Raw genomic sequence first — 242,400 nt, forward strand, 5'->3', positions numbered from 1 at the left:
GGTGTTATCATAATCGTCATCTTTAGCATTATTATCATTATACCTTTTTTTTTTATTTTTTTTTTTATTATTACCATTGTTGTTATTATTATTATTACTATTGTTGTTATTATATTATTATTGATATAACTATTGCAATTGTACTTTCAATACAAAATATCATCATCGCCATATTTAGTATTACTATTATTACTGCTATCACTGTTGCTTTTATCATTGATATAAATGTTGTTGTTATTATTATTATTGTTATTATTGATTTCATAAATATCATCACTTTTTTTGTGTTAGTATGAGTACCAATACTGTTATTGTTATTATCACTATTATCAATGTTATATATTATTATTATTATTATTATTATTATTAATATTACAATTGCCGTTAACGCAACTTATCACCATCCGTAGTATCATTATTGTATTATTACTGTCATTGTTATCACTGATATTACTGTTACTGTCACCATAAAATATTATTATCATTATTATTATACATGCTATTACTATTTAAATACTATTTAATACTTCTACATATTACTATCATTATTTGTCGTTGCTGTTTTTTTTTTTTTTTTTTTTTTCTTCATTGATGTTATTACTGCTGTTTTATTGTTGTTTTTGTGTCCTGTTGTTGTGCTATGTGTTTACCTTATGTATAATAAAAAAAAAAAAAAATAAAAAAAAAAAAAAATATATATATATATATGCTATGGAAGCTTGTTTCCGCCACAAAAAAAAAAAAAAAGATAATTGCGACTTTTTATCTCACAATTGCGAGTTTACATCTCGCAATTCTGACTTTATTTCTCAGAATTGCGAGATATAAAGTCAGAATTGCGTGAAATAAAGTCGCAATTGCGTGTTTTAAAGTCAGAATTGCGAGATATAAAGTCAGAATTGCGTGAAATAAAGTCAGAATTGCGTGTTATAAAGTCAGATTTCTGACTTTTTTTCTCGCAATTGCGACTTTATATCACGCAATTCTGACTTTATATCTCAGAATTCTGACTTTATATCAGAATGATATATCAGACTTATATCAGACTTATATGTTATAAAGTCAGAATTGTGAGAGATAAACTATTTTAAGGTAAAAAAAAAAAAAGTCCGTCTTTTTTTTCCCCCTTAGAATTGGACTTTATATCTCACAATTCTGAGAAAAGATGTCAGAATTGCGAGATATAAACTCGCAATTATGTGTTATAAAGTCAGAATTGCGTGATATAAAGTCAGAATTCTGAGATATAAAGTCAGAATTGCGTGATATAAAGTCGCAATTGCGAGAAAAAAAGTCTGAATTCTGACTTTATATCTCGCAATTCTGACTTTATATCTCAGAATTCTGACTTTATTTCACGCAATTCTGACTTTATATCTCCCAATTCTGAGAAATAAAGTCAGAATTGCGAGATGTAAACTCGCAATTGTGAGATAAAAAGTCGCAATTATCTTTTATTTTTTTTTATTTTGTGGCGGAAACAAGCTTCTATAATATGCTGAACTGCCAGTGTTTTTTTTTTTTATGATACAGACTCTTCTCATGTTTTTGCATAATGATGCATTTAAAGTCCCCGTGAACCAGAAGTTGCAACCGACTTTACTTCAGTGTTGTGACATATTTCCAAGTGAAACATAATATTGAATAGACGGCAGGGTTTTATTTTAGCGCACCTCCTCTCCATCCCTCGCTCATAGCAGACTGACGGTTGGAGGGGAGTGGTTAAAGATAGATATTCAACCCAAGCCGTCAAACTGACATCATCAGTGAAGGAACGCCATTCCAGAGCGGAAGCAAATTTTTTGATTTTGATTAAAGATAACCACGACAAACAATTTTTTTAATGTTTATTAACTTGCTTTTAATTGTTACTCCACAAGTAATGTGTTCTTGTGTTGAGTAAATAGGTTCAATTTTGATTTCATGACGACTTTAAAAGTTAATGGCCAAAAATATATTTATAAAAGTTTAAAATGTTGAAGCAGAATACATGTTCATATGGTTAGAGATATTGATTATTAATTGATCAAACCCCGTCGGTCTTGCACGTTTGCCATGTTAGTAGTTTAACTCTTTCTGTTCGTGTTTGTTGTTCTGAACTGAATCTTCCTCCAAAGAGGAAGCTTTTCTATTGTTTTTTATTTAAAGCTACAATGTGTAATTTTTCTGTCTCAAGGGGTCGCTAACCTCTTATAATAACAAAGACGTAGATTGATGACGCAGGAAATGAGCGTGGAATCATGGAATTTGGTTGTCATGCCAATGGATCTAACGTTAATAATGTTTAAGCAGAAATAATGTTTATGGATGAGTGAATACATTCATGTTTTTTAACTGTGGTATGAAGTTGGGCGCGATTGCTAATGAGAGACAGATATCAGCGACACACGTGAGTCTCGCGGATATAAAGGAATGAGGAAATTTCATTCTACCGAACTACCCGCAAGTGCTGAATTACTACTCACACAGGTCAGTTTATTGAAGAATTAAATGTGAGGTAACGCATCACTGTTTCACTTGGTCTAACGTTACACTATAATACTAAACTGCATTTGAGTGTGTTGAAAGTTATAATGTAATTCTATGTGTTAGTTTGTTGGCTGTATGAGACTTGCAGTAAGCTAGATCAACATTAGAATAACATACTGATCATATTCTAACACTTCATCATGTTGAGCTATATAACATTGATTCGTTTGATGTACATTTGCTCACCTGTCTTATAAAGTACATGCAAGAGCTGTCAAGTCGTGACTCGTGAAGCTCTGTCAAGTCCAAGTTAGTCGCGGATAGGGCTGCAGCTATCGATTCTTTATGTAATCGATTAATCTAGCACTTAATCGATCGATTAATCAAGTAATCGGATAAAAAAAATTAGTGTGTTTTTAAAGGAAAACTCCGACTTTTTGGGACTTTAGCTTATTCACAATATCCCCCAGAGTTAGATAAGTCCATACATACCTTTTTCATTTCTGTGCGTTCTGTAAGTGTTATTTGACGCACCCACTGCTAGCCTAGCTTAGCACAAAGACTGGATGTAAATGGATAATGGTAGCATACTAATCCCAATAAGTGACAAAATAATGCAAACATTTTCCTATTTACATGTTGTGATCTGTATAGTCACAGCGTGTACAAATAACAAGGCTATATGAGACAGAGACCATTTTTAATCGTATAAATACTGGGAACTATATTCTCACTAGGCGTAGGAGCACAGCTAACGTTACTTGGACGGATTGGCTACTTGGGCGGAGTGATTAGCGCAGCACACGAGACGCCCTGTTGATGGTTCCGTAAACAAAACAAACGTGACTAACTAGCTAGTAGCGAACGTGACTCGTGATCATGGCTGACTTTGAGGAATTGTCAGAGGAATTTTACTGTGTATCAAACCAAGATCCAGAACCATATAGTTTTGAGCCAGAATACACAGACGAGGAGTTACAAACTTTGGAAGCTGTTCATTAGCAAGTTAAATGTTACAGTCCTGAGAGTTACATTTAGCGCCGCTCATTTGTTATTGAGCGATACAGTGTGTTCACGACAACACAATAATAACAATAAAGGGGATACACAGAGCCCCTATTTACGTAATAGTGTCACTACTAAGGTTACATTACATTAGCATGGCACTGTTACAGTATGGCTAATTTTAGTCATCTCAAAACATAACGGAACACTTACCGCAGCAACAGGTGATCCAATTTGTCCTGTCTTTATTATCGATGGGATGGCTGTATCCTTTAGCACACGTTTCATGGTCCGTGTGGCAACTTGCATTTTTTCAAAATAGTCGTCTATAGTAAAATGTTCAGAGCAAACGAAATACTTCTTGATGCTGTTTACAGGTGTGTTTGGATCTATACCCAGAACAAGTAGCCATCGATTCATCAGGCCAGCGTTTTTGGTTGGAATTCTATGAAACATCATAGTATTACCTGGTCTCCCCTGTTTATTGTCGCAGCTCTTTACAATACAGCGAACACCCATGATTGTAAACTATAAATTTACTATCTAGTAATTGCTGACTCTATTACTCCAACTCTGAGCGAACTCTCTGCTCCTCACCACAGGGCGTCTCGTGTGCTGCGCTAATCACTCCGCCCAAGTAGCCACTCCATCCAAGTAACGTTAGCTGTGCTCCTACGCCTCTGTCTCATATAGCCTTGTTATTTGTACACGCTGTGACTATACAGATCACAACATGTAAATAGGAAAATGTTTGCATTATTTTGTCACTTATTGGGATTAGTATGCTACCATTATCCATTTACATCCAGTCTTTGTGCTAAGCTAGGCTAGCGGTGGGTGCGTCAAATAACACTTACAGAACGCACACAAAAGAAAAGGGTATGTATGGAATTATCTAACTCTGGGGGATATTGTGAATAAGCTAAAGTCCCAAAAAGTCGGAGTGTTCCTTTAAACAACCAAAACAAATAATGCATAACGAAAATGATGTGGCTGTAAAATGATCAAGCATTTGGTTTTTATTTCTAAAAAAAAAAAAAAAACAGAGGTATTTATTCCAACTCCAACATTTGGCTCCAAAACTAAGCCTATTTATTGTAATTTTTACCCATTTAGTGTTTATAAGTGCCAGTGCCAACAATTATATAACAATACAGTTATGTCAACTTTATACTGTAAAACATGTATAACATGTAAAACTATGAATACAAACTTAAATAGTAAAGACCATTTGGCCTTAGTTTTGTCTTCTTAATACAACATTACAAAAAAAGGATTGCACCTTCTGCAAATTACCCACCTGAGAACAAAAATAAATGAAATGAATATAAAATATCAAGCCAAACAGGTACACAATGTATACAATTTATAAAAAAAAAAAAATGTAGGTTTGAAAAGGGGAATGTTTTATTGCAAATATGCATTTTGTTAAATAGAAAAAGAACAGCATTTTGTTTTTCACTTAGGCTATTGAAGTATATTAGCACGTTTTGTAGTATTATATTTTTTTGTTAATTGAGAATGTTCTATGCTCAATTACTTTGGTAGCCGATTATGTCTTCCCCAAAAGTACGAGTGGATTTGGAGAAGCAGGCTGGGGAGTTTCATTTTTTGTTGTTGTCTGTAACTATTTGGCAGACGTCACATAGCCTACAAACAAGGTCTCACAAAGACTGCAATACAATATTTGTTCCTCCATCACGTCCCGGTGTATACAGTGAATGCATGCTGAAATTATTGTTGCGTGGCTACATAAAAGTTTAAGCATATGTGATGCATTGCCGCAATTGGTCTGACTGGCGCGTGAGAGAGACGAGGGTGCACGTGTGTGTGTGTGAAGGGGTTCTTTTTTTAGGCTATATTCTCTTGCAATTGAACGTGAATACGTTTACTACTTAAACACATCAAAGCTAAACATCGTATCTAGTCAAACCGCATCACGACATCACTACAAATACAGTATGGGATTAAAATCAGCGAACATCAATGTATAGACTTAGGCACGGGCGGAAATATTGGTGCTGGGTCAAAAAAAAAAAAATGTGGGGGACAGGATCGTTACCTTGTTTCAGCGACGCTGAAAGGAAGCAATCCCAAACTTTAGACATTCTCTGCTGTTTATGGACATCTTTACTCTCCGCCATCGCGCCAACTAAACTCAAAATGTATCATGCGCTATGGTGTGCTTCCTGAACATTGAACAACGGTCCGTGTGAAACAATCAGATCCCTGCGCGTATAGTGCGCGTCATAGGAATTTAACGAGGCTTCGAGGCAGAGTTTTTGCCTCGAGGAATTTTTGTAATCGAGTAAATCAAGTAACTCGATGAATCGTTTCAGCCCTAGTCGAGGACGCAGAGCTCTCGGCATCTCGAAAACGTTACGGCGATATTGATCCTCGTTTTATTTCTCCTTTTGTCCCAAAGTCTGCTTGCCATGGTCCATAATTGTGGAATGAAACAACAACAGCGTGCCGCTAGACATTCCGCGGTTGTCCACGTCTGTCGCCATGGTTACTGTGGCAGTACAAGTGGAAACCAGAGATAACGTGGATATTACGTCATTGATAGGCGACAAGGGACGGCACTATTTAAAATTGAATTTCTCTGAATTTACAAATTCTTGTACACAATTGAAAGAAATATATATCACTGTGCAAGTGGTTTTTTCTATATTTTGATACAAAATTCTTACATATTGTACCTTTAAACATACGGTAGATGGACATTAACTGTTGTGCTTGAGTCTTGCGTCTTTGGCACTTAAGTAGTTCATCTGTACCTCAGACATCCATACTTTGCGTATCTCATTCCACTGCCTTGCGTCTCGCATTTTTAAACGCGAAAACGTGTTCTGTGTGAATCACCTCTCATCTAGTGACAATGACAAGAATGATATCCAGGACTGCAGCCTTGCTTTTAATCACACATTTGTTTATTCTTATTCCGACTGCCCCCCCTTCCTTTGTGCGTTAACATGCAGCGCTGTTCCCGTAAGCTTTTAGAGATTTGTTTATTTGTGTTGCGGCTCGTTTTGCAGCTTGCGAGTGACCCCACCCAGTTTTCACAAGAGCTCCTGACAGCAGGCCTGCTTAGCAGCTCCCCTCTCAATTAACATACTATTAGCATAATATTAGCATGTGTGGATTCGGGTGTTAATGGCTGGAGAAAAATGCTTCAAAAATCAATTTGATAAATTACAAATGGAGGCCAGCGGGTGCAAACGGTCTCCTCACATACCATTTAGTCAAGCTGTTCTCCGGATAAAGCACAAACACAGTCAAACTGGTGGTACAAAATGTTAAGCGCTGTATCAAGAACTTTTAAAACTGCTGAAATTTTAGTGTTTTTTAATCATATTTGTGCGAAAATTACACGTGAACAAACAGAATAATCAGCACAAAGAGCTTTTCGTAACTCTGAGCTTACATAGTTTCGTGTACGCAGTAATTATTCTTGCAGTATAAAGTTTGGCCCTATTCTGGCTTAATCTTTTAGCCTAGGACAGAGTAAAATGACCAAGCAGAATTTGTGTTTACTTGTCATGACTCATGTTGGTGTGGGATACAAAATAATAAAGCAACATTCAATAAATTTAAATAATGCCTTTATTAAAGTCTTTAATAAAGGGGTCGTATTAAACATTTTTCACATTTTCTTTACCGTGTAACATCACAACATTTATTTCCATCAAGAGGTGCATCAGTTTTTGGTCAAGATCTTGTATTGACAATGCAAGAGTCCAGCACTCTGTAAAGTCTCCTCCAGCACATCCCAAAGACTTTCAATGAATTTAAGGGTCTGGACTCAAAGGTGCCAATTCATGTGTGAAAATGATTCTTCACGCTCCCTCCCAATCATTCTTTCACAATTTGAGCCTGATGAATCTTGACATTGTCATCCTGGAATATGGCCGTGATGTGTCTTCCTACTTGATTGTTTAAGAAATGAAAAGCTACACACTCCATCAATTAGGGTTAGAAGAACTGTTGGCAAACATATAACATGCTAGAAAATAATCATTGCAATAAAGTATTTGCCTATTTAAATCCAAACAGTGTACAGTCCAGGAAGTGTATTTTTAGTATAAGTTGTATGGAGTTATAGGCTGTGATACTATGGACTGTGGCTGTGACATCTCAGGCTGAGACTATCTGACATAAGACCTGAGATAAGAACTGGCAAATTCACAAAACGGAGAGATGCAAGGCAGTCAAGACGTCTCTCAAAGACAAAATATGATTTCATATGAATGAACATTAATGGGGGGTGGAGTAGGCCAGCTGTTGATGAAGTCACTGAATGAGAACAAACGTAATGTGTCGTCTGTAAGGGGAAATATGTGTCAGAGCTGATTGCACAGCAGCCTAAGGCTGTGCTGTTCCTCTCAATGCCATGCCTGTCTCTCACCTACTGCTAAACTGAAGCAAAACAGCAGAATAAACCACATACAGCTGTGTTTGCAGGTCTAGCACATCCCCAGACCACACACACACTGAATTCTCAAGCTTTGACAGGCTAAGAAACAAAATATTTTCAGACACATTGTTCATATAAAGGTGCACTCAGTATTTTTTTCCTTATTAAAAACATTTTACACTTAAAGAAATTAATATTACTAAAAAATAAAAAATAAAATCAAATTCACTCACATGAGATGAAGTAGCCAGTCTTCTCAGTAGCCTAATTAAAGCTGTTTTATTTTACACCAGGGGTCTTCAACCTTTTTGTGAGCGTGGGCTACCTCAATGGATAAAATAATCTAGAAGGGCTTCTTTTGTTATACTCAAAAATATTTATTATAAATATAACACAGTGGTGCTTTTTTATTTTACTTTAATTTTAATCACCACCATATGTGAAATAATAAAATTATCTTTATATCCTGGTTCAGACAAGGATGTAAATTTTTTTTTTTAATTCAACAAAAATTCCTGAAAATGTTTTAAAATATATATGGTACATTTTATAATTTTCACTCTGAAAATCGCATTATTTAACTGCCACACACTTAGGAGTCAGTTGCACCAGCGGCAACAAGAAGTGTTAGATTTTGTCTCATGGAAATGGACAGTAAAACACTGGTAAAGTTGGAATGCAAATGTACATTTGTTTAAATTAACTACATTTGTAAGAAGTGTGTAAAGCTAATTTTGAAATATTGTAATATTCTGACAGTGCAGCTGAGTTGAAACTGGACAGCTCTTGCTTCTGTTTTTTATTTGCTTACTAAAATGTACCACTTGTTCCTCCATAGTATCATACATTTGTAGATCATGGCTCTTCACTACCATAGTAAAAAAAATAACTATAGGTTCGCTATAAACCTATGGTATGTGTTATGAAAAACAGTAGCCCAAACATTTATTAATATAAATGCAAAAAAGAAATAAAATAAAATCATGCAAAAAAAGAAAGAAAACTACCATAGCTTCTAAACAAAAACATACTGTAATTATATTCCATTACTCCTCTAACACATTTCATACATTTATATATGACTATATTAATATAGAAACATTTGATATGAATATTTACCACATTTCTACCTAAATAGTTAGTTTTACTACAGTTTACTATGAGTTGTAGAGTGAAATGTCTTCTAACTGGTTTGTTCTTGGAATAATGTTTCTCCTTTTTTTTCACCTCAATATGTTGAGAATGTTAGCGTTGTTTCATCTGGCTTAAAACTAGTTTAAATCACAAAGTCATATGTTTATAATCGAGATAGAGAATTCTGTGCTGCGAATTCAAAAGGCTTCTCACTGGATCACGCAGCTCTGTTTAATAATGGTCTCGTGATCGAGATCAGCCCACACTTGAACGCAGCTGCTTTGGGCGCGCTCGCTGTTTATTGGGTCGAGCTGATGAATGCTTCGCGCTGCGCAGTTCAAACAAGCTTCGTTACGTAGTTGGAGCGTTTGCCATTTGATGTTTCTCATATGCAACGCAAATGACAGCGTGTAATCAAATTACAGGTTGGGTAACTTTGTAGTAGCACCAGTGTGAAAAAGGTAGCAAAACGATATCATTTATTCGAAGTCTGGAGCACCGATTTACTGTGGATCTATGGATTTCTAAGGCAATGACGTTGCTTTGATACTGTAGGTATTCATCAAAAACAACAACATCCTCAATATGGGCTGGTTTGCAATACAGATGTTGTCTTATTTACAACATGACAATGTGTAGCTGTCGCGCTGGACTACTGCATCTTATGAGGCAATGGCAGACACATAGGAGGCTGGTATGCGTGGTTTTATTCTGCGCTGTCGCCTCCGTCATTTTCAAAACATGATGTATCCATTATATAGTAATTTTCTTTTTGACCAGCACTTTGCAACAACACAACCTTGTTTCCATAGCAACTTTCAGCATGTTTCCCATTACAACGTCTGATGTTTAAGTTTTACGTGGCGTAAGAAAGTCACATAAACCACACAAAATCCGATCGGAGCAGTCAGACTGAAACAGATTTCCAGAATTGCGATTAGAATGTAGCTCGATTTTTGGCCATTCACACTTGCTAAATCTGATCGGGTTTCAATCAGATATGCACAAAATTGGATTTGGACTGACAGGTCTTTTGGGAAGTCGACATTTTGTTCTATCTAAAATTATTTTAAACAGCACTTTAATACATCTTTTATAATTATTATACATTTAATGTTAATAGAGAAATGATGTGGTTTAGTGGTAGAAGTGTTTAAAATGATGAAAAACCTGTCAAATTCAGCTGTTATCCAGTGTTCAGAAACATACAAATACAGCCTCAATCGTACAATGAGGAAAAAAAGGGGGAAAAGAAATATAATCATGTCTGGCAGGAAAGTAAATATACATAGTAGGGAATCAGGAGAGGTTATTAACATAGTGCCAAAGAGGTGTCAATATCTGCCAAAAGTCATTCGACTTTTGATGTGTATCATAAGTGAGTTTCTTGAGTGGGAGTAATGCAGATATTTAATTAAGTAATGCAGAGCAGGTGTTTAGCATGAGAGTCAAACATCCGATAGATGACAGAAGAGAAACAAAATTGCAAGCTCTTGTAAGCAGTTATGTATTTAGGTCCAAAAGATACCAAAAGCAGTGAAGAAATGTGGTGAACATTTACAGAACCTAAATTTCATACTCTACCTCAACTATTACCTTCAACTACTGTTCAAAAGTTTGGGGTAGGATAAAAAAAAAAGAAAAAAAAAGGATTTTATTCAGAAAGGATGCATTAAACGGATAAAAAATGACAGTAAATATCAAAAGATTCGTAATTTTAAATAATTGCTGTTCATTTAAACTTCTCATTCATCAAAAAAGTCTAAAAGAAATGATCGGTTTCCACAAAAATATTAAGCAGCACAACTGTTTTCAACATTGATAATAATAAGAAATGTTTCTTAAGCTTCTTCTTTGGCAGCTGAAAATTCAGCTTTGCTATCACAGGAATAAATTACATTTTATAATATATATATATATGAAAATAGATAGGTAATTTGAAATTGTAATATTTCACAAAATTAAATTTTTTGTTAAATTAAATGCAGCCTTGTTGAGCATAAGAGACTTGTTTTACCAACCCCAAACTTTTGAAGGGTAATGTCTTTTAGTTTATTTGTTTAGGTTTTTGTCATATTTGAGTGGGTATGTCAAGTTCTAAGTGTCGGGTGGTTGGTGATTTTGTTTGGTTAGGCTTATATTTAGTGCTTAACCTGTTGTCTAACATTTTCTCTGGTGGCAGTCATAAATATTTGGCCCCTGTGATGTTGAATGGCATGCGTGTTAACATTTCGCCTTTGTAGTGCAAGTGCAGATGCGTTCGGCTTCGGTCGCGCTAAGGTGTCTTTTGCGTACACATTTGTCTGTCATTTGTAATGTGTGTGTGTGTTGGAGTTCTGAGTACTCTCTAATCCCCCCCTCTTCATGAATACATTAGCGGAGTGTCTTAAACTCAGCTTAGCTGGCGGCTCTGGAGGCACATCACATCCTATTACCTACTTTAAATCATTAATGTGACATCGTTTTCACTCAATCTCCAAACACCCACGCTTCAAATCTGCACATTTTACTGAGCTGTCGCAGAAGCTCTGGAACTCACACACACACACACACACACACACACACACACACACACACACAGAGACATATGCATCATGTACGCAGACATGGTAACTGTAAAAATACATAAGCTAGCATGAGATTACATACATGTAAAAACAGTAAATACACACTCTGAATTATGCAAATGACTTCCCTCAGATGATGTTGTTGCCTTATGAAAGCATCTTGCCCTCTTTTCCCCCCCCCCCCGACACTCAGCAAAGACTGCGATGTAGACAGCAGGAAAGATAACTCAACGAATCAAGATGTTTCTTTTCTGTACTTTGCCTCATACTGAGCGCGCACACTCTTACAAAACACTCCATTCAGTATTAGCTACAGGCAAAAAATCAAATATTTACAGTGCCAGGAGCTACGCTACTTCACTTAAAGACTTAAAGACTCAATTTTCCAGCCCACTTTCCACTGTGTTTATACGAAAATTTGGAGTACTTAACTCCCTCTCAGACAAACACTCAAGACAGCAGCACAGACCCACCAGAGAGGAAACACATTACAGGGCCAGAAAAGACAAGAGCTCTGAACCCACCAGCTTTTACAAAAGCATTAACATTAGCTATCACATTTCATTGCATAAAGTTTGTGATTTTCGAAAGATAACCTTACCTTCATCCATTTTCCTTTCAGTTGTTTCCATTCCACCATGCTTGTTGTGGTTAATTAGATCATTCGTTTCATTGGATGTGAGATCCATTGTGCTCTCTACATCTGGCCTTTTGATTGGTGGTAAAATTGGGTTTCCTGCTTTTGAATAACATACTATAAGTACCTAGTAAAACTACTATTAAAAGTTAGATGTGGCTTTTTAAACAGCCTTGATTTGGGAAGCATTTCATTTATTTTCTCCAGAGGCATTTCAGACATTTCTCTTGAGAGTTAGAAGCCATGAGCCATAAGTCAAATAGATTCACAGCATTATAAGCCTTGATTTGAAGCAAAAAAGTATTTGAAAACTGGAAAAAAAAACCTTTTTATAAGGGAATGAACTTTGCATTCCATTAAGCAGTGACATAATAGAATCAGAAATGATAGTGCAACAATATACAAATAAAAAGCAAATTGGAAAATGTTCAAGACTCAATAATGCCAGTATAATCATAATGCCACTGTCTACCCATGGTGGGTAATGTAGTAATTCACTTTTTGTGGGGAGAATGTGTGTGATTTTTACTTCAAAATCGGCAGCACCAGAACCTTGTTATTTTGACTAAAATCTAATCCAGACATTCATCCACATAAAAGTGGTATTTTTATTGCTCTGGATGCTGTAGTTGTATGATAACACTGGGCAATTTTTTGATTTGTGTCACAAATATTATTTCTAATTGAAATGAGTGGTTTAGAAAGTCTGGTATGAAAGTATTCTCTAATGATGGAACATCTTTGACCACCTACTTGAGGGGGAGTGATCAAGACAAACCCTTAAGATTTGTTAACAATATTGTGTAATTCATGAACACTCTTCTACAAATATTTGTAATCTCAGCAGGTGTCCGGCGTGACGTAGATCATTCCAGACTCATGCAGTGACGTTCAGCGCTGGGAGTTCCCTTAGTTTGGCCTAAAAATTTTGGGATTGCTTCATATGTTGGCACATGTATAAGAGTAGACAGATAGTATTTAGTGTGCAGTGCGGTGTTTTTTTTTTTGGCAGTTCTGGACTGTCATCTAACAGTGCTAGAGCTTAATTATGGAGTTGGTGAGTTGGAGTAGGGCAGAAAAAGAAGCCACAGACACAGTAGAGATACAGAACACGTTGCTGTTTTTATTTGAGCCTTGACTGGCAGTAATACTGAAAAACGTCAACTTAGAACAGATGGTGGTAACCCACAGCTTGCTTTTTTTTCTTTTTTCCATAAGAGTACAGTAACTCTTGCTTTTATTGTGGCATGAATAACATCAATAAAAGAGAGAAAGAAATATACAACTTATATTACACTGTGTTATGAACAAAATATAAATCTATAACTCTATGCTATATTTACATAATTATCTTTCTTGATTTTCAAGTTGAAATGGTAAGTTAAGTACTTTTTGTTTGTCGTCATTTAACATTGTTTTGAGCTCCACACGTGACTTTGATTGTCTTATCAATTATTGTTCGTAATACAGGCCATCATCAGAGTGTGTGTTCACAAAGACCATGCCAAAAAATAATTAGTGACCTTGTGTGTTAAACCTCCAGCATACGTGTCCCTATCGATTGATATGATTGTGGGAATTACTTGCAAGTGAAAGCATGGTCACACCAGATGGCGGCTATTCTGTGATTGTGACTTTCGTTATCTGACAAGGTGTGATTGTGATGTCACTATAGTGAGTTTGATTGACAGATGGAGACAGTGTGGAGCTAAAACAATTCTGGAGATAAAAACACCTTAATATGGCCGTTCAGTGGAGCTTCACTGGAATCAGATCACCATTTTCGAAAGGTCATGCCACCATGTCTTTTAAAACCCGTTTCACTTTTTCTTTTGTGAAACACAATAGATGTTTAGCAGAATGTCCAAGCCCCTCTTTTGCATACAGTGAACTGAGTGGTGACCATGGTGTTCAAGCAAGATTTTCAGTGAATAAGGACTTCAAGTCAGTTTCTTTTAAAAAGATATTATATGGCTTCAACAGACATAGTACAGTTTTATGTACCACTTTTATGGTGATTTTTCTTTTTCTTTTCAGAGCCCTTGGTCCTCATCCACTCTCACTGTTTGGAAGAGAGCAGCTCGGAGCATCTGCTAAACGTCTCCTATCGTGTTCTACAGAAGTAAGTCATACAGGTTTTGGCAAAATTTCATTTTTGGGCTGAACCATCCTTTCAAGGGTTAGTTGTTGTGTACTGTAATTTGACACGATAGGTAAACAAATGTATTCATCTAAACCAATGATGTTCCAATGAAACATAAGGGAGAGGATGACAAATATCAGTAAACAAGATCCACGCGCTCTTTCTGTTCAATAACAATTGGGGTATAATATAGCTGTTTTCTTTATCTTCAGTAAAAGTAAAAGAGAATTAACAGATAGGAAACTTCACATTATACATAAACCATTACAAATAAAAATATCATGTTCTTCTTATTATGTTTGTCTCCGAGTGTCCAGAGTCCTAGTGCTTTAAGAAATGTGTTTGGAGTTCATGAATGATGCACGGAGGAGAAAAAGAAAATGAAAAAAAGATAAATGTCTCTTTTCCTTCATATCAGCAGTTCACCGTGACCACTTTCTCAGATATACCAGCGTCAGAACAGGATTAATTCAACAAAAAAAACGAGAACAAATAAAAAAAGGAAAACAAAAAAACAGAATATTGAACATAATAATTAGATCTAAATACCTACCCAGCTAAATATAATGCTTTATCAAGCGCAGTTTCCATACGATCATAAAAAAAAACCCAACTGGAGGAAAATAATAAATTATACTGTACATAACTTACTAAACTTAGGAAATGCTGCCTATTCTTATAATTAATGTTAATAATATTATTACACTAGAGGCAGTTTTAATGAAAATAAAATACAGTATTTGCAAATACGAACTAAAACATTGACATGCAGAGTCTGAAACGGCTCCTCCCAACCTCGACAGCAGAGTGACGTTGACATGGAGGCAGAACATAAATACAAACGACACACGGGACTGGACCTCTTCGAACCGAATAAACTAGACAAAGACAAGCACGCAAAATGCGATCGGTCATCACTTGGCTAGCGCTGCAGGCGTCAAGAGTACCTTTAACATTTTTCGTCAAAAAAATCTCAAGTAGGCCAGAAAAGTCTCAATATGTTTTTAGTTCTATGTGTGCAATCGGAATATATATATTTTGATATGTGTTGTGAGTTGACAGCTTTTGGGTAGATGTTTAATGGTTGGAGTCTGGCTGCTGTTCACCTAACAGCTTGTGTCTCTCTCTCATCCAGCTGCCCGCTTATGCCCACACCAGGCCAGAGAGAGGCTGGCAGAGTAGTTAGAGTTAGGGCAGCCGTCAATCAAACGCTGTCGCCGTGCCAAAAGCAGCCACACAGGTGCAGTAAGATGGAGTGGGTCAGTCAGAGCCACACAGAGAGTGGATGACTGATGGCACGGCTCGGAGACTCCTCTGCACTGATAAACGGAGTGATAGATGGAAAAAAGTGTGGGAATTAAAGTGAAGAGAGAGACAACACAAACCCCTGCGGAGGAGAGATATATTAAGGGGCGCTGATTGAAACGCACACTCGTGCTTGTCTTGTGCGGAGATCCCTGGTTTCTCTCAGAGCTGTCCTTTGAAAACAAAGTGCTGAGCACTGGGGCTTGTGGGAACTCTATTCTCCTCCTTCAATACGCCATTCAGGCACAGACTCTTCTCTAGAGAGCTTTTCTCTCCGCATCCCCTCTTTTCCTTTCGGAATGAGGCGCAATGTTCCCTGCACCCAGATATGACAAAAACAGGTTGCTCAGGGAGACAAAGAGATTGACAGGAAAAAAATGAAAGGGCAAAAAAGAAAGAAGGTAAGATAGGAGGAAAAAGCAAACAAACAAATGAACAATTGATCAAGGAATGATCGGATGTAAAGAAAAATAAAGGAATGATAAATGCAGTGTAATTATTAAATGTTTGGTTTCCTTCCATAAGGATCTGGCAGCTAGCATGAATCGTACGTATTGAATATTCTAGTTTTTTTCTGTTGTTAATGTTCACATGACCAGCACATCAACTGTCTACAGGTACTAAAAATTAACTTAAAACCTAGCAAAAGGCGCATTCATCAAACACACACTCACACACACACACAAACAAACAAAGAAATGTGCACGCGTACAATAATTCTGCTCGAGGCTTCACTCTCCATGTCAGCTGTTCACCAAACACAAAGTTTGTGCTATCTCATAAAGTTTGTCTCCACACATGAGAGACGTCAACATCCAAAGTTCCCACAGAAGAGGAGAAAGGAACAGTAAAAGCGTGTCAAGAGGAAAAGATGTGAGGAAGGAGGGATTGTCTGTCATCCAGCGGTGTCCAAACTCCTGAGTGAAGGGACGCGAATCCTCCCTTCCCATCCTTTCGTCCAAAAGAAAAGACATCTTTGAGTGAGAGCACATGGGCGTGAGGATGATAGAAAGAGATTCAGCTAACAGCACGCCGAAGAGAAAAAAAAAATAGGAAATGTTTGTCATTTTACTCCTGTCAGGTGCTTTACGGTGAAGAGGAAAATAAATGTCTTTTTTCTCTATTAAAACTGTAGCACAAAAACAACAAAATCACATTCACAAGCCACTTGTTGGCACTGTGTACCTGAGTGAGAATATTATAGAACCAAGAAAAAAAAAAGCGGTTTAAAAGTGTCTCTTTAGAAACAAACAGGTCCACCATTTTAAAGTGTCTATGACGGGTCGACTGACAGGTCCTTAGTAATAAATGTCTTGATAACAAACCGGTCAAGCGTCATTTTTCCTACGTAGTCATAGCTTACTCGTGATTCAATAAGAACTTGCCGCGGTACGTTCGCTCAGCGGGAGTCAGGGCAAGTGTTACACTTCATTCACAAGACCCTCCTTTTCATGTAACAGTCATTTTGATTGACAGGTCCTGTGCTTTGCTGTGGATATCAGGCTTGGCTCTGGAGGAGTCCTGATTGGACGGTGTATGGGGGCGGAATGAAGTTTGCTCGCGTGAGATGCCAAGTGACAGGTGAGATGGCTGTGATTGGCAGGTTTACTGAGTGATGTGATTCTCACTGTCACTGCCATAGTCATCGTCTTCGTAGTCAAAGTCATCGTAGGCGTCGCCGTTGCCGTCATCCATTCGGAGCTCCTCCTCCTTCACACGAGGCCCCTCCCCTTTGTGTGTGCGGTATGAGGGCTGGCTGGTGGGCGGGACCGGTTCGGGGCTACTCGACATGCTCGAGTGCTCAGAGGGCAACTGTGGAGAGGGCATTCCCGCCATAGAGAGCGCACCCGGGTACACGACGCCTGCTGAGGACAAGGGTAACTGGGTCTGCTGCCTGTAGTACAATAAACACACAACCTGTTAGTGGGGCCTGGGTGAAAACCTTAGTCTGATTGTTGTATATAGTGAGGGGTTGAAAAATGTGACTGTTTGGTGATGTCGCCCAAAAGGAAAGTCGTTTCATAGGTGGTGCATGTGCACTGTTCATGAATTCACTGATGAATCGTTAACAGTAAGATCAGGAATGTGTTACACAAAATTGATCAGGGTCAATTTGATTCCATGTTGACTTTAAAAGAATACATTAGTGAAACTCACCCTACGGTGAAGTACTGGCGCATCTCCTGTCTGCGGTTGCGCATGATGGCCTTATATTCACCAATGCGCAATTTCTTTCCATCCACCAGGCAGGTGCGTTTGGGCCGGGGTTTGTATTTGTAGTCTGGGTATTTCTCTAGGTGCTGCTTACTAAGACGGGCCTGTTCTTCATAGTATGGCTGCTTTTCCAGGTTGGTCATGGCCTTCCAACGAGAACCTGCAAGAACAACAAAGTGTTTAGAGAACCTCACATGCATGCACAGTTATGATTCAGACAGAAAGTCAAGGATAGCTGTTACAAACAAACATTTAGATGTGTTTTTTTAACGGTTGCATTTTTGAGCTTCCCAATGCAAATGTCCCCTAAAGAAAACGTACTAGAGCAAAGTCAGGTAAACTCAAACAAGGCCAAATTATACAGGGCTTTTTAAGACAGAGTAGTTGACTAATCATTCAGGCAACCCAGTAACTATTCGATTTTTAAAATATGTAATTTTGCACATCTCTAATACACTCACGCTTTAGTGTGGTTTTTAACTGCCTATCGTTAGCCTTAAAAACTGGCACTTTGCACTAAGAGAGGGTTTTTGTTTGGTCTAATGAGTACCTTTGAGTGGAACTGATGTCAGACAGAGAAGAATAGAGTGTGCTCTTTGCCCTCCAAAGCGCACACACACACGACATGCGACATTATTCCAGGTGACAGCAGGTTAAGTGGGCCACTAACACACTCCATCTAATTATCAGAGCTCAACCGGTGTACCTGTGGCCTGTGTCTCTCTTTCTCATTAACAGAGGCATGTGAACACATACATATACATACACATTTACACACTGGTGCATACGCCTCTGTCCCAAAAACTGCAGTAAATGTGTGTTCAGGGTGTTGTGCGTGTGTGTATGTGAGTCTGTGTTGAATTTACACAGTCCTACTGTATGTTTAATGGGGAAAAGCTGTCACCACTGGCCCTGACATGCACCCAGTGCTGTAAAGGGGGAACTCCTTCTGTTAACAATTGAGAGAGCGGGGCCTTATTAAAACCAGATTTTCCGGCGTTATAAAACGCTTAGGAGCTCTTTAAAATGTCAAACACAATCCCAGAGGTCTGGAGAAAATGTCAGACAGACTGGAGAGCTGGTTTAATGCATAATGAATTATATCATCATTGTTGGAGTCGGCCCTCTAGAGCGATTCATTAGGCGGTGGTTACACAATGCAGTGCGGGAGAGGGCTGTGTGTGTGTGTTGAAGAAGAACAGAGGGGATTCTCTGTCGCGGGCTGCATAGTTCTTCCCGAAGGAGCCAGCCTTTAAGCCCCACCCACATTTAATGTACCCACAAATCTCAGCCAATTAGGGAATAGAGTGTGTGGTGAATGAAAGTTGGATGGAAAATAAATCTTTATCAAAAGCCTTGAGTCAAAAACTGCGCAGCTGAAAACAAGAGACGGAGCTTGAAGTGGTTAGATAAGTGGTTGGAGAGATTTAGTGGCACTGTCTCTATCTCACCGAGAATCTTGCTGATGTTTGAGTTATGCATGTCAGGGAAGGCTTGAAGGATCTTCCTCCTCTCGTCTTTAGCCCAGACCATAAAGGCGTTCATGGGCCGCTTGATATGCGGTTCGCTGCTGCCACCACGCCCTCGAGCCTCCCTGAAGATCCGGGAGTCCGACACACTCGGGCTTCCTGGAGAAGGAAAGTGGGTGGACAAACATGCTCACATGTACAATACACATAAAATAAGACATAAATGTATGGTTGGCTGTGATTTAGATTATAGGGAAGTAAATAGGCTCCATTTTTATTTCACTTTAACGTGTCTTTAAAGTCACAATGTTACAGAAGTTGTGACATCTGTTCTTCTGTATGACGTATATTCAGGCGCATCCAAAAGAAAAAAAAAATTAGGACAGGGTGGGGTTTATGCAGACAAAATAATTAAAGTCCTGCATGTCTGGAAACGTTTCACCAGAAGATCGAGTTACATTAATTGTATTATTTAAAAAAGATGCATGGATGAATTGATGAATCATAAAATCCATTTCATGCCAACTTTAAACTGAACTTTTTGATTACACAATAACATCATTTGAGAGAGGAATTTATGATGGGCGTAAAAAAAAAAAAAAGATCTTACCATCTGAATCTCCGCTGATGCCAAAGTCCATCATTGCGTGAGTGAACTTGCTCTCTTCAGACTGTTTTAAATGCTGGCTTAGGCTCTCAAGAGCAGCTTTATCCTGTACACACACAATATACAAACCAATCCATTTAAATTCATTATCGACAAATCAACAGATGAAATTTGCATAAACACAGATGAACTGATGAATCAAGAGCATAGAGAGAGAATCAGAAGAAAAATTAAAATGTGAGTTAATGTTTATCCATCAAATATGAGTAGCCTGGATGCCACCTGCAATCTATTTACACATTCTTTCCCTCTCTTTCTCACTCGATCTCGGTCTCTCTCGCTTAGCCCTAAGGTCAATGCATTAGAGAGCACGAGCGCTCTAGAGATGAGAGCGGGGCTGGACCGCACAGCCTCCTGGGTATTTATTACACCCAATAAAAAGAGATTTACTATGTATTTACATGGCTAATGTAGCTGGGCTGCATATTTCAACACAACACCCCCTGCTCTCTCTAAACATGCACACCCCCCCCCCCGGAGCTGCATCTGGGGCTTAATTAGTCAATTAGACTCCATCCTGAATCCACGCTACGTTTAAAACACACTCGCAGACAGAGTCCTCACCATTAGAGAGTGACCTGGGCCTTCTGCGACTCTGTAATGAAATGCATTACACCATTTTGCAGCCATCGAGATTTAATTGTTCAGACTGAGTTAGTGAGTGGGGTTTAAATGAATGTGTAATGGAGAGAGAATCTCTCCCCAGAGAGACAAAGAGAGAGACTGAGAGAGATGATCAGGTTTGATAATGTGACAACACGAAAACTTCGGCTTTATACACAAGAAGGTTTGTAAAATTGGGAAAAGCTATCCGTTACCACTCCTGTTCATCTCAACTTCAAGAATAATTAGTATTTTAAGAGCCCTCAAATAAATTGGTAAAAAAAATCTACTACACTACACTGAAATATTAGCCTTGTATACGTGGCTTGCACAATTTATATTTTGATTGGCTGTCAATGGAGAAAGATGCTCTTAAGCTGGAGTAGTTACAACATGTACCATAACATGTAGGCTAACTGAGCCTAAACCTTGCTTGGATCGACGCTAAAACTCTTTCATCTCATAGGCGATTGACCTTGCTCATCTCCCACAATCCATTTATCTTAGTGTGACACAAAAGGGTTTAGGAACAACGCAGGGTTTGACCGCACCATGTGTTCCTGGGGAATCATTTCAAAGAGCGCAGCGCACTCTCTCAGAGAGTTGAGGTTAATACATAGAGGGACAGTAATTGTCTAAAATCAGGAGATAATGGGCTGAAGAGGAAAACAAACATCAGATGGGCTGGCTGATGTGGACCTCAGTCACGTAACAGAAAAAATAGTGAGAGAACAACTGTGCCACTTTACCATGTGGCATTTCAGCACAAACAACCGCAATACAGTTTAAAGATTTAAAAAATTTAGTTTGGAGGCTTTTAGTCTATGTCCATTATCTTTAAAGCCAACTATATGCTACTTTACTTAAAAAAAACAAAAAACACATTTAAAAATGAGATTATTACTTATTTCTGTTCTAAGAAAATGGGCTACATCCTGCACTACAGATTTTTGTCTAATCAGATACTCTCTAGAATGAGTATGCCCAGCCCCTAACACCCCTGCAAAGAAAGGTCCTTTAATGAATTGAAATTTCCTTTTTTAATCGGAAATGTATCAGATACAGGAGAGAGAACTTTGCTTGCAACAACATCACTCGGATGAACTCCAACATCCACTTTTCTCTAAGACTGAGATCATTGATAATACTCTCTCTCTTCACGTGTGCTGCCCTCACATTGACCGCAACCAATCCGCCCTTTTTCTCAGCATTTGAATGTGTGGCCTTAATCAAAAATAACCCCTCTGTACTCAAAATGCGTGCAAAAGTGCAGCGTGGATGACAGTTATGTGTGTGTGTGAGAATGTAAAGCTGTGGTCAGGGTAAAGTGCAGCTGATCTGTGGTAAATCATAATAAGGATAGAGTGCTTGGGAGATGTGGATTACTCCTAATGCACCTTCATTAACCTAGTAACAATCAGCACAGCCACTAAGCCTGGCCAAGGGAAGAAGAAAAAAAACGACAGTGCAGTGTGAGCATATGGGTGCTTAACTGAAGTTGATATCAACATGCTTTTGTTAAGCATTTACCTACTGTGTATTTGGAGATGTTGATACGAGTTTACACACAAAGGTTTATGAAATAAACCAAATCTCTGTGTGGCGGAGAAAATCAGGAAGCAAGGACACCTGTGTATATACAAGCGTCTTCCTCTGCTGATGTGCACAATCACATCATTAGAGGTGGACGAGGCAAAAGTGTCCATAATTTAATGCTTGTTTACTGACATACTCTGCTTTTTGAAGCATTTGTATGCAAATTCCACAGAAAGCGAGTTTTTTTTTATCATCTGCGGTCGAAGGCGTTTCCTGTGCTGTGGCTCGTGGACCAGCTGACTCCAGTGTGTTTAGCATACAAGCCCAATTTAGCCGTGTAGCCGAGGAGTCACTCCAGTCACTTCACATTAGCATCAGCTACGCCATTAAAATTAGCGTCCTGTTCACTGCGCCCTGCCTGCCCTCAGCCTGCCTCCCAGACATCGCCATCGTGTACAACAAAAGAGCTTTCAGATCTTAGTCACCTCTACTCCCCCTTTTCACAAGAACAGCTTTGGGAAATCACTTTGTTCAGAGATAAACAATTCTGTTGTAATTAACGCATCTGTTTGTGTATTTTCGTTTTTTTTTAAACTTCATTTGCACTTTTCATTGGTGATGAGCAAGATCACAAGCTTTTTCAGTCACAAGCTGGAAGATTGAGCGACTAGAGTAAAACAAACCTTTTCTGAGCGTCCATTGTTGAGGCTCAGGCTGTTGACTGCCGCTACTTTGGCGTCCAGCACCTGCTGCTCTCTCTTTAGCTGCTCCTTCATCTGTCTGGCCTCCTGAAAAGCTTTGGTCACGGCCTCATGGTCGTTCAGGTAGCCGCCGGAGGTGATAGACGACAGCAGGTCTGAAAGAATGACAGGTGTGAGGGAGACAGATCAAAGGCGTATGACTAAGACAACAGACAGGTAAAGCATAAATGTGTCTTGATATAAAGCAGTCGTTTCCAAATGGTTCCTGTATTTACCAAATCGACAATTTTTACCCCATGCCGTTAATAGTATTGAATATTGTTTGGCTTAAGTATTTCATTATATTATCAATTTCAATGTTTGATTTGGAACATTTTTGGTACTTGCCTGACATAAAGCATTTTTGATTCAATGTATGGACTTAAAGTGAAGTCACCCAACACTAAAACACTGCTGACACTTCGGGCATCACACATTAGCACTGAGCGTGCTGTGAGGTCACCTATCAGCATTTGTGTTAATATTACCATACACACACACACTGACCATTTGACTGTCACCTCTGTGACTCAGCCTGCCTATGGCACAACTAGCTCTTAACATTCACTCAAAGCAAACAGAAAAAAAGAAATGTGGAAGATAAATATTGACTTAGGCATATGAGCGTTTAGTTCAAGCAGCTAGCATTATGGTCTGTCAGCTACTTTAAACATGAAGTGCAAGAATAATGAAAACTGGTTGGAGATCAGTGTTTGCCTAATGCATGTGTACATAACATGATCATGTGAAGCTGAAAATAAAATCTCTATTCTAATTTACCGCAGAAGCTGTCATCAGATACCTGTCGCTGAAGCACACACTTAAGACACAAGCTCTGTTCTGAAACCCAGTGAGCTACCTCACTGTCTATTGCCTACATAGGCAGCAACAATGTTCTTCATAGCATACAAATTCTGGATTTTTTTGGTCTTTTATTGACACTTTATAGTATTGAACAAAAGTTCACTTATAATCAACATTTCTGTCACTTTGTCTGCTGTGTTGGATGCATTTTTTTCTCTGTGCCTGTTGCAATGCATTTAGTGATTGCTTTTCTCTAAATAAAGTGTCTACATTTTGCCTTTGCCTTAAAAAAGTTGCCTCTGTAGGCAGCTCACTAGCTTTTGGACAGAGCAACACTCTCTCTCACACAGACGAAGGATAAGAAATCCAGTTGAAAACAGATGCTGAAGCCTGATGAAAATCTCACAAATCCGCATTTTTTACATTCAGAGATTTGCTAAAAAGTGCCATTTGTCTCATATCTCTCTCTGTCTACCATTCTGTAGGCTTTTATTCAGACCAAAGCTCATGGAAATCTTAAAAGTGGGGAAAAAAAAACCCAGTAGAGATTACTTATATTAAAGCCATAAGCAGTCTAATTTGGCCCATTCCGCAACATCTGCCTCCGAGCATATCAAAGATGTTTCCAACCATCTTTTCATGGCTATTATTTGTATTATTCTCAGCAGCTTAACCGCCCAAGCCGTTAGCTGCATCTGTTGGCTAGTGCGTGTGTGTGTGTGTGTGGTGGAGCATTATCTCACCAGGGTAGATCTAACAAAGACCTGTGCTAGATTATGAGTATTTATCTGGCCTAATCCGGTCGCTAATGCTGGATAGGATGGATTAAATGCTTTCATTTGAAATGATGGAGGAGAGAACTCTTTTTAAAAGAGTCATATCTCTGGAATCTGCTAAAATGGTCACAAGTCAAAGGATGAGTGGAAGCCTGCACACTTCCTGACAGTCAATTTAATTGGGGGTCGAAAAAATGGCTGAGGAGGTAATTAAGAGCACCGACCCTACTAGAGAGAGAATGGTTATGAGATGTACTTACATTTAAAATGACTTAAAGTAGAGATGTATATCAGTTTAATAACCCAAAACAAAAACAGTATATCACTCTTCACATTATACAGTGACCTGGAGAGTAGAACTTTCTTTTCGGCCTCTGAGAAAAGCAAGGGAGAGTGATGGCCTTAGAGGACACAGCATTTGACAGCCCTTGTTGTGTTTCTGTGGTGACAGTGACACAAAAAGAAAGGGACACATGGGGTCGGGCATGCTGGAAAGTCTCAGGACAGATGTCACTTAACAAGGTCAAAAAGATGAGAGAGGTGGAGAACATGGATGATGGAAAGATGAGGGAATTGAAAAAAAAAAGGCTTGGGCAAAGATCTGGCAAGTGTAAATATAAATACTCATCCAGGTAAACACACCTAGAAACAGCATGTTAAGTAGGGCTCTTAATACGTCTTTGACATTACAATACTTCCTGACCCCTTAAAGATGTGCACCAGATGGAATAATCAAGGGACATACGGCACTCTCAATCTCTCGATCTAAAAGAACCTCTTCACTGCAACATTTTCTAAAGGATTCCAGTGAAAACTTTACTTCCTAATCCATTTTTCAGAACAAAAAACATCTGGGCGGCAAATCCACTAATCTACTATTAAATCCCAGGATTTGTTGAAAAACACAGCGATTACAGGGAAGTAGTCTGAAATGGCTAACTGTTGTGAGGGGGGAGGCATGGGGAGGGGAGAATATTGCTTTATTGTGTTATTAATGTATGTTGTTTGTGCTGTGGGTGGTAACAGAGTTGTATAAGAGGCTTGTCTAATCTCAGCGCCTGTCAGGAAGGCTTGTGTTGCTCTATTCAGCACCTCTAAACAACAGAAATAAACGCCGCTAAACCTTCCCATCCGCTGTCTCCCTCTCTTTCGCTTCCAAACACAGCTGCTTAACAAGCTCTCCCCCTCCATTTAGACTAATAAATGTTTGACAATGTGCCCTTCAGGCAAAATTAAATTCTGCAAACCTAAAAATGTAACATCAATTACCGTCTCATACAAGAGTCTGTGCCAGCAAAAAAACATATCCTGGGAGTAGGAAATGCTCTTGAGAGATACATTCAGGGCAATATGTAATAACATTAAGCCGGTTATACTGCCATTTATGTGTTTATTGAATTGCAATGAACTGTGGAGGTGCGGGTACCTATGGAGCTGAGTCTGGACGGCGGTCCTCCGATGCTGGAGTGGGCGCTGTGCTTCAGGGACCCGGGGCCCAGCTTCAGGGTAGGGACCTGTGGGGAAGCGGGGGAGGTGGGTGACTTGCTCTCGGATGCCTTAGGCTTGGACGACAGATTCAAGGGCTGAGCGCCCTCGTCCTGCAAAAAAGCAACACGTTTGGCCCGGTGTGATTTTTCTCCTCAGAGACTTGGGACCCAATCAAAACTCCCAGCAGGGGAGTCAAATCAGCTGACTGCATGCCGAAAAAAGGACGTTTTCAGCTAATGCGGCCAGACCACAAGGAAAGGTAAAAGTAATTGTGGTTGCGCAGGCCAGTTGAAAAACTTGCCGATATTGGATTGACTTTGCGCACTGCCATGGCGTAATCAACATGCAGCACACCCATGCTCAATCAAACAAGAGAACAGGGACAAAGCGAGCATACCATGTAAAGAAACATGCTTAGGTGAGAAGATTCACACACATTTACCAAACATGTTGCGCATTGAGAAGGAAACAAAGCACATACAAGCATACACACAAACACAGAATGGCCAAGTATTCTATAAATATAAGCATGATTATTTGACACACATTACGGCTTCAAATATGTTCACAGATGTCAATTAGGCTCAATTAGATAATAATCAAATAACTCTGAATAACCCTTTTGTGATGGTGGACGTCTATCCATACGGTGCAAATGACTGCTACCAAGATATCAACCATGCTGACATCATAATCACATCAGAGAAGGCACCATAAGGGGTAATTAGATCTCAGAATGACAGATGCTGCCCCGTACATAGCATCAGAACATTGCAACGAAGGCCTAAACTTGCCATCAAGACCTTTCTTTTCTTAACAGCTTCATAGCTCAATACCAGAACTACATCAGAAGCTTGCACACTCAGGCAATTCTCCAGGATCAAATGACCTTGCCAGCCCTCGTCCAAGCCATAGCTGTCAATCATCCTTGCCTGTTAGAGGGACTCTCAGGTCACTATTGTGCTCCAACTGCAGTGGGATCTCATATGTGTGCAGCTTCTGTACCAACACCTGTTTCTACAGCCTTCCCGTCTGTCATGAATGGCCAGAAACAAAAGCTTTTGCAGCAGCCATAAAGGACCACCACATCTCACAGAGCTACAGTGTCTCTCCTGGTCTTGCCTCCGCAGTAGTACGAGCAGAAATTCGCTGTTTCAAAGGCAGTAGGCAGCGAGTCAGCAAGCTAGGTTTTGGAACAGAGCTTCTGAGGTCTGGAGAGCTTGATTAAGACCTTTCCCTCACCGCCCGTGCTGTGATGGGCCGTAACAGGATTGTCCTCATTAGCGCTGTTCTCAATGGAAGGGGAACCAGTGGGATGTGGACTCCATCATAAGGGAGACACACAAAAGACCCTACTCAATGAGAACACTAAGACATGATTGAGGAGAATACTGTATCATGACCCATATTGTGTCGGGTGTGTAGCGACGCTGCATTGAAGAGGAAAACTGAATATTTATGACAGATAATGCCTGCCTCCCGCCCCGATGGTGGATTGTTCTTCGAGAAGCAAATCCTTGGGTGGGATGTTAGCCAAAGAGAAGGAAGCTGGTGAGAGGAGAACTAATGAAGACTGGCAAAGCTGTGTAAGAGAAGGAAGGCTAGCTTTAAGATCCGTCATACATGTTATAATAGGGAATAAGCTTACATCTCATCTAAAATGACATACGAGCCACTTAGAATTAAAAAAATATTTGAAAATTTTAATTATTTTAAGTTTTAATCAGTTATTTATAGCTAATTACTGTACATTGGCTGTATACGTACATTATATATATATATAATCTCTTTTGGATTTTGCATGAATGTATACATCCTTCAAATATGCTGCTGACAGTACAGTCTACTTCAGAGACTGTAAAGAAACCAGAGACACTCCCACGAGATAGAAGTGTCCGAGCCCATTGTGACCAACACATGGGCAGCACCTTCAGGAGGTATCTCAAAGCCAACTGTGGCAGCACTGAGCTTGAGTGAAGGAATAGTGTGGCTGTGTAAATCTGAGTAGGTCACAGAGTGAAAGCCGTGATATGAGTCCATGATGCACCTGAGTTGTGAGGCCTCCCCCAGGGTAAAGCACTTAAGCTCTGTACGCCTCAGTCCAACCAGCTGTCCGACACACGCCACACATCTCAAAATGAGAGGAAGAGTGGCAACTACCCCAGGGCAGCAAGCTTGAAATATGCATGCCTTCCCCTTCATGATGGCAAAAAGCTTGCAGACATGGAGAGAACAAACGAGAGAGCCACGATTGAGGGAAGATTTGAAGAAAGGAAGAGGAGGTAGAGAAGGAGAAAGGGAGGGCTCTGCATCAACTTTTATATACTTGACAGGGAATATGAGAGAGAACGATATATTTAAGGAAAAGGTCATTTTCTCATGGCTCGGTGGCTGCGGAGGCCTAGCAGGTGCAGGCGGCACTGCCAATTATCTGTATTATCCCTATCCCTCTTCTTTATCTCCATGTATTTGGTCATGTGACAACAAAGGACCAAATGTTTGAGGAAAACGGCCTTCATTAGCCTTTGACACAATGAGCTGCGGGAGGCCAGACACAGTCGATGGCGACCGCCAAAGCTTCACTGGGATTGACAGAGGGAAATGTATCCTGAGCTCTTCCTCTTATGCAACAGGCATGTGGTTGAGCTCCAGGTCTGTTCTCTTCCCTCTCCAAACAGGCATCGGGCTCAGTCGTGGCTCAAGGCCGGAGTGAGAGCGGGCAACAGGCCTTCACACATGTTTATCCAGCCCTGGCTGCCCCACGGTCCAGCTATTGTACTGCTGAGCGGGACAGAATGGGCTTGCAGGGGTGTCCGGGCGTCTAGAATGACCAGCCCAGCAGGAGGGATGAGAGGCCAGACAGGCTGCTTTTATTTCTGCCTGGCCTGATATTCATGGAGCTTTATTCCACTCAGATAGCTCTGGCCTCCTGCTGCCACACTGGCCAAAGGGAAAGATACCTGTTATGAGACTTATACGCTATCAGAAAAAGGCACAAAGCAGTGGTGGTAGCTAGACCTTGGGTTCAAGGACCAAGGACCTTCAGAAGCTGGCATAAAAAAGCACTTGAAATGCAACAATGTAGTGAGGCATGGAGAATTGCGGGCATTGTGCCAGCTTGCAAGAGTTATGGGTTTTCAACTTAAAGAACATCAAAACCAGTACATACAAAGACTATTAGCTCTGGATGGAAAATGTACACAGGTGTTCCAGCCTAATTCGCATCCACAAACACATACCTTGGGCTTTGGTGGTGGGGTGCTTCTGTTTTTCTCGCTCTGGCCGCTGGTGGGCGAGTGTGTTCCGGTTGCCAGGTTGGCCTGAGGCACAGTGCTGTGTTTGGCCCCCGGAGACACCTGCATGGCAGCTAACTGAGCTGCATACAACTGCTGCAAAGAGACAGAGAGAGATAGAAAAAGAGAGAGAGAGAAGGGACAGAAGAGTGGATGAAGAAGAGAGAAAGGTCCATGAATAAATGAATACACAGAACGCACAAAAAAACAAAACAGGCTAAAAAGCTGGTTTGGCCATTAGTGGAGAGGGCTGATGGTTGTTTATGTGTGAGGGGACAGAGCTGTCACTTTATGTTCCACCATCCGGCCTCAAGGGGCTACGCTAACAGCTAGCAGACGCCTGAGTGAGACATGTCCCCGCCAAGGTGCATCCTGGGAAAAAAACGCACTCACCATAAGGGTCATATTCACTAAGGAAAAAAAAAAAAGACTGAAAAAGGGCCTCTCTAGGTGAAAAACTGGTGGATGTGTTTATGTAAAGAGAGAAGTTGTGAATTTCTCTGCCACTGAGAGTGGAAACAAATGCCGGACCCCCTATTGATTCTTTTACTCTTGCTTAAGAATGCACACCAGGACAGAAGGACCCATGAGAAAACTCTCTTAAAACTCGAAAACATATCTGCCAGCATGATTCAATGAAATGCAGCATACTGCCATTTGACAGAATAAATAAAAAATTTTGCTCCTTTTTATTTCCATTGTTTCAAATGTATTAAATGGCAGATTGATTTATTGGCTAACAAAAAGTAACCTTGAACACTTGGCCAATAGTTTCATAAGTAAAAAATATATCAGCTTCATTAACAGTAAATGAACATTTTGAAAATGTCTACTTTTTTTAAATCAAATATAATAAAATAAATTAGCAGTATATAAAAGCTTATACAAGTAGTACATTTAAGTATTTAAATATAAGTGTTTAAGTTTGTTTCCTAATTATATTGTATTTATTTCTAACACTTAAACACTTATATAAAAATTATTGAAATATATCTACATGCATATATCAATACTATATTGGCTATATCAATTCTCTAGATATTGTCATCTGCATAACACAAACCTGTATCAGTCAACCACAAGCAATAACATCTCCCAACTGTTAAATGCGGAGCTCAAGGATGTGCTCTTCTAAACAGTGAATTTGTGGAGCAGAGCAAATGTTTCTACGGTAACAGGCAGACAGTACAGTGGCTGGACATTGCATTGATTCCCGGAGCGGTTTGGGCAATTCCTGCAACAAGTACGTTTGTGCAGCTTTCATGTGCAATTTCGAGGACTTTGAGGAAAGCAAAGAATGAATTGAGAGAGGGAGCATTTTATTGTATTTGTGGGAAAATATGAGGAACCAAATCTGTGTTTACAGTAGCTGCAGAGACGGGCTGTTTTTTTAAATTGTATTTTTCTCTTCAAGGTTTGGAAGCGAATGGCTGTTTGTGAGTAAAACTTCCGTCCTTCTGTTCGTCTCTGGCTGCCAGCCACCAGCAGGAAACAAAGACTGGTTTATGCAAATGTCCATGGCAGTTCTATCTCTCTCTCTCAACCTCGACAGCACATTCTCCACAATCTTCTGTCGGCTGTATCTGCTAGAATTAAATATTTCTATCAGATGAGAACACAGAGATTAACACACCATCATGCTGAGAGACATATCTCCATACAGAACATCTCCATCCACTCACACTGGCTTTTATCTGCCTAAATTTGCACCGCAGAGAGCTAATAAAGTTAATAAGTACAGATTTTTTTTGTTTAAAAAGGGACACTGCTATATTAACTGTGTATAAAAGTAGAGGTGCACTGAATAAAAAAAAAAAAAAATCTCTGGTATATATTTAATTATATTTATGCTATGGCTAACCGATATGATGGCCAACATTAAATCTACACTATTTTGCCTGTAAAAAAAAATAAAAAAAATGCCTACAGTAACCTTAGATAGAAACAATATGCTGTTTGAATTAGTAAAAAAAAAGTGATGTTTAATATTACTTACTTTTGCCTAATTATTTCCTACAATTATGGCACTACTTATGGCTGATAAAAATATGATCACTGATATATTGTGCATCCCTAATAAAAGTACTTACTATATACACTGCTATTTGTAATATTTGATTCTGATCGGCTCTCCACAGCTAAACTGTATAATCGACTGTTGTCCTATGAAATTCATTTAATTTAGCTCTTGTATCACCCTTTTTCCTAACATAAAATAATTTCAGCTCAAATCTATACTTTATGTGGTTAGTAATGAGCGGGATAATGCACACTCAGTCAGTCATTATCTTTAAAATGAACACTGACAGGGTGATTCTTCTATTTTTATTCCTCACTTGGGTTGTGCACAGACATACAGCACTTCAACACACACACACATTTCTCTTGTATTTTTTGATCAGGAGGTGACCTCAGTGTGTGAGCTGTAGTCCACACAGGGGAGCAGGACATGAAATAAAGCTCTTGTTGGTCATTTCTGTTCAATTACTCCCACCATGGCCCCTGGTTGTGTGTGTGCCTGAGCGTGACATACGGCCCCTGTCGGAGCTTGCCCTGTCTGTGTGTGTGTGCGTGAGAGGGCGAGATGCTCTGTGTCCGGTCCACTGCATCAGACTGCTTTATTTTCTTTCTGAATTGAGTTCTATTACAGGGCCAGCTCTTGTCAGTCACAACCACTAGACCGACACACATACACTTCACTTCCAACAGGGCCTGCCACTGAACACGCTCAAAGCGCTGCCACTCCGCCGTCAACGTGAGCAAACAGGAAGTGACAGCACAATGCCCCTCGAGTGCCCACGGGCTCACGTATGCACACGCAGCGAGAATGGGGGATGAAGGGGTGGCTGATCTCAAAAGTGGGGCTGTAACAGAGGAATTTAAATGTCAGCCTTACACACACACACACACACACACACACACAGGGGTGCTGAATGGGGGAGGGTGTATCTGTGAGGGATTTGATAGGACTCTTGACTCCTTCAGTCAAGCTGCGTCCTTTTGAACTGTTAAAGCTTCTCCCCTTGCTTCTCTCACTCTCTCTCTCTCTTTTTGCTAATCCCCACAGAGGAGTATTAGGCCAGCTCTAATTCTCTAACCACAAGTCTGTCTGTGTGTGTGTGTGTGTGTGTGTGTGTGTGTGTGTGTTTAAGGCAACAAAGGTAAGAAAACGCATACCGCCAACACAGAAGGCAAACACACAAGAAAGATCCCAATGCCAGTCCGTAATGCTGCAGGCCTGTCTGATCTAGTGGGTCAAATGTGACTCCATTAAGTAGTGTGTGTGTGTGTGTGTATTTTTACGTGTCTATATGCAGGATGACGAGAGGAGATAGATTGGCATTTGCGCTTTAACTCGTAAGGCTGATTGGAGAGTATTAGTGTTGGTGACACATGTTTTAACAAAGCCACCACCCCATCCTCGCTAAGTCCCCGTCCCCTCCCTGAGCACAGGAAGACGGGCTGCTGTCAGCGCTATCCAGCGGAGTGGATCTGTGTGTCTTTATGTGGCTGAGCAGACATCTCTCGCTCTCCAGTAATCCCCTGCTTTACTCAGATTATGAGCTTCTTTTCCCATCTTGCTTTGTTGTCAAAATGGAAGCAGTTCGGAGTGATCCTCTAAGCTATTGTCATTTTGGTCACCGCTGGCTATTGTGCGTCTCATGCTTTTTCCATTGTTGTCAATTCTTCCTATTCTTGTTATTTATTTGCGCTAAACTAAACACTGGCTGTCAAGTTCTGTGCCATTTTGATTAGTGCGCCAGGCAGGATGAACTTTGACATGAGTTGCGTTTGACTGAAGCCGCTGCCAAGAAATCTCCCTCTCAAGTGTCAATTAGAGCTAAAGCTAGTGTTTACAAAAAAATACAAAAGCTAAATTAAAATCTATTGTGAGGTGGGATAAATTTTTTCTTTTCTGCTTAATTTTTTTTTTTTTTTCCGGATTGTCAAGGAAGAGACTCAGTGCTCTGTCCAGGTTTTAGGTCTGCTAATGGGAAGCTTTGAGGCAAAATAACATTCTCATTGTGTGATAGACTGGGAATGTTATGTAAGCTTTTATGTTGTGGAGCAGATAGGGCAAGCTGGACACGATCAATCCAGCCATGCTATCTATTAACAGTGTCACTGACCTCATCGTCCTCGGACAATGCCACCAGATCACTATCTGAAAGGAATTCGCTGCGCTTATCATCGTGCGCACACATGCAAGTGGCGTCAAAATAATAAAATCACTGGGGGTTTGAACTACAAATGGAAATACATGTACTATTTTTTACGGCTGATATAAGGCATTAAATACAGTCTCCCTGCTCGCTTTCTCTCTCTCGTTCTCCTGTGTGCTGCAGTAATCCGGTGCAATATGGTCCAACATCTGCCTCTACATATGATGGCTGACCTCCTCCATTGACCCACTTTATACCTCTTCAGTATGCTGCTCGCAGCTCATACCTTTCTATTACTCCCCTCCTTTTCTTATTTTTCTCTTTATCTATCTCTCTCTCCACTTCCACTTTCCAAAAAAGTCATAGTCACTGTCCCTCAGCTTCTATGTGTGTGGTTTTGGTGGGTTACGCAGGTTAATTTAGCTGCTTATGGAATATTAGGCCAGTGTGAACTGTGGCCGCAGTTGTGAAAAGTGGTTTTGTGGCCAAGACTGCTGCAGTGACTAATGGCAAACACCTTTAAGATAGTGACCCCTAGTGCAATGACTCAATCTCACTCACATGCACACACACACACACACACTTAGAGGACTTGTTTAATGGCTGGTGTGTAGGTGAGCAGTCTCATACAGCTGTGACTTCATCCGTCTGGCATCTACAAGCATGTTTGTGTGTTGAAATATATCTTGAAGAGAATTGTTATACAAATTTAATCTCTCTGAGAACTTTGGACACTACACAGGACGCAAGCGCCTAATTACAACGTGTTAAAATTAAGTTACAATAATGCGCCACAAATTACAATCAACAAAGCTGTCTACACTGCAAGTAACCAAATGCTGCATGCCTTCAGTTGATGTGCTGCACAGCAACTTCAGACCATTTTTTTTTCTACTGAATATGTATTGTACTTATATATAGAAACATACTTAAATAAGCATTCCTCTAGTCCAGTAGAGCATGGTGCTAGCAATGCAAAGGTCTTGGGCGTGATTCCCAGGGAATGCATAAATTGATACAATCTATACCATAAATGCAATGTATGTCACTTTAAATAAAATCATCTGTCAAATGCATTAATGTAAATAACCAAATACATCAAAGCCAGCTTGTGGTCATTCTGGTCTTCTGCCTACTAAATGAAATCATCATTAGATCTCTATATGTATTATACAAACAAAAAATATCACATTTTAAATATAGTATAGTTGAGAGGACATAAAGTGCATTGAGAAGAGGGGCAAGAAATTGCAAGCCAGATTCAGCACATCAGGTTGAGTGCACAAACTACTAAACCACGGCTCGTGGAGTGACCAAGGCAAATATTTTGGGCCTCTCATCGTGTTGTGGGGTCTGAAGATGAGACGCGCAAATGCGCAGATTGTCCCAGAGGAAATCCAACGTGCTTCTGTCTGAGACATCTGTATTTAGGTTAGCCTTAGTAAATCATGTTCTTTGTGACAAAGCCCTAATCTCTCTCTCTCTCTCTCTCTCTGAGTGTGTGTGTTGCAAGGGAGATTTGAGGATGGAATGAGAGAACAGTGGCATTGGAAGTTGTTGTTTTTTTCTCCAGTTGTTTTTCTGGCAAAATCCAATTGCGGCTGACAAAGCTGTTCAATCTGGGATTTTTTTGAATCTTAACACCAAGGAACATATGGAGACAAGCTCAGAAGCAGATAAAATCAGACAGAACAAGACTCTTGCAGTAAGCCAGTCATACGGAGCACAGAGGGGTGAGTGCACAGACACAGAGAATAAAATAAATAAATAAAAAAACAGAAAAAAAATATCCTGTTTTATTTACCTGTTATCCAGAGGCCACCTGGGAATACCACCTGTTTCTGTGTGAGTGTGAATGTGTGAGAGCCATTTATACCTCTAGCATATGCTTAAACTGTGATACAGATGTGCAGGTGCATATCCTTACATGTGTGCACGTAAGTGCAATGCCCTGTTAAAATTCACTCTAATGTGCATCTAATGTTTGGCTAATGGTGGCAGGGTGAGTTTGGCCTCTTAGGCAGCCACTTTAATTGGTAATAGAGGTAACAGAGAGGAAGGGCCGGGCCCGTGTGGGTCCCCAGGTAAGTGCATTTCAAACAGCCAGGCTCTTAACCTGGGGATCAGCTGCAGTCCGTTAATACTTTTCTTCTCCTTCCAGAGACCAAACTAGGGAGGAAAAGGAAAAAGGACAGACGCGGAGACGCATGTTTACTGCGTTTTCAGTTTCAGAGCAGCACAGTGAGGCTGCATTAGGGTTTGACTCTATTCAGACAGCCCATAATATCTTTTTGTGTTTGCTCTCTGTTCAGTGTCCCTCTGTGCTCTGTCCCCCTTAAAACAGTTTCTATGGTACCCTTCGCTCCACAGTGAACAATATCAGCACCCCAGAGCCAGCAGTGCGGCATTCTCTCTCTGGGCTCTGGCCCCTCACAAAGGCCCATTTCTATGGCAACTTGCAGTTGGCATGAGGAAAAGAGTTGGGGAGAACAGTGGGCATTGTTGTTCTCTATCGGGATCACAAAACAAAAAAAGGGGGAAAAAAACTAGGGAAGAAAAAGAGATTTTGCTTGAGAGGTTGGGAAAAATGGACTGAATCTCCACAGCAAAAGGACATACACACAAACAAAACCACAAGATGGACGTTACCTGCAGCTGAAGAGGGCCGAGGCCAGGCGTTGCCGCAGCAGCGGCTGCCATAGTTGTGGGGATCAGCTGTAGAGGGTAAGGGTCACCTGAGGAAAAGAGCATTATGGGTATGTCAGATGCTTTAGATTTTTTTTTTTCACACATCACCCTTTAGATATCCAACACTTCTGCACAGGGTCTGGGCCCCATCCCCCTCTCCTTCGATGGAGCGACAGATTCACTGCTTTCTCTTCTGTCGGTAAAGACCTCCATTGTGAAGTCCCCCCCTCCATTCTAATGAAAGGCTGATTGTGTGGCGCAGCTCTAATACCCCGAGCACAATAGCAGTTGAAGGCTAAGGCATGATAAGGAGAGGACGGTAATTAACGAGGTAACGTCAGCGCCCCGTCTCCTCGGGCCCCGCACAAGAGCCTCTGCGTTGGAGAGATGAATCAGAACACGAGGAGTGAATAGCGAGAGTTATTAGCGTCCACCTGCAGATATGGGCTTTATAATTACATGACCGGGAGGTAAAGGTCAGTCCAGTTCGGCTAGAGGAGGTAGGGGGGTTATTAGCGTTGCGCTGAAAAGGCCTGTGACATGAGAAACCACGAGTGTGCTCTCAAATCGGTTCTGCAGTTTTTTGAGTGCAAAGCGTGATGAACAATGGAATGATGTCGGCCAAAAAGGGAGGAGAAGTTGGATACAAGCGCTCTGAGGAAGAACAGAGGGGAGAAAATGTCTCAATGTCCAAATAGAAGGCCTTTGAAATATATCATATAAAAGTGACACCATCATTCTGTTATTTTAAAAGACTCAGCGATTTATGGAGTGCATGTCTGGTCGTGTTTTAAAGCCAGCATAAATGTGCCCTTCGCCCATGATATCCCACCATTCTGTGCACGCAGTAAGGCAGAATTGGAATGGCATCTGATGGAAGTACATTAATAAATGTTAATTTTTTATTAAAAAGACAAATTATTGCTTTAGTACAACCGAAATGAAATTTTTAATGTGCACGTAAATGCACTTGTTGATAAGGCAGCGGATACAGCCCGGGACTCTAGAGTATCTGTTAAAGGGGTTTGTAGAGGAAGTCGGACCTTGTCTCAGTAAGCAATAAACCAGACGCTCCTATCAGTCAGTCCAAAACATTTTTCCCATACACTGCTATTTAAGCCCCCCCCCCTCGCTTAAAAAAAAAATACTCATCCGCTTAGTTAAAGATTGCCCTGGACCCAATTCAAGGATGTATTCTGGGGAGATGTGTGTGTTTTGTCTTTTTTTCTTGTCTTTCTCTCAGTCCCTAAACAAATACAAATATTCCAGCTATTTTATGTCTCTCCTGGGTACAGCTGTAACAAAAGAGCAAAACTAAGAAAAGCAAACATGTTGCTGTTGGCGAGAAGGCAGTATCTTCAGACTGACTGGAAGAGCTCCGTGGCCTGGCTCCGGGGAGCAATGGGTGGGAACCAGCATCCCCTTAGTCCAGACCCTGCGACCAGAGGGATTTCATCCCCCTTTTTTTCCTCTCTGGTTTTGAGGGTTCAAACGACGGCTTCCTCCCCCGTGAGCAAGCACTGTAATGGTAACTAAATGACATGCGTAATTGAAATTTTGGGCAGGGTTTGATGGTGCTGCTGGCTGTAATTGAAATAGAGGGTTTATGGTTAGGAGGGAGGGAGGCCGTTGGGAGGAGGAAGAGGGTGGGGGGACTTGTTTGGGAAACTGTGAAGCGCAGTGGGCGGAGCTGGAGATGCGGACCGGTCCGTCTCACAAGGGAGATGTGCGTTTATGAGAGTGTGTGCGAGTGTGTGATCTATGCAATGTTTGTGTGCACGCGTACAGTTGGAGAGGAGTCGGAGGCGTGTGCGAGGCGTACTGGACGCGTGTTCTGGCGGCCGCCCGTGTTAATATGAAGAAACCTGGGGCAGGTCACTCTACCCCCCCGTGAGAGCGCGAGCGTTCTGCTGCTGCGCTGCTGGCACTTGCCGCCTCGTTTCTCGCGGTAAACAACACATTGCTTCACAGTTGGACTGCTACGGCCAAAAACACAAACCCCAGAGGAAGTTTTCTTTTTTTTCCTGTTCCTACTTTTGAACAAGAAATACAGAGACACAAAAGCAAGCGAGTTTGTCTAGTCTGAGAGTCTGTCATGTGCGGGAGATGATGGGCATCAGTGGTGTTGGCTGATCTTAATAACACACCAGACAGGATGGAGATGCTGCCCAACATTGGGTTGAAGACTCCGCTTTCAGCAATCTGGTTTGAAATCTCTAGTGTGAACAATAAACTAGACTGAAGTCTTTAATTTAACAACCCATCACTGAAATGCTGCTTTAATACTCACTGCAGCCCGGTTTGTAGTTGAACCCTGGAGGAAGTAGAAATCCTTGTTGTGCTGCAGCGGCTGCCAGAGTTCTCTGATCTGGAGGAAACACAGGTATCATCAGCGGAGGCAACTGACCCTGGACCTGCTGAAGAGATAGAGAGAGACAGCAATTATGATGTTAGTCATGAACAAAGAGTCTAGCCATAATACTGTAGGTCAACTATGAAGAAATCTTTTTAACCAAAGTCCTAGCCTCAGCTTCAGACCACCCACAGTTTGATCATTGACCATCTGAGGCCATTTTGGACATAAATTGGTCCAAATCTATTGGATATTTTCTTCACCTAAATGGATTATGAAGGCAGAACAACCGGTGGTTAATTGCTTTACATGTTGATTAGACTTCCTGTCTAAGTGGATAAGGAATAAGCTGCAAGATAGACCACACTTTGGCGACCTTCACACTGCAGCTAAATTCGGTTGACAATTCACCTTTTAGTGACAAACACATTCTACAACCGAATTAACTCCTGAAAGTTAAGTAGTAGTGACAACCGCATTAACAAAAATTCTGCACAGTATGAACGGAGTCAAACTGAACAACTAGTTGTTAATGACTTCAATGAGCGATATTAGAGATGACGGACGAGAGATACATCTCTGATGCACATTAAAACACTCCTTTAAGCATAAACAAAACACGACGCCTCCATCGAAAATTGCTGAACACAAGAAGTCTTTTGTCACTGTAATATTACTTTAGTCAGAATAGAGGACACCAAACACACGAGACGCCAGAACATTGATATGGTTTCCACGGTGTCAATAATTGCAGTTTCGGGAGAGATTTGTGTTCCGTACACAGAGTTATAATTTAGGGGACTCCTGAAACTTAACAGTGTGTACACTGTGTGTACCTTTATGTCTGGCTACACTATGCACCTCTCTAGCCAGTTTATTACTAGGGTGATTTCAAATACTGTGCTTGTCCAGCAACTGTCACCTGAGGACAAGTGAGATATGGACGGGTGACTTTTGGGATAGTTGGTCCCCTTGACTTATTGTCATATAAAGGAGATTCTTCACGATCTGGCAACAGCTGGCCTCCATTTCTGCAGAGCACCATGCTCGGCACCTCGCCACACCACTTCACAAGGTTTCCAGGATTAAAAAAGGGAGGAAAGAGGAAAAAAAAACAAGCCAGAGACTTTGGCAAAGGGAGAGTCTTGAGACACACAGGCCCAAAGAAGAAGAGGACAGATGGTTCTACTGTCGAGAAAAACACAAAGGCTCCAAAAGTGACAATCGTCTATATATGAAAGTGACATGCCCTAAGAGGAAAGGAGGCAGTTTATCTCAGTCGCACGTTAAGATGAATAGAGGTTAAACTTTGATTTTATCTCATTCTCTTAAGTCTCAGTAGCATGTCTGAGGGTTTTTGAATTCCAACCACAGAGCAATCATTCCTCCATTTTGGTTAACCACAAACGGCAGGCCTCCTGTTCCCAGATCAGGAGGCAGTGGCGTTTTATAGTTGCGTTACGACAGGACCCCCCACGGGCTGGTGCAGCTCTAACTTCCAGTCCTAATTGGACATATGCTCCTCTGGTTTTGCCTGCGTCTTCTCAGTGCGAGCTAAGGCTCTGTGGACACAATAGCATGTGCTAGCCAACGCGCATGCGTGTGTTTGTTCTCCAGTGGTTTTGAGCATGGAGTGTTTTTGTGGCAAATTACAATCACACGCTCTTCTCTTAAAAGCATAGACATGTAAGCAAGTGTGTGTGGGAGCATATGGAATTAAAGGCTCGTGGATCTCCTCAAAGCGTTCGAACACACCGTCATGCTGTTCTCTATTCAATCAACGTAGTAAATAGCATTACCCACGCAGAGTAGGTGAGACTGATATTGACATTTTCAGGCCCTGTTAATGCAGTTTGATGCATTCAGATGACATGTATCATGAACTAGAGAACAAAAGGACTGAACTTTACAGCTGCTTTCAAAAGAAGTTTAAATTTGAAGGTATTGAACAGTTAGCATTGATTGTAAAACATCTCTTGCATTGGTTGGGGACAGGAACACATGACGTTGAAACAAAGTGGACTCAAGATTAGGGAGAATATTCTTGAACTGGAACAACGTGCCTCAACTCTAGGGATTGGATTGGTCCCTGCTAAACAAGTAACACTGTTTGAGGGGCTGCAACACCCCATCACACCCAAACACAAATAGAGGACTTCCCTTATTGTCTTTGTCATAACTCACTATTAAAAGTGATTAAAAGTGTCAACTCCAGCTGCAAGCTCTATAAAGGTTTATTAATCAGACAACAGCTGGCTGTGGAATTCCATTCTGGCTCTTTGAACTCTCTGATCGGAAGAATGGCTCACTTGAAAAGCTTTTAAAAACTTTGAGAACGCAGAAGAGTCTGTCAGATAATTGGGTCGGAAATGGGTTTCAGAACTGACATCTAAAAACAATATGATGCTTCTGGTTTTCAAATGAAACAAAAATACTCTCTTGTGAATGGTCTTATTGACCAGCTCCACAATAAAGACAGTTAAGATAAATTATGTTTGTTTTATTTATTTATAAATAGTTAATATAAATATAAACCTACAGCAAATACAACTAGAATCTTAAAAATCCTCTAATTACCCGTAAGAAAAATAGATGGCGGACAAGGAAAAAAGTATAACACAAGAGCGTGGCTAACTTTGCAACTTTCTTAGTTTATAAGAAAAGAGCGAGATTTTGAGAGTGAAAGAGCAAGGAAAAAATTTTGAAAGAAACAAATGGAAAGGGAAAAAGTGGAAAGTTGGCACAAAACTGAGTCAGAGCCTCTCGCCAGGCGGCACAGCTTGAACCTAAAGCTTTTTGAACATAATGAAGATGTGCAGATAATTAACATATGCAGTGTGAACAGGTTTGCTGGCACGGAGGAGAGAAAAACTCTAAGGTAGAGCTATTATTAGGGAGTAATTTGCTCTAAGAAGTAAATGAGTGAAACAATAGCTGCCAGCATTGACAATATGGCACACATCTGAGAATGTGTGCAAGAACGGTGGTTAAGAACGAGTCCCACCGCTAAAATCTGTTTCCAGCCATATGCTCCGGCAATTAAAGGCAGGCCTCAGTGACCTCGCACTGAAGAGGGGACACATAGCCATATAACTAATAATTAATTTGCGCTTGGATAGCAGCGTTAGCACACACGCACTATACTTGCAGACTGGCGCTTAATATTAGCCCCGTGGACGTGGGCATAGGCCATTAACTTTTACAGAGTGCCTGCGACGACTGCCAGTCTGGTGCAGGCATCAGTGTGAAAGGACTGTCCCTGGTGAATAAGATTGAGATTGCGCACACGCTCAAACAAACACGTGCAGACAGCTTTTGCATTCATGGATGTACTTCCTGCTTCTTTTTATTAAGTGTGTCGGCTTATTATATACCTGGCTAAACATTGATGGCTAAAAAAGGAAGCTGCCAAAGTTATCTCACGTTCACGAGAGTGTTACTTCACAACAATTGTGAGGCGTCAACTTAGGGTGTGTTATCAGGGACCTAATAGAGCGCAACAGTTACTTTCTCTGCTGATTCAGCAGCTTTGGTGTTTTTTTTGTTCTAAATAATTTCCTCCATTGGGATTTCAGCCAAACCAACAAACTCTGAGATGACTGACAACATTATAATCATATGTTTTTAAATACCTTTTTTTACAAATTAGAGTAAACGACAAGTGTCTTTGAATTGCACTTAATTAAGCATGCATGCCATTAGCACTTCAAATGATGTAATCCAAAAACTTGGAAATATTGAATTATAATGATTGATTATATTTATAAAGTACAATATTTTGAAAGTTTATTTTTGCAAATAATTTTTGCAATAAAGTTACCTGAGGATGTAGGGAGTGTACTTCATAGGAGTTCACTGCCGAGTTCTTTTTCGCTGTTGTCTTTTCCATGGTAACAACAACTTATCTGATAGCTCTCTTTAGGATTATGGGCAGTGCAGTTATAGACCAGGGCCCGTATTCATAAAGATTCTAAGAATCCTCTCAGAAAACTCTTAATTTAGCTTAAAAACTTTTACGTAGGAGTCTTAGCTTAAGAGCAATTCGGGACTGATCTGAGAGCAACTCTGAGTAAGGAAAAGACAAAAACTTTTATCTTAGTAAGAAGGCGGGGTTGACCCCGTTGCTATGTATGACACAATCTTTTGAAGACTGTGATTGGTTGGTTGTCCAAGAAGGGGAAAAAAGTGATTTTAAGTATAGGGTCTATTCTAAGCCTTCACTTTGAAATTACATGCGTAATTTTTCCTATTTGACCGTTCTCACACACACACACATTATATATATAAATCCTTATTTTATTAACCATGCTGTTGATTTCCTATAAGGTATTTGCTTGGCTTAGAATGATAAAAATTGTTCCACTCTTTCTAATTACACTGATTGTTGGCATGTCTATTTAAATGGTGGTTTGAATGTTGGTTTTAATGTATCAAACATGGAATTTTCCGAGTTGCCAAATATCGTAATGTAGTGATTACTTTCATTTCGGGCGCTATGGCATTTCTGCGCTGTGTCGGAGATATTAGCGTGTCTAGATCTGTCACAAACATGATCCCTGCATGATCTAATCTAAAGCGTCTTATTAACTCACTGTCATCCATTGTCTGCAACACATTTCTTCTCCTTCTTCGTCTTTCTGCCATTTTCTCCTCTGCTAAAGAAACTCTTAAGCCTCTTAAAAGTCCTCGTCCGTGCTCCTAACAATTTTGACCTTAAGACCTCTTTTAAGGGTTAAGATGCTTTCTGAATTACTTTTTTCTTTACTAGGATTTTTTCTTTAAATTTAAGAGTAAACGCCCACATTTCTAAGAATTTTCTTAGAATTTTGTCACTAGGAGCTACTCTTTGCATTAAGATTCTTTATGAATACAGGCCCAGGAATTTTGGAATTAAACATGGTTTATTTTTTAATCAAGCTAAAAATCAAACTGACTTGTGGCCACACAATCATATATTATTAATCTCGCCTCTCACACTAGTTTTGTCGTTATGCAATACCATTAAAAATCAAATACTCAATGGAAAATAATTACAGTCGGAAACAAACTGTTGCGCTATATAAGGGGGAAACGGGTGGGGTTTGAAGTCTAGACCAATAAAGAGTTGCTTCAAGGTCACATGGCTTCACCCCTAATGCTTGATCTCTCTTCTCCATGCCTGATCGCGGTTTCCAGACAAACGTGGCATTTTCAAACCCCACCAAAACAACAACCCTGCTCTTTCCAATCACTAACGCATGTCCATTTTCTCACTTATGTTCTTCGTTCTTTTTTTTCAAGTATGCCTCTCATTTTTTTTCCAGCAAACGGTCTTTTTACGTGAGCCAAGGGCACCTTTGGCTGATTAGCGGCTAATGAAATTGAGTGGCGAGCCTGTGTCTGGACAGCCAGCCTTTTATTAGGCCCCCATTAGGTGTGAGTGCAGGAGGTGCGTCAGCCGCCCGCTGTAGGTGGGCATAACGCAGGGCCCATCTGCTCCTCTGCCTGTGTGTCCTTCCTCAAATAGCTCCCATTAGCTGCCAACCACCGGGCTGAGAGAAGCCTTCCCCACACACTCAAACACATGAAGACACGCATACACGGGCACACACCAGGCTGTTATATGTTTCTCAGGGCCAGTCGCTTAGGTAACACACAGTTGTTCTGTGGTTGGAGAGGAAGTAGAGGTGGAAATGGACACGTATAACACTTTGTATCTGTTAATTTCTCTCCTTTCGGCTTCCTTGTTGAGCACATAGCACTTTGGAGAATTTTCTCCGCATGCCTACTTTAAAGGTTGAACTTCCTTCATCCTTCTCTGTCTTGTTCAATGTCTTGTTGATCCTGTGGCAATCCTTTACTTACAAATAAGAGTTGAATGAGCATGTTAGACAAATCTGTCTGGCACATTGTTCTCCCCGTCTCTCCCTCGCTGTTTTCTTTCTAGGGAAACTGAACAGGTATACAATCCGAATATGCACACAGACACAAATATTCCTTATTTTCTGTCCACTGCTTCCTGGGGAGGTATACAGGGTTACCTTTTCTTCATATGTGTGTAATTAAGTCCAATCATCTGCTGTAAAACTTATACCGTGTCAAAATGTCATTATAAAGCCGGAGTCAAAGTCTACTCACAGATGGCACAAGAACTTCCGAACGTAACTTTTAGGATAAACAACTGACAGTGCTAATTGAGCAGAAATGACATACTTCACTTTAAGAACTCTGAAATGCCACCTGAAATATCCTTAATAATATAAAGCGAGTGCTCATATCAATCGGGAACATGTGTTGGGAGAATCCCCCCGATCCCCATTATCATCCGCAGTGCTGCGCAAAGCCCAGTTCACACAACCAGTGCGGCCACTTCATGCAGGAAAAACACCAATTACATTCATTTAGGTATAATGAGACAAATTAAACAATTACACAGCCAATTGGGTTAGCTGCTCCTGTGCACAGGACCTGGTCTAACTCTGATGAGCTAACGCTCAACCGTTTTCTTTTTAACTCTCATTCCGTGGGAAAATGAATTTACTATCTCAACAAGGTACTGACGCATGGCAAATGAGTCTGATTGAGTTATGAAGCAATCATGCTGTGTTTGACATGTGTAAGGTACTGCCGTGGAAGCTCTTTATTAGGTTAGATTTCCTGAAATGTAGGTTGACTCTAATATGTGTTTTATAAGCAGCATGTCGTATTTCTGTCGCCACCGTGTCTAAAGACTTAAACTAGTTAGTTAGCTAAAACATGCGACAGCAGTGCTCGTTTCGTTATCTGTGGCTAATGCCTTTGTGCTAAATGACTGTCGTTCTACGTCAAATTAGTCTGAAAAAAAAAAAAAAGCTCCTCATGGGAGGTCTGGCTACTTGCGTTAACTACCATTTTGACAGCGGAGGAGCCTCATCCCGGCCCCTGCGCTGGGTAGCGGAAATTTTCTAACACCAGCGCGATGCCCCGCAGAGCCGGAGTACGTTTGCTGAAAGGAGGCTGCTAATGAGAGAAAAGCGAACAGACAGCGGGAAAGTGTTAAGAGTACAGCGGAGCTCAGGAGGAGGTTGTACCAGTGGGCAGCTCCCAGTCACAGCGCCCACAGGCCTTTCTCAACATTACACCTCTCGTTAAGCATGGAAATGCATTATATGTATCCTGCATTTCATGCCTCATGCTTCTCGGCAGGAGGATTCTTTCATCCAAAAGAACCTGTCTTCCTAGTTTGATAACTGTCAGGGGTCCTGAGTTGAGACACAGCTTTAATAAGAATGAAAGAGTGTGTATGCATGTTACCCCCAAGAGCCTAAAGAAGTGGCCCCACACTGTGAGGTATATATGTGTTAACTGTGTGTGCATATTTCAGGAGAGAACTAACTCTTCAAGGAGTTTTAAATGTGCTACAGGAACAGACTTCGGTTGAAAAGTCCATGCAAGTTCTACAGGGATTTCGCTATAAAGTCAAAGTGAAACAGCATTAGCAATACATTTGACTTAAGTTTTACTTCAGTAAAACTGATTATTTGACGAGGATATGAATTGCATAAAAAAATAAAAAAATCTGATGTCAAAGAGAAGTCAAAGAGAAGATGTCAACCAAAAAGGAAAATTATAAAAAAAAAAACATTTTTGTTGTTTCTAATGACAAGTACTGAATAATTGTTCAAAATAAGACCAGGAAAGTTGTATTAAAAAGGTAAATAGGGTACATTTTTATTTCATGTTGACTTTAAAGCTTATTTTCCTTCTTTTGGACATGGAATCTCTCTCTTGACCTCAGTAACGTCATGTAATAAACTCTAAATGTACTCTAAAAGTTCAGGACTGCTATATTTGTCTCTGACGCATGCGTTTGCTCAGAGTATGTTAGCGGCCTGTGTGTTAGACACAAGTCAAATGTGTGTTTTTCAGGAGGTGATTTAGGGCTACTATATGATTGGCCCATAACAAGGGTCTCCTCCTCTCGCCCCCCTCCTCCGCCTCCGTGTTGACTGTGAGAAACTATTGTTCCACTAGGCTGAATGGAGAAGTGCTTGTTTGGGAAAAGGTTGCAAAGTCATGGGAAAAAGAAGCTTTGTTTCTGTGAGCGACGAGCGGGGCTAGAAAAACCCAAGCGGACGTGTTTTGGGGACTGACGCACACACAGCTGCTACTAACACACATAAGGACATGAGCTGATGCGGATTTTGAAATAGACACAGATAAGTCTCACATACACATGTTCAGGCTAAGCTGTGTAGTATGAACATACTACACACAAGCAAACACAGCTGCAACACACACACACACACACACACACACACACACACACACACACACACACACACACACACACACACAGGCACTAAAAGAGAATGGCAGGGGTCCAGCGGACGGCAGTGATCTCTCTCTCTCTCTCTCTCTCTCTCTCTCTCTCTCTCTGTGTGTGTGTGTGTGTGTGTGTGAATAGTCTCAGTGTGATGTGGCTTCCTGGCCAAAACTGCCGGAGTCCCTCTCAAGGCTAAGTCTCATTTTTTCAACCAAATTAGAATCATCTCATCTCCTCTTGCACACAAAGCCTTTATTCGCTTCACACCTGCACACACAAAGCAGGCCAGTGTCTCTCTGCCCCATGTATAAGTCAGCTGGGACAAACCCATCAAAAAGTGTCTGTTTAGTTTTCCACATGCTTCTTTACCAGCCATCAGGACATTACCTACACATTTATTTAAAAGATCATATGATCATACCAACAAGTTGATTTGCATGAGTTGATATGATTGAATACACAGACTTTTCCAAAACATATAGCGCTGCTTGTTTACTACCTATATAGGCAGCATATTTACCAAAATGGAGCCTGTTAAGTGATTTGAAAATGCTCTTCATCTAGGCAGCTACTTTGAGGACCACACAAATAGCTAGCAGCTGACATGCTATAACCTAAAAGCTTTGTTCAAAATCTTTGAAAAACATTCATTCACAGACTATGTTATTCGAAGTGCATGGGAGAATTACTTCCAAATGTTAACATTGCTAAGCTAACTGCATGATAATCTATAAAAATATGCAGCATGCATACATTTGGGGGAACAGTCTTTTCTTAATTAGTGTTTTATTTTTTTTAATATTAGACCTTTTTTGTGAAAGATTCAAATAAATATAATTATATTTATAATCAATGTTTCTTAAATCCGTCAGTAATCTTGGATGAATTTTTTCACTTGAGCTTATCATAATGCATTCTGGATTGAGCGGTGTTGCTTCCTACCCTTTGGACCAACCTTTGTCTTCGTTTGTGTAGCTACATTTTGATTGCTCTAGAAAAAGGACTACGAGAATGGACTCTGGATACCAGTACTGATGCTTGTCTGTGATTGGCTGATTGTGATTGGGGGTTGATTGCTGATTGGTGGACAAGAATGTTTGATTGTCATGAAACCCCACGGTCATGGTGACAAGTGACTCGCACTCGACATCTCACAAACATAACTGTTCAAAAGCATAAACGCAAAACATATATACAAGTCTACAAGTGGACATGCATATATATATATATAAAGACTCACCTGGATCTGTTGCTGCAGGAGGTTGATTTTGTGTTGTTGCTGCAGAAGTTGCTGCTGTTGTCGTGCAATCTGCGGATAGAACATGTCAAACTGTCACATACGTCAAACTCTTTTCCAACAAGAGAGGACATTATTTGTTCAGATGGGGGGGTCACATGCATGTATGGTGACTGTTAACTGAGTTTGAAGCTCTTGAGTATGCTTTTGTATTTCATACATATTTACCAAGGAGTGGCGCCCAGTCCTGGAGCGTTGTGTGTGTGTGTGTACAGGGGTGTGTTGGTGTATGTGTTAATACTGATCTGTTTTCTTTTGTAAAACTGAGCTCCCCAGAAGCAACTATACACACAACAAAGCTAAAGCACACACTTCTGTATGCAAACACCTTTAGTCTCCTGCCTGCGTGCTGGAGGGGACCTAAACGCTACACACATACTTATGGGGGGGGGGGGGGGGGGAGACACAGAAGGTTTCTTTGTCAATGTGGTTCAAAGTAAAGAACGTTAGAATGTTACACACCCATTCCTCTCCTCTCCACACACGCTCACTCACTGATAACACTGTTCTGTACTATTTAAATGTCCAGAACAGTGGCATAATCAGACATGATAGGAAGGAATGGGTCATTAATTTACTAGTTATCCAACAACATAATACATAATTACTGAGGCTGACTAGCTTATCTTTCTCTAATTTGTTTTTGTTTGAATAATTTTACAGTGGTGCTCTAATTAACATCCTGACAGAGTCGGAAAAAACCCGTCAAAAAATGTATCCCCTTTAAAGCAACATCAGCCATAATTTTTTTTACAACCTATAAAAATTTGTCTCAAGACTCCTGCATTCTGTTCCATTAAGTTGTGCTTCATCTAGCCGTTTATGAATACAAAAAAGCATCTTATGTTAATGCCCCCTAAGAAACAAATGATCAGGGTCAAGAGAACCTGGAACCAGCCTAATATACAGGGCTTCCTTAACCCATCAAGTATTCAATTTAGAAAATATATTATGACATAAATTTCAAGCATCAGGCGTTGTTTTCCTGTCTTTTCTAACAGCAGAATGCTTTGCAATGTGACAAAATTACAGCCTATCAGAACAATGTAATCGATTAATATACAGCTAAGTGGTTCAGGATTTTTGAACAATGAGATTTCATTGGGTACAACACCAAGCTTTATTGCATTATTTGCCTGGTTAGGACCTGCATTAGACGACCAGGCCAATTCAACCACACAAACATTTTTGAGGACATATTGTGTGAAATAAGTGTTTATTTGAACTTTTATATTTAATTTTCATGTTATCATTAAACATTTATATCAACAATATATTAGCCTATCCTGCTCTTGCATAACTGATGAAACACATGAAAGAAACATGGTGAAAAAGTGCTAACCTGGTCCTGTTGCTGTTTCGCCAACTCCATTTGCTGGCGCTGTTTTTCGATTTGCGAAGCGGCTAGTTTCTTCTGCTCCTCATGGGCGGCCAGTAGCTGCTCTCTGAGACTGCTGAGCTGCGTGATCATCCCCATCAGCTGGCGCTCTTTCTCCGCCAGGCTGTCCGGGGTGCCTGCAGGGGTTAAAGGGCACAGGCCACAGGTCAAAGAGCTAGGCGAGGAAGCCTTGCACCCAGATGTGCTCCTCCTGAGATGTGCTATCGCCCTGGTGTTTACCTAGCCGTCGCTACACATTTAGCATGAGCTGACCTTCGACCTCGACTAAAGATGAGAACGCTCTGACATACGATCAGCCCCAGAGCAGACGGCAAGAAGGGAAGACTAAATCACTCGACAGGATGTCGTTGCACTGCGGTATTACCCCAGACTACCACCAATCAAACAGAGTGTGTGTTTGTGTGTGTGCTAAACCCCTAAAGCGTTCAAATGTCCAAATGAGCACGTCTGTTAATGAGTTCATGTGTGTGCAATTGTGCGTCTGAGGTCATATATCTGCGTTAAAACACACACACACACAGACACACGTCTGCACAGCCCACAATCCCCCATTGTTCTCGGCCTCTACCTTCTGAGGGGCCACATTCCTCACCAGGGAAAAACAGATGATGAAGAAAGCTAGAGAAAGAAGGGAGTCATAGCAGCTGACCTGACCCTTTGCCCTGGCAGGAAGGTGAGAGTAGGCTCCATTTGTAACCCCTTCACAAACACACACACACACACAGACTCAACAATGCACAATAAAGGCAACTGTCACAGGCGGCCAGTTGGAAAAATAAACCTGCAGCTCCCCTTAACAGCTCCCAGACTGGGCTTTCACAAGAGGGTGTGCATCCGAGCCGGCATGGGACAAGGGAAGGCCTTGTGTGAAAACTGACGAGTCTTCCAGAGAAAAGAGGGATCAAAGTGATCTTTATTTCTCGCTTTCTTTCCGAGACCCTGTTGCTCATACCAGGGATGGGTCAGAATGGTTTATCTAGATTTTTTATTTTTTTAAATATTCAATTTAAATATTTACTTAAATATTTTTAAACTGTGGGGTTTTAAAAGAGATGAATTTAGATTAATTTAGCATCAAACAAGTCATACAACAAAAATGTGTGCATGAATTCATTGCTTTCATGGAAATATGATAAACCCTAATATTAAACAACATATATACATTTATTTTTCTGATGCATATAAATCTATAATTTCTTGTTCATTTCTTGTTTCCCGACTGGGTCAACAGAAAAAAAAAAAAAATCCTCACCTTGTCAGAACACATTATATAGCAAGTTAAAAATAGTTTAAAACATATCTCGAGACTCCTGCACTCTGTCCAGCTGTTTTTTACTGGAAGGACGAATCCTAAAGAATCCAACGAGAACGTATCTGATCATTGTTGGTGGACATGCCCCATAAACCAACATAGGACTTTCTTAAGTAAACTATACAAGATGAATGTCTTGAATGTAGCTTTGCACGTCCCTAACTCGGTAAGACTGTCAGTAAGATTCACTCATTAAAATGTGACTGAACCTCTGACACAATATACTCTGGATGCCCTAAGACTAGAGTTGACAGAAAGTGTTTATACACACACATAAGAAAATACACCAGCCTCATCAATCACAACCGAAGGCTTTTTACCTCGGCTACTGAAAGTTCAGCTTTGGATCAATAAGTGGTTTCCTCTCTCTCTAAACATCCTAGGGCTGCCTTTACTGCCTTGCCTCATGTCACAAACCACAGTAATTAACCAATTTGTAACAATGTAATACCTGTCAAGCAGCTCTCACTGCTAATTAATGACTGGGCTTAAAAGACAAATCCCTAAAGCAGCACAGTACTGTGTTACATGAGGGAGAAAAGGAGAGAAAGAGCTTAGCCCGAGGCTCTTATTGTCCATTACCACTTTTCTTTCCATCTTTTCTTCTATCTTTCTCTCTCATTCTGTCTCTTTCGCTTTGTAATCATCTCCTATGTGGTTAACACAGGCTGTTCTTTACTGTGCAATTTATTTAGTTGACTTTTTAAAGTACAATTCTCTTATACAGTATCTGTTCTATAAAATGCATATACTGGTCAATTAGCTGTGCGATAATACTTTATATAATTCCATATCACCATTCTACTATCAACCAACTATCAACCATGGTTTAATTTCAGGGAATATATCTGCTAGTGGCAAAATAAAATGCAATTTGCTTTATACAATACCATTTTTATGAACGTTTCTCTGCTTAATCCTTTTTTTTATTGTTTTATAAAAGAAACTAGAAGCAATTTCAGCTGTTTTACTAACTTTCACTGTTTTGCAAACTTCACACTCTTGACAAAACCCAATTCCCAAAGACATGCAAGCAAACCCGAACGTGAACATACAAATTTATTCACAGACTGAGAGTGTACCTGATTGGATAAAACATGATATTTCAAAGAAAACCTCGCTTACAGCACCCCATTTAAAATGATTTTTACATTTGTGTGCCCATTTCTGATCTTGAAGGTTACGCACACACAGAGAGATGACAGTTGCGAGGGACCTCTCCAACCGCTAGTCATCGGTGGTCATGGCAGGGATGCTCTCTTGCTAAAATGTCATCACAGTGGGGTTACCGCACCGACGGCTTGATCAATGGCGCTCCCTTTTCTGCACCAGGAGCGTGAACAAGCTTCGTTGATTAAATATTTCTGAGCTTAATGAAGTACATTTACTCCAGAGTTAGCCTTGCGAACACGCCACTAGCGCAAGGAAGGCTTGTTAAAGTGACAGAGGAGTGTGTTCTTGCTACGGCTGAGCGACCTAACAGGATGTATCATTAACCGTGCTAACATGAGCAAGGCTGTTGCTTAGCAAGTCATCCCGGCAGATCATTAACAGGAGCAGGCGAAGAGGCTAGCGCTAGCTGGTTTAGCATACCTGAGCTCTCGTAACGCTTGAAGATGTCTAAGGTGACATTTGATACGTACAATTATAAGTATGATTATAGGTTCAATTCAGAACTAGAACTGCAAAACCAGTTCTTCTGACCCAATCGCCGATTATGGTTGTTGCTCTAAAAAGAGATACAACAGATATATCAATGGCCGAAAACGAACATGCATACTCTCAGAGGTCAAATGAAGACACAAAGTCTTTCGTTTTACCTTTGATCTCCCCAAAGTTGCCAGAACCCATGGCCAATAGCTTGTCCTTCCAGTCCTTAGACAACAGCCTCTCAATACTGGGGGCCTCTGGAGGGGAGGGAGAGACAGAAAGAGAGAGAATTACCACAGGCAGGCAACATCACAATATAGCTCATTTAAAGTCCATTTGCTGTAATAAAGGCCCGTCTCTCTAATGGCACCAACAGTAGGGCAGGAGGAAGAGAGGATGGAGAGAGAAGGAGAGAGAAAGACAGAGAGAGAGAGAAAGAGAGAGAGAGTTGAGCGGCTTCCTCACCTGCTGTTAGCCAATCATTAGCCCTATGCTCCAGCTAACACAAAGAGGCTCTTAATGCACCGGGTACAATGGACACATTATCGAGGCTGTGCGCTTTGTTTTCCTAATACACCCCGCGAACCCGCTAACCCCTCCACCCCACACGCTAATTACTAACCTGCCAAGGACGGACGTCTCAAACAAGAGAGAGAGGGAGGAAAATTACAACAACTCTCAACACCCCCCCTGTATTCCTCTCTAACACAAATACATGCGTACACCAGTACCAGCATCACCATCACAACAATTAACCGCCATATGAAACAAAACAAGAGGAAGAGAGCGACACAAAGAGTGAAAGAGAAACACAAGGTGTGTGTTTGTGGTAAATGACAGCAGTCAGTATTTTAGCTGGCTGAGAAACTACACACACACACACAAACACACAAACAACACACACACACTTTAGATTTAGTTGTGATTTCCTTTAGGTTTCATTTTTATCCTTTTTGTCATTCTACATCCTGTTGCTCAAAGAGTAAAGCATGATGCTTGCAACGGCAAGGTCATGGTTTGATTCCATATCATTTTATATGATAAATCATGTCTAAAAACACCCTTTTCCTCATTCAGACTAATTTAAATCTTAATCACTAAACCCTTCGGAATATGAAAACTCACATCTCCAAAAGCAAAAATACACACACACACACACACACACACACACACACACACACACACACACACACACACACACACACACACACACACACACACACACACACACACACACACACACACACACACACACACACACACACACACACACACACACACACACACTTTACATTCAATTATGATTTCCTTTTCCTTTCCATTTCATTTTCATTCTTTCTTTTTGTAATTCTACATCCTGTAGCTCAGATAGTAAAGCATGACGCTTACAATTTGAAGGTCATGGGTTTGTTTCCATATTATTTTATACAATAAATCGTGTCTTGAAAAACATAATTTAAATCTTAATCACTAAACCCATCAGAAAATTAAAATTCACATCTCCAAAAGCAAAAATACACACACACAGTTAAATACTTTTCCACCAAAGTAAAAACACCAGGTGGCACCATTACCAATTCAGCTGGAGTTAATACACTGAGAACTAACCTGTGTCTTTGCGACTGATAGACTGTACAGGCCCCAGGTGGGCGGCAGACACACTTACACTCAAAGACTTGCCAAATAGAAGAAGACTTGCCAAATATTTCATGTCAGATTAGTGCTCAAACGTCCTCAGTGGCATGTCTGCAATTTAAAGTTAGTCGCATTCTTGCCTCGAGTATTTCTGAATATCCTTTGTGTTCCTGGTCTCGCCTCTGGACTTCAAAGTTTGACACTTTCAGGCCTGTAACAGACGTCTTTGGTTTATGGACGCACTGCCTCACAGTTCAGCCAATCACCTTCACTGCTGCTGTTTCTACTGACAGCTGTCTCACTGTCACCCCAACAGGTGTTATTAGCCCTCGGCTCTCTCTCTCTCTCACTCTCTCTCTCTCTCTCTCTCTCTCTCTCTCTCTCTCTCTCTCTCTCTCTCTCTCTCTCTCTCTCTCTCTCTCTCTCTCTCCTCTATTCTGGCATCTGTGCGTAACAATGACAGAGGCTTTTAAGCCCAAGAGCTTTGACAAGCGAAAGGTTTCAACAAATGGCCACTCCGTCTATCCCCCCTGCCTGCTCTCTCTCTCCGTGTATAGTATAGTACTTTCTCCCTCTCTCTCACCGCGGCACCATAATAGTTATTATTTTTATTTATTAACATGGCTGCTATTGTCCCTGCTGACAGCTCCTTCACTTTAACTATTAATAAAAATAGAAAGCCCTCTTTTATGTGACAGCCCGCAGCAGGGATCTGTGCAATCGTTTACTGCAAAATGGACAGAGAAGGAAGCAGATATGCTGATGTATCTGTCTTTCGTGGCAGCTCCCCTGTCTTGATCTCGTTCTTCAACCTCTCTCATGGTTTGGGAAGAAAAGTTGCGGCTGTTGCGGCGCCCCTTTTCTGTGGGCCTTTGATAGAAGCACCTTTCAGTTCAGCCTGTGATGTTGCTTTTAGTTTTTTCAATATGAAAAACAACATATGCTTTTAAATGCTAAAATAAGGACTTTAACCTGCCACTTTACATGAGCACATGAGTGTACTAATAATACAGACTCTTATTTAAATGTAGTGAACTAAAAATCACAAATGAGATCTCTTTTATATATCTCCGTTGTTTCGATATATTGAGATTAAATGGATTGAGGCTTTAAATTAATTGAGAATTTTGATGGAGTGTCCTGCATCTCAAATGTAAAAAAAAAAAAGGCAAACTATTTTCAAATGTCTCCCCTACAGCTTCAAAAGTCTCACACTATGCTCAGAATTCTGAAATGAAAAGTCATTTTAATATGATATTTTCAAGATATTTTAACATGAACTCAAACATTTCTCATCTAATATTTATAAAGACCAAAGCTAACCATATTAATGTAATAGTTCTGTACACTTACTGCATGCTCAAATTGGTCTCATTTGCATCTAATTGATATCTCTCAAGGAAATTTAAAAGAAACGTAATACTTAAAATAAAACCCATGTGAAAACTCCAAGTCTGAATGAGAAAACTTTGAACTATAAAATGTTCTATAAAGATAAAAGATAAACATACTAACTGCAGATTTAAAGTATGTGAATACCTATATTTGCTATGTGAATAGGTTATCGGCATTCAAAATATGTGCATAAGAGAGAGAAACAGAAGTGAGTGAGGGCAGAAACTTTGAGACTGGTCCCATTATTTCCAATACAGCAGCACAGCTTGTACGCATTAGTGTAAAGAGGTCTTGTTTGTGGCAGCTGGGTGGAACCCTATGCGCCCTTACAAGGTGGGGAGCACATTTTTGGTGGGACCAGCACTGCCTGAGGGGTACAGCAGAAAGAGAACAGTGGAAAAACACAGAGCAAGGGTGTGTTTGAGAGAAGGAGTGTCTGTGCCAAGATGTGTCAATTAGACATAATCTGATTGAGAGAGAATGTTTGTTAAAAGATATAAAGCGAGAAAGTATTATTTCTCTCTAATGGTCCTATTTTGAAATATTGTTTCTAAGCAGCTTTAAAAAATGTTTTTCCAAAAATAGTGAGCAAATTAAAGGTAGTTGTGAGGACCATCAACACCTGAACTGTCCCTATACTCATTCACCTCTATTTGTGTCTTGAACAGGATGTTCGGCAGACAGATCTGACAAACAAGTGCGTCAGTTGCGCACACTCATCTGTAAACTGAATATGAGATCACAAACTCACCAACCACCACACAAACCATGCCAAAATGGGAGAGGAGAAGTTAATCTGGCAATAATAGGTGAATTATGGGGCATTATTAAAGTTCACTGGCTCCAGAGGACTCCAGCAGCTGGCAGAGCCAAAGCCAAGATGTCCAGCCACCTGGCCCAAAAGCGTGGAAGAACCACTCAAGATGTGCCACCAGCGAGTGCACTTTCATTCTTCACACACCATGGTCCAACTTAAGGCGGTCTGGGCTCTGTACTTCACAAATAATTTCATCACCCACTCTGTGTTTCTCTATGCCTCGCCGTTGCGGTGCTATTTTTTGCCCAAACGTTCTGACTCAGCCCGGCCAACTCCATTTTTCCAATTATCTCATATTTGCAAAGCCAATGAGATGTTTTGTTCGGAAAAGAAAGAGGGGGCGGGGGTTGGTTTTGGAGGAGTGGAGAGAAGCGGGGAGACGGAGGGGGAATGAGACAAGGAGAGCCAGGCCCACAGTGGACAACAAAAGGGCCAGTGTCCCAGCGCCAGCTTCACGCGGGTGGGGAGGGCTCACAGGAAAGGCCCTGGCTCGGGCCCGGCCCAGCACACAGCACCAGAACAGGCTCCACATTGACTGCTCCTGGCAGAAAGCAACACACTGCAGCAGCTCCCAGTCGCCACAGAGGTCAGGATTGAATAACCAATTATACAAGCACCCAGCTAGTTTATCTAAGGTTGGACAGAAAGGACGGTCACACACTTTGAGTTCAGTGCCGTATAAATGTCCATCACGAGACGCGCACACACAGGAGTCCAGCTGCGCTTAGATCTTTGTAAGGAGTAAACACAAACACACAAAGATGGGTTTCAATCACTAAACTAGTAATTAATTACAGCCTTTGTGACTAAAACACTATAATCAATGAATGCAGTCCAGATCCCAGATTTAGGGTATCATGTTTAAAAAAAGTTCATGAGATTTTAAAGAGCAAACGGCAGAAGTTTGATTCAGAAACAAACACGCTGTGCAAACTCTGCTCCTGAATTCCCCTGTCAAATGAAAAGATGATTATAATCACCCTTGATGATCAATTTATGTATGGCTGTTTTTTGCCCAGAGACCATGTTGAAAATTCTTTCTAAAGGACGTTCAAACATCAGCAGTCGCTCGTGTTTTCTCCCGGCGCGGCAGACACTGTGAGACTGTGAGTGTAGAAACGCACAGAGCAAGAAAAAAGAGAGAAAAAAAAAAACATCGGACCAAATCTCTCATCAAAAGCCGCCATTCAAGCTAAAAGTCCCAATTATGTGTGCTGATGGAGGAAAAGGCAATGCTTAGCAACACTCTGTACAAACATTCACTCACACACAGAGAATGTCTTCTTTCTTGTTTTTGCTCAAAAAACGTTCCTGTCTTAGAGAGGTGACAAGCAGAAAGGAAAAAAGGGAAACATGGAGGGACAGAGCGCGATGGAGTGAGATAAGGTGAGAGTTTAGAGTTTGTGTGAAGTCGTAACGTGTAAAGCGATAACAGAAGTCAACAGAAAGAGCAGAGCTGAAGTTAAAGGTTACACACCCTTTACCTTCAAGAGTGGTCACCAGGGTAACAGGCACAATTTTCTAATACAAAATATAAAAAGAAAACACCTTGCCTGAAAAAAAAAAAAAAACGTTTGTTCTCCATCTGTACAGTTATTTTTTTTGGACGGTAGTATTTTGTTCTAGAACAATGACATCATGGGTAAACGGAACTATATATAGTTCCTCATTAGAATCAAAACATCAGAACTTATTAATGAAACACGAGCAGAACGGTGCAAATTGTTTGCAAAACCATTTGAACATAAACTGACAGTAAATTTGCGTAAAAAGTTTAACGAACAATTTACAGAAATTAATGCAGTATTTTACTGAACTGTGGAATATGTGAAATACTTGTGTAAACTACATTTGCGTAGTGTGATATAGAAGTCCCACAAGCACTACAAAGTGTGCTCTTCAGCTCTAGTCCTTAGTTAGATGATGATAAATCAATTTTCCATAAATGAATGGAAAATAATTCCCAACTTAAGTTGCAGGGTGAGATTTACAAATTGAAAAAGTCGTTTATCTCTGACGGAATTGTGCCCTTCACATATCTGCAATCCTTCTCTGACAGATGGTGTTGTGGGTGCTTATGTCCAATTTGATTTGAACCAAAACTCCCGCCAAATTTATTCTGGCACCTCTTGCGCGGTGCCAAATTTACACTGCCAGATTGAAATAACTGCGTGGAGGGCATGACATTGTGAAGAAGAATGTGAGCAAAACCATCACGACGTGTGAGAAAGTCTGAGAAAATTAAGACATTCTCTGAGGACGTCCAAGGCTTCAAATCTGGCTGGCATACATCTGAGTATCAGCCTCGCTACTGATACGCACACACACAAGCACGTACAAATATATGCAATTGTACATACATATAGAAATTAATTATTGTGCACACATGCAGTCATAACACACACCTTTTTATAATGTGGCTTACAGTTGAGTTTTGATTTTAAGTGAATAAGCATGGACAGATTAACAAATCAAAATTCTTAAAAGCTAAAAGCAAAGAATTACATATAATGTTTGCAGACAATTAAGTCTGAAATATAATATGCAGTGAGGATTATGTTTCGCATATATGGGAATGTACTTTGTATAATTGATGTTTATGAGCATTTAAATAGGTAAAATTACCCTTTTTCCCCCTGTATTATTGGGAAAAAGCGAATTGTGCTAAACATTCTGCTAAATATCTCCTTTTGTGTTCCATTGAATAAAGAAAGTCATGTGGGTTCGAAATAACATGACACAATAACACTAAATTTTAATTTTCGAGTGAACTATTCTCATCTGTGCTACAACCAGATTCCGACAAGAGCGTAATTTCTCGTGCCGCGGTAAGTCAGAAGAAAGGGTTAAGCTGGGCTCAGGGCTCCCCTCTTCTCTGAGCACACACATTTCTCTTGTCAAAGGCATCCTGTTAAAGTAGGCCAGGGCATATTTGTGCTTCCTCCGTGTGCTCTATAATGGAAAATGACACTTTCAATCTGTCTCGTGGCAATAACCCCTCTTCAGCGTGTCTCGTGCGCAGCCCAGTCAGCAGAGAGCTGTCATAGCCCCGGGGCCCTGCCGCCACCCGCTTTCATTACATCACTTTAAAATGACAACAAAAGAATACAACGTGTTCGTCCGAGTCTCTGATGCATTAACTGTGGGACAGCAGAAAAAAAAAAAAAGCTTTGGACTGTGGCAACCCACACACACGCATATGGTTGCAAACACTTGCTATCACAAAGTCCGCATCACACGAACCATGGACTGGAATGTGATCGAAAATAAATAAATAAGTAACTAAATAAATATATATCAAATTTGTCAAAGCGCACGGCAGAGGCCGCGGTGTCTGTTAAAATCACAATTGCTGTATGTCACGTTGAAGTGTACTGTGGCTTTCAGAAAGCAGCTGTCACGGGCCTGTCACACACACAGGCAGACTATGCTGACATGATAATGCTGCTTTGCATTTTGGAGGAAAAAAAAACAAACAAAAACCACTCAGAAGTCTCCATTTTAAACTTGTCATAACAAATGAAAAATGAAAACAGTTATTACCCATTTTACAATTTGCTTCCTCTTGTCTTTACATTGTTTTTCATTTCTTTCACATTCACGGACGCAGCTTTTTTTCCCGACGGAGGCATGGACAGACGCTTATCAATAAGCAAAATGGCTCCGTCTGACCTGTGCAAGCAGGAAGTAGGGAATCTAAAGACATGTTTTTCTCTAACACACTCCGGATTTACACTGGATTTAATTGTTGCTGTTGTCTCTGTGTGCCTGGGGCAGTTAAAATGCTTGCTGTAAGAATGGCCGGCATTGTGTGGGCTTCACTGCTCCCAGATACTGGTAGCCATGTGAGAGCCATTAGGTGATTGTTAACAGCTCTAAGAAGCTGCCCATGCCCAGCAAAGCCAACAGACCCCTTCACCCACCATCCGACACATCCCTCAACTTCTTTCTCTTCATCTGTAGGACAGGAAGAGGGGAGGTGGACAGGGTGGGGGATGCGGTAAATGCTTTCAAGTTAAAACTTTGATTGCTTGATAAGGTTGGTCATGGGAAAACCTCCCCTCTTATAAGCTATATTGCATTTCCCTTGGTTAGTCACCAGCAGGGGTATAGGACGGCAAAAACGGCCCGTTTCATCTTAATTCGTTTATTTAAACCCTTACTGTGCAAGTCTGTACAGTGCACTCATAATAATGTTAACATATTAAATGCACTGGAACGCGGCACTTTAGAGGTCCTCAAATATAGTCATCAGATAAAAATATTAAGTGTGCACACTATCCCAGTTCCCAGTATCGTTCAAACAGAAACACACTGTAATGCAGTGATTACCAACCAGTGGTACGCGCACCCCCAGGAAGTAGAATATAATATAAGTTACAAAAGCAACAATGACGGATTACTTAAGAATTACTATAGGCCTGTGGTAAGACAAAACAAAAAAGGTTGGGAAAGACTAAAGTAATGCACAAAAAGAAGTATGAAGAGGTTTATCTGTGTAGAAAACAACAGAGGGGTGGGGGCTAAATCCACGGCCTCGCTCTGTTCTCCTGCTGCTGTGTGCACACTGGGGTCCAAAGTCTCCGAAACGTCATAAGCCTGTAAGCAAATATACCAAACACATGACAAACTATACATTCTATTGTGCAAGAGTGCTTATTTCTGTTCTGCGTTCCATTTATCTCTCTCTCTCCAAAGGTGAGAACAGCCTTACGAGAAGATTAGAACGTGGCCTGGCCCCTCTGATAGAGAATTCATCTCTTAAAAACACTCTTAAAAAAGTGCTGGCCCTAAATGAAGCTAATGAATCCTACATTTTCTCACACACCTGAACTTTTTTCTTCTTTTTTTGGAGAAACGGATGTATTCCCTCTTGACTGGCATTGCATAAAAAAGGGAAGGCAGGGCAAAAACTAAACAGCCCAAGTTTCTGAACACTCCCTCGACCAACCATTTATCATCCACCAGTAATTAACCCACTGCGTTTTTCTCTGCTCTTGGCAATAAAAAGAAGTAAACAGATATTTAAATGTGCGAGAAACATTTGCCAGAATGTGTAACCTGTATCTGACTAAGGGGTATGTGAATCCGGATGAAAGAAAAGGAGGTGAAAAAGATCCAACTGAACGACAGGAACAACACTCTCTGAAACAGCACCTCTGAGCTGAGGAGGGCGAGAAGAGGTGAAGGGGAGAGGAAGAGGAGGTTTAGCTTTTAAATGGCAATAATTAAAAATATATAGTGTGGAAAGAGAAGGAAACAGGTGATGTACGATAATTTGTGTGGTTTACTAAGATAGATATAGTCAGGGGGAATAAAATTGTCCCTAGAAATTTGGTCCCTAGAAATGTACACCTAAAAAGTAAAAACGATTAATAAATAAAAGAAATACATTTACATAAATACATTTAAATGTAAATAAATAAACATTGATAAATGTAAGGTTTACATTTGTCTATTGTAATTATATATGATAGTAAAAATAATATATGACTTTCTTTAAAATAATACATTTCTCTGTCATTTAGATAAATATATAAACCTCATCAGGCTACATAACCTGTGTTAGCTCATTGTGAAGACTGCTTTCAAAGTGAAAATCAGTTTCTTTATATCATAAACAATGTTTTAACATTCAATTAAAATTTTCTTTGGACTATGCAGATGTGCCGAGGCATTTCCTTTGTGCGTATGCGTCTGTGTATGTACGTGTGTGTGCAAATCGCTTTGTGGCCGTGACAATGGGCCAGGGAACAGACGGTGAGAGTGTGTGTATGTCATCGGCGACTGCCGTAGACTGGCGGAGTGTGTCAGATCCAGCCTAAAATGACTAGCAGCTGGGGGTGACAGTTGTTTTAACAGCTGAGCTGACAGGATTAATTCAAATGCACTGAAATCAAAAAGTGGAGAACACCTGTTCAGTCTTCCAGCGGTCCCCACGTCCAGGCAGGGGATCAGGCTCGGGCGTGCAGCCAGGCTAGAGCTCTCTCTCCCGGAGAAGTCGGAGTCTCCCAGAGTCTCTCACCGCCACCATGGGACATGAGAAGGGGGGCAGGGGGGGGGGGCAGTGGCGGAATAGGAAGGAGTCCAAGAGCAAAGGAAGGTAGAGACAGAGACACTGGAAGGGAAAGAGGGAGGATTGGGATCCGCCTAGCTCGTTTCTGAACATCTGGCTCAAATAAAGGGCCTATTTTCTGGCAGGCCGAAGGGTGCTGACCTAGGACCGCTCAGCAGAGACAGATTGCTTTATTTCAAAGTGCGATGCCTGACCGCAGGACTGCTGGGGTTAATTCTGAGCTTCCCCCTTGTGTTCAAAGACCCCCTACCGGAGCTTCATTCACTCGCTGGTGTCCACTACCGGCATTCAGTCTCGTGCACTCAAAATCAGGAAGTGGAGCAGCTGTAAGGAGTGTGTAGTATGTGATGGAGAGTCATTGATAGACTGTGCTGTGTTTACAATCAACAAGGGAAGATCTTAGTTTGCAATCACATTAAATTCAACATAAAATGTTGAGCGTTAACCCTGTCCTTCTACTGCTTATAAAGATTTCATAGGTCATGTGAATATTTGCCTACACAACGCTGAAACAACTACTATCTCCAAACTTAAAACTTTAACTCTTTAGAATAGCACTAGTAGCAAATCCTGATATATAACTTTTCTGTTTGTCATTATCGGATCCATTCACGATATTTCTGAACTTAAGTCTGAACTTTTCTTGACAGGTGACTGCGTGATTGAATTAATCAATGAAATTGGCTGGACGTGGCCAATCAGGTAAATATAACATTTCCAGTTTAATGAGAAAGTCATTTGAAGGTAACTCTATCGCCTCCTTGAGCACTGCTAAGAGGCTCAAGTGTATTCAACAGGACTGTGCACAACACAATGTGTTAGCCAATTAAGTTTTAATACTTGTTTCTGGACTAAAATCAATCTTTAACAGAAAAATATCCCGACAAACTGACTTCTGTGCGTTTACCTTTACCGAAGACTTTTGTGTGCGTGTTTTTAAATAGTCTACATGTTGTGTGGGTGAGCAAGTGTGTACACAGCCCCTGACATTTGGCCTGTGCACATCCACTGTTTGTTCTTATCTACTCCAACCCAAGCAAATAAACCTAAACCTGCTTTGTAATTTACTTAACATATCCCTTTTTAACCCTGCTGAGGCTCAAGTGAGTGTGTCTGTGTGTTAGAAAAGAAGAGAATGGACTTGGATTTAGATTTACAGGGGTGCGTAATGGATATGGGGAAGGGATTTGCGAGTTGGTGCAAGGCCTCTAACGCCACATCAAAATAACCAACAACCACTGACCCGCAATTACCCATAATGCAACAGTACGCCAAAGCCTAGTGGTCCAACCATATGCACATGCCTGCTATTGCTATATTTCCTCTTGCCTTGACTCCCTTTACAGAAATCACACACACACATACAGTTTCAAAAACGTCACCAGTGTGATTGGGAAAAAAAGTGCTGTGATGGAGATTCAGAAAGCTCTCTATCTACTAAAGCATGATCTAAGAGAGGGGTGAGTGATATTTTATAGAGCTCGCTCAGTTTTTAAAAGTTGCAATGAATATTCATGGGATATTGTATTCCATTATTTAGCATTAGCTTCAAAAATGCCAACACACACAAAATAAAATTAGCATGTTAATAGATATGGGTGTGCTCTGCAAATTAGCATAAGAATCACGCAACTGCTCAACGTCTGAGAGCTTTATAACTAAACAAACGGTGAAGAACTCACTTTATTTGTGCGAACTGATTATTTTTCAGGGCGCTGCCTCTCCATACTGATTGCGTATGCACTGGCATACAGAGAAGTTCTTAAACATCTCATGAAATCAGTCATCATCTACACGTCTCCATAAGGAATATTCATATTATGCAATTCACAGGCACATCATTAAATCCAGCAAAGCAAACGGAGCTGCTAATATATGGATTCCTCATGTTCAAACCCTGCATTCAGCCATCACGGCTCAGGAAAATTTCCAATTCATGCACGTCAATGATGGCTGTGTGCAACTGTCCAAGTCTTGAGCCACAATGGTGTGGCTATGGAACAGTCAGCTCTATAATGGCCCTGCTATGGAGCCACAGTCTAATTCATGAACCTCCGGCTTTTGTGCCTTTCTTAATGCCACACCAGGAGGTCAATAACAAAACTTTAGACACACAATCACAATTGCGCGCACACACACACACACACACATAAGTAATGCACAAAGACGTCCATCTCAAAGTCTCTAATCCGATGCCCACACTTAAAGTAAAAAAAAAAAAGACCACAGCGCTGTAATGCCAAAGGCTCTAAGTGTGTGTGTGTGTGTGTGTGTGTGTGTCCCCTCAGACAGCTTTTCCCATCCCGTAAGCGGCATTCAGCTCTAATATCACCCATCCAGTGAGAAGGCTCATCCCTATTGATTGTCTTGTGCAAGGCAGCAGAAGAATACAAACTGAAAGGCAGACCCAAACAATTCAATACAACTGACTTGAATGTGCCTTTCATACGCTGGAACAATGGCTCGTTCACAATAGGGCCCCGTTAACTCTAATGTGTTCAGCTGTTTTGCCAACCTCAAAGAAAAGTACACTGACTTGGATTCAGCCGGAGACAAATTAACAGGCATGCAATCGTCTACTCTGGGAAAAAAAGGAGGCATCTTGTGCTTTTCCCAGTAAAGACTGACGGCGTTACTAAGAAAAATCTTTAGCGCTATGGCTGCGAGTTAGAATAGCTGGTGTTTTGTTACGCTGGATTCTGTAAACAGATAGAAACTTTATTCAGAAGGCGTCTGTTTGTCTATCAGTTTGGATTGCATCATTTTTAAACAGATATACCCAGAGGAAAAGATTTATTGCTCTTTGAGTGTTCAATTATCAACTTTGACTCAGATGTTTCTGAGACAATTGCTGACTGAGTACAGTAAGAGTACTGAGGCATTATTTCATTTGTCATTATTCATTCTTATGGGTGGGTTTAAAGTTGGGCTGTCAAAATTATAAGATTAATCAACACTTATCAGGTACTAAAAGTAAGTAAAAATAGAGCAAAAGAAAGAGAGAAATCAAGGGAAACAGCTTTAGATTTCTTCAGGTTACAACTCTAACAACAATCTCTCTCTTTCAATAACCTCTACAAATCCATATTTTGGTTTTGTGTAGTTCTCTATTCTCTCTTTTTCTGTCCTCAGTCTCTAACTCAGACCTCGTTTTTCAGAGCACGAGGGGAAGATAATGACAAACGACTCCAGTGAAAACCTTCCTCCTAATGTTAATTTATACATCTAGCTAATTACTACCAAATGCTGGAAATTGCACATTGAAGTTGTTCTCTCCCACTCTCCCACTCTCTCACTCTTCGCTCACAGACGCTCTCACTGCTCGTAGCATGCCCTCCTCGCCTTCTATGTGCCTGAATTTGTCTGTATTTGGCTGCATATGGAAGTCCTTTGGTATTTTTTTCTTGTTCTGATCTGTTCGATCTTACTTGATGCATCCTAAAAAAGCTGCTAAAGAACCTACAACTGTGCATACCCTGTGTTTATGTGTGTGTGCAAGCATATATGTGTATTTGGTGTCCAATTATAGTATGCATGTGTGGTGTGTGTGTGTGTGTGTGTGTGTGTGTGTGTGTGTGTGTGCGTGTGTGTGTGTGTGTGTGTGTGTGTGTGTGTGTGTGTGTGTGAGAAAGCACTCCACAGCAGCAGTCATATAGCAGATTAGCAGACCCTGGGGAGATTTAGACAGAGATGCACTGCTGAACTGCTTCAGAGCTCTTCTGCCCCTTTCGTCTTCATGGAAGAGTGTATCCGCCCTTCTTATTCTCTCTCATTGAGGGGTATGAATGCGTGAGCCCTTGGCTAACAATGACAGGGCCTAAGTGCTGTCTTATAAAATGCCCCAGTGCCTCCGAACACCCCCCTCATGCACGTCTCACAAAAGAGAATGTGAGAGTGTGTGCGGTGCAACCTCGCTCTGATCTTAAAACACCATTTGACGTGCCCTACAGTTCATTGTCATGCTATAAAACAGTGCAGTCGCACAACTTACGGCCCACTGTGCATTAAAAGCCACCTCCAGTCTGACCCCAGACCGGTGGAGGCAGCGTAAGATAATAGAGGCATCCGGGCAGCAGCTGACCCCAGGACGGGCTTTGAAGCCAGAGCATCCCACAGAGAGAGAAGCAAGGAGAGGGACTCAATTAGTCAAGTCTAAATTGAACCATCAATCTCAGCTCACTCCATGGCCATCCGGTACGAGGGGGCCAGCACTCGTAAACAAGACCACGCTGTTACTTCAAGAGGGCTGTACGGCATCTGAGATGGAGAACTTTATGAGAAAAGACAAGAGAGTCGAGTCTGATTCGTCATTTGTCTCATGTGTGTGGAATATTTTATGCATTAAGCCAACAAAAACAAAACAAAACAAAACATGAAGAATAAATCTTCACATTTCTAATACTGCAATCACTTCCGCTGTTACAGATATTACAGAACACTAAATTATAAATACAAATAAATGTAAAAATAATTACATAATAAATAATAATATTATAAATATATTATATATATTATTAAATTACAAAATAATTTGAATATATATAATTAGAATATAAGTTTCACAGCCATTAAATACTATTTACGACTGGAAAATGTTCTTAATTTACCCGTAGTTAACAGGTATGGCAAAAATAACTTTATGGACTCTGGATGAGAGTTACTGATGAGAGGAGTGATCTTTTTTGTGTGTAAAAGCACACAGGGTGGGGAGACTCAAAGAGAGGCACAGGAAGGTGAATGAGACCATTGTCTATTAAGGGCTGTGACACGTATGCTCAGCTTGAGAACTGTGTGTGTGTGTGTGTAAGGTTCAGTGCTAAGGGAACCAACCAAAGCTGGGCCCAGACCATGAATCAAGCTCAGCCCAGCGCCAAGGCTGACAAACACACACTCGCACACACACGCGTGGACACTCGGGAGACCCTGAACATCTGTGCCCCACATAACACAGACTGCCAAGCACTAGTGAGGACTACATCTCCTCCACAGAGAGCTGGGGGGAGAGGAGGAGGAGTGTGATCATACCATCAAAGAAGAAAGCATCTCAAAGATTTGGAGTAGTTCAAGATGAGGATGAAGTTAATTTGCAGTATAGCCTTCTGATTGCAGTCAGTCTTTAAGAGCGTGTTGTGTGTGGATGACACAGGAAGTGCTCTGTGAGTGTGTGTTTGCTGTCCAGACCCCTGAGAGAGACACTGTGCTCCCTCTGAACCCCTGACAGCCCTTCTGCCCTCTTTCCATTACTAAAGCTAATAACACACACACACACTCCAGCACGCTGCTGCCTGACACTGACACACCACACACACAGGCTGCTGGAAACTGTTCTTGCTGCAGTTCTGAAATATATTGCTACACATATAGTGAGAGATAAGAAGAGGCCTGGAAGGATTTTTTTTTGGATTTTCAAGTTACAAATTTGTCTTTTTTAAATAAACGTTGTGTAAAATAAATATTCATTAATTCACCTAATTGAGTTCATCTTTTCTGCTATATATCATCATATATTATGATCATATATTAATATTTCTAATTATAATCATAATCATATATTAATATATGATACCAGCCTGCTTTCTAGATATAAACCCATTTTGGCCGACCAATTGTTTACCCACTTGCAACAATGTATAAATCTGTGAATGCGAGCAGTAACAGGTTGATACGGAAACTGCTTTAAGATGTGCAGTATCATTGAGGCCAGTCGATTAGGGACAGACTCGGACGCGCGTTTATAAAGGCCAAATGCTCTGCTCTTGGTCAAACACACATGCGCGCACACACACACACACACACACACACACACACACACACACACACTCGCCTGACCCAGTAGAAGTTTGGCTGGTATCTCATCGTAACAAACGACTCAGCTCGGGCTGTTTATCTGAGGGGAAGTGGAGCAGCGAGGGGGGACAGGTGAGCAAACGGCTCGCTAACACGCTGACTAACACACTCCCGATTTCACACAGGGAGTGAGATGCATGTGGCCCTCTCTCAATATTCTCTTACTGCTTTCTGACCCATTTCCTTTCTACTTTCCCTTCACAAGCCAGCGCTACATTTCCACCACACCGAGCGACTTTCGATGAATGTGCATGTATATGCGAGCATGTGATTGATCCGTCTAGGAGCAGCCTATAGAGAGGGAGGGCAGGGAGAGAGAGAGAGAGAGAGAGAGAGCGAGAGAGAGAGAGAAAGGGAACGGTAATAATACGACCCTTTCATAATGATTAAAGCATTCATTAATTTTTCATCATAACCTGCCGTTTGCAGCTAATGGTCTTTGTGAGGTACACAAGCAAACAATGGACAGGCGAGTTGAAAAGGGATTTTTATCAGGCTATGAGAGGCCTGGCTAAATGCACTGCCCACATCCCCCTCTTTATTTTTCTCTTTTCTTTTCTGCTTCTTTTTCTCTGTGTCCGAGCTTCTTGAGGGACTGGGGCTTCTTTTGTTTGCACATTTCATTTGAACAGAGAGTAGAGAGATAATGCGCTACTGTAGTCTCCTGCTAATGGACTGTCTGTTTTGCTTGCTTGCTTTTTCTCAAGTTCTATAAGTATCCTTCCTATATTTTTCCTGGCCTCCTGTACATGGCAGCTGTTGAATTTCATGGCCAGACTCTTGGTATGACCTTACGGCTTTCTCAAATGTAACTATTTTTTCTGACGTAACTATTAAAATCAAATGTTAATGAAGCAAAATCCTGCTTGGTTTTTATAGAACAGGATGATGCTCACACAAATGAGCAGAATCAGTGCCTGCAAAACTCCAATGCCTGTCATTTGCAAAGTCTTGATGATCAAATCGCGATGCTTTTTATAAACCAATATCATGTTTAAATCCATTCTTCAGATTTTTCCCCAAATCAGAGCTGAAAATAAAATAACATAATATAATTTAGAAATTTCCTGCAAAACCGCAGATCTGAATGGAAGTCAGTGGAGCGAAATCTAGTGTGACCTCAGTTTAAGACAAAGCATGGAGTAACGCAACAGTTGTAAGATACCTCCGCACTCCTGTACATACAGAAAAGAGAGCGCGCTAAAGCCTGCTGTATGTCAATACTATGTGAGTGCTAAATCAGTGAATGCTAGCTTTGTTTGCCTGCATTCTTCACATGGTTGACAGCAGGATCAGCTTTAAGTAGCCTTCAGTGTGCACGGGTGAAGAAAACAATTCTCACTGTACAAACACACATCCATCCATTCATTCATCTACCTACCTACCTACATCCATTCATCCATCCATATATCCATCCATCCATCCATCCGTCCACTGTCAGTATTTTCACATGTTTATTAGCACACACATTGGCTAATTCACATAGGGAGCAGGTTCTGATTATTCATGAGGAACTGGCCTCTAATTACAGAGCGAGTGTGGTGTGATGTAAGAGACAGAGAGAGAGAGAGAGAGATCCTGTGGAAGGAGCTGAGAGCCGTTATCTCAGTAATCAGTCTGAAATGAATATGCAAAGTGTGGCACACAATGGCTCCGAACAGCTGATCCCTGCCTGCTTAAACAAAGGCCTGACTTTATCAACAGCTCTCATTAAGCAGAATTTGTTAGTCAGGAATGATGGGTAGATAGATGCAAGAAAGAATGTGTGCGTGCGTGCGAGTGAGTGAAGGAGAGAAAGAAAGACAGAGTGAGAGATGCTCGCCATGAAATCCTTCACACTTTCAGTCGGTTTCACATTGTAATTTCATCACAATAAGACGTACACGTGTGCCAATGTCCTCTGACTGTCTAATACAGTGAACTTTTTCCACCGACAGGGTGCCAGTGCTGATTTCGGAAACCGGTGCCCAATCTGGATCTATTCCATGTGCTGTTTCCACACAGAAAAACTGGTTCTGAAGGGAAAAAAACTGGCTGCGCAATGGCTCCTAAAACCTGCTGGTCTCCAACCAGGAAGTTTACAACCACCACAACAACAACTCAAAGCTAGAAAGCTCCCAATAAGCAAAGAAACTCACTACACTGGAAAAAAGTCTGATGTGACAATGCTAAACATCTTTAAATTAATTTAAATATGTAGGCTAATTAAATTGATTGCTATGAATTTTATTTAAAAATATATTAATTAATTAAATCTTTAAATTACTACTTTATTCAAAAGTATTTATAAATTAATTGCAATTAATTTTATAAATAAAGTAAAAGAAAATAATAAAAAAATCTATTTTTTTTTTTTATTCTTTCCATGGCATCAAAAATATTTATACATCTTTATAAAAGAAATATTAAATCTTTAATTTCTTTCCATGGCATCAAAAGTAGCTTGTGATAAAGATGCTAAATTAAATGAGTTGGCGTTAATATATGTTCTCAAAATACGCAAACAACCACCACAATATGACATGTTCATTAGTGGAGAGGTTATATTGTTGTTCAGCTCTCAAGATTTTGTAAACCAGGTGAGAATTTAGGTGAAACAAGGCTGCTTCAGGACAGCTTTTTCTATGCGAACGTCACAACCATGTGTCAAAGCGTGTATTAAATTCTCCATCACTCACCTTCTGGCTCATTCTTGATGAGTTCCTCCATCTTGCGCTGTTTGAGCGTGTCGACCACGTCGGCCAGGCTGCCCTTGCGTCTCTCTGGGGTGCCCAGAGCTGAAGCGGAGCTGGGTTCGCTGCCCGGCCGCATGGACCCCTCCTCCTGCTGCTGATGCTGCTGCTGCTGCTTACTGGGTGAGGTAGACGAGTTGTGCTGGGGGTAGGGGCTCAGGGCCAGGCCTTTACAGCCATCCTGATCCTGACAAGGAGACGGAGAGAGAGACAGGGTGTTAAACAAAGCAATAAGCAGGCCTTCACTAATTATTTCGTCCTCTTCCTGAGTGTTGAGGCATGTTTAGGTTTACTTTCATCCTCATCTGCCCATCTGTACTGTAGAAAGTCTCTCTCTCTCTGCCTCTGTCGGTCTGAAGTCTCTTTAGACAAAATCATTAGCGCAAAAAGTTTCAGTCATTTCACCATCACAGGAACTTCTTCTTCTGAGAAGGGAAGTTTTTCTGCTTTGAATCAGCTCCAAACACACAAGAACATCCAAGTTTTTCAACCGCATTTTTTTTCTTCTGTTCTTGACCAACATGACAGCTGCAATATCAATCACCTTCTTCAGTGTTTCATGCATTGATCTTCTGTCCAAATATATAACAGTTCCCATCTTATGGTTTCTTACATAACGTGGCTCAGAATTAAGCTTGTACACTATTAAAATTAAGCTGTGCAGTTGTTGCCTTAAGGGGCTATTTCTACCTGATCTGAGCCATAAAATGACTTTTATTGGGGATATATTAATTAATTATATTAATATATTATATTAATACAAATGACAAGACATTTTTACCATGAAACTTTCATAAATGCAATGGCATACAACACTAATGCTTATATAAAAATTGTGTATATACACACACATATAACATTATATAATATATTGTAAATATACATATATAAAGTGTATATATACACAATATAATTATATATAATTTATTTTTATCATTGGTGTTTTTTTGCTTATGTATTTATATGCACACAAATTAGGTAAATTGGGAAAACTGGGTAAATGACAGATGTGGAGATTTATGATGATGACTTATCACATACACACACACACCGCGTTATTTTCACCCAGCTCCGGATCCCGTTTATAAAGTTTAATTACAAAACAAGTCAGGTATTTGGAGACAAGGTCAACAGTCCAAGTCTGTTAATCAGGGTTAATCTTTGGTTAATCCTCATCTATTATCTACCTTACCACCAGCGTGACTGACAGCAGCCTCAGCCAATCAGGCAATAGCATAATCCCACTGACGTGTTTGGAACCAGTGACCAGATTTACACCTCAACAATCAACATCAGCTCCTCCGTGCCACCTGCAGCAGTCATGCAAAGCGAAATATCCTAAGTCCAAACTCAAGTTCACAGGATTGATCAGGTTCTATCACCTGCCTAGATTTTAATAATGACATCTGTTTTTAATCATTAACTCAGAGAGTGAACAGAGAGCAGCAGATGGTTCATTTACTAGAGCTTAATGCAACACGAAATACATAAGACTTTCAAAAGACACAGAATAGTGGCAAATACAATTTTGCATAGAGACTTAAATGATCTGATTTGGCCCTGCAAACAAAACAATTCACTCTATGCAACATTTTTTTTTTTTACCAGTAATAGCAATTATTAATGTGCACTTTTAAAGTTTTTTTTTTACGATTTAATTATAATGATTCATTTTTATGTTGAAAAATTCTAAAATGACAATGTTTTAACATTATTAAATGTTTTGACATTTATGTAACATCAGCCGATTATATATATATATATATATATATATATATATATATATATATATATATAAAACTTTAAAAGTGCACATTAATAATTGCTATTTCTTGTAAAAAAAATGTTGCATAGAATGAATTGTTTTGTTGACAGGGTCAAATCAGATCATTTAAGTCTCTATGTAAAATTATATATATATATATATATATATATATATATATATATATATATATATATATATATATATATATATATATATATAATAATCAACAAAACTATCTATACAACATGGAAAAAGTAGCAATGGATATAAGTTTATAGTAGTTTTATTTAATAGTAGTAGTATTTATTCAATTCACAGTAGTAATTTATTAATATGCTGTTTTTTAACAGTGTTTTTCTTCAAATTATTTATTATGTTTATAAAATTATTAAATTAATAAATGTTGTCACTTAATTAATATCAGCTATTTATATGCTTTATTTTTAATAACATCAGTCACTTTCTTTTGCACATAACAGAAAAATAAACAAACAACATATTCAGATACATAGAGATGTCAACACTCCATATATCCAGATATACTGAATATAATCACACAGATTGACTCGTCACAATCCATCATCATCATCATCATCATCATGATGATAATAATTACTGTAGAACTAATTAAACTGAAACACTTTCACTCGCTTCGAACGCATACTGAGAGATATTTCACAATGATACTCATTCACAAACAGACTGATGACTGGCAGGCTTAAAAGATCTTAACAGGCTTTTATGATACACGGAAAATATGACAGCTTGCATACTGATTTCCTCCCATTTCTGTAATCTGTCTGCAAAAAAACCCGCATGTTTTTCCTGACACACCCCTTCGTTTCATCCCTCTCTTCCCCATCAGCTCCAGTCAGGGTAGTTGAACTGCGATTAGGAGACTTCTGTAGTCATAAATGACCAAAGCGGTGCGAGATCACCCCATCATTCGCAAACAAAACTGCCAACTCGCTGTTAAAGAACTAACAGAGAAGAAAGATAGAAAGAAGAGGGGAGGACGAGAAAGCCAGGGAGAGAGTGGGAGCGAGTGGCAGAATGGCAGGCGTTTCTCTCTGCCTGCTTTAGTGTGGCATGCATCTTAAAACACGGTCACACCTGTCACTTCCAATCTATCTAATCCACTGCATACTTCAAACCGCTGCTTGCGTCTTTCTCCAGAGATGTCTAGAAAACAATTCGAATAGAAGGTGATATGGCGTCGGAGGAAACTGTATTCCTTCGCTTTTAAAGTCTTCGGCCGTGACACTAAGTCTCGGACAGATGAAGCATCATTCTTAAAGAAGCAGATGAGCTAATGGCTTATGTGTTGCTTTCTTTCCCCTATCTTTAAATATAAGGCACACTGAGTAACAGGTCTACTGTAGGGTTGATATTCAGGTTAATACCCCCTGTTTTGTCCTTCGTCTCATTGCTTACGTGTGTGCGTCTGATTTTACGCCGCATTTGAATAAGTGTGCAAAGCTCTGTGCTTGTGAGTATATGTATTTATATGCATTTCTGATGTGCCGCTCTGTGCGGTGTGGGCGGTTCTGCTTTTAGTTGTGCAGATGTCAATTCTTCGTGGAAAGGCTGAAACTGCGCCTCTCTCCACGACCCTCTCTTCATCCTTGAACCACGGCAGCATGGCGACAGAATTAAACAACTTTTGTCCTCTTAAGCTCATGTGTGAAAGAAGCACATTTAAACACACTTCAACTCCTGCCAAAAAAGCAAAATGCCTTCTTTCCCCCTCTAGTTTTTTCCTCTCGTCTTCTCCCTTCAACACAGATGCCAGCATTCCTCCAAATGCCACCTCTTTTCTCCCATCTTTAAAAAATAAATAAATGTTTGTCCTTCCTGTACTCCGCAGGATTCCAACCTGTTTCCCTCAGAGCATTTCTCTCATATGTTCTCTCTCCCTAAATAAAGCACGCTTCCATATGCTAACTTAAATCCAGTTATTTTATAGACACAGGTAGCGTCTAGCTAATGAGTCTAACTCGATACATGGCCATGTGATTCTCTGGCTTGCGTTCACCACGCGCTAGGATACTAACCTCTATGCTTGCTATCAGTTAAACTGTCAAGAGTCCCGCTGCTGAAACACACACGCTCGAGTTGGACATCTCTCCTCTCCTGCAGTGTTGACACCTCGTCTGTTGTCTTAAGCCCGTGTTGCTGATCTCTACCGTGTGTGTGCAATCCGCTCACCTCTAAACCTGGCTCAACCGAGCTATTGTCAGCCCTGATCCTGCCGTGAACACAGTCACGCACACGGATGAAGACTTACAAGTGCTTCACACAGTTAAAAAAAAAACATACATTGTCTCGTCCCTGTCCTTCTGTAATAGAGAATTTACATGAGATTATGCCATATAAAAAGGCTTAAATTAATAGATTTGTTTGAAACTTCAAAATTAATGTACTCTCAGATTTGTAGTTTTTGTTTGTTTGCCAAAAAAACACATGAAAATTTCTAGTTAAATTTTACTAATTCATATAATTTCTTTGATTATAATAACTGTATATATATATATAAATATATATATATATATATATATATATATATACATATATACATATATACACACACACACACACACACACACGTCTACATAAATTATTAAATAAAAAAAAATATATATATAAAAGTTAGAAGTATAAAAACAAATTAAATTAGCTTTTAAATTGGAATTCTGGAAAACAAAGGATTAAATTGATTTACTTTCTATATAAAAAAGGAGAGTTTATATAAGTCCAGGCTGATGGGTATTTTGTTGTTTTTGATATTGAAAGGCTGTATTTGACACATCCAAGTACAAATCTTAACATGAAACACACACATGAACACGTCTTCTCTTAATGCCTCTAATCATTAACTGGACAAAAGGGAGAGTAATTAACACCTCGTTATTATCACCCGCGTGTAAAGCTCTTTCCACCTTTCGGATTCAAAGCCTTCTACTTTCCGCCTGTAAAAAAAACTGGCAGGAGTTTACAGACTGCCGTGGATGCGAACCGCCAAACCAACTTCTATTGTAGCAGGTACCGCGCGCTTCAACCCGCTGACCCCATCGTCACGAACACGCGCCTCCCTCCTTCTCTCTCTCTCTCTCAGGATGAAGAGGTCAGCGGAGTCTGAAGCGCGTGTGCGCCGCTGCCGTGTTAATTTACAATGACAAGATAAAGCGGTAATCTTCCGCTGCGCGCTACCCAGGGACTCGCCGAGTCGATTTACACTTCCCTATCACTTTATACAATTGCCGTGACAAAGCCCCTCCGAGTCCCCACTCGTGTAAATCTCTCTCTCACTCAACACTTCTGCCAGTCAGCGTGGATCGGCTCAGGGAAACTTAATGTCTCACACATGCCAGCCTGCTTTCCCCAAAATCCACCCGTGCTTGAGACGGATACGCTTTATTAATCCACATCAAATACAGTGCGCCTGCTTTTTCATGCCACGTCTGTCATGTCAGCGCAAGAGACAGATACAGCAGTCTAGTCTTTCAGATAAAACAACAATTACAACTACTGCACTGTAGCCGATACATAATTATTCACATTACGATTAATAAGAATAACAATCAATTGTATGCAATATGTATGGATTAGGGTCACAGGTGTAGTGTTGTACGATTTTTGCCCATTTTTTCTCCAAGTAGTAGTTTTACTGCAAGTGACTTTAAGTGAGAGAACTGACAGTCATAAACAAACACACACTGCGCTTGCAGTCGAGTGTGTAAAGTGAGAACGAAGGAAACGCTTGAGTGAGAAAGCTAGAGGACTTTGCAGTTTTGGAACCGTTTCTCACAATAAACCAGAGTCCAGCGTGCCCTGTAATCACAGTTAATTGCAGAATTAGCTTACTGTTAAGTTCCTTAAGTACTGATTCATTGTTTTACAGCCAAATTGATTCCCAAAGCCTGTGGCGACACAAGTTTATCAAGAGAGAGAGAGAGATAGTGGAGTCGGGGGAAAAGGTCACAGAAGAGATACTACAGCTCATGTGCGTGTTAACGTGAGGACGTGCGATCTGGGTTACAGGGTCCATCTTGCTTATTTTTCATCTCATGGCTTTAAACAAACAGCAAATGAATGTCTAATACAGTCTATAACCTCCATGACTACACTGACCCATCATGAACTCACACTCCGCAATAACAGATGAACTGTCAAGCATTTGATTCATTTTGGCCACATTCAAAAAGACGACTTGTCTTGCTGACTATGACATCATTGGAGCGTGACGGGCATTTCCACACCAAAAGTGAGAGCAAGAGAGAGAGACAATGGGAGGGATTCATCCTGAGACAAGTTGTACGGGAGGAGTCAATCAAATGCATATTAATCAAGTGGGAGGGGCTAATAGGGGCTTCATCCAATCGTATGAGAGGGGTTTGAGCGTACAGACGTCTCCTGGGGGGCGACTCACCATGTTCGCGTGTAGTGTTGGGGGGCTGTCGAGTAGTCGAGGAGATCGCGGGGACACTTTGCTGCAGTACGAACTCAGGGGCAAGTGAATGACAGCATGTCCGTCAACCTCTTCATCCTCCAATCGCTGTCTGCTTGTCGCCATGACTACCTCTCCATCTGTTCCCCCATATGGAGAGGCTGGTCGCTTGGAAGACATCCTGGAAAAATGAGAAAGGAAAAGTGACTGAGGCATTCAGGAAAGACATGGCAGAGACAGAGACGTGGCTGTTGTTTAATTGTGAGTGACATATACGGGAGCATTTCACGCACACACACACACCTGACACACACACTACTCGCATAATGACAGCCATCAACGCCATAGCTTTGTCCACATCCATCCCTCCATCGAAGACACGTCCCACCTACACTATCACAGAGCCATTTACTGTAGCAGCGCCGCACACAATGTGTTTAGCTAGCCTGTTTGATGTAAAGACTCGAGCGGCCCATTAAAGAAAAGTGCAGCCAGCCCAGCGCACATCAAAAATCACGTTAGCCAAGAACACAGACAGACAATGTTGTGTGCGTGAGCGTGTGTGCCACAGTAGATGTTAATGACAGTGTATATGGTGTTGACACTGCCAGAGAAAATAGGCCTTGATGACGGTCTGTGTTCCTTCAGGAAGAAAAAGCATTTATTAAATGAACTCTCTCTCCCACAATGCATGGTGAGGAAAAATGAATATGCTCTCGTAATAAGATTTCATCTGGCTTACGGCATTGCCTAAGTGCTTTCATAGACGCTTCTCAGCCTTGGAGCTAGTGTTACTATGGCCCTGGGGAATAAGTACCACTCTTTTAAAAGAAAAGGACAAACAAGGATAAAGGGAGATGGAGAGAAGTACTTTTATTTGGCTTGTACTCTGCAACTAAAAGAATTGACAAACAAATTTTATTTGACGACAGTGTCGTAGTAACTTTGCTTTTCTCCATAAGCTTAAGCCAAAAGTTATGGAAGCCCATTTCTTTTCATTCATATGATATATATGCCCACACACACTTTCCATAATTGCAACTTTATCTCTCACAATTGTCACTATTCGTCATAATTGTGACTTTTTTCATAATTATGAAATTATACCTCACAACTGTAATTTTATTTTTCATTGCAACTATTTCTTGTAATTGCAACTGTATTTTTTACAATGTGTCCTTACATCTCACAATTTCGACATAAGTGCAACTTTACACCTCACAATTCTATTCTTTGTTTCTCTCACAATTGCAACCATGACTCGTAATTTTATGACTCATAACTTTATCTTACAATTGTGATTTTATATTTCGCAATATGAATTTGTCTCATAATTATTCATTTCTCATAACTGTCACCTTATTTCTCACAATTGTAATCTTTTCCCCTGCAATTACATCTTTATTTTCCACAATGTGACTATATCTCATAAACCTGATTTCATAACTGACTTTATAGCTCGGACCTGATACCTTAAAAACCTTATTTCTTATATTACACCATCTTATTTTATGCTCTGAGGTAGAAACTGAAACTCACATACGTACACAGTGGGTGCAGTTATTTTTTTCGCTCCAATATCCTTCATCAACTAGCATCCACAGTCTCAGTACGGTCCGTTTTGCGTGTGCTGAACTGAATGGTATACTCATAGACCTGGTCTGGCTCAGACGCCACATCTGGCGGAGCTCCTGGGTGCTGCTAAGGTTTCTCTTTCTCTCATTTACTGCTTATTTGGTTTAGATTAGCTGTAAAGACAAACACCATATAATGTTTCTAACTGTCTGGACGGGATAAAAAAAGACTCGCCTCAATCAAACCTAAGACTGGCAGCTATGAAAAGATGTGCTCAAGACAGTCTTGACTGTACAGGTGAGATTTAAATGATACACTTTGATGCAGAGTCTGACAGCAACTGCTCTGGCGTAACAAATTCTGTAACACAGGTGTATTATATGTACGAATGTGAGACTAGAGACTATATATGTGTTAATTTGGCTGTATGAATGTGAACGTGTGTGTGTGTGTGTGGGGTACGTTGGCTGTATGCTGGTTCACACTGGGGCAGTAAAAGCAGTCAGTGCAGCTGTATAAACTGCAGTTGGGCCGTCAGAGCCGCACGGCCTGTCTGCCCCTCCACCAGCACTCTGTTTACTCTACCTCCAGACACTCACACACACTGGGCCCTTTTGTTTCACTCTGACACACACACCTCTGTGCCGCTCTCTCTAACACACCAACCCCCAATACACACATCAGGACCAACAAAGACACACACACACACGACCCTCATCTAAACGTAGGCAATCGAGAAACGGTTCTTATTAGAACCAGCAAATTGCTCGTCACATCCAACTCGAACCGAGAACTGTTGTTTTACCAACTGTTTAGTTAAGGCTTGTGAGACTTACAGTAAATTAACGTAATGAGTAGCTGGAAAACTAGTAGGAACACATTCAGATCAGTGATTTGTAGTAAAAAATACTGCACTTAAAAGAAGAATAGTAAATAATATATGTAAATAAAAAGCAATTTAGGTTCAGTATATCATTTTTAAAAGATTAAAAAATACTTCCTTAAAAGTGTTAATGGAACCGGAATCATTTAGTGTAATCCGTTTCAGAACCATTTCTTATAATTTCCCATTCCCAGTGCAATATTCCTTGCATAAATACTCAGGTGAGTGTTATAAAATAGCTTCAACATTTATTTTCAACTAATTCACAGCTGTTTCCTATCCGTGCGCTACTTTGGACACGTCTGCATCTCTTTTGCGCTCTTCCCCGTCTCGTGCACTCTTCCTTTTGCCTCTCTCTTCCCTACTTCCTTGCCGGCCCACTGACAGAAGCTTTCACAGCTCCTCTTGTGCAATAAAATGTCTATTTTCCTGCGAGCCTTTGAAGTATAATTACTATACAATTCTGCTCCCCGGGTGAGCAGGTTATAGCCACTATTTTATTTAAAGTTGGCAGACCTGTCATGGTGGAAAGTCTACATGAAACATTTAAAGCTTGTCGAGATGTTGGGATTAAAAAAGAGAGGTTTTTATTAAGCAGATAAATTGGCAGAAAAGCTGGTCTCCAAGGTCATAATTAGCAGCCATTAGCATAATTTCACTCCATCCTTCTGTGGTTCCAATAAAGGCCGGCCTGCCAAACACACAGACCCTGTCCGCTGACACACACACACTTGCTAACACAACACGCACAAAGAACAGTCTCTGAAGCTTCCTTGCAGGCTAGTCGTGTCTGCTTAATTTGCATTGTAAACTTTAACAGCAGTCTTCGCTCATTATCTGGTGGATTAATAACTTTATTGCCATTCATTTTCACAAGGCTAAGAATTATGTTATTCATAAATAGCCTTGAATATCAAAGCCAAACGTGCTGATACGGGTGAGGTGACTAAACACATATGCCGAAACACAAATGATGTCAGTAATCTCCAAACATTAGTATTATTCAGTTCGGGGTGTATTATCAAAGAAAATGCCATCCCTTTTTCATATCTCATGAACTTAAGCATTCACACCCAGTCCCATCACAGTTGAACTGCAGGTTTAGAGGCTAACTTTCATGGCTAATTGTTAAAAGCTAATGGCCGCCCCACCGGTGTGTGCCACTCGACCCCCTCCCGCCGGCTGCGTACATTAAGCCCAGATTAAAGGCACACTTTCCCTATGAGCTTAGACACAGATTGAGCGCTTTCCTAAGTCCCTCTCATATCACATGTACATTTCTCCGCAGACGCTAATCGTCCAAAATACAGGGTCCATTAAACAGCGGAGTGGAGCTGCACTTTAAATACTGAATCTAGGAGCTTTACCTAATCACCATCAGCAGTGGTTAACACTCCAGAAGTGCCTCTAATGACAGGACATAATTTAGAGGCTAAAAGTGTCACATACGCACACACTTGGATGTGCATGGCCCACAGAAAAACTTGCACGATGATGCTTTGCGGATGTCGCATGCATGCCTACGATAAAAAGCATTCCGATATACAGAGAATGGTTGAAAAAGTCATGATAGACACCTATCTATCGTTTTTATATCGTTATTTATTATTTGACCTAATAACTGAAGCCTTTAAGCTAAACTTTGCATATGAATAACATTTGATTTATTTTAGAATAAATGATATTTTATATTCATAAATGTATTTATTAATAAACATTTTGAGAATAATTTATCACTAAATATTAATTAAATGTTTTACTTTTATATTTGAGGACATCCCTGGGGCATTCCCCAAGGAAGGTTTTGTCAGATTTAGGGGGCATTTATATCTTCCAAGTAAATCAACACGAACACTGCCAATATTTATTTTTTAATGAGGCATTATACTCTCTTTTAAAGAGAAATATATAAAAAACATCATTACACCGGGTGAAGATAAATTCCTGTGTAATATAACTATTTCATTAGGTAGGTCAGCTCTTCTTTGTTATCAGACTGTGGGAATGAAACGAAGTGTGTCCAAAAGTTCAGACAATCAGCCCGTTCAGCACAGATAACAACAGCAATGCCTTCGGAAGGAAACTGAGAATACCTCACAATCCACTCAGACATTAGGAGATGTGCTCATCCCTTTTTTACTCTTTATCTTCTGCTCCCAGGACGATAAAGTCGCAGATAGTCCCGTCAGGACAGCCCCCTTTGCACAATCAACCATTTGTGCCCAACTCTCTCTGTTTTGAACAGTCTTTTAAGTATATTACTTTACAGCTATTTATAGCTCTCTCAATTTTTCTCTCTGTGGGAATGTAGCGGCCGGCAGCAGGGAGGAAGCGAAGAGCGAGTCAAGAGAGAGCGACTCCGCTGAAGTAAATTCATCCGTAGTGCAAACTTTTGAGGGCTCTTCATCATTCACGTTGTAATCACTAATCACAGTGTTCGCCGCTGCTGTGAGGGCACTTGGATTTTCTGCGGGTTAATTTTCCAGAACATCATCTAAAGATCACGTTTCCACTCATCAATGCTTGAAAAAATATGACAAAAAAGTGCATAAACTTTTAACGACGTTAAAGCAACATCTCAGTAACAGTAAAGTGGTAAAAAGACACATTCACCTGAAGTAAAATCAGAAAAAAAAAAATATGCTAATAGGATCTGTACTAGATGGTACTTTAACCAAAAAAATAGCTCATTACTTTATTAGAGATTTACACATCATATATCTATCACAAAAACATTTTTTTTTTGGTTTAAGATAGCTGATTGGTAGCTAAATGCGCTAACAAAGATTTGCCCCCCCCCCTCCCCTTAAAGTCACTGAATAATCATTTGACACATACGTACGTGTCTGTACATACACTCCCATTATTCACACACGTACTCAGGGAAAACACAAAGCTGCCTCTGTTTCCCCCTCTGACGCGAGGGCTGCAGGGCCACCCCAATTTCCTGTCCAGCGTCGCCACAAAAGGCAAGAACACAGAGCCTAATGTCACTGTCAGCCATTACTGTTTAGGCATGGAGGTGAAGTCACACACACACACAATCAAAAGTCATATGAGCAAAGCAAAAACAACCCGTTTGCACGCACAAACGCACAATAAGCAATGGTGAGCGTTTGCCGCTGGGTGGACACAAGGCACCAGTGAGAGCGTCGTGCCCACAGCGCCAAGGCAACTGCTGCATCAACACACATATACAGGGAGGGGGGAGGGGGGGTTGCCAGTATTTTAGTCATCGCTTCATCTGTCTGCATAGTTTCCTGTCATCTCTCGTCTCTAATTATTTATTTCTCTGGACTGACTCATGTTTTCACTGACATTTTACATATTACACACACACACTTGAAACTTCTATGAAAACTTTCTCAGCCTCTGCTTGCCTTCTTTTAGAGTGAGTGAGGGTTTGTGAATATGATATCCCCGTCAAATGATTATCCATCGTGTTTTGCTCCCAGAAGCCCCGACTGCTGTGAATACATGTGCTGGTACAATTCATTCCATTCATATAGGCCTGTACAACAACAAATTATGTTTAAAAGATGTACGCAACATGCTTCCTGCCAAACTCCTTTACCTGCATGTACAAAGCTGTTATTATACAGCTTGAAGGATCGGATACAAACGAAAGCATTTAGCCAAGCAGTCCATTGATGTTTTTTATCCTTCCCAATGATGCAATTGTTTGGGCCCTCACCTCTGACCTTGATGTCATACGGTTTCTGTGTTATTATCCTCTCGGTCTTGATAAATAAGACTTTAACCTAAATGGCAAAACTCAGTTCCCTCAGAGGATGTCTCGACTGTCAGCTGATCGCACAGGGGAGGTCTGGGAAGACTTCTGAAGGGGGGAGGAGGAAACACTTCAGCATTCTTCTATGCTGACCCTCCTTTTTTTTCATGGAGACACGGTTATCAAGCCGCTGCGAAAGCTCATAACACGGACTACACAATGGAGCCAGTCTGCAATGAATGACCCAGAGAGAAGATCCAGAACCTCCATCAATCAGACAGAACACACACACACAAACACGTCTGGTTTACTATCTTTGTGGGGACTCTCCATTGACGTAATGGTTTTTATTCTGTACAAACTGCATATTCTATCCCCTTACACCAACCCCTAAATCTACCCATCACAGAAAACTTTCTGCATTTTTACATTTTCCAAAAAAAACCCTCATTCTGTATGATTTACAAGCTTGTTTCCTCATGGGGACCTACTTTTTTTTTCTTTAACTACATAATGCCACACTTTGCGTATTCTACAAAGCAGCTTGCTTGCTATAATGTGTGTTTAAGTGACAGAGGTAAAGGCAGGCTGGTGGTTTAATCAGTTTTATCTTTGACTTGAATGATTCAAAAACTTAAGTGCATCAGCCACATTTGTCACCAGCAAGTTCAATCACACTCGCTTTGTGGTGAAGCAACCCTTCTGTCTATCTTTACCAGGAAGAATTGTCTGACCCAGAGACAGACAGAGAAAGAGAGAGAGAGAGAGAGAGAGAGAGAGAGAGAGAGAGAGAGAGAGAGAGAGATGTAACACAACTATCCATTAAAGGGGGGAGACAAATGGAGAAGTGTTAAAGTCCCCTTTCCCCCTCCCTCCTTCACTCACTCGCTTTCTCTCTCTCTTTGAGGAATGTGACAGTTTGGCCATAGAATATCCTCTGTGCTCCTCCAATAAAACTAAACTCACCCAAACTACCACACCAATAATAATAATAATAATAATAATACAGTTATTATATTATACCACAATATTTTAATATATGTATTTATATATTTAAGATACAGCAATAATTATTAGAATTTGTTTATTTATAGTACAGATAACTTGCACTTAACTTAAAACATTTAATCATGTATCTTTAGATGTCAAATATATAAAATAAACAATAACAAACAGGAAATATTCTTAATGAATAAATGTACATTGAATAAATATTAATATAATGTTTTACAACTTTTTTTACAAAACCTCTTGCATCTTAAATTGCACTAGTGTTCTAAAAACTAAATAAAATGTAGGTTCATCTTAATTCAATAATTGAAGCATTCATAAAATGAAATCAAGCAAATACTTCCAGTGCTCTTGGATGTCAACATACGAACAATAATTATAAATCACATAAACATAAAACATCATGATTTCCTCCTTTTTAGGTCTCATAATATTTTCTCGTATAAAAACAGTTTTTTTTCTGTACAAATTGGAAATAAAAACAGACTTCGTGTTTTAGAAACAGTCAGCATCAGAACAGAAGAGAGAGACACACACACACACAGCCACACATACACTCTACACGGACAAATGTTGCGCTTTCGCTATCGTCCACGCAGACACAGATACACACACAGACACAGACACACACACACATACACACTCAGTCTCATGCTCTTTAACCACTGACAGCCAGCATTACTGGAAAGTAGAGTTTAACCATCCTTTTCTTCTAAGTCATTGTAATCCCTGCATTTATCACTATACATTCTGCTTTCCTATGTAATCCTTTAAATGTTTAATTCCTCATAGTTGTTGTTATCTTTTTCTTCCCCCTCTCCTCATCCTCCCCCCAGAGAGAGCGTGATGATTTATTAAAAACACATTTCCTGACATATAAATGTGTTCTTAATTCAGGGATAAAACCCCAGAGTTTATCGCTGAACAAAAGATTAGTTTCATCTGGTAAAACAGTGCAGTGCTCTAATGCAATAAAAAAAGTGTGTGTGTGTGTGTGTTGGGGGGTGAAGCTCGCATTAAAACTGAGTATTATGGATAATCTTCCCTATGGAGCTTTAAAGTAAAACCTTCTTTATTCGGCAGCAAAGCCACTTTTGTTGACATATTAAAGTAGGTGAGAACATTTCCCACCTCGGACCACCACAACAGAAGGCCAACGCAGACATCTGGCCATAATAAAACAACAAAAACAGAGATTAAAACAACATGGACAAATGGGAAAAAGACTGCAAGTCTTTGCAAAGCAAGAAAGTTGTACAAAAGAACCTGTACAAAACCCCCCCCCTGACTTTTGGTTTCCAAGCGTGGTACCCAGAGGTGCAACATGAGCAAAAAAGAAAGGTTGTGTGCCAGGGAAACACTGACGGGAGATCACCGATCCTTATCAAACACCATCTAACACACACACACACACACACACACACACACACACACACACACACACACAAATATATATATATATATATATACACAGGGAGATAGACATATAGTGTACAAGCATGTCAAAAAGGCATGTAACCTGTTAGACCAGACACTAGAGATATTTACAACTTAGTTTCAAAGTGGGATATGAAGAAGACAGTCCCAGCGTTCCATGCTCACTGAGTGCGTCTATAAAACAAAAATCTCGCAGTCACGCTTAACTTTCTTTTCTTTTCTAAACCACAGACACGTTCACACACAGCAAGCCCTAAACATGCCACACAAACAAATAAAGTAGCCTGTTTGTTAGACTAACACACACAGTCACACACACACGCACTTTCTCCTGCTTATCAGCCTGTCCCTCGCTCTCTCCTACCGGCACGGCTTGGTAAAGTGAATGTCTCATGCGTCAGTGTGTGAACGTACCTGTTAAACTCCTGAGGAAGCTCAGGCTCAGTAAGCATGCTGAAACAAGGGGTCTGAGATGCAGGAGTCCTTCCACGACAACATACGCGTCCAACACCCAGGGACCTCCGAGAACACACACACACATACACGCTGCCTGGTGCTCCTCTAACCTCTCGCAAAACCAAAGACTGTTTCTGTTTCTCTCTGCTGCACACACACTCTCACACGCTGAACCTCGCACTCCCTCCCCTCTCTCTCTCTTTCTCTCTCTCTCTCTCTCGCTCTCTCTCTCTCTCACACTCTCTCTCTCCACCCCTCTTCTATGGCTCTAAGCTGCTAGATCGCCTCTTAAAGGGCCAGAGCATGACATGGTGTAGCGCGGAGCGCAGCTTCACACTCACACATACACACACACACACACACACACACACACACACACACACACACATACACACACACGCAGCAGCACTGCCCCCTTCCTTCAGCCACAGTGTCCCTCTGTTGTGCTTCTGATCAAATGCACACACTTATGATCAAACGCAAACACACACATACTTTGCTCATCTAAACTGGGCCGTGCAATATCATAGGCTTCTGTTGTTTTTTATAAAACAATATTAATTAGTACACACTTACCCTAAGTGTAAAATATAATTTTTTTATTCTAAAACTGAAAAATGTTCATGTATTTGACATTTATCAGTCATTTTTCCATTTTAGGATGTCCTCAGATGTCTGCAAAGTTTAGCAAAATTACCTCACTTTTTGGGGCTGTTTTGCCTTGAAACTAAACAAAAATGTTAAAATAAAATAAGAAAATATTAAGGCAGCGTGAACCATTTTTAGGTTCACCTAGGTGAAACCCAAGGCTTTTTAGGTTCAATTCTGGCAAATCGAAATGAATGGCAAAAAGTTTTCCTGAATTCACCCTCAATGCTGAGCTTAAGCACGTCAACCACACACAAACACATCTGAGTTTAAGCAAGCTGTATGCTTTGTGTTTTCACAGTGTAACTAACACACTGCCCCTGTCACTCTTTATTACAGAGAAGGAGAGAGTGAGAGAGAGAGAGTTAGACAGAGGGAGAGAGAAGGAACTATTCTTCTAAACGGAGGAAAGCACGTCTGACAGATTGAAATACAGCAGCAAGACTTTAACGGTGAACTTTAAACAGTGTGACAGTTTTTCTCAACCTCACAAACACTGCAGTCTACCTTCTGAACATACTGCAGACATATTTACTGTGAAGTTACACACAGACATGCAGGAAATAAGATTAGTGTGTATATACAGTATATTTATATACACATACACATACACACACTAATCATCTTATTTCCTTTATGTCTCCTGAAGTCACGGTAATATTTACAGCAAAATTGTCTTTGCTTGGCATTTAATTTATGATAAGCCTGAAAAAAAATCATGTAATGTTTGGTAGATAATCCAATTTATTGAGTAAGTTAGTGAACTTAGAATAGCACTGTGACCTCGCCTCTCCAGCAAACACAGTAATAATGTTGTTAGGGCATTGTGGTAACATTATTTGTGCATTTTCCTGTTGATCACTGAGGAAATTGTTAGCAGCATGACAATGTTCAAGGCACACACCGACCCAGACTGACCCCTGCTAAAACTGTACGCTTGCAGAACGGCCCTAATACATACAAATAACTCCTGTGGTTTTGTGTGTGTATATACTGTATATATACACACAAACGCACATAAGTTTATGAAAGTCTTCACACAATCCCTCCTTCAGTGTAAGTCTGTGGGAATAAATCCACCAATCATGCAGAAATCGTCTGATTGTTTAGAAACAGCACAATTCTAGTCAATAAGCCACACAATTTCATATATGTCTGTAGAGCAAAACTTTGCTGGACAACATTGGCAAAGTTTAATACTAGGGTACAAGGGGTTGTTTCAATCCCTAACTCCAAATATGAGCAATAGTAATAGTGATGCTTGATTTAGAAAGCACTAATACAAAGTGGTGACAGAAGACAGGATACTGTAGAGATGTTTCAAAGGGAAAAGAACGTAGTGAATAAAATGCGCGCACACACACACACACACACGCACACCAGCATAAGCGGCAAATTAATTAGCTTCTCTCAGGTAGCAATTATCTGTAGTTAAACATTTTAACGATCTTTCGAGTCAAGGCTGCAAGGTGATGGAGAAATAGATGAAAATGAAAAAAAAAGAGAGTTGAAATAACATCAACAAAAGCCAGTGAGACAAAGACAGAGCAGAAAATCCATCAGAACAGGAATAAAGAGCAGTTCCAAACAGTTTCATCCACTTTTAAAGCTGCTATTGATGAAGATGGCTTTTTAAGAGAACAGGAGCGTGAATGGAGAAGGCAGGTGCTTTCAAGGTTCAAACTCTCCAGATGGGCTGATTCGTTCAATTCCGGCAAATCTACCAACTTCACTTTTCTAACCACAGGCTTTTATGTGAGAATTATACTGCACCGCACACATATGCTCACGCAGGTATTTGCATACATGCAAAGAAAAGAAAAAAATCCGATAAAATTGTAAAGAAACATGCATGTGGGCTCCGTCTTTATCCGTTTATCACAAATGCATGCATCCAGCAAACGCACATATGAAAACACACAATAGGTCCCTTCAGCAGATGTGTAGTGTCCAAGCCCCCTCACAGCTGTGCTGCATTAGAGGCCCCGAGTACTGAGGGTCTGACACAGACAGGCAGTAAACAATTCCCTTACACCGTTACAGACACACACCGCTATAATTCAGCTATTATCCCCTAAGAGGCAAAATCAGGGAAGTTCTACTAAGGCCCAACAGTATTTATATCCTTCAAACAGATCAAATTAATGTAGTTCAAAAATCGAACAATTTTTGCACATATTATTTACCTAACCTCATTTTGTTCCAAACCCATATGACTTTACTACTTCAATGGAAAACAAAAGAAGATATTTTGAGAAATGTGCAGGTCACTTCATTTTTCTTCATCCGGTCTAAATGGTTCATTCACAAATTGGATTTTACTACTTTAACAGAATGAAGCCAGTGAAAAGCCTACAATAAAACTGCCAAATCTGTGAAATTCACAACTGGTTGGCTTGTCATATGGATAACTTTTCTTTTGAGCTTGAAAACTCCAGTCCCCATTCACTTTCACTGTAAAGAAAAGAGAGCAGCACGTTCCGAAACATTTCTCCTTTTTGTGTTCCACAGAAGAAAGTCATGCAGGTTTGAAATGACATGAGGGTGAGTTAATGATGACAGCATTTTAATTTTAATCCTTTCTGGATCTCTACGGTTGCCCATCTCTCATTCTCTTCCTTTCTTTCGCTCTTTGGCTTGTGTGAGGCATGTGACAAGGTTGTGAAGTGCGTTTATCTGGACTGAGAGAGAGGAAATCTCTGTCTGATGGCTGAGTGGCAGACGAGAGAAGCTATTAAGATAGAGTCCTTATCTTCCCTCCTCAGCAGAAGACCGGCTTTACACACACACACACACACACACACACACACACACACACACACACACACACACACACACACACACACACACACACAGAAAAATCTGTCTGTTGTCCTCTGCTGCTGTCAGTCATCTTGCAATGGTAAATATCAACATATCACAAAATACACAACAACTGCTTTTACATGTTTTACACTTTTATTTGTCTGCAAGGCGCTCTGGGGTTGTAATAACGTTTTTTTCTCTGTTTCACCCACTAGGCTGTCTATAATGCCCGTTTGTAGTCGTGAATGACCTGCCAACCAGTTGTAAAACTGCACAGATTTGTGTTACACAAACGGCAACAACAAACGTTGGGTGAACGATTCCTTTTTCTTCACCTTAGGTCCACAAAAAGAATCATATATTCCATTTTATTTACACTGCCATTGAAAAGTTTGGGTTCGGTAAGATTTTAAATGAAAAAAAAAAAAAAAGTAGAGGAGAGGAGAAAATATAAAATTGCCCAATGCATCGGTTTTGTTCGGTCTATTTTTTTGAAAGAAGTCCCTTATGCTCAGCAAATCATTTATTTGATAAAAACAACAATATTGTGAAATATTACAAATTAAAACAACTGTTTTCTATTTTAAAATGTAGTATTCCTCTTATGGCAAACCTGAATTTTCAACAGCCGTGACTCTAGTCTTCAGTGTCACATGATCCTTCAGAAATCATTCTGATGCTGATTTGGAGCTCAAGAATCATTTCTTATTATTATTATCAATGTTGTAAATGGTAGAAGGTTCAAAAGAACAGAATTTATTGGAAAAAGAAAACATTTGTAACATTATAAATGTCTTTACTGGCACTTTTTTGATCTGTTCAGCATTACAGAAGATAATAATGTTGATGTTATTAATTAAAGATTATTAATGATCCCTGATTTGTCTGAGTCTGGATTGGGGTCGCTGGGTTTGTTAAGATTAAAACTCCCTGCTATATTGCAATGACACATTCTGACACTGTTTTGTAGTGTCCAATTCCTGAAACACAAACACATGAATGTACAGGGGGGACATGAATATTAACACAACTGAACATTTGTTCTCTCAAAGTCCAGGGAGATGTGCTTCCTCCCAGTAGGGGAAGAAAATTCACAACCTGGAGGGCAAAATTATGCTTCATTTCATTTTCAAAGAGACATAACCTCACACGACTCAGGTACTACAAAATGCATTACAACGAAGACGTCGCATCACTACAACCATGAACCGACAGTCAAGAGCAGTCTACTGGATTACAGGTACTCACAAGACAGTAGTTGTGTTTCACTTCACATAACAAGGCTGAAACAAGCTCTAACAGACTAAACTACTTTGCAGCGCCAGGCTTGGGAAAGAGTAGTGTGAATGAAAGAGAGAGAGAGTGAAGAGAGGAAAGAAACACCAAGTGTCTTCGCGCCATTAGAGCCGCGATGGAGCACTGCATGAGCTCAAATAATGACGAACGATAATGCCCCCTGGAACTCATCCATCCATCCTTTCTCTCAATTCCTTCATCCGTACCTTGCTCTTTTCATCTACTCTTCCTATCACTAAACTGCTGTGTTAGACTCAACCTACTTTCTACTTTCTTTTTGAAAGAAATTAATAGTTTTATTTAGCAAGGATGCATTAAATCAACAGTAAATACATTTTTAATGTCACAAAAGATTTCCATTTTAAATAAATTATGTTCTTTTGAACTTTCTATTCATCAAAGAATCCTGAAAAACTATATATTATGGTTTCCACAAAAATATTAAGCAGGACAACTGTTTTCAACATTGATAATAAATGTTTTCTGGGGCACCATGTGCAAGTTTCTGTTGGATCATGTGACACTGAAGACTGGAGTAATGGCTGGTGAAAACTCAGGTTTGCCATCACATGAATAAATTACATTTTAAAATATATTAAAATAGAAAACAGTTATTTTAAATTATAATAAAATGCACATTATTGCTGTTTTACTGTATTTTTGATCAAATACATCATTGGTGAACATCAGAAACAAACACACACATTGGGGAAATTCATATTTCTTTCTCTCTTCCAAACAAACACATAAAGCTTATTAGTGCTAAACCGATGTACTTCGGTTACACAAGCTTGATACCTCATAAACTGGCTACAATGTCAAATTTACTGTTTTTTTTTTTTATTTTTACCCAGACTGCTGGGCATTTTGTTGGGTTTTTTTCAAAAAGTGTTTGGTAGTTGAGTGTAACCCACTGCTGACTCATTTTTACAGCTTAGTTCCTATTAAATGATCTGGGTAAACAGGGGAGAAAGCCTTGCATTAAAGTATGCCTACATAGTACATCAAACTCTTCCCAAAAGCCCAGACACTTTTAAATTTAAAGGGGTGGTTGATTATAATTTCAATTCCCGTTTCTAGTTAGTGTGTAATATTTCTGTTTGAGCATAAACAACATCTGCAAAGTTACGAAGCTCAAAGTTTCAAGCTCAAAAGCAAAACTTTTAAGCTCAAAAGCAAAGGGAGATATTTTATTTTAAAGAAATCGCTTTTTAAGGACTACAACAAACGGCTGGTAGGGACTACACGACATTCCTCCTGGGTTAGTGACATCACCAACCCTAAAATTTGCATAAACCCTGCCCCGGGAACGCGATTTATAGATTATCAAGACAGAATATGCTAATCAATGACTAGAAGATAACTACAAATAAGCTACATAAATTAATCAACTAAACATTCGGAAATGTTGTCTACATGTTGTCACTTCTTCTTGAGTCTCTCCATCATTGTCTGACTCCGGTTTGAAGATAAAAGGCTAAAAGTTTTTGAAATGTTCGGTGCATGTGTGTGTGAGGTAAAAAGACACAAGCTATTGTAGCTCCGCCCTCTGTGCTGGGAGCAGTAGCTCATTTGCATTTAAAGGGACAGACACAAAAACGGTGCGTTTTTGCTCACCTTCAAAAAGTGAAAATTTTAACATGCTATATAAAAAATATCTATGGATATTTTGAGCTAAAACTTCACATACACACACTGGGGACATCAAATACTTATTTTACATCTTGTGAAAAGGGCATTATACCACCCCTTTAAATGTCAGTCCTGAGTTCTTCATGTGACAGAGTTTGCCGAGAGAATATACCTGGCAATTCTCTCCAGGAAACTCAAGAGCACATGCTTCTAAACGGCTTCGGCACTTCTGTGCCTGCGGAGAACAGTCAGGAAAGAGAAAGGAAAACAAGGGAGGGAGAAAACAGCATTGAGATGATTCTCCACAGTGGCTTTGTACAGCTCCTCTAAAAGTCCATCTGCGAGAAGCTCTCAGATCTCCAGCCTGCAGCTACAACACCTCCTCATCCTCCGCCTGCTTCCACGCCTCTGATGCTGCCACCGCAATCGCAGTTTAACGGTGAATAAAACAAAAGACCAAAGCTCTACTGCATAATGAAAATAGAGTTTATTTTTTAAAAAGTCAATTGTGTCTATCTGAGAAACGAGAAATGAGGTTTTAGTTAAGAGATGTTGTTGAGATCTCCTCAGAACTTCAGGAGGAGACAACATGTTCAGAAGCCTGTAATTGCAACTGTATAGCTGAATCAAATTTATTTTATAATTGACAAATTTTGCAAGAGAGACACTGAATTGAATCAACATTGAACTGACTTGAGCTGAATAATGACAGTATTGTCTTCTGTAGAGTTCTGTGAATTTGCCTCATATTTAGCCCTATTTGGATGGGAGTTTTCTAAACGACGTTTGAGTTACAATTCTTATGACTCGACATCTGTAATTTCATGTACCGATTCGGACGGGACCAACATCTCCGTGTTTATTACATAAGTGGGAGTGTGTGTTTTCTAGACGTGGCTGTTACAGAATTTCATGTGCTGTGTGTGCGCCATGTCTTTTAATTTCTTCATTTTGAGTTTATATTATTTTAAATTATTATAAAAAATAAAATAAAAACATTTAAGGAAACTTCACACGTTTATAGCAGTGGCTGTTTATAGTAAATAAGTGAACAGAGAAATCTAGACTATCTTACTCTTTCCTGACAATGATTTTAAAATTGCCAGTCTCCATTTATTAATTGCATGTTATTTTATCATCGGATACTATTCATATTGAAACAAAATAAAAGCATGCAGAAGATTGGTGCGTAAACGGTAGCTCAGCTAGGTCAAAAACACACGAGGAGAAGCGTTAGGATAACACAAGATCAGGAATCACAGACATTCACATTAGGACGGGATTAGATTTCATAGAGAAACGTTGAGTTTGCCGAAAAACAGTATGGTAATTTGCCTTGGAATATTTACAGAAGTTGCGTGAGAAAAACACAGACTTGGCAGATTCGGACCGGATTAAAATAGCAAAGTACGTCTGTGAAACACAAATTTCTCTAACGACCCCCTCAAAAACTAATACCGTCCGAATAGGGCTTTTGATGATGTTTGCATCATTGATTTTGTTCTTTTCGCGTTTATTACTGTGAAGTTGCTTTGAAACTTTTTCTATTGTATGAAGAACTATATAAATAAAGGTGACTTGACAAACTATATTTCTTGTAATTGCAACTTTATCTCTCACAATGGGACTTTAATTTCTTATAAAAAATCTCTGAGGTGAAAACAAGCTACCATACACGTGAGACTAAAGTCTTTCTCTTGGGATAAAAATCTGAGAAGCAGGGGATTTCAATTGCTCTCCATGTCATTTTACTGCCGTCTAGGAAAAGCAATGTCGATATCAAAGGGATCTCATTTGTAATTTTTCTTTCCTCTGGGGAGAGAAAGTTAAGGTACGGTGGTGGGGACCTGTTTGTTCTGGGGAACTGTAATGTTTAAAATGACTGCTTTTAAGGAAGCCTATTAGCCATCGAGGGAGAGCGAGAAGGCAGAGAGAGAGACAACAGGAGTTCTGAGGGGAACTGCAAACAGATCTTTCTCTTAATCCTGTTCACCTGGAGGCACATCCTCTCTCTCTCAGCTTTTCCTCTGCCGCTCAGACTTCTCTCCCTCTCTTTCTGCATAATCCTCCAGCCATGTTTCCTCTCTGTGCCATGGGCGTCCCAGTCCATCCTGGACCCCGCTGCCAGAACACCCATTCTGCCCCTCACGCTCTCGCCGCCAAACACTCCACTCTGCCCACCACGGTCCTGTCAACTCCCGAGGACTACAAGCTCAAAGCCCCACACCACCTCCACTTTTCAGCCAAACACCTGACACTGCTGACCCTCAGAGCGGCAAATCTCCTAGACTACCTAACAAACACATAAGGCCAACACTTACCATGCCAAACTGTCAGACATGGTGCCATGTAATCTCATCCAAACATCCTAGATCCTTCCTTACACACACACACACACACACACACACACACACACACCTGCCAAACATCCAAGACTTTTCCCCATTCCCAGATTGCCAAATACCCTCAAATACTGCCATCCAGCACGAACTTCCTCAGGGAGGGTTCTGGGAATGCAAAGGAGGAAAGCGGAAATAATAATAGAGGGGAGGAAAGAAAGGAAAACAAAAGAGAGAATTGTTTTTACAATGGAATGTTTACAATGTAATCAATATGTGTTCACTACGGCACAATATAATATAATTGCACACACACGGCTATAAAAATGGGGACATTGCGATGCTAGTTTTGAATACTGTAACCTTACCCTAGCCCACACCCTAACAGAAAACTTTCTACATTTTTACAGATTTACAAAACAACAACAACCCCATTTCATTTACTTTATTATTAGTTTTTTTTTTTTTTTTTTTTATACAAATGAGGAAGTTCCTAAAAGGAGGTTTTGGGAGATTTTGGCAGGTTTATCTCAGGTTTTATCTTTATCTTTATCTAGGTTTGTGTACAAATGTATCCCCAAAACATGGTAAAGTAGGTACACACAAACAATAGATATGTTAAAAGACTGACCAATTAAGAGCAAACAAATTTCTCTGGCAAGAAAAATAATATAATAAAATAATACAATAAAATAACATAACATAAAATAATTTTTTTATTCTTTTTTAAAGGTCCCGTATTATGTCCCTTTTCACAAGATGTAAAATAATAGTGTTGTTTGGAGAGGTTTTGGGGTAGTCCTACAATGATATTAGACTACATAGCCTTATAATAAAATGAATTTTCAAACCTGAACCAAACATATTTTTATTCAAAGATCAACAGTCTGTCATTAATATTTAGTCTGCCACAAAAAAACAATATTAAAATCATGAACTCAAATGTCATTGTGACCAAAAAAAAAAAAAAAAGACTGTTGTAACAGTGCGTAAATCAGACATTTCAGGCTATAGTAAAGTCTAACGCTAATAAGCCTTATGCCAAAATTATTATGACGAAATTGTCGGTCATTAAATAAGAAAACTAAATAATTGTGTAGATGATTTGCTTTGTGTAACCCAACATTAGACATTAGGCCGAAGTTTTTTTTTTGCAAACAGTGCCGCGACCAATCAATCACTCCTTTACTGGCTGCCTGCACATTCACTGTCCTCGCGGCTGCGGCAACTCGCGCTCGCTTATCAATGCATTTTAATTCGCGCCTACGGTATCTTTGTTGAACTTCAAAAAAAGAAAAAGAAAAAGATGCTGCAGCCAATAAACAGCCGGCGGGGGCTGGCTGCAGGACGACTCAACCTCCACGGACGGTTTTTAATGTTTTATCAGACAATAACTACTCAAGAATTTGCTTTAGTATAATTTTCGGGACAATTAGGGCCGGATTCGGGATTCGGGACAACAGCTTAGATTTCGGGACTGTCCCGAATTTTTCGGGACGTCTGGTCACCCTAGCTCAGTCTCTCAAGACAATTTCATCTCACGGAATGATGATAATATCAGAAACTCTCAGTAACGGTGTTCATTTCGAGTCGGACAATAATGCCTACAGAGTCAGAGTGCTGTATAGAGATGGAACAGGTATAGTTTAGTAGTTTAATTACGGTTATTATAACGTATTTGTCATCTGCTTGTATGTATCCATTATTTATTAATAGCCTACAAGTCTGCTGTCTGAATGATGATCAAACATATACTGATGAGTATAATAAAGTTTATTGTACATCACACAAAAGATGAAGCATCAGTTTTACTTCAGAAAATCACTGTAAGAGCGGAGTAAACACAGTAAGTTATAAGAAGTGCGCAAGTACATAAACGAATTTCAGTAGAGTTGAGGGAGCATTCCTGTGGGCGGAGGTTAGTCAAAAAACTGTTCTACTGACGTCATTAAAGAAGGAAGTAGAGGGATGTAGTCTAAACGGGCCGTTCGATGTAGTCAACTTCTGTTAAATAAAATATCCCGCTTGGCATTGAACTTTGAGCTTTATAATTTTACAGATATTATTTATACTCTAACAACAACATTACACACTAACTAAAGTTTGAAACATGGGATCACGAAGAACGGGACCTTTAATAAAAAAATAAAAAAATAAAAAAATAAATAAATAAATAAATAAATAATGTACTAAATAAATATTTGTATAATATAAAAAAAGTGTATAATTAAATTATAATTGTAGCATTTGGTACGCAAAAAGAATTAAATACTGTAACCAACAAATGCCCCTGGTTAAAAAAAAAAAAAAAAAAAAAAAGACATTATATATACATACATACATACATACATACATATATATATATACATGCATATATATAAATATATATATATATATATATATATATATAATTAAATATTATAAAAATACAATTTAGTTATAGAATTTAATTATCACCATTGAGATAAAAGGCACAAATATTAGCCAATTAATTGGCCTGACCACTATTTTGGTCACTACATTTTACCTTACAAAGCATAAACTTGAACTTAAATTAGCTACTCATATATAGGTAATAAAATTATTACCAGCATACAGGACTTCCGTTAAGAATACTAGACATGGTGGTATAGCTAGGGCTCATCCATGCAGAGTGGATGTATATGTGCTTGTGCATGTTTGTGTGTTATGTCCATTTCCTGTGATCCCCCTCTGGCACACAGATGGTTAAGCCCACCCAGCACAGTGCAGAGGGCGGGGGAGGGGCATGCACACAGGGCACAGGCTACAGATGGCACAGAGGGCATCGCCAAGCAGACTGTATGGCACGAGGAGGGGAGGAGGCCGTGTGTGTCTGTGTGTGTTTGGGGTAGACAATACCCTGGTATACTCTCTATCACCCTTAACGATCACCTCCCCCTCCCAAAAAGGGATCTCATTAGCTTCTATACCTAGGTACGGGTCTCAAAGGGTGAGGGTTCGCTCTGTTACTTCTGCATCTTTTATACTGCTTGTACTTTTCATTTTTTATCTCTCTCCCATGTCACTTCCCTGTCATTGTAGGATCTGCTTCCGATGCCATGCACTCTTTGATATTCAACAATGACTAATTCCCATCTGTTCGCTGATCTCCACGGACACCCCGTTCATAATTACACACACTTTTGATTGTTTCATTAGGATACAAGGCTGTTCTATTAAGAGCCATGATATGTAAGTGACAAATAATGTATTATTAGATAAAAAAAATCTACTTTAGATCACCTAAAAATAAAAATTGTCATCATTTCCTTACCATCATGTTGTTTCAAACCTTTAGGACTTTCTACTGTGGAACATGAAAGGTGTTGAAATGTTGAATAATATGCTGGTTGCTCTTTTCCAAACTATTACAATGAATGGGTACTGGATCTTTCAAGCTCAAAAAGGCTTTTAAAAGTGCTCCATAAGACTCAATTGCTATTTCAAGTCTTCTGAAGTCATACTGCACAATAGATTTGTGTGAAATTTAAGTCATTCGATCTTCTCTTGAGCTTTTAACTTCAGCTGTTAACTGCTGTGACAGGCTCACTGGATCAATGAGTTGAACTCAACAACCAGATCAATTCGACCTGTGAACAAATCATTAAGTTGTTGTCAACTGGATCAACTGAATCAGTGAAAAGATTCAAATCAAAAGATTTTTATCACCATACCTCCCACATCATCATGAATGTGCCAGTAGGAGCTAGGTTAGATATTCAGATTTTCTAATCTGTTTTTCAAACATCAGTCTGGTGATACAAGGCTCGAATGACTTAAGACGTATTTTTTTGTCATTTTGGAGCCAGTCCCAACTATTCATTTTCATTATACTGAAAAGAGCCGGCAGCACATTCTTAAGTATTCTTATTAAACAAAATCACACATGTTTGGAACAACATGAGGCAGAGTAAAAAAAAAAAAAAAAAAGAAGAAGAAAAAGACAGAATTTGCATGTGTCGTAGGTTATTAAGGAGTCATGACTCAAGCAGTAGAATTTAAAGCAGTGTAAAATACGCTGGTCCAGCTCCCATTTCTTTTTCTTTTCCTCTAAGTGTATATGTAACAGAGAGGCCATGTGTTTGGGAGGAAAATGCCACGTGGGCAGGAGTCAAACAATAGCTTGCTCACACAGGTGACATCATGTCATAAACGCTGCCATTAAGAGAGCGGGGCCATGGCTGGGTTGCCATGACGGTAAGCAGACCATAGAGAGGACGTGGCACGATAGCCCCCACTGCTCCTGCCAAACAAGGCATAATCATCAGGTGTAGTCACACACACACACACACACACACACACACACACACACACACACACACACACACACACACACACACACACACACACACACAGCTCTATCTGGTCAAGTGCATGATGAGAGCCATCTTGGCTCCAAATTCCAACATTTCGGTTGGCTTCCATATGTAAACTCAAACCACAGTAATTTTCTACACAAAACACCCTCATTTCCTCTGTGAAGACACAAGACACTCTACATTCAAATCAAGCTGCTATTTTGGAGAGAGTGAAGGAGTGAACGAATAAACAGGTGGGTGAACAAATGATTGAGTGAATATGAATAATCAGCGACGCTTCAATAATGAGGATATTTCCTGTCAGCTTTCAGTGGCTGAAGAACAGATGTACCACATGCAGCAGATGTGTGCAGTTGAAGACATATCTGAAAGTTCATTTCGACAGAGGTCCTTTAAAAAACACTCTCTGTTCATATATTGTTTTTTTGCATTTCTCTTTTTTTGTTTTGTTGTTTATTTGTTCATCACGCCTTGCTGCACCGCGCCAGAACTGGCCCGAGGAAAAAAAAACGGTGGAAATCTTTGGCACTCTGCAAATCTTTGAAGCGATTTGGAGAGAGATGACTTACGAAAATTACGAGCGTATCGTCAGACTCCGGTTTGAATGCACATGAAACACAACAGGGGAAATTTTCCACAAAGATAAGTATGCAGAAACACACAAAAACACACCCCCGCACTAACAAACCCACATACACAAACTAGCCTTACCCTCATTTGTTGTACTTGAAACTGGAAGAATTTACAAAAACAGTTACATTTATAAATTGTCCAAAGTAAAAAGTAATGAACATATTTTTGTATGCACTACCATTCAAAAGTTTAGGGTTGGTAAGATAAAAGTAAAAAAAAAGTATCTTATGCTCACCAAGACTGCACTTATCTGATCAAAAATACAGTAATAACAGTAATATTGTGAAGTATTACTACAATTTAAAATTACTTTTCTATTTAATATATATTTTTGAGGAACACTTTAGAATACTGTCATCTGAATAACTACACAGGAACAAATGAGTAACGCAATATTAACATTCTAATTACTACTATTAACTAACAAGAAACTCTGATTAACAAATTAAGTAACAGCGCTCAGTTGAATGAGGTAGTTCACTATTAGCTAATCAGTAACTACTATTTTTTTTTTTATACCTGCCAGAGGACTAAGAACTTATTATATACTGGTTTATAATTAATGAGAGTAATGCACAATGTATAATTAATTCTAAGCAAAGATCCTTGTAACCTAGCAATGACTCGAGTATTACCAAATCCTTTAAAAGGAGTTACTAATTATTTGGATCAGCATTCTAAAGTGAAAAGCATGATAAATCCCTAAAATGACTTAAGTCATTGTACACTTTTGAGGTTTTGGATGGTAATGTGTTACTATATCCTACTAAAGGAATTACTGGAATTATTTGGATCAGTATTCTAAAATGAAGATCATTAAACCCACTAATGATGCAACTGTTACTTCTTCCTTCTAAAGGAATTACTAAAAATGTATATTAGTATTCTAAATTGAAGATCATGGCGACCCACTAGTAATGACTCAAGTCAAGTGTTACCAAATCCGTCAGAATCAATATCCAAAACCTTAAAAGCTTACAATTACTTCAGTCATTACTAGAGAGTTATATTGCTTTTCACTTTAGAATACTGTTCCAAATAATTAGTAACTCTTTATGAAGGATTTGGTAATACTGGAGTTATTACTAGTGGGTTACAATGATCTTTACTGTACAATAATGTACAGTCACCTGGTCATAATCTCCAAAAAAGAAGCTTGATCATCCTGTCTGGGTTTATTTTTGCAATAACAACAGGCTGATTGTACATTATGCCTGCCTTCACTCGTTTAGAAACACATATGTTATATTTTTAACAATGGCATAAAGTTGACAGACCAACAGACTGTCAACAATATCCAAACACAAATAAATAAATAAATGTATTTTGCTACATTTCTCTAAATTAGAATAGAGAACAGAAGTTTGAAGAGTTCCATCTTTGGAGAGTACAATGGGCATGGCTTTGTCAAGATGCTGTGAAGTCCCAGATCACATGGATTGTGAACACACACACACACGTACAGTGGTGTCTTTGTACGTGAGGGCTGTGTGAGTATGATCTCTATGGATCTCCATTGTGGCGCCCATGGGAGCAGATGTCACTGGCATTCTTTCAATTGTCTCTCTCTCTCTCTCTGTTCAGAGTGCAAAGTGAACACCAGATGGAGAGACAGCGTTTTGTGCTCCAACTCTAACTGCTCATCACAATGAACACTTACATGTGAAACGAGAGGCTGATTTTCTTCCTCTTTTTCTTTCTCTCTTTTCTTCCCCATCACAAAGAAAACAAAATACTTTTTTTATTTTTTTACTGTTAAAAGCCTTCTCCCTTCCACTGTACAAGTTCACAGCTCACTGTCTCTGCGGTTGGTGTTTGGAGGGGTGTCCCTAAGCTGGGTCTACAGTCAGACGGGTGTATTATTTCATTAAGTGCTTTTCAGCCCAGTGGAGGATTTGGGAAAAATCTTCAGGCTTGGAGTGACAAGGTCACAACCTCTGGTAACCTCCGCCTGTCACAGCACACATTCTCCTGCCTTTCAATCAACACGCAACTAAGGATGGACAACATGTACAGTACCAGAGTACTCAATCATAACAGCAATGATCAGATCAGTCAAACATACTGTATATGTATATAGACAAAATTATTTTTAATGTGCATATGATACTCAAGTAGCAGTAGTATTAGTAGTATGTGCTAAGTACCCGAGTCATCAGATGATTTATCTGTCATGTACTCGAGCAGTCACATGATTTACCTGCCGAGTGATCAAGTAATCAAATAATTTACCAGTCAAGTGGTCGGATTGTTTAACTGTTGAGTATTTGGATGATTTATATCTGTCGAGTTTGGCAGTAGTCAAATGATTTACCTGTCGAGAGGTCGAATAATCTATCTGTTAAGCTCTCAAATAGTCCGAGGATTTGCCTGTCGAGTATGCGAGTACAGATGATGTATACCTTTCGAGTGGTGAGATGCTTTATCCGTCAAGTTGTCGAGTAGTTAGGTGATTTACCTGTCGAGAAGTCGATTATTTACTTGTCAAATAGTTGGGTAATGCATTTGTCGAGTACTTGAGTAGTTAGATCAATTATCTTTTATGTGTCAAGTGGACAAAAATCAATCACAATGTCCATCCCTAATACACACACTTTAAAGACTTTAAAAGTCACAGAGTCTGAAAAATCACAGGGACATCAAGAAGCAAGAAAACTGAGTAGTGAAGAGATGAGGGGATGAAGATTTAGAGAAGGAGTGGAGGTGGCAAGGGGGCCTAAACAGGAGGGCGACAGAAAAGGTTAGACAGAATTGGGCATTGTTAAAGCAAGAGCACCACGTTCTGTTGATCCGAACTGATCCAAAGAAACAAAACCACATTGTTCCTCGCAGATGGAAGCGAGTGTCGTCAAGGTAACCAGATTAATCTCCCCTTTCTGTGCTTCCTCCGGTGGAGAGTGCTAATCGGCGGGCTTCTTTCACGCTAAAGCTAGCCTCAAAGCCCGGCCTCTAACTAGCCCTCTAATTAGCCGCAATTACAATGAAGACAACATGATGAGATAATACAAATTTGCAAAATAATGACATACCACGACAAAATATTCCTCCTACTAAGCAGCGGGTTTGTTCTCGCTCCCTCTCTCCCTTTCTCCTCGGAGCCACAATGAGCCGGGGCCCTCCTAAAGCTGCCCGGCAGGATGGTGCTGCATTATCAGACACAGAGACTCATTGTCAGCCTGCTGTTTTCTTCAATCACCAGTCCATTGTCTGGCATCTTAAATAAAAACGACTCGAATACAAGCACACATAATGATCCCCTTCTCACCAGCATACAGAGCAGTGCGGACAGCACTACACATCAAACGCACACTCGCACACACACTGGCCCTGATGGACTCGGGCCCCGAAACACACAGCAAAGGTGTTTCACAACACAATTAGTGTGAGAGAAAGCAGGATAGAGCTTGTGGGGGAGAAAAAAAAATGATTGAGAGAACAAAAGAGAAGGAACAAATGAAGGAGAGAGAGTGAAATGAAGGAGAAGCAAATGAAATGGGTGTGTATACAAAAGAATGATAGGAGAAGCAGACCGGAAAAAGGAGGGAGGAATGAAGGAAGGAAGGAAGGAAATAAGTCCATAGAACAGAGATGACTGACGGAACAGCTCGTTTTGTTTTCATCTGGTTAGATCAAATTAAACAGCCCTCAGTCAGCTAGATAACATGCACTTATGTCATCAAACAAGACAGATGCAAAGAGAATGACTGATAGGAAATAACAGACTGAGAGAGGGTGTAAAACAGACGCAGATATAGAAAGGTATGAAGGAGGGTTCAGATACGAGGCTGTCATTTTGAACCCACAAATAAGACGATCCCGTTCTGAGGAATCCCACTAATATAGATGCAAGAACAGCAACCATTCTTGAATTTAATCGGTGGTAATTAACTCACGCCACAAATGTGTTCAGTTGCATTTAATTAAACTAGCACGTTAACTCTGACAGCCCTAAAATCATATGTATATTTATGTATTTAAGGATCACTTCACATAGGTACAGATGGGGTCTGACTTGTATTGAGATTCACACACCACACGCTTCCTATAGAAAAAACAACAACAACTACCCTAATTATAATATAATGCCTTAAGTTATTTAAAAGTCCAAATCAGCCCACATTGTTAGCCTCAGCAGACCTGTTAAATGATTTCACGTACTGTCACACTGCATCTCTCTCAAGCAAATGAAGACGGCTGTAAGTGATTGGACGAGCCATTTTCAGTCTCCAATCACTAAGCACTACTCCTGATTTCTACAACAGATTTGCTGACCTAAAGCCCTGATCAAAGTTCGGCATGTACGTGACACCATGCGCTATAGAGACGAGAGCAGCCTATGCAAAGACTTTATCCTTAGAAGCGGTTATGAAAAAGCATCAAAAAGACCCCCATCAGAGACAGACAGCCTCACTGCGCTGTTTGAAGTCTATTCCTCGTCATTAACCCAACCTGCATTCATTAACACAAACACAGTGGCTGTACTCAAAAGACGCCGTTCCCCTGATTCCTTTTTCCCCTGTTGTTTTTCCTGATACACCTTATTAGGGATTGCACTTCTCAAACCAAATAATTTCAGAGTCATAAAAAAAAAGAAAAGAAAAAAAAAACTTAAATGACATTGGAACACTGGAGATTTGCTCTCCTTCTTAAACTAAGATATTTTCCTTTGCTGCTGTGTAAACAAGTTCAGCACGTAATGAGCAGAAATTAATCTCAGCATTTCTGCAAGCTAATTATTTATCCTTGTCATAAAACACAATAGGCATTAACTTCTAAAGATACATATTTCTAAGCAGACTGATATTCATTATGTCAGGAATACAAAAGTTTCATTTAATTTACATATTTAGTCCAAGCTTGTGGACATTCTGAAATCATATCTGTCCATGATTGACTAATATTTCTACCAGAGACCTGTCATTTTCAAATTTCCAATACAATAAAATAGAATACTAAATGTATTTTTCTTTTATTTAGATACATTCTTACGAGAGCGTGTGTATTTTCATTGCAGAGAAAAATACTGTACAGTTCACTAAATACACATACTGCAGTTGACAATGCCACACTTGTCACACTTAATGAGGTAAGCTGACACAATGGAACCTACCATAAATAGCCTAGAGTAGGATTTTCATCTAAATTTAATCAGAAAAATTAATGCAAAATGTAAAATATCATGAATAAAAATTTTGGGCAACAAATTTAATCACAACAAAAATGTGACAACTTGTCTGTTTACCCTACAACTATTAAAACCAAAAATATTATTATTATTATTATTATTATTACTATTATAACTACTATTACTATACTAATCTGGTATGCACAGAAGTTCTGTGAGATATGTTACCAGAAAAAAAGAAAGCTAAACCAAAGCTAGAGAAAACACACACACTCACACACACACACACACACACACACACACACACACACACACACACACACACACAGAAATAGTCCTTGTGACAACTTCGCCGTGTGACAACAAGTGCAAGTTTCCCGAATTTGGTGTAGAAATGAGATGTGTCTGTATACTAGGTTTAATTTTTTACAGTAAAATCTCAGAAGTGACCATGATCTGCGATTCTTAGCTGTCTTTAACTTCACCTGTCTCCATTCCTCTCTATAGTGAGTGAATGTGAGGCCAGATCACTCTGAACAGTCTGCAACACACAGTCATTACAGAATACAGCATCTTGTGCAGTTCTTTATGTTCTTTGGCCATCTTCATTTTTACAGTGTACATCAGTTACCTCAGGAGCCGTGTGTTACAACAAGAACTGCAATGCCAAAGAAAAGGCCAAAAGAATCATATGATATATTATTAAGTAAAGGAAAAAACGGAGGGAAGTATTTGTCCCTCAGAGTTAAGAGTGTGGAAACATTTGTCAGCAGTCATGTCAGATGTTAATCTCAGTGTCTGTCATCGTGTATCTTCATTTTTGTCAAATTTTCCCCATTAAGTTCTTGAACAGCAGCATGTAAGTACTTTCACAGGTGCTCAGTTGTTTGAGATTGACTTGGCCACTCCAAGACATTAACCATTCTGGTTTCAAGCCACTCCAGTCTGACTACTGCAGTATGTTACAGGTCATTGCACTGTTGGAATCTGAATCATCTTCCAGGTCCAGGCACTCGTCTGGATTTCAGCACACTTTTCTCCAGGGTTTATCTGGACTAAGCTCCATCCATTTTCCCCATCTATCCTTATGAGTTTGCTCATTTCCAGAATGATCCCCCAAAGTATCCACCATGTTTCACGGCAGGGATGCTGCATACTGCCTGAACCTCAAAAATGTTGGTATTATCAGGTCATAGAAAATATCTGCAAAATGAAGTTGTTACATCCCTATGGGCAAACTTCACCCTAGAACTGATTTGAGTTCCTTTAACAAAGGTCTATTTTTGCAATCTTTCTGTCAGCGAGATTGATGAATTGAACTTGCCATTGCTAGTGCACAGCTTTCTGTATATACACACACACACACACAAACAAACAAACACTTACAACATAAAAATGTAACTAAATTACAAAAAAGGGAAAAAAATGCTATTTATGATATGAAAATGTAATTTTAATATGGTCCTTAAAAAAAATATTTGTCACTGTTATGTTCAGTTAGTTTCTGTTTTCATGGACTTGTAGTTTGTTTTCATTTGTCACGCGTCTTCCTTGTTCATATTCCCGCCACTCGTTGGCCTCCTTGGTTACGGTCATTATTAGTTTGTTTGTTTCAGCTGTGTTTGATTAATTATCTTGTTTGAGTTTGTTATTTATATGGTACCTTCTCCAGCACTCATTGTCCGGTCATGTTTATGTGTTATTCTGCTACCTGTTGTGATCGCTTCCCGTTTGGATTAAGAGTAAACTTTGTGTTGGAACCTTACTCTTCTGTGTCTTTGTCTGCCTGCCTGCCTGCACACACCATAACAATATTACAATAATTATACATCGAAAACTATTTTATATTGTTGTGGTATTACTACAACAAAATGTATGGAATAAAACAATTATTTAGTATGGAAAAATGTGAATATATACACTGCATATTTGTTACAGCTACATACTATAGTATACAGCCATTTTTCAGTATTTGAATTTTTACGACTGATAAATGCTGATCAATCAGAGTAAAAAAATAAATAAAATAAATAAATCAGAATCAAACTAAAAAAATAAATAAATTAATAAAAAAATGTATAAACAAATGTTATGTATAAACTAAATATGTGTGTGTGGAGGGAGGGAGGGCTTACCTTTAATAGGCCCTATGTGTACATTTGCATGTATGTCTGTGTGTAAGAGCGAACGAGAGAGACGGAGAGAGAGGAGAAACGGGGTATGTGGATTAATATGTGTGACTTGGTGACTGAGGATCATTACGAGATGAAAGGAATGATGTGCAGGGCCCATAATGAGACTGCAGTGTGATTAATACTGACACTGTGAGCTGTCTCTAATTACTCTAATTCAATCAGCCCTGTTCTACACACATTCACACACACAGATAACACACTTACATAAGTGCACATCTACAATATCCTCTTGTCTCTCTCAAATACAGATGTACACTTTTAGACAGAGGCTGCTGCAGCTTGTTCTTTTAAATGGGAGCTGAAGCTTCTGGAATGACCTCGACGGGCTGCGCAGAGACGCAGTCAACCATTTGAAACGGCATCCAAACGGTTAGTGAAAGAGAACAGAACTACAAATATAAACCGGCTGACAAGTTCACAAACCTCCCTAGAGTTGCTTTACAAGCAGAGGTCCAGATATACGAGTGTGTGTGTGTGTGTGTGTGTGAGATAGCATTTGCAAACCCTGGTGTGGTGTGTGAGCGTCTTCCTTGACTCGCTGGTGAAAAATCACTGTTTCTTTGAAGAGAAATCTCCCTCCTGTCGTAATTAGCTGCGCTGCTTGACTGACGACCTCGTTAACGAGTGGCATCATGCGATTCAATTTCTCCATTTTTTTGTGCAGGAATCTGAAAGGATGTTGCTGCTAATTATCATAATTAAGACAGCTGATTTGTTCGCTTGTACACGGGGAAGGATGGCTTTAATTAACCAAACGGTTCTGGAGTAGATTTGGACTCGACACTGTTTACTCTGTGCTGTTTACACGACGAACGAGTCTGATAAAATGGTTTAAGTGTTTTTCTGCTCTCTCACTCCCACTGATATGCAAACATACTGACACACGAGTTAAAGGATAATCTGTATTTGCTAAGAAACAGATACAAAGATAAATTCCCTGTCATTTTGTAGCCCCCGATTGAGTTGATAGATTGATAAAAATCAGCAAGTCTTAAGGAATTTTGCCATCTTAAAAACAAGCAAGTCTTAAGGAATTTTGCCATCTTAAAAACAAGCAAGAAACAGTTCATCCTGTTTCTTAAAGGGACGATACACAGAAAAAAAAAAAAAAAAGGTCATTATTTAATCGACCTCATGACATGACATCATTTGACAATGACATCAAGCACCTTTCGCTCTTGCATGTAATCAGTTGTAACGGGGCAAATTTAGCTTTAGAAGACTTGAACTATACCACACTAATCATATGGACTTTCTTTATGGTGCTGTTATGGTGTTGCTTTGTACTTTTTTGAGCCTTATTGCCCTTGGTCGCAATATGCTTTACTTTTATTGAAAAAGAGCAGCATGGAAAATATTTCAAAGCATCTCTTTTTATGTTCCACTGAAGAAAAAACTCACAGGTTGGAATGACGTGAGGATGAGTAATTTTCTTTTAAGTTTAAATAAAAGTTTTAGTAATTTTGTTTTGTGCTATTTTGTTTTTATTCTATTTAGCTTTTTTTATTTATTTATATTTGTTATATTTATTTTATTTCAGTTAGTTTTTCAGTAATTTCAGTATCGAATATTTATATTTCATTTTATTTAAGCTTTATTTCAATTAACGAAAATGATTTTTAATAGTTTTAGTTGACAACAACTGCTTTTTTCCAAAAATATCAATAATGGAAATATCTTGGAAATATCTTTCCGTATCAATAAGAAGCAACAACACTGCTTCTTATTGATATTTTTGGGTGAAGTTTAACCAGAAAATTTGTATGACAACAGTTCAACAGCTTACAGTTGGGGTTCCAATGTATATAAAGTGACAATGTTGGCCTGTATATGTAGGCATGCATACATGTGTGTGTTCAAGGTGAGAACAGTGAGTAAGTGGGACGAGAAGCTTTAGACATTACCGGGTGAAAGGCTCTTTGTTGGACAGAGGAGAGGAAAGGGGTAGAGATGAAGGGGGGGGTTAGTCGAGCAGGATAATGCACTTCATTGTGTTTTGTGGAGGAATGTGCAGAGGTATGGTTCAAATCAATGCCCTGCACACTGCCATTGTCCCGCCCTTGCAGCCCCTCGCTACCTTGGCGACCCCCTGCCGGAATTAGCATGCTCCGCCCCTGAGCCTGCACTTGAAGGAAGAAAGCGATTAAACTGGACCTGAGGGTAATCTCTCCGGTTGTGTGTGTGACTGTGTGCTAGAGTGTGCGAGGCTCGATGTATAACAAGGAGCAGACGTAAGATGGGGCCCAGCTCTAGTCTGCCATGACTTGGCCTTAATTAGAAGAGACACAAACGGTGGGGTAGTAAATTAGTACTGTAACCGTGCACAAGTCACTCCAAACCAGACGCACACACAAACGCAGTCATCAGAGAAGGACTTTGGGGTCAAAGGCCACTGACTGAAAGACGAAAAAATGCCACAGGAGGCCCACAGTCGAACCTTAAAACAGACGGAGACACAATACACACATTCAGCTGTATCTGATCTATATCTATTCCCTGCCCTCTTTCCTAAATACCAGCTTTCACACACCAGGGCCAGAAGTATTCATTTATAAGTGCAGCCTAGGCCAATGTGAAAGAGTTTCAGGGAAGTTATGTGTTATACTTACATTTGTTGATCTTGTGTTCTTATATTAAACATCAGCATAATATTATGCAATGGTCCACTGGTTAGTTTTTAGGTGTATTTGTAGAGTTATTCAGTCACATGAGGCGAAGTTAGATGAATTCCATCAACTAGGAATTTATTTGGTAAAAAGGTCAATGTCATGATGCTTTTTTAAATGTAAAAATATGAATTCAAATGACATTAAAAATGCAATAGATTTATACAATGAATATATCTCTAAATAATAAATTTAGAGCAAAAAAAATATGAACTACTGGCCTGACCGACCATCTGAATAAAACCTTACTGTTGAGCCCTGGGCACACATCTCACACACAGACACAGACACAGGCACAGACACAGACACACACACACCTGTCTGTGTGATGTGTGAGGTATCTGAATGTGTGTAAGTGGTGAGGTTGAGGGGAATGCAGGATTGACTATATTTAATTAGTGTCAGTAGATGTGTCCCGCTGGAGATCACTAATTAGACTTTTACATGCTGATGTAATTACCTGAGAGTGCTGAATATGTTTCATTTAATACAGCCCTCCCATCTCTAAACAGCCGTTCCGCACAGGTAACATGCTCAACCTGTCTGTTTCTGAATACAGGGCCCTTTGATGTGGCTCCTTCGAGAGGCACTCAGCTGTGTCTAGCCACACGGCCTTGTAGAACAGCACAATATTGAGGCCAGCCTTGTACAAACAAGACACTGTGGTACGGACGCATAACTGAGAACACATCCTGACTGTATACAGGCCTGTCTTTGTGACAGACTGGAAGGGCCTACAGCGCAGCTCCGCAAGGAGGCCCATCTCAGACCCTCAGATAAAGAACCCTCATCCTCAACTCCACAAGAGGACTTATCTTGATCTCTAAATGTTAAAGTGATAGATGTTAAAGTCACTTTCAAACCAACCAGCATGGCAAATCCATGTGACCAACATGAGCCATTAACGAAATCTGTGTGGGGAAAGCTTTCATCCTCGCATGAAATTTGTGATTGAGTGGATTCCTTTTGAAATGACTGGATTTTGCCTCCGAAACACTAAATGTGACTGCACCTTAAGCGATTAACGTCTAAGATTCTGGTCTGTTTATCACATAAAGCTATTGAGTGGCCTCAGAAGACTCATATGTACTTTACTGTATCTACTTTTATTTTCATTTTTTAAGTTTGACAGTCCCTGGTCACCATATTCTTTCCCTATATGGAGCAAAGCATAAACATTAATCTAAACAACTACTAAAAGAAGAAAGTCAAACGAGACATTATGGTGAGAAAATGATGACAGAATTTGAATTCAAGTAAACTATGCATCTACATCTCATAACAGGCTTCTTAGCAATGGGTTAAGCATGCAGGAGGGATTCATTTTCTGAGACATAAATATTCAATTGAGACCGTTTTGTATGCGAGCACGACACCTCCATGCAATTCTGTTAATCTGCTTGGTGACAATGGCAATTGTGAAAGACTCCTTATGCATACAATTGAATTGAACCGAAATTGGAATGCCTTCCATCCGCAATGAGGATTTGTCGGCAAACCATGCGAATCCCACACAGAAGAAAGTTTAGTGCTGAGACACCAGCCACAACTTGACATCTCACACCAGTCTGCCATTATTGCAGCACTTTTCACAGCGGTTGTGGGCCCTCGCGGCTCGTCGCTCGCTCAGACCACAGCAGTGCCCCGGCCCCTAACAGACACGGCGCGGCCATGCGGCGTAATTTAAAGGTTCGTTTTAATTGATTTCTTCCCAGAGAACATGTTTTCCGCCTCAATACAACCCTTTCTTTTCCTTGGCGTAACACACTCTCCAACTGGTTTTTGTTGTGTGCATTTTCCCCCCCTTCCCTCTCCCCCCTCTTTCTTCCAGTTCAGTCGAAAGTGCATTAGCTTCCAAACAGAGTAATGCCGGTTCGATTGTGAATCGATTGTACTCACCTCCCCAACAGCCCCTCTGCTTGAGGGGAAGAAAGGCTAAAGGGAGGGAGAAGTGTTTGTAAACAGTGCCATAGCAACCGCTGCCTCTCTGAAATCGGAGCAGAACCCCCGAAGAATGTCTAGTGTTCTTTATTATATATCAACTTATTTTTTATTTCGCACACAAACACAAATAGAAACAATGCAAAACATACATTCACTTAAAAGGACATGGACACACACATCCACACGCATAAACGCTTGCATTAATACACACATTCATATAGCAAAACGTGGAAACAGAGTTAAATATCCACTACACAGCATGTTCTATACCACTACATACTGTACAGCTAAACTTGGACATTTTATGAAGAAAATGTCTGTGCACTTTATGTGCACTCACCAACATGACAAGGTGTTGTGTGTGGTTGTCAGTGTGTTGCTATATCGTTGCTAAGTGTTTTTTTAGCATGTTGCTAGGGTGTTTGCTTACTGGTTCAATTCAAAAGAGCACAATCCAGTGTTATGAAAAAACTAATAAAAACTAAAGAAAAAACATTTACGCTAAGTCGCAAACTGAAATAAAAATAAAAGTACTGGCAAAAACTGAAAGTAAAAAAAGTATAACTAAAAGACATTTTTGTGACTCCAAAGCTAACTGAAATAAAATAAAATGTATTAATTTTAGTTTTTTATATGTTAGTGTACATTGTATACAGTATTATAAAACTTAACCTTAAAGTCTGCATTAAACATGAAAATGCAGATTAAATAAAATAAATAAATAATATTTGTATTAAATACTACAATTAAATAATAATTTAATTAAATAATTAAAGTTAACGTTAGCAGCCCTAAAATATTAAATACTATTAAACAAACTAAAATAAACAACTAAAACTGAAACTAGAAAAATAAAAACCAACAATTACAAAAGGAAAACTATCAAAAAATGGTTGAAAAGACAAAATTTTTTTTTTTAAAAATAAATAAAAAAACAGTACGAGAAAAACTAATAATAAATAAATAAATAAATAAATAAATAAATAAAATCTATCTGTCTGTAATAACACTGGCCCGAAACATTTCGATTTGATATTCTGGGCCTTTGAAATTCGTATGATCCCCTATGTAAAAACACACCTCGCACTCAGCATTATTTGATGACTCTTAATGTCCATACAACAAATTCTGTGGTACGTTTAATCCAGACGACTATGGGTGTGTCGATATGAACTTCAGGTTTAAAGGACCTAAAGTGTCTAGTGTGACTGTATCGTTAACGGACAGGGAAAGGTACCGCGTCTGTCTCACAAACTACAATGTCCAATTCTCAGACTGCACAAACAAGCCATAAAAATACCAGAGGGACACACAAAATCCCCTCAGACCCCCCCCCCCCCACACACACACACACCCCCGCCAAATACCCCTCTGTCTCTCTCTCTTGTCTCTTTGTTACAAAGAATGCTATTCAGTACCCAGTGACTTCTCTTACACGGCAGAGGCCATCTTAATGAACAATAGCCTGCATGGAAACAAAAGGCAGATTATTAAGTTGGAAGATGAAGGGGGAGGCATGTGAGAACGAGAGAAAGTGACAGAGCGAGAGAGAGAGAGAGAGAGAGAAACGTGGCAGTTTCTATGGCCAGCTACACATCTGGTGGCCATGTGTGGCGTTGAGTGCTAATGATGGTCTTCCTGAACTCTCCACAATTAGCCGTGGCCCAGAGAGAGCGTCTCTCCACGGCCCAGCGGAGGAGGGGGGTGGCAGGGCTGCCGCCACTGTCCGTCTCTGGCCTTCAAAGGGCGGACACTTCCATTTCCACCATCAGTGGCTCAAAACTAACTAACAACCCATAAAAGTCTTTAACAGTCCTCTGCAGTGCTTTGAACAGACAACTAGTCATGATTCAAGCAGCCAGTGAAAAGTAGTAAGTAATAAAAAGTTCTACAAGATGACAAAAACATTCCTCGCGACACGAGGAAGATTATGGCATCTGCGTGCACGGACCCGCTCTTTGGTTCTCGCTCAAAAGAAACCAATATCCAATAAGGCAACACGACTGCTATGAGCGCAGATGAAGATGTTAATTTGTCAACTTTACAAAAAGCATTTGAGTCAATTTGCCTGGGTCTGTGTTCCAAATAACCACTGTGAACTCGCTTGTGTGCTCGCGGGCACCTGGATTCTTGAAGGGGGTGACAACTGGTCAAGGTTTCCATCCATTTCATTCAGGATGACACTCAATACAATTTCAGCAGTTTTGTATAAAAGTGTGGGAGGCTTTCTTCTCAGGAATAAAGCAAAGCAAACGAGACAGAAGGGGATGGGGGGGATGCGAGAAAAAGAAGATGATAGATGGAGAAATGGTGAGAACTTTAACCTGTTCATCAAACTGCGCTGCAGAACATGATGCTTTTAACAAAGATTCCATTGATTTACGGTGTACACAATGATGAACACAACAAAAATCTAACAGAATAAACAGAAATTTTGTGAATATTCAAACAATAAACACAATGATCAAGTGACTCATTTGCACAGACATTCGAATGAAGCATAAGATGCTCTTTGGATCATTCTCAAATCACGTGGAATATACAAATGACATTATTTATTTTCAAAAGTAGGTTTAGAAGTTCTCAAACTACATACAAGGTGCAGTTCCTGTCAGCATACACACCTTAGATTCCTGGCCCACGTATGTTTGTGTGCATGTCTCTAAGTGTCTGAGAGCCATGGGAAACGAACGGGAAACGACTCCACCATTCAGTCATTTTCACTTTCCGTCTCTCGTTCTCCATTTTTCAGAGTGACTGCGCACAGAGGGAACAGCTAGAGATCAATACGGCTGAACTTCAGCTTTCGATCTCCTCAGTGCCATACCGTTACCACGGAGACAGCAGCTCTGGTCCCCAAACGGCGGCAACCACTGGAGTGAACGGCCACATGTCCAGTGATCGAGGGGTTTGTGCAGTTACTTTGCACTCTAGGTGCCCAAATCTTAAGGGCTTTAAATACGGCATCAATAGGGGTATGAATACTACTGTATGTACTACTGAGCTAAATTTGGCTTATATGAGTTCCTGTGGGAATTCCATCCTTTCAGCATTGGGGGTTTCCTCTGAGTAGACCCTCTAGTCTCACAAAGCTAGACTTAAGATAATTGCAGTGAAGTCTGGTTTACTTTGCAGCTCATTTGGGCAAAATACTGCCTACATAAGCAGGAAAAGATCTATGTAAAGTGAACATCCACAGTTTGTTTCCACCCTGATGAACATTAGGACCAAAGCAGTCAAATGATGCATCTACAGTACCTAACATCATATGTATTGCCCATTCAATATTCCTTTTGATATTGATATTCATATTATTATTATTCTATCAAGATACAAGTAAAAAATTTAACGAGCATTCAAGAACTGAACAGTCCTGTTCACAGGCCCGGCTCGACGGTGAGCGTAATTTGATTTGTGACATCTTCACTGTCATCTTGGTGTAGAGATCAAATTTTCAAGCCAAATGACCGCAGCGGAGCATCCACTTCCTCTGCTGCCATGGCAACGAGCTGCCACGGTGACATGGAAATATGGGAGCATCACAACAGATTATTGACACAGTTTGTAGAGCAAATTTACTTTTCAGCCTTTTTAATAGAACTTAACAGATTAAAAAATGCATTTTCACCAGCTTTTTAAAAAAGTTGTTATGGTTAGGAATAGTTTACAGTTTACAGGTGATAAAAAAACTGGTCCCATAGCATGTGCAACGCGCACACACGTCTGCACGTGCATGTGGATATCCTTTGAGTGTCTTTACAGCACTTGCAATTAGGTAATAGAATTCAAACATAAATCGCATGCTAAAATAAGCTACTTAGGCTAAAATGCGAAAGAAATGCATTATGATTCAGATTCTTCGCAAACCACAATAAATCTCTCATAATGCCTTTGTTTCAGTGAGTCAGGCAAGCTTTGCTGACATTGTGCTGAATGGGAGAGTAAAACCTGAAACTAGCTTAATTAAACTAATAAATTCAATGAAAATTAATGCAATGAACTAATGGAATGTCTTAGTGAAAACCTAATACGATTTGTGTGAGGGTTAGGGTTAGGAGCAGGATTGGGGATAGAAAAAATCATTAGCTCAAAACAAGTCAATGGAAAGTCTATGACAGGAAAACAAACAATATGAGAGAGACAACTGTGTTGTGAACTTTGCACTTTAGGGCCTGTTAAGGACCTAATTGTGTATATTAATATATACACACACACACACACACACACACACACACACACACACACACACACACACACACACACACACACACACACACACACACACACACACACACACACACTCACCTAAAAGATTATTAGGAACACCATACTACTACTGTGTTTGACCCCCTTTCGCCTTCAGAACTGCCTTAATTCTACGTGGCGTTGATTCAACAAGGTGCTGAAAGCATTCTTTAGAAATGTTGGCCCATATTGATAGGATAGCATCTTGCAGTTGATGGAGATTTAAGGGATGCACATCCAGGGCACGAAGCTCCCGTTCCACCACATCCCAAAGATGCTCTATTGGGTTGAGATCTGGTGACTGTGGGGGCCATTTTAGTACAGTGAACTCATTGTCATGTTCAAGAAACCAATTTGAAATGATTCGAGCTTTGTGACATGGTGCATTATCCTGCTGGAAGTAGCCATCAGAGGATGGGTACATGGTGGTCATAAAGGGATGGACATGGTCAGAAACAATGCTCAGGTAGGCCGTGGCATTTAAACGATGCCCAATTGGCACTAAGGGGCCCAAAGTGTGCCAAGAAAACATCCCCCACACCATTACACCACCACCACCAGCCTGCACAGTGGTAACAAGGCATGATGGATCCATGTTCTCATTCTGTTTACGCCAAATTCTGACTCTACCATCTGAATTTCTCAACAGAAATCGAGACTCATCAGACCAGGCAACATTTTTCCAGTCTTCAACTGTCCAATTTTGGTGAGCTCGTGCAAATTGTAGCCTCTTTTTCCTATAGTAGTGGAGTAGTGGAGTTGAGTGGTACCCGGTGGGGTCTTCTGCTGTTGTAGCCCATCCGCCTCAAGGTTGTGCGTGTTGTGGCTTCACAAATGCTTTGCTGCATACCTCGGTTGTAACGAGTGGTTATTTCAGTCAAAGTTGCTCTTCTATCAGCTTGAATCAGTCGGCCCATTCTCCTCTGACCTCTAGCATCAACAAGGCATTTTCGCCCACAGGACTGCCGCATACTGGATGTTTTTCCCTTTTCACACCATTCTTTGTAAACTCTAGAAATGGTTGTGCGTGAAAATCCCAGTAACTGAGCAGATTGTGAAATACCGGCCCGTCTGGCACCAACAACCATGCCACGCTCAAAATTGCTTAAATCACCTTTCTTTCCCATTCTGACATTCAGTTTGGAGTTCAGGAGATTGTCTTGACCAGGACCACACCCCTAAATGCATTGAAGCAACTGCCATGTGATTGGTTGATTAGATAATTGCATTAATGAGAAATGAGAATTGGTGTTCCTAATCCTTTAGGTGAGTGTATATATATATATATATATATTTGTGTGTGTGTTAAATAATATATACTTATACACACACACACACACACATATATATATATATATATTATATATACATGTTAAACAAGAATTAAAGACAAAACAAGGTTCTATATAAGGATAAATGTCTTGGATAATACTTGTTTTTTTTATGATAAAGTATGTTTACGAGCTGTTTAATTAATAAAATGTAAAACAATGAATTAAATCAAAAGTAATTCTAACTAAATCCATACAATGATCTCATGATGGGAACCCCTATAGGGTTCTATACTGTGACGTGCCTGATAGAACCCTTTGAAAATCCCAGTGCTGTTAAATACTAGCACTCTTGGAAAGCCGCTCGACCAATAAAATTCATGGGCAAGAACTAACTGTCATGCAAAAACAACAACAACAACAACAACAAAAACAACAGACGTCTAGATGTGTCCTCATTTAAATAACTAGGCAAAGTGTAGGTGCGTGTGTGAAAAGTGCCACTGCTCTCATTAAAGCAGAATGCAGGACAACCACTACAGCAAGTGACAGTTGAAGAGGGAATCATGTTCTTGATAGACATTACAGAGATGGAGAAAAGCACAGGCAAGACAGAGACAAAGTGACTGTGAGTGTAAACGTGTATGTGTGTGTGTGACCATGGTGATGGAACTGTAGATCCTCTTTGCTCTGGCACTAAAACAACCATCTGCTGAAGCTTTGTTTTTCAGACCTGCGACAACAACGAACCAGCTGTACACGTCTGCGGGCATGTGTGCCTGTTCCTGCGTGTGCGCGTGCAATATGAGCGAGGCGGAAAACAAGAACGGGAGCAGAAGAAATGAAAGAGACGAACACCTGTGAGCTGCCAACACGATTCACGGCGCGAGTCACCTCTCGGTAATGAATACATTAGGAACGGAGTAGCACGTCCCGGTCCACCAGAGGACTCTGACATGACCGGTTAGCGGTCCCTCACACCGCATCAGACGTGCTCCTCGATTCAACCTGGTTGCCATTTATTCCTCTCCGACATAACGGGTAACAAAAGCAAATTTAACCTTGAAGAATAAACAGCACGAGTTTGTATGTGGGCCGATCTTAAAAAGGCAATTAAGCATGATGGATGGTGCTTTAATCTGCGTGCAAAAATAATTGTCTTGTTGTTTCATCTTCCGTCTTCATTATATCTAAAACTCAGCGAGGACAGAATGACAGAGAGGTGAAGTTATCAAGGAGAAGTGCTCTTTTACTGTTCAGACATACTGTTTTCTACTAAATTATGCTGTTAATATGGGAAAAAATATATATACCTTTGTGGCATTTGTATTGGTCTATTGAAACTTGATGTATCAAAACAGGGAATTAATACTGTGATTGAAAGAAAATGAACTCAGAAAACATTTCATTTAAAAGAGAAGGAAAAGTACAAACTCATTTCAATCTATTCAATATCAAGGGACTCTTAAGGGAGTTAATAATATATTTTTGAGTAGTATATAACTCCAGGGCTCAAAGTTCATACATTCTTCACAATCGGTCTGTTTACAGATTTCTATGAGTGAGAAGGTCATTTAGCACATTGGGCATCATTTCTAAAGCCTGTGTTTGAATAGTGTGACTTTCACAAAGTTGCTAATGGAAAAGTTTGAGCAACATTGAGTGACACCCAGCGTTTTATGCTTTGGTTCTCTGGATTTTTCAGAGGTCTTTCAATAGAAAAAGGCAGGTCAGCTCAAGTCCCCGCTCTGTGTCTCTTGTCTGAGGACAATGAAGGTCACATAAGGCCAGATTCAAGCCAATTCAATGAAGAGTCAACTCGATGAAAGAAACTGAGAAAGGAGCAGAAAGGCCATCTCTGATGTCTTAAACTCAGGACTGAGATAATAGTAAAATGTAAGATTCAGACAATTTCTAAAGCACTGATGAAGGCGAATGAAACATCACTGCTCAGTAACACCCGGCCAGGTGGTTTATTGAACAGCAGTAAGTTCTATTGATTTGTATCAAGATGCAACGGATTTCCAAGTGAATCAAGATTTGATTAAAGTATTAGTAGATTGTTTGCTTAATATCTGCCAACACTTTACTTTGATGGTCTCCAAAAGACATTATACTGACTATAAGCAACTGCAACTATACATCAACCTATTCTACTAACACCTAACCCTAACCTAACAGTCTACTATTACTCTAATGAGAGTTAGTTGACATGTACTTGCAAAGTTACTTGTAGTTAGTAGAATGTCTAAAGTGGACCATTGAAATAAAGTATAACTTGAATAACGTTCAGCAATGAATCGTTTACAGAAGAACCACAACTTTAAGACTACCAAAGGATGGAAATGAAACTTTTTGGTGGGATTTGACAGCCCCCTCTTGTCAGCTGAGGTGGGTTGCACCCACAGAATTTGTGATGAAAGGGGTGTCTACACTAAAAACTAGCCAGTCACATACAAAGACCTCAGTCAGATCCCAGAAAGGAGAGAGAAAGCAAGGCAAAAAAAAAAAAATGTAGGAATGATGCGTATTGGAGCCCAGATGGGAGGATGAAGTGGCTAAGTAGAGGTAGAGAGAGAAAGAAAGAAAGAAAGAAAAAAAAAGAGAAAGAGAAGAATGCATCTCCTGTTCTTCATGAAGCGCCTCATACTAGTCCAAGAATAAACAGGAAATGCAGCTGCGTTTGGACCACTCCCCCTCCCTCCAAAATACCCCGCATTCCTAATGGTCTTCCATCATTCTCTATCAATCTGACCCAACTTATTCCGGCTCAAAGATGTGGAAAAGGGAAATTAAAAGAGAAGTTCTTCGAAACATCTTCCACCCCATTCCCCAGGACTCATTCTTCGCTCTGTAATGTGGTCTGATAGTTAGAAATCTGGACACGCAGTTGCGTTATTTAACTAATCCCTCTTTCTTGAGAGCAAGAAGAGGAGAATGGTGGCTTTGTGGCTGCAGACAATGAGGCAAAAAGAACTATACAGTACCAAATTGAGGTCGCCCGGAGACAAAGGTTGTCCTTCAGCTTATATTCACAGACATCCCACAACTCTATCAAAAGTGTTTCTCCCCGTAAAGACTTTTGTATTTCTATCTTACATGGCAACAATAGGAGCAAAACTCCTGAACAGAACCTGTGTCACTTCTTCTGACATGGTGGCTAGAGTTCTGGGATTGAAATCCGGGAACAGGCTCTGGGTCAGTGGGGAACCCACAATTCTTTTTGACACCTGCTTACAGAAAAGACACTAAAGCGCTTGGTTACAGATAGATATCAAACACAAACTTCAACTTATCCTGCTTTAGTCTCACACAGAGGAACCACATGACTTTATTCTGCACCTGATGTTAATCTGCTCTGATGGAGTGCTGCTCTTCATTTGAAGCACATTAGCTGCCCTCTTGGACACAAGGTCCAAACAAAACATGCATATGCATGTGGTCAGACCAATAGAGGGATTATGTCCATGAATACATTAGGGCTGGGACAGCATTTCTGCATACCAATGCGGACAGCTGACGTGCCCCTTGTCAAAGTGTCTGAGCTTCGCATGAATGTATACATCTGGACGGCCACATCATGTGATCTTATTATACTTCTAATTAGATCACGTCTATAATAGTAGGAAAGATCGTTTGTTGGTTATTTTGCCACACTATTCATACAGAAGCAATCACTCGCTTTCTTGGCTATAACAAAGAGAAGAGAAAAAAAGCATAGTGTAGAAAGATGTGGTGACACAATCGAGAACGGAAAAACAGATAATAATGTGAGAGATTTACAGGAAGTGCAGGTGGCCGGCAATTCGTACTAAAAATATTGGAGAAACACCTAATTGCCTTCACAACATTATATTATATTAAAATTAGGGCTGTCAAAGTTAGCGCGTTAATAACGCGTTAACGCAAAATCATATTAACGGCACTAATTTTTTTAACGCGCGATTAACGCAGCGCGTCTTTTCTGTTTGACCCGTGGCCCAACCCCTAGTTGGAGAAATGGAGATACACAGTGTTGCTAACTTAGCGACATTGCAGACCCCTTTAGCGATTTTTTTTCCCTTCAACAAAGCGCCCAAACCTTATTTAGTTTCTGAGAATCTCCCGGTACCGCCGGTACTGCTCTCCCAGCACGCGCGCGCTCTCTCTCTCTCTCTCTCTCTCTCTCTCTCTCTCTCTCTCTCTCTCTCTGCGTCTCGCGCGGAGGAGCAGCTCTTTAATTCACAGATATTATGTTGCTTCTCTAATTTTACAAGTATAGCCGAAATCAGAGCACAGATATTGTCTTTATCTTATGTGTATTTGATTTCACCAGACGACGGCTCGATTATCAGAATTTTTGTGCAGATTAACTTAACATCTTAGAAGGAAGAGCTGGTTATGTCTTAATGGGTCGCGTTTCAGTCACCTTTTCAAATCCATTCCGTTGACAACAGAAACAGTAAAATATACCAATGAAAACATTTTTATTGAGAATTTTGCTTCATCAAAATGGGCACAGAGAGAGACAAACTACAATGTAATAATAAATAATTAATGTAGCCTACATTTAGCATTTTTAGAAGAGCTGCCCCTGTCATGCAAAAATCTAAACACGTTTGTGTTAGTAAATTGCTCAGTGCAAAGAAAGAGAAGTAATGGTAACCTGGCATTTTTTTGTTCTTTCTACATGTCTAATAGACATGAACAAGTTCTTTGAAAAACATCTATGACCTTTGAAACATGTCTCCTCCTTATGCTCTATATTGACTATGGTTTCAATAATAAACATACATTTGCATAAAGCATCTATTTATCCATGCCCACGTTGATTAGAGTATTACAAACTTGAAAAGTATTAATTTAAGGAACATTTAGAACAAATAAAAAAACGTGCGATTAAATGCGATTAATCGCGAGTTAACTCATGACAATCATGCGATTAATCGCGATTAAAAATTTTAATCGATTGACAGCCCTAATTAAAATTTTAAAAATTGTAAAATAAAATAACAGCTTTTCTAATTTTACAACAACAACAATTATTATTATTATTATTATCAGCATCATCATCATCATCATTAAAATGGCATACAAATTCTAAATGTTATATAATTGTATATATTAATATAACAATTTATGTAAATGCAAATGGACATTTTAATTTAATACTGTAATAAATATAATAATAATAAATTGATAAACAATAATATATGTAATCTTTTTTTTAATAGCTACTAGCTTTGATCTGCTAAAACTTAAAAATCTAAATTTTGTCAACTATTAAGAGTATACTAGCATATAAATGACCTCAAAGCTACCAGAAATGGACAAAAGCCACAAAACTCAGTACTCTGACCTATCCTAAAAAAAAAAAGAAAAACATTCAAAGACCTCATAGTCAGCATGACAGCTCCTATCATGCTATATCAAGCTGAAATGCAATCCCACAATCCACTGGGCCATGTGCTAACCACGCAGGCAAATCTCCCTCTCATAGGTGAGCTGACCCCTCTGTGAGGAGATGAATGTGGGGTGTGTTCGCCCTCCTCTGTGGAGCTGAACTGTGCTTCTGCGCTAATAGAGATCTAAGCTCAGGACACACAGGTGATTACCTACACTCTCAGAGGTCATGCCGGGGTCATGAGCATAGCGACACAACGCTGTCAGACAGACTAGCCGGGTAGCTTTGTAATTACCCATGAGGCTACAGCAGTGGCGGAGATGCTGCGTTGAGGGATGTTGAAAGCAGCATCCAGTGACCTCTCTGATTGGGGTTAACAAGGGGCTGATTTGCATATAGGGAGTGGTTTGATTAGTAGTTTTGTGTGCATGCTCAGATTCTTGGAAACAAGAGGGCGTCAGTGAAATAAACCAGCAATTGTGAAATTGTGTCTGGTAGCATTGTGTCAGGTCTAGGCTTTGAGGAGGCCATTTAAGTTCTTTATACACAGGGGTATTGACCCCGACAGAAAAGACCCTTCCAAAATTGTTGCAGCAAACAATCCTCTAGGATGTCAATGTATGATGCAGCATTAAAATTGGTCTTCTTTGAATTAAAAAAGGCCAACCAAACGCAAGTCTGACTACTTAAAGGTGCATTGCGCAACATTTCATGTTAAAAATACCCGTTTTTCTAACCCATACATGCTTAAACAATTGCCTGATGGGCTGAATGAGCCCTTCTATGATCACTGCGATTGCCTCTATAATCCTGTACAGTAAAATAAATAAGAGGGATTCGGGTCGGAATCGACTGGGCGTGACGTCATGCGCGTTCACGCTCACCTGGCTATGTCTGGCAGGTTTGTGTATTCGCCGCCATTATCCAATATTATCCGCATCAGCGAAGACAACTCAAGCGACTTTTGCAAAAGTAGAAGATGGATTCAAAGAGACCGGCTTCTAGTTCATCCCAAACCCCAACGCAAACTCCACGTAACTGCGTGCACAACTCTGGTTGCAGTTTCGTGTGTCGCCAGAAGGGGGCATAGTTCTGCAAAAACTCAGAGACTTGCGCAATGCACCTTTAAAGGGGTCATATAATGCCATTTTTGTACAAGCTAATATGATTCTTTAGGGTCTAAATTAAAAGTTTGTAATATACTTTAATTAAAAATTCTCATTAGTATTGTAAGAAAAAACTAATTTTACCTGGTCAAAAACAGCTCTGTTTTCAGCACGCCGTTTCAGTGCATGTGTCTTTAAATGATAATGAGCTTTGCTCACCCCGCCCCTCTGTTCTGTGCGTACACCGTTTCTAACACAATAACCACGCGTTGTTCATTATAAACGTGGGATTATGAATTATATTGAGAAGGTCGTACATAGAAAACATGCCGTAATGTACCCTGAGTGTAAACCTTAGATGCATTCATTGTGAAGCCTGCAGCAAGGTTTGCAAATTTCGCATAGATTATTATAAATACTAATATAAAGGTTAATAAAACATTACACTCACATTTTCTGGAGGTTCAGCAGGAACACGTTGGTACCGATCCGTTTTTTTCTCGTTTGTAAAGCTGTCTGGTGTGAAATGATTCGCGCAAACATGAAAGCATGGACGATCGTGGGGAATCCCCGTGAGGGAATCCCCGCGTCAATCCTTTGGGCATATCGCTTCAAAAACAAAACTCTTCAACGGCTCGGATTTAGGAACATCCAAATTACTGCTGTGTTCCTTATTTCATCTAAGAACAGAACATCACAATCGCTTAGACGCCATTTTACTCCAGCATATCCACAATGGCGGACTACTATGACGACTGTCACAGCTCACTCAGGGCGGGTCTTGTGTTGCAACACAGCTGTCAATCACAATAGCGGGAGGGGCGTACGATCTTATGACGTCACAATATCGAACGGCTTGATTTCAGAGAGGGTCAAACATATAAGGAGATTAAAACAAAACCACTGGATGGATTTTTATCATGATAGGATGGTTGTGTACAGGCACTGCCAACAGACATTTCAGTGCAATCAACTTGTAAAAGTGCATGTACCATTATATGACCCCTTTAAGCAAAATGCAAACTACAAAACTGAAGCTTGTTGCCCTTTGAGTGCAACAAAAAGACTGCAATCTAAGTTGTAACAATATTAAAGGGGACCTATTATGCAAAATTCACTTTTATACACTTTTTTGAACATAACTATGTGTCCGCAGTGTGTGTACACAACCACCCTATTATGGTAAAAATACATACACTCCATATGTTATTTTCCCCATAAATCAGAAATGGTGTCTCAAAATGAGCCATTCAGGAATGCACCCATTGTGATGTCACAGTGGGACAGGCCCCGCCCATGGCTGGCCACATAATCTGGCCTATTAGCTGAGCTCCTCCCCTGATTGAGATGTACACATTCTGCCATGTTTATCTCCTCGCTAGAGCATTTAATAGTAGCATTCAAGAAATTAATTATTATTAAAGATACTAAAGTTATTCAGTCAAGAGCAGTGAGTGGATTTCTGTTTTTCTTTTGTTGTTCAATTCACATTAACACGATAGACAACAGCAGGTACTGTATATTAGGCTGCTGCCGTTTTAATACAGATCTAATATAGATGTGATTTTTTTCCCCCAGCTGTTTACGTTCACAGACATAACCAACTGAACTTTGTGTGAATTTCACAGTTTAAGCACTATAAGACCTGAAAGAGAACGCAATGTGACAACAGGCTTTCTGTGCGTGTACTTCGGCTGTGTTTACTAAGAAAACCACATATTAGTAGTTTAAACTGATTTGGCTCTAAAACATGCAAATAATAAACTTTCATGACGCCAAAGAACTGCAGTCATGTGAGCTGAATCACGATACAAATTTTAATAAATAAACAAACTGTTTTGTTTTTTTCTGTTGTTGGCAGAGAGTAGGGTTGCCAACTTTCTGAAATGTAAATAAGGAACTGGGGGGGTTGGAAGAAAACTGAAGAAAATTTTGAAAAATAACCCCTGAAATGATGACTTCTGGTGAATATTGTGGAAACTAATTGATATTTAGATAAATATATTTCATACATTATAGCATATTATAATAGGCCTACAACTTATTAGGCCTATATATTTATAGAATAGTCAAGTCAAGTCAAGTTTATTTATATAGCGCTTTTCACAACACAGGTTGTATCAAAGCAGCTTCACAGTAATAAATTAGAACAATACATCAATGTTTGTTTCTAGTGGAACGTCTACGTTTGGTAATGCTGATCAATACTATCGTTGATTGATTAATTCAATTAAATATCCCCAAATATCCCCAAAATGAATAGCAAAGTAGGCCTAATCAATATACAAAACTGAACCATATAGATGTGAAATATAAAGGCTATCATGATCATTTTGCCAACAATTGAACCATATAGATGTGAAATATAAAGGCTATCATGATCATTTTGCCAACAATTGAACCATGGATTTGTTTAGTTTATAATACGTTTTATTTTTAACTTAAACAAAATAGGCTATATCATTCAAAACTCATCGGCTCAGACTGCATTTGAAGAAAAATAAACACAACAGTTTTCTGTAGCCTTGTGCAAACTTATGCAATAGAATTAGACTTCTAGAATGTTCTTTCCAGTGCAAAAAATAATATTTTTTAATGTAATTAGACAACATTAAGGAAGTGTAGTGCAAATATCTTTATATAATTATACTTCCATTATAGTTAACTTTCTTTCCAGTGCAAAACAATGATACATAAAAAACAGCTAATAAAGAAAATATAAAATATTGCACTCAAATACTGCATTCAAGCAACACAACACCTGTATGTATATTTTTGTGCTCTTTTCTTTTTCGCCGGCTGCTCGGAGGTAGTCATTTTTACATTTCCCGCTGTTGTCACTTGTCGTCATCGTTGCTACGATACGTGACTCACAATGACTGAAACGACCAATTAAAAGGGCATTCTCTGATGATGTTCCAAGATGTTAAACATACGCTACGTTTAAACATTAAACATACATCTACCTCACCGTCAGGTTTTTTTTTTTCTTATCATAGCCTACAATTGTCTTCGTTCATAGTCTGATGTGTCTGTCATGGATTTGCACTGAATTGATTCTCAAAAATACGGAACAAAGTGCGTCCCGTATCAGTTCAATATGGAACAAGACTTTTATGTGTCAAATACGGGACGATTACGTATTATACAGAACGGTTGGCAACCCTAGCAGAGAGTATCTGAGGCACAAGTTGTAAAGGCTCCGCCCTCTTCTGGATAGGGAGCAGCAGCTCATTTGCATTTAAGGAAACATACATGAAAACTGCATGTTTTTGCTTCAACCCAAAAAGGGGCATTTACAGCATAGTATAATAAATGATCAGTGGGGGTAAATTGAACTGAAACTTAGATACAATCTGGGGATACCTGAGATCTTTTTAAAAGAGGCATAATAGGTCCCCTTTAAAATCTGATTAGAAATGCGATTTGAAATCTAAGATAAAACCTGTATCCAAATCTAGGACAGCATCTAAAATAAGGGAGGAGTATGATCTTGTAATTGATGCAGCTGGACTGAGATTAGTGTAAAGTGGTCACTAACAGGACAAACACAAACTGAGTTTCAGTCTAGTAGTGCGTGGTGGAATTAGAAAAGTAATGCATAACTTTCGTCAACAAGCTTCACTATTTGAGATGTCATTCATGTCTATAACACAAACGGATGCTCTACATTGTTGTCTGATCAGCAGGACAGCATTCTTTGTCATTGTCAATCAAAAACAGAGTGGTATGTTGCCCAACTCCTTGCTCCAGGTGAATAAATGTTTTATCCTCTCCATCTACAGAGAGAGGACAGTCAGAGCAGAGTGCTTATGAGAGCTCAACTTGTTATCTCAGAGTGAGTAAGTCACGGAGAGTGAAAGACAATGGAGCCATCAGCTAACACACTCTGACAGGCCTCCCTTCAGAAGGGTTAATAGACTCCAACCTAGTGTTTTAAAGTGTGTGTGTGACAGAGAGAGATTGAGAGAGAGAGATTGAGAGCGAGAGAGACACGGTCATCAAAATGGACATCTTATGAACTGACACCTGCATTTCATCACTACAAACACACACACACACCATAATGTATTATTCACTGCAGTGACCACTAGGGCGGCATTCCCCTGGCGGTCCCCAACCGCAGGGATGAGAGGATTAAACATTTAACAGCGCATGACAAAATGGAACAGAATGAATAAATAAACTGAAATGGCCCCTGGATGCACAGTCAGCATGTGCCACGCACATACACCTATCCATGCCACACAACTACAGTGCGGAAACTAAAGTGACCCATAATGTCATACCGATAGCAACAGAAACAATAGCTATAACAGTTTTTCTCTCTTTTCAAAATGCAATAGGGTAAAGTATGTGTGATCATTATTTAGCTATGAGACCGAGTGGTATGGTCAAGCTTTGCTGTGAATACTAAATGGCAGATGACCTTGAATGGGGCAGACCTGCTAGCAATTCATGTTTATCAGACAGGGCAACAGAACTCCCTACAGGCTGAGACCTCGCCCATAACTGTGTCCGAAACGTCCATTTCGTCTTTCGTCACGTACTTCTCTGAAGGGAACCAATTAGACTGAACATGTGGCTATCTTACATTTAGACATGTTACAAGAGTGCTTAAGAGACAATACAATATTTGAACCAGGCAAATGTTTACAGTAGGGATGCATCAATATTAAAATTCTGACTACAAGCTGATGATTATTCATGTTAAGGCCAATAACTGAAAAATGGCCAATGCTAAAATTATTTTGTCTAAGTAAAAAAATATAAAACAATAAATCATTTTAAATGCTACAAATACATTTTCATAGTTAAGTGAGAATTACATGGCAGCAAAGGCCATCAACATTAAAAATAAAAATAAAATAGTCAAATATGAGCAAGCACAATTAAATATCCAATATTGACCTTTACCAACCAACCAAACAAAACACATGCATATACTGTACACATAAATATTGGCTAATTGATTGTGGATCCCTATTTTGCAGTGGTTCTCAACTGGTGGGTTATGACCCAAAAATAAGCCGCAGGACTGTTAGGGTCACAGATAATGGGGTGGGGGTGGGGTGGGGAGTATGCTAAATACAATTTATACAATAAAATACAAGAGAATGTATTTACCATATATTTTTGTTGCTGGTGACAAAAGCTGTGTGTCCAATCGAACTCTACACATTATTTATGCAAATTCCACTGTCAAGAAACCAGACAAATTAAGAAGAGTCCAACACAAACAGGTTGTGTGACATTCCTGAATAGAGAAAACTGGAATATTAAAAGGTTTCACTGTTTGATTTTAAGAAAATGTTTACAATTTTTGTAAAGTTTTGGGTTTCCACTTGACACCCGATGGAAAATCTTGGTCCTGAAGCAAAACCAGTGGACAACCACTGCTTTATGGCATCTTCTATACGTTTTGTGTGCAGTTACTGTATGTAGGAGTCTGTTAGTTCGGATGGGAGTAGTTGTGTGTTAGCTTTCAGCGTGCGTGTATGTTGATCTGTAGGTGTGTGTTTGTGGGTGTATGTAATTGCGTGTCTTTGTGTCTGTGTGCGCGTGTGGGTGTGCGTCCATAATTGTGTGTGTCCTCCTTATCTGTTCTCCTCTCCTTTAGTTCATTGGCAGACTAGCTGAGCTCAAACTGTTCAGCTGCGACTAGTCCAAGCCCAGTAATTACAGCTTGTCAGAAAGAATTAATTTTCTCATTTCTCATAAAGATGTGTAAAAATTACCATGTTATTATACACCGACACTCTCCAGAGGCACACACCAAATTTAATTTAGAATTCTTCCCGCACATTAAATTAAATCCATAAATAAGAGTTTAGGCATTGGTAGGGAAGCATATGTTCGTTAGGCCAAGCAGGCTGCTTGGGCCTGCGCTAATGTCTATTGTAATGTTTTAATAGCTTGTGCCTTCTAAGCACCAATAAATTTATATGATCACAACAGGCGACGTCGAGCGCACGGCCAATTAGGAGTGCCGACGCCGCCACTGCTGCTGCTGCCCTCAGGAGGAAAGAGAGGTGGGAAAACTGGAGGAGAGAGAGAGAAACAGACAGACACAACTGGCTATCTGGATCTCTTATATATTTAAATAAAATATCGAAATATATATACATACATTTCAAGTTTTTGATATAATGTTTTGGAAATATTTGGATGGATGGACGGATGGACGAACAGACAGATAGACAGACTAGGGTGAGGTCGAGGCATATAAAAAATGTACAAAATTGGAACATGCTTTGTTCAAAATGCTCTAAGAAATCTCACATCTTTTTCATTTTATTGAATATCTTAGGCAAATTTAAGTGAAACTAAATTTAACAAATATAGTGTAGCTAAAAGAGTTTTACTAAGTTTAAATCCATTCAACAGACTTCCCAAAATTACCACAGATAAAAAACCCGCTCCGTCTGGGCCTATATGTCATCAAAATAAAATCATTAGAATCACTTTGGCAGGTATATTGTCTATGCCAGAAAACAAAAGTCAAGCAGCTTGATAAAAGTTTGCAGTTGTCAACTGAACAATGTTTTGTAAGTGGGTAGAGGCTCGAGAGTCATTAGGGACTGGGGACAGAGCCATGATTTCTGGATCAGAGCGCATCATGTCATCGTCTAAATCAGGCATCTATAAATGAAACGCAACATCAATCAGACAACTATTTATAGTGCAGATAAAAGAGAAATCTAACACTAATAAACGAGTTTGTTGCCTGCCCAAACTCCATGTACTTTACAGGGATGCCCACAGAGAGAAATAAAGAGATACAGTGAGGAGGTGGAGACAGTGAAAGAGACACACAGAAAGAGGGAGAGGATGGTTGGTTGGAGATGAAGGCATAGGAATGGTGGATCTCGCTGCGAGGGGGCACAGGATGGCGGTCTCCCACTGGCACGCCGCATAGACAGTAGGAAGTCATACACAGACTTACACACAGTGGGCAGTGCCACAGTCAGAAAGACGGAAATAGACAGAACTCACACATACCGCCAACTGAGTCTCATAGGCTTCATGAAATATGACTACAAGCTGCGAGACAGCGGCCACTCTGACACACTCAAGCCCGTCTGTGATACGGTCCCACACACACAGACATGTATGGCACACATACATGACAAAGACGCCCACCAACAGCCCCAAACACAGATGAACAGACTCACAGCCCCTTCTCCAGAAACCATTCACGCACACACACACACAAACAAAACCAGCCCCCTGATGGCGCTCATAGGTGAGTTGAAGTGTGTGAACATATGTTGTCCAAAGAGCCAGGAGGCAACGTCTATTACATGATCAGAGCTTTCAGAGTTCATTACTGAATTATGTGTGACACCATTAAAGAATTTGGACACACACCACACTAACTTCTTTAACGTGTAGTCGAGAAATACAGATTTTTTTTCTGCTTCCTGAAAGCAAATACACGGTATAAATGGCTACTTGTACAGTATATCTTCAAAATGTCTATACATCAAGTCATGTGTGACTTTTTTCTCTCTTTTGTTCCTTCATGTTTGGATTGCAGTATATAAGAAAATAAGAAAAATAACTTATAAAAACTTATAAAACTGTATATATTTATAAAACATTTAAATTAATGTATAAAATCTAACAGATAATTGTATTAAATACAATTTAATACTGATTAAATTGTATATTTAAGGAAAAGTACAATTTTACTAATAAAATAAACTGCAAAAATGTACATTTATTTATTCATTTTCATTTACATGTTTCTGTGTCTGCCATGCACAAGTGGCACAGGGCGACAAGGTGAATACATACATTTTTAAGAATTAGTCAGTGGTAAAACCTACATAGATTATCAACCACCCTTAATAATGGTGGTAACGGCCATTTACTATGTGTCCAAATATATTTGGAACACTGTACACCCTCACATCAGCAGACAATCACAAGACGACACCAGACATTACTGCTTTGCTTTAGTTGTCAAAGAGTAACAGGCTATGAGGATACATAATGTCTGTAACAATGACCAAAAAATTAAAGCACTGGGAACGTTTATAAAAGCCTTTTGCAGATGCACATATTACATACCAGTCAGTTGTGTTGAGGCTTCTTGTGGTGAAAAAGTTTTGTTCTTGTATCTGCTTCTACCTGAACAAAACGAACACAAAAAGAACAAGTTAGAAACTTCACTCAGGCTCTCCAGCCCTCTCGACACTGAAGCATTTCTCTGCTTGAAGAGGTTTGTTTGATGGTGGAACAAAAGTATTAAACTGTTCTGCCAAGCTGAGTGTTGCATTGAAACTATAATTTTGCTTTGTTTTAAGTTCTCCCCCAACGGGAGAACTTCTGGACCTCAAAGATGGACATTGTGTAGATTTTTCTATCCATAAACAACTTGAAACACTCTTAATCCACTTCACAGAACTTATCATTGCATCTGTAAATTGTACAGTACTTAAAATGTCACGTCTAGAGTTTATGAGTGTAAGCATGCAGAATAGAGAGGATTCTCTCAGCTTTATCAGAACTCTTGGCAAGCTCTGATTCTCCTCAACAAACCCGGTGCTAAGTCTTATATCATCCTTCTTAGAACTGAATTGGTAAACCATGTCATTTGTGAGTAGTTTTGGAAGATTTAGACCACTGTCCCCTTGCTAACAGATCAAACCAGATGAGATTTAGGAGACACAGTTGTATATGTCTTCACTGGAACATTGCAGGGACGTGCTGGAGAGACATGGTTGTATAGTCTAAGAGAACATTGGGATCTTTCATTACATGAGCTGAGCCTCATTGTAAGTTTCTAATCTTGCACGCTCCCGTATATAATCCGCAGAGAAAACTTGGATGTCATCATCCAAGTTTAGCGTGCAGCGTGAAGTCCTCAGTGAGGTGGAAATGGTACATGATTGAACGGCTAAACCTCAGATGAACATACATGGAACTCTTTTAGGTCAATCACGTAACCAAGATTCTTGCGAATTGGGGCCAGTGGTTCTCCGATCGCTAAGATGCGTCGGACCACCCTGATGCTATACCCAAGGTGGTAGGGTTTATACTCAGAGGATTGTGGAGATGTCTGTACAACACATATAGATGAATTTGGGCCCACAATAGAACAATAGACAGCAGGATTGGAGATAATTCTCAACACTGTAACCATGTGTGGTTGTATCTATATGAAGGGTGTGACTATACTATAAAATAATAATAATATAATATATATAATATAATAATAATATAAAATTTAATAATAATATAATAATAAATATAGTCATTATAAATGTTCATATATATATATATATATATATATATTTATATAAATATATATAGTAGGCAAAAGGAAATTATGTGTAGGCCTGCATGTATAATATGACTAATTACATCCTATATTATAAGTATTATCATTACAGAAGATTTTTAAGATAAGAAACTAATTTAGAGAAGTGTGTCCAAACTTTTGGCTGGTAGTGTAAATACGTGGATGAGTACATAAGACACAAGCACGTATTATAAAACTATGTCGTCTGCGCTTGGAGCTACTGTAGGTAGGAGTGTGTGCATGTTTGCTGATCTCTGTGTATGTGTATATCTATCAAACGTATGAGTGTCAGTGCAGGGCCCCTGCTTACAGCGCGGTCTTATTTACTCCTGTCAGCCATAAAGCCAGCCTGAGTGCCACGCTGATTGAAATCCCCTTTTGTGTGCTAGTCTTCAGTGATGTGGCTTTTCTCTCGGCCTCATCTCATGATGGAAGCCTGTACTGTTAATCTGAGAGTGTCCACTGAAAGGACGAAATGAGTTCCTGGGCTGAATGCACTCTTTAACTCATCTGTCTTGGTCTATTCAGACGTGGGGCGTGAGAGCTGGCGGCTAACACCTCCACAACAATAGACGGCAAAGCAATGCAAACCTTCCTTACACAAACTACTCTGTCTCTAGGAGACTCGTTTTTCCCACATTATCTTACTCACAAAATAGTGGTAAGTAACAATTTAAGACGAAATATTGTTAAACCATTAATTAGAGCATTTTTCTGTATTACAGGGGGGAAATAATAAGGTACAGGTACAAAAATAAGGTAACCCTAAAGGAAAACTGTTTGCACTTATATATATATATATTTATACTTATATATATATTTATTTTTTAAGTGTATAGGCTACTTGATGTAAAGGTTTTGGTCAAGCATCAACAGTATATGAGCCTCAAATGGCTTTTAATAATATTGATAACTTTACATTTTCAAGAAGATTTTTGGTGAAACTGATCATTTTACTTCAGTATTAAAATGCTTCTCTGAATTAAAAAAAATATATACATAAACAGCAGTAAAAATGGTTACGGTCAATATTCAAAAGTAAGCTGCCTTGTCGAAATCATGGACTAGCTAAAATAAATATATAAACAGCAGTAAAAATGGTTAAGGTCAATTTTCAAAAGGAAGCTGCCTTGTCGAAGTCATGGACTAGCATTTAGCACATGTGCTTTAACATGTAGCGCTTTAGTGCTCATCATTTTCTGTAACTGCTACTGTTACATTTCTGTAGCATGTGTGTTAACTGCTAAGCTTTATCATCATCAGCTTACATCCTACATTTCATGTATGACGATTTAGGTATGATACAATACAAAATTCAGATTAGCGAACATCCAGTACAAATGATTAGCAAAATTAGCTCAAATTCTGACTGGAAACCTGGTCAAGTTCAGACGCCATGTGTATCGATGGACTCCATTAGAGACAGAAGAAGAATAAGATCTCATTGTTGTTGGGGTGGAATTCCCCTCTGAGGAGAGATAAGTCGGGTCCTTTGTTCTCTGGCCTGTGTGACAGAAAGCTTACATAATGCAGTCATAGAAAATGGGTACTATGTCAGGCTGCAAAGCAAAGTAGGCCTGTGGTCTGTTTATTTGTTGAAATGGAAGGATGGAAAGATGAAGGAATGGAGTTGAAGACAGAGAGAGATCATACGACTGTTGTCTTACATAAGGTCCAGAATGGTTGTGTGAAACGGAGCATGATGTCTCTCTTCCATGCAGATAAAGAGATCAGGAAACATGACAGGAGAGGGTTGTACTAAGCGGCACTAAACAGTTTTGCTATTTGGACAAAGTCATCCATTAAAGATGCTAATTACTTGAAGGACTGTTTGCTGGACTAAATAAGGGGGTTTCCTTGTTCACACAGCTATTTTAATCGCTGGAGGTCAAAGGTTGCTGTACTGTGGTTGTTAGACGGGCTGTGTAAATGGCTTTAGAGTTTGAAACTCGGATCACAAATTACAAATATTAGCCATAAAATTAAGATGTTGTTCTATTTTGACAATTAATCAGTTTTCGCAAAAGGTCCATTATCAGGCTAAACTAAAACTGGACCACTAGATCAGTTCTCAAACTCTTTGACTTCACTGTCTTCAAAAAGTTTGACCTCAAAATAATTTACAGCCCTATGCCTTTTCCAGTTTACTGGAAAATAAGGAATTAAAATATCTTTATTTTTAACTGTTTTAACTCTTGAGGCCCCTTTGAGAGTTTCCTATGGCCCCCTAGTGGGCCCCAGCCCCTTGGTTGAGAACCACTGCTCTACACTATCATATCAAACTTTTATAACTAAGGTCTTAAAACCTTTTTTTTTTTTTGGTCTTTGTCTTATACCCAATAATAAATTTAGAATGTTGGTTCAGTGTTATTGCAGACAATATTTGAAACTCTACACGATGAAAAAAAAGTTCATCTGCTGAAACTACAGCAGTATACACAAGATCAGTGTTTTCATACAATTAAGTTGTTTCCTGCTATGCAGGTCACATGCAGGAAATGAATGGGGAGGGAATCAAAGAGACATGGAGGAGGAAAATGAGAGATCTCCCTTCTGACTCGGTGTGACTGTGAGGTTAGACTCTGGAGTGAGCAACACAAAGAGATTAACTTATTTACATCTGTTACCTACTCTAATGGCTTTTTGTACTACTAATTTCAGCCATCTGCGTTCTCTCTGAAGACTTTGTCACACAAAACTAATAAAAGTCATCTGGCGCACAAAATTAGAGAACACAGAACTATACAGAGAGGAAGATAGACTCAAAGACACTAGAGTACACATACACAAACACACAAACACACACACACACACACCGTGCAGCTGGACATATGACTGGGCATGCATTCCCTGTTGAATCACATGCTTATTGACTGACCGACAAACACGCATAATGCAGATTTTCAAAGTTAGTTTATAGACTGTGATGGACATTGGAAAAGATGAATTGCAGTACAGGGGAAGATTTAGTCTTTTGAAGCCTTTAAATCAGAAATTACAATTTACATTTTAGTTAAAATAACTAATCATGATATATACTGTATGTATGTATGTATGTATGTATGTATGTATGTATGTATGTATGTATGTATGTATGTATGTATGTATGTATGTATGTATGTATGTATGTATGTATGTATGTATGTATGTATGTATGTATATATATATATATATATATATATATATATATATATATATATATATATATATATATCAGTGGCGGCTGCTGGCCTTTCAAAGAGGGGAAGCTCATTTTCGGCCTACATCATAAAAAAATTCCATTTATTTATATGTAAATTCTACATTCCTTTTCAAGAAAATGCTCTGTGACCCTGTCCTATCAACTAGGCGTCTTTTCCAGTGACTTGACTAGTGTCCTCTCAATGGCCAACAGAGTTAGGTATAATTGTATAAATGTCATAATATAATAAAGGTATAAATAATAATATAATAAAGTATAATACTACTAATAATAATATTTTGTTTAATTATTTTAATAATTATTTTTTAATTATTACTAATAATAATATACAAATATAATAAGTAATAATATAATAAAGGTATAACCTGTATAAATGTGTGAAATGTATTATGAAAATTGGCTAGCAATTTCGACAAGCAAATACCAAGAAATAGGTTGCAGCAGTTTGTCTTTCGACTACACTTGCAAAATCCGCAATGGGACTGGGCTCGAATAGCTTCAGCGTCAGCGACTTTTTATTGTATGAAATCGCTGTCAATCAAAAGGAGACGCAGCCTTTCGACAGACTCTTCAATCATCTCGCAGAGGCCCAGAGTCCAGGCCAGCCCACTCCTTATTCACCCCAGAGATGCTGAGCGGTCGTGGGCGGGACATAATCGCAGCATTTATCCAATAACCATCTAGTTTCGAAGCACTTAAAAAAACTGTTCAAAGCAGCCCCATTGAAGTCAATGGACGCTGGGCTTCAACAGGGAAATGCACTGTGACTCTACGGGAATGTATGAGAAGGAAATCGAGTCAGCCAACCTGCTATATGTAACTGATTCTGAACGAACTCATCTTTGAGATTAACGTTTTCTAATGCATTTTTAGTCAATAAAACGTTAACACAATAGTACATATTTGACCATTAATTTTTTGGCATTATGGGGAAGCCAAGCTTCCCTTGCAGTCTTAAAGAAATCCCCACAGTGGGGAGAACAAGTATTTGATACACTGCCGATTTTGCAGGTTTTCCTACTTACAAAGCATGTAGAGGTCTGTAATTTTTAACATAGGTACACTTCAACTGTGAGAGACGGAATCTAAAACAAAAATCCAGAAAATCACATTGTATGATTTTTAAATAATTAATCTGCATTTTATTGCATGACACAAGTATTTGATCACGTCCCCTTTGCAGAAAAGCATCCCCAAAGAATGATGTTTCCACCTCCATGCTTCACGGTTGGGATGGTGTTCTTGGGGTTGTACTCATCCTTCTTCTTCCTCCAAACACGGCGAGTGGAGTTTAGACCAAAAAGCTCTATTTCTGTCTCATCAGACCACATGACCCTCTCCCATTCCTCCTCTGGATCATCCAGATGGTCATTGGCAAACTTCAGATGGGCCGGACATGCACTGGCTTGCGTGCGCTGCAGGATTTTAACCCATGACGGTGTAGTGTGTTACTAATGGTTTTCTTTGAGACTGTGATCCCAGCTCTCTTCAGGTCATTGTCCAGGTCCTGCCGTGTAGTTCTGGGCTGATCCCTCACCTTCCTCATGATCATTGATGCCCCACAAGGTGAGATCTTGCATGGTGCCCCAGACCAAGGGAGATTGACCGTCATCTTGAACTTCTTCCATTTTCTAATAATTGCGCCAACAGTTGTTGCCTTCTCACCAAGCTGCTTGCCTATTGTCCTGTAGCCCATCCCAGCCTTGTGCAGGTCTACAATTTTATCCCTGATGTCCTTACACAGCTCTCTGGTCTTGGCCATTGTGGAGAGGTTGGAGTCTGTTTGATTGAGTGTGTGGACAGGTGTCTTTTATACAGGCAACGAGTTCAAACAGGTTCAGTTAATACAGGTAATGAGTGGAGAACAGGAGGGCTTCTTAAAAGAAAAACTAAAAGGTCTGTGAGAGCCGGAATTATGCCAACAACCTCCTTCCCTCAGTAAGAGCATTGAAGATGGGTCATGGCTGGGTCTTCCAGCATGACAACGACCTGAAACCCACAGCCAGGGCAACTAAGGAGTGGCTCCGTAAGAAGCATCTCAAGGTCCTGGGGCCTCATGTATCAATCTTGCGTACGCACAAAAACTTTGCGTACGCCAGCTTTCACGCTCACGGTCGGATGTACGAACAGTGGAATTAACGCGAGAATGTGCATTCCTCCACGCCAATTTCATGTCTGGCGTACGTACATTTCTCATTGTTTTTGTCTGTTGACGACTCTTACAGGCAATAAAGTGAAGTTGCAAACATTACACAACGAATTGTTCTACAAGTCTATCGCACCACCAACCATGGGAAGCATTGCTATTAATTTGCAATTTATAAAATAATTGACATATATTGTCACACGAGCCTTATGGGAATATTCTATCAATTATGTAATTAAGTAAGAACATATAAAAGAATATGCAAATTGATACAACCCTTAGACTATAAATAAAATAAAATAAAATAAAATATAAAATAAAATATAATATAATATATATTAATAAAAATATTAAATATTAATTAATATAAAAAAATATAATAATAATAATAATAATAATAATAATAATAAATAATAATAATAATAATAATACCGCATTGATGGCATCAGCCAAACTCTCCCACTCATATTTTTTCCATTTGTTATTAATTCCGGAGGACAAAGTTCCAAATAAAATATTTTTTCTTGTTTCTACCTCCGATAGTAGCACCTCCAATTCACTTTCTGTAAAGTTTCGTTTCTTGCCGCTTGCTTTAGCCATTTTCTTACTGCTTTATTTTCCAAAGTGGACTCATTACTATATTTAAATTGATTTAATTAAGGGAGGAGACTGGGTGGGGCATTGTGCTCGTGCATGTGCGCTCAATTTTATGTTAATTGGGATGTACAAAGAGAATATGCGTGGGATCCTAAGTACGAAGAGATTCATTCATCTGTTTTTTTTTTTGGTGCGTACGCACATTTACAGCTTTGTCCATACGCAATGTTTTAGTATGAATTCAACGCAAGTCTTTGTACATGAGGCCCCTGGAGTGGCCTAGCCAGTCTCCAGACCTGAACCCAATAGAAAAATCTGGAGGGAGCTGAAAGTCCGTATTGCCCAGCGACAGCCCCGAAACCTGAAGGATCTGGAGAAGGTCTGTATGGAGGAGTGGGCCAAAATCCCTGCTGCAGTGTGTGCAAACCTGGTCAAGAACTACAGGAAACGGATGATCTCTGTAATTGCAAACAAAGGTTTCTGTACTAAATATTAAGTTCTGCTTTTCTGATGTATCAAATACTTATGTCATGCAATAAAATGCAAATTAATTACTTAAAAATCATATAATGTGATTTTCTGGATTTTTGTTTTAGATTCCGTCACTCACAGTTGAAGAGTACCTATGATAAAAATTACAGACTTCTACATGCTTTGTAAGTGGGAAAACCTGCAAAATCGGCAGTGTATCAAATACTTGTTCTCCCCACTGTATATACACAATTGTTATGATAACAATACTTATGTTGTATTGCAAAACACTTTTTCTGCAGTTGAGGTGGACAGGTTTGGTGGTATGGTTAGGTTTAGGGCTGGATTAAGGGGTAAGGGAGTGGCCAAAATATATATAACCTAGTACTATCAGAGATGCAAAGTTTTTATGGAGTAAGAAAGAATCTATACATTATGAATGTTGTCTACATAGAACACTAAACTCATTTCTATAAAGCAAGAAAAAAAATAAAACATTTCCATGGATGTATAAATTTAAACACTGAGCAGGAAAAGTTGTACTCAAAAAGTCAGAAAACACTACGGTCACACACATAGAAAAAAAAAAAAGAAATGGAGAGAGTGAACTCACAGGAGTTTGTGTTGACTGGCAACAGGTGAGTGTGTGAACATCGGCAAGGGTTCAGGTTGAATAGGACGGTGTTAGTCAGGACAGAGGGGGAGAGCTGTAATTTGGGCAGCAGAACAGCTGTGAGGTGGGGAGAAGGGGGTGTCGGAAAGCACGTCCAGCCAACCAATGATCTTGCTTTATTAAATTAATAAAGCTCATCTCAGCACGCCTGAACACACCAGCAGAATGACACCAAATCTCACTGTTTTAATCACATTACATACGGGCCAGCTCATTAGCCGCACAGTCTACTGGGTTCATATGCAGTGCACACGGTTACAAACACTCACACACATCACCAAGTGCTAATGGCTACTGTTTGCATGTTACTCCTGCCCTCTACACAGATGTGCTTTTACTGAGATGCTATCATTTTTTAATAATTGATCATGTTTTGTGACTTTGAGTGATTTTTCAGGCTCATCCTTCTGTCCCGGGCACACTGGAAAAAGGCATGAACACACTCTGTATGCGTAAGGTAAGGGTCACACCTGCGTTCAGAAGTCAGCGCTGCCCAGGAGATAAATGACATTCGCTGAGTTTTCCTGGACGGACTTCCTGTAAAATGAGCCTCATCTCCTCTCATTCCTGTACAAAGAGGTCTATTTGAATAAATGTTACACAACCAATCTACCCTGCGGGGTTCAAGCAATGGTGTTTGTCCATCAGTGCGGTTTTGTGCGGTGCCTATGAATAAATATTTCCCTTTTCAAAGTCATTTTCTCAGAATGGGAGTGAAAATGTACCTAGACAATACAATCCAACATGCCAACAGTTTTACATATGATAAATAAATAAAAATGCTGAAATGGGTAAAGATGACCTAACACTGGGACAAACCATCTTCTGTTTGAAGCTTCTGTCTTATCACAACAAAATGGTGTGAAACAGATTTGATGACTTTTATTGTATGGACAAAAACATTTTTTCAAATATTATTTCTCAAAATATTCAAAATATTTGTCAAAATATCTTCTTTTTACGGAGCCCCTAAAGCAGGGTTTCTCAAACTCAGTCCTGGAGGGCCACTGTCCTGCACAGTTTAGCTCCAACCCTGATCAAACACACCTGAGCAAGCTAATCAAATGTCTTCAGGATCACTAGAAACTCACAGCTAGGTGTGTTACGCCATACCTTATCTCTGACTTATCTCTCACTTGGGATTTTACCAAAATAGAAGTCTTAAATTTGACAAACAAATTAATGCCATACTGTAGTTAGCGCTAGCCTTTACCATCCTTGCCGGTTGGCCAAAATCAAACCCTTTTTAAGCAGAAATAGTTTTGAAACTGGTATCCACACTTTTATTTCAACACAACTCAATTACTGTAATTCATTGCAAGTCGGTTTACCTCTCTCCTCCATCTATCGTCTCCAAATGGTCCAAAATGCGGCTCCCCCTGAGCAGAAATGAGATCATATCACACCAATTCTACGCTCTTTGCAAAATTGTATTATTTGTTTATAAAGCTCCTAAATACCTTTCCGACTTAATTGTCACTCACAACCCAACCAGATTAGACTGGGTAAACCTATCCTGATATGCCGGTGATTTGATTTCACCCTGCAGCTCAGGCTGAAAACCTGTACATTTATCTATCCTGCTTCCTTTACAAATTTGCAGGAACCAATCACAAACTGGCTTATCCACCTGGCGCGCTATTGGCGGGTTTAATCCAATCCAATTTTAGAGCCGTTGTGGCTCTGCCCAATTCCTTTTAACCTCTCGACGATGCTCAATGGCTTCTTTTTGGCAAACAAATCGCTCAAGTGGGTGTAAATACCACTAACTTTCATGTTTGTTTTGCACAACCTGCAAAAATCGCTCGATTCCATTGCTGCTTCTGTAAACCGGCGATAAACACGTTTGGATACACATTTCCTGTCTGAAGTTTTCATGTCGTTCTGCAAAGTATGTTACCCGGATCGTTTTGCGTACAGAGTCATTTGAACTATGCCCGTTGATCAAGCCTCTTGTGCAGTAGAAAATACATAGCAGACTTCCCAGACCAATGTTCAATCTTAAAAGATTGAGCTTGGTCTGGTGATAGCCAGACTACAACCAGATCACTTAGATCACAAAATCATCATCATCATCATCATCATCATCATCTCCTGTCTGTCCCACGATCTCACCTACAACGCAGGGGTGATCAAGCCTTGGCTGGCCCTAAGCTGTGGAACAACCTACCACTACCTGTTAAAGGAGAACTCCGGTCAATTTTAACATTGAGCTCATTTTTTTGTACATTTGGAGTGCTGTCAATACAGAGAACAACGACAAAAATCGGTGTTGCCTACACCGAGTTATTCTATTTTTAAAATGTGCACCCTGTTGACTTCAATAGGGCAAGTACTAAACCTGCTTTTAGCCTCTTAACATCCTTGATGTGTCATTACAAGTGCACAAAAAATGTGAGTGATTCCTTCTGAGTGAACACGAGTGGATCTGACTGCAGTAGATGTGAAAGAAATGTATAAAAATGATGTTATTTAAGCCAGCGCAAATACCTTTGTTTACATCCTGTTTTTCGGTTGAAGTCCAAAGTAGTCGATTGCCGAGTTCACGCGCGTGATCATAGGTACTAAACCTATGCGCGTGAACTCGGCACTCCAAATGTACAAAAAAATGAGCTCAATGTTAAAATTGACCGGAGTTCTCCTTTAAAACGTTAGCTGAATTCAAATCCATCTTTTGTAACTTTTATGTGTTTCTTGCTCTTATTTTACTACTTCTTGAAATTGAATTTATGAAACATTGAACTTAGGCAGCTCAGTGTCTCATATGCTATTGCGCCATCAACCTATTTCATTGCACTCTTTCTAGGGTCTTTAGACTAGAGGTACTGCCCTAACGAAATCAAAATTTGCATATTTTACTGTACCACTAATTTTGAATTGGCTGATCAATTGAAGCGGCAGCGTGAAAAGCATGTGAACGTATCAACTATTCTGCTTTACTACTAGTTATAGCACAAAATAAACTTGAATGAACATCAGAATGAATGTTGAAAGATACAGAACAACTTACTGAATCGTGAAAGTTGTGTCAATTTTTGATGTTTGATGAACAGCAAGAACAATCACAGCCAAACAGAATCCACCTGACTTTGATGACAGAACTGCAGCATCCTCTTATAATGAACACAACATAATCGTCCATTGGTGTGGACGATAATAATTATCATTAGTTACGTTTACAGATATCGTTCTTGGTGTGCACAGGCCATTACTTAGTTCATTTCAGGATTCACTGTAATTCATTTTCCAGTCATCGCTTCACACTGAGATCTAAAAGCTGAGATGTTTATGCTGTTTAGTGGCCTCAGATCAAAAGCATAGTGAGTTCATGTGTTAGTAATGAGGAGAATAACACCCTGCTTTTGTCCACTCTTCACAAAGAACACAATAATGACACTGAAATAAACTGTGTCAGTGAACCGAAATGTAGCCGACATAAATAGCCGATGTGAGAAAGAAAGCAAAGGAAGTTCGAAACAGAGAGACAGGACGGCAGCACCATGATAGGGATCCATTAAGATCAGACCATCAGAACGCACACAAGGGTCACAGACTTTTGCTATATCATTAACCAAACAACTAAAATTACCCATTCACTGTGTGCATACTGAAAACCCACACAGACACACACACACACACACACGGGCCCTGAACTGTCACTGTGTCGTTTACAGAAACACCATAATTAAACATCTCAAAAACAAAGCACATACACTGTAATTACTCCCTCAACTGCTACACACCAAACCACAGGAGTCAGAAACATGCTTTTGTGGAGCACAATAAATGTTTGAGTGTATGTTGTCATTAATACACTAATGCATGTTTTTAACTCATGTATCTCTCTAAACATACATTTATATACCCAACAGCTAATCAAAAATGATCTTTGATTTGCTGAAGTGCAAAGCGGGAATCGTTAGCAAGTTACATTCAGCAGTTAACCCCTGCATTGCTGTGCAAGATCCCATCCCTCCAGAGACATATCCTTCTGGACAACAAAGTGATCTCACAAGCTTAGGCCCTGTTTAAACCCGGTATTAAGAATTGTCAAGTGGACAATGTGATCTGATCAGAAGCATCTCAAAAGTGTAAACAGAGCCAAAGACAAATTTTTGTGGGTACTGAAAAAAGATTAGAAAGTATACAAAAATCATTATAGTGTCCAATTATAAAGATAACTATACACACTGATGTTACGTCATCTGCTGCTTTAAATGCCTAATGTGGTTTCCCTATTCTCATAGAATTACAACGATTATTAAGGGGGTCATATAATGTTATTTTCAAAACGTATTATTTTGTTTATTGGGTGTAGTATAACATGCTTTAAATGTTCAAATTCATGATTTTACAGTGAAAAGCACCAATTTCTATAAAGCCCCTCCTTCTGAAAAACTCAGAGTGCTCTGATTGGCCAGCTGACCCAATGCATTGTGATTGGCAAAACACCTCAAACTTGTGCCGGAAATGTAAAGCCCCTTACCAAAAAATTTCTGCGGGTTGATTTCCACTCCCATTTCAGAGATGGAGAAAATCTCATTGGGCTATTTTGGGACTACTTTTGACTGGCCATTGATTTACTCTCTCTTCATACATAGTTATCCTTGATGCGAATGGGCCTTAACATCTGAAAATGTGTTTTTCAATTTTTTTTTTTAATTATACATCACATTATACTACAGAAACTAATAATGACTAAAAATCAACCAATCCCTTTTTCTTTGTGTCATTACAAAACCTCAAAAAATCTGCTTGGGGAAATTCCCCCCTCAATTGAAATCCCAGCTTGTGCGAATTCCTGTTGAAATTACTCTATTTCATTTGTCTACTTGAGATAGTCGAGAAACTGCCATTGAGATGAATGGGAATGTTAACAGATAGCTTTATAGACTAGCACCTCTTCTTCGTCTTCCAGTAAATAATTTTTTTTAAAATCACATAATTAACATTCAAATCAATCTGATACATTTTATAATAAGTCTCCCCCAACTCTTTGCATTGCTTCTACACCCCTGCAAAAGTCAATGTTGTAGGGCGCTACGTTTGTGTGTTTGTGTGATAGCATGTGAGATTTATCTATTGATTACGGCAGACAGTGAATCCCCACTGGCTGTTAAGTGCGTGCGGATTTCTATGTGTGTTATGTTGCTTGTTTTTGGGGCCCCCTTCTGTCTCCTCTCGTGAGGGAAAATCTCTGAATATGACAGGACATGAGGAGACCCGACCATGGCAAAGGACACGCATGTAAATAACAAACAAACGTGCGTGCACACACATACAACATCTGCGTCTGTTGGCATCCGGGTCTGTCCTGTGTCCGTCAGAGTGTGTGTGATTCTCAGAGACACATTTGTGTCAGCATGATCACAGAGTCTGCTTTTGTGTCTGTGGTCTCTCAGGAACACACACTGAGCTAACATTATTCTCTGATTTCTGTAGCTTCTGAGGCTTTACACACTTAAATCAACATGAAACGGCATTCACAACTCATTTTACTTGTGTAACTCGAGGTAAAACAGGGGTGTTTATTCAGAAAAAGAAGGTGGGACTTCATTTTATCTATCTGGAATTATATTTAAATTAGTCCAGACTAGACAGAGGTTTCTAAGTGGCAGAAAAACAACTCAAAGAATCAGCAGTGCTTCGGTGAAATACTGTCGTGTCTCATTAATGATGGCTCGTATGAAGGACAACTCCTTTCTGCCTTCCATCATTGCTAATGACCTCTTCTGTACCCTTATCACCCTTTATGCAATCTCACTTGCTGTTAATTGAATGACAATTAATGGCCCACTTCCCTTATCAGCTTCATGAGGGGGTTCTCATTAACCATGTTAATGAACTGACCAGTTCCTTATCAGCCACAGTTCAGCTAGCGGCTAACAGCTAATGGCTAATTGTTAACAACTATGCTGGATCTGAGGGCTACATGATAATTTTGCTTGACTAGGAGTTAAACTGGGGTCAATGCTGAGGTCAAAAAAATAAAAAATAAAATAAAAAATACAACAATGTAAATAGAGCCATGGCACAGCAGTACCATGATGGAGTCAGAGTATTGATTCAAGTCCAGTCTACATAATTTCCCCTCTTTTTCGCTTTACTACATTTCTGTCATCTTTTTCTTGATAAGGCCCAGCTAGTCATACTAGCTTAAACTGGTCAACCTGGTTTTAAACGAATATTAACAAACATACAATTTTAAAGGTCCCGTATTATGCCCCTTTTCACAAGATGTAAAATAAGTCTCTGATGTCCCCAGAGTGTGTATGTGAAGTTTCAGCTCAAAATACCCAACAGATAATTTTTTACAGCATGTTTAAATTGTCATTTTTTGGGGCTCAGAAAAACGCGCTGTTTTAGTGTGTGCTCTTTAAATGCAAATGAGCTGCTGCTGGACGACCCAGGGGGCGGAGCTTCATGAGCTCGCGCTCAGTCTCTCAGGACAATTTCATCTCACGGAATGATGATAATATCAGAAACTCTCAGTAACGGTGTTCAGTTCGAGACTTCGAGTCGGACAATAATGTCTACAGAGTCAGAGTGCTGTATAGAGATGGAACAGGTATAGTTTAGTAGTTTAATTACGGTTATTATAACGTATTTGTCATCTGCTTGTTTGTATCCATTATTTATTAATAGCTTATAAGTCTGCTGTTTCGGACCAGGTCCGAATGATGATCAAACATATACTGATGAGTTTAATAAAGTTTATTGTACATCACACAAAAGATGAAGCGTCAGTTTTACTTCAGAAAATCACCGTAAGAGCGGAGTAAACACAGTAAGTTATAAGAAGTGCGCAAGTACATAAACGAATTTCGGTAGAGTTGAGGGAGCATTCCTGTGGGCGGAGGTTAGTCAAAAAACTGTTCTACTGACGTCATTAAAGAAGGAAGTAGAGGGATGTAGTCTAAACGGGCCGTTCGATGTAGTCAACTTCTGTTAAATAAAATATCTCGCTTGGCATTGAACTTTGAGCTTTATAATTTTACAGATATTATTTATACTCTAACAACAACATTACACACTAACTAAAGTTTGAAACATGGGATCACGAAGAACGAGACCTTTAAATTGTTTATATATATATATATATAGTCTACGTAATATATACACAATTTTAAAGATTAATTAATAGCAATCAAAATGTATTACATGTAGCATACATATATAACCCATTAGGACTGTAATGACCATTAGTGACCAGTCTGAATCAGTTATAACCAGCTATAACCATGTTTTTCCACCAGAACGTCAAAAACCATCAGGTTTATCATCTAATACGGACCATATCTCTGAACAGACATTAATCCATTCCACGCAGCAAGGATCTAAACCTTACACCCCCATCCACTCATATAGTAACCCTGACCTCAGGCTTTCTGTCACACATTAAAATCCATTAGTTTCACCTTCATACAAACCAGCTTTACAATCAAACTGTTTGTTCAGAGGCCATTTCTGGTCATCCCCATGGAAGGAACTACAGTACAGTCCATGTGTGGATGAAGAAACAAAGCTTTTCAAATGAAAGAGAGCTCAGGGGAATAAATAAGGTTACAATCTCCTTATGATACTAGAAGTAATAACACACATCCTTAAAAGAAATAATTGTGAAGACACATACACAAATATACAAACACAGAAGGCACAAAGAAAAGCACCTTGACACACGTGCACACAAACAAATTCACAAATGTGTCTCTAGTGGCTGAGATCTCGCCAGTATAAACTTGTTTTTATCTGACACAGTTGCTTCCGTTCATCTGTGGTGTGGATGTGTCAATACACAATCGCCTGTGTCTTTTGTTCACAGGAAGACTTCCCCATTTATCAACTCTCTCTTTCTTTCTCTCTTATTCTCGCTCCCTCTGTCCCTCACTTCCTCTTTCTGAAGGGTCTACAAACCTGTACATTGCTCTGCTTTCAACAGGTCACTACGTACTTTTGGCAGAGAAATTTGGATTCCACCATATATTTACTTGCTTTTTTTCCACATAGACCAGTATGATATAAATACCATGATAAACTACAAATCCCATGTTACATGCTCTGAAATGCAAGGATTGTGGGCTGTCAATTCACAGACCCTGGCACCAGAAACATACACACATCAGACACACATCAGGCACACAGTGAAATCAACAAATGTCTATGTGGTAGACCATGTAGTGAAAAATCCTCTCTAACCCTCTCAACATCCAACATGCAGTGCTGACAAATGAGCGAAGACAATCGTCTCATTGGCTGTTTTTTGTAAATACAGTAATTTCCTGAATTTTAAGTGAATTTGGTCGTAGAATGTGTTTGACACTGCTTTAAACATCCAAACTCTGTAGACACACAATAAAAGATATAATATACTGTACAATACAAAACAATCATGTTCGGACAAAGAAAACGTGCACAGTTAAAACATGCTAAATATAAAAGCACAAAAAGTGTTTTTGTGGGTTCCGTGTAAATTCTTCAGTGATCCAATACAAGCAGCCACTGTGAGACGGAGAAACAGGTCACATCCTTTCATTCCTCCACGTTGCCTGGTCAATATACCCACAGAAGAGCGAGTGAGAAGACAAAGAAAACTAAAGGTATTGATTTGATGTCACAGTCAATTAGTGAGGAAAGAGCAGGGAAACATCCCTCAGATCTATAGGAGGAAAATAAAGAGCATTTTCTTTTAGGTGAAAGGCTTTTTTATTTTGTTTATATAATTTTTATTTTACATTTAAGATGGAATGAGAAATATTTGCTTTGATCCAGACAAGGCTGAGAAGTAAAATGTGGCGTCAATGGAACAGAAAGAGATTTTTTTTTTTAGTTAATGACTAAACTGCTGACTGAGGAACTGAATCAATATATTAGGGCTGAGCAACACTATACAGGATTTCATCTCTTCACTCTCTTTTGCATTAATACTCTCCGAAGTCACACATTTACAGAGCAAAGGTGACAAGAACGGCTTGTGGCAACAAACACATCGCTTCTATGCCGGTGACAAGAATAGCAACTCCAAATAAATACTATTAGCATGAAAGTAAAATACGTTTTGTGGCTTTTAGTCCACATGTGCATGTCTTTTGCTTATTGCACTTCTAAACGCAAAAAAAAAAAAAGTCCCTTTACCAGATAAAGGCTTTTAAAATTCAAATTCTCTCTTCAGGGAAACCAGGGCAAAAATATTGATGACTCATCCTGCACTACACAGATTTTTGTCTAATCACATTCTCTCTAGAATGAGAATATTACAGTCCCTAATTCAGCAATGAACAGGGGTAACCAATAAGTGTCTATTTTCATTCAGCCCGTCTGATTTTACGCAGTGGCCTGAACAGACAAATCACAAATGGATATCAGATTGTTTTTTGTACCAAACATTCATGTTGGTGTGAACAGGGGTAAAAAAAAAAAATCTTTAAAGGGACAATTTCTTCAAAATATTTCCTGCCCAGACTTCCTGTTTAAACAGGAAATACATGAATATAGAAAAGAGAGTTGCATGCGTAAAGCCATTTCATGAGGACTTTAATTTGCAAAAAGTAACTTTATGTGGGCAGTACTGGCATGAAAGTCAAAACAAGATGGAAGAGGGACTGATTGCAGATGCATTAAGTTATATGACAATCGAAAACTAAAATGCAAATTAATAAACCGTAAATTGTCTCTCTGTGAACTATCTGTAATGTAAAAATTCATTACACAGGTTGATTTCATAAAGCATTTGAGATGGCAGTGAAACAATGAAGACAAATGGTCCTGCACTCTCATCACAAGTATGAGTAGTGCTTTGGGGATGGGGGGGACGCCACCGCTGAATTCATGTATGATTGTAAGAGCAACAGATCTTGCTGGAGACTGAATCAATCTGCTTCCCTGCCACAGGGACACCTCAGCTTAATTATAACAGACACGCGCTCACACAGACAGCGAGAGAGAGCGAGAGATGGAAGGATAAGTGGGACTGATATGGAGTGGGGTGACATAATAAAGAAGAACAGATGCTAAACTGCTCTGTGGTCCTTCTCCGTGGGTCAGAGTCGTGAAAAAAGCTGTAACAGGTTAGGGGGTAACAACCATTAGGGGGTTTCACAGAGCTGCGCTTGAAATAGACAGTGTGGAAGGAGTGGTCATTACAGTAAATGAGTCAGACAGATGTACGTCGGTACGCGACCTGCTATGATCGGTTAAGTACGTCCATGCGAATCTACGTGCATCCGTCAGCATATCGATGTGTTTGAGGGGTCCAGGGGCAGAGGGAGGATACTGTTATTTTACAGAAAGGACACGGCATGTCAGAGCGCATTAGGCGAGGGTGGCGTGGGCTAAGCGCTGTCCCTCTGACAGGCAGCACAGGAGACATGGCATAATGAGGCAGGGCAGGGGCGCCTCTCTCTAGCCCGCGCCACTCAATTACCCAGCAGGCTTTTAGTGCCAGCGCGCTCCACTACAGCTAAATTACCCAAGGCCCTGTCTCCACTTAGAGCCCAGCCACTGTTTGAGCGGGTGGCTTTGTGACTGCCCGCACACACACTGGCTACTAAAAGGGTAATAAGGTCATTTGAATGCCGGAGCCATTAGGCTAATGCCACTCAAACGAACAAGTGTAAGGACGGAGAGAGCAAGACTGTGAGAGCAGGCGAAAAAAGGCAGCTCTTTTAGATCTAAGCGGGTCTTCTGTCCAGTTTTGTCAAGCGCTGGGATTTCAATGAGCTGCGTTTAAATCGCAGGGGTAAATAATCGTGCCGGTTAAGCTCTCGATGGAGCTAGGCTAACAATGCTAGGGCTGCTGTTGACGTCTGAGTGAATGATTGGCGCAGCTGTGGTTAGCTTGCACATGCATACACAGCCCCGGTCTCTGTCCATCACAGGAGGCCCTTAGCGAGAGACTTTGGCCAGCACTATTTAGTTCTGTTTATCACAGGGTAAACAGATCAGACACAAGCCAGAAGAGCTCACGTGCGATTCGCTAATACGCTACACACATGACCAAAAACACACAGGGTCTAATAACTAAACAGTAGTGCCACATTATAGTACGATATTCTAGTGTAAAAACCTGTGGCTTATTCACTTTAACCTGCCATTTTGTTTATGCAGATGCTAAATCCGCTACTCCATTTATATTAACATATCTAAATATTTTATTAATTTTAGCACAAACACTATTTGCAAATAAGGCACAATTGAGCTTGTGCTATATCTGTTTACAGGAAGCGATACAATTAAGAGATTTGCGTACATTTTGTATTATCATGACAGCACTTAATCAAAATAAAGATCAAATGATGGAGAAGAGCATTACAATTGGTATATGTCCATACATGAAAGTGAATCAGGCTAAAAAACAACCTTGTGTAAATAAGTGATGCCATCAGCGAGCGAAAATTATTCTTTGTAATTCTCCCCACTGTTCCCCATTGAGACAACAAGGCTGAAATCCTCCTCAAAAGACATCCAGGCACTGACTGAGACAAAGGAGCACACAGTTTAGGTAAGTAGCAGAGTGTATGTGACTGTTATCTACTCAAAACTGAGTTCTGGCAGAAACTGTAAGGACAAGCCAATATATTTTGTCATAACAGCATTTTGACCTGATTCAAGCACTCACAGAATGACTCAAACGGCTCATGGAAGTAGTAGCAGACAGAGAAAATTATTACAGAGAGACAGTGGTGTCTTCACAGAATTCACCCCCAGTGGGATCCGACCCCTGGCCTCAGATGACAGGATCAGATCAAAAGGAAGGCGTGAATAGATTACGGGGGGAAATATATATTATTTTATTGCTTTTTAGCACAGTCTTTGGAAACATTATAAGTGTTATGATTCTGTATGCACAACCAGATAAGTACACAGGTTGAAAAGGCATATTGGATGTGCAGTTCTAGTTTTAAAGGGGTGATGAGAGAGTAGGATAGACTATATGTGACCATGGACCACAAAACCAGTCACATGGGTAATTTTTTTTTAAATTGAGATCAATACATCATCTGAAAGCTGAGAAATAAGCTTTCCATTGATGTATGGTTTGTTAGGATAGGATAATATTTGGTCGAGATACAACTATTTGAAAATCTGGAATATAAGGGTACAAAAAAATCTAAGCATTGAGAGAATCGCCTTTAAAGTTGTCCATTTATGTTCGCGATTGTGCTGCATTCACTCACAAAAACAAATGTTTTATATATTTACGGTAGGAAATTTACAAAATATCTTCATGGAACATGATCTTTACTTAATATCCTAATGATTTTTGGCATAAAAGAAAATGCGATAATTTTGACCCAATGTATTGTTGGCTATTGCAACTAGAGCCCGACCGATATGGATTTTTGGGCGCCGATGCCGATACCGATAAAAAAAAGCCAGATACCGATATATCGGCCGATATTATTTATGTGTATATTATAATACAGTAGCAATATTATTTATGTGTATTATAGTACAGTAAGTTTGGACACACTTTACAATTGGTGTGTACAAACTTTTGATGGGTACTAGAGCCCGACTGATAAAGGATTTTGAAGGCTGATACCGGTACAAATATTTGTTGGTTTTAAAATCCGATATTCCGATATATCGGACGATATATATATATATTTTTTTTTTTCAGAAACGCGCAACAAAACATTAACAAATTTCCCTAACATTAGTTATTTGTAGTTATTTATGAGTTTTAACTAAAATAATATGATAATGCATTTTAAAAAGAAACTTGTTTCTTGTATTGTCACAACAGAACAGAGGAACATCAAAATATATTAAAGTTCTGATAAATAAAATGTATAAAAATACAAACTTAAGATTTTTTTTAAGACTAAACGTTTAGTCCTTTGAACAAAAACAACAATTTCACATTCAAATTGACAACAATTTCACATTCAAATTGACAACAATTTCACATTCAAATTGACAACAAATTCAAATTGTCATAATTTACTCTCTCAAGTTGTTTTTTTCTTCTGTTGAAAATAAGTTATTTAGATGAATGTGGGTAACCAAACAGTTGATGTACCCCAGTGACTTCCATAGTATATTTTTCTCCTTTGGAAGTCAATGGGGACCAGCTACTGTTTGGTTACCCACATTCTTCAAACTATTAATATTAGAAAAATATTAGAAGGAAATTAATACAGTTGGAACAACATTAGAGTGCCTGTAAATAATGAGATCATTTTTATTATTGGGTGAACTATCCCTTTAAGGACAAGCGGCAATGTGTTTACAATTGCTACTGTCTGTTTAAGAGCTGAGCATGACACGTCTAATGTACACGCATTTGACAAGCGGACAACCGACATTGTTTATGTAAATCTTGTGTGTATTTAACAGTATTAGCACAATAATACTCGAAAGATAACTTAGTCCAGTATCCAGGCGCTGGTAGAAAGGCTTTTAGTGCATGTGAGCTTCACATGTACGCGCTGAGAAACGCACACGTTAGAACAGCGCATCAACATTTAAAATTAAATGTTTAACCGACAAAGCATTAAAGCACATGCACATTATGAACTTTTGTGAACTGCAGTGTTAACATTTTATGTGAATATAGCCTACGTCGCGTTGTTCCGCTTCACTCTCGGCTTATTTAACCGCAGCAAAACTGGACATGAGTCACAAATTTTGTCATCCTTATTTGAGTTAAGAGAACTGATAGGGATGTTCTTTTAATTGTTATTCAAGCAATGTATGTCTCGTGAGTCGTTACCAACTCACCATGAACACACTTCACCGCTGATCTCACTCGCGGTTCTCTCTGCCCGACTCTGGCTGGATCAACAGGTTGCTGAATGTGTGGCGCGTTATACACGAGTGTTGCCAACAGGGACGGTGTAGAGTGCCCTCTGGTGGACAAACTATACAACGGCAACACTCATAACATGATTGAAGGGTGTTTCGTCCGTTTTTATTTTATTTTTGAAATATTAATTTATCGGCCGTTATAAATGCCGATACCGATAGTTTTGAAAATGCCTAATATCGGCCGATAATATCGGCCTGCCGATATATCGGTCGGGCTCTAATTGCAACAAATATACCCGTGCGACTTGTGACTGGTTTTGTGATCCAGGGTCACATATCATTCCCAAACAGAACACCTGGCCAAACTTTGTGTTGTTTCTGACTGTTGGTAGCACCTACAGCTCTGCAGATCCCAACATTGGTCACTGAGCAATCCAGTCTGATCTTAACACATTTCAGTGCATACTTCTTTGTGGTCATTTAATGTAATACAGGCTGTTATTGAAGAATGGGGCAGCATATGATATGAATGATGCATGATATGACCCCTTGAAGTCATTCAAAAGTGAATATTGTATACCGTTCAAGCTGTAGCATGGTAAAATTTTGGAAGAAACAGTACAGCACCTTAAAACATCAACCTGCGCCCTTGACACAATCCGCACTTCCTTTTTCAAAAGTGTGTTAAACTGCTTAGAATACTGCTTAGATACTTTGAGATTGTGGGATATCATAAGTTTGAATGGACATCCATGACATGCGGAGTGCCTTCAAGGCTCAATTCTTGCGCCACTCCTATTCAACCTGAATATGCTCCCACTGAGCCAAATAATGAAAAAGAACCAAATTGCTTACCACAGCTATGCAGACGACACACAGATCTACTTAGCCCTATCGCCTAACGATTACAGCCCCAATGACTCCCTGTGCCAATGCTATGAAGTCAACAGTTGGATGTGCCAAAACTTTCTTCAGTTAAACAAAGACAAAACTGAAGTCATTGCGTTTGGAAACAAAGATGAAGCTCTCAAGGTGAACGCATACTTGACACTAGGGGTCAAACAACTATAAATCAAGTCAGGAATCTCGGTGTGATTCTGGAGTCAGACCTTAGTTTTAGTAGTCATGTCAAAAAATAACTAAACCAGCATACTATAATCTCAAAAATATTGCAAGAATTAGATTTTTTGTTTCCAGACAAGACTTAGAAAAACTTGTTCATGCTTTCATCACCAGCAGGGTGGATTATTGTAATGGACTCCTCACTGGCCTTCCCAAAAAGACCATAAGACAGTTGCAGCTCATACAGAACGCTGCTGCAAGGATTCTGAGAAGAACCAGAAAATATGAACACATCACACCAGTCCTCAGGTCTTTACACTGGCTCCCAGTTACATTTAGGATTGATTTTAAAGTATTATTACTGGTATATAAATCACTCAATGGCCTAGGACCTCAGTACATTGCGGATATGCTCACTGAATATAAACCTAACAGATCACTCAGATCATTAGGATCACATCAACTAGAAATACCAAGGGTTCACTCTAAGCACGGCGAGTCTGCTTTTAGCTACTATGCCAGCCGCAGCTGGAACCACCTTCCAGAGGAGATCAGACGTGCTCCTACAGTAGTCACATTCAAATCCAGAGTCCAAACACATCTGTTTAGCTGTACATTTACTGAATGAGTACTGTGCGTCAGACTGATTACACTGCATTTTATTTCCACATCCTCCTTTTGATTCTAAATTCAAATGGCACTGAAAATTGGATAAGAGACAAACATAAATGACTTAATTGGAGAAATTGAGAGATGAAACCATGCTGATGACAAGGGTCTGTGGTGGAGTAGTGAGTTTGATGTGTCAATTAAACTCGAGGTTCTGTGGGGTGCGGACTGGATCGACTCCATTCCTAGAGCTTCCGAACAAATGGGTTTTTTGATTGATGGGGCTTTGACTTGACAGTGAACCCAAGGAGTCAGTCCTAGAACTCCTCCTGTCCGATTTTAGGGAAAAATTGGGTCTATTGGAGATGTCAAATAGATTTTTTAGGCGCGTCAAAAGATCACCACAGACACAGTACAATCCACATGGGATAATCTCACAGTATAACAAGCAGCTGTACAAAAAAATTATACACCAGTGTTTTGCCAGTTTATCTCTTTTAATTCTCTTTATAACTGTATCCACTGTATGTCCAACTGACTGCACTGTATTCTTCCTTTTGATTCTAAACTGAACTCAAATGGCACTGATAATTGGGTAAGAGAGAAACATAAATCACTTAATTGGGGAAATTGAGAGTTGAAACCATGCTGATGACCTGGGTCTGTGGTGAAGTAGTGAGTTTGATGTGTCAATTAAACTCAAGGTTCTGTGGGGTGCGGACTGGATCGACTCCATTCCTAGAGCTTCCGAACAAATGTTTTTTTTGAGGTGCAGACCGATGGGGCAGTGAACCCGAGGTCAGTCCTAGAGCTCCTCCTGTCCAATTTTAGGGGAAAATCGGGTCCATCGGAGACGTCCAATGGAATTCTTAGGTGTGCCGAATAAACACCACAAACACAGTGTAAGAGTAAAACTATATGCAAAATAAGATACACCAGCGTTTTGCCAGATGAGCATAGTTTATTCTATGCATCATCTTTTTACTACTTTAATTCATTTTACTCTAATTCATTTGATAACTGTATCATTTATCTCTTTTATTCCTTTTATAACTCTTAATTTCCCTTGCTTTTATTTTGGGCTTATTTTCTATGCAAAGCACTTTGAATTGCCATAGTGTGATATTTTAATTCCTTTCTATGTAAAGCATTTTGAATAACTGTTTTAATTTTCCTTTGCTTTTATTTTGTGATTATTTTTTATTCCTTTCTATGTAAAGCACTTTGAATTGCCATAAATGTGCGACATAAATAAACTTGCCTTGCCTATGGATTGGACTCTACAGCATGTTGTTGTGTGCATCTCTCTCTTAAGTGTGACACTGTGTGTGTGTAATAAGAGCTCTGTTAATTAAGTGGCTGTAGCTCTGTGCTCCTGGCTGGGAATGGATCAAACACAGGCGCTGGCCAGCGGGCTCCCCACCGCCACAGATGAAATGCACTGCAGACTTTAAAGACTTCCTGTCATTAGCCTAGACCCCGTCCACTGACTCGCTCCCTCGCTCACAGCCCAGACCTCCTCGGTTCCGCCACAACAATGAGCACTGTCATAGCTCTGAAGAAAAAAAACCCTGCAGTAACAAAAGAGCTGGCCTTTTACCACACACAGAGAGGGAGAGAGAGCGAGAACAAAAGTGAATGGTTTAATTAATATCCAAATGCTCTGGCTCCACCTGGGTTGCATTACCAGACCCTGGGCTTTTCGTACACACACACTTAGCGGCCACCTGACTGGACGTCTGTGCGGTAAGTGTGTGTGAAGGATGGCTGAGGATCAAAGAGCATATTATTCTGCTCCACGTCTCGTTCCCCGTCTGAAACACTCACGGCCAATAATAACAGAGGATCGGTGTCCTTGTGCTTGTTACCCAGTGACAATGAGACCAACCCCGGGCCAAGCTAGTCAATTATTTACCAACTCCTCATGCTAGGAATACTTTAAAGCTGATATTGAAAACATTACACCCATTCCTCTTTTAATGCGGTTTAATGTCCCTGTTACATGGAAACTGATCCACGTTTTGTAAGTCGAACACAGTCTCTGACGCTGTCAATTCGGGTCTGTGTCAAACCGGCCGGCGAGGTTCTGTTTCCCACCCTTACGCTTCACGTTAACACTGCGTATCCATGCTTGACTGATCTTGTGCACAGGCGACGAGGCTTTGAAAACAAAAGATGCTACGAAAGAAGACAATTGGCGGTGCTATTCTTGACAGGCGTAGGAATGCTAATTAATCTGATTAGAATGAGACGATTAAACTCATGATGGGGGTTCATATTGCCAAGCGCTCCGGTCCTGGCATGCGCCGGCAGAACGATCGACCCAGATGAAACACAAACTGACGTTTGGCGAGCAAAGCGGGCTTTGAGTCTTACTCTCTCATTCGACAGCTACATTAAAAAGATGCTTTGTTGTTTACTGATGGTATTTGGTTTTAATACCTTCTCCTAAACTGTCGATAGCCCTCCCTTCCTCTCGCTCTGCTGGGTATGTACTAAGTATCTCGCGGTGCCCACCATGAACACGCTCATTTGTCCGTAGTTCGCACTGTGAGGCTCATGTACATAAAAGGCACGTAGCAGCAAGCAGACCACCCACTGGATATAATCAACGATGCTTTCCACTGCACCCCCTCGGTCTGCTCTCGAGAGCTGGGGCGCCTGTGCCGACCAGCGACCCGAATGGGGGCCACGGGTCATCCATCAGCCGAGCCTACAGCACGGGAGACTCGCATATGCCACACATCAGTCAATGTGTGTGTCCCCTCAGACAGTCACACATGGATGGAAGACGCTTTTACATGCATAAGTACATGCACACTGACTAGAGGTCTGCGCAGCCCTATATCTGAGACCCTGAATATTATTTGCAAATTTTAAAATCCAACTCGACCCAGAAACACTCACTTTTTTTACCGAGCAAGTAGACCAAGACGCATGGATTCAAAAATGAATGTGTGAGTAACGTTATTAATTAAAAATGTCACCATTACATTAAAGACGGTCAATCAATTAAAAATTATAATCAAATTAATTAGTTGACATGACTCTAAATATATCAAATAATCAAATATATCAATATTTGCTAAAAAATACCATCAAATTAAGATACTTCAAAGACATAACATTTTTGTGGCAGATGAGAAAAGCATTTAATAGACAAACAGTGGTCTAATCAGCATATTTGAATGATTTCTAAATGATCATGTGACACTGAAGAGTAATGGCTGCTGAAAATTCCGCTTTGCCAAAGGAATACATAACATTTTAAAATATATTCAAATAGAAAACAGTTCTTATAATTTGTAATACTTTTTAGCAATATTACAGTTTTTATTGTATTTTTTAAATAAATGCAGCCTTGGTGAGTTGAAGAAACTTCTTTCTTTTGACAGGTACACGCACAAACACACACAAAATCCCAGTGTTAAATGTGAAACACTGATGCAAATGTGGCCTAAATATATAAGCACATATTTCCATTGGACTACCACTCAAGGCCTGCAAACGTAAACTGTATATGTACAGTTGATCCGTTTTCCTCTCTCTTTCCTTCAGTCTGTTCTTGATTGTTCACTTGTCCTCCAAATCGATGCATATTACTGCTCTCCTATAGTGAGTGCATTATAACACACTGTGGCTGGTCTACAGTCTATGACAATTCAGCTCTCTCGCTCTCACACTGAGCAGCAGGAAGAGCTTTCATTAAAACCTTGCCAACTACTCCAAGTACAGAGCGCGACGCTGTTATTCCGGGCATATCTGCCCTGCTTGCAGGAAGCCGCAACCAGAAAGGTCAAGAACAAAAGGAGATGGGACAATCTCTAGAGAATAGTTAAATAAAGACAATATGAAGAGAGAGAGAGCAAGATAAAGACGCTTATGTACCCAAATGATTGGGCATCTCAGGGTCTTCCATTGTGGCCGACTGCAGATGCGCCGTGTATCCGTTTGCTCCTCAAACAGCCTGTCGTGTGCGATCCATGTCCTTGGTTGAGAAGAGTCCATTGTGATGCTGTAATAGGGCTCAGCTGGCAACATTGATAATATGCTTACAATCATCACATCCGTCAAAATAAGACGGCCTGTTTGGAGCGTTCTCGCCTCGGAGAGATGCGAGGGGGCAAAGTATCATAGGCTGTGTGAAAAGCTGAGAAAAGAACTCAATTACAGGTAGGAGCAAAGTCCAAGTCCAGCCTAGATTCACTGGCCCACTGAGCTCATTGTTTTTCCAAAATGTCCAAAAGCATCTAGGTATTCCAGAAAGCAAGCATATCTACCGTCAAACACACCCAGAACTCTTGGTTGATTTAGCCAAACTTTGCTTCCTATTTGGTGGCTGTGCTATCATTTTTCAATCTTTTCGTTTAATAATTTTTAAATCACTGTGAAGAACTATATTGTTTGTTTAATGCTAATTATATAATAAAAAGAAAGACTGATTAAACTAAATAACAGTCTGTGCTTGCAAAGATTTTTGGTGTAATGGATAAGACCTTGTACATGGTGACTGCGTTTATTCAGGTTTTAATCATAAAACTGGCGTAGAATACAATTACCCTGCCATGATATTAGAACAATATGGAACCAATGAGGATCAGCTCTCACACAATCAGTTCAAGGCTAGTTCTAGCTACTTCATGAGAACCTGTCAGACAACAGTTTCAGAAGAAACATGGAAGAAAAAAAAAAAAGGAGAATAAGAGTGAATGATGACCAGCAGGCTGAAATACAGAGGCCTATGTCCTTTTCCTGATTTCAAAACTGAACAAATGGCTTTTCACATTTTAAGTTAATTAGTGGTCATGGTTAATCGTGAGAAATCGGGTGTTTCTTCAACTTGAGCCCTGTGGAATTAAAAATAAACTCTTTTAAAACACTCATGTCTTCATGAACACTACCACCACAGTGTCATTTACACACTTGTGATGAAAATGATGGGGATAAATTTGCTCTTTTATATACATTTTTGGAATAAAATAATTTAAACTGAAGGAAAAAAAAATATTTGTCTTAAAACTAATTTGACATTTTATGTATCCTAAATACACACAACATTTTCACAAGGCAAAAAAAACACTTTTTGCAGTGAACTTTGGGATAGTCGTAATTTTTGAAAAAATTCTATAAATAATTTAACAATAAATATTGAAATAGCTTATTTCTCTCTTAATTTAAAATAAATTATTAAAATTATTTCTCTTTATTTTCATAATTTAAGATTTCTAATCATTTTAATAAAAATCAACCCTTGGTACACAGGTCCGATTTTGTTTTCTTTCCATGTAACATGCTATTCATAATCTTGGGTTAACTTCACTTCAAATTTCGCTTCAGTTAACGTATTTGCTTTCACTGTTCAACATTTTCCCATCAAACACTAACACAGCATGAACGATTTTGTGGATCAAACACATGTATATTTAATGAGGTAAGCACAGAGGAACTTTTTGATTGGTTAACACAGTAATATGCGGCTAATCAGCTCGCTATTAAGATTCTAGTAACACATTGTTTCACACTGTACACTTAGTTTGAAGTTGGTACCACAAAAGCATCAGTAAACCTGCTTCATGATGCAGAGCTAAAAGTTACAAATGTGATACTCCGTGTTTAAAAATATGTTAATGCACAGTGTAAAAAACTTTAATATGCAACATCGAGAGCAATAGTATCCAGGGTAATGTCGGCATACCACCATGTAGGAAGAACCACATCCAACAGAAGTAACCATCAACACAAGAGGAAGCTGTCTAAAAGGGATGTCCAGGTAATAACCCGGATTGTATCCAAAAAACATGAAACCACAGCAGCACAACTCACTGCAGAATTTAACGCACACCTTGACTCTCCCGTTTCCACCAAAACTGCTTATCGGGAAATCCAGAGAGTCAACATTCATGGTCGGGCTGCTATAGCCAAATATTTGGTCACTTGTGCCAATGCCAAATGTCAATTTCATTGGTGCCAACAGTGCAAATCTTGGGCTGTGGACAATGTGGAACATGTACTGTTCTCTGATGAGTCACCTGCATCTTTCCCACATCCGTGAGAGTTACGGTGGAGAAGCCCCAAAGAGGCTTAACACATGGACTGTTGCCAGTGATGGTTTGGTCTGTAATATCATGCTGTGCTTATTGGGCGCATCACTGCTAAGGACTACCGAACCATTCAAGTGGACCATGTGCATCTAATGGTTCAAACATTGTATCCTGAAGGGGGTACCGTGTATCAGTATGCTAATGCACAATTACACAAAGCAAGACTTGTGACAGAATGGTTTGATGAACATGAAAGTAAAGTTGAACATTTCCCATGGCCTGCACAGTCACCAGATCTAAATGTTTTTTGACCCTCTTTGGGGTATTTAAGAGGGGAAAGTCCTCCATCAGCATCACATAGTGACTTGGCCACTGTTCTGGAAGAGGAATGGCTCGAAATCCCTATGGCCTCTGTGAAGGACTTGTGTCCTACATTCTCAAGACGAATCGATGCTGTACTGGCTGCAAAAGGAGGCCCTACACCATACTAATAAATGACTGTGGTCTAAAATCAGGCATTTCAGTTTCATTGTCCAATCCCTGTGTGTACATATGTGAATAAAGACAGCAATGACCTAATGCATCGGTCAACACAATTTCTAAGATAAAAGAAAAAAAATTCTGCAGAAAAAAAGAAAAGAAAAAAGTGTTTGTGTTTGCCAAGATGCTGTGATGATGAACAAAAACAAAATAGACTTTGAGTCTGAAAGACTTGTAATTAAAAAAGTGTCCATATGTAGAACAGGAGTGATTATCTTGTTTGTCTGCTTGTAGTTTCAAGAACAAGACCAGACAAGCAGTTTAGCAGTCAATCTCCAGTGCTTGTTTGAATTGAGAAGCAAAAACAGTGATTTTAGAGACAGAGATTTAGAAATTGTTGACCCGGTTAACACTGGGAAGGGTATTAAAACTGAGAAGATTGGGTTTATCTGACGTCAAGATACATCCGAATATCAGAAATACAAGCGTTTCAGAGAACAAGTTCTCTTTCTGTGCTTGAGCTTGCAATCGGTGGCCCAAAAAAGTAGTTAGACACAATGTCTAAATGTCAGAAAAATACTTTTTGGTGTCACTGTTTGTTAATGCAATTGCTAATCTGTGTATACAGGCAGTCTTTCACCTCTGAAAACCAGCATCTGTGCTGCCATGTGAGCCTCTATAAATCACTTGACTTTTTCTTTGCGTAACACCCTATTTTTGTCACTTTTCTACTTTAAGGTGGACAGCTGTTTTTCTTCTTCACCATTAGCAACAGTCAACAGTAAATGGTTACCTTCCAAAGCCCCTGATTTCACAGTCTTTGTGTGTCTGCGGCGTCATGCCACGAAAATAAAGCCCTTTTCTCTTTGCTCCGTACAGCATGACATATTCCCTCTGCTTCCTACCACGAGAAACACTTTGCTGCATATTTCCAATCTGTCACGGTAACGCATGTGACACGAATGACGGAAATTACAATCTTTCAGTTAAATGTAGCCATCCATCAAAAGACACTTTACATACACATGCAAGCGACTTATGATTGTTGTTTGCATTTGAATTATTAGTCTGTAGACTACATTGACACAGTCTATTAAAGTAAAGAAATATGAAAATGTAATTTCATTAAATCTGAATTGAAAAATCTATTGAATGAAAGTCCTAAATATATCAGAAAGCTATCTGACAGACTGAAAAGCAGTATAACAAACATGTTGCAGTTCATAAGTAAATAATGTATAAACATTTTACAATAAATATATATTCTTCTCATTACAGTCATGAGAATATAAGAATTTGTTTTATTATTGTTATGAGAGTTGAAGTGGAAAATGTGCTCAAGTATAATGTCACAATGCAAAATAATTATATATATTATAAACAAAAGCAGATTTTCTTCAAGTAAAATATATTTAGTATTTTATAATAAAGATTTTGGAGGGAAATATGGGTTGGGTTATTTATTTATTTATTTTTTGTGGGGAAAAACTAAATCATCCACCCACAAAAAGTAAGTTCTCAAATCACATTCAGTACAGGAATCTGGATGTAGCCGATGCCAACTAGTCACTGTGTGGCTGTAAATCGGCGTCAGTGTAAATGCCTCATTATGGGTTTGCACCCAGGCCGCCTCATCCACACGCAAGTTTAAAAAGTTTGTGTTGAGCTCTTATCTGCATGCAACAGATGGGTTAAGTCTGTTTGATCTACCTTAAAACCACCTGTAAAGTGAGTGATAAGGTGTGTTGAAAAAAAAAAAAAAAAAAAAAAAAACCTTTTGGTCTTATTGAGCATTAGGGCCTTTTCATTCGCCAAGATTTAGGTAAAAGCAAAGCATGTTGAATTTTTTGGTCACAAAAACATTAAGCTTTAGCACAAACTACTAAACTGCAAAAAAGGCATCCTATCTCTCTCTCCATCTGTCTCTCCCTCACTCCTTTTCCTCATTATCCTTCACTTCAGATTCTCTTAGTTCACTCTCTCTCACTTTCGTCTTCATAACAGGACATTTGCTCTCACTTACAGGCGGCAGTGCACTTCCTCTCAAGGGCAAGAGAGGTGTGAGAGAATGAAGTGCTCAGAATGAGAGAGAGAGGACCGAAAGCATAGAGCATGCTGTTAGCACCCTGTGTCATGGTTTGTCTCCCCTTAGGCTTAATTTAGGCTTCACACACATGCACATGTTCAGATATTAGTAGCACATAGACTAAAATAAGACACTTTTATCCTCCATAAGGCCTTGAGTGACAACACACAGGTACCGCTCTACTGATGACCACATGACTTCATCTTATCTGAGTGGCTGTGGGGCATATGGGGAAGATATTGCACAGACGTCGCACAGACGTTGCGTGGACGTTGCTGAATGAGTTCCCTTGTCATGGTGTTGTTATACAGCGTGATAACAGCATGACAGTTCGCACACTCACTGTGTTTATTAATGAGGCCCTCTTGAACAGGCCCTTATGACCTGCTGACACACAGACTCGCAGTTTCCAGAAATCTTCATGGGAGAATATTGTCAAACTTATTATACTGATGGGTAACTTTCGAAGATGGCTGTTTGTATCCTCAGACTTTCTTACGTCAAGAAAAACATCCGTATGAAACTGCATTTGGAACGCATTTAACCAGCGAACTGTCGAGGGTGAAACCGAATATACTGAAAAAATTGCATAAGAAGTTTACATACTTAAATTTCAATGGTATAAAATTTAAATCTGCCTTGCAACATAATATGGAACTGAAGTGAGTAAATCAGGGCCAATTATGTTAACACTGATAAGGCATTAAAAGTTGGTTAACTAATGACAAAATTTTACAAAGGCAACATTACTTAGAACAGTTGCTTAAAATAATGCAAAAATAGCTATGTAATGTTGTAACTACAAGTTATTACTGTATTTATTTGAATAAAAGATTATGATGACTTTTTTTCTTTCATTTTTGGAATAATTTTTTTAATATTTCTTTTTTTTAGTAAGCTTTCCTGCTTTACATTTTGTTTTAATGTTGACAGATGAAATCTGAAAAGTTTTTTGCATTTTCTAAGCTGAATAGCAAATGCAGAAAGGATTTTAAAATCAGAGATGTCAATTCCTCAATTCTGCTGAGCATGTTGGGGACTTGTATGAATATTATAAAGAGTTGCATCTTTCCTAAAACTGTGCATACTATAAAGCTCAAAGCTACATTTAGAGACAGCTTTCATTACATAAAAAATTCCCCTAGAAGATGTGGCTCTCATGACCACATTTATTTCTAGTCACAAACCACTGTAATGATACGACATCAAGGAGTGTATGTCCTCTTCAGCTGTGTGTCAGTGCACAACTGGTTCAAGTGTGCAGGGTAATAGAGGGATGATCTGTATGATAAACACAGTTTATAGGTGCTCGAAAATGCTTTGTACACATCCACGCATGCAAACACACACAAAGGCATCAGGAAGGGGTCAAACAACTCCCTCGATCAGATTCTCTCATCATATTCTGTGATTCTCTCCTCTCTAAAGAGGCCTTCAAATAGGCCCATCACAACTCCATAACCATCTAGCTCCCCGTCATCACAAACATAAACACACACACTTCTCAAAAATATCCTCATTTATAGTTTAGCCCACTCCTTATGCACGCCAGGGAAAAGGGCACATCCAAGTCCAGAGTGGCACTGGCCCACCCAGATTGATGACTGGTCTTCCCAAAGTTCCCAAAGTTATCCAACCAATAATAAATAATTAATACAATAAAGAAATCTTTTTTTTTTCTTTGCCTTTTTACACCTGATCACTTCATCGTATTTTTACTAATCGGATAGCTGTCTGATTTGTTAAAACGGTTCCATTTACACTTGGCCACATAAATGTGTCTCCGCAAAATGAATATAAATCCGATCCTCAATTCCAATGCATGTTGCAGTAGTGCCGTCATATCTGGCTATAACATGTCATATAGCCTATATAACATACTCTCTCACTTCTTTATACATAATGGGAGGATTAAAATTTACATATGTGGTTTCAACAACCAGATGCATTTAAACGTGTCCAGTTTCATCTGGAATGTGTCTCAGACCACCTCCTGAAGTGGTTTGAGCGATCAGAGTCAAATCTGTCTCGAAAGCGTTTCGGAGAGCATTTACACCTGGACTTTTCACGATCGGATAGCTATCCAATCAGAGAAAACGCATGAAGTGACCAGGTGTAAATAGTCCCTCTGATGTGATGGAACTTAAAATAACCTACACTCACCTAAAGGATTATTAGGAACACCATACTAATACTGTGTTTGACCCCCTTTCACCTTCAGAACTGCCTTAATTCTACGAGGCATGGATTTCAACAAGGTGCTGAAAGCATTCTTTAGAAATGTTGGCCCATATTGATAGGATAGCATCTTGCAGTTGATGGAGATTTGTGGGATGCACATCCAGGGCACGAAGCTCCCGTTCCACCACATCCCAAAGATGCTCTATTGGGTTGAGATCTGGTGACTGTGGGGGCCATTTTAGTAAAGTGAACTCATTGTCATGTTCAAGAAACCAATTTGAAATGATTCAAGCTTTGTGACATGGTGCATTATCCTGCTGGAAGTAGCCATCAGAGGATGGGTACATGGTGGTCATAAAGGGATGGACATGGTCAGAAACAATGCTCAGGTAGGCCGTGGCATTTAAACGATGCCCAATTGGCACTAAGGGACCTAAAGTGTGCCAAGAAAACATCCCCCACACCATTACACCACCACCACCAGCCTGCACAGTGGTAACAAGGCATGATGGATCCATGTTCTCATTCTGTTTACGCCAAATTCTGACTCTACCATCTGAATGTCTCAACAGAAATCGAGACTCATCAGACCAGGCAACATTTTTTCAGTCTTCAACTGTCCAATTTTGGTGAGCTCGTGCAAATTGTAGCCTCTTTTTCCTATTTGTAGTGGAGATGAGTGGTACCCGGTGGGGTCTTCTGCTGTTGTAGCCCATCCGCCTCAAGGTTGTGCGTGTTGTGGCTTCACAAATGCTTTGCTGCATACCTCGGTTGTAACGAGTGGTTATTTCAGTCAAAGTTGCTCTTCTATCAGCTTGAATCAGTCGGCCCATTCTCCTCTGACCTCTAGCATCAACAAGGCATTTTCGCCCACAGGACTGCCGCATACTGGATGTTTTTTCCTTTTCACACCATTACATTACTTCTCTCCAGAAACACTGTCAGACTAGGCTACCAACATGATCAGCACACTAGGTCTTGGAACAAGCGTTATTGTTTTATAAAAGCAAAGGAAACAAGTATACTTCATAATATTTATGACATTTTAAAAAGTATACATAGAATAGAAATACTAAGATCCACTATCTTTTTTTCTGGCCTTCCTAGTGATGCACACAAACCATACGCAGCAATACAGTAGGTTGTGCTGCTGGCCAGGTTGCTGGACAATGTGAATTCCGTCTCCTCTGTGTGTGTGTGTGTGTGTGTGTGTGTGTGTGTGTGTGTGTGTGTGTGTGTGTGTGTGTGTTCTCTGGTGAGCAGATCCAGTGGGGGCCGAGCAGAGGGGCGGAGTCAGGACAACCATCAAAAGGTCCATCCACAGTGGAGCTCATTATTGCCTGTACTATTCTCACTCAATCTTATGGGCCAAATCATTCCCAAAAACCACCGTTAACATACTGTCTCTCTCACACACACACACACTTTTAAAAAAGACATGTCAGAAGTAAACAAAGCCTGCGTCTGAGCACTAATTAAATAGATGAGCTGTATTAACATAACCTGAATGCCCTGGCCAATTCCACCCCCCTGTATTCCATTCTAACACACACACGCACACTTAAATTTTTTTTTGTTATGATCCGACCAGCGAGCGCCAATTGTTGGCCGTTGTAATTACCATTAGACCACGGCGGCTGGCTCTTTGATATGGTAATAAGCTACAACCCCCCCCTCCCCGTCCTCCAATCGCCGCCTCCCCCCCCGACACACACTCTCCTCTTGTCTGACAATCTACCGAAACTTGAATTTCAAACAGCCTCCTCAGCACCTGACAAACGGGGCTGAGCTCCGCCGATGACCCACAATGCACTAAGGCACAGGGGGCCACCGAAGGGAGGTGAGCGGAGGACAACGCAGGCGGGTGACATGGATGACGTTTTTAGAACAAGGAGGAGGGGGATAAAGACATGTTCAAATGACAGGTTTACAGCTTCTGGATTGGATAGGTTGTGTTGGAGCGATAGAAGGGTCAATACTACGCTGTCAAATCCAGAACGTCTTCCCACCTCAGCTGATGGCAGAGTATTTTCAGCTAAATTGCACATCACTTAACATAAATTTTGTATTTGACTGGAAAGAAGGGTTTAATGTGCGACACTATGAATGTGCATAGTCCCCTATGATGCCATTGATATAAAATGAAAGCTCACTTCATTAAAGGATGATGAATCGATAAAATATATAAAAAAAGTTGGGGTTAGTAAGATTTTTAAAATTATTTTTGAAATGAGTCTCATGCTCACTAAGGCTGCATTTATTTGATCGAAAATACAGTAAAAACAGTAATGTTATGCTATAGTCTTACCATTTAAATCAACTTCTGTTTTCAATGTTTTTTTTTTTTTTTCGTTTCTGTAATGGCAAAGCTGAATTTTCAGCATCATTATTCCAGTCACATGATCTAATATGCTGATTTGGTGCTCAAGAAACACATTATTATTATCAATGTTGAAAACAGTTGTTCTACTTAATATTTTTTTTTAAACAGTGATGTATTTTTTTCAGTGAATAGAAAGTTCAAAAGAACAGCATGTATTTGATATAGATATTTATAACAACGTGAAAGTCTTTACTGTCAACTTTTGATCAATTCAATGCATTCTTGCTGAATAAAAGTATTAATTTATTTAAAATAATAATAACACAAAATTACTAACACCAAACTTATGAACAATACTGTAGGTGTACATTTAAAAAGGCAGATATTGGCTGATAACCAGTTCAGTATTGCATCCCTAAAACCAGACCATAAAAATGCTTGTGTTTAACCTTGTCCATTGATGATTGATGAGGTGTTCTAGGTTGTTACTTACTGTCCCATGCCAAAGAAAAGCTGGGGTCTATATTACATAACAAATCACTTAAATGTCAAGTACCTCCTTCCATGTAAATCAATTTTATGCCACCCAGGCAATCTAAGCTTAGAAGCATGGAAAGCTTAGAAAAGTCATAGTACAACTCTTCTCAAGTTGCCACATGATTTGCGGTGTCAGTAATGTTTCATATAAGGCTAGTTCCAAATTTTTTATTCAGAGCAAAAGTTTGCTTTCGGACGAACTGCTAAATAAGAGATTCTGATCTAATAAACTTTTTAGCTCTCGCTGCACAAAACAAACAGCCATGTAGGAGCGAATGGCTAGCCCTTACTCACATATACACAAACAAACAGACACACACACAAACAAACACACACTGCAGAGGGAGGCAGGGCAGATCAGAGGGGAGTCCAGATGGACGGAGAGAGCCTCAGTGTCCCCACACCCTCACATGTCATATGTTGTCCCATCTGTACCATCACGGCACGGCCCCCCAACCCCAGGGACGCACACACTGGCGTATACACACACATGAATTCCATATCTCTCACTCCATGTCTCCTGGGTATGACAAAAAACAAACTTCCTGCACCCATTGTGTTCACATGTGATGATTAGAATCCCGGATGCAGGATGCGTACACATCTCTCTTGCGTGTGTGTGGACACGTTACTCTGGCTGTTAGGGACCTTTAGCGAGAATATCACCTCTGCCCTTCACTTCCAGCTCTCGGCCTATTTAACACTCCGCTCGAGCTCTCCACGCAACAGCGCTCTATTAAATATGCTCTTTGATACGGGCACACTCTGCAAATGTACGGCGCACTACTTAGAGGTTAATTCCTTTTCAGCTATTCAATTGTTGATGAGAGCTCTCAATATGTTCGGTTTCAGAGCTCAGAAGCGAAAGTGAAGAGAGTCATCGACCAACACAACTAAAACAACCAAATTAAAACAAACGTCCCTAGGCACAAAACACCTGTGTAATTATCAATGATATGCCTAAGAAGAGACCTATGGTGGGAATTTTTTTAATGGTGCAGTGCATAGTTACTCTAAGATTGTCTGTTAGCTTGAGGCTTTCTATATGTTAGTGCACTGTTTTAGCAGAGTCTTTCTCCTCTGGGAAAACAGTTACAATTGAAGACTACAAACTTTTGTCCAATCAAATGCTCTCTAGAATAAGAATGTCCCCCCAAAAATAAGAATGTTCCTCCCCCCAATATTACCTGCATCTGAAGCAATTCATGCACAGGGAGGGCTGTGATGTAAACTAACGCCAATTGGCTATTTAAAATACAAAACGTAAATATATGTCAATACAAGAAAATTTTACTTGTATACAGAAATAAAGCATTCAATTGATCTAAAGTGACAGTAAAGACATTTAAATGTAAGAATAAGATATATTTCTATGTTAAATAAATGTTAACAATAATAATCTATTTTAAATAATGCTTTTTTGTTTGTTTGTTATACTTTAACTCTTAAATCAATGAATCCTAAAAAGAAGATGCATCACAGTTAAAAGCAGCACAACTGTTTTCAACACTGATCATTTAAGAAATATTTCTTGGGCACCAAATCAGCACATCCGAAATATTTCTGAAGGATAATGTGACCCTGAAGACTGAAGTAATGGCTGCTGAAAATTCAGCTTTACTGTTACAGTGAATAAAAACTAATAAGATAGCAATTTTTTTTTATTGTAATATTTCACAATATAAATGTTTTCAAAAACATAAAAAAAAAATCTAACCATCCCCAAATGCCTTAAATGGTAGTGTAATGCTCAAGTGCTCTATGAATGAGCGACCATTTTCCCATTACTGTAGATTGAAGTTCAACTTCAGTCCAAGGTTTCAGAAGTGTTTAATAAAACGTAAACGGACACAACTAAAGCTTTTCACCATTTATGCCTCAACTACAAGCTATTAAATGTTTATTTGCACAGCCATAAGCAGCGTTCAAATGCATGGCACCAACACAAGTTCTGATTTCTTTGCTGAGAACACAAGACCTGCGAGATGAAAGGGAAACAGATTCTGGGGGAGAATTCCAGGAGGCACTCAGGAGTTTATTTCTAAATGATCAGCAAGCATGTAACAATACCTCCCACTAATGGAGGTGTTTTGTTGGTTTTAATCCACCTAATTGGCCAGGGTTCAGCATTACTGACGAAAAGCCAAGAATAATGCTACTACCTGTTCTCCTCCTCTCCTTCTGTTCAACTCAAGGAGAAGAAAACCCAAAGGACCAGACATTACTTTAACCCACAGGAGGGGAAGAATCCCAGAGGGGGCAAGAGAACAAGAATGAGAGAGAGAGAGGTTCTCTCTCACCTGAGATGAATAGAGCAGGTGATGTTTATGTATGATTCTCATTATTTAAAGCTATTGCATTCAAGGAGATCACATGATCTGCCTGATTTGCAGAGGGAAGCACTTGAAAACATCCCGGAGACTGATCTTAAAGGGACCGTTCAACCCAAAAATGAATATTCTGTATTTCATGCAATTCCAAAAATGTAGGACTTTGTTCTGTGGAACATAAAAATATGTTTTGAAAAGTGTTCATGAAGTGTTCATAAAAAGGCAATAAATGGGAACTAATTCCTTTAAGCTTTGAAAAAAATGCAAAATAATTATTATTATAAAGTATTATTAAATTGCTTTAATATACTCTACTGTTCAAAAGTTTAGGGCCAGTACGATTTTTTGTTGTTGTCGTTGCTTCAGAACCAAAATCAACCTATTAGAATCAAACTGGGTACTATGTTTTGTGTAAAGTCACCAACATTGCTCTCCAAAACATTTGATGGGCATTAAAAACAGGTTATGCCGCATTAAATGTTGTAGTTACATTATTCATAACCATTACTGTGGAAATAAAAGGAGGCTTGTTATCGCTGTATGACTGAGCATTGATTTAGTGTATTTGGATACTAGATCGCTGGAGAGCTCAGGTCATTGAAAAATCTCTCGCTTGGACTATTCCTCCATTTCTCCAGAGGCCTCTCTCGTCCTCTTCTGCCCTGTTCTAACACTCGGTGAACTGAAGCAATTACAAGCCCTGACGGCAAGCCCACATCATATGGAATTGGATTGTATGTAGACGAGCTTTTGGTTGTTTATATGGAAATGCGATTGCCGTGTTGATTAGGGAGCTCCGTCCCTGCCCACGCCCTTCATCGTGGCGTCTCGCAGGGGACGCCGCAACCTACAAGACACACAAACGCATCGATGTAATTCACTCAAGAGCCTCATTTTTCATAATGAGTGCGTCTTTATGTGGCCTCTGCTGTTTTCACACACTGTGAGCAGTAATGACTGCGTATACATTCACAGGCGCGTTTTCCGCAATTAGCCCGATGGCCGCTCGAGTGAGGGAGTTCAGGTACTGAAGAGAGCGGGAGTGGGGCAGGTCTACTGGGAGGGAGACTCAGGGAATACGGTGGCACTGGGCATATTGAGAGAGACACTCAGGAGGGAATTTGGGAGAGGAGTGTGGGACAATCTGTCGCCTGATGACAGATGATGTGTTTCACTGAATAGTGCACTGAGAGAGAAGGATTTATTTTAAATATACCGATAGCCAGTAGGGTTGCACTGACTAGTCGATTAGTTCTGTGTTTACTAGTTGTGGACTACATGACTCCAGTGGCACTATGGTGACAACAGTACAAAAAATAAAAGGTAGCACTTCATATCAGTTAATGCATTGATCATGAACTAACAATGAACAACTCTATAACAACTTATTAAGCTTGATTAATTTCTACATTCATAATTGTATATTAATAATGTTTACTGTTAGTTATGTATTTTGAACAAACATGAATTAAGAATGAACAAATCGCATACTCATCGGTTAACATCAACCTAAATTAATAAATGCTGTTAAAAAAAGCTTGCACATGTGAATTTTGAGTGTTTGATATAGTACAATAGTATGATATTTTACCCCACAGCACTTTTATATTATTCTAAAAGCAAGAATTAACATTTCTTTTCATATTTAACATTAAAATATTTTAATAATTGTCACTTATTCATATTCATATTTTTGGGGAAAAATGGACCACCCTCTGAAAGTCTCTGAAAAGGGGCAACATACTGTGACATTAGTTTAACACACAATTATTTCTATTTAATCCAAGTCTAAACTCTGAGAAAGTTAAGAATGTAACAGTGTAAAGTACTGATGCAGTGTAGACTAATGAGAAATAAAGTATCTTATGCTCACAAAGGCTGCAATAATTTAATCAAAATACAGTAAAACAGTATTATTGTTAAATATTACAATTTAAAATAACACTTTTCTATTTTAATAGATTTAAAATGTAATCGATGATGGCAAAGCTGAATTTTCAGCATCATTACTCCAGTCTTCAGTGTCACATGATTCTTCAGAAATCATTCTGATATGATTATTTGGTGTTCAGGAAACATTTCCTGAATGAATGTTGAAAAACGGTCAAATTTTTTGATCAACGTAATGCATTCTTGCTGAATAAAAGTATTAATTTATTTATAAAAAAAGAAAAAAAGAAAAAGAAAAAGAAAAAGAAAGAAACCAAATATCATCCCAGAGGCAGACAGACACTAAAGTGAGTGGGACACAACTGGACAGTATAGGACATTTCTATGAATTTTGCAGTACAGAAAAGCTAGCTTTTGTGATCTGCATCAACTGATGCTGTATTTTGAATCACTTACATAGGTTAAACACTTTTCTAGATGACCAGAAAAAGTAGCAGTCATAATATCCAATAATATCCAGCATCATCTCTCCAGTTAGAGAAGGCCATGGTCAAAACCCCAGCTCCGTTCCTCATGTGCTCTTTATAATGCCAAGCACAATTTGCTTCCATTTCTAGGTATGTATTTACATTGGAGACTACGGCAGAGTAAACAGGTGCTTTGTTAGAGAGCACCAGAGGCCTGACGTGCTGTACACACTAACACACAGTTGTACTTCTCAGCTCAAACACGGGTTCAGCCACGTCCTCTATCATGCCTGTATTTGTTTACAGAGCAAGACAAGGGTCCCTGTAGCGATCTGCCTGCAGGGAAACCAAGGAGTCCCGGTGTTTGGAGTGCATGCAGGTGTCTTGTAAGAGTTAATGGGATACACACGTACACAAACGGATGCATACGGTGCATTCTTCAGACAGCGACTTTCACTTTACGGATAAACACACACATGCTTTCAGCTGTGTTTTCCAATAAAGGAAAGAGGACGTTGCATCATGAGTGGAGGTCAAAGAGGTCACAACATCTAAAACAACTTTAGAGCCCTACAACTTCCCTCTGCACTACATGATTTCCTGTCTGTGTGGGCTAACTGCAGGCGGAACTTCCTTTAGATGTGTACTGAGAGGAAGACAGGTCAGAGGTCACACAAGCATACTTGTCCGTGCCCCACACACAGCTTGTGATCCAAATGCTTGAACACATTTGAACAACAATATTTCACTGTTTGTTCTGCACAAAGGAAACTATAGTCACAGAAACACAAACCTTTATGAAGAGGCTGGCGACCTTTCAGCCCAGCCAGGACGTTGTTCAATGCACAAACGTCCGATCATGATCATGAGAATTCAAATTTCTTTAAGAAATGTATCATGTACTGTAACTTTCAGAACTCAAACTCAGAAAATCCTTTTATAGCTGCAAAAAAGTGGCTTGTTCAGAAATTCTTGGATTTCTGATGTCTGATTGCTATTATTAACATAGTATTAACATGGCTGCACACATTTCCATGAGGAAGTAATAAAAAAAACTATTATTCCTAAAAACAAGAATTAATGACAGTGAAAAAATGCACCAAACCTTGAGCTGTTCCTGGATGTGTGTAGCACCTACAACTCTGCACATCCTTCTGACAGATCTCAGTGAGTGCGTTTACATGCAAGTTCTAAACCTGATTGTGCTTAATAAGCTGACAATGCATAAGGCCATGTAAACATGTTAGCCAGTTTTCCTTTATCGGAATAAGCATAAACCGAACGTCACAGCTAGATTTTTGCCCCTTAGCCTGATTTCTTCTGGCATGTAAACATATTAACCTGCGTTCTGTTGGCTTATTGAAGTGTGCATATGTAATATGTGACAGGAAAGCATCCTTACTGCGGATTTAAGAGCATCCAGACTGAGTGAGCATTTTAAGGAAATATATATCGAAAACATACATTATTATTATTATTATTATTATATAGAGATACTACTATTATAACTACTAACAATAATAATAACAATAACAATAATAATAATTATAGCTATTATTACTAGAGAGAATGCTAAATGCTAAATTGAGAGAATGCTAAATTTCTCAGGGATGTTTTGCGAGTGAATGTAAAATTTCTCGGTAAACGCAAAAGTTTTTGATTATATATATTTTTTCTCCCATCTCATATTTGTCCCACCACCATGTCCCTTTAGAGGCGCTGTAGAGTTCCAGCAGTTTACATCTGTCAAGCACTATTATTCAGCTATTTATATAGGAGTCTAGCAGCAAAACACAGAACACTTAATTGTAAAGGTCAGAAGGAGGGTGAAAAAGTAATGTAAAACTATAACGTAAAAATTATGACTGTTTTCGAAGCAACAAAAACTTTAAGCATAAGAAGTAAAGAGAAAAGAAAGAATAATAATAATAAAAAGATAATATAATTTATGATATGACCCCCTTTAAAGGCTCACACACATTCTCTGAGCCTCAAGCTTGGCTATCTTTCCTGGACAGTGTCAACAGCAAACCCATATGTCATTTAATATGAAGGTCTGTGAAGCATGCACTTGAGTGTATTTGACAGGAAAGAAAAAAAAAACAATCTGATTTTAGGAGTGTGGCTGTTTCCAGTTGACTGCATCAGCAGCTGAGTAGCTCTGCAGTGACCCGTGTGTGTGTGTGTGTGTGTGTGTGTGTGTGTGTGTGTGTGTGTGTGTGTGTGTGTGGACAGGGTACAGGCTGCCCTCAGAGAAACGGTCATGGGGCAACTCTCAGCTGCCCTGTATTGTTGCTGCAAATACACAAAGCACATAGCCTGGCCCTCCAGCTGGCCCTGTGCCCCCTCCCTGTGGCCCTGTCCTCTCTTTCTCTATCTCATTCTTTCAGTCTTTCTGCTTCTCTTGCTCTCCGTTTGTTCTGATAACTGTGACCCTGCTCTCGGTATCATCACTCCACCTCCTCCCACTGAAAAACGTCAACCAGCTCACTTTTTTCTCTTTGGGAACATACAAAAAAACGGCCATATTTTGAAAGAGAAAATCGCATGTAAATAGAAAACAAGTCACTCACATAGCTGCGATAAATGAGCAATTTTGACTTGCAGCTGTAAACTAAAAAAAATGGACGCCAACAGTTTAACCTGATTGTCCAAATAATTTTGCCAACCAGTGATGCATTACTGTCCAGCATATACATGGCCTTTTGCTCTCTATCCCAAATGTGAAGGTCCAAACTGGGCACTTAGTTCTTTCTTAAGGTGCTACAATTGGCTGATGGCTTTTCTGCAAGGCTGGAATGGGGCGTTTCATTGGCTGAATGTTATAGTGTAGCCATGGAAACAACTAGCCCATGATAACCATGATTAGAGGTGTCATGATGACAACAATACGGCACAGAGCGATAATGAGTCTTTGATAAGCACATCGCAGCCATTGTGAAGCAGTAATTGATTTGTTTACCAATACAACAGACTTTGCTTGTTTCGGCTGACAACAATGGGGTGTCCTTGCACAAAAACGGGGGAAGAAAAAGAGTAAAAATAGGAACTGACCTACAAAGGATGTGAAAGAGATGAGTGCTGCTCGTCTTCAGACCACAAACCCATTGGTGAGCAACTGAACCCTGGGGATGAGAAACAGAGCCAAGGAGAGAGGTGAATTAAGAAAGAGAAAAGGAGGAAGGCATCAAGGTAACAGTTAAATCCAATGTCTTTTTCTTAAGTGAAACACAAAAGGAGAACATTTTAAGAATGTCCAAGCTGCTCTTTTCCATACAATGAAAGTGGATGGTGACCACAGATGTCAAGCAGAATTTTCACAAAATAATGTCTTAAATGTCTGTTATTCTGCACACAAAAGTATCACATTACTTTATACTACTTTAAATACAATAAAATAATCATATTGACAACTTTTACAATGTTTTATGGTGTTTTTTCTTCCTTTTAGGAGCTTAACAGCCTCTATTTTCCATTCACTAACTTTGTATGGAAAGCAGCATGAACATTCTTCATACAATCTTCTTTTGTGTTCTACGGAAGAAAGTCAGTCACACAAGTAAAATAAAAAAATTATATAAAAAAAAACATCAGAAAATGATGAGAATTTTCATTTTTAGGTGAACTACCCCTTTATTTTTTTTTTGTTTTTTAAAATATTAAACAGCTGTGCAGCAAACAGATTGACAAGAGACCCTTTCAACAGGTTGGAAAGGGAAGTCTACAGTCTGAGCACACACACAAACACACGTATGTGTTTGGGGGGTTGAAAGCATGTGCATGCGTTCACCTGTGTGTTAAAGAGCTCTGTTCTAATCTTTATGGTAATAAACTCTGGCGGCTACTTGGCTGCAGATCAGGCTTTAATAGAAAGTAAATGTGTTTGCTGAGAAAGGGGAAGAGTCACTTGAAATGGGAGTAATGTATTCCTTATTGAGTGTGTGTGTGTGTGCGTTGCCACTGGGTCAAGTAAAGCTAGGTGATGCTTATGAGCCTCTCAACTAGTAGCAATCACACAAACACAGGACTTTTAACCTGACACACAATGTGTGTCATTCAGATTGAATATTTGTATTAAATAATGTTGTTTGCTAAGGTGAGCTTTGCCAATACAATTGATCATACAAAGCCGTTTTTTTTTTTTTTTTTCATGCTATGGCAAGAATGATACCTCAAATTGTTTTTTGAGGACAGGTGTGCTATTACTTTTGATCAGACTTGACATCCACCCAAAACACCTTACCATTATGGTGGCAAATTTTTGAATTTTCACTGATGAAATCAAGTCAAATTAAAAGGGATCCACATGATCAGGAATGTCAAGTGAGTACAAAAGATTTCCCCATGAAGATTTTGCAACAGGTTCCAATTGGTCACGCTGATTTGCCGCATTGACCAAAAGAAAGCTGCTTGGTTTACAAGTGACTTCGGTGTAAGCTTTACTTCATAAATCACTACACTATCGACAACAGACCTTTTTTTGGCCTATGATGGTACAGTAATGGTAAGTAATAACTTGGTACTTTGATAAAACAAGACATGTTTTATGTGATTTACTATTTTATGTATAATACTAATTCATTAAACACTTAAAAAAACATTTATTCATTTAAACAACATATATTCAGTCATATCTCAATTAATAACATTTTATACAGAAAAACTGTATGCATAATAATTTATATTTAGAGTTGTCAAATAGCCAAATACTTGGAACTGATTGAATTGGTTCAATACCATATACCATATTTCAGGGTTTTTACATGGCACTCTACAAAGAATTTACCAATCCACATATCCAAAAACAACACAGTAATACCAATACTTTAATTTTCAACGTTCTGCTAGTCATGTTACACCTCTTCCCAGTCACTCTGCCTTTATCTAGCTGTCATATAAACTGCACTTAGACACACAAACAACATCAAGCGTGTGCACACAAGATGCTCTCTATTACACACACTCGTGATTCACACAAAGCAAACGTACACAAGACAAATTGCACAAAGTCTTAACCAGCAAACTGGGCTCCATTCACTCCGGTTTAAAAAGGTCACCACTTTCTCTGGCTAAGCGCCCTGTGTCTATTGATAATTTTAAGCATAAACAAATGGCAAATTTGTGCCACATAAATATGTATTAGCAATTAATAATGTCCTGTGTCTGTGGCGATGCCAGGTGCATGCGAAATCAGCACGGGCACTCTGCAGAGCTGGTGCTTTTGTTTTCCTCCAGCTCTCTCAGGGTTGCCACAATAGGCGCACAATAGATGCACAATGGGCACCCGTAACAGGGCACCGTGCCCCTGAGACAACGCCAGGCTCCCTGAATGAGCCACCATCACCTGGGCAGAGCCAAAACAATGCGGGCATCACCAGACAGCTACGGGGGTATTATTGAATTAGCAGTCGCATTGTGATTAAGGGTATAGAGGGGCATTTAGTGGTTTTGCTTTTTAAATAATGATGAATTTGATGACTGAGGCAGCCAGGGATATGCCGGATGCACGCATGTGTGTGTTTGACGGAGAGATTGAATTTTAAAATACACGGGCGCACGCACACGCACACACACCTGTTTCATCATCAGAAACACCTGGAAGCTGTCTGTTCCGTTTTTTTTTTTACCTTGGTGTCACAGAGATCTCTATGTCAGTGTGAGCGGTAACGTGCACGCACAGACACGGCTACACAAACAGATCTGATTTCTTGAACAGGATTTTTCACGACATCGCAATGTCATTATTGTCACACGCAGACAGAGATGAGGGACAAGATGGACAGAAAGCGCAGCTCCTCTGTTCCTCTGCCACTCTAGTGTTTAATAGGATCAGATAAACACAATGGCTTTAATAAAGTGACCAGCTAACCTCATACTCATAGAGAGAGAGAGAGAGAGAGAGAGAGAGAGAGAGAGAGAGAGAGAGAGAGAGAGAGAGAGAGAGAGAGAGAGAGAGAGAGAGAGAGAGAGAGAGAGAGAGAGAGAGAGAGAGAGAGAGAGAGAGAGAGTGAGAGAGTGAGAGAGAGAGTGTTAAAGGGTAGAATGGGGGATTGTGAAAGCATTTGTATCAGACATAGCGGATGACAGAGGGGCTTATTTAGGGAAAGAAGAGGATTACCAGCCGCCAGCCTGCAGTTGTGCCCCTCTTCGACTCTCTATAATCACTGTGATCATAAGACCAGCACAATTCAGCTCCGCTAATAATGCACACACACATCTGCCTATTCATTTCAGCTCTAATGCAATAATAGCCCTGAAACATCTGGTAATGAAACTCGCTGGAATCAAGATGGGCGGATTTGCCGACATCTGTCCCTCCGCTGGCTCCAACCTGCTCTGGTTCTTCAGGCTTAAAGGCAACATGAAATGAAAATTGACCCTATTTACTGTTTTAACGCACATTACTGGTCTTATTGTGCACAATTAATCAATGCATGTTATTCTGAAGAAAACTAAAATGTATTGTTCTTTTATCTTTAGATGTCACATCCTCTCACTCTGAAACAACATTCTTTTTCACCTACAGTAGGCCACACAGACTATTGGATAATGTTAAAGTCAAAATGAAACACTTTTCCAAACCCATTTTAGTTCTGTAATCCGATGCATTTCTGAGGAAAACAGGATATTCAACTACGAAAAAAATAATAATTGTACATGTAGCGCAGGAATTTAACCATTAGGAAATAATTGGATTTCGAAAATTCGCCATTACAAACCAGGAGCCAGATTCATGCCAACAAACAAACACAATGGCAACCAAAAGCTAGACGTCTGGAGTGCCCCAGACCTTCAGGGTTCAGTTACCTGAGTACCTCCACCCCCTTCCCCTAGAGTCTTTTAGGCCGCGAGGGCGACTTCCTGTCCCACTCTCCGGGGTTCATAGGAGGGAAAGGAGGAATGACACGGCCCATGAAAGAGCCATTGTTCATCGAGGTGGTCCCGGTACTGTGTGAGGGGAGGTGGCTAATCACAAGGCGGGCCACAACGGAGGGGTAAATATTTATCTGCTGGGATGTAAACGACGGATCATGTAATTTAGCAACAGGCCATTCCTTCCTGCATGGTGATGATGTTTAGTCTTGAGTAGGAGAGGGAAGGGGTATTAGTCAGTTTGATCAGAACCTGCCTATCTCAGACACAGCTGTGGTTGGTTATCACCGATGCATCTTCACACTAAAACTGACACTCTTTAAGTGTGTAGGTGCCTAAAGTTAAAGTTGTTTTCAGCTAGAAATATTTTCAGGATGTTTTCACTATAGAGGTTTTAAAACTGGTAGGAACATTCTAAGGTACAACTTGGTGGACAATGTGTCTTTTTGTGGCGTTTAGCCATTTCTGGATGTTTAGAAATGTAAGTGTCAAAAATTTGAATAAGTGTACAAAAGTAGCCGTTGTGTAAAAAATGCTACAGTAAAAACCTGTTTTTGTTAACCAAGTTATACGGTGAAAAACTGTCAATTGTGTAACACCGCATTATATTTAATTTTACAGTAAAATAAAAAAATAAAATAAAAACGGTCAAATTTATGTTTTTTGCAAACAAAAACTATGAATTACCATATAATAAAAAAACAGTAAAAAGATATTCCCAAAAGTCCCTGCATGACACACTGCATTACACACATATAAAAATATCAGTAATATAAATTTGCACTATTTACCTCTACTATTTAATCTCCTGGTAAGATTATAGGCCATGTTTTATGGATGGACCACTAATGATACACTGTGATTATAATTGATCTTAGCATTAATTAATAATGAAACATTCTTTCCACACTCACATTTACAAACACACACACACACACACACACACACACACACACACACACACACACACACGCGCACACAAAATCTTACAAAACACTTGCCACACACTTGTTGACTTCCTGTTGCTGTGTTTGTGCTCCCATCATTCGCAACTTGACCCTGGTGAACCAGCAGGCCAAGGACACAAACCACGCCAGACCACGATTTCTCCTCCTTAAAGATCAACTGATTCTTCTAGATTTTTTTATTTGACCATGCAAACTTCACTGCAGTGAATTATTTGGTATTCTGTGTGGTTGCTTACTGGTCTGAGTTTAAAATGAAGGTTATCTTAAAAATAAAGGTTCTTTATTGGCATTGATGGTTCCATAAAATAACCATTAACATCAATGGAACCTTTTTCATAGGACAAATGGTTCTCTATAGTGGAAAAGGTTTCTTAGATTATTAAAATGTTCTTAAAACTTAAAAAGAATTTTTATTTTTATTTTAAGAACTATTCACAAAAAGGTAAAAAAAAAAGAAAAAAGTGTGGAGTGTACAATAATCTAGATGGGTCAGATACCTCTAAATCTAAAATTGCCAGATTTTCATCAGACTTTAAAAGGTACAGTAGCAGTAGCACAACTGGTGTGAGACAAACAACACCCAGTCTTAACACGGATGAGAGCTGTCGTTTTAGATGCCATGAGGCTCAATCACAGGGTGAAAGAACTCCAACACTTAAAAATAGTGTCTGTGTAACAAGCTCAATTAAATCGAAGACAAGATCATCCTCATGTCAGAATTCATCTTTCGGTCTTTATTCTGTATACATTTCACTTCCTTTCTGTTGAAATAGTTTCTCCTCTTACTGTATATATTTTCTCTCTATCAGTCTCACCTCCTTGCCTGCTATTTCTCTTCTTTTCTAACTTCATTTTCTCACTCTTGGCTCCTCCTCACCACTACTTCTCCTTCCTTTCTCTGTTCCTTTATCTTCTCATTATCTGCATTCTTCCTTTTCTGTAACAAAAAAAAAAAATATAGGTTCTTCTCACTCATGTTTTTTTTTCACTCTCCTGCCTGTGTGATGGTGTATGTGAATACAGTGCTCATGTTTAGGCATTTCCGTGGGTTGACAGCCGTTTAACGCTGTGAACTGTAGTCAGGATTCAGGATGCTTTTTTTTTTTTTTACCCACAGTCTCAGTCAAATGCATAGACACTCTGACATACATGTAGCAATTTTAAATAAGGACATACCATATGCTTAATAATATACACCACCGTTCAAAGGTTTAGGGTCGAAAAAATGGTTTCATGTCTTTGAAGTCTCTTAGTTGAAGTCTAGCTCCAGATCCGATTTGTGTGTCCGTGCTGCACTTTCGTTTTCTGGAATATCTGCATTAGTTTCTATTGCAATGATGTTGAGTTGGTACTGTAGATATACACCAAAAACAACAACAACAACCGCAACATATTTTCCGCATGAACTTTCAGCATGTTTCCTATAACAACGTCTGACGTTTAAGTTTTACGTGGCGTGAGAAAGTCACATAAACCACGCAAAGTCCGATCAGAGCAATCAGACTGAAACGGATTCCCATAAATTCGTTCATACTTGCTAAATCTGATGGAATTTGAATCGATATGCACAAAAATCGAATTTGTACTGACTGTGAACGTAGCCTTATTTTAATTTTATTTTTGAAGTCTCTTATGCTCACCAATGCAGCATTTATTTCATTTCATTTCATTTTATTTAGCAATTTTGTCCCTACAGTATAAGCCAAGCTAAGAGATGTAAACCCACACAGAGAGTCAAATAAAGATCAGAAACTTGTGAAAACAGTGATGGCAAACACAAACATGACTGGAATGTGGTGTTCAGAGTTGTTCAGGAAGCTTTACAATGCTGCTTATTGTGCTGAATTTAAGTAGCAGATGTTGTTATTGATGTCATAACGAGATAAAAGGTTCCAAATGACTCTCTCTAAGGAATAAAAAAAGCTAAATATAATTTGAATCGACATAAAGAAATTAGACATTCCTGACCTTACAAAACCAGAGGACGAAAGTACATCTCTGCCCCATACACAAACACACATGCAGGGAATAAGAGGTCTGTGTGCTTAAGTGACCTTTATCCAGGGTCATAAAAACTGTCAAAATGTCCAAAAGAATTATATTTTATATATGACAGGGCCTTAAAAAAAAAAATAGCACTCGCCAAGCGCCAAATTAGAGTAAAAATCAGCATTGGCCAGTATATGAAACGGTGTCACTCACCAGTTGGCTGGTAACATTTTTATGAATTCTATCAATGCATCAACAAAACGTGAACAAACGTGAATGACGCTCAGAACAGTTGACGGGCCAGCTCTGCATTGTCGTGAAAGATTACGCCTTGACAATTTTTGATATTCAAGTGCAAGAAGATGCGAAAGTTACTTATTTTGTTCCTCGCACGCTGTGTGGAAGGTTTTGTGTGCACAAACATTCGAACCACGTGCCCAAACAGCCTTGTCTCAGACAGCGCATGAATACTAAACTGAGCTCTTTCAAATCTTCTTGCACTTGAGCGGACAAATTCACAAAATTACGTCAAAACATAATTACATTTCTGAACCTGAAAACAACTGTCAGTTTTTGCAAAAACAGTTTCAAGGCCTGTACATTTTCTTAAGTTACCGACCACTGGCAGGTTTTAGGCCCTGTATAATTCAAAGAGGTTTGAATAAGGGTTAATAGGGGATAGAAAGTCTAGTATAACCACAATAAAAGTCAATGTAAAGTCCCCACCACTCTATGTATGAATGTATGTGCACTTGTGTGAAAGAAAACAAGAGGCGACTGTAAGACTTTGACCTTAAACAACGTCAAGCAAGACCTACAAAAAGGTGTGGAGGGCACAAGTGTGTGTGTGTGTGTGTGTATGTATGTTTGAGTTTTACTGTGGCGCCTTGACAGAAATCAGGCACAATGGCCTCCTCAGAAATAGCCAGCTGATATGTTGTTCGTGGTCATGACCTGCGGTGGGTCCTTTTACCTGCTGGGATCTCCTCCCACCCTGTCTGAGTCCCTCTATAGAGGCTGCGGCTCTATGGTCCCTGGTAGAGAAAAGAACAGACAGACAGAGACTCTGATCAATACCAGTGCCTCCTCTTTGTGGCTGAAATCAAAACCTTTTGAGGTGAATATTTCTCTTTTTGAAAGACGTGGTGACGTCAATAGATTCAGGTAACTGACTCGCAATGTGGAGGAGAATGAAAGCAAGAGGTTTTCATGCACTTGGTCTGGTTTATGGATTTCTTTTCTTTTAAAGGTATGTGACCCTCAAAGAGTCCAAAATGCTACTTAGACCAATTCAAATCAACTCATAACACAGCCAATCAAGTACGAGAAATTATCATTACTTAGTTTTATGAGCAGTAGGCCAGCGAGAATGAGACTGATTTTTCATTTATTTATTATTTATGCTCAGGTATTATTGTATAGATTAAACAAAATACAGTTTGATGTACACTCCTTTCAAAAGTTTGGGGTAAGGAAGTTGTTTAAGAAAAATAAATAAATAAATACTTTTATTCAGCAAAGATGCATTAATTTGTTTAAAAAAAACAGACAGCAAAGGCATAATAATGTTACAAATATGTATTTAAAATAAATGCTGGTCTTTTGAACTTTCGATCCATCAAAGAATCAAGACTCAGTATGTATCACAAGAATTTCCACATAAACATAAATTAAGCAGCACAACAGTTTTCAACATTGCTAATAAGAAATGTTTCTTGGGCAGCAAATCAGCATAATAGAATGATTTCTAGAGGATCATGTGACACTGAAGACTGGAATTACACAGGAAAAACACAGGAATAAAATCACAATTTAACATATATTTAAATAGAAAACAGCCATTTTAAATTGTAAAAATATTTCACAATATTACTATTTGATCAAATAAATGCAGTCTGAGCATAATAGATGCATTTTAAAAAATACTCACAGACTTTTGAACAGTCGTGTAATTTTTGGAATAATTACAGGCAGGCAAAGATAGAATCTTATTTTTTTTTTTGCAGAATGGATTTAACTATGCTCAAATAAATCATAAATTAGTTTATACGGCTATATAGATTGTATCACAAATTATGTGTGGGCCTGCTTATAGTACATTTATTAGAGGGTCAATCCCACTGGAGAAACCTGGAGAGAGTCTCTTAACACAAGGGCACGACACTACCCCAAAAACTCCCTAAACTCTCCATGTTGAATATCTGTCTCTCCTTTATTGGATCTATGCTTTGTGCAGGTGTCTCTCGTGTTTAACCACTGGAGAATAAGGTAGGTTGGACAAGAACAAACATTTCAGCGGTGCCGAATCCCACCGACCCCTCCTCTCCCTAAGACTCATTTTAATTCCATCTCAGCATGGTAACAAACACTCGTTAAAGCAGATTAATTCCACAAGAGGATTACGCTCCATATTAGATAATGAAAGAGAGAGAGAGAGGGAAAGAAAGAGAAAATAATCACGTAAAGGGATAGATGGTGTGCATTTGATCCTGGGGAACAGAGAGCTAATCCAGGTGTAACACATGTAGATGAGTGTGTGAGAGAGAAAGCACACAGTGGTATTAGGAACAGCTGGCGTCGGTTTAGCCTCTTTGTCTTCATTGACATTGGGAGGATGACAACAACAACACTGACCCATAAAATGGGAAGTCTGATGACAGTTGCTGCTATTGACACACTGCTTTTAGATGTGCGTGTATGAGAGGCTGTGACCCACAGCTTGCACAGTGTTGCACTGTTAATGTGGTGGCGGTTCTGGCACATCTGGGCTATTTTCTCCAGTATGTGTCTGAAGATAGTGTGAAAAATCTCAGGCAGGGAAAGTGAGTATAGGCCCTTGTGAGATCAGTTCCTCAGGTTAGAGGGCCATTTTTCAAATGCCAGAGGCTTATCTCGACTGTCACAGGCTAAACGTGTCCGTTTGTGACATTACAAGAACAAGTGTAAGTCTCCAGAGTTCAGCTCCGCAGTCAATTCGGTCCCCACATTCACAACGTCCTGATGTGCAACACAAAGCTTGGCCGTTTCAAAAGGGGGAAAGTCCATCTGTAAATCAATTATGGCATTAAGCTGAAAGCTAAAAGTAAAAGAATGCAAAGACGGAGTTTGTGCACGTAAACATGAGCCAGTTTCATAAGACGGCTTCATTTTAACAATTCTGATAAACGGAATTACAGGCAAAAATGTAGGAGTGTCAATTGGTTTTGCTTAAACAGTCTTTCATAATTTAAAAATAAAACATTTTAAAGATACACAACCGTTCAGTTTGGGGCTGGTAAGATTTGATGTTTTTCAAAGAAGTCTCTTATGCTCACTAAAGCTGTATTTACTTGATCAGTGATATTGAAAAACAGTGATATTGTGAAATATTACAGATTAAAATATCCGTTTACTATCATAATATATTTAAACGTTTTGTTTATTCCCACGATGGCAAAGCTGACTTTTCAGCAGCATTACTCCAGTCTTCAGTGTCACATGATCCTTCAGAAATCATTCTAATATGCTGATTTCTTATTATCAATTTTGAAAACAGTCATGCTGCTTTTTTTGTTTGTTTGTTTGTTTGTTTGTTTGTTTGTTTGTTTGTTTGTTTGAGTAAACTGTGATACTTAAAAAAAAAAGTATAATTCAAGATTCTTTGATAAATAGAATTGAAGTCTTTAACATTTTAAATGTCTTTACTGTTACTTTTGATCAATTGAACGCATCATTTCTGGGAAAAGTCCGCGTGAACCGGAAGTTGCAAACGACTTTTCTCCAGTGTTGTGACGTATTTCCCAGTGAAACGGAATATTGAACAGAGGGCAGGGTTTTACTCTAGAGTTCCTCCTCTCCATTTCTCGCTCATAGCAGACTAACGGTTTGAGGGGAGTGGTTAAGCGTTTCCCAACCCAAGCCGTCAAACCTACATCATCAGCCATTCCAGACCGGAAGTAACTTTTCAGACTTTGATTAAAGATTACGACGGCAAACAATGTTTTTCGTGTATTAACTTGCACGGATTAATTTTTCACCACAAGACTAGTAATATGTGCTAACAAAAAAGTAAATAGAGTCAATTTTGATTTTCAGTTGGACTTTAAAATCTTTTTTTTTAAGGCAGGAATTGGCTTGAATGTAAAACAAGAACGTTACTTCTCGGAATGTTGACTAACTGGTATAAGACCATGTATGTAAATGTCAATGTTAAGAGGACCCAAAAATACACAATACAAAGTCTAAGACGTTCCTTTACTCAGGAAAAGTCTGCCACGCCTCTTTAAATCCCACCCACCTCAGCAGAAAAACATACAAAGCATAAGTAATCAAATAAAAACCTCCTGCCTCTTGTCAAACCCCATTCCTAGATGAGTGAGGGAATGCACAAGCCAGGCAGAAATAATCAAATCAAGAAGAAGGCCTATCCGGCACAAATGGAAAGTTTCCTGTCACACGAAGTTAGCTTTCCATCATATCTGTCAGATTTCACGGTTTGAGAGAGAGGCTCCGGGACTAAATCCCTGATTCACTTACAGAGGAAACCGTACATCCTGATTGTGTTTTCTATATCACGGTAAAAAGCCATTCATTCTGTATCACCTTAGTTCCTTATTCATAAACTAAACAGGAACAGGTTGGAAAAACAAAAGGAAAAAGACTAAAATGTAATCTTAGACATCCGTTTTGTGCAGAAGCTCATTTCCAGATTTTTCCCGATAGGCATTAAAGAGCTAGTGAATTTTGGTCACCATTTACCCTGCCCATGTGTTATACAAAACCCGTATGACTTGCTTTCTTCTGTGGGACACAAGACATAAGTTTTACATACATTTTTTTATACAGTTTTTAGTGAATAATAAAGATTTTTGTTTGCTCCTCACATAAAGCTATCATACAGCTTCAGATGATTTGGAATTTGGTTCAAAAGTCTGGACTTTATGACACATTTATGGTGTCATTTTTGATGCTCGACAATTCTAGTCACCATCCACTTTCATTTCATTGTCAGGAAAAGAGTAGCATAAAATGTTCTTCAAACATTCTCTTTTTGTGTTTGATGGAAGAAAGTCACATGTGGGACATCATGCGTGTAAGTAAATGACAGATTATAATTTTTTGAGTGAACTGTACCTTTAAACACAGTCGTTTGCACAGCAGACTGTGCTAACATCGACATGTGTGACCGAATCCAGACAAATGTTCATTCCACATTGCACAAACTCTGGAAGAAAGATATGCTGTCAAGACAGAGAGAGAGAGAGAGATTCTGAGCATGCTGAGAAAATGTAGCGGTAACTAATTGTTATCATTACGCATGTTTGAAAAGTGTTTTCAAACAAGTAATCAAAGTCTGCCACTGTAATTAGCAGACACAGCAGTGAGTGTGTTTCCCTCCACTGTTCTTTTCAAACTGAAAGGCATTAGATATATCAGATCCTTTTCCCCAATGGAACAAAACCTGTACACTGCGTGCATTGTGAGGGAGAGACAGCTTGACTGAAAACAAACTGACACAAACCATTTGAAGCAGAAAAGAAACACAACAACCTGTCAAGAGCAAAATGCCTCTAATTTTTCTGTCATCTGCCAGCAGTTTAACAAGAGAGGAGCGTTTCTACCCCCTCAATTTCCCCCCTGGCCATTTACACACACTGAGAACCAAACGAAAGGATGGGAGGGGAAGAAATCTGCTCGTTTTCCTTCTCTCGCTCTCTCTCTTTCTTTCTTTCCTCTCCCCTATATTTTTCACTTTCCTCCTATTCATCTCATCCTTTTCACTCTTTACATTTTCTTTTCCATCAACTCACCACGACACCATCATTGGGAGCGCGTGGAGTTTGTCTGTGTGGAATTATCCCAGTGACTTGAATCTATTGATTCTGTTCACAAAAAAGATCCACTCATATTCTTTCACTGATTCATTTCTGTAGGCCACAAACAAACCTTTCACTGAATCATTTGCTTAACGTGGTCATACAATATTTAGGCCTAAATGTATATTAAAATTGCATATAAAATTGCAGCCATACATGTGTCACACATACATAAATGAAACAAGTAAGATTTCTAATAGTACAAATAAACTGAATGTTTTAAATACACAATAACCAATTTCGTATATTTATCATTACCAAATTCAATTAGCTAGACTCATTCATTAACTTACTGAGTGTACTGCATGTTCCACAGCTATAGCCATATCTTAAGCATTCATACTTTTAACTGAATAAATGTATTTGTTTCATAATCAACAGATTTATGCTGATTCTAAGCAATTTGAATAAATGCTTTTTGAAGTTTTTTGAGTGCAGAAATCCTACCCGTTTTGTACCATTTTCATTTATGTACTACTGAAAAATATGCATCACATTAAGTTTATTAGTTTGTTTATTAAGCCTGTGTAATCCAAATGAATGGGAATTCATGCAATTTGAATCAAGAAATCTTAAATTCAGGCTTAAATATTTTTTTGAGTGCAGATTTTTTGAGTGTTCAATAGCGCCGTTCACGAAGCAAGTCTTGTTATCCCTTAGAGGTGCAATAGGTGATTCTCTACAGAAAATGTTTGTCATGCTGATTGAAATTCACCTCATATTCTGATAGCAACCACTATGTTAAGCAGTCTAAATGTATTTTAATAAATATATATCATCTGTGAAAGGCGTAGGACCATAAAATGTTCGTTCAATCATTGCATTCGAATAAAATGACACCATGTGTTCCCCGTCAGTCAACGTGTGTTTGCGCACATCATAAGCGTGTTTCACGTACGCTGTGCAGACAGAGCGAGAATGGCAGGCAAACAGACAAGTGGCAAATATCTACATTTCAGGTTTGACAGTACAGGTCTATGTACCGCTGACTTTGCCCTATATGCAGATAATTCAGTGAGATTCGACTGTGTCGACTGCTGCTATGTCCTGTAATCGCATATGAATAAAGCTGGTCAACTTGTTAACTGGAGTCATTTCACAATCACATACTAATGTATGCAAGCAAGCACTTCTGTTTCTCCCCTCACTGTACTGTAAAGTTCTCTCACTGGTGAATGACACATGATGTAATCCAATAACGTTGTCTCTGGTCGTTTCGCTTCTGTTCAGGTCCGTGCGCGTTCATGTGTTTTGGACGGTGATTTGCAGGGAGGATGGGATCGTATGCTTTCAATGCTAGAAGGCTAAAGTTAGCATTTCCCAGATCACCTACTGTACCTTTAATTACATTTTGCATGTCTGCAGACCTAATAAGAGACTTGAGAAATGTTACTAACTGAAATAAAACAAATATTAGATGAAAAACTTAAATTTGTAATATTACCTTGGCAACAAACTTAAATAATTTTAAAGTTGAAGTACTAAAATTACTAAAACAAAAACTGAAATTATAGCTAAATACAAAAAAACGGAAATAAAAGACAAAAGCACACAAAAAAATGACTAAAACAAACTAAAATGAACTGAAAATATAAAAATAAATATAATATTATTAAATACTATAATAATATAAAAATAATACTAAAATAACTCCGCTCATATGATAGCAAATAAACAGCTTTCCTCAATTTGGTTAACAACATTCTTCACTTTCATTCATTTGCTGTGCAGATTCTCATTCATGTTTCATTTGCTGAAAAACAAGATCTCATTCAATGATTCTCTGATTCCCATTCTGACTTAAAACACTGATGTTCAGTGAAGAGAGTATTTGTTCAGTTCGCCCGATGAAATGATTCTTTACACACTCGACTATTTGTTCACAATATACTGTCCAACCAAAAAAAATATGAGTCAGAGCATAAGACTTCATTCAAACCCACTGATTTGTCGGAAAGGGTTTCTGTGATCCCGAGGGTGTAGAGGTCTGCTTGTGAGGCAGGTTAGACATCGGGCCCTGTGTTTACGTTCCAGGGGAACAGAAACACTAATGTGGAGGTCTTCTGACTGCACCAGAGACAGTGTTTATGTTAAGGCTGTTGCTCGTCTTTCTAAAGCACATTACACTGACTGTTGCTGTCAGCTTGTGTTACTTTGCCTCTTTAGTGGCGCAGGCAATTGGCTCCGACAGCCAAGCAGGGCGGATGAAATATTTAACTCTGCACCGTTAAAGGCACAACTCCGCCTTTGTCCTGTGAACTAGCCTTTTGTAACATTAGCATTGTGACGACAATGAGACCTTATGCTGAGGAGATGATGGTGAGCAAAAAGTCTGCGTGCGTACGTGTCTGTCTAGCCACAGACTTGAATGCAAGTAAAAGCAAAAGTTCAGCAAAAAATGTAGCATTGTTCTTCCGAACCTGTATGACTTACTGTACTTATGCAACTCAAAAGAACGTATTTAGCGGAATGTTTACGCTGCTCTTTTCAATTCAATAAAATCAATGTCCAGAGGCTGTCAAGCTCCATAAAGGTCAAAAAAGCACCATGAAAGTAGGTCATATTCTACTGTATTGCAAATAGCTCTCAAATTTTGTTCAAGCAAGCATAAAGGTTTACAAGGTATAGCCCATGGTTACTACATGCGTTTGTTGTATGGAAACAAAGTTGCATGAACATCTAATATTGTTTGCTATGGAGTTTGAAATTACATATTTTAAATTTTTCATTTTTAAACATCCGATGGCCTGTACGGTCTGTTTTTCTCTAATCTGTAGAAATCAAACAAGGCCACTTCCCCAACCTTAGGCCGCGTGTCCACCAAAGCATTTATAGTCAGATGAAAATGCCATCGCTTTTCTGTAAACGCTTATTGGGTCTGTGCAGCTCTTAAAGTGACAGCAGCCACATGACCGCTACAGTCATTAATGTTAATCAAACAAGAAAAGACAGTTGAAATCACTCACTGCTCTTGAATTAATAACTTTTGTAACTTTTTGTTAAATAAGGATTAGTCTATAGCCTATTTAATGTATACAGCAGTGTTATTTTATATTTGATTACTTGATTAAATTTATGTTGTAGGCTATTACTGTTGTAGGATATTTGTATATCTGAATACCACTGTTAGTACATCTTCCTGAAAAACAAAGCACTGTTTATTTAATTTGTATTTTTCTTCTGTTGTATTTTTTTGCCGGTTTTGTTTGTTAAAGGGGCTATATGCAACTTTTTTCCCCAAAATAAACGTAACAATAGCCTTTTTATTTTACCATTTATGACTCAAACATCTCCTGATGAGCATACTGACACCTTGTCTGCTCACAGTGGGTGCACCTATAAGCCTGTATCCTATTTTTCCTATTTTCTGTCGGGTCGGATTTTTCCCGCGCTGTCTGCGGATGTGACGTCAAGCGCGTTCATGTTAAACGTTTCAGATCACTCTGCCACCACCGCTAGTCACAAACAAACTTAGTTTCTCAAACAATATATGTATTTGACTGTTCTTACCTCTGTAAACATAATGTTGACCTCTTTGCAGCAGATGACTTGTGAAGTGTGCACGTACGAGCGCACGCTGCGAGAGCGAGCAGAAAGGAAGAGCAGTTCTGTTTTTTGGCCACAGGTGTCAGTCGCGAGTTTAAATTTCAGAAAATCGCATATAGCCTCTTTAATTTCTTTGTTCTTATGTTATTGTTGACTGTTTACTTGTCTTGCTTTGAGGATTTTTTACTTACTGTACATTCGGTTTTGCTGAAGTGTCGATAATTGTGAAATTTAAACTGACATTTAAAAAGATTTATATCATGAAATAAGACTGAGCATATCACCCACCAACTATCGTGTTAAATAATCGTGATTTCAGTATTGACCAAAATAAACATGATTAGGATTTTTGCCATAATAGAGCAGCCCTATGAAAAAAAAATACGCTAGCCTCGGGCGGGGGGGTCCACACTTTAAAAACAGCTTTAAACACTGTTCAAAAGTTCACAACTGTCACAGTCAGTCCTGAAGCTCCTGAAACACTCACTTTTAGCTACAGCGTATTTACACTTCTGAGAAACTTCCCTTTTTCTTTTTTATATATATGCAAGATACCACACAGTGCAAATACGACTAGATTTCTTTCTTTAAGTTTTCAGACTGCTTTAAGCCTTGACATTAACATTGATGTTTTGCAAGTACTGTATGTATGTAGGGGTGAATTCAGGTTAATTGGGAAACTTTTCACCAGTCATATCAATGGCAAAAAGTGTCCCAATCAACTTGAATTCACTCTATGTGGAGATGTGAAAGCACTTTCAGGTGTTGTATTGACAGTGTTGTATGATCACGTGACTCGGCTCGAGAAACAGAATGCCAACCAACATGACCATTGTTTAACAGGTTAAGAGGGCAAAGTAACTAAACATCAAGCTCATTCACTGGGGAAATGGCAGTTGCAATGTTTGGATAAGTTGTTGTTCTTTGGATCTGGTTAATTCATACAGTGGTCCAAAAGTCAAATCTGGAATTGGTTTCCCATTTAAACAAGCATTTTGAAAATTTTTAAACAAAAACTGTAAGCTATTTCAGATTCTGCACTATTTCTAGACGTGTGTACTGTATGTAACACATGAGTTCCTAAGATTACAAAATGACTTGTTTTATAAATTTAACTTTCTACTCAAATAGTTATGCAGATAATACAATTTATAATCGGCAAAATTATAGAAAACCATTTAATACAATATTTGAACCTTTGGAACTCACTGCATAAATTACTGACAAATTTCTTCAAACATATGCATTAGGTGGACATGACTATTTGAACCACTGGGACGGAAGCATTGGTTTGTGAAAGGAAAAATGTAAACAGGTGGGTGAGGGTGAGAGAGAGAGAGAGAGAGAGAGAGAGGGTGAGAGAGAGAGAGAGAGAGAGAGAGAGAGAGAGAGAGAGAGAGAGAGAGAGAGAGAGAGAGAGAGAGAGAGAGAGAGAGAGAGAGAGAGAGAGAGAGAGAGAGAGAGAGAGAGAGAGAGAGAGAAAATGGAAGAGTTAAACCAATACAAGTGGCATAACATGCAAGACAATGTGTGCACAAGTATGTGCGTTGCATCCAAAGCTCTGGTATGGCTCATGAGCAGCATGAAAACACACTTAACACCTTATATAGGGCAGATTCACCTGCTGCTCCTATAACTCGTTGGCAGGATTACAGCAAATCATAAATTAGAGGAGAAATCTCAGTGATCCAGGAAAACAGGAGTCTAAGTCAGACTGCTCCGATTCTGTCACTACAGCACACAGGTTAGCAAGAACAACAGAGTTGTGCTCAGCCAAAGTGCTCACACCAGCTTCATCTGTCAGAAATGTAATACAGGCCGGCTACAGTCCCTTCTCGATAATAAAAAAGTATACAAATGCAACACACACACACTCAAAAACTAATGTGGATGACAGCGCTGGTTACCCTTAATGAGGTTACCCTTAATGAGTAATTGATTTCTCATTAATGAGTCATCAACAGTCGTGGGTTGCGTTCGTTTGGGCTTGTTAGTGGTTGGCACCCATAGCACAAAAGCTATGACTGCTTTATCGTTAGTGAGTGATGTTGTTTATCTGGCTGTGTCCGAAATCGCCCCCTATGCCCTTAAATAGGTTGAGGGGACAATGTTTGTGGGGACAGCCATTTGTAGCATGTCGGTAACCATGGAGGACCTATCGAGTGCACTCATTCAATCCCACAATGCACCGCAATAACTAGTATACAAACTGATGTACACTCAACGGCTAGAGAATACCCATAATGCACTGTCGCGTCGAATGAATTACCGCATCTGACCAGAAGATGGCGCCTGCAGCTGAATTTTCCATCCATTCATTTTCCAAACTGCTGGTCCAATGTGGGTACAGCGTAATGTCATACAGGTATAAATTCCTTTTTAATAGATTATTAGATGAAATTGTTTAATAAAGGTTTATATTAGCCTAATCCATGACAGGTTTCGAGATAATTTTTTTCATTTCAACTGATGCTGCCAGTTTGCTAGGTGTAAAATGATTTTTAAGCAACAAGTACAAACTACACAAAAGCGGCAGCCTTTCCGGTGCACTCAGTGTCCGAATTCACTCACTCGTTTTTATTTACTCCAAGTAAATTATATTAGTGGACTAATTTTGGCTTATTTGTGAATGAGGGTATAGTAGGCAATTTTGAACATAGCCTCTGTCAATGCCATGGCAATCGCTGCCGTGTTTGTTTGAATGAGCACTGTGGTGTCAGAAGCATCTAAGGGTGTTTTCACACCTGGCTCCAGCCCATGGTTACTACATGCTTTCGGTCCTAGATCTCCTGAACAAGATGGGCTCAGCCCGCTTGAAAACGGTAATGAGCATGATGAGTAATTACGTATGTTGCATGAAAAGCAGCAGTGTTTGATTTGCTTTATTGTTTTGTTTTTTTGCCTCTAAAAATTAATCATGGGTTAACCTTGAGCAACGGCAGACAAAGTGAAATGCCTAACTGAAATTTGGCTGGGCAAACATTTCAGAACAATGTCTTTACATGTCTTATGAGTTTTGAGGACAATAAAAATCACCATTTTAATTCAGTCCATACAGTGATGAGATGGTCATTTGGTCCTTGAATAACATGCCATAAAATTAAGAGGATTTTATTTATTTATTTTTTACAAAAAATGGATCAAGGACTAAAAATAATAAATGTTTTTGCTCAAACATAATATAAACTGGAACAAAATCACTTTCAAAGGAGTGACATATGCGGACTGCATGATGTGCATATGCCCCACCACTCAAAACCAAGGGTTGGTTATTTTGGGTATGTTTTTTTCAGATAAGGTTGCTTATTTTTCTAGTGAAACTTGGCAACACTGGTCATCAATATGTAATTAATAGAAGGATAATGTGTTAAATGTTGGTGCTGTATAGTTAATAGGCAATGTTTATTTAATTTTTGTTCTTGTTGTGCAAAAATTTCTACTGGGCAAACCTACTGGTCACCATAGCAGAGATACATTTATGCATATATTTGGACATGGACTCTGTGGGCGTCCGTATGAGTTGATATAAGAAGGTCAGAAAGAAAGAACGATAAAGTGATAGATAGCCAGAATAGGCAGAACAAAAGATAGACAGACAAATAGAACAATGCATGGATGGGCGGAAAAATGGACTGATTTCAGGTTTTGCTGTATTCACTGCAAACAGCATCAGTGGACCAAAACACTTATGATTTGCCCTGAGTTAATAATAATGTACGGAGTATGCTGTGGTCAATGCTTAGCCGTATACATTCGTGTTCATGTGTATGTCTATAGATGGGCCAGCTATGCTCCTGTGACAGCTTCCATCCTGTCTCCTTAACCTTCCTGGATCCGTGGCAGCTCTGAGGTTTAATCAATGCAATGGAAGTGACATTTAGGGCCAAATCAAATTAGGTGGAAATGGAGGCAAACGGCAGGACTACATTAAGTGTCGCCTGTATTAACACACAGGTCAGACACAGGATCCATCGCCACATGTTGGCCACCCGCCCATTTACGACACCCTGTACCAGAGAATATGCATCACGATTAGACGCTTACTGACCCAGGACGCATATAGCACGATGACTAGAGCGAGATCTGCAGGAGAGATAGCAAACAAACACATGCATAGGAAACTGTCCATATACAGTATTGTTTCAGAAAGGCTATTCACACATACAGCCAGTATTTGGGATTGAATACTTTTTTAAATTATTTTAATATTTGTTAAGTATTTTTATTTTATAATATAAAATTATGTTTTAAATCATCTTAAAGATTGAAACAATTAATCAGTTATTAATAATACAATTTTAATCAGAAGAAAAGAGAAATTCTGGTCATACAGCCCTACCTAGTTTAAGTATAACCGTATTTGTACTGTAAAACAGGAGTGATCACCATATTCTGTGTCAACCTGTGACTGAACATCCTGTAAAACATTAGAAAAGGTGACTTTAAACAAGCACTGAGGAATAAGAGGACCGAGCATGTGCATGTGAGAGAGAGAGAGAGAGAGAGAGAGAGAGAGAGAGAGAGAGAGAGAGAGAGAGAGAGAGAGAGAGAGAGAGAGAGAGAGAGAGAGAGAGAGAGAGAGAGAGAGAGAGAGAGAGAGAGAACACGAGAGATGTTCTCTTTTTCACAGTTTTTCTTTGTCTCACTTCAAAATCCACATGCAGGGCCAAAATACATGAAATATTCATAAAGCGTATAAAAGAGTGCTATCAAACATTCTGATTGTTCAGTGTCTCTGTCTCATGGGCATAAAAAAAGATCACTGGGTCAGGTCAGACTCGTAAAATAAATCACGTATGACGGGAAGAAAGCAGCCTGTAAACGTCCGACTCAGTCTCAATTTGCCTGATTGAAAACGGCCAGTCAGACCAAATACTGACATGCCAAATGGAATAAAACATAAAATAAAAAAAATAAAAAATTCACATAGGCTTCTGGTGGGCTACAAGAGAAACCGACGAAGTTGAATGAACAGAAACAGAAGTAGTCTGAAAGTCCGGCTCAAGGGTACAAGACCCTCAGGCCCAAACTCGTGCTTAGTATAGAGTGTCTCACTTTGAAGGAGTGCATGTCAAACTTCCTTCTCTCACTGCTAAAGAAATCCCACTGCATCCAATTGCAGAGAGACGGGAGGGTGTAGTGAGCGATAGAGTGGGGATGTAGGTAAGCAATGCTGCTGCAGAGATACATATGTCTGCATCCTAAGGTAACAAGTAGAGCTGCATGCCATACTGACAGCTGTCAGTGTAACCTGTCTCAGATTCTCGTAACACACACGGCATGTCAATTAGAAGCCAGTTTGACCTGAGCAAGACTGATTAGATGCCTCATGTTTGCACCCGGAATGTCAGTTTGACCTAAACCTACTTCTGAAGAGATAACACGCCTGCTTCACTCACCTAAGCAAACAACAGCAATCAAGTACAACATCTAGTTTGTACTAATGGTCGACCGTTGTAGGCTTTTTTTCAGTTTGCTAATGTTCAGGAGAGCATGGTGGCAGATTGCTGATATACACTGCATTGAATACATTTCCAGTCATCTGATTTGATTGGCTAAAATGCGTTTTAAAAGTAGTTATTTTCGCTTGTCTGTGTGCTGCGTCCCAGACAGAATGTGTGTGCCACAATTATGTTCAGTTTAGCTTTAGCTTCTTTTTATGGACTTTTAGTTTGTTTCTCTTCTGTTACCTGTTTCCTTTGTTCTAGTTTCCCGCCACTAATCAGTCGTCATGGACATTCATTTAACGAGCACACCTGTCTGTATTCTGTTCATTATCTCTGTGCATTTAAGTTCCTTATTGCATTCTGTTCATTGTCTGGTATTGGTTGTGCTTTCACGCTGTCTTGCATCATTATGGATTGCATGAGTTTACTTCGTGTTAATAAACACTTCTATCCGAATCTTCTTCATCATCGGACTAACATGTGACAGAATACCAGACCCTCAAAACTCATCGAATTCACCAGTAAGAAGCTTTCTATATTTAAATACTCTGCCCGCTTTAGCCAACTGGCTGCCAGATCCAACTTTGATGATGAGACCAAGTCTTTTTATTGGATGGTGGCAAACTTTTACAGTCCCCTAGACTTACCAGACCTGGGAAAAGGAACCTGGAGAAAGGCGATCCTGTTGTCTGCAGTGCGCATACCCGCTGCTGATGGAAGCGTTGTCGACCACTGCAGAGCCTGAGTACTCGCCCATGGCAGGAGAAAGGAGCCTGAGCCCACTGCAGAACTGGAGACCGTACTGATGCGCATGACGGACCCGGAGCTTAGGATGCTGGTCCTGCCCAGCTCCAAGACTTCATCGCTGTAGATAATACACCCACCCTGCCTCCCTCTCCCACCTCCGCTGCCCATATCAGTCGCTCATTCAGCCCACCTTCACTGATGCCCTTCAGTCCCTCAGCTCCACTGTTGGAACTAGACTAAGTTGGCTCCACCTCAGATCTTCTGGACACCAGCTCTGCCTTGGAGTGTTGATTCCCTGGCTTCGCTTCGGGCAGCCGTTCCCGTAATTTTAACCTCGGCCCATCGACCAATCGGCTCCACCTTGGCTTCTCGCCTCCACCTGGGACCGTTGTCCTCACGGCTCCACCGGGCTCCCTTGTCCCTTGGTCAGACGTCGCTTTGCCTGCACCGCAGACTTCTGGGCCTATCGCTGTGCATTGTCCCTCCACCTTTACGGCTCTGTCAGGCTCCGCCCTCACTCCGGATCCACTTTGTTCCTTGGTCGCAAGGCTCCACCTCATTGGCTCCTTGCTGCGGCTCTGCCTAGGCCTGTGGATCCTACGGTGTCGTCCAGGTCCTGTCATCGCCTCAGCTTCGCCCGGATCTCCAGATCTCTTAGCTTCATTGCTGGGGATCGGGCCGCTAACTCCACTCTGGGTCCTCCCTCCATCGATTCCGCCGTGGGCCTATTTTCCACCTGTGCTCTGGGCTTCCACCTGTGTCATCCTGTCATCGCCTCCTCCCTGGTTCCTTCCACCGTCAGCTCCTCTATGGGTCATTCCGCTGTCTGCTCCACCCCAGTTCCTCCTTAATAGTTCTGGTTCTTCGCTTGCCCCTCGTCGGCCTCCAGAGCCCACACCCTCCCATCCCTCTGTCGATCTGTTACGACGCAAGGCTGCACTGTTCTGTTCCCATTATATTCAGTTTAGCTTAGTTTCTCTTTAATGGACCTTTGTTCTAGTTTCCCGCCACTAATCAGTTGTCATGGATATTTATTTAATGAGCACACCTGTCTGTATTCTGTTCATTATCTTTATGTATTTAAGTTCCTCCTTGCATTCAGTTTGTGTTTGTGCTTGCACGCGGTTTCCCATCATTGTAGATTACCTGAGTTTTTGTTTTAATAAAAACTTCTGAGTTTATCGTCATTAGACTAAAATGTGACAATGTGAGAGGTATGAAGTGGTAGCAGAGCTGGTAGAGAGGATTTGACTTTACCTGTATCTTGTCTGTAAGTTTTTATACATATAATACATAAAGTATATTTTAATTTGACAATGGTAGATAACACTGCTGTTCTCAAAATGGTTGAATATCATTAGTTTGTACTTTCATTGAACACTAGACATAATCCAATACAATAAACATCCCAGATGGTGATGAGGCCATGTTTAACAGAGAAGATCCCTTGAGCACAGCCAGGGCAATTTAATTCACAGAGGGCTGAGTTCAATGACCACAATGTCAGAAATAAATTCACTTTCTCAAGCAAAGAGCTCTTTTGTTCCACTCGAACAGTACAGAGGGCACCAGAGAAAATGCGTAAGATAAAGACTCTCTCATAATAGATAAGGTTCCTTTGACAGAAGCCTCAGAGAAGCAGATTTGCCCTTGGCCCAAACGCCCTTTAATGAAAGCCTGTATTATGTCTGCATGAAGTCTCTTAAGGACAGAAGAGCAGGACTATAAGGAGCAGCAGGCCCCACAGGCACCACCTGAGGATGAGGTCACATCCACATTTACCCACAATCCCCAGCTGCAGGACACTGGGTGGGAGCGCAACGAGCAGTGGCCTTTCTGAAAACCACAGAATGCAGGGCGGGTGTGTTTGGTGGGGGCACCGAGAACAATACAACAAAGGAGATAGAAAGAAAAAGGAAAAAGAGAAAGGTATGAGCAGACAAAAGTAAGAGCATTCATTAAAAGCCATCAGATTGTCTTCCTGTCCTATCAGCCAGCATCAAAACCATCCGCAATCTAGAGGGGAACTACAAAGTGGATCCCGGGGCCTACAGAAGTGAGGTTTTGATCAGACTAATTAAAAGCCATTTTGTTTTAAACAAACAGACACAACTCTAATTGGCTCTTTTCCATAAGAAAGGGAAGATGTTGAAAGTGAGAGAACGCACAGGGAAGATCAGAGGGACGCTCTCAGGCAGAGGGGCTCTCACACACACACACACACACACACACACACACACACACGCTTGATGAAACCACAGAGACAAAGAACAGGCACAAACACACGCGTATTGGCAAATACTTCCAAGTATTATATCTATAACAGCTAAAAGAATGTATGATCAAACTTTATGGAATAGCACATTATGTGCTTCATAAGCTACAGAGAATTCCCTTACAGTGTAAGACAAAGCTGATCACATAATTTCCAAAGGGTTTCAGATTTACACTACGTCACAAAACAAAGGTTTGGTTCTATAAAGCTGAAGTGCGCAAGTTTTTGCTGTGTTAAAATATTTCCTCCAATTAATGCAGCTTAATATGCAGATATGACTTTAAGAAAGACATTCATGTACTTATATCAAAGCATTTCTGTTTGTTTAAACATCCTGACCAATCCCAATATAGAAACATTGGTGTCATTTTTTCAATAATTATCTCAATTTCACTTGAAGCAAGTGAAACAGAATTTACACACTTCACTTTTAAAGGGAAGAAGGTCTTTGGATCAACAAAAAAATATATAGGAGTATCAATTAAAAAAAGGGGAAGATTTTTAAATTTCGTTCAATATTTGTTTATTTTTTAAATTATTTTTATTTGTAATATACAGTACTATATATATTATATTAATATATTTTTATATATCAGGGTACAAAGTAAATATTTACAAAAATAAAATAGCTTATATAACAATAAAAATATAAAATTTACACCACATTACACTTACAGTCTGAACTTTGCCATAGAAATCAAAATATATGTAATATATTGAGTTACTTCTACTGACCTATATATATATATAAATAAAAATAAAGCAACATTTCATTGACCCCTTTGCTATTGTTTTTGGATGCACTGGGTTCAGAGAGCAAAACTGTAACCCAGCATTGTGCAAAGTGGGAACAGCGAGTGCTTTTGCACACTTGGAGGACTTTCAGGGTAAACTGTAGGTCATCCTGTTACACTGACCTAAGACCAGTGTAGCACATCCGAATCCTGACCGGAATCATTTAACATCAATGGCAGCGATGGTCTCAGACCAGTGTTCACGAGACACTCGCTATCAGATCTAAACCAGAGCTCGACCACTGCAACCGGCCAATGAGTATAGATCCGAAACACTCTCTTGGGACCTGAACGATGGCATACACACTCACAGAAGCACACACACACACACACAGCGCAAAATAAACAGAACGACCCCCACGGGCATGTGAAAAATAAGCAAGGTTTCACAAAATACCAAAGTAGGTCATTGATTTATTGAGTGCAAAAATCCATAGTATTTTTCCCCTTTTCTCTGGTCTCCAATCTTCCCATAAAGTAGAAAGACAGGATCATAAACGCGAGGAAAAAAAGTCACTCGCACACAAAGAGATGACATTACATTAGCCGCAGCTTCTCATATTCATGTAACAATGTTCAGTTATCTATATGATAATGGAAGAGGTCTGAAACCAAACAATATGAAGACACACACAATCATGTGGACATAAAAGCCCAAAGCCTTGAGACTAAATCATGTGCGCTGCAATCTGCTCAATAGATGCCTCACGACTTTGTTTGTTTGCTTGTTCTGGGTTTGAAGACAATAAACGCCTCTCGACAAAGACAGCCATTCTCCTCTGTGCGCTGGCTGAGACATCAGTCCATGGATTGTGAGATTCAGTCACATTGATATGCATACGGCCACATGGGAAGGACAATAACGGCCTCAAAACAGTAAAAACAAAGTATGCACTGAAGATACAGATCTATATTTACCTACAGCCTCTATATGCAAATGGTTGTGTGAAATCAACCTGGCATGTTGTTCTCTTGTCGTCACTGGAATTCAAAATCAACAATGGTGTTCTGGAATATGCGTTTTCATAAGAGAGAGAAAATCCAATTTTCATGGCACAAACACCTAATTGGAGTGGATTATTTGTGCCCTATTTGGCAACGAGACAATAAAATGATGAATTCTTTGCTTTTAAAGTCTACATGTATCTTTGTCAAAAGTGTTAGGCCTGAGGCTTTTTAAGGTAGAAGTGTGGGAGGCAAATGCACACATTTCAAGACAAGAGACTATGGATAGAAGAATAAATGAAGACAACACAAAAAAAGGATAAACAACAGGAGATGAAGATGAAGAGGTGGTTGACAAAGAAAGGCAGTGATGAAATATCAAACTTATTTGTACAACATTTGCTCAAACATCATTTGTTTAAAGTCCTAAAATGATATTTGCAACAAAGGCCAAACTTCATTTTATTCGTTGAGAAAGTTGCCATTATATACCAGGGTGGATCAAAGGGGTGGGAGACTATTGATGTCACAAAAGGAACAATTGAGCAAAAGGTCATTTAAATTCATGAATAATTACCAAGATAAACATATAGAGATGCACAATACAGTGTTCAGCCACAACATTAAACCCACTGACCACTGTGAAGTGAATAACATTGATTATATCATTACAATGGCACCTGCCAAAGGGTGGGATATATTAGGCAGCAAGTGAATAGTCAATTCTTGAATTTCATGTGTTGGAAGCAGGAAAAATGGGTGAACGAAAAGATCCTAGTGACTTTGACAAAGGCCAAATAATGGCTAGATGACTGGGTCAGAGCATCTCCAAAATGGCAAGTCTTGTAGGGTGTTCCCAGTATGCAGTGTTTAGTATCTACCAAAAGTGGTGCAAGAAGGGACAAGGGGTGAACCGACGTCAGGGTCATGGTTGCTGATGCACATGGGGAGTAGAGCTACTGTAGCTCAAATTGCTAAATAACTTGTGGCTCATGATAGAAAGGTGTCAGACTACACAGTGCATCGCAGTTTGCGGTTATGGGGCTTCGTAGAAGCAGACGGTAAGAGAGCCAATGATAACCCCTGTCCAGCGCCGAAAACATCTACAATGGGCACATGAGCTGAACCATGGAGCAATTGAAGAAGGCTGCCTGGTCTGATGAATCACAATTTCTTTTAAATCAGGTGGATGGTTGGGTGCGTGTGCATTTTTTATATGGGAAAATTATGGCAACAGGATGCACTATGGGAATAAGGCCGGTAACTATTGCCTTAGCAGATCAGCTAGTTTTTTTAATATCAATACATCCTTTCAAACCTTTTGGTATAAATTGCACAGATGATTCATGCACAATAAGACCAGGAACGATTTTGATATTTAAGGCATATGCATGTCCACACTGAGCCAAAGAGAAGGTTCAGAGCGCAGGGTCAGACAGATCACAAAGCGTCTTCAACAGACAGGGGACACAGAACCTCCCTCACCATGATCACAGTGCAGGACTCCACCAGCACTAGGGATCTAATCAGCAACTTTCTCATCCATACTAAGCAAACAGAACTATACCGTTCCTCCCTGTATCTTCATTCCTCTCCGCCCTGTCCGTGGCTTTCTTTCAGACTAGATTCAGGTCAACAGCAACAAACACAGAGAGTGTCCTTTCATCAGGCATTGTTTGGCTTGTGTCTTTCACACTAGGGAAACACAATCAGCGGGTAAGAAGAAAGACAAGGGAGACAGAGAGAGACCACAAAGGGAGCTGATTTTTCTCTTGGCTCATAAAATGTATTATTAATCCAATTTTTTACATGGGCCCTTAAATTTGGCTCAACAGGGGAGGGGGGGAAAAACTGGATTGAGCAAATTAATGAGGTAAACGTAATGATCTGAGATGATCAAAGGCAATCGGTGTTGAGCAAGTACAGGCCACCAATTAAGAAAATAAGCCCAGGAACGGACTTAAATATGCACCACGGCAAACGATGAAAGACAGGGTCGGCGGGAACGTACTAATTTCCCTAAACGAAATTGTTGAGTTATGCGGCGAGATGACTCAGAGTTTGGTGGTTAAGGACAGGGATTAGAGGAGGAATGCAGAAACCTTGAAATCCCACAAGACCACGAGAACAATCGGTTTTGAAAAAGAAACAATGAGATGAGTCGCTATTCAGCAAACTCTTTTGAGCAAAACGCTGGAGTGTTGCAAATCTGACACCACAAAACGGAGGTGAAATGAATAAACGAATAGATCAATTAATTGAACAAAGTCTTTGTGAAATTTTAAAAATGTTCTTGGCCTTTGTGATAAAGAGCATCAACTCTTGACGTACATTCAGGAACACTTGCATTCAAACGACAAATGCTCGTCATTATTATTCAGCGTGATAAAAGCATAGCCTCTCATTTATCCTTGATTGATCAAAGTGTCAAGGCAACCCAGCCCTCACACACATCCACTTTCAACAGCGGACCTTTCAAATGTTTCTGTGTGATAGAGGGGCAGTGTCACCAAACACTGTCCATCGCAAACATTTTAAGAGAAGCTAGCTTTCATCCTCCAACACATACTGATTCACATTGGAGTTTACTTATGATGACCAATCAGATGACAAATAGCCAGATCAGTCTCTCATAGCCAGATTAAAGGGCATATGGTCTGGTCGACATTACTGTCATTCACTTAGACAGGAAGAGACCATCTGACCGACATGTAGAGTAATCAACCATAGTTTGTTTTGTGTACCTTTCAAGGGAAGGTTTATCTACAATAGAAAACAATATAAAAATGATGCATGTCCTTAAGTAAAAAGCACAATTTCACAGACATAACAAAACATTACAGTTGGAGAAAGTAGGCTTAATTTATTAATAATTGATAAGAACATTTACATTATGTGCGCAGAAGAGGTTCTAACACTTTCTTTCTGATTTAAAAATATGCACACAAAAACAAAAATGTACATCAATTTTGTTACTCTGAAATTAGTGAGACATTTTAAGGTCACTTACCTATTCATGTTTCTAATAATAATAATAATAATAATAATAAACATGAAAAAACAGCATTCCACATTTCTAAGGCAAGGAGTCTATTAATACATTATTATTTTTAACAACTTTGTAAGTTGTCCTCTAGTCAATAGAGGGGATCAAAAAGATTTTTTTAAAAACAAATCAATACTTTAATTCAGCAATGACGCATTAAATAAATAAAAATAAAAGTAAAGACCTTTGTAGTTACAAACTTTTTGATTTCTATATCATGATAATAAAGACTGGAGTAATGGCTGCTAAAAATTCAGCTTTGCCAACACAGGAATAAATGACATTTTTAAAGCAGTTCTTTTTGATCGTAATTTTTTTTCCACAAAATTACTTTTTTTAATGCCTTTTTGATTCCCTGAACATATTCCACAGACTTTTCCAGCTTTCTGGATATTTGCATGTCCCAGAATAGCTCATTTATTCAGAAGGGCTGAGAGAGGGCAGGGGAGGGGACAAGCAGCTGACCTGCCACACAACTAGAACTGCCAGGAATGGTCCTCAGATCCCGTCCAACTAACTCAAACACTGGACCCCACTAGAAAGAGTTCAGCAAGCATTAAGAACCAATAAGCGCACGGCACAGATGCAAGCGTATCCAATCAGAGAGACCCGAACGAGCCCCCAAACTGGAGCAGGGAGCACGAGCATCATGTGCAGCTGTGCAGATGCCCGGCCCAAAGCCACCAGAGCAATGGCCCGAACACATGGCCAGTGCTTCACTTCTGGGCTGCCTGCACAATCTGAGCCCAGAAACTCAGTTACTTTGTTCTCGCTGTTTTTTTACCCACCCCTCATGATAATGACTACCTGTCCCAGATTCTGTGGTTATGAGAACAATCACATCAGTTGTATGTCAAAACACAATAACAATGCGCTTGGCAGACAGTTCGCCAGAGAAGAGCAGCGGGGAGAGATATCTCTCAATTTGCCAACAATTAAATATTTTATGGTTTCATAAAGAAACTTAGTGTCTTTCATCCATTCTAATCCTGACCTCAAAATTGGGGTATTTTGGTTCCCAATCTATTTCTGCCGTTCTATAAGCCAGCTTCTGCATGGTTAAGTAGAGACAATGTTAAGACAAGCCTTTTAAGCCCATTAGCCTTATAATTCATATGTCTTGGCAAATGTTATTTAGCGTAGTCCAAGATCTGCTAACACTATCTTCCTGCTGGCTTGTTGGAGCAGGAAAGAGGGAGAAAGAGAGTAAGAAAGAGAGGTGGGAGGAAGTGTGAGAGAGAGAGAGAGAGAGAGAGAGAGAGAGAGAGAGAGAGAGAGAGAGAGAGAGAGAGAGAGAGAGAGAGAGAGAGAGAGAGAGAGAGAACGAGAACGTGCACAGTAATTTTTCTCTCCCTCCCTCTCTCTCCCTCCCTCCCTTTTTTATTTATTTATTTCCAACACACCTTTATGAACTACACAACATCAAAAAACAAAAAACACTACATTTACAAGAAATCACATAGAATTAGGCTGATTCTTCACCAAAGTGCAATGTGTCATTTTCAATCCAGCACAACATTCTTTGTACACTCCACACCTCTTCAAAGTTTTCCAATTTTTCATATGAGAATATAAAAATAAATTCTTGCTAATAAAATAAAAAATAAGTTTTAGTCTTGCTTTTATGAGCCCCTTAAACAACAATTCAACATTTTTACTACTACCAGCAATTTCATATTTCCTAATAATATAAACTGCCATTTTGGCTTGACCTAAGATAAAAATGTAACCTTTCTCCTTTCTTCTTTTTTCCTTTACAATATTTAAAGCCAAAAATAAACACAATCATTGTAAACATTACCAAATAAAATCTCCAATAAACCAAATAAAGGCCTTAGTCTCTCACAGAGCATAAAACAATGAAATATGGTTTCTCGTTCACCATAAAAAGGACACTTATCTTGCACATTCGGATTCAACAATGAGATAAAAGCGTTTCTAGCAACAATTCCATGTAAAATTCGCCATTGAAGATCACCCACATTTTTAGTCAATGGTGGTTTGTAACAAAAGTCCCAAAAGGGCTTGACATCAAAATCAACACTTAAATGATCTCTCCATGGTATATCCATACATTTTAATTTCTCTTCATTTATCACCTTTACACACACTTTATATAAATCTTTTCCCCCATTGTATCAAACATTATGTCTCTCAAATTCTCTGAAGTCATTCAAACGTTTTCATTTTCTATTACACTTTTAGATATCACCATACAAGGAAAATCCATTTTATCCATTTTATCAGGAAGAGCTTGACTTGACAAAAAGTTCCAATCTTCTTCACTCAAATTGTCTTGCCACTTCTTTAATAAAAAAAGACTGTCCTTGTTGATTTAATTTCAAGTCTCTGTGCAAGTGCATCAGCATTGTCCAACGTGATACCGGCCTTTTCTTTAACAAGTCTTTCATTTTAACAACTTTGGCTTTTGTTAAAATTTGTATCAACCACAAAGTTCTCCACATAAAAACCAATTCAGAGACTGATATGACATTGATCTTTTGACCTGTACCATACACCATGCTTTTCTTAAACTTTCATATAAGGAAGAGATAGACTTCAAATTAAAACTCCTACAATCTGTCCAAAAGATATTTATTCAAAAACCCATCCTCCAACCTTACTTAAAAAGCAACAGGCTGGTCCAAACCATGAAATACTAGGACTGTATAAAAACTTTTGAACAAACGGTAGCCTAAAGGCTACTGTCCTGCTTATAAGGTCAACAACCCCTTGACCACCGTCTTCCTTTGGAAGGTACAGAACATTTATGTGGTAACCAATGTAATCTAATCCAAAAATAAATTGATCATCCTGACCTGTATTTACAAGAACCCCTTCAGGAGGCTCTAAAACTGTTAATCTGTGCCATGATGAGGAGGCTACTAAATTATTAATAATCAATGCTCTCCCCCTAAAGGACATTTTAGGTAAAAAGCCATTTCCACCGTTCAAATCTTCCTTCTACATTTTCAGGAATATTTTCCCAGATTCTTTGCATTATTACTTCATCACCCAAAAATATTCCAAGATATTTCAGACCTCTTTGTGACCATCCATTTCACCTGGTAATACCAGTTCTCCTTCATTCCATTTTCCAACACTATATGCTGAACTTTTGGCCCAGTTTACTTTTGCAGATGAGATTTTTGCATAAATGTGAACAATATCAACCAGCTTGTCAATATCATCTTGTCCACTGGTTAAAACTAAAACATCATCTGCATGCTGATAGCGTTATAGGTGGAAAGTTACTCTCATCTGTAAAAGCATCTAAATGACTCCTAATTTTATTTAGCATGGTTTCTATTGCTATAGAGTTAAGCATCCCTGACAAGGCGCATCCTTGTCTAATCCCCCTTTGAATTTTAAAAGGGCTACTCAAACCACCATTGATTTTCAGTACACTTTCAATATTTTCATAAAGCACTTTAATAAAGGCAGTGAAAGCAGGTGAAAAACCAAAAGTTTCGAACGTGTACCATGAAAACTCAGGGTTTTTCCTGGGTCAAAATTGGTCTTCGGTGGTGGCTGACCGACATGGTCATCCACACACAGCAAAGAGTACCCTAGTACCCACATGATCCGCAAGCCCAATATTGACAATACATGTTAAATTTAAAATAAATACAAAGAAACAGTTTGTGATTTTTTTCTTAACCTATTTATTCAGGAAAAAACGATCACTGTCAGGCTAGATAGTAAAAGAAAGCGATTACAACTTATTTTATATCTATACCTTGACGTTTGTTTCTTTTGTTCCTCGTTGTTAATATTTGGTTGTTCATTCTTTTATTTTATTTATTTTGGGGGCCATTTTCTTCCAGACTGTGGCTGATAATTCAATTTTAAACCTCTTCCAAATTATATATAGACTGCAATTATCAGACACAGATATTACCTGTCACTCTCACTGTCATCCTTTCTTGCCCTCTTTGCAAAAAAAGCTGTGATTTTTCCACGACTGGCTTTCATTGTTTTGAAAGATGGTGGGCGATATGGCAAAAATATCATATCACGATTTTTTTCAGGGAAATCACGATTCACAATTTTATCACGATTCTTTTTATGTTGGTTTTACTATTTTGTGACTTAGCATTACAGCCAAACTAATGTCCATATTTTAAAAACAAAGCCTTAGGTAACAAAATAAAAAAATAAAAAAAGGCAGACAGGGGCGAAGATAAAAATATTTGTCATTATTTTCTTTGTTATTAAAAATTAAGATCAAAGATACACATTACACATACACAACTTAATATACAAATTAAAAAAAGGGTAGTATATTTAGTATAGTATAGTATAGTATATTTTTCTCCTATGGAAGTCAATGGGGACCAGCTACTGTTTGGATAGCCACATTTTTCAAAATATTAATATTAGAAAAATATTAGAAGGAAATTAATAGAGGATTGGAATAACATTAGAGTGCGTAAACTATGAGATAATTTTTATTTTTGGGTGAACTATCCCTTTAAGGACAAGCGGCAGCGTGTTTACTATAACTACTGTCTCTTTAAGAGTTGTGCGCGACGCGTCTACTATACACGCATTTGACAAGCAGATTTTCTCTCAATTTTCTCAAGTTTGCTTTCACTTTAGACATAACCGACTTTGTTTATGTAAACCTTGTGTGTATTTAACAGTATAAGCACAATAAGACTCGAAAGATAACTTAGTCAAGTATCCAGGCGCTGGTAGACAGGCTTTTAGTGCATGTGAGCTTCACATGTACGCGCTGAGGAACTCACACGTAACAGTGCATCAGCACGCGAATTAGCCTAAATGTTTAACCGACAAGGCATTAAAGCACATGCAAATTATGAACTGCAGTGTCCCGTTCCGTTCCGCTGCGTTAACATTTTATGTGAATATACGTCGCGTTGTTCAGTATGTTGGGACCATACACTGTAAAAATAAAAGGTGCCTGGAGGAACCTTTTGGGGTTCTTCACTTCGCCACACCGGCGGAACCGTCTGAAGATCCTCTAGGCACCCTTTAAAAAGGGCCGGTTCTCTGAGGAACCACACAGGTTTCCTGAGGAACTCTTATATTAGGCACTGTGTGGAACCACTTTGGGTGCCTCCAGGAACCAAATTTCATTTTTTTTAAATATTTAATTTCATGTTACTATGGTTACCTTTGACTTCTATTATAATAAACAAATTGAACCAAATACAAAATAAGAATTGTTTATTACATATTTGATATTCATTTTTATACATACACTTCCATGCACATGGGGAAAAAAATTTAACTACAGATTAATATCAATGAATACACAAAAAAATAGTATAATACATAAGCAACATGAATAATCAACCATGTATATACAATAGATAAACAAGAAAAGACATCAACAAAATGCATGGAAACACATATGTTCCACTAAATAAATCAATGTAAAAAAATTACATTTGAACTAATTAAAAATGTCCATCATACTTAACTTTAAAACATTTGTGTTTCAGTCCGATGGTTAGTCTGACATCACTGTTTCCAAGTCCAAAAGCTCTATCAGATGCCAAAAACAAACAACAGTGCTAATATACACTCATTGTGCTGTAACCTTTATCTCTATACTGAAATCTCTGATGGTTAGTTATTCAGCTATTTTGAATCATAAAATGTTGAAGTCTGGTATGCCGTTAGACTGGAGACTGTAATGTACAATATGGCTTTTGAAAAGCTTAAATGTGTGACTTGAATCAACAGTGTTCATAAATGGTTGTTGAGTATTCTCATGAAACAAGATAGAGGAAGTAGAAGTAGAGGCTTCGACCCGAAACAGAGTTAAGGTGCAGTAAAATGATCTGTTGTTCTGTGAATGTTCACTGGTGAATTCAGTCATTTCAATATGAATTCACACGATCAGCAATTTCGTTTGTGGTCAAAAATGTCACTATGGGACCAAGTTGGTGTGAGGTACTTAACGAGTTAGAAAAGTGAAAAGGTACAGCATCGTTTTCCGTTTGTTTTTCCTCTTTTCTGGTGGATGGTCCAGGCACTTCAATGATTTTTCTACAGGAGGATTTTTATTCTTGATCAAACTTGTATTTCAGCTTTCCGAGATCCCTGCAAAGTACAAAATTTACTGTTAGTAATGTTATTAAAGTGATAGTTGTGAAATTTAAATAATTTCCTCAGCCTTGTGACGTTCCAAACCTGTTTGACTTTCTGTCTGTGGAACCCAAAAGCAGATCTCAGGCATAATGCAACCCCAGTCACCGATCACTTACACTGCATGAAACACAAGCAGAAAACAATTGTGTAAATCATTCATGAAACCATTCTTATGCACACTTGTCTAGTTCAATTCAATGCAACAATTTATGTAAAAATGGTTAAGCTCCAAAAATGTCCCAGAAAAGATCCTAAAAATAATCAATGAGTTCACAACTCATGTGTTATGGGTTGTGTTGCAAGTCTTCTGAAGCCTAATTGCTTTTTCATATTTATTTATTTTTTTTGTCGAAAAAGACTAAACTTGAAGTTATAATTCAGAGTTAAAATGTCTATAGCATTTTTTGTGAATCAAATATTATTTTTCTGAGTAACATGAATGAGATTTGAGATCATGAGAAAAGATTTTCAGAGAGTAACTGATTAAAAAACACAAGTACACAGTCAAACAATACAATTTCACACAGAGAAAGTTCATAGTAATAAAGTACTTGCATGTGGTGCAGGTAACTTACTGTAATTCAATGTTGCCACTGAAATGTTCAGATTATTTTAGAAATGTAATGGTTGTTCTGGGGAAACAAAAGAACAAAGCTGATTATTCACAACATAATATTTATTGACCAGTAAATGGCTTTAAAATGGTATTTGAGAGAATGAGGGCACCTGTAGTAAGTAAAGTTAACGTTAGGCTAAACAAAAACAGAGCAAACTACAACCTGTTTTTGTTATTCATAACAAACGCCAAGAATCAGAGAATTTTCTAAATTAGTTAGGCTATATCAGCAATTTGAAGACACAGTTGTACAAAATATGTTGAATTGAATGACTAAATCAATCTAAGACAATAAGTCAATCATTTCCATTTGTTCATTAGATCAACGTAGTTAGCATCGCGGCTAAAACCTTCATACCAGATACTGTGCAATAAACGAGTGGTAAACACTGTAAAAACGTAGTAATGTATAATAAATTTAGTTTATATATATGTGTGTTTAAATATATAGTGAATAGACTCTGTATTTATATTTATTTGGCGAGTTTACAAACCTTGTAATGGAGAGCCGAACAAACGGCGGAAGCTTTGATGAGAGGAGCCGTTACTTTCTGACGTCGATCAGCTGAGCTTTGTTGCGCGCGAGCAGCGCGAGGATCACTGAAGCGACGACAGCGGAGGAATAGCAGCAGTTTCGTGACAGAATAATACTTCTCTCCTCCTGCTTCTTCTTCTTCATATAATATTATTATTATTTAGTGTTGTTGTTTAAGGTTTAAATGACTTAATAAAATAGGCCTATACTAAATATATGTAAGCTACCCAAGTAAAAAAGACTATAGTTACTGTTAAATGTATTAAAAATGCATTAAAGTATATTTGTATTGTAGGTCTACTAAAAACACACTCAAGTACATTTTTAATACATTTAATAGTACATCTTTTTCACCTGGGTATGTATACTGAATCAAACTTGCCTATAATAATAATAATAATAAAAATGCATTAAAGTAGGCTATATTTGTATTGTAGGTCTACTAAAAACACACTCAAGTACATTTTTAATACATTTAATAGTACGTCTTTTTCACCTGGGTATGTATACTGAATCAAACTTAAGTAGCCTATAATAATAATAATAATAGGATAATAATAATAATAATAGAATAATAATCTAATTCGGGCCTCACTGAACCATTGGGTTCCTCCAGATGCTGGCTTTAACATAAGAGATCTTCCAGGAACCACTTAAATGTTAAAAGATCTTCCAATAACCCTTTTATCGCATTTAAGTTCCTCTATTTTCCCCCAAAGCACTTCGAGGTCTCATGGTAATGAAAAGGTGACTCCAGAACCTCTGAAGTAAATACAAAGTGCTTAAAGGATCCCATAAGTTCCAGCAAGAACCTCAAAGATTGTCAATGCTCTTCCAGTTACCCTTCTATAGGAAAAAGAGCTTTGAGGCACCAAAATTACATTTTGAAGTTCCTTGAGTATCCAACAGGATACTTGAGGCTCCTTTAGTTTTTACAGTGTAGACTGTAAAAAAAAATACAGGGACAGAGGCGCCAGAACAGATATAATGCACGATTCTACGATATTTCTTTAAAAGCAGATCGTGGAGACATTATAATCATCCACGATCAAAAACCCTAAACCACTTCAAACTGGATAGATTTTTTGCGTTTATTTAAAGTTATGTCAGCTGCATGTGCAGAATGCTTGTCACAAGTTGTAAGAGAAGATAAGGCAACTTTTTTTTGACTGCAATTCACACCCAGTGCTAATTCAGCAAAAATATTCTCCGAATACACCACGTGAAACATGGATTCGGTCTTCCGACCTTTAGGATCAGTTGATTTTGATGCGAGGGAGAGAGCAAAGAAGACGGAGAGTGCGCGCGCGGGGGTGGGGCGCTGTGATCGTTCTCTCCGTCACTCCGTCAGTAGCCTGCTTCACTCACAAAACCCAATTACAGATCAAATAAGGCTTTGGCGGGACAAAAAATCGTTTTGGCGGCCGCCAAAAAATTTTCAATGTAGGAAAAACCCTAACTGATGATCCACCTGATCAAACGCCTTCTCTTGATCTAGGGAAATTAGGCCACGTCTTCCAAAACATCTTGAATTAAGGATATATTATCCACGATTGATCTATTAGGTACACAATAGGATTGATCTAAATGTATAACCTGTCCAATTACTTTCTTCAGTCTGTTCGCCAAAGCTTTTGATAAAATCTTATAATCAGTGCATAATAAAGAAAATGGCCTCCTGTTTTGTATCTCTTTGAGATCACCTTTCTTGTAGCCTGGCTAACGTCAGACCTCTTTCTCATTGAGACATGGTCTGGGAACCACATGTTCATTTTCTCGTATTTGAGGCGTGGTTTACGAATGCCCAGAGCCGTTTATTGGGTGCTACGAATGTCTATCAAATGCGCCTGTATGTAGCTTATAGCCAATCGTTTCAATTATACCAGATGACGTACGTAGAGCGACAGAAATTCGACGAGGAAGAAGACAAAATAAACTTGCGTTCTAAACTACTTATCTAAGGCTGCATCGAAAGGTAACTTTGCGTCTGCTGCCATGTTGGATCCATAGATATAAACAAACTGCTTCGGTGTGTCGCATAGACGTCGTCATCGTCTTGCTGCTCCCTCCCCGTTCTGTGATTGGTTCCCTTTTTGAGGGGAAAATCTGCTCCACGGTGTCCAGGCTGCCTAGCAGCGTGAATAAAATCGTGCTGAGCGCAAGGCAGTATGGGGAAACCCAGGCTACCTTTCTTGGGGAGCAAAGTTAAAACAGCTCTTCTGCAGCTTAGTGGCAGTTGTCCTTTATCCAAACTATCACTTAAAACTGTAAGTAGATCTTCTCCCAACAAATGTCAATATGCCTTATAAAAATCAACAGGCAACCCATCCAATAATTGTGCTTTACCATTCTTCATTCTCTGCAAAGCATTAAAAAGTTTGTCTATTGTTAAGGGACATATCAGTTCTGCATATGAATCTTCATTTACTTTTGGTAGATTGGACACAAATTCAGCCATTAACTGGCCATCCACAACACTGTTGGAATACAGCTCTTTATAAAAACCGACAGCCCTTTTTCGAATGTCAGAAACCTCAGTCAGAACTTTTCCATCTTCTGACCGTAAACACTGAATACTTTTTCTTTGGCCATTTTTCCTTTCTAATCTGAGGAAGAACTTGGACAGGGCATCCATTTCAGAAAGACTCTGAAATCTGGATCTAACCAACGCCCCTGAGACCTTGTACCTAATAGATCTGCTAAGGCTGCTTTTTTTTCCCTTTAAGAGCCCGCAATTGGTTTTGATTTGCAGAGGCAGGTTTGATTTTCACCTCAGGATTTGACAGACATCCTTCACCTTTCTGTTTCATTAAACTTTTTACTGAGTCAATAAATAAGGAAAGATCAGGAAAATAGTCTATAACCTCAACATTCCTCATTCCTTTTGTGCACTGGAGAAAACTTTTTCATTCTTTCAAAACTGTAACCACTATGGAAAAATGTAATGAGCCAGACAAATCACTTGCATTCAACACCTCCCCAGAACTTTTGGTAATGGTCTCATCTTGTGCCTTTTTCTTTGATATAGTTGCAATCTCACCAAGATTAGACTTCCTTTTCACTGATGGCACTTTAAATAATGCTTCGTCCTCTTTGAGTAATTCACCCACCATCTCATCAAGCTCAATATCCATTGTCTCATCTTTTTCTGAATTCATTTCTCACTACTCTTCACTCTATTACTTCATGGTTCTTCATTGTCCACACTCAAATCCGAAACCTCACCAACTTCGCTTTCTTTTTCCACCTTCTGACCTTCATTATGACTTTGAGACCCACTTTCATCTTCTATACCATGACACATTTTTGTCTGGACAAGCACGTACCAAGTGCCCCACTTTCCCGCATCCAAAGCATTTCATGCGCTCCGTTGTAGCAAAAATGACATAATCAAAGCTATCAACTTTGAATTTAAAAGCAATATTCAGTTCATCAATATCACTCCTCAAAATCATATATACTTGTCTGCGTAAAGACACAACGTGTTTCAACAACGGGGATTTGCAGCCTAAGGGAATTTTCTTAATCGCCAAAACCAACTGTCCATATCGAGATAATTTTTGTTGCAGCGTTTCGTCACTAATAAATGGAGGCACATTGGAAAGTAAAACCTTTCTCGCTGGATTAACAACGAACGAATACTACTGTGACCAACCACCGCTAACACACATTCTTCGACTGAGCACTCAACTCCAACCGGCACTTTTATTCCATGCTGCATTGAGTGAGTGAGACAGAGTGTGAGAGAGAGAGAGAGAGAGAGAGAGAGAGAGAGAGAGAGAGAGAGAGAGAGAGAGAGAGAGAGAGAGAGAGAGAGAGAGAGAGAGAGAGAGAGAGAGAGAGAGAGAGAGAGAGAGAGAGAGAGAGAGAGAGAGAGAGAGAGAGAGAGAGAGAGAGAGAGAGAGAGAGAGAGAGAGAGAGAGAGAGAGAGAGAGAGAGAGAGAGAAAGAGAATGCTCTAGCAGGCCGCCACATGTTGAAGAATTTGTTTACCGTTTCCTGTCCTGTGATCAACATAGTTCAAACGGACAACAGAGGAGATATGGTAGGCGAAAAGGATTCTGATCTGTTCTTCTGTTCCTGAGGGTCAACATACCTTTAAAGGGACAGTTCACACAAAAAACGAAAATTGAAATAATTTACTCACCCTCATGTCATTGCAAACTCTTTTATTTCATTTCTTTTGCAGAATACAAAAGGAGATCTTTTTTAGTGATTAATGACCTAATGCTGAGACTTAAACGATTCAGGTTACTTTTATAACACTTTTAGGGGCCACTTACACAACACGTTTTTGCTTTTAAAAATGTAAGATGCGGGGCAGTGGAACGAAAAAAAACGCAAGGTGTAGAGACATTTTTTTAAAAAGCTCAATTTCTTTTAACTTGAATTTTGTTTTATGCACGAGACGCTGAAAAAGATGCAATATGTGAGTACAACAGTCAAACATGTCCATCGAATGCATGTTTTCATATATAAGCGATGGAAAATCAGCACAGTGGAATGAAAAAAATGAATACTGTGGGAATGGACAGTTTCCAGTCCCCGTGTAATGGAATGGAAAAGAGCAGCAGAGCACATCTTTCAAAACTTCTCTTTTTGAGTTCTACAGAAGAAGGAAAGTTATGTGGTAGGGAATGAAATGATGGTGAGTATAACCTGCCTTACCAAAATTAACTGATGACTAGATTAAAACAGAAAATGAAATCCAGGCTCTTTAGAAATTCCCCCAGAAAGAACAAAAAAAATTCTCGTTCTATCCGTTTTCTTTTTTATTGAGTTACACGGCCATGTTTTTCTTTTGTCTTCTTTTGAGAGTCAGTTTAGAAGTGGCCTCGGGGATAAGAACTATATCTGGTCTATAATCCAGCTGTGCCGGAGTGATGTATTCACAGAATCGGTTAAGAGATAATCTGAAGAGCAATGTGAATTTATCTATCTGAATGACAAGAGTGAATGAGTGAGTGAATGAGTAAGAGAGAGAGAGAGAGAGAGAGAGAGAGAGAGAGAGAGAGAGAGAGAGAGAGAGAGAGAGAGAGAGAGAGAGAGAGAGAGAGAGAGAGAGAGAGAGAGGGAGAGAGAGAGAGAGAGAGAGAGATGTTTCTCTCCCACCCTGCAATCGGAAACCAATCCCTGATTCTGCATGGAGATATGGAGAAACTCTGCGACTAACACGGCTTAAAATAACTCTTACGACATGATTTTTTTTTTTAAATCTTTTTTTCAATGGAAGTTTCTGTTGGAGTACTGGTATTAAAAACAGCAACATCCAAGATAGAATGTCTAGTTATGCTGTCAGAGGAGGATTCAATTCAAAACAAAGTCAATGGGTTCTGAATGAAGAAACAAAAACGGTCTCTTATAAGATCCTGACAATGAAGGAAAAAAAAAAGAAAAGAAAAAAAAAAACAGTCATTATGGAAATTATGAGGCAAGACTTTGAGGGTAATAGCCAAAACTCACTCTGTATAAAGTGTTAATAAAACATTTGCCAAAAACGGAACAGCCTTTGTGCTTTCAACATGACCCCACTAAAAAGAGAAAATGATTTCAGACAAAACAAAAAGCATGATGGATTTCCATCACACTTCATAGGAACTTTTTTCTCTTTTGCTTGTTAAACCCTTGTCTTTCTATTACATTACATTTCATTCCTATAATAAATTATAGAAATCACACTAGTTGATTATATGACTACTTTATCACAACGTTTATGAATTTGTGAACACTGAAATCAATCACCAGCGTATTAAAGTCAACCCAGTAATATATGACTTACTTGAGCAAATTACTTCTCTCCTCTCAACAGAAGTCAGCGTTAATTTTTCATAAGATTTATGTGTGAACTCAACAGCTGGATTTTATGATGGAGTTCACTGTGATCTGTTATACAGCAGTAAGATCCATTCAAATATTTAAAAATCATACCTTTTCTGTGCAAGTCATATTTGTGAGTGCAAAAAACTGCACATGAAAGAAATACTGTACAGTACACGCCTAAAATTAAAAAAAAAGGATGGTCAGTGTAACGATTTGAACGTGTCCTGGGGTGATTGAACTTCAAAAAGTTTTATTTTAGAAGTCAAACAATATTCATCTTTTAATTAAATGTCAAAGTTCCTCTTATTTAAAATGAAGAAAATTATGTTTCTCCAAATTATGATTAAGTGCATTTCAAACCAACAATTCAGGGATGCGTTTCCAATGATATATTTTTCCATGCACCAATTAACAGAAGAAACCGCAACTTACTTTTCAATATATGTGAAAGTTTACTATAAATACATTTAAGCACCGTTTTGCCACCTTGTTTACCACTATGCACTATATAATTAATCATAAGGCTCATATACTGAGCATTGCACATCTGCACTAACACTGACTAGGCTACTGTTCATATAAAGTAGTTTAATTTTTCAACAGAGTGATTAAGCTTTTTTTTAATTCTGTCCTACAATTATATTTTACCTTTACAACTTTATAAATATATTATTTAAGTTTACTTTTAAGTAAAAAAAATAATATTTTTTGTCTGTGGGTTTGCAGAAAACACATTTCACTAACTCTTCAAAGATGTGTAAGAGAATAATTAAAAGTTGGGGTGAACGAATAGCAAGGATATTAGCCATATGCACACCTTTTCAGTAGGCTATGCACAGCAGCTAAATGAAAATGTATAAATAATTATGTAAAGAGCTGATAGTGAAACTGACAGCATTTGGAGTGAGATCTGCTGCGGTCTGAGGCAGGAATGATCGAGACTCGAGTTGCTGATGATTGGAGGGGAACGCGCTCTAATCCCAGCTGGATTACTCTGACTATGGAATAGGGAAAGATCGCAATAATAGCGGTCTGAGAGAGGGAGAGATCGCGGAGCTCCTGCCGGTTAAGGGCGCTCATCGACATGCAGTCACGCGAGCCGAGGCTCCGCGCGCTCTCATACTGACCACCTAAACACACTCACATATTACAACTTTAAGTTCAATGCGGTCTCGAATCACTCACCTAATGTTGTGTACGGCTTCGTCCACGTGTCTCGAAGGAAAACGACCCTCCGGGAGAGGTAAACAGGGTCGGGATGTTTTATTTGGGTTGATTTGCGCTGGTCTCTCAAGGACGAGGTGAAATCCCAGGGCTGGTCACACACAAACAACAACGCCAGAGCAAATTACAAAAGGCAAAGACTTGGGGGAGGAGAAGTCAATTTGTTTCGTGTTCTAAACAACAGGCTCTGAGCCAAGAGTGGTTACCTTAGCGTCAATGCTCGGCTGAGCAAAGCAAATGTGTCAAAACTGGACCATTTAAATCCAAAACACTGGGCTTGGCTAAAGCGCTACATGCAGTTCATGGCAGTTAATGTGCGCGCGCTCTACCTGAGGCGCATCGCGAGCTACAGGCGACAGCACACGACGTCTGTAGGCTACTTCTCTGAATATAATTCTCGTTCAGGTAATGTCAAATAGGTCCTGCTAAACGTAGACTAAATCGTATTCCGCACGCAAAGACTGCATTTGGGATGTCTAAATTTGAGTGAGCGCAGAGTTCATTTTTGACACACTTTCTTATTCATTCACAATTGTAGCTGCTCTTGAACGCCTCTTCACTGGGGTCTAATCAGCGCGAGCCCCTTCAGGTGCCTTATATTAAGGCGCAAATGTCAATAACCGTCATGTCATCTTCCCTCGCGAGCAACACTGACTTGTCAACGCATGAACCTCAATAAATTCTGGCTAAAATTACTGTCAGGAGAGTGTGTAAATGCTTCATACATAACCTGTGTGCCGGTGGCGCAGGGATGCGCACAGGTGTTCATCGCGCGCCCTTCATGAGCTCGTGCACTAGCAGTTTCCCACATGCGCCCTGTTTTAATTTACCTGTCAAGTCACGAGCCAGGGCATCTCTATTACACAACAACACGCTAGTGTTTTCAACAAGTGCGTATACAAACAAATATGCTAATAATGTTTATTTTGATTTATAGCCGAATTTATGTAATAGTGGGCTATAGTATTCATAAAACGCTACTTATTCAATTTAATAGGAACCAAAACTAGCCATTTTCTGAATTGGCCATGAACTCAGACAGAGACAATGCATTTGCTTCTGCATGTTTGATTCCTAAAATGAAATTTGCTACCGATTTGATTTCATCTATCCAAACATCCGTGGATTATTCAATAAGATCTGCATTTAATGCAATTTATTATTTGAGCGAAACATTAAATTTCATGGAGCTTGTTCAGGTTTATTCAACGATTAAAAAAATGATAAATTGTATTCTGGCTTATTTGTTTGAAGTTTGTTTGTTTGTAAGTTATCATATTCTGGCAGAAGTTTGACGCGCATATCAAGTACGCGTGCACGCGCGTATTCAGGTTCCTCTGCGCGCGCCACCGAACATGCACAGTCCTAAGCATCGAAGTTTGAATGGGCTTTTCTCTCCTGTAATAAGATACATAAGATAAGTATATATATCCGACAATTAAGATATAACTCTTGTTATTTCATTGATAATAGGCTACAGACGTCGACTGTAGCCTAATCGAGAGACCCACTTAATAAAAATTCCCTCAAATTGCTATCAAACAGTCTAGTGAACTTGAATCCTAAGAACAGTTTATGTAATGCGGATCTTTTAAAAGTGGATAAACATTTATTTTGCGTAAGCTATTTACTTTAACTTTTAAGGCCAATATTGGCATTTAAAACATTTTAAGTCTGTTTGTCATATTAAAACAGACTGGTTGTTGCAATTGAAATGACATTGACGTTATTGTCCTGTTGTTAGAGAAAAGCCAAGGTTTAAAAAACAAAGCAAGCATAACTGAGGTATTTTCGTTATGTTGTGGGCTTCATAAACCAAGAATGAAGCTGCTTCTGGGGAAATTGGTTAAGGGCAATTATTCAGGGTGAAAACACGGCGCAAGTCAAATAGCTAAAGCTCACAGTGATAAATTATAGCAGAATATTAAAAACCCTAATGCTTAATCTTTACATAGTCCTTTGATGAGAGGAAAATTATAGCATTTTGATTAATAAGCCATATCTAATCTACTGCATATTATATTTTATGATACATGAATGTGTATTTATAACATAACATGTAAGACATGTAGGTACAGCATGTAAATCACATTGAGCGGCTTGAGAGGATATTTTTGCACAGACTTCGATGCTCAAAAATAGTCATAACTGACCTCTAGCGGTGGATAGGTCTTATTGCAAGCCGGTAGAGAATTAAGTATTCATTGACAGTCAAACTGCAGGACTTTCTCCCTTTCTAATGCACAGTCATGTATAGCTCATTGCCTCATCGGAAACACAGATCCGTCTGTTCTATTCCAAGCAAAAGAATGAAGGAAACAGTCTCAAACGATACGCAAAGTTATGCATCCTGCGTCCTGTTCAAGCTGAACCATATCTGTGCTTTCCATCCGAGAAACTGCCCAGAACTAATCCTTCAGTTTCTTTCAGTCCACTGACATCCTCGATTAACTGTTCAGATTCCTTTTACTGACTGTAATAAACCTGGAGCTATTAGATGTTACATAAAGCCATCTATTGTTACAAAATAATAATAATAACGTTATTAAAAAAAAAATACTGAATAAATAAATAAAAATCATACGAGTAATAAAAGTATGATCTTAAATGTTAAGAAATAAAACATATTTTCTCCAATTGTATGTAATGCATAAGGTCTCTCCGAAAAAAAAAATGGGACAAAAGCTGTCACAACCCTTTGGAAAGGTATTAGCTATTAATATGTAAACTTTACATAATAATATGTGCCTTCAAGATACTAATATGCCCCTTAAGGGGTAAATAAGTTACAAAAGTGTACCTTTTGTACTGCCCCAGTGACAGTTTGAAGAAAAGTATAAAATGTATGAATTAGCTTATCATTTAAAAATAAATTTATATTTAACAATTAAGGCAATGGAAATACATTTATAGAAAAATATTGTTACAATTAAGCCAAAGTAAAAATTATGAATTGCGCTCTCTCTCTCTCTCTCTCTCTCTCTCTCTATATATATATATATATATATATATATATATTTTTTTTTTTTTTTTTTTTTGATATAGTTATCAAAATGTCATCCTTTAATGCTTGCTATCACCATATTTTTTAACAGTAAAGTTCTGTCGAGAAGAGCCGCCAGATTTTTACTATAAAAATTTAGTGTAAGACTTAAAAATTCTTATGATCAACTCATAACAGCTTTCATTAAATGCATTTGATTATATTTTCCAAAATAAAGCAGCACGGTGTCACTGAACAGCTTTATAAAACATAAACAGCACAAAAGGCGGCTAATTCAGGCTCTCCTAGCAAGTGAATCCAGCAAATTAACTATTTTTTGTCTCACATTGTTATAAATGCCCTTGCTGCAATGTTCATTATTGGATTCTCCATATTATTTGTTGTGGTTTAAAGTCTTGCGAGTTTTGGGAGCCCCATTTGTCTTCACAGAAGATAAGATGGGAATTTGGTAATCTTCCAGTCTGCTTTTCTTCTATATCTAAATAGCCTATCTGTGTTATAAGCACAGTGATTAATGCTGAAGGGATTTAGAGAGGAGGATACAAATGCAGACAGTCTCTCATCAGCCCATATCAAACAGCCAGGGAGATGTTTAATATATGGGTGTATTTGGTCTCCAGCTTACAGCTGTCTGCTTAAAGCTTTATTACTAAAGAATCATTTGGAGGGGGGGAGAGAAAGCATCTCTTGATAGAGTGAGTGACTAATAACTAAAGCCGACAGCGAGCCCAAAAAACTCGCTTTCTCTCTCTCGCACACGCAAGCGCGCACACTGGGCAAGTGACAAGACCGCTCTGTGCGCACAACAGAGAACTAAAAATGTGACATATTCTTGCTGGCGGTGGGATAAAACTCAATCAACCTAAACCGTCTTCCCTCAGACAAAATTACACATGCAACACACACAAGTGTATGCAAACTTAAGGTGATCCTACACAAACTGAGCCACAACAATCCAACATTTTCTCATGCAGTGTGTCCGGTATTTATCCACGACCGTCATCAACGGCTAAGGAATGAGCTACTAATGCCGTGCGCAAAGCGACTGCCACCACTAAAACGATACCTCACCTCTCCAGGTAAAACAGCAGCCCCACAACCCTGCGTGCTGCATCAGGGAGCAGCAGAGACAGAGAGACAGATTGTGTGAGAGTTCTGTCTAATCCCCATAAGCATCAAGGCAGCAGCTGCCATGTACAGAAGGGGGGGGGGGGGGGGGGGGGCACAGTTTGCGAAAGAGAAACGCACTCTTCTTCAGCATTCAGTCCTGTTGTAAACATACAGAACAGAGAGCTAAAGTCTGAGAGAGCCAACGAAAATGCTTATTTTATGATTCATTACAAATAATAATTCCCAAAAGTCTTGTAAAATGTTTTTTTTATATAGTTATTTTAATTTAATATAGTATTGTTGTTGTTGTTAATATTACTGTAAGTCCGAAACATCTGAGAGTGCTAGTGAAAATGCTTGTTTTAAATGAAGTAATTTTATTTGTTACATTTATCAAAATTAATAGTATTATTGGGCCTTTGCAAAGCTCTAGGCTGCTATACAATCAGGCTAATAAAGAAAAAAAAATGTAAATGAATAAAGTAAATATCACATGAAAAGAAAATATCAGTCTTAGTTTTATATCATAATGTTTCTTTTCGATTGTTCAAAATCCTAAAACTTTTTGCTTATATCCAGGTTTAGAATACATTTTTAAATTGATTTTCAATGTGATCTCATGACTTTCTGGAGCCAGAGCCTGTTCTCGGCCAGGCAAACTGGAGCCTTTGCAAACCGACCTCGTGTTTCCACAGGCTTGAGGAACGAACGGCGACGTAACGCTACTATGTGTTGTTTACCTGACTATAACTAGTTTTTAAAAATATGTATAGCACTTCCCAGTGTTTGTGCAGGCAGTGCGGCACTTCTGTTTTGCTGTTCACAGTACCGGGAGTGATTTTAGTGAACCGGCAGCTTGCATTAACTGCCTTACTCTCATCTGTCCTTTTCAGAGATAAACTGAAACCGTTGATTCACTTGCTCTCTCAAACACTGGGTCTATCTCGCATATATTTAGATGTAAAGAGCAATGTAGTACAACATTATGCCAGTATTTCTCCGCCCCCGCTCCCCAGGTCCGTTCGAGACCAGCAAGGTTTAGGGCTGGAGTTGAACCGATCTTTCCAGCCCGGAACCCCCTTTTCTGCATTGGAAATGCGCGGAATGGTTCGAGAACGGACAAAGGAAACGTGACGGTGGAAAAGGGGTATATGTGATCTCGCCTTGACCCCAAGGCTCCCACTGTGAACTGTGGGATAGCCCTTATGTGTAGAATTTACTGGACCGTACCACCTATACCGTCCCATACATAGCAAGATAACACAGCGGTGGCTGTAGGTTGTGTTAGTTCAAAATCTTTCAGGCCCAATCCAGTCTATCAACAATCCGCCAACAAGTCTAGTGTACAATCCGCCAAACCCAATCTTTGAAACAGACTTGAACATGACAATGGAACAATTGAAACATAGTGTGATTCTGTAGACATCTGATAACTTCCACCCTATGTGATAAAGTGAAAACCCCCGGATAAACAACCCCTGTTTATGACCTGGACACGTTCTGAGCGAGCTGGGGGTTTTTGTCGCGTTCTGTTTTTGTTTGTGCTCCTCGGCGCCGCGGTCTCGTCAATCTTTCACTGTTCAAGCTGTTTAAAGGTGGACGATTTATGGTTAGCCAGGCATGGCAGACGGAGCTGAGGTCACACCATATCAGCCAGCGACAATGGCTATTGTTCGTACGCTCAACAGGAAGTGGCTGTGTGGGACTTCCTGCGGCTGATACCTAGGGTTGGACGGGGGTGGGGAGGCAGCCAGGCAGCCCCGTGGCCGATCACATTGTTCCAGGTAGAATCTCATGGTAATGTTGGTCCCTTGAGACCGTGTGTTTTCCACCAAAGTGGCCCAGTCCCACAGCCTTAATATAGAGCTGAATACAGTCCTGTCAAATCCAACATGGTCTCCTAGAGTGACAAACAGAGAGAGGTACACAAAAACACAAACATGAAAGCATCCAGATAGACATTTTTCTCTTTAAGATTTTATATATACGTACATACAATATTTGAGTGCTCCGCTGTTTAGGTCAACCTTTTGACACTTTTAGATTATTTTTTTGTGTATCTATGCTATAAGAAAACTTTGATCATTCCTTTCAAAGAAATTTCTATATTCACCATATTTCCCCCCTCAATAATGTAACATTCCTCTGCGACAAGACCCTTTGACCACTAAAGTGTGTTCTCGAACGCCAGGGTTTTTGTTGGCAGATTGCAGCTTTCACACCCACATTAGCTGCAACATGCAGTTGTTCGGCGGATCCACTCGAGAACAAATGCCTGGGAATTTTCTGCAATAACCCCTGTCCAAAGCAATCCTGGAGGGCTATCACAGAGGTGCTCGGAGACATATTTACTCTCATTCCTGCAGCGGGGCCCAGTTCTTCACAACGGCACCTTTTGTGGCAAGCATTTTTCTATTAACCTTTAAAGAATGGAAGAGGATACAGAGAATAGGACAAACAGACCGTGTTGGCGGGCAGTGTTAACGTTGTGCGACAGATGTGCAGATGGTGTGTTACAGTAAGAGATCAAGGCGAGAGAGAGAGAGAGCTTTTATATGCCACTCAAACGTTCCTCGTGCCTTTAAAACTCCTCCAACCCAGATTCGGCTCACCAGACCAACTGATATTGGGCGCTGGAGATCTGACGCTCGAGTGTGGCCATATTGCCGACCGTTTGTTCTCGATAAGAGCGCAATCTTAATGAGAGGAATTAGGCCCTTTGCTAAAAAACAAAAGTAGACGTGTTAGTCTGACAAAGGCCTCATGTGGGAGACATTTTACCCCACCGCCAGTCCGCCACATTCTACTGACGAAAAAAAAAAGCCATTCGGCTGATTCATTCGACACAAAGGATGGAATATTTATCAGTCAAAAGCATCCACATCTGTTGATTAGTCGTGAGTCCCTCAGCTTTGACTATATATAGTATTGCATCTGACATTTCCTAGCGTAAACATCCATTGGGTTTGTTTGTCATACCTCTAGTCTAAATGGGGGAGAGCTCTTATGAGGCAGACTGTCCTTCTTCTCCCTTTGGGACAACTGCCAAGTGCATGGAACTAAATATGGCTGGCTGCTGTCACAGTAATTCAGTTATGGGAGTATTAACATACAATGGGTGTGATTCATTTAAGAAAGCCTTAACTGAGAAAATAAGCATGATTCGCTTGTGTTTTCACTCATAAATGTTGAGATTTCTAAACTGGTCTCTGAATAGTGATGAGCATTTGTTTAAAGAGAACTCTTTACAAAGATGCAACCGGCTCAGCTTAGTTGGTTGCAACCATATAGGTAAGAAAAGAAATCATACACGTCTTACTTATACATCTTACACAGGAAGTACAAGTAAAAAGCGATTGCAAACAAGCTCTGGGGGAAAAAAGACAATATTCTGGTGTTCTCATCCTTCCAGTCTTTTCTGTTTTTAAGATGCTACATAATAAAAGAGTATTTATAACAAGATTTGTAGTTTCTGAAGAAATTTAAGTGGTGCTCGCTACCAGGGTGATTGCTTTTATGGTTGTTGTCTGGCCCAGATCAATGAAGTTTCTATGATAACAGTTCTGCTCATAGACTTACAATACAGTATATATCTTGCTGAATGTCTCTTGCTAAGGTTAAAAAAAAGCCACATTGTAAAATATAAAAAATAAGAGGGATCTTAAAAATATATATATATATATATTTCACTCCCAAGATGTCTCATTCACATCAGTAGTACTTGCAACATCGAAACAGTATTGAACGAGATTCGTGCCAGAATTTAATCCAGAGGTGCGTTACAAATTATGCCTGATGTAAACTCAAGGGCTTTGCCACTCAACTGTTCTGAATGAGCAATAGCTGCATTTTGCCTCACTTTATTAATAGTTGTTGTCAGTAAATGTAAGAGGCCTGGGAGGATGTGGAAATGTTGTGTATTTGGGCTGAGTCCTGTGTCAGTCTCTGGCTGGGTCTCTGTGAGTCAGGCGGGCTGGTGTTGGGGGCATGGAAGAGCTTCTGCAGCGGGCCGCCCAGGCCCTGAAAGAGCTCTTTGTGTCCATTCTATTTTCACAGGAAACGGCTACCCGGCTCGTCTCCTATGGGGAATATGTAACTGTGGTCACCTAATCAAACTTAACACAGGGAGAGGGGGATGGAGAGAAAGAAAGAGTGAAACCGTTAACCCGGCAGCTACAGTTTAGCAAAACACAGACACACAATGGCTTGTTTATGTCCTTCAACAGCTCCTTTTCTCTTTCTTCGCTTCCCTGTCTCTTTCATTCGATCCTGCTTTTCATTAACCCAGCCACGATGACAGGCTGTTGTTTTAGGTACATGGAAGCTAGGTATGAAGTCTTAATTTAAACATCAGGAAACGCTAGGGAGGGTTTAAAACATATCCACCCACTCACAAACACACAGACGCCTCTCACAAGCTTAAAGAGAGACTCCCTCTGATACTCCATCAGGGATTAGAGCACCAGATCCAGACCCTCGGATTAACACTCTGCCAATCCAGAGAAAGAACGCACGCGAGACAGAGAAAGAAGGGAACGAGAAAGTTGGAGAAAAAGAACAACCACTATGGGCCAATTGTATTATGGTTAAAGGGATATTTCACCGCTGGAAAGATGTATTTAAATTGGGTCATTTATGTAGTAGAAATGTGAAATTATTTTAGAAGTTGGTGCCTTCTAGACTGAGAAAAGCCAGAAAATGTATTTTTGGCTCATGTGGATGAAAGACAACAACTCCCAGAATGCACTTGCTTCGCTGCCTTACGAGGTCACTCCCAAGCCACGCCTACCGGTTACAGAGGGCAGTATCGGAAGAAATGATACAACTAGGCTACTAGTTGACTCGAAACTGAAAAAACGCTGTTTTATCGTGAGATCCCACCCCCTATGGGCGGGTTGAAAACATGCGGAACTAGCTCCTACTAGTGGCTGTAGTCTCTAACTTCTGGCCAAAAAAGCCTCCGATGACGCAAAATGACGATTTTTGTGTCATCTGAGGTTTTTTTCCAGACACACAATACAGAAATCTCTCGTCTCAGGGGGACATGAGGGAGGGAAGCACGGTCATTCGGGAAAAAAAAACGGGTTTCTACTGATACAAAGCTTAATGTTAATCGGTGAAGTATCCCTTTAAATATGTGCAGAGCTGTTGTTATACTGCACACATCGATGCAAATATTGCACATATTTATTGCACATATGCAGCATAAACGTATTTGCATGGATTTACAATATAGGAAGCAGTGGATTAAATGCAGATTTTAATGGTTGATTAGCGTGTACAGTGGATCGAAAATAAGGCCCTGTCTCATACACTGCTCTAAGCAATGCAGTCCTTCTCAAAGTCTGGTTATGTAATGGCGCATTTTTTATCTTTGCTGCGGAATCAATTTCCTCTAGTTTACAGGACGTCATCATAGTCAAGTGTTCACTGATTAGTTCAAAATTAACATGGCCTTGACTGGTAAAGTTGCTTGCAAAAATTAGGCATGTATTGTAATGTTTTTAAAAAAATATTGTCTTCAAATATGTGCATGTCTGAATGACTGATTTATGAATGGCCATTAATGGAGAAAGATATTTTTTGTCTATAAAACCTGAATAGCTTTCTCCATATATTATAGGTCTCCTTGTGTTGCCATTTATTCAAATATATATTACATCATTGCTTGTGGGCGGGGCATTCATTTGGGGGAGGGAGAACAACCCTAAATACAATTGAAGACAGTCGAAGATGAATGAAAATGCTCAAAAGGAAGCAAAAAGCTTCAAAAGTCACAAAAACAGCTTGATACCCTTGAGTGAGTCCACACAGGATTTTACATAAGAGACAAAGCAACAGCTCAATGTGGGAAACAACCCTAGAAGCATCATACAGACAGGGTCTGGTGATTGAAGTAAAAAAAAACACCTCTTCCTCCCTCTGTCCTAGCAGTGGCCTTGACCTGCTTGCATCCGTGTTTACCGTCTATGTGCTCTACAGCTTCACAACTCTCCTCTCTCTCCCAGATGAATAGGAGACTTTTCCTCTGATGGACAAAGCGGCCGAGAAGGCTGCGTGAGTGTAGGCTGTCTGAAACAAGGTTATGTGGGTCATTCTTCAAGCAATTAAACACTTTTATTTTAGTCAATATTTCGTGGCACCAAGGTACACAGAGGGCAATTGCTCAATTAAACCCACGAGAGGAAATAGTTATTTTCCTCCATGAGACTTAATGGTGATTTCATCTAAGAGAAAGAAGGCAAAGCAATGATGGTGGAAAAAGTTTTGAGATGAAGTCTGAAAAATGGAAAGCAAGAGGGAGAATGAGTGGTGGATGAGCAAATTGAAGAGGGGAGAAGAAAAGAAGTGGGATGGAGGGAGAGGAGGAGGAGGAAGGCAACACAAAGTCCCATGGCTGCCTCGGGGCATTGTGCAAAATTGATGGAGGGGATGAGAGACCTCACACACACACACACAGAGCACCTAGGACTCCAATCTCAGACCTCTATCTATGCCTCTCCCTCTCTGTCTCTGTGTGTGTGTAACCTTTATAGGCAATAATGCACCAAGACGAAAGTCAGAACAGAGTTTTTTTTTTTTTTCACAAAGTAAGTTTGTTTTCGACCTGTTTTTGCCTTTCCATGCATCAAACCCATATATGCCAAGTGGCAAAAAAAAGAAAGAAAAGAAAACCAGACTAGAGGCACATTCTGTTCTGAAAGCCTTAGTCACCATTCACTTTCATTGTATGGGGAAAAATAGTATGCAATAAAAGTGAAGAAAACATTTCCTTTTGTGTTCTACTGATGAAATCATATGGTTTGAAACAAAACAACAATGAATAAATGTACATTTTTGGATGAATCATCACTTTCACATAACTGGTGTAGCTAGTTGCCCAGGGAAATATTGTTGGTTAAGCTAGTCAATAACAAGTACTCCAGCATCAAAAACACAGCATACTGTATGCTGTTCTTTTCAGTAGGGAAATGCTTACTTTTTCAGTCTCTCTTTCTTTTTCTTTTTTGGTCTGATATATGATAGACTCAAATCATCCGTGGACTTGACCAAATCATGTTCTCAGTTGAAAGCAATACAGCTTTGGGAAATTAAATCCAGAACTAAATCCAATCTTATATATATATGTATGTATACATATATACATAAAATGATGATGACGATGATTAATTAAAAATCAATATGCAGTTCCTTATAAAGTTAGCATGCACTTGGGCAAAATATTTATTTCCTCCGCACAGACCCTATGGCCAGCTTCAGCTCCGTACCAGCGTGATGAATCCAATCTAGATAAATATTTGAATGCAACCGATCCTGAACTGAATTCTAACTTGTGATGCAGTGTAAATCATAATCACACCGTGTTCTTTCGTTGGCCAGAGGAGAACTGGCCCCTCGACTGAGCCTGGTTTCTTCCAAGGTTTTTTTTTCACCTGATGGAGTTTGGGTTCCTTGCTACTGTCGCGTCTGGCTTGCATAGTTGGGGAAATTTTCCTGTTAATACTGTAAAGCTGCTTTAAAACAATCTGTATTGTATAAAGCGCTATATAAATAAAGGTGACTTGACTCACCAAAACCAGTTATTAAAGTGCACTGGACCCTGGTTGCAGAGCTATAATGCTGTAAGTCAGTTTGATATCAGGTGAACTGCATTGAAAATCAGAGGACTGTGCCCTCTGTGAATGGCTAGGCAATTTATCACTTTAATATGAAACTGAGCTTCTTATTGTTTCATTTCTATTAAAAAACAAATGCTTATGAATGGTTCACCACCAGAGACAATGAGCATTTGTCCAACTCTTGTGCACTTTTTCAAATCCAGTCTTAGAGTGGGAATATTGTCATGGTGCAGCTCAGGTGTTTAGCATTAGCAATTAGCACGAGCGTGCAGTATATGGCCATTAACTCTTATGCACAGCAAGAGAATGGGATCTTCCTTCTGCGCTGGCATGTCCTGGCGCGTGATAATGCCCGCTGGTTGAAATGCCCCATGGCTCCTTGACTGACATAGCGATGGTTTGCTGGATGGCTGAGCTGGCACAGCGATGGCCAATCTGAGTCACACGAAAAAAGAGAGGCCGCCACACACACCACTTACACACCCACCTGCAGCAAAATTGGCCGCATCAAAGCCCTGAAGAGGCTTTACTCACCAGTGAGACGTCTCTCTCATACGTTTAGCCAGATCCCAGGCAGCAACCCCTCTGTTTCTGTCCTGAACCGTATCGGGCCTCCATGTGCTCAGACAAGGCCTCTGTTGATGGAGGTGATTGGGAAGACAGTGAAACCGCTACACTCTCAGGAAGTGCCAGGGATGCAGAGCTGCAACCGCAAGTCATCTGTTAGCAATCAGAGCAGCGGGCCTGATATATAAAGAGTCATGCGGGTCACAGAACGAGGTCTCTACGCCCCATAAGGAACCCTACTGTTTCAAGACACTATTTTCCAGCTGCAAGCATGCGTCGGGAGGGTATTGGAAAATCACTATACAGTACACTTAAGAGAAAAGACTTTTCTAATGACGTAAAGGTAATTATGGGTGGCTTGAGTGGTTTAGAAAACCCAAGGAACAAGTTGCGATGGTGAATTTTTATATTTGTAAACACTTCCAAGTAACCAAGCAGCACTGACGGACGCTTTCAGACCAATTTCTGATCTGCAATCCAAAGAATATTTAAGGTAATTTGTGCATGGACGGAGGAAAATAGTAAAAAGGGTGGAAAAAAAATCCTTAAATGTGACAGGAGACGTTAAGTTGCTGTCCCTGTCAAGAGTTTATGGAAAATGAGTGAGGCGTAATTCTTTTCCTACATTACCACAAGGCCGTGTTAAGCCTTTGAATGTGAAAAAAATTGGGATAAAACTTCAGCAAAGGCAGATAATGTGAGAGAAGAGCGGATAAACGCAGATCTAATGTCACAACAACGAGGCACAAAAACGCGTCAAGGGTCCAAAGCCGCTCTTCATCAAACCCTGTTATTTAAACATTTAACGCAACAGTGGAGGGGAGAGGCAGGAGATGATGATGATTTGCGATTTAATGATTCCATCACTGTATTAGGGGATTAAGATGTCCGTGGAAATAGATTAGTTCTACATCCATTTTCTCTCTGACTGGCACAGACCCAAAAAGCTCAGAGATGGAAATATGAAGAATGAGGCGTACTGTGACAGATGGAGCACAAGTGACCTGAAGAGCGCCACTAAGAGCACTACCACCACCTGCTGGTGGAGATGGGAATATATCACCCTCAGTTGCTGGGCTAGAGGAATAGTTCAGCCTAAAAATTAAATTCTGTTATTTACTTACCCTCATGAGCTTTCCAAACCCGTATGCTGTTATTTTGTTTCTGTGGAACACAGATGAGAAAACCAGATGAGTGAATGAATCATTTCAGCTATAAACAGGTTGATCTGGTTCACAAACAGAACTGAACAACTCGATTCAATGATCCGTTCACAGTGCTTCTCAAAGTAACAGCTCACTGGAGGGGAAGATTTTCTGTAAATAGTAAGATAAAGGTTATAAAGTCTTATTTTTCAACGTGCAAGTGAGCTATTTCCTGTGAATGTGTGAGACTACTGTGGGTGGGCAATTTTTGACCGTATGCAAAATCTTTTGGTATGGAAACCTGTGTGAAGATTCTTCAAAAATATCTCCATTGAAGTCCATCCAACTATCCATTGAAGAAAGAAGGTCATTTGGGTTTGGAACAGGATGAGGGTGAGTAAATGTCCAGGCTATCATCTGATCGCACACCCAAAGCATGCATGGATATCCATGCAAATTGTTGAGAAAGTGAGGGAACTATTATTAAATGATCAAATCTTCAGTGCTGACTCAAGGCCATCAACTATAGCGATCTCAAGTCATTATGCGTTAGCGTATGCAAGGTTTAATTACAAGAGCCTGACCCTCCTTCTGCTGTTCCAGATAACATCAGCAATGTGGCGGGAAAGGTCACATGCTCAAACACGCTGGGGCTCAGGAGTCAATTAGTCGAGAGAACAAAGGAGACATGGAAGGATGAGGAAAAGACAAATAGAAGACGAATCCTGCAAAGGAAATAAACAGCAACTTGGGCAAATAAAGATGGGGAAAACAGATGCAAAAGGACACAATGCAAAAGTGGCTGCAAGTTCATTAATTAGAATTTCAAATCGGACAAACTTGAGATGACAGCAGCGCGCTTGTCAAATCAGATCATGGCCTAGCAGAGCGGAGAACCTCCTTGGCTTGGAGCCAAAAGCAGGAACAGCTCATCGCAAACAGCTTCCTGGGGACTCTGTGTGTATATGCGCGTATGAGCGTAAGTGTGTGTGCGATTACTGCAGCGTGTAAGCCGTCTTCATCGCCTCTGATTACTGCGGCCCGCCTTTTTCCCGCCTGTCCGCCCTGCGATGTCACTCTCCCCCTAAATGAGAAGTGACAATTAAAACATTCTCTTAAGGCGCTCCAAATCAAGATGTGCTGGCAAGGCTGGCGGAGTGCCGTTTACCACGGGGCCAGAGCGAGCGAGGTGAGAGGCCACGGAAACTGTCTGATCTGCCCCCTGGCATGAAATCAGGGGTCAAAGTGATGATGGCTGTCCTCAGGCCAAGCACCAATGGGTAAGGCAGAGTAACACAACCTCTTAGGGCACTGGAGGGTCAGTGAAGGAAGAGAGAAGGCTGAAAATGTGCCTTTAAGGGAAGAAAGGAGAATATTAAGGACTAGATTGACTGTGTGCTACATCAGACGCTGTGGGGTAAATAAAGAGAAAGTGAGAAAGACGATTTTAAAGGTTTAGCTGTGTCTAGCCAATTTCACAAAGCACATCTTCAATCACTTAAAGTGTTGGGAATCAAGAACCAGTTCCTTTACAAAAGAAAAAGAAAGAAAGAAATACCGGAAACAATGTTCGTTCTGTTAACGGTTCTTGCACGTGCATTTCTCCCTTAATGTGGACGACACGCTGTACTAAAATACGCTTGAAATGTTTTCTATTCAGCATCCCAGTAACAGCGCTACTGAATCTACAGCATAGTCCGATTCCCAAACTAATTACTCTTTTAAGTTGCTCAATTTAGTGAAACAAACAGCTGAGACTAACTGTTAACTAACGCTAAATCTATTAAAAATGGTCTCTGTTAACTGAAGTAAATTAAATATATCTGATGAAAAAAAAAGTATTAAAATTACAAAAACAAAAACTCAAATAAAAAATACATTAAAGCGAAATAAAAATATTTTAAAAACTAATAAAAATGACTGAAAGTGAAAATATAAAAATAAAAGCTAAATAATAAATACTATAGTATATAAATAGTACTAAAATAACACTGGTTCATATAACAATGTTTAAAGATACACATTTCAGTAGTATTTTATAGAAATAAATGAATCAATAAAATGTTACTATATATTAATCAGTTAATATTGTTATTTAATCTATGTAAAGTTATATATAGAAAATTTGTGCCACCTCTAAAAAAAGACTGTAAAAAGTCATTAAAATTTCTGTGCAAACACCTTTAGCAAGAATTGTTTAAAATTATATGGCAATTGAATTTAACTGAATTTTCTCTAAAGTTCTAAAAGAATTGTTTATGGAATTACTAGAAACCATTATTAATAAAAACGAGACAAATACAATCCATATATCTGTTGTGTCCGTCGCAACAGGAGGTTAACACGTTCGCATCTGTCCGTCATCTGACAAACGGAGTTCCAGTCCGGAGAATATATTTAACTCGGTGCACGGATAAATAGCTTTTTAAAAAGCCTGATGCTTGTCACTATTCACTGCCGTTATTTGGATTTTTATTGTTTTATTTTTCCAATTGTGGTTTGAAAAAGAAAGAATGGAAAACTGCATTAGAACAACACCAGGGTGAGTAAATGATGACTTTTCATTTTAGGGTGAACTATCCCTTTAAAAACCTCTTCTGGGAGCACTTTTCTGCACATGCACTTCTGCTCTAGATTGTTGTCCTTTGACAAACTTCTGCTTTTATTTTCTTCACTTATAAGATATTTTAGACAAAAGCATCTGAATGAATAAATGAGTTTAAAAAGCTTGAGAAAGGGATATGTATTTGACTCTTTGTGAGGGACACAGTAGAGAAAGTGGAAGGCAGAAACAGAGAGGTTGTTTGGGCAGGATACCAGGTCAGTCAGTAGACAGCTGCAGCACTGAGGGAGATGAAGCCAAACTAGCCTGGACTCAGTGAGGGCACAAAAATCCAGCCCCCCACCCTACAGAGACCGAAGTTTCGGAGCACAGCCAATGAAGGATCCATTTCAGATTTACCCAAACTCTTTAAAGTAGAACAGAGGTCATCGACTGGAAAGGATGAGAACAAAGGGGCATCAATTGGAGGCTTTTCATCGTTGCACCTTAACAGACATAAAATATAGTTTCTCTAGAAGGCTTGGCACAGCCACTGAGCAAGAGACTAGCAACATAGGCATACAATATCTGCATTACAGCGACTCCAAAAAATATTTGGACATTTAAAATTGTCTGAATGTCATTGCATTAAATAGCAAAATATAAAAACCAAGTGGGATCTGCAAGCCAATGGATGCTTAAACTTTTTTTGTTTGTTTGTTTTACAAACTGGTATCATGGCAGTTCCTTTATGGAAGCACATTTCTGTTTAAATAGATATATAAAAAATATAATTGTGACATTATTTCTCTTTATAACATTATATTTCCAAATTTTGGTTTAATATCTCACAATTGTATTATTGTGAATTTATTTAGATTACACTTTATTTCGAGTCTACTTTAGACATTCTACAAAGTAAATCTGCAACAAACTCTCAGAGTAGATTGTTAGGTTCAGGTTAGTAGAATAAGTTGACATGTATTTGCAAAGTCTGTTTTGAAAGTCTTCAAAATAAAGTGTTAGCAGGTATTAAGCAGATAGTCTACTAATACTTTCATGACTGCTAGTTGACATGTAGTTGCAAAGTTACTTTTAGTTAGCAGAATGTCTAAAGTGAACTATCGAAACTAAGTGTTATTTATCATTACTGTGACTTTTTATTTAAAAATTAATTAAAATCTCCAAATGTGATGATTTTATATCTTGCAATTGTCTTTTTCACATAGCTATCTCATAATATATTTATATGATGCAATTTGACTGACTTTATTTTAACTCCACCTTAATTTTTTAAAGATGGAAATGGTTTCCCTCAAGTTCAACGGAGTAATCATAAGTGTAGATCATTATATTAAATTAATGAACGTTTCACTAACGCTTGAAAACCAGTAAGTGTCCAGATACTTTTGTTGCCATTTTGAACATTGTTGTTTTGTCATTTGAATTCTTAGAAATCATGTTTGAACTATATTGCTTTGACTTTATTATATTACGCACTGACATACACATTTTGTTTAATGTGTCTTAAGTGTCCAAATATGTTTTGAGGCCACTGTAGATGGAGACAACAAACATTTTGACGTCCGATGCTCCGAAGGAACAACAACAGTTTCTGGATGCTTTCCATGTTACATTGTTTAAGCCGAGATTTACAGGAGCGTTTAGACGGCGAGTGCCCGCTGGCTTGGCGCTGTCAAGCGTTTGCAGCTTTAATCTGATCTATTATGCTGATGAGTTTGACTCGGTTCCAGAGCCTTCAGTGGCTTCACACTCACACAGTGAGCTGGCAGCCGACTCCATCACCTGCGCTGGTGAGCACACCGACACTTTGTCACTCAGTCACACCTGATCCGAGTCCAAAAGCGGGTTGTTCACACCAATTCTAGTTCACGTTCTCTCCTCGAGAGTGCCAGAGAACTCCTGTGCCTCTGGAAATTTCAGTTTCAAGAGGAGGTGTGCTTCTCTTCCTTCCTGGGATCCTGCTTGTGTATGTGTGTGCGTGCGTTTGAATGAATGAATTAATGATGTCTAAAGTAAGTAGGGCATGTTATAATGATGAATGTGTGTAAGGTGTGTTCATAGGACAGCAGAGCAGGAAGTAAGTGTGAGCGAGTGGAGCTCAGCTTCAGCCCTGCAGCTTCTAAACTCTAAGAGATATTCTCCAACAAACCCTCTCATATATCATCACGATACACAGTCCCAGCACTCCTCTTCCTCATTCTTAAGTGCTCTCACTCCCCCTTCAGCATGCACGCATATTCCCTACAAGATCCTTTAGAATGTTATAGGCCAGACACTGAAGCATACCAAATATTAAAGGGATAATTCAATCAAAAATTACATAATTTACCCACATCTCGTTCCAAGCCTGTATGCCTTTCTTTCTTCCCTGGAACATGATGAGAAAGATTTAGCAGCTTGTCCCAGGTGCTCTTTTCGGTCCAAAATACAAAACAATGGAATTTTATACGAATATTTTTAAAGAATAATGAGTCCTTACTGAAGTCTTAGCCTTACTGAGTGATTTCATGAAACAACATTTGAAATTTTTAAGGAACTACTTTAAATGCATGTGTACACTGAAGTGTCATTATAAATGGAAAATACAAGGTTTAATAAGATGTTTTTACAAGATGGTAAAGCTAAAAGGAATACTCTAATCATATATGAATATAAATACACTACAAACACTACCGTTCAAAATACCGATTTTCTACGTTTATGAAATCAATAAAATACTTTTATCCAGCAACAATGCATTCAATTGATTAAAAGTGACAGTAAAGACATTTATGTTACAAAAGTTTCTATTTCTATTGTTTCTATTTAGAATAAATGCTGTTCTTCTGAACTTTCTATTCATCAAAGAATCCTGAAAAAGCATTAACCGTTTCCACAAAAAATATTAAGCAGCACAGCTGTTTTAAATTTAAACTGTTAACTGTTTTAAATAACTGTTTTAAGAAATGTTTGTGAGCAGCAAATCAGCATATTAGAATGATTTCTGAAGGATCATGTGACACTGAAGACTGGAGTAATGATGCTGAAAATTCAGCTAAGCCATCACGGGAATAAATTACATTTTAAAAGATATTAAAATAAAAAACATTTTTTTTTTCTGCATTTTTGATTGAATAAATACAGCCTCTGTGAGCAAAGGATGCTTCTTTTAAAAACACTTGAACTAAAAAACCTTACTGACCCCAAACTTTTGAACGGAAGTGTAGATTACACTAATTTAAATGTAAGTGGATGAAACGCTGCTTCAACAGACACAAATAGGCTCTCTCTACACAGTCAATCAAGCCTAGTCAGTCAACCAAATTCCACTCAGTTGAACCCAAGATGATAAAAAGAAGAAAAGTAAGGGATGGAATGTCCCTGAACTGAGAATAAGGTCACTCAGTCACCAGAAACCTCGCAATCTTCTCTCTCTCTGACTGCAACATGACAAAACATCCAAAGGCAAATCTGCAAACTCAACTACAGGAAATAAACCCCCCCAAAAACAAAAGGAAAACATCCCCCGTCCACGACGGCCATGAAGACAAATCCAATTATTTGTGTCTCATGTTGCAAATTTGTTCTAATGGATGGAATAGGAAAATAAATAAGTGCCTGCAAAAGGAAACAAAGGGATGCGATTTCTAATTAACATGAAAGAGAGACGAAGAGACGTGTTAGTAAACCCATCTTTCATCCTTCTCCTCTCCTCATAGCCGGCACATTTGTTTGTGCCCGAATGTTGTCTTTTAGAGGGAAGCGTGTTTCCGTTTCGCCAGCAAATTAAATGTCAACAGATTTAACATCGGCTCCAATCTCATTTTTTTCTGGAGCGTTTTGTCGATTTTATTGTTCATTAAGCGTTTTTTTTTCCTTTAGCATTGCTTGCGCTCAAGCGCCTTTATTTGTCACATCTTGGCTTTGAAGATCACAAAGGCCTGGGACAATAATTAGGTTTAGTGTAATTACGAACTGAGCATAATGAAAGAGTTGAAGGGAAATGTCTGGCCCTATCTGCTCACTGCCTCTCTCCGGATAACCATTAATCCCACATTAGCCCTGCACTGTCACTCTGAACAACGGCTTTGAGAAAGATGGTATTATCAGATGACCAGGTCACACACAAATACTGAATTTGATATCAAAGATGTAGGGAGAGGGCAGATCGCTTCAGCGGCTGTGTAAAACACTGATGTTTAGATTCTGTAAAGCAAGCTGCCTGCATTTGACCCAAAACAACATTAATAATGAGAAAGAAAAACTCATTTAAACAGAGAACTATAAAGGCCTGACACGAACCCAAACAACCAATATCTGGTTTGCTGTTGTTCAGCTCAAACTAAGTTCAAGAAAGCGCATCGTAAACAGCCTTGTAGCAATTTTTTTTTTTTCTGTTGTTTTGACAAGAAAACACCTTTTTCGATTAGCTTTATAAATACCCCAGTAACGTACCTGATTTAGGGCTTTTATACACTCCATGCTGTGTGTCAATGAGCGTGTGACAATTGTGCCGCACCTGAATATCTGCAAGCTCTTTTGGCAGTCTGGAGATAAAAGCTGTTTCCTTCAAGTAGAGTATAAAGACACTACAGAGCAAAAAAAAAAGTTTGTTTGTTAGTTAGCTCAAAATTTTAAAACATTATTAAATTAATTATTATAGATAGATAGATAGCTAGATAGCTAGACAGACAGACAGACAGACAGACAGACAGACAGATAGACAGATAGACAGATAGATAGATAGATAGATAGATAGATAGATAGATAGATAGATAGATAGATAGATAGATAGATAGATAGATAGATAGATAGCCACTGTGGAACTGATAAGAGTATCAAACTGATCTCAGTTTACAAACGACTAAATCTCAATTTACAAACAACATCAATGATCCAAATAAATATAATAATGTTATTGTCTGTCTGTCTAACAAGTGGCTGCATTTGTCATGACAATGTCACGCTCCTGTTTCAGTGTCTGGACTCTGGATAGACATGTGGTGTGTGCACACAGATGAAACTCCAGATGGCGAGTGCAGACCTGTGCAGCGTAATGCAAGAAAGAACAGCCTGGGTGTGTGGACAGGATCCCAAAAAGCTGGATGTGCCGCTTCTGCCAGCCTTCCTCAAGACGAGTGAACACTGTCCCAAACATATGATGTGCAAATTACCTTTGACCAGCAGATGAATATAGGGCAATGCCTTTACCCTCTTAACCACATAAGACATAACCACCCAAAGGTTAACTCACAATGTAGTGGAGCACTGGCTGGAAAGACTGAACACTGACGGGTGTAGCAGAACATGAGATCATCTCGAGCTGCCACTGGGAAGAAAATGAGGATTCAGTTAGCTCATTATTGAATAAACACATAGACAAAACTAACTGTTATTCTATTTTAGCACTGCAAACGTCATTATGACCAGAATGTACCATGCTTTTTGTAAATAACCTTTACCTTTCAGCTTTAAAACACAGATAACATAAGCCACTCTCAAACTATGGACACTAATACTGCATTTGCTTTCATATATGATTTCACTGAACAGAATACAGTTGACAATTTGCAAACAAAATGAGGGCAGTTGATTGAACACGAGAAA

At 39.4% G+C, this 242,400-nt stretch overlaps 1 protein-coding gene across 4 annotated transcripts; it reads right to left on the bottom strand.

The window, feature by feature from the left end:
• Positions 1-13,333: 13,333 nt before the first annotated feature.
• sox5 (SRY-box transcription factor 5) lies at positions 13,334-220,860 on the bottom strand. Of its 4 annotated transcripts, none has more exons than XM_081363074.1 (18): positions 220,765-220,860; positions 184,805-184,865; positions 177,056-177,126; positions 131,924-131,979; positions 77,110-77,308; positions 70,862-71,102; positions 52,584-52,670; positions 49,395-49,567; positions 47,996-48,064; positions 38,409-38,535; positions 36,080-36,165; positions 29,214-29,363; positions 25,913-26,084; positions 22,850-23,022; positions 19,971-20,073; positions 19,343-19,519; positions 17,835-18,051; positions 13,334-17,571 (listed from the first exon to the last, which is right to left on the bottom strand). In XM_081363074.1, the coding sequence occupies exons 5-18, from the start codon at positions 77,305-77,307 to the stop codon at positions 17,283-17,285; spliced, it is 2,262 nt and encodes a 753-aa protein (XP_081219200.1). In that variant the 5' UTR covers position 77,308; positions 131,924-131,979; positions 177,056-177,126; positions 184,805-184,865; positions 220,765-220,860; the 3' UTR covers positions 13,334-17,282. The 4 variants fall into 4 exon arrangements, with proteins under 4 accessions (XP_081219200.1, XP_081219198.1, XP_081219199.1 ...); XM_081363072.1 differs by having other exon boundaries at positions 131,924-131,983; XM_081363073.1 differs by lacking the exon at positions 184,805-184,865 and having other exon boundaries at positions 131,924-131,983; positions 220,765-220,787.
• Between the last annotated feature and the right edge of the window lie 21,540 nt (positions 220,861-242,400).

Source organism: Scardinius erythrophthalmus (genome assembly GCF_964197995.2).
Source record: "Scardinius erythrophthalmus genome assembly, chromosome: 4".
In the NCBI taxonomy this organism is placed as follows: Eukaryota; Metazoa; Chordata; class Actinopteri; order Cypriniformes; family Leuciscidae; genus Scardinius; species Scardinius erythrophthalmus.

Coding starts and splice junctions, on each gene's coding strand:
- sox5 (XM_081363071.1), bottom strand. CDS start 86,215: ATGCTTACTGAGCCTGAGCTTCCTCAGGAGTTTAACAG. Junction 77,309..86,177: donor CTTCCTCAGGAGTTTAACAG/GTACGTTCACAC, acceptor TCATTTTTCCAG/GATGTCTTCCAAGCGACCAG. Junction 18,052..19,342: donor AAACATCAGCAAGATTCTCG/GTGAGATAGAGA, acceptor TTGTTCTTGCAG/GTTCTCGTTGGAAGGCCATG.